General features: G+C 41.4%; 2 protein-coding genes across 4 annotated transcripts; both read left to right on the plus strand.

The window, feature by feature from the left end:
- Positions 1-37,236: 37,236 nt before the first annotated feature.
- gpc1b (glypican 1b) lies at positions 37,237-63,009 on the plus strand. Its single transcript, XM_044034093.1, has 9 exons — positions 37,237-37,394; positions 49,402-49,629; positions 49,733-49,896; positions 55,984-56,149; positions 56,248-56,378; positions 58,248-58,376; positions 58,627-58,760; positions 59,071-59,246; positions 59,583-63,009. Exons 1-9 carry the CDS (start codon positions 37,250-37,252, stop codon positions 59,786-59,788), a joined length of 1,479 nt encoding a protein of 492 aa, XP_043890028.1. The 5' UTR covers positions 37,237-37,249; the 3' UTR covers positions 59,789-63,009.
- A 14,992-nt stretch (positions 63,010-78,001) lies between these two features.
- On the plus strand, positions 78,002-220,020 carry LOC122772432 (ephrin type-B receptor 1-B). 3 transcript variants are annotated; one of them, XM_044030487.1, is made up of 17 exons: positions 78,002-78,251; positions 123,915-123,979; positions 137,889-138,570; positions 164,048-164,203; positions 170,564-170,899; positions 183,021-183,145; positions 191,159-191,321; positions 193,693-193,801; positions 194,523-194,587; positions 198,957-199,145; positions 200,196-200,443; positions 201,814-202,029; positions 211,864-212,013; positions 214,389-214,582; positions 215,399-215,554; positions 216,116-217,572; positions 219,570-220,020. In XM_044030487.1, the coding sequence occupies exons 1-16, from the start codon at positions 78,191-78,193 to the stop codon at positions 216,222-216,224; spliced, it is 3,024 nt and encodes a 1,007-aa protein (XP_043886422.1). In that variant the 5' UTR covers positions 78,002-78,190; the 3' UTR covers positions 216,225-217,572; positions 219,570-220,020. The 3 variants fall into 3 exon arrangements, with proteins under 3 accessions (XP_043886422.1, XP_043886431.1, XP_043886439.1); XM_044030496.1 differs by having other exon boundaries at positions 219,577-220,020; XM_044030504.1 differs by having other exon boundaries at positions 199,023-199,145.
- Positions 220,021-247,647: the final 27,627 nt, after the last annotated feature.

A 247,647-nucleotide genomic window follows, 5' to 3' on the forward strand; every position in this document is an offset into this window, starting at 1 on the left:
GTGTGTATTTCTGCTAATCTGACCTTTTCTGGCATAAACGCTGACCTTGGCAGGACCGGTTGGCCCCAAGGAGACCAAAACCTGGCCCTAATTAAGTGGAACCTCATTTGTGAAGAACTCATTCAATTTCAGTTGATTTAAATTGTGGTTAGGATTGATTAGAGTTAGTTTATGGTGAAGGCTGCACAAATGAATGGATATCAGTGTGAGTCCTTCAAAGTTATGTGGACTTGTTTCTGTGAGTGAGAAAAGGGGAGATTTTTAATTATCAGATCTTGCTATATGTCATTCATTTATTTATTAAACTGTAGCTCTGTGTACTTTTGAAAACTACTCAAAACTAGTTGACCTGCGTAAAAAAGGCCTATGTGAGTATAGATGTAGGTGTTTATGACCATCACAAATCTGTAGATGCTCTATAAATACGAGGAGAACATCTGTAAATACCACAGAGAAACCACTTGGAAGATCATATATTTTATTTTGACTTAAACGATGGCTGACAAACTTGTGAAAGACACAGAAGTGAGGCTGACATTGCTGAATCCTCAGTGAAGTGGTGTGAATCACACACACACACACACACACACACACTTCACGTGCAGTTGTGTTGCAGTGACAAAGCCAAAAACAGGAAGAGCAGCGACAGTTAAGTTGAACAGATCCGACAAAACTGCATTTTGGCTATGCTGGGGTTGGACCACATGTACTGTATGTGGGCACAGAGTGGAGTGTGGACCGTGGATCCGACGTGTCGATGTTCCGTGCCAAGACAAGTTCTCAAGTCTCTAAAACATTTAGAGGGAATTACAATTCCTCTACTTCTGAATCAAGTGCAAGTGTTCCCACTGCAATGACGCAGTCGAACATGTGCAGCGTTTCTTCTCCCTGAGAATGCTCACCACATAATTGCTGTACATGTACAGTCGACTGACAGTTGCGCAGCCTCTCACCCCATTCTTTCCTCGCCATTCCGCTGCCCCTCCTTTGCTCTCCCCGGTCTCCCGAACTTCCCCCAGCATCCTGCTCCTCATTAGAAGGCCTTTCATGGTCAGGGCCAATAAAACTTCAATGGGACGCTGCCTGAAGAAAACATGGCTGCTCTGTAGCTTTACTGGGCGTTAATTACATGATCTCCATACCAGACAGTGGATGGCCAATCAGTTTTTTTTTTTCCCCGACCTATGGCCACATATGGGACACAGTCAGACACATAAAGTCACACAACACACAAACACACATGAAAGGTCATCCATACAGACACACACAAAAAAAAGTTCCAGCAGACTTATTAACCTCTGACCACATGTGCTTAACTCTGCCCGGTATTCCCCTCTGGCAACGGGAAAAGTGAAGCAATGGTATTACACATAATTAGAAAGGGGTTTACATCTGCCTTGTGCCACAGTTACACAATTCCCAACTTTAGCAGTGTGACTGCAGAGCTGCGCGGTTGCCAGATTTTGACAAAGCAAACATGCGCAGGCGGCAACTTTTCACCACACTTGACATGGCAGCATGAGCGCGTAAATCACAATCGTTTCTGATGTGCAGTAACAAAAATGGTTACACTTTGTTTGGACTCACCCAGTCACAAGGAGCAGGCTAATTATAGACGAAGGTTTCTTAATGTATTCATAAACAATGTCTGCCTTCAGAAATAGAACAATTTGGGCACTGTAAATAACTACATTTGTCTATTGTCTATTTGTTGTGTGACGGGCGGTTATTTCTGGCTGCACGCTGACTTTTTCCCTCATGTCATTGCAATAATGTGCAGTGGCATTTATTTGGCAGGCGGTCCTTAAAAAGGCATCTCCCACCGGACTGACACCTTCAAAACCCATCCGATTTAATTTCATACAGAGTGATGAGCAGAGGGAATTTATTTTAGGTGTGATAACTGAATATCTGAATAACATACTTCTTTGTTTTTCCTTTGCTTGTGAGCCATTATGTCATCAGTGGGCGAGTCACTGTACGTAGGCTGCAGACGAGCGGATAAAGGAAGGACAAAAAAGGCGAAGATGGTCTCCAGAAGGGACAAAATGTTTGGTGGCAATTTAAGAATCCTTGGATTCCACGTCACAAAAACTAAAGCCATGTTTCCGACGAGTGGAATAATTTGGTTCGATATGGTACGGTAATTATTCAGTTAGGAATAGTATCAAAATAACCAGCCCCAACCATTATTGGTACCCTTCCCTTGGGGTAGCAGAGTAATGGTACGTTACGGTAGTGGACAGTCAGATGATTGGACGACAGAAAAGTGTCACTGATGGAAAACATGCCGTAATGATGGAAACATGCCATAATCTTGCCACTGTAAAGTTGTTGGCTAACATTGTGCATTTAGCTTTGTATTACTAGAATAGGGGTAGTATTTTTGAAAAATTGCGCTTCCCAACCTCAGTTTCCTCTGAGTCGAGAAATATTGCGTTGTACTCTATCATTGCATTGTGTAGTTTAACAGACGAATTAGACTTTCGAGTTGGCAGCCGTTTATTTATAAAATGAAAAGAAAGTGCAAGTTAGCTAACAACGTGTCATTTTGTAAACAAAAATAAAAGAAAACACTGTCAACTATTTATGAAAAAGGACGTGCTCGACCGTTCGGGAGCTATGTGCTTAACAAAATTACAACTTAAACCTTCCCTTAATATTAAAATGAACGTAATTAATATGAAACAATGGCAGAGCTCATAATTCATGCACCTACCAGGGAGACAGCGGGGTGTCCACAGGGGTGCTGCATTCAATTACCATAGGACAAATAAGTTCTATGGTAAGTTAAGTTCTAAGTTGTTGTGAGATGACATTTCTCTTTTCATGTCAAGTGGAATCACACTATGTCTTAACTCGAGCCTTGAAAGTGCAACGCTAATTCCGCACTTTTTAGACCCACTCGTAGGGGGGCGGGACCTCTTTCCCAGAATGTAAACAGTGTCCGCCATCTTTGCTAACAGTTACGCTAACAAGGCCAAGTGTCACTGGTGGACACGTAACAAAGAAAAGAATGAAGATATTTCTCAAGCACACTTTTTCAAAAATACTTCCCCTATTGTAGTAATACAAAGCTAAATGCTAATCGGTGAAGTATTTCGTTAACTGGTGTGAACGTGGGCTGGTTCACTGACAGCATTGAGGTTCCGAATGATAATCCTGGAGGTGCTTACCAGTGTGACAGCCCTAATAGTGTAAGAGTCTCACCTATTACAGCTTAAGAACTTTAAACACAGTTGTTCCCTGGGTTTAAAATCAGCAGGAACTGAAGGCACTTCTTTTCCTCTCACATAATAAAACAAAAATCATTAATTATACACTATGGGTATTCAACTGCCACTGGCAATGATGAGGCTGGATCTGGGAGCTGGGAAACGGAAATTACTGATACGAACAAAAGCAAAGAATAAATTGGAAAAACTTCCAAGTAATAGTCTACTTTATAAACAATTTCCTTTTGGTGATGCAAGACGAAAATCAGGGGGAGGAAAGCTCTTATGGGAAAAGCTCACATTGTGGCATATTAAACAAAGAGCAGCGAGCGCTTGGATGAATAAAAAGTAGAATCGTACGTCCTACTCAAGGTGAGCATATAGCACATGTTTCTCATCATCTGTTTTCTCTAGACTCAGTCAAGCCTGCGATTATTTGAGAACATTTCATGCTCCTGTAATTCGCCAACACACACTCACAGACACTGGGATAAAGAAGGCATTCAGCAGGTGACAGGTAAACCGGGAGAGGCGCTGGGCAGGCAGTGGCTTGTTGGGCCTTTAATTGCACCTTGAGGAGTGATAATGCAGCATGTGTGTGCTGCAGGTACTTTCGGGTGGGTGGGCGGTTACCTTGTGGACACGCCCACAGTTCACCTGCGTGACACCTGGCTGCTGGAGATCAAGCTGGAGTGGCACATTCCTGCCCTGAGAAGCAGACGGAAAACAGTGAGTCCTTTTTGCGGTGCACGTTGAAAAAAAAAAAGACAGATGTTTCCAAAGCCGCGAACGTCACGGTCATTTCTTGTGAAGCATGTCTACAAATAATTTTTAAGGGAGGCAGAATATAAACGGGAACAACGGAAGGAACGTGAAACCTCGTTGCTCTCTCCTCCCTCCCTCCCTCCCTCCCTCGCCGCCTCCTCTCCCCACACAGTGGTGGCAGGCAGCATTGGCATCGTTTAGAAAAAGCCTGAGCAGGGAATGAGCTGCAGTAGCAGCAGCCTGAGCGCACTTCTTTCTTCAGCTCCCTCCGGACCGTCACTGCCGGTAGGCGCACGCGGCGGCGACAGAACCAGGCTGCGCAGCGTCTGCAGCGCGCGACACTATTCTCTGACACGACTTTCATTATTTAAGCTTTAACCCAAATCTTTCCACCTTGTGCTTGTCTCCCTTTAGGCAAAAAAAAAAAACCCACCACCACCACACAAAAACCCCCAACAGTGGATATATGAGACAGGGGAGTCTGTGCTTGAGTGTGGCGCGAAAGGATACGCAGAGTTATCTGGGGCAAATATATAACCGTATAGAAATAGTCTTGTCTTGACCACAGAGGACCGGGAAGTGAAGGGACCTCTGCGCTGTGAGGAGTCGCTCCTGTGCCGAGCAGCAGTGCGCAGAGAGCAGCCACTTATACTCCGCAGACGCACTCAAAGGGCAGGAAGGCGAGAGGAAGGTGGAGGATATTTTACGCACAGCAGCAGCAGCAGCAGCAGCAACACTCAGCCCCACTGTTTGACACTCATCTAATAGTCAGCTCCATCCAGGATTCAACACAGCCTCATCGTCTCTTGGTCGGATTTGCACTTTCCTTCCACATTGGTCCACATTGCGCCGTCAGCTGGGATGGATTCATTCATCATAGCGGCTCTGGCACTGTGCTCTCTGACGGCACCAGCCTGTGGGGACAAAGGCACCAGCAAAGCCAGGAGTTGTTCGGATATCAGACAGTTTTACAACGGGAAAGGCTTCCCTCTTGACGGCGTCCCTCAGTTTGAAATCTCAGGTAAGCTCCTCTCGCAGTGTTCATTTATCTGAATACACTCATTATGTGAAATTATATAGTATATTATATACATTACAGGGGCTGTACTTCACATCACAGTTAAACTCGTTGCCATAGAGAGTGGACATCTTTCTGCTTGTCTACTTTGGTGTCACACCTGCACCTGCAGTGGCAATATCATTTATTGAATGTAGTCATTGGTGTGTAGCTTCTATTTTATCCCACATGAATAAATGATTATTGGTTTGACGTTTTTATTCAGTGTGGATGAGTCATCTGACTTGATAGCTTTTAAACCTGTAGACACTCTCCTTTCACGTCACATGGTGAGGAACTCGAACTCTTGTCTGTCTGACTCTCCAGATCAAACGCTGCTTTGAAAACAGTTCAGACATGAGTCAGGAAACCTGGCTTTTTCATCCCTGATTGCAAACGAGAGAAAATCCTTTTCAAATCTTCTCACAATTGACGTGTTCTTGGAAACAGATGCAGGTTCAGCGCCTTGCTTTGTTTTCCTATCACTTTTCCTGTCAATCTAAATGAAGCAGCTGCTTCTTCCTCTTGGCACAGCTCTCAGATCTCTTCCTTAGGTTGATGTCTGAAACATGTTGCAAAGGATTCTTCTGCTGGCCCCCGGTCACTTGATCATGTGCTGGAACCACACAAATGTGATGTTTGCTCTCGGTGTCAATCAAGGTCTGATGTCAGACAGTCACAAGCTCCTCTACAGTTAATAGAACATCACATGTGTTCCTTCCCTGGAATTTGGTTCACTGCTTTTCTCTCACACACACACACACACACACACACATGTGACCATGCAGAGACTCGCACAGAAACGCATGCAGTTTACTGCAATTTCAGGTTCGACAGTGTATGTATTGTGCATGCATGGACAAATCGGGGAAACTGTGACTGTGCGTGCTTCAACAATCACACCCCTGTGGACAGAATTCAAAGAAACTCAAATTTCAAATCCACTTTTTATTCAACTGTCCCAAGAGTGAATTGGATATGTTATTTTCCAAACATAGACAGCAACACTTAAAACTAAGAAATTGGTATGTATTTGCACATCAATTTGCTTTACACTGCTCACTAATTCCCAACCTGATCATTTCTTTTTCCTGTAGACTGTGCACCAGCCACCTTTTAATGTATCACATGATTCATTTCTCACAGAGGGCTGCACCACCATGACGGCAGATAAACTCCTCTTCCCTGTGAAGACGCCAATGTTTATTCATTAGTAGTGGCTGAATGGGACTGAGGCACACAAGGGTGACTTTATGCAGCGTTGGCCCAAAGGTCACACACTGAAGATAAACTTTAAGTAGAAACCACTGTATTTTCTGATAGCACATGGGCTCTCACACAGCACGGCTCAGATCCAGACAGCGTCTTGACCGGAATAGTACGCCATGTGTGTCTAAACGTACACATTTCAGGTGTGTTTCTGTTGATTGACTTCTTTCTTTCTTTCTTTCTTTCTTTCTTTCTTTTTCAATTGTTTTGAGCCGCGTGAGTCTTTGAGGAACTCGATATCCGAGCATAATAAACTCCAGATCATTCCTCATGATTACACGGATAGGATGGGAGAGATTATGAGATTTGAAGGTGGGGCGGTAATGTGATGAAACTGTTAGCCCATGTCATCGCACATACATCACAAGAAGGCCAAGTCGTAACCGGACACTTCTAATTTAACTGATTGACCACTCGGAATAAATCATTTGACAGAATTAACGCCCGGCGTTGGTCCCCATGGAACCCTCTTCTTCTTCTTCTTCTTCCTCCAAATGTCTGCAATCCATAACGCTTTAAAGAGCAAATCTGTCTTTTCATGACACCACTCATTCCTCTTGTTTCAATCGATGATGTGAAGCTTACTTAAGGCCGCGTGTATTGACACCGGTTTGAAATGTGTTCGGGAGAAAGTAAGGGAGTGTAACTGAGGCTTAGGAAGAGATAGAAAAAGAAATGATGATGCAAAGAGAGATTATGTAGAGGTAGAGACAGACTATTTCTGCCGCGTCCCCGTCTCGTTTGTGTGCTTGAATCTGTGATTTTCTTATTTACTTATTTATTTTAAAACGCCACAGTGAAATATGAAAGCTTTAATGGACGCACCCGAATGCTGTGGATGATCCATGACATTTGCAGAGGAATATTTCCTGCTGGGACACGGAGGCTCGATCAACCTAATGTACTGGCAGGGCCTGACTCAAGGTCACGTCACCCAGGTTAAGTCTGAGATGATGAAAGAGCTGAAATGAAAATGATGTCTAGCCGTTGCACTTTCAGATTCTTTTCAGCGCCGCTGCACAATGAGCGAGGGAAAAACTCTGTGGTACACAAAACAGCTCAGCCCCAATGTTAGACGTCTAGAATCATCACATTCAATAAAAAAATCTTAGCAATGTATGCAAGGTGGATGCCTAATGCCATTTATTTTTGTTCTATTGAGTCCAAAGATATAGCGATTTTAATACAATTTGTTCTACTTTTATATCGTCTCCAACCAGCTAAACGCACCCTTTCCATATTAATGTCTCCTAGATATTGTTTTCTCATTGGTAATGAGTTAATGGCAAGGTGTTTTTTTTTTTTTTTATCATTGCACATAAGCAGAGTTTACTGGACCATGAAAGCAGCACCAGTTGAGCAGAAATGAAGAGCAAATAACCCACAAATGTAGTAAACTGAACGATGCTTTTGAAGTAAGAGTGTGATGATTATAATTTAACGCTGTTGAGCTTAATCAGTTCAGGATATGTTTTGGGTTGGTGTGTGTTTGTGTGTGTGTGTGTGTGTGTGGAGGGGGTGTTTGACCAAAAATGGATGATTGATTTTTCTTTATGAGTCTCATCTGACTCTTCCCTGCTCTGCCCCCTCCCCCGTTGCACGCCATCATTACAGCCTTGATGACTTATCTATTTCGCATTTCAGGGGATGACATTTTTCTTCTCTCTGTTTCTCGCTCTTACAGAGAGAGGCGCCAGGCACTCTTTGAAAGCAGCTGGCAGCCAATGAGTGTTAGTTGCTGAATGTCATACAGTATCAGCCTGTACAAAGAGACAAGCTGCATGACACATCTGCAGGAAGGCTGGTAACATTTTTGGTATGGCATTGGCTTTCCCATGCTGTTCCCGTGTTGTTGTTGATTGCCGGTTGCTACAGGCCGACTGTGAGCTGCTCGGAGCTCTGAAGTGTCATCTCTAACCAGTGTTTGGGTAATGATACAGTGGGATTGTTGCTTACCAGGCCTGCTAGGAACTGTTGTTGACTAAAGCCTGGCTTGTGGCTGGAAAAAATGGGTTGATCAGTATGGCTGCCTGCAGCGAAAAAAAAAGTATGGGATTTTTGCTTAAACCCAGGCGCTTGACTGAGAATTTCGATCTCGTCTTGAGCTGTGTACGGCAGCACTATAGGCATTTTTACACAGTGAGTAGAAAATCTCCCACTGTAAGTCTCACCTCTTTGACTGAACGTAATGATTAGATAATGGCTGCTAATGTGTTTGACGCCCTTGCACCAGTTTTCAGCCAGAGGTTAAATGGAGATGGGAGTCGACTGCCAGCAGAAAACACAGATGGTTCGTCAGACAGAAGCTGCAAAATGAACACCAATACTGCGAGAACTCCGACAATCATGCCTTCTATTATAGCCTATACAGCATGTAAGCTTTCAGGCCCTGTGTGATCCTGATTCCTAACATCAACATGGTCTACAGTTAAAATATGTACTCATGTACAGTACTGTATCTCTATATTTACCACCAGCTGCCATTTGCCCAACACTATGTATATATATATATATGTTTCCCTCAGGGATATATACTCATGCCAGTTAGGAATGAAAAAAAAACCCAAACATCTTCACATCATTGTCATCTCTAATTTCACATCACCATACGTACAGGGGTGCAACTATTAATCGTTTTCACCATAAACCGTTGTGTAAATTGTTATTTAACAGCAAAGACTCTGATTTTAGTACTTTTTTTATCCATATTCAACACTCGCACAGTGAGGGGATTCAGTGCTAGTGCAACGGGCAGAATGCAGGGGTGATGAAAGTCTGGTGAACCAGCTTAAAAGTGCCGTGCGGCAAAAAGGTCAGTTACGTGGGAACTATTGACCGCACTCCAGCATCGTAGGTGGCAGCTGCAGAACCTTTTAATGCTTTTTGCCACCTGACATTATATAACAGCTAAGTTGCTCAATGAAACACTGAGCTGGTACTTTAGTGAATCAAATGTGTCGCTTGCAGTCAATGTAGTAGCACACTCCACCTAACAAACAACATATTGGAATTGGAAAAATAACGCTGTATTATAATCATAAAACAGTGTTTTCTTGTCTCAGACAATAATTGTTGTTTTTAAAATCTTTAAGTGTTGCATACATAGTCACATTTAAGGAAGACAAAGGACGTGACCAGGATCTGGAAAACATTTTTATACAGTATACACCCCTTTGGGAGTAAATTAGATCCTTACTTTTAAAATCAAAGCTCTCAGCTTAAGCCTCTTTTAATGCATAAGTCAGTGGCTGTTAAACAACAGCAGGGGCAACCCTGTGCACAAATGTCCCCACATGAACATCTCATTACAAGTATCCCTTATTGCTTCACCGACATAACGGTACTTTACCTGGTAACAAATCGAGCAGCTCATTTTTGTTGCAACAGAAGGTTAAAGGTGTTATAGACGAGAGGGAGTTTGCTTTAAAACTTTGTCTCCAAGTGATTATTTCTCAAAGTACAGTAATCACAATTCTTATTTGTCGGATTTTGAGTGTGAAATTCCACTCGCTGGAAGCTTTCTGTTTTTAGATTATATTCCATGTTTGTTGTTGATTTGTGATATACAAACTGGTGTTTGCATGGTTTTAGTCTGTTGTTATTGTAATACGCAGAATGCGGCAGCACAGGTTATTTAGGCTCAAATAAATAAGAAGAAATGATCTGCCATAGCACGAAAGAACTAACGTTTGAGTGACTATATGCTTTTATGTGTGTGTGTGTGTTGAGATGAGCTTCTGGATTTGCTATAAAGTAGCATTTTCCCCTCTAATTTTTTTTCTATTGACGCGCTCTTCCTTCCTCCATATACTTGTGACTGATCACGCTGAATTACATTTTGCTGCCTTGTGAATGGAACTCATTTACTGACTCGGAGATAAGAGCGCTGAGGCTTATTTGAAGGTTAATATCGCCATAAAGACCCCACACATCTGAGGTCTTCCCTTTCAAACAGATTAAAGCAAAAGCAACAGTTGTTTCTGTATCACAGAGGGCAGGCTCATCACTGGGCTGCAGCTTGAGGCGTGTGAACGCCGGCATCTGGGCTCCTGTCTGTTACTGTTTATGTGTAGCTGTGTGTACTGTATGTGTTTATTGGCATGCATGTGTCTTTGTGTACGGGTGCTTGCCGACCAACTGAATATGCTGGAGTTGTTAAAGTGCTGAAGTCAGTAAGAAGCCTCTTGAAGCATTAAGCCATAATGGGCTGCGGGGAGCATGAAACAGACCACAGTGTGTTTGATGTAGAGCGGGAGAGATGATGAACCGCTAACTTGGGATGTCCTCGTCTGTTTGGTTTGTGTAGATGCTTTGCTGCTCACTGGCCGACGTAATGTTGGAAAAACCTATACGAACAAAGAATAAGAGGTTAAGGTTTGGTTAAGGTAATAACATTGCTCCTCCTTATTAAAAAACACAAATCTTCTCCATTGGCTTACATAACTGCTTTCATGGGACCTGAGAGGAAACCCAGTCTGTCCAAACATGTGTAATTGCCCTGTACTCAGCCTATAGATTTCTTCAGTGCGGACACTTTCAAATCATAGACTGTATATCATATTGGCCCAGGAAGTTGGATGGACATAGCAGTTAGCCACCAGAGAGCGATTCTGCTAGTTGCAAAAAAAAGAACAGTAGACTACAATAGGGATGCACAATATTGGACTTTTTGCAGATATCCCAATGTGCCGATATATCATTGTGTGTCGGCCGATAACCAATACTGATGGATATAAGTTTTTCCTTGCGCAAATTTATTTCTCTTCTATAGTGAAAATAACATTATATTTGCATCCATCCATTTTCTACCACTTTATCCTCCACATGAGAGTCATGGGGGGTGGGGGTGGTGGTGGTGCTGTGCCAGTCTCAGCTTACACTGGGTGGTAGGCGGGGTCACAACCTGGACAGAAACAACCATCCACTCTCACACCTACGGCAAATTTAGAGTGTCCAATTTACCTAATCCTTATATTGCCTGTTTTTGGACTTTGGGAGGCGGAGAACCCCACACACACACACAGGAGGAGAACATGCAAACTCCATGCAGAAAGGCCCTTATAAATGAATGTAAAAAAACCCAAACATGGAGGTAGAGGGCGCCAGCATAGAAGTCAAGGAGGTAGCAGCCTATTAAGCCTTGTGTAGGTGTAGGGTTTGCCATTATCCAACATCTGCCGATACTGATATTGTGCCAATAATATCCATTTTTATATACCGTCTCTGTTACAGTATCCCAGCATCTGGGTATATTATTTTCCTCCCTTCTATTCGCTATGACTAACTTGACACAATGCCAACAACTGATGGCGGTGTCTGAAAGATGGGAAACTAAAGACGGAGAGTGACTGGTGTTTGCCTTTTCGAATATGATGTACTACTTCAACAAGTCGGTCAGCTGCCTCCCCTCTTGCCTCTCACTTCCTGCGCTCCCCTTGTCTTTGGGTCCTCATCACTTGTCTATGGGAGTAGTAGGAGTAGGAGTTCACACATGCAGCCCTCCCTTGGCAAGCGCACACTGCCACAGAGATGACAGCATAGGCCAGTCTTATTTTGTCACCACAGAGGATTACAATGTCATTGTGACAGGCGCGTGTGTGTGCGTGTGCGTTTGTACATGTTGTGTGTGCCTGTGTGCACGCGTGTCGGTGCTCCTCTTTTGTCTTCATAAGAATTGGACATGTCAAAAAAGAATTATTCCCCTCATTGGATGTTGGCTTCAGTGTGTCCATGGATAGATTTGTGTGCCTGTGTGTGTGTGTGTGTGTGTGTGTGTCATGTATGTGCACTCTGCATGACTTCTAAATCTATTGTGAGAAACTCCCTTCCATTTGCTAGCGCAGGGGCTGAAACATGTGTGTGAACGATTTCAAGAATATTTGTGTTTGCCCTTTTGTCCGCTATGTAAATTCTCGTGTCACACCAAGCTGTTGTGGTTCATATCGTCTCCAGCAGTGCTCTCCGTGGACAAGGTGAATATTTGAAGTGACAAGGAGCGGGCTTTAGCTCTCAGTGTGACCCCCCCCCACTGCTCGACAGATGGTACAGACCCGAACTGGAGGTTCCCACTACCATAATAAGTGAGGGCATATAGTATGAATTTTACAAGGTGACGCCCTGCACCAACACACACACACACACTGTCTACAGCATGTGGAGAGAAGTATTTGTTGGGCGACTTTCGTTCTTCTGGCTAAGACACATCCCAGATGGGAAATCCTGTGGCTGTGGCGCTATGGCAACAGAGTCAGCAGCGTCCACGGGAGCGGACAAACCCAAAAATGGAGTGAAAGAAATAGAAAATGAAAAAGTGACCAAGTTATGCAAGCGAGGTGTGTCTGAACACCATGTACCTCTGATTACAGTGACAAACCCACCCTGGAGCGTTTCTCTTCAAACAGCTGTTCAATCCCTTGCTCAACAACAGTCTTGTCGAGCAAAGAACCAAAGATATACAACTTTAAGGCCAGTTGTGGTTTGATTGGTAAACTTAACGTCTGACATATTTGTATTTGCATCCAACTGAATGGCAAAGGGATCGTTCCTAAGCTTTAGGTGCAGCTGATCTCCAGCCATCACTTCTGATGTTTACTCATTGCTTCAAACTTGAAATACAGAGGAAAATGTAGGTCTTTTCTCCTCTCTCGAAGTTCCCGATCCTCACCAGTAGCTTCGTGATGTTTAGTTTAAAACCTCATCCATCACTATTTGGGCTTGTTCCCAGCTCCATTTGCTGGATCTGTCCACAACCTCATTCCCTCCACCATCCACCCGTCCCTTTCCCCATACGCAGGTGAAAGCAGAGTTTGTCCTCACCCACACTCTGAAAACTTGAGTGATAGTCTGATGGAGGGAGAGTTTATTCTGTCTTTCTTTATTAGTGAGAGAGATATTTAAACTAAAAGAGGGGAAATCTTTGAGTTTGGTTCTATTTTACATATTGGTTTGAAGTCCTGGCACTAAAAGAAAAAAGGAAGATGAGCACATAAAAAAAGCAATAATACATTTCTGGATTCAGGATGATTTACTGCACATATAACAGTCTGAAATACAGTAGATTTGTAAATGTTCATATCCCATTTGTTTCATAATGTTACGTCTTTTTTGGTGGCTTGTTTTGGGTTTGTTTTCACAGGTCTGGTTGCTTGTTTCTCTGGTGAACACTGAAGGTAGATCATTTCCTCCCTGAGCCTCTGCTGAGGTCACTTAAAGCTCTACGTTTTCTAGATTCTCATACACTTTGTGAGGGGAATTTGTATCGTGTTTAATGTTTTTACAGCCAGTTAGTATCGCCCTGTTGTCTCCTCTCTTCATATTGTTGTTTGTGAAAATAGGCCGTGGCACAGTTATGTACAAGATCACCGTGTAATGACATAAATACAGCTTCTTCTTTTCATGTTTTGGAAACTTTGGCAACATCTCACTCCAGTGTTTTCCAGGGAGTGCAGTAGCAATGGATTAAGACCATCATAGATTACAGAGGTCACGGAGGTTGTGGCCAATTAGATTACCTACTTCTTCTTTTTTTTTTAATTCATTTTATATTCAGTCTTTAAATCAGCACATAATAGTGTCACAACAGTTCCATTTCCATTTAACCTCACAGCAGACAAAGCCTCCAGCTCCCCCTGTGATCCATTTTCCTTCACTGTGTTCGGCTCATCTGATTCTGGGGCACTATGACAAGAAATGCTTTGTCATGTCCGCCACTGCATGGAATTGTTAGTGTGGAGCCGACACTGGGAACACACTTTTCTTTTGTGAAGCCCAGACATTTTTTATGAGCACTTCCTCCAGGTCAGATCCAGGTCTTGATACCCAGGCTAATTGCAAATGTGAATTGATATTCTGCGATGGAGGCAGCCTTCATGCTCATATCTCTCAAATATATACATATACATATATATATATATATATATATATTTAAAAAAAGGGGGAAAATAGGAATTGAAGAGATGGGAGATAGGGTTTGTATAATAAAAGACGGGCATGAATGATAACAATCAGTGATGTGTTGTCTCGCCCGCTGAACGCCTGTGTCCGGCACCTGCCACACACAATACAGATTTAATAAAGATAGAACACACACATGTAGCCGTCCACATATTCCACAACTACACACTTCCCTTTGGTAAACAGTCATTTCTGTGCACTCTTCAACAGTGGCCCTCTCTCTTCAACAATAGGTTATTAATGTACCACACAATAAAATAGTGATGAAGTAGCCGGACCGTTGCTTTTAGCGTATGTGTGAGTGTGAAGCAGATATCCCAGGAGTTTGTTAGACTTGTGAATATCTCCTTTCGTCTCCAGCGACTCCTCCTCCTCCCACCCGAGGTGTAAACATTATTCTATCATTTGCACCAAACTCAAAGCATGTTCCCTTCTCATGCTTTGCATGCAGAGGAGTTGACATCATCACATCCCCACTGTCTTACGCAGTTTCTTTCTTTGGCTTTTTTTCAAAATTGGCCATTTTGGGAAAAGGCTCCCGACAGTAGGGGTGTCTTTGCTTTATTGTGACTCGGTAATGCAGGTTATTTGTGTTTCACACCAGTTTTCATTGATTTATATTTTCTCTGTTGTTGTTTCTGCCTTTGAGGCTTTATCTCTCTCATTCCTTCCCTATCGGCTCTTGACGAGGAATTTGTGAATTCATTCATTTTTCATGTGAAACTGACTGCTTGCTTAGGGATGCTCTTGGAAAACAGTGCCAGTTTGTTTCTGGTACCCCATCTGTGATTTTACATGGCTCCATGTTTATGTGATCTCATTTTTACCATGCGTTTTATTGTCTCAACGACATAAAATAGCCATATGTTTCGGGAGTTCAATTCACCGATACGAGGAAAACACGAGTCGAGCTTTAATTCACTTGAGAGCTCCTTTTGTCCTCTGAGGTTTTAGGACAGTTTTTGTAATGAGATGCATTTCTTTTTTAAATGTATGATGTTATATATGATTTTTGGGAGGATTCTGTAACATTTTTCCCATTCATTCATCATGAGGCTGCTGGTGCCAATCCCAGCTGACATAGGGCAAACGTCGGGGTAAACCCTGGACAGGTTGCCTCTCCATCACAAAGCAGCGATCCTGCTGGTCCGTGCCCTTTTATGTTGCCTTTAAAACCCTCTTGGGGAAAAGCTATTTTCTCACACTCACTTTGAATGTCTCCCATCTCCATTTTCCTCGAGTTTTAAGGTAATTACAGTGAAAAGCCTGTGTTGTTTTATTGGCTTCCTGGAGCCCTGCAAGCACAGTTTTTTAGCCTCAGTGCTCTGTGATGCCACACCATGTCTTCTTTCCATCGGGTGCATTGTCAGGATCTCCACTGTATAAGTGGCTTTTACAGAAATCCCAAGTCTGCCTGTACATAACTTATTCCAGCAGAATGCCCAGATGAGTTTTCCTAGCTGTGGACTGCAACCCCCTTTCTATCTTTTCTCCGACTTTGTGGTGAAGCAACTTTGTCTCTTTCTCTCTCTTAGTCCACTTCAACTTTCAGCTCCTGTTGGATTTAGTTTTTTCTGCTGTCAAGGCACATTTTTGTGTAATTAGATAGTGAGATCTGGTCTTATGTGACTTCACTTGTCAAACACTATTTGTGGGGAAGGAAAGCCCCTGTAGTGCATGGTGGTTTGCTTCTTTGGCTTGACCATGGACAGCTATTTAGACGTGGAGTTAGACCAGAGGATCACAAGGACTTATGGGTAGAGAGGCACAATTTCAAAAAAGAAAAGAAAAAGGAAGTGACTCGTGTTTGGCTTTGCATAGAGTATACTGTAGCTGTAAATTAGAATTTCCATCTGTACTGAGAAGGGCAATCACTATCTCTTTCTCGGTTAAGCAAAGGAACATTAAAAGCATACATTAATACTGATTTACTCCTCCCTTGTACATGAGCTCAGGGATTTTCTTTTTTGCAATATACCTTTGTCCACTTTTCTTTCCAGGAGGTCTCGTGAGCCATGAGCTTATGAAGTCGAAATGACAGTGACTTATTTAGCTTGCATTTTTTTTCCTTCTCAGCCACAACAGAGGGCATTTCCGTGCGGCCCACTCATCACTGTTTGGTTTTGTCTCATTATTCGCTTTATTCCTCCGTAGCATCCTCGCTATTTTCATCTCTTCGTCTTCGTCTTCTTCTTCTTCTTCTTCCCCTGCTGAGTCTTCTCTCATGAATACTTTACAACTTCCAAATGAACTCTGCCAACCCAAACCTAGTGCGTGGTTGGCTGCCTCATGTGTCTCTCATGCTTATGATAAGTTTGAGTAAGTATATTTAAATATATACTGTGCAAAGAGTGTTTGAACTTGCTGTGTTACTCTAATGTGCTACCGTCTCTGCTTACATATTATGATAGGCACACATCAGACGTGCTTTACATAATGTTTTCATTTGTTTACACGACTGTTACTCAATAAGACAAGGTGACTGAGGACGTGGTATTTACAGTAACAGCTTGCTGGCTTGTGCAGGATCACAAGTTTTGAATGTTGTACATATTGGTGCCGGGTGTAGAGAGTAGAGAGAATGCTTTATTTAAGGTCACGTTATAAGTAGATGTGGAAAAAAGACAATAGCATTTTACCATGGAATGTTCTCTGCCTCAATCTGAAACCCTCGGCCCTTTCAACACAAGTTATTTTACCCCCAAATGAATTGAGTGATTTAGTAAGCGCTGCATTTTGTAGCAACGTGTTCCAGCTGGAATCACTGACTGGAGTGTTTGATAAAAAAAAAAGGATGTTACAGTGATTCGGACTCCAATTTGGCCTTCTCCCACAGACGCTGAACTGATTATGTGCCCAAATGATGCTGTTGTGTTTTATTTAAAGGAATCTCAAGGAGAAACATGTTCCCTCCAAAGGCCGCAGTCTGACTAGGCACTGAGCTGAATTTGGGGTTATACAAATTGACAGTAACCTTTTTTTTTATAAAGCAAAGAGCCCAGTATTGATGTCTCCACAGCAGCGCAAGGTCAGAGAATAAAACTTAACTTCGTTTCTAATGATCACATATTACAAAAAATAATTCTCACCTTCAGCCAATGCTCCATCTTCTCAACCATATCCTTCATACTTTATTTTATCTTTTTTTGGTGCAGTACAACACACTCAAGTCCAAACAGCAGACATGTTTGCTTTTCTCCGACTTCATGTTCAAGTTCCTCTCCAAGTCTGTCACACTGAATCATCTTGTATGTGCTTTTTGTATTATTTAGATCTTTCAAATGGGTTAAATATATCAGTGTGTTTGTGAACTTCCACTCATTTAGTTTCACTAAGGTCCGATTCTCCCTCTATGTTGTGTTGAGAGAACATTATCAGACGCAGCTCTGGTGTGAACTAAAAGCCCTCTTTGTAAATCTTTCATGGCCTTCCTTCCATCCTGCTGAGCTAAAGACAGCGGCAGAGACGACGTGCAGGACTTTCACTGGAGGTAAAACCACTTTCTAATTTAGCAACACATAAATATTCATCACCTCTCGTCCTTTTCACTTACCAATCATCCTGAATTAGTTTCCATATCTCACATAGTTTATTATATTTGTGTTCCTCTCCTGACGCGACCTCTAGTTTTCCACACATCCACCGTATGCGACGCTTCTTCTCATCTCTTTCCTGTTGCACTGCCTATCCTGTGTGCGACTCCATATCTCCCACCCTGCTTCACCTGCAGCAGCTCGAGGTGCAGCCCTGGGGCTCGAGGCATCACTCAGTCAAACTGCATCACAAATCGTGTTGGGCAGAGGTGACTGTGAACCTCAGGATGAATCATAGCTCTGTTCTGTCATGTGATGTCTGCTGATGAATGACCGGGCCTGAACACACTGGATGGAGTTCACCAAACAAAGTATAGGTCTGGTGTAATGGCAGCAGGAATAATAACGTATACACCCCCAAAGCAAAGGTCATATGAAACAACAAACGTCTTTAACGCTTTATTTGAGGACTGTCATTGGTATGAACTCTCTGTGTAACATCCTTTTCTTCATAAAAGTTCCAACCTTTCATCAAACTCAATGTTTGAGATATCGGTTTGGAGTTCCATTTTTTTGGACTTCTATCCTGTCTTACCCTTTTCCCTCAAGCTCTCTCTCTCTCTTTCTCTCTCTCTAGCATTCCTCACCTTCTTTCAGCTCTTATGTCCCTCTTCACATCTCTCTTGGCTTTGTTTGGGTGATTAAACACAGCTGCTGGTGCTCATCACAAGGCCCCTCTTTTTTCTCTCACCGTCGTTATATAAGTTGGCCGTCCGTGTTTCTCAGGCCTTGACCCTGTTGATTTTGGGCGACATTGAAAAACTCCTATTTGCGCCTTGGACACAGAGTTGCTGCTGACTGAACCGTTACATAAGTGTGTGTGTGTGTGTGTGTGTGCGCGCGCTTGCATGCATGTGGTTGTGTTTGCAGTGTTATTTCAGTTTGTACCAGTGAAGTGTACTTGTTAAATTAAAATCTGTCACAAATTACTTCTCCAAACACATCTCTGCCCTAAATTATGTATGGCTGACTTGATTGTTATCTCTTGTGCGTTGACAGGCTAATGATATCACATTCCTTTTTAATGTTGCTATATTCTGCCTGGATGTGGAGCAGAGTAGTAGATGTGACCCGTGTCAGTGACGCACTGCAACTCTGCGTTAGTCTGCAGCAAAGGTGTCTGTGTGTGTGCGTGTGTCTGTGTGTGTCTGTGTGTGTGTGTGTGTGTGTGTGTGTGTGTGTGTGTGTGTGTATGTACCCGTGAGGCACAGAGAGAGGCAGTCAGGGTAAAACAGCCCGGGCTGTGACATTGAGGTGAAGGGAATCTAAATCATTTACCACTGTGGTTATCTGCTGCTGGGTGGTTAGCGGTTAGAGCTAAAGGGTGAGCTTGCAGGTCAAGGCATTAGCAAATAAATATGTAACAATTATCTTGTTCTGTGAAGCCATATGATTTAGAACCTGGATATCCTTAATTCTAGTTATGTTGGCCTCAGTTTTATGGATTAAAAGGCTTATGTCAGAAGTGTCAAATTGGCGACTCCTGGGCCACATGCAGCCCGCCAATGGATTAGGACAGAATACCATACTAAATATATGTACTAGAAATATTTTTTTTTAGAATAGCAACAATAAGACATTCATTTGTAATTATAGCATTATTAAATGTTTTACATTCAACATTAGACGTGCATATAAGCGTGTTTGACGTTTTAGTTACAGCTGTCAAATGTTATTATTGACTTGAATTTAGATTTAGTTAATAAAAGCATCAGAAATATGTTTTACTGTGAAATGCACACCCTTCTGTACCAAAACAAACACTTTTACTATGAAATATATATATATGAAATATGTATCTATATAAGTATGTATATATGTGTATATATGTATATGTGTATAGATATATATGTATATATATTGTATATGTGTATAGATATATATATATATATATATATATATATCGTACACACAGACCAGGCCTGCTGACAAATGTGCGGATGTGCAGTCTTGCATGAATAACACTAAAGTGTTACAGTCGCTGCACAGTAAAACTTAAATGGAGGCTAACTGCATCTCTGACAGCCCTCGAAGGATGCTGCTTCATTGTTATAGGAAACACTCCAGTCCTTCAAATGAGGAGCAGTCACTGTCGAGCTGCAATACTCCCCTGCCCACCACTCTCACCGTATTCTTACCTTCTCTAAAAGCACTTAACTCTCTCTCTCAGTTTGCCGCTCTCAATTCGAGGCATGGAATGTTATTCTATGTGGCAGCCTCCGGGTTTCTTTTGTAAATGACATGGAGCAGTTATTACAGATGCCACTTCAATCTTTCAAACTATCCACCTGCTACATAATCCTTTTTGCATCATGTCAAACCAGACCCCTCTGTCTGGTGGACCACAGCACGGAATGCACCATCACACCGCGATAAATACTCCTTTTCATATTCACCTAATATTCATCATGTGGTGATTATTGTTTTATTTCTGCCCACTGTCATGAGCGTTTTATTGAATTGTTAATTCCCACCATTTCTGTGTAAAAAGAGGGCAGAGTAAAAACAAAAAAATAAGCCCTGCACTTTCGAATCACTTGGGTTATTTTAAATGTAATCCCTTGCGTGTGATTATATATGAAATACAAATGGATATTTCTTCCGTTTATGGTTCATTTAGCATTTACAAGTGTACTTTGCTCAACTGTGTTGCACTAATTGCCTACAACAGAAGCCGTTTTTGGTCATTGCCCCTGAATGCACTTGTATAGTTAAATGTAATGCAATGCATAATGTGTTATGCTCAGAACAAAAATAAGGCAATACTGAGTTGTTTTGGTGTTGGTCTGCAATCAAACATTGATGCCTTTGTTTTTTTTTGTTGAAAATACAACGTTTCAGCCGTGGCACACAGCACACAGCACAAAGTGGGTCAGACCAGTACAATAATAGCATAATAACCTTTGAACAACAACATTTTCCCAGTTGTTTTACGTCTAATTATCTTTTTACAAAACATATAATGAACAACCTGACATTTCTGGAGAAAAACAAGTGATGACAAAACATTTAGCCACAGGTATCTGGAACTGAAAAATATAATATTTCACAAATCCATCTTGGCGGCCGGATTGGTGGGCCGGTTCTGGCCCCGCGGGCTGTATGTTTGACACTCCTAGTATAAGGCAAGCTGTTCACGGCTGTTCATTTTAACCCCACAAACGTACGTGGCAAAGTATGTGTGGTTGTGTAGCAAAACATTGCCAGAAAAAGACAATCTTAAGCTTACTTTGATTAGAAAACATTTCCATATCATTTAGTCATGATAAAGTCACAAAAAAACAATTACTAAGGTTTCATCCTCACAATGCATCAGGTGAAAAATGACGGGATAAATTAGCAAGAAGATAAACATGACCTCCAATACAACAGCAGTCATTGTTTATCTACCTCTTCTAATTGAGTTGACTGGGAAGGCCACCGTCCCTCCACAAACATCCTCATGCCACATTCCTGGCATCTGAACTCATCTGCAGATGTGAAACACAGCAGCGTGCCACATCGACTTACACAAAGTCTATACCAAGCCAGATGGACTTTTGCCTCACTTTTTTCAAGTGTAGTGAGCTCAAGAGAGAGGGGCGACGGGTGGAAGTACTTCACACATGTCACTGCGTGTCTTGCGGAGATCTGTCGTCTTGATGGAATTATATTATCCCTGCCTTGTTTAGCAAACAAAATCAGTTGAGGTTCAAGGTTTTTTATTGCACCTCTAGGTGCTTCTGTGGCCTTTATGTAGTTACTGTAGGCAGTATGTGTGTGTGTGTGTGTGTGTGTGTGTGTATTCAGGGAATATCCACTTTTATGAGCTCGTCTGTCCTTGTAGTTAAAGCAGCCTGTAGCACGTTTAAGGCCATGGCTGTGCAGTGCAGCAATGTTGGTGATACAGATATCTGCCCTGGCAGTTAAGTGGCGACTGCCCCTGTTGTTATTATTGCAGTCTATAAAGGGAACCTATCGTGCTGTCTGGAGAGAACAGTCTTAATAAGGCTGTCAAGTCCATCTTCCTTTTGCTGAAGGTAAAGGACAAGCTCTTTCTTTAACCCTCTCTTTACCATTGATTTTTATTTATTTATTTATTTTTTTTACATTTCACCTCGCCTCTGTCTTTTCTTTCTTTCCTAAGCAAAGATTCTCAGTAAGAACCACTGGCTGTTATTTCTTGCAGCATCGCACCCTCCTCTTTTCTCTTTGCCTGTTTCTTTGCTCAGGCTTTGATGCTCAGTGTCTCTATAGTCTCTGAAGCAACACTGCTATGCTGCAAAAGAAACACCACATCTCTCCTCTGTCTATTTTCCTTTGGTTTCTCTTTAGTGCTGCAGGTGAAAAGAACCCTGCACATCATGCCCCAGTACTTTTTGAATCTCAAGAGACGGCAAATTAGGAGATTTCAAGATCACTGTTTTGCACTTTGTCCGACAGTGACATGGGCAATAAAAACAACTTCTTCTATGAAGGTTAAGAATAGACATTTAGTGCTAGCAACTATACAAACACACAGCCTTTTTTTTTTTACTTTACCTCGAAACATCAATAAAAACATGGGGATTTTTTTGTGTTAGGCAAATATAGTTATCTCTGTTCATATCTGCCTTTGCAGATAAGAAACCAGTGTCTACTGTCATCCTCTGATCTCTGTGTTTACCCATAAACACAGCCCTCGCATGCTTAATTATACACGAGAAGTCATTTAGACAGATGAACATCATACCTTGTTGTAAAATGTGAAGTGTATACATAATGTATGGTTTTTGGTGGACTAAGCAGTCAGACACGGTGTCCCTCTCTATTCCAGGAAAGTAGAAGCTATGTACTGTATGCCTCGGCAACATGTCTGCACGCATGCACATGCACATGCACACCTGTAGTGTAATTACACAACAGGTGTTCATGTTACAGATGGAGGTGCAGCCATCTTGTGGTGTCTTATTTGTGCACATTGCTGCTTGTTCTTGTGTTGGTCTTTTTTCTCCTGTTAGTTTTCAGGAGGGAAAAAAACCAAACAAAAACCTCCTCGTAAAGTTCAAATGGGGCATGATCTGACATGTCTGCTTTGGCAAGCTTAGTGCTAGCTGACAGATTTGAAGTTAATTAAAAGTGCTGCCATTGTAGAGGGATCTGGGTGGTGTAACGGGTGTGGGTCGAGGGTATCGGCTCGGCCGTACAATGGTGGGCTTTGTAGGTGGCTGTGATTCGGGGAAAGGTTACATGATGTCAGCCGACTTCTGGCTTCAGTCCACAATGACAAGTCCAATAGCCTTTAGAGCATTCATAACGCTGTCTCACAGCTGGATGAAGAGGAGGAAGAGTGGGAGGAACAGGTGGCGGAGAAGTCTCCTGTAGGAGGAGGTGCAGCACAATGGACTACATTCCTTGTGAATAATGTGGGGGAGAATCATTTTGAGAGCAGCATGTATTTTAATAAGACATTCAGTGAAAGTTATATGTCAGAGGTACTCCGGCGTTTTGCAGGTGTATCAAATATTCAGGAATTCAACGCGACCAAGAAGGCTTTGGCTTGCTCGCTGAGCCTCCTGAGTTTAAATCCAAATGAGAGCGCATTACACTCATATGACCGTTATGTCTCCTTACAAAGAGCTTACTTACAATGATATACTAGTCATGCACTCCCCCATATAGTCGAAAATTCCGTCTTTTGTGTAAACATTCATACAGATATCAGCGGAAATGTGGCCGAAACATGTGCCGTGGTTCAATTTCATTTCAGTTGATAATGATAACTGTTAAAGGAAAGGATCTTTATTGTCACTATCCCTAACGCACAAATCACGAGGTCAGATGGAGGGTTGATTAGGGCTAATGCGAGACGTGTTCTGATGGGGGGAGGAAACCAACACAGACACGGGGAGAACATGCAAACTGCAGACTGGGAATCAAACCCTTTTCAGTACTAACTACTACCAGCTCTAACCACTAAGCCACCGTACTGCAAGTAAATGTCAGCTCATTGTTTCTTTCAAATCTAAAGACTGGACACCAGGCTGGTAGTGTGTTCATATGGGCAGGAAATGACCTAGTGTTCATTTAAATGTAAACAAATCATTCTGATTATGGGGCTTATCGTTGATGCCAGTTCCCTCTCCCTGTCTTCCTCCTCTAATGCCTCTAGTGTCTCTAGTGTTTCTCCTCCTCCTCCTCCTCCCTCCCTCTGTGGTTGGTGGGATAACCATCTACCCTTTCAGCAAAAGCCAGCACCCTCTGTGCCTCCCTGTGGCCTTTCTCTCGGCTCTCTCAGCCTCCCTCTCCTCCGCGTTCATCTTGTTCTGGGAGGATAACCATCTAGTCTTTCAGCATAGGGCAGCGCTTTCTCTCATTTCTAGTGAGGGAGGACAGTGAAGAAGCTTTGTCCCACGCGTGTTCCTGGAATTCTGCAGCTCAGGGGCAGTCTATGACATTTTTAATGTTTAAACAGCACAGCATATAAAACATTTCATTTGATGTGTCGGCAGGATGTGATGAGACAAGCTGCCCAGCTTCTTAAAACTCTGCTCTTTCTCGTTGAAGTAGTTGAACAATAATAATCCAGTGATACAGGATTTAATCTTTTACATCCAACTTTGTTTCAGTTGTTGTTGTTTTTTCTTTAAAGTGCTTTATAAGTAAAGTTAGATTGGAGTGGATAAAATCAGTGTCACGCCATACAAATTGATTAATAAAATAACGGAGCATCGTGACAAGTTTTTGCATGCTGGAGCACAATGTTTCCCACCAGGCCCAGCATTCTATCTGTCAATGTAGATCAGTCAATCAGGTTTTGTTCTGCAGGTGAGAAAGTTTTTGACAGCTCAAAACAAAGTTGTAGGAAGACAGAAACAAAGATGAGCAAAATATGGAGTTTCTAGGTCAGTGTTTTTGAGGAGGATCAAGGAACCAAAGAAGAGTTTCTAGCTCCATATATGAAGTCTAACACCAGGAATCAATCATAACAAATGACAGGAAAACATCTAAAAATGTTGAAGTCAAGAGGAAAAACATTAATGGAGTGTGTGACGGCGCTACTGAGTGAAGGAAGGAGCAATGAACTGCTCCATCTCCACGTTTAGGAGCGGAGACTTGACAAGCATTTAGGGGTTGTTTTTTTTTTTTCTTAAAGATGAACCTACAAAAAGTGCTCTTTCAAGCCTGAACTGAAAAGGGGATTAGACACAAACATTCCTTTACACATTATGCATTTACCTGTCAGACAGCTAGAATAAAGCTGCTCCCACATGGGCAATAAGCCAGGTTTTTTTTCTGTGTGTGTGTTTTTTTTTTATTCTGAAGGCCTAAAGGGCTGTCTGTGCAAATCTGCACACCGGAATAACTCTTTGTGTGTGCCAAGGAACAAAAGGTGCCTTTGTTTAGATAACAATAATACTTATCTAATATCTTTTGAGCAACTTTCCCTTTTCTGTTTATTTAAATGGTAAAGCACACCGTCTTTGAAGTGTAAAATATGTATTGTCCTTTCAACATTTCTCGTCTGACCTCTCAGCGTCTGAGTTGCACATCATAGCGAAACCCTTCTGGTTGAAATTCCCCCTGCAGCTATGGTGAAAAGTAATTTGCTGTGGTCTGATCTATCTGTGAGGAATGCTTGGACTGTGCAGTGCACAACAACACACATTCTCAAACTGCACATAATCTGTCCGCTGTCGCCTTCGGTGGGGGAGAATTAATGCTTTTTTTTCTAACGTCATTAAACTTGTTGCAGCGCTCGGAGGGTCATTGTGTGACCAGTCAACCTTATACTGTCATGCTAACAAGGGCTAAGCCAAGACGAATTCTGTATTATTTGTTTGGCTTTTGCTGTCAGCAGAGGAATGGGTAAAAGTCATTTATGTTTTTTTGTTTTTTTTTATGTCCCAGTTTGACAAAGATTAAGAGGACCACTTTGACCTAGTCAAATAGTACTTCTTCCAGGAAAGGTTTTTATTGTTGGTTTCAGTCAAAAGTGATCAAAACCGCTCTGAAGGCATTTATCAGGATGCCACCGAGCGCATCGCAGACAATTACCGTAATTTCGCGAAAATAGGAACAATTCCAACGGTTTCTGAAAGCTGAGAAGTTGCACGTCAAAGCCAACGTGTGGTTAATGCTGTAATTTCACTCAGCAGAGAGGAGAGAGTTGGAAAAATGCCTGTATATTTTGTTTTTGTCTTAATTAAGGACAAAAGGTCACACAGATGTTACTTTGAAACACTATTTTAACATGTAGTGGATTGTAAATAAATGCCAGATATTGAAAGTTATTCTGGAAAAATGGCCAAAGTTTCAGCACAAAGTTTCTGGCCCTTGTACGGACATTTTGATCCTTAGGTGTAAAAGAGTTAAAGCCAGTAACTATTGGAATCTTGTGTCTGTGCTAATGTTTGCGGTTGGCACAATATTTTCACATAATTATGGCTGTGCCTGCTTTATTTAATTTAGATTCAATTTGTACATATTTGTGCATAGGTATTAGAGCTGTCAGTTAAACGTGTTATACATTTTTTTTTTCTCGAGGTTAACGTTCTTTTTGGCCTAGCACACTTTGCAAAACATTTGCACAATTAAAGTTAGAAGAAAATGAGATAAATCAATAAATAATGGGACAAAAAGAAATCAAGGGACATTTAAAATAGATAAAAATGTGAGATGCATTGCGATTAATCGCGAGTTACGATGACAATAATGCGATTAATCGCGTTTCAATATTTCAATATAGCACTAATAGGTATATATAACATGCATCAGTGACACCATTTGTATGTATTTTTGTAAGCTTATTTAAACCTGGAAACACAAGGCAGTAGCATTGTACAGTTCCAGCTTTTTCCCACAGTGATAACAGAAGGTCATTTATACGTGGCAGTAATTATGCACAGCTGTGTGCAGTGAGAACAGAGGGGAGGATCCAGCGTTCTGTCACTGCTGCGTCCTTGTTATCATGAAGACCACTTCATGGTCCTCCACTTTCACAGGGACTTTGAATCACTTTTGGAGCGCAGGTTTGTCAATGCTGCATCATTTTCACGTCAAAGCATCATCTTTATGTTGACATAAATTGCCACCTTCTCTCAACTGTGGCCCTTTTTCACCTGTAATGTATGCCAATGTTCATTAATGCGCTCTTTCCCTTTTTTCAGTGAATAAAATAAAAGCTTTAAAATGTTCCGCAGCTCCAGCTAATTTCATGGGCGCGCTCGCAAAATAACACACCCTGTATTTGAAGCCAATGGCAGTCAAATGTTATGCGTTGTTTTTGTTTGGCTATAAATCAAAATGTTGTAGCGCTAGTCGCCACGACAGCCCAAATTTAGGACTAAATAAACTGCTTTTTGTTAAACTAATTAAATGTACACAAGCCAGTGTCCTAAACTAAACCGAAAAAAAAGGCATAGTTGTTTGACAGGGTCATATGCACATGCAGTATTTATGAGTAAAATGTGTGTTACCATGACTTTAGCCGGTTTCTGTAATGGCTTGTATAATCATAATGGGTGTAAGCAATCCAATACTGGTGGTGGTTTACGTTGTATGTCTTAATTTTAATGGCTTTGCTGTATACTGAACTAAACTAACCTGAACTCAAGAAAGAAACCGCTGCTTTATTATGCATCACTAAAATCCTGAAGGTCACATGACTCAGCTTCTAACATTTCTGGTTTTCCCCGGCAACAAGCACAGACACAGCTGGAGTTTGTGGTTCGGCGGTCATTATGTGTAACTGGTCAAGTGTTTCACTGTTTGTAATTGGGAAGGAGGAGAACGTGACATCAGAGATGGCGGTCCACACAGAACAATGACCCGGTTGGCCGGTTAAAGAGATGTGCCGCTGTGGCCAATGGTGCACTGTGCTGTTTCACTGTGCCGTCATTGTGACAGAAGAGACAAAAGCAAAAACCACAGACCTCATACTTTTTATCTAAATATGTCTAGCTTTGTTTTGATATCTTCCTCACTGTTTTGGTTCAACGTCTGCCTCTCTCGGAAAAGTCTGCTGTCCAATTTGTCATGTGACTTTGGTCTTTCAGCACACTTGCCATTCACTTCCTGTACCTGCTGTCAGTTAACCATGCCTGTCTGTCTGTTGTCGGGACATTCTTCTGACTCACAGTGACTAAGAGAGGCCTGAAGTGCTGGCCTGTCCTGACCTGACTTCAAAATAGACAGCTTGGCACGCACACCATTCACACACAACATTGCCAAAACAGGGCTTTCCTTGTACGGCATTAGTTCCCATGTTAGGCCCTCTTTCAGATCAAGGTTTGAATATGGCTCGCGAGGTATGGGACTCATCAGCGGTCATTCTGCGAGCAATTGTTGAAAGCCACAGCCGTCGTCATCATAATGCATCTGATTGTCAGTTAACGGGATCACTCCGTCTTTTGATTTGCTGATTAAAGTGCAGCTGCTGGTGCTGTGCTGATTGAACTGGCCTCGGCGAGATGCTTTATTTTATGACAATTGTTAACGCTGCAGTTGTACTGAAGCAGCCTGCACAGCCAACGAGGCGTGCAATTTAATACCCATCAAACCAGTAATGTCACCAAATTACTGCTGACGATGCTCTTCATCTTAATTCCTACTGAATTTAGACAAATTACTTAAAATGATACAGATAAGAGGGAAAAACCCTCCGGCTAAAGATTGTTGTCTGGCCCTGGCCATAAATAAAAAGTGTTTGTGAGGAACCAGGCAAGTGTGGAGCTGTACTATTGAAGTCCAGATTCCCAGCCAGAGGCAAAGGGAGGAAAAGAGGAAAGCAAGTGTGAGGACAGAGATGAGTGAACCTCAGGAAGGACTGAGACTGAGGCTTTTCTGTGCTTTGATCTAATGACTGCAGCAGAGTGTCAGTCTTTTTTTTTTCCCAAGCACTGATCTATAATCAGACCACTCAACATTTATAACATTCTTGACTCACTGTTGGGGATTAACGGAAATTTAATTGAGGATTCAAAAACCTTCTTTATCTGCCTTTGGAAACAGTTGCATGGGAGTGGAAAGGATGTGAGCTTATAGGTCAAACGCAGGTGATTGATGGCTCTTTGTCAAGGCCTTTGTGTTGTGGCAGCAGAACAGAAAGGAGACAGATTAAACAGAGGGATTGTCATATCAATTATCACTGCAATCATATATGCCATTTGCATTGAATCAAAAATGGAGTTCTGCTCCAGCTGTGCCTATAGCTGACATCTTTGAACTGTGTATCATTAAATCTCAGTTGTGATTGTCAAAAGTTTTTAGTAGTTTTAGGAAGAAATTCTGTAAATTCATATTTGGGTCCCTTAAAAAAAAAAACTTTTCATCCTTTCTGCTTTTGGCTTCACACAAACCCCCCACCCCCCGCCGCCCCAGCTCTTTTATTTATTCATCTTTGAATTTCCTCTCTCTCAGCTGCATCACCCACCACCTTCTTTGACTGTGTCTCTAACTCAGTCTTGGCTCGAATGTGTTCTCGCCTGCGTTGCTTTGACAGACCGTGACAGCAACAGGTCTGCTTCTATCTGTCAGCATCGGCACCTCAGAGCGGCGATGAGCAGAGGGGAACCGGCTGCTTTGTTTGTTCATCCACCATTAAGGAGACAGGCCTGCGGCAAATGGGAGCTTACAAGTGCACGAGAGTCAAGCCTTGAGCTCTCCATCTCTCTTCTCACACACACACACACACACACACACATTCATAGTTAATACAGTGGCGTGCAGGCACAAGCAAAAATAAATTACACTGTATTTTTTTTCACGTGCAATTTTTACTGTACATGTAAATGTCGTATTGAAAAGCAGTCCGGAGCGCTGTGCTACTAATGTTGCTCTGCCGGTGTTTTGATTACTCAGCACGTCGTAACAGTTCTATAGATTTGAGCGTGAAGCTGCTGCATTTAACATGCAGTGCAAAACTTTTGTCACCGCTCCACTGGCAGCAGGAGTTATTATAGAAACATGGTCCAACAGACGGATTTATTGGGACTCTGCCTTTTCTAACGTTTCTGGCTAATCTAACTATAAATGGTGAATGGACATCCGTCTGCATGTTGATATTAACCATTTCATTTCAATTTTAGCAGATGTGTTTTGTCCCCTATAATTTTACATATCCCAGTTTTGTCACGCCGTGATTTGCACGACTTTGTCATCAGTGTTGAGCTGATTGATTCATTTTGACAAAATGTTTTACTAACTGCGTGCAAGCATTTTGAGGCTATGGTTATAGCAACAAAGCCAGACAACAGGCACAGGAACAAGTCCAGTGTGTTTGTTGGCCACTGTCTTATTATTTATATCTAATTCCTGGTGTTCTGTGAAATACAGATGGATTTACCTGGTGCCGATGGAGCAAACCCCCGTTTCATGACCTTGGCGTCGACCTCAGGCTGTTCTGTTGACATTTTCCTTTGTTTGGCTTTTATCAGGTTATCAGTGGAAAACACACAAACACAACAGAACAACACACACATTCCTCCAGACACAGAAATGAGGTCAGCTCTCTCTACCCTGTACTTACGCCGTCTTTTTTTTTTTATTTTGTGATGGCCCCTGATATAGTATGTCTTTTGGCTGGGATTGACATCATCAGGGTAGCATTCTTCACAATTAAGTTTTCACTGATTTTTTGATTTTTTACTCTTCCCAGTTTCACTCACACACACACATACTGAGATTCAGTAAGCAAGTCTACATTCAGACGAGCTCAAGTGAAGACATGTCTGTACCTGACAGAAGAAGAGTGGGTTATGGTGTAACTGGGACAGCATATGTCTGTGCTGTCTCTGCAGTACAGTGTTAGACTTGTGAGGTCTGAATAAAAAAAAAAACCCAAAAAAACTGCAGTCCAAGTGGATCCAGTGTCTTTTTTGTCCCCACATTTAAAAAAAAAATAAAAATAAATGAATTGAAGACGGACATGGTTGGCAGTCTGTTGGACAGCACTGTGTCTTTCCCTATAAGTGAATGGCATAGGCTGCTGTCACTGTTTAAGCTGGCACTCAAGCTGGTTAGTCACTCGCAACTGGTATTTGTTTGTGTGTGTGTGTGTGTGTGTGTGTGTGTGTGTGTGTGTGAATGGGAGAGAACAGCAGATAGTCGAACAGAGGGAGAAGGAGCAAGACAAAGGCCAAATGTATTTGTTTGCCTTTGTGTATGCGTGTCACTCTGTGCCGGTCTTATTGGACTTGGGCACTCGAGCGTGTTTTTCCGGGCTATGGCAACTTAATTACAAAATCAGTTGTAATCCATCATGTCAATTATAAATCACAGCAGCCATTAGAAGCCTGCAGGTTCATTTGAGAGCAAAGTGTTGCAGGGCATGGGCACATTCATGTGATCCAATGTCTTCACATGAGGGATAACATAAAGTTGCAGCTCTGTCTGTTCTTATTTCTCAACCGCTCACATTCTTTCTTTCGCTCTCACAACGTTGGAAATTGCCATCCCTAATCAATTCTGATCGGTAAACAATGACAGTATCGCTGTTTTTCACCCTTAATATTCCAGCATCTGGTCCTCGTCTGTTACTCTGGGAGACACAACATAAACTATCCGTGAAACAGGGACGTGATCCATATTTCTCTTTTATTTATTTATTATTTAAAAAAAACAAACTGTTTGGTTTTACTTTGAAAAGAATGTGACGGAGCCCGATTGCCAGATCTTAACCTGACAAAGTAGTTTTTCAATGAATCATCTTAAGTTTAAAGACAGTATAAATGCAGTATGAAGGGACAGAAGACTGAACATCTGCTACATGTTCTGGAAAGGAAAGAGTTGCTTTTTGTGTGACTGTAGAGAGTCTGATACGCACTGTAAAAATGAGTAATTATTGGGTAAGTTAAGAGTGCAGATAGCTGCTACACGTAGAGAAGAAGAGCCAGAAGATTAGTGGGCTTCACTTATGTTATATTATTATGTAATGTGGCCAGTGCCTGGTTTGGCTTTAGGAGGACTCTTCTGCTGCAGCTCACATTATGAGTTCAGGGATGGGAAACAATTTCCCAAACAACATTAATCTCAACTCCAAAAAAAACCCCACTCCATTTATTAGACACGTAGAGTACATCACAACAATCTTCTATAATGTGATAGCTGGAACTTGAGATGAGGCATCAGATGACAGCGATGATGATGCTTTGTCTTTTTTTATGATAATAATAATAATAATAATAATAATAATAATGCCTTTTATTTATATTGCACTTCACATTTGACAAAAAATCACACACACAAAGTACTACATCGTAAAAGCAAAAGAAGTGCACACACATAGTCCATACATTAGCTATTGATCTTTTTAAAAAAGATCCTTTAGTGCCATGTAAGGAGAGTAACGTTGACAGTGGCATGATGCACAATCATGGCTATTTGGACAGAAAGATTGGTATTTATTAAAATTGTTTTCATATATCAATAATTTGCCAGATGATGACATTCTTCGCTATAGCCCTGTCGCCACAAGACCACCTTGAAGGAAACTTTATAACCTTATATTTTTACCTTATTTGATGTCAGCTGTCATAAAATGGTATAATTCTTTTGTATTTTAATCATTTCTCATGGTTCAAACTGAACTGAGATCAGAGGTTCCCCCACTCCTGGTCTAGAGAGTAGGTCGTCGGTGTTTTATTCAGGATAATGTGAAAGTTAGAGGTACAATAATTGACAAGTGAAAAGGCAAACTGTGCTGCAGAAGACAGAGGGTACAGTGTTCGTGAGCATTTGTCTGCTCGGTATTTGACATGTGTGCAGTTGGACATGTCGACCTCTGCTGCCAAATATCCCTGTTGCCTTTCATCAGTTTCACCTTACTCCACCGTGTGCGTGAGGGTGTGTGTGCACATGTTTGTGATTCCTGATGTTCCATGCGTGTTTTCCTCGCCAAGAGAAATGAGAATGACCTGCCTGGCTTTGGATACACACACACACACATATGCACACATGCACATTCTCACCGCCGATTTTATAAGCTGATAATCTCTCCTGACCCACAACATGTGTGCGAAACACACAAACACATTCCTCTACAATGACATGTCAAATGTCAAATGTGTTTCACTTGAAGAAATTGGTGATTTACCAACTGTTCATCTGTAACTCATCCCAAATCCCTGTTCTGCTTGCAAACATACTTAACAACAGCAAGGTCAGACTAAAACATTGATGAGGAGCGTTTGTCTTGTTATATTTACTGTGAAGACATTGATTTTCTACTAATGCCAATAATGTGAACCTTAACTAAAAGGTCATGTTAATATCGTGAGTTTGTGGAGGAAATCAAGCATCAACATTCACCGCAGATGGGAAAGAAAATGCTACTTAATACGACGTGAGACCACATTTTTTCATTATCTTTTATCAGAGAGAGATAGTAACCGGACCAAACCGGAATTTCAACTTCTTCTTCAGATTTGTTCACAGACTCCCACGGAAATTACACTTTGGTTTTTCCTTGCCTCCTAATTTCCTGTTGCCTTTTCCTCTTGCTGTGTTTCCCACCATCTCTAAAAGACACAAGGTTATTTGACCTTCCCACACACGGCTGATTAATAGGACTCTTCCTCCCTGGTGAGCAGTGATAAGCTAATGGTTAGGGAATTGCTCACCATTTAGCCGCCGTGCGTGTCCATAGAAAGATGGAAGACTATAGGGTTGAAGTGATGCCTGGATGTGTGGTTGGTTTATAAATGTGTGTGTAAGACGATGAGATGGAGAGATGATTTGTGAGCTGTCTCTTCACATGTTATTAAATGTTTTTTTTTGTTTTTGTTTTTTTAATTTATCATGCCTTCCAAGTTTATCCAGACTGCTGCAACAATGGAGGCGTGTTATAGTAAGGACAGCGGCCTTGTGATATGTGATAATCTGAAGTTGTCACTCTTAATATCACTAGAATAGGGGTAGTATTTTTGAAAAATTGTGCTTCCCAACCTAAGTTTCCTCTGAGTCGAGTTTTTGTTACGTGCCCACCAGTGACACTGGGTCCGAGCCTTGAAACTGCCACTCGTAGGGGGGCGGGACCTCATTCCCAGAATGTAAACAGTGTCTGCCATCTTTGCTAACTGTTATGCTAACAGAACCAAGTGTCACTGGTGGGCACGTAACAAAGAAAAGAATGAAGATATTTCTCAACTCAGGGGAAACTGAGGTTTGGAAGCACACATTTTCAAAAATACTTCCCCTGTTCTACTAATACAAAGCTAAATGCAAATCAATGAAGTATTCCTTTAAACCTTAGCCCGAAACTTAACCAGTTCCTCAGAAATGTGGTTCTGCCTCATTAGGTCCAGGTTTTGGTCTCCATGAGGACTACTATTCCTGACAAGGTCAGTGTTAATGCCAGGAAAGCTCCTAAAGAGGCAACACATTACAAGCGTGCACACACACACACACACATGAATAGTCTTACTTCAGTTCAGCCAGCTGGAAATGCAGTGCTCTGTTACAGGTGACCTATCCTGCTGCACAGCAGATGTGTTTGTCAAGAGTGTGTGGTTAACTGAATCTATGTGTGTGTGTGTTTGTGTACCGAAAACCATCACATTGTTATTATATATAAAATGGAACCCCCCTCAAGAGGCTGTTTCTGCCTGGCTGCATCTGGACACCTCACACCTTACTCTGTGTGAGTGTGTGTGTGTGTGTTTTGTTGGGCGGTAACATTATGGGACACAAAGCAAGTCCCCATCATGCCAGTTATTACATTTAAACATCAAGACATGTCGTATGGTTAGGATGAGGTTAGGGTTAGGTTACGGTTTATGGTTAGGCCAGTAGTAGTTACGGTTAAGGTTAGAGTAAATCTGCAGGAAGTCATTGTAATGTCCTCTGAAGTCATGGAAACCAGACGCTGTGTATGTGTGTGTGTGTATATCCTTCTATATATGTATACCAGTAGTCCTCATGGAGACCAAAACTGACCCCAATGAACCTCATTTTTGAGGAAGTGGTTTAGAGTTTAGAGCTAAGATTAGATTTGGGTTGAGGTCAAGGGTTGAGTTAGACATGAAGTGATTATGGTTAAGGTCAGGGCTTTGTTTAAGTCACACAAACCTGTGTGTGTGTGTGTGTGTGTGTGTGTGTTTATAACCAGTCCAAGCTTTTAAATGACCATCCTAGGGGATGACAGATTGCAGCTGACCCCCTACCTTATAATATGTACCACTGCATGTAGCTATACATCTATATTGGTTGATTAAGCCTGTCTTTTTACTTTTGTACATCTTGTTTTATACTTTGCACTACAATTGTGTTCTTGTGTTCTATTTTATCCTCTGTCCTTTAGCTGCTGCAACACGTGAATTTCCCCAGTGTGGAATCAATAAAGTCTAATCTAATCTAATCTAATGCAATCCTTGCTCCTTTTTTCCTCTCCTTATTTGCTATTCTTTGTGCCTTCCTATCTTTTCATTGATTGATTTTTCTATTTTCAATGACGCACATCTTAAAGTCGGAGCCTGCACACAGTACACATGTCAAACTCAGTGCCGTATGAATTAATGTCATGAAAGTGAGTTATGAGACAGTCTTTGCTGTGGAAAGAGGAAATAAATGTCTTTAATTGCTATTTAATTGGTTGACACAGAATCAGCAAAGTCTGTGGGTTCTTGTCATGTTGCCTGTAAAATGCAGCTTAGATCGTGGACAGGATTGTGAGGGGGTTGATTAACTCTGATAACAACTACAGTAAATGAAGGTGAAGTGCCTGCTTGTAATCGATGAGCCAGTACACAGAAATCAGTAGAAGCGATGATGAAAATGTTGGCAGGATCAGTCTCATTGATGGCAGCACTGTGCCTATATGGACTTGCCCTCGGGTGATGCTCGGCCCGTTGCATGCTAATGGAAGACTAAGGGACATTTAATCATTAATCCTTTACTCCTGTCGCTTCATTGCTCTTGTAACTGATTTTTTGTGGGCTTTGTAATATCACATTAGAATTTCAAGACTAATAGGTAATCCGCTTAGTCTTTTAGGCTTTAGGCTTTTTGTCACAGTTATCGTCGCTCTGTGTTGGTAGATTTAGAGGCACGCTCGTCTCTCAAATCTGAATGTTTTTGTCATTCCAAAAAAAACATTACATATATAGTAAAAATGTTTTAATATGGATCTTCAGCACCAACAAAAAAAATCAAATTTATTGAAAAACAGGACAAAACAAATACATCATAACTGACATTCAGGGTCCTTATTTGTATGTATATGGGTTTCTGTGTGTATTTTTTTATGATGACAAACTGCAAGGTCATGAAAGAGGATTTTGGAGATTTATTAAGCAGCGAAGAGAAGAAAGCAGTGAGGAATGGCTGAGGAGGCTCACTGTGGGTTGTTAATGCTCATCACTGTAAGACCTTAGGGTGGGAAAGTGAACTTGGTGAGATTCAGTTATGAGCTTCTTTCATTGCGGGGGTAATACAATCTGAGTATTACCCCCCACAATACCCATGAAAACTGTCCAGTAGCATGCAAATATCAAATAACAACCAAGATGGTGGCTTCTCTAATAAAGTTAATTTAACTGTTTTGTTAATTTGACCTGTAGATCTAGAACATATAGTTTGTATATTTCCTCAATATTGCTTTAGGTTTAAAGTTAGGTCTCCTTTCTTCTGTGTCTGTGTGAATTTTTTGTTCCAGGACATTTTTTGTGTGCTATGCTAGTGTCTAATATTGGAGGGAGTTCCAGATGTATTTTATTGCAAGTCAAAGCCTTGTATCACACAGTCCAGATGTTTATTTTAATAAGTCAAATGTCTTGAACGAGAACCACGGGCTGGTTTATGTACTGTAGATTCACACGTGAGAAGACATCTCAAAGTCTGATTTAATAGTGTGAAAATGGGACTTTTAACTTGAATTTTCTCTAAAACCTTACATTAAAATGTCTGATTTGCAGTATGCTAGTAGTCAAAGATGTCTTGAACACAACTTAGTCCATCCTGGTCAGAACGTATGGAATTTTCTGTTTATATTACATATCAAAATTAAATTTTCTTGCTTAAAAAGTGCAAATATGGGACACTTATCTTGAAATATTGTTGTTTCAGTGTTGTAAAATGAGTATCGTTTTGTACCTTATGTCATGGAATTAAGTTTTGTGTGACATGCACGCACGCACACACACACAGCTTTGTGCAGCTATTCAAAACAAACAAAGTATTATCCCTAACCTTAACCATAGCAAGTTAATGCCTAACCCTAAACTTAACATAACCTCAATTCAAATCTCAGCCTTAAACTTCCTATCCTAAGAATTAAGTTTTTGCCTCATTAGGACCAGGTTTTGTTTCTCACAAGGACTAGTGTGCCTGACAAGATCAGTGTTTATGCCAGATCCAGTTTGTTCTTCTTCTTCTCCTTGTCTCCACCGCCTCTAACATGTTCTCTCCCTCCATGTGTTCTCCTTCTAGGGGAGCACCTACGCATGTGTCCCCAGGGTTACACCTGCTGTACCAGTGACATGGAGGAGAACCTGGCCATGCTGAGTCGCAGGGAGATGGAGGGAATTCTCAAAGATGCCGGACGGTCCTTGCAGAACACACTCAATGGACAATTCAAGGTCTTTGATGGTGAGTATATGTGTTATTAATCAGTGAATGAGAGAGTGGAAAAAGGAGCTGAAATAGCTCTGTCTTCTGTGTCTTTTGTATTTTGTCTTTTTTTGTTCAGTTTTCATCAGCACATCGTCCTGTAATGATGCTTCTCATTTCACATTTTCGCTCCTGAGCTGGTTCACTGTTTGTTTTCACAGACAATGGCTTACTTGGCTCACTAACTGACTATTGGATTAGATAGGATGTAATAGACTTCATTGAAAGAATCCCTTGAGAAGGCTCCACCCCCTTTCACCTGCTTTTTTTTTTGTCCTCACAATGCCTTTTTTTTTTTTTTACTCATACAACCGTGACCCACAGACATTTTTAAACAATAAACAACCAAAATTGAAGGTATTTAGGGCATTGGAGTTTAAGATGCTGACCATACAATGACAGTGTCCTTGGTCATTACACTTTATTATCTGACCCCATGTCTCTCCCATGTCATTTTAGGCAAGGTAAGGAAAATAATTTGGCAATATTATATCAACTTTAACCAAAAATAATTCATACTATTTTATTTAAGTCCTCTCTTATAAAGACTGAGTGCCCTACCTCAAGGTAAAATCGGGTAACTTTTTTACAGTACAGAACATATTTTACAGTGAAATGTTAACATGAAGAATACAGAACTGCAGTTTCGGTACATACGTCTGCACAATAGTGCGTGACCTACACTTAGTCTCAATAATATAAACTCTACTTATCTTAGTTTGAGGGTTAGGTTGAGAGATGTAGAGAGAAGAGGGGGATTTTCATTCTTGCAATACTGTGACACACTGAGGCAATTATTTGTGTCTAATGACCTGCTCCAGTTAATAGACGAGTGTCTCTACTCCACTTGTTCCCCTTGGCCAGTTGATGACAGTGGATCTGTCAGCTGGTGCACTGAGTATGGCTAGTTAGCCTGACCTTTTCAGATGACACTGATTATAGTGATCTCAGGGGACTAAATGATATTTGTTTACTCGTCTTCAGTCATTCTGTTTTCTTCTTTCGCATGGTCACTCCTTTTTTGCTCAGGGTGCTGTTATTGCCATGCCAGAGGGATGCAGTCACCCTGCCAAAACACACTTGCACACACACACACACACATGCAAGCACTTACACACAAATCTAAGATATACAAATTCTCTTCAAGACAGTTAATGTCATTCAGCAGTTGTTGAACTTTCCAATTTTTCAGGAAAACACCTCATTTAGCACGGCGGAGCAAGTAAACAACACAGACTACAGGCAAAGAGGTTCAAGCAGCACTCAGCTGCGACCTTTTAAACATTGTAATGATGTGCATGCAAAAACATGTTGATAAATACACACAGAGACGCATCATGAACGCCGTCATCTGGAGCTTGTTTTTGTTCATGTACGATTGCCAGACATGAGTTCTCATTGCTGATAGTTTGTTTGTTGTTGAAATCAAATCAAGCCACACCTGTACACACTGTCCTCTCCAAAACTAATCCGTTTTTTGCTCTTTTTCATTTTCTGGTACTTTCCTGTTTCTCATGCCCCCTTATCTCACCCCTATGAGCATATGAGGAGGAGAGGTATGTGTGCTGGGGCCTTGAGGTCTACAAACCACGTGTTGTTGACTGTATCCTCTGAAGATGATAACTGAGCAATAGACGAGGGTTAATTGGACCATAATGCGTTACATTTGCTGCCACATGATCGCTGCAATTTTGGCCGCAGAACTGAGACAATCACCAAATCTAGTCACTGCATTCACCAAGGCACTGTTTCATAAGGTCATGTGGCTGCAAGAGATTGCAGTGACACTGTACCATGCTGCCAGTCCCTGCACATCTGGCTGTGTTTAACTGGGTGTGGGCAACCTAGCTCCATGTGGCTAAGTGTAGGGTGTTACCTCTTCCAGCCCAGTCAAGTTAGGCCTTTTTAGGTCCAGGGACTTTGCAAGAAGCCCCAAGCAAGCCACAGATTAGAGGACAAGCATGCTCGCATACAGCTAACTCTGGACCTGAGAGTGTGCACACTGTATATACTGTATGTGTGCATGCAGATGTTTGTGCGTTTGGGATTTTAATCTGTTGGTTAAATGGTATATCTGAGCATGTGCATTGCATTTCCAGACTCTTCGCTATCCTTTATATTGAGTGGAGGGGTACAAATAAAAATATATTCAACAACGATGCAGCACGCATTGCCAAGTAGGAGGAATTAAAATATAAATTGGGTTAAGGAGAGGGCAGAATGAAAATGTGAGAGATTGAATGATATAGCATGGGGAGAAAGGGGACAGAGACGCAGAGCACACACGATGGTTAATGTAAAGGCGGTCGCCTGAAAGAGTGTTAGAGGTATAAACAGCAGGAGAACCAGGGTGAAAGTAAGGAAGAGAAGATCAGAGAGGACACAGATTGTTTGCACCCGTGGGAGATGTGTGTTAGAGGACAGCCGGGTGGGTTAGACAGAAGAAAGCCTTAAACCTGGCAGGTGGTGTTTGGCCTAACGGTGCCACACCTCATGAGTGCGTAAGAATCTACATTCAAATGTAAACTCCTGTTGCCGCTTCAAAACCGTTCTGTCGTCCTTTAGTAAAGAAAATGTCTTTTAGTAAACGCTAATTTAGTTGGCAAAGGTCACAGAAATATCCCCCATCTTAGATTTACCCTCAATTTATTGTTATTGTGAAGAAATAACATCAAACACATTTACCTCTGTATATGATACAATTTAGTTGAAATTGATTTTTATATATCAGTAAGCCAATCTACAAACCGTTAAGTTAGTGAATGATTAAATCCATTGAACATGTTTATCTGGTTTCCACTTTTATATTCACTGGACTTGCTATTATCTGACAGCTGACTAAAAAAAACCCGTCTGCTTGAACGTTTCACCTTTGGGTTTAGTGGAATGTGGTGTTAATAATAGGCTATTTTTGACCAGATGGATCTATACGTAAATAAAAATAAAAAGTCAAAGGAACATGTTATTTTTGTCCAAACACAGGTACTGAGTCATCAACCACACGTGCACTGGCACGCAGCATTTATTAGCAACCGAAAGCTCATTGGCCAATGCGTTGATCATAGAGCTGAATTTGAGTTGAAGAGCACTGACTGGCTGCATAGCTTTTGCGTACACTCATTTGTGGATGAGCAGGCATTGCTCACTTATTTATTCATTTAAATGTAGCTATAAACATCTTCCAGCTGGGCTGGTGAGTAATGCCATCTCCTCCAAAGGAGATAGTCTGAGGGAGAGCAATCCATGAGAATGACATCAAGAACATTCAAATGTACCACATCACATCCAGGAAACAGGCACTAAACTTGGATCTAAGTCTGCAGTGCTGTCGCATGAAAGCAAGCAGCGAGACTGCAGCTCATATGGGGCTCTGACACTGACAAAACAGTTGTCCCCTAGTGGATATTCAGTATATTGTTAGTTCCTGATTGACTTCACCAAGTAGACTCTTTCAATAAAGCAGATGTTTTCCAATATTTCTACCATTAGCCTACAGATTGGATTCACTTCCACCTCACAACACCACACACCCACTAATCCCCTACATCCAAGATCACCTCAGATGATGTCATGAGAGACAAGGACATCTGATCCCATTGTGATATTTGATTGGTTCATTTTATCTGCATGCAGAAACACACTGCCAAGGACCTGGCGTACACTGGCCTAATTACAGCAAACGCATTACTCACTAGAAGCAGTGGTGCCTTGCATTAAACGAAAGAGAGACAGCGAGACTGAGAGAAACTGGGGGAAGAATGCAGCATCAATGGGGCGAGCAGTGGAAAGAAAGTTTCGGAGAAAAAAAATGAGGAGAAAATGATAGTGAGGGTTAGGAATGGTATGGTGTTTGGGAGGAAACAGCTGAAAAGGAGAACCAGATGGACAGAAAAAGAAAACAGGCATGAGTGCAACAGTGCATAATGCCAGCCAGGGAATGTCAGAGGAGAGACGGAGAGAAAGTGGAATAAAGACATCCACAGAGAGCGTGCTACTAAATTACAAGCATTACGTGATGTGTCAGCTGGTTTAATATACAGGACCTTTTAATAGCATTTAAATGCTGGCGAAGGGACTTGCAGCGCTCGTGGGGCAGAGCATGTGTGTGATAACTGTTGTTATTGATGGAAAGTCAGGCTGACACATAAACAATCTAATGGTTCTCAGATCATCATTTGTGCATTCAGTGGACCCAGGACAACAGTGTTTGTTTGTGCCTGTGATCTATTTTTTCATTGTACTTATACAGGTGGGAAAATAACAAAAGGGAGAGCAGAGGTTCCTGGGTACTTGTGCAAGAGAATGCCTCTAGTCCAAAAACATTAGAGATCATAAAACCATCTGGTGCCAACGGGGCTGGATGGTGGGGTGACAGAGTAAGGCTAGTTTGCCTCTTGTTTAGTCTGCAGCCCAAATCCGATTTTTAAGCATATCCAGATTGTATCTAGTGGAATTTTTTGGCAGTCCGGACAACTAAAAACACACGCAATCCGATTTTTCCAAAGCTGATTCAAACCACATACGGAGATGGTTTTAAATGCGATTCTCATCGGATTTTTACAGATCCATTTCAATCTGAACAGCTCGGTCGCTCAGATAGGATTTCTGTGTGTCCCCGGGATTCCACTGAATGCGCATCCATCGCATAGCACCTTCGCCGTGGCATCAGAAGTGAGACGTATCCATGTTAGTCAATGTGTCCGCTTTGCGTCGCGTCCTGTTGCTGAACTTAGACACAAACATTCACTTGTTGCCTTAAACATGGGAGTAAAATCAACTTCAGCTCATAAATTTTGTTTCAAAACAGGGTTAAGCTGTTTTTATTTGCTGTTGCTATCAGCTTGCTATGTCTTGTCAAGCAAGCATAGACTTACACTTGATATATCACCCATATTATTTTAATTAGCAATATTTATCAGTTGCCTTGACATCACACTGAATCCACATACAAAGTAAAGCAGTATATATCTATATCTATTCCTTTTATAATTCAACAATGCTACAATTTCTATGCACGACCTCAAGTTCCTCAAAATCTACGTACTTTTGACTTAATGCAGGTGACCGGTTCATGAAGTCTGAGTAATCCCGATGGTATTTATTCTTCATTTAGCCTTGCTTAAATCAAAGTTGCATTAAGTGTTATCCTTTAGTTTCAGGCACATAAATGTTGCACATGTCGGCCTTAAGAATATTCTACACAAGCCATAACAACCACCAGCCATTTACCATTATATGCCGATGTAGAAGTTCTGTTACTATAATAACAAATATATAAGCGTGTACAGCTATTGTAGACATGGTCTCTGAGGGTTCAGTTTTACTTTATATCTGCCACAAGATTTTCTCAATAGTTTCTCTTGGCATTTGCCTCATAATTTACTCTCTCTGGTGCTCTTCTCTCTGCCAAACAACCGTCTAACTAAAATTATGATATAGCACTTGTCAAATGGACGCTAGAGTTAGGGCTGTCAGATCTTTCAGATCTGTTTTTTTCTCTCTTTACCCTTTCACAATTCTTTCTTTTTTTTATAGCAATGATATGTCATGTTTCTCAGCTGGGTTGCTATGTTTGTGCCCTTTATTGCAGGGGTGGGGAACCTCCAACCTCCTCCGTACACGACCCACAAGACAACTTGACCTGGCCCATGACATAAATTCAAAACAGCCACTTAAAAATCCAAAATAATCTCACAGCAGCATTACATTGTAGAATAGCATGCTCTTTAGGGTGGTCCCCTTTTGGCTGCAAGCCTGACAGGTCAGAGTAAAAGTGAAGGAAACATGTAGCTGAAGCTGTTCTCTATCATTGCTAACACGCATCATGACAGTACAAGTAGATTCATAATGTCGTCCCAAGAAAAATGGACAAACAAGGGGAACTGCATGAGTTGCGAGGAGAAAGTGTACTTGGATAGAATTTATGCACCTAGGTGGTTTTACAGCATGACTGTTTGCTAGAACCAGACGATATAAATTATTCCAGTCTCAATCTGTTCGACGAACAATTGCAGAGATTGATGTGGTACAAGCTACTGGAAAAAAGAAATCTGTAGTTTTCTCTGTGGCCTACAATGAAACAACCAACAAAAGTCGTTTTTGTATGCGAGATCCTTTCTGAGTTTCATACCCTGGCATGTTTTTACTATCTTTGCAAAAAAAGCATGTTTGTGTAACGTGAGTAGCATCTCACATGAGATGCCTTGTCAAAAAGACGCTCTTATAGACATTATAGACGTTATTGAGTGTGATAAAGTAAGCGAGAATCTTTTTGATTTAAAAGTAATTTAACTTACACTTTAAGAATAGGTTAAAATCACCTGCATTATTTTTTAAGTTAAAAAGCTTAGTATGGACAGAAAGGATTTAAAAAAAGAAAAATTGGTACTAGCTGAATGGCAATACACAATATATATATATCACAATATTTTTTATCTGAAAGGTGACGCATGATATATATATATCGCGTTATGTTTTAGTGAGACACTTGACACATTTTTCTGATTGTTCCAGAAAAAAGAAAAAAAGACGCTGAATTTTAACGTAAATTACAGACATGAAGTGCCTCTTTCGCTAAAGTCCATCTTCAAATAATTGAGCTATTATTGTTTTGTTTTACTAACCAGGTCCTCACTGGCAGCCTGATCTCCGTCTGTGTCTGTTGCTATGTGGTCGGGTTGTGCTCAGGCGGGCCGGGCGAAGTTGAGTGAGAACCACAGGGAAAAGGAGAACTGGCCGCGGCGCTAAGACTATGATTTCAACGCAACATAACAACATCGATATAACAGTGTTGTCTCATTCTGTATCTCTTATTGGTATTTCTGGAAAACTCACCGAGCCCTTCTTCCCATTTCCCATGTATGCTCCCCTGAGTGCTTTGAGACATTTCCTACACATGAGATGATGAGATGATGTAGGATGAAACAAATGCCAAAATGAGTTTACACAAGAGATGCGAGTTACCGGAGTAAGGTGAGAATAGACAAATCCTAAGAGTGGCAATGCTGCCAGGCCCAAGAAAGGCTCTGTCTGAGAAAGTCCCTTATGGATTACTGTGAAACAAGCATCACGGGTCTTAATCAGTTTATGCCTCTGTGTGAGACAGTAACTCAGGAGCAGTCCGAGCCATCCGAAAAGGTGAGTGGCAGAAGAGGAACATCAATAGAACCACTGTGTTACACAGAATGTCTTGTCAATAATACAGCTTGACACGGGAGACAGAGAGGAGAGGGGGTTCAAAGGGTAGAGAGACATTGACAAACATAGCATGTGGACAAAGTCTATTTGAGAGGCACTTTGTTGGATGATAACGCAATAAGGGAGTGTAGAAGAGGGGGAAACAATTCTGTGGTGTGTGTGTTTTGTGACGTGGAAGCAGTTGGACAGGGGAGGAAAGGAACGGAGTTAAAATCAGACTCTGCCATGTCAAGGTGGCCTGGATGTGAAGCCCAGACTGATTACAAATGAAATCATTAACTCCCCTCTCACTGCAGGAAGAAAGTCATTAAGACGCACAGGCTTGACTTCAAAAGTGTGTGTCTGTGTGCGTGTGCGCGCGCATGTGCATGCATGTGTGAGCCATATTAAACTGTCAATCGGATGTCTACCATCCACACACACCATCATACCAAAATGAGTTGATAATTCTGATGGTTTTTAATCACAGTTACTTTCATTGGACATGATAAGAATCACAATGTTAGCCCACTTAAACTAAACATGACAATATTTAATTATATCCAGTGTATAATCTACCTGGTATGATTATGGACATAGAAATTACTGTTTGCTGTTCTGGTCTATCAACTCTTTACTTATGGTTGCTAAATTTAGGAACAAATTTTCAGTGACAGATTTTTGTACTGCTATAAGGTTTTATGCTTTCCTTTTAACCCTTTAACGCTGGGCGTATCACTGATGACGCGTTTGCACAAGTGCACTTTTTATTACCATAGTTACGCGACGGTTTGTGCTATCGAAGGATTCCAGCAGTTTCTGAAAACTGAATGTGGTTACATACTGTAAATGTTTCAGATTTTCTTCATTTCACATTGTTAATACACCATTTTAACATGCAGTTTAAAATGAAAATACTACCAGATAATGAAAGTTATTCTGGAAATGGGCAACTTACTCACAGGACATTTTATGGCCCTTTTATGGTTAAAATAAGTCTAAAATATGTCTTGTCTGCCTTTCTGTCCTTGATGCACTTGCGCAGTAGTGGCAATCGGGGTTAGCTGCGACGTCACCGGAAAAGTTATGCCCAAATAGTATCATGGCTACCCGGCAACAGAGCTCGAATGTTTGGGAGTATTTTACCAAAAATAAAAGAGAAGAATGTGCAAAATCTCATGTGCAAATTGCCTTACATGGCAGTACGAAAAGGAAGATTACATTTCTGATGAAGAGGGACAGTCAGCTCGGTAAGCTAATTGGCTAGTTAGCTGGTAAAATTAACGTCAACAGTGAGCTACTTACTTATAGTGTAAACATTTACATTAACAATGACTATTTCATTAGCCTTAGCGGACGTATGGTATGCGTTTGCTGTAACATTGTGACTGCAATGTCATAATGCTAATGTTTTATTATATATATTCATAGTGCATAGTTTTTGGTTCCTTTTTACAATGCACTAAACATTTACAGCTACAAAAATGTTAAAGGCCAGAGTTGTGCCTTCATTTTATTTTATTTATCACGTTCAAGAAAATGTCAGAAATGCTGCTACAAGCTGCAACGTTGATTGAACTATCATCTCAATTGTCTTTATTTTTAGTTAGCACGTACCTTAAACACTTAACGCTGGAGGCTAAGATGGTTAAGTGCAGCTGCATGCTGGTGTGATAAGATTTACGTATGATTAGTCGACTAATCGCAAAAGTAATCGCTGACTCGTCGATAGGCCTAATTCCAAATATATAATGAATACACCGTCCTTGTGACTACTACATCAAACATGAGTAGGCTCTGCGCAACTTTCCAAACAGTTGTTTGTCCCGTCCAATGTGCTGGGAAATACAATAAGCAATCTCTCCTTCCCTGGAGGGCAGAAGCTCGGGGAGGAAAGGTGGAGGTTGAGCTTTAAAGGATGATATAGGATTGAGGGAAAGGAGGACGGATGAAGGAAGGGGCTGAGATCATGTCTCCCTGTCACAGAGTCACAAACAGATATACAATAAGAAAGGTCATCTACACTCACACGCACACACACAGACACACACAGGGACCTTGTGTCATTCTAATGATGATCATTACTCACTTCAGCTGAAGGGCAGAGGGGAACTGGACAGTGTGGTGCCATGTATTAAAGATCGCACTTTCAGTTGTGGTGATCCCCAGCTGGGCACCAGGAAAAAAGAAAAAGTCCCAACCACATCATGACTGTTATCTGTGATGTGGATGAAGCAATGTTGTTACCTCAGATATTACTAAGGACATTTTTACACTGATAGTTGACAGCCGGAATGAATTCTAATGGGGATTTGAAGCAAATCTTTAATGTCTGTCTCTCTTTGTGACTTTGAAGTTATTTGCTCTGTGTACATGTGAGTGTACGTTCCTTTCTGCAGACTCCTAGAAATGTTTCTAGGATGCGTCTATGTGAGTGACATAGACGCAGCTACCCTGGCCCAGAACTATGCTTGCAGATCATTTGAGTGATGGGAATGATTGTGTCGTGTACTCGCTACTAAACAAACCACTAAACGGTGCTGCTGCATGTCAGCGACGCGTAGCTCACTAAGCATTATAATCGAAGAAGTGATTTGCATCACACAGAGACACTCGCCGCTCGTGTGTGCTGTGCTCTACGCTGCAGAGGTTTTCTGAAAAGGTTTCTCTGCCTCTACCATGTTATTCATTATCCTCATTTCTTTAAAAGTACAACTGCCACATAATATCTTTAAATGAGAAACGTGAAAAATGGGAAGTTCTATATTTGACATCAGCAAGGTCACCGGTTGAATTCTTTTGAAAGCCTCCAAAGCATCAAAAATGCATGTGACTGACAACTTGACTTTAACTTCCAGTTTAGAAATAATGCCCGCTGACATTATTTGTGTCGTGTCGCCAAACAATTTTGAGGTTTGTAGATGAGGGAATCTGATCTGTTTTCCCAGGGTTTAGAGCTTACAAATTATATAACTGGAAGAAAGTCTTCCGATATTTCCAAGATGACTTGGGTAAATGTTTTGGATGCAGTGGAAGAATTTGGAAGTATTCATACGGCACAGAATAATTATTATACTTAGCAAAACCAAGAATATGCAATGATGTATTGTAGGTCTGCCAGTGGTTGTCTGCTTGTGGACTTAAAGTGAGTCCTCACAGGACTATGTTTCGGTTAATGTTCCCTGGTCAATACATCTTCTTCAGATCAATGGCTCCGATGAGAATAGACCTTTTGGCTCGGAGTCTGTGAAAATGCCAGAGGACAGCAGCAAATAACAGCCTTGCAACAGCCCAGTTGGTGTTTATTAATGAGTGGGAAAGCAGCATTCAACAAGGCCAGTGCTTAGATAATGTCACGCAGATGGGTCAGGAAGAGCTTAGCATATTAACATGTTATGTAACTCCAAGTGCTATGATTGCCTGCAGGCCCCGCGCACATGCTTTACTACTGTGTAGCTTCAGTCTTTTGTTAAGTTTTGCCTCTTCTCATCAGAGACGCTGTTGGATACAGAGTTGCTGTGTTTTGTTTTGTTTTGTAAATGAGGAAAAAGTGTGGGGTGTTTTGAAAAAGCCTGCTGAAGAGAATACACTTCCTCCAGGCGAGGTGTTGCCTGTGGAGGCCACAACCTCCCGATCGAGGGCGGAGAAAAGACACTTGCAAAGTAAACGCATCTGCAGACTACATGTTCTCAAGTCCATCTCAACTGATACTCAGGCAGATAGGAACCCTTTTGTGTTGACTTTAATGGATGGATGGTTCGGACATGTGGTTGTTGGGCTGGACCCTCTGCTGTCATACTCTTGGCAGAGCAGGAGTCTCATTTATAAACATTGTTTACACACAAATGGATGTAAAAAAAACAAAAACAAATCTGTGACCATAGAAAAGCTGTGATTCATCAAAACATGACAATGCATGCACATCAGTGTACAACAGTACAGTGTGATAGCTACTTCTCTCCAATAATCCAACATCCAATAATCTGAACAGTCTTCCATACATTTTGTTTTTAATCATGTAGAAAGAGTTCATTGTTTTGGACACATTTGTCTGTTTGTGAGCAGTGTATTTGAAAGTAGGACATATTTTGATGATATTATGGGTTACGGCCCATAGAAATGATTGTATTTTGGTGGTTATCCACATGTGACGTGGTTCTTGTTATGCTGTCATGTTACTATGTAGTTGGGTCAAAATACAGATCCGCATCCAAAGTGGCCTTGGTGGAGATTTGGGCTCCGTGTGCTTTCTGTAAAACTTAAGTCTTAAGTAGTTCCCCTGTGTTGTCTTTTTATTGGTGGTTGTTGTTGTTGTTGTTGTTGTTGTCTCGCTTGCACAGTGTGCTCAAAGTCTGCTTCCTGTCTGTCTGAACCTCATTACTGTAATTCTCTTTGGAGGAGTATAGTTCCTGCTTCACTTTCCTTTCGCCCCCACACGGTGAAGCGGCGTTGGTCACTGTTGGCTATGTAGCACAAAGAAGCAACAGTTACATAACTGTTGTGTAAAATAATCAGTTTCATTCATTCATTCATTCATTCATTATTTTGTGTCCTTAGTGAATGAAATTGTGTTAGTCATCTGGGATACTCAGACCACTTCAATAGATTGGCACGTCTTGTGTGAATGACTTTTTCTTTTTTCTTTTTTAGATTTACAGTGTTGAACATTATATGTCAAGTGTGTTACAATGGTAATGTGAGGATATGAAATGGAACAAAAGTTGCACTCTAGTCCTCCACATATTGTATGTGGCAAAAGCATATAATGTTTAACTAACCTGAAGACTTAACTTTCTTTATTTGTGCTTAGGTTACTTCTTGGAGCTGCAGAACCGCTCTGCAGTCAGACTACAGGAGATGTTCCCTGCAATCTGGGGTGTAGTGTATTCCCATACGTCCGAGGTCTTCTCTGACCTGTACATGGATTTGAAGCTCTACTATAGAGGCTCCAATGTCAACCTGGAAGAGGTGCTCAACGAATTCTGGGCCAAGCTGCTGGAGAAGCTCTTTTACCTGTCAAACAAACAATATGTCATAGGTATACCCATTTTTTATACTAATACTAACTCATAGCTTTGAGAATATGAACTGTATTTCATATTTTCAGATCATCTAGGTTTTAATGAATGTGAATGTTGCAGGTGAGGACTACCTGGAGTGCGTATCTAAGCAGATGGACACGCTACGGCCCTTTGGAGACATTCCCCATGTGGTGAAGACGCTGGTCATGCGCACATTTGTGGCAGCGCGCTACTTTGTTCAGGGACTGGTGGTCAGTGGGGACGTGGTACGCAAGGTGTCCCAGGTAAAATAAGATTGTTTAAATGTGTTAAGGTCAGTTATCACCAGATATTTATTTAAAATGCAGTATAATCGGGCACAAATCAGTTTGAAAAAAAATGTATGATATGAAAAATATCCTGTAAGACAAAGAACTGCACATATCAGCCTCCATTTTAAACACTTCATCTTAGGATTTGACTTTTGAGCGAAACCTGTCTTCCGCTTTCATCTCCATCTTTTTCATTTTCTCTCAGTCTCTTCTCCTTGACCTGCGTCTCTCCCCCTCTCAAAACAAGCTTTGATTTATGTAGTCGTTTAGTATTCAATGGTGTCAGTTAAAAAAAAAAGAAGCAAACAGTGGGTCAATTGATATTTATATGTAAATGTTACCAGCCTCCGCGTGGAGTATTTTCAATGAAAATATAAGGTAGACTTCGGTTGAGTGACGGGATTAATACACAGTAGCTAGCTGTACAATACACATCAGAAAGTGAAGGAAGTGCTTGATGATGGAAGGCAGAGGGTAAACATCACCACACCTCAAGTTATTTGTCAATGAACCACGAGTTAGCAAATGTTTTTCTTACCTCCAGCAGATTAACCTGATTTAGCATTTGTTCCATTTGGTTCATCACGAGTTTTTGTAGTAACGATCATTCACTCCATCCACCAGCCATACCTTGATAACCTCAGTGGTAGTTAAACACACATATCTGTGTTTAGGAGTCTGTGTGCAGAGTATAAAGCAATGACTGCTTTCATGAAGCGTGGCCCTTGGCTGAGACAATCGGCCCCCTGCAATAGCAGTTAACATTTACTCTACTCTGAAAGCTGCAGGGAGGGTTAATATCTCCCGAGAGAAAATGGTTCCCTCTGTGTATAAAACACAAGTAAGGTTAGAATCAGAGCGAGACTAAGAAATCATTTAATCTCCTCAGAGATAGAGTCGGTGGTCAGTATTGATGCAACTGTGAAAAATATCCCCTGTCGGACACTGGTCAAGTGTTGAAAGCAGTGGCCCCGTGAGAAACTCCTCACTGCTCCTGTGATGACTATTGCAATATTTCTCCGTGATTAAACATTAAACGGCCATGCTGTGTGTGAGCATGAAAAGATAAAAACAAACACGAGACAAAGGACAGATTGTTTTTATTGTCAGAGAGAGAATTTGTATGATCCATATCCCTTTTACTTTGATGCACAGTGTGTAGCCCTGTGGGTGGCACTGCGCTGTTTGCATCAGTTTGACATGGCCCGGCCTGTAGTGTGTTCTCCTTGCACAGAAACATATCCACAGATGTGCCAGTGAAGTGCCTGCATGCTGAACATCTTGAGGAAAGGCCTGTACATACTCTGCAAGAACAGAGAAATGTGCTCTTTTGCAAGAACAAGAACAAAGTTAGTTCCGGCCTGGGACGTTTCATACTTCACGAGAAACTCAAGTGCAGAACTCCTTCAAATTGCTGGCCAGTCACACTTTAGTGGTCGGAGTGTCAATGATGTGTCAACAACAAGCTGCAAGACCTCCCTAATGAGGTCTGCGAGAAAATAATGACGCCATTCTTTTCTCGTGGCCCTGGGAGAGAGAACAAACGTCTCTGTTCCTGTGTACAGTACCTTTCCTTAGTGGGGGCTCCTCATGTTTACACACCTCCCAACTGATGCCGTTATGTTTGTGCAGAGACAGTCTGCAAATAGCCATGCAGCGTATGTGAAATAATCACCCCTGCTTTGACAAAAATGACAAAATATCATTCCTACTCTGAATGAGGTCGTGGTTTGCTCTCTGCCCCATTTACACACACTCATCCAAAGTCCCTTTAAAGTGATACAAAAAATATCCCTTCTGACTTTGGAACCCCACAGGAAAATGTGTTGATCACCCCTTTACCAAATACGAGTGATTAAAAAAGTCACAAAGTGTTTAACAATGAGTTTAAACAGAGGTAGTTTCGCAGCAGTCCTCCTTACTTCATTTCCTCATCTTTGGGATGTTTTTTTTAGATCCAGGTAAGACACATTTGCATAACATAGGATCCGGTGAAGTGACTCAGGAGACCGCAGTTAAAGGCGCTAGGAGTTATTCTATCCACACTGTTATTTGAGGAGGAGTTGATCCAACTATGGCTCCTGTGCATCATGAAGCCATATTTTTAGACGCACCTGCAATTTTTGAAAGACCTACTGGAGAGAAACTATTTTCACTTTCAACAGGATATTTTAAGTGGCACTGCAACAGCAAGCTGTATTGTGAGAGGAGGCTGTGTGGGGCCACTTGGTCAGTCTTTGCTAAAGGGAATTTTCAAGCCGTGTCTATTGAGCTGTACAAAAAGACGGAATGCAGGGCAAACTCCTGAGAGCTGATGATTTGCATCATTAGTCAGAAACCATTCTGTCGACTGAAGTTCTTCAAGTTGAGCACTTTTGCTTTTGTCATTGTGTTGCTGGAGACGTTTCAGTCCCCAGAAGAAGCTGCTGCACCCATTACTTACTTTCACAAAGCTTTCCAGGGTAAAAAAAATCCATTCACCAAATCCAAGTCTGCTCTTTTTCCAATTGGTGAAGATGTCTGCAGCAGACAGGCTGCTGGGCACCCACATCCCGGCCCGAGTATAAGTGAGAAGAAGAGAGCTGTCTGCAGGACCAGAGGCCTTGCATGGTTAAGCGCCAAGATAAAGTTATCTCCCACCTTCTGCTCAGAGGTGGCAGGTTCACAGCTGACAGCGTCTTCATTCAGAATAAGCCTGCTGCTTTTTATATCAAGTGTCGACACGTTTCTTTGTGTAGCTGTCACGATGAAACATCGTACCCAACAACAGCAGGTCAACAAAGCATTCCTTGATAGTCTGTGGGAAAATGAAAATTGTTCAACAGCAAAAACCGATCCCACCGACAAAATTCCTGGTCCGTTTGCAGCCTGGGGAGAGTCTAATTTCTCGTCACTGTATCATTTATGTCAAGGCTGATTTAGTGCATTTTCACCAAAGGAAGTACAGACTTCAGCCAGCTGTTCAATTTCATACTCAGTTTCATACTCATAATTTCTGTGTGAGAGTGTGTTGCTGTCGTCACCCGCAGACAATCGATACTGGGCTGGAAAAAACAGTCAGAAAGTAGCATGAGAGCAAGATGATAAAAAAGACTGTGACAAACTCCAGAATCCTCTCTTGCCCCCCCTGTCTTAGAGGTCCCACGACCACTTCACTGTACTCCATCATGTCTGTTGATATTTCCCAGAGCTGTGCTCCATCATGTACTCTAGTCTATGAATAAACCCTTCATACTATACAAACTTACCTCTTATCTCTCCCCACCTTTTTCCTGTAATCCTATCTGAAATTGATTGGACCCCAATAAGACAAGTGCTCCTATTTATAAATATTGCCACTTTAATGGCCCACGTGTGTGAAGGTGTGGAGTAAAACACGCTTCTCCCTGTGTGTGGTCTCCAAACTCTCCTCTGCGGACGCCTGTGTTAGCTTCCAAATTACAAAAAAAACAAAAAAAAAAACATGACACGAATGCACAATAGGCGTTAGCTCGATTAGCTGTGAGGAAAAGTAGTGAAAGGGTGATGAAAGAGTGTCAGGCTGGGGATGTGGGGATGTAGGAAAGCCGAGCATGGAGGCAGACCCAAGATATGTGGAAAAACTGAATGTTTTGAGCCATGTTTTTGTTAGACAGAAAATAAGATGCAGTCGTTCTGTCTGGTACAGAATTAATTCCTCCGTTGCTTCTCTCCAGGCTGCACCAGTTGCTGTGTCCTCAACTTTTTCTGGACTGTTTTATTCCCTCGGGTTGGGGAGTGTAGGAAATAGGCCACGCGCCACATAGCTCACTCTGGAGGCAAGGAGTCTCGATTGGCTCACTGTGTAACACAAGGGGGAGAGGTCGCTCATATATCCTTCCTAATTACAGAGGAAAGACAAGCGCACACACACACACACACACACACACACACACACACACACACACACACAGAGGATTGTTGCAAAGGACACTGGCAGGTATGGGGAGTAACTACACAATAGGCTACTATAAGGACAACCAAGGACAATTATACGGTGTCTTTAAAGCATAGCACAGTTATGTCACAGAGTCACATGTGCAAATATCAGACAGACCTATATTCATATCAATCTCCATAGTCCTGTCCAGAATTTTGAATGATTCTCCTTTGCACTCTGAGAAACTGCAATTCCTACTTTTCATTGTTTAAAGTTAATATTAAAAGACACAATATGTGAGTCTTGGTTGCTCTCTCCATGATATACATTATACCCCTTATAATTCCCCTGCTATTGAACCTCTTTTTTAACCACCCCAAATCTGCCTTATTTTCAGGCACTCCCCACTGCAAACTCCCTCCCTTCACTCTTCTTTCTCACCAAAAAAGCATTTGACTGACTCATCCTGGCTAATAAGTGGTAGGAGAAGCATGGGAGGAGGGGAGCAAAGAAGGGCAAGAGTGGGATCTGACTCACGTCTCGGATGACTGGAGATTAATCCTGGGAATGTGGTTATTGCTGTTCTCTGTCAGTTTATGAGAAACGCCATGTCTAACTGACAATAATTACCGAGTCACATATGCATGTACAGATTACATCAGAGGTGCATTTTCTCATTGCATATTTTAATTGTGGTTCGAGATTTAGTTTAGTTTTGAAACGGCATCAAAATAAATAGTTTTTTTTTGCCTTAATTGTGTGGATTAAATATGATTAGATTACATTGTAATTATCCTTGTGGGGAATTGGGGTTAGTAACATATAACGATAAATAGCCATTCAATATAGCCAAGGGAAAAAAATGTAGATAATAAAGATTTGTTTGGCTGAAACTAAAGAATCAATCATCTTGACACTAGAACTTGACTCAATTAACATAATATGAAGGAAATGAGACATTATTGGGGGCACTTCCTTTATTAATGCCAGTATATTTATCAGGGAGCGATGGATCCTGAGAATTCAGTTTGTACACAGAGCACACTGGATGGAATGATTGACAGGTCTGGAGTTTGACGTTTTCCGACATGATCCCTATTGTTGCCGTTTGCACTGTATATTTGTTAAAAGTGGTTTTCTCTGTGACTGTAGTGTTGGAAGAACAGTGTCTAGGAAAAGCATCAGGCCGGCCCAGATGTCAGCTTAGAGGAGCTTTGTATGCGTAGCTGGGCTCGTTCCATCTCTTTCTCTTTCTCTCTTTCCATCTCTCTCTCTCTCTCTCTCTAACACACACATGCACATACTTCCTGAGGTTTTGCATGCATAGCTGCACTCCCTTGTGAACAGAGCTTACTGGTATTAACCCAGTTTTATTTTTCATGCATGAAGGCCTTTTCCTGGGGGAACAACCTTGTGGGATAGAGAGAGACATTTTCGAGTTAGGGAAGGATGGAGTACAGAATTGAGGATAGACGTATGACTGTCAGGGCCTTTTCATTGCATGTTAAACAAAAAAATAATAATTCTCCCAAAGTGGTTTCCAAGGAAACTGGGCTGAATGAGAGTCTGCTGCAAACTAAAACAGGTCACCATGGGAGGTTATGCGACTGACAATGTCTAGTTTAAGGATTGTTCATTTTTAGATCGTATTCAATCTGAATGCTGTTGTGGAACATGGATTGAATTGCCCAGTACACAGAGTCTCTGTGGGTCCTCAAAAGTCTAAAATCCAATCATCTGTATTTTAGGGTTTGAACTGTCTTAAAAGGTCTTAAATTCTGGCATTTCTTAGAAATGAACTGGATTATGAGATTTTTTTGGAAACATGTACCTCAGTTTTTATATAGCGCTAATCCCAGCTCTTCCATTAATACCACCAGCAAACACCTGATAGCAGTATCTTGGATTAAGAAATTGAGCCCCCCCATAGTATAACCCCCTCACTACAGACAATGCACAGTTCTGCACTTTCAGCTGAAGTTTTCATATTAAATATAAGTGCGTTTTTTTTTCCTTATTCTTTGACTTCTTATAGAAGCCTTGTTTTGAAAAACTGCTGCTTTCCCTTCAAGCTTTCAAGCTGTTAGATCATCCATGCTTGACAAAACAGCAATTTTTCATCCAGGTGTTGTGTATTTATTTTTGTCCTTGCCGTAACCCAGGTGCAGCTGAGCCAGGAGTGCACGCGGGCCATGATGAAGATGACTTACTGTCCTCACTGCCGCGGCATGGCCTCCGCCAGACCTTGCGCTAACTACTGCAGTAACGTCATGAAGGGCTGTCTGGCCAACCAGGCTGACCTCAACACTGAGTGGAGGCATTTGGCAGGTGGGCAGCATTCACATCCACATTATGGCTCTACCAGCTGACCTCATATCAACTGTTAATGCTTTCTTCCTGGTCACCGTACCTCCCTCTCTTTGTAGAAACTTTGATTCAGGTGGCCGATCGCTTTTATGGTCCATCGGGGGTGGATGGCGTGCTCCTCTCGCTTCCCTTGCGCATATCAGAAGCCATGCAGACAATGGGGGACAACATAATGAGCATCAACAACAAGGTTAGAACACAGCTGATGATACCGTACCAAACAAACTGTTTCACTACAGAAAAATACAACCGTTTTGCAAACATACTGCATGTCAACACCATCAGATTCACACCACATCCTTTATATCCCAGTGTTTGAATAGCCCTGATTAGGAGTTACTGGCTATTAACAGCACAATGTGATAAGTGTTGCCCACTGTAATCCAAGATGACGTCTGATTTAGTTGCTGTGTAGTTTGCTCAACTATACCTCTGGTTAAGCATAAATCAATGCAAGGTTATAATTTGTACCACCGGTAGTTCGAAGCGCTTTAGAACCCTGTGGCCACTTTACCAGAGCTTCAGAAGTCCTGTGCAGAGAAAGGGGAACGTAACAGAAATGTGTCCACCTGATATAAATCTAGTTTTGGTAGAAACCCAAGCATTATTACTGATGATGAGTACCTGGCATTAAAACTTAGCTAAGTCCTTATCCTCAGTGAGGAATAATGAGCAAAGGGAAAACAGAGCAACAAAGGAGCAAATGATGTTTGTATTGTTTATAGTCATTGATTTGAAGGGAAGCAGGTGTTTTGAAACCTTTATTTGAAGTTTCGAAGTTTCTCACAGTCCGACCTGTTTGCAGATGTTTTAATTTACTTGCACAATGCTGTTTCTCTGACTGTCTTGACATAAAAACCAATCACTTCCTGTGCACAGTATTGGAGGGCAACACGAGAACACAACGCCCCTACACTGAGTAATACCCGCAGTGTTAACGGTTTCTATTTGTTTGTATTAAAAAGGTCACGCACTACAGTCTGAAGTACACATAAATGGCTGTTGCATTCAAACCATTTTCAAATGAGTTCACACGGTGACATCACTTCTCAGTTCCTCACGGCAGCTGTTAAGCTTTTAAAAAGGACTCATTTCTAAATACTGTCAGAAAACACCACGGTGCAAACGCATAAAGTCTCCTTGATTTTGGTTCAATCCCGACCCATGGTTTTTGATTACTGGCACCTAATTGCCCCCTGCTTTCTTTGTACAATTAACAGCTGTCCTGCCACTAAATCAAAGCCCCACATACCCAGTTTTAGTTGGAGTCATGTGAGTCATCCTTAAGTCTGTGGGCCAAGCATTAGCGTCACACTTTTATACGTTCCTTAAAAGGCACTGGCAGCAGCGAACATCTGACCGAGTTGTTTGGCGAAGGTGGGAAACCGTGTAGATGGTGAGAGGAAAGACAAAGCTCCTTCTGTGCCGGTTCGCTGTTAAAGAGCCTGGCTGGCTTGAAGGTGAACCATAGTCTGGCAGACTGCCTCTGGCCTGCTTCACAGTATGGTAATCCCACAACAGCTAGCGTACAATAAAAACAATGTTGTGCACATGTAAATGCATCAGCGATGACACTGTATTTTTCTACTACGAGTGATGCTGGCACATGTTATTAGAAGCTTACATTGGGATTATCGTCTAGTTAAATGTGAAGGTTCAAAGGCTTGCAGCTCCTCCAAGAAGAATGACAGATTGACTGCAATGTCTTACTATTAAACGTGACGTGTCCTCACAGGGACAACTACTTTATCCTGAGCTGTAAATGATTTGGCTCGAATGCTGCCGCGATGGAGTCTGAGCTTTTGCAAATAACCACTGTCACATTCGTGTGTACTCGTAAAGTTCCTCCACATATGGTAAGATGGTAACAGTTCGACAGGACGCTTTACAGTTGTCGATGAAAGTGGCTTTGATAAAGCACTTAGGTTTGAGCTGAGCTAAACTTAGATTAGGAGCTGGGTAAATTTACATATTTCACTCCCCCCCCCCCTACACTCCGTACCCTTTTCATGTACCTTCTCTTCTCTATATGTCTCGTCTTCACTGTCTCCCGTTTCAGTTGTACCAGGCATGTGGCACCCTCAGAGAGGAAGGAGCCCACAGCACAGGAGGTGGTGAAAGCATGAAGAGAGAGAGAGTTACAGTGGAGGACAAGCTGGAGACCTTCTCGAGCAAAATAGAAAAGCTGGTTAGTATTTAGCTGACTGAATGTGCAATAGCCCGTTCACAGTGATTCTTTATGAGATTGGAGACACTGGTCATCATGGACAATTAAACCCCTTTTGCCATTCCGTTCACCTTGACACAGACAACCAGTGGGTGATTAGATGGGAATGGTTGGTTGAATGCGCTGCAGTTGGTTATTATGGAAGCAGCAGTTTTCCGTAACTCTCCAGTTCAAGCGCAAATGCTAATGATTCTGCTCTTTTCAACCTCAGGTGTCTGATGTAAGCATGAGGCTGAGGGAGATGCAGTCGTACTGGGTTTCGTTTCCAAGTCTGCTCTGCAGTGACAGAGTGGCCACTGGGACAGGGGCTGAGGACAAGTGCTGGAACGGCATAAGTCGTGCCAGGTAGGACCTACACACCTATGAAGGAATGTATTAAAAAAAAATGCAGTAATCGATGATTGTTACTGAGGTAATCAAACACTCGTATACCATTATTTAAAATGCAGTACTAGAAAAAATTCGCAATGTTCCTCTTTATAGGTTTAAAGTGGATTCTTGCTCAACTCGATGCACTTACTGGTGTTTGTGAATTTATGTAGCGATTACTCTGCATATATTTAGTCATTTCACATTCTGTTCCCTCTGGTCCCCTAATGAGGATGTCTTTAACCTAACTAATTCAATGAGTCAAACAGTCTGTTTCTGTTGTCAGGTACCTTCCTGAGGTGATGGGCGATGGCTTGGCCAGTCAGATCAACAACCCTGAGGTGGAAATTGACATCACCAAGCCAGACATGACAATACGTCAACAGATAATGCAGCTGAAGATCATGACGCACCGCCTGAAGAATGCCTACAACGGCCAGGATGTGGACTTCCAGGACACAAGTGTGTACCATCACTATCACACTCCACTGTTTCTCTGCTTTCCTTTTTATAAGCTCCAGCAAAATTGCAAAGGCAGTGCATTTTTAACTAACACAAAGTTATAGAAACAGTGCTTGGCCTAAATATGTGTGCCTTTTGATCATATTTCATCACAGTATAGGTAACACAGGGTAGCGTTGGCTATTACGTCCTTGTCCTTTTTTTTCTGCAGCTTGCACCTGGACACTCAACGTTATCTGTAGTACTAGCCAAATAAATGTGAAATGTTTAATAAAACTATGGATAGTACTATTTTTGTGTCACACCATTGAGCTCGTGTCCTGACTCTGTCTATAGGTGACGATACCAGTGGTTCAGGAAGCGGCACGTGCATGGAAGAGATGTGTTCCCGGAGCCCCAAAATCGTCAACCCCCCCACCGAACGACCTGTATACTACCCCAACCTTCCAGTGAACAAGGAGGTGAAAGCGTTGGCCAACCAGAACCTGCCCTGCATCGCCATCTACCTGCTACCGCTGCTCATTTTGCTGCTCCGGCGATAATCGCGGGGGATTTTAACCAACTGGGACTGAGTTTGTGACACAGGGTTGTGGAGGCCGAACGGGGAGGGAGGAGAAGCTGGGGGATAGTCACTTTGCCAAAACTAAGTAAATTTAAGGAAACCACAAAAACAAAATCACTTGGACGGACGTTGTTTTGGTTCTGGATTAGAACAAAATGGAATTGCGAGTATTCATTAATGTGTTGATTCTGCTCTTCTCTTTTACTTCTTGCTATATTATGACACAACTAGAGCTGGTCTTTTTTGCATCTTGTAATGTTTTGTTTCTGGTGTTTGGGTTCTCTGAGATTATATCTGTACCTAAGACATGTGTAAAACTATATTCCTAACAGTATGTTGGTGTTGACACCACGGGGGGAGAGAGAGAGAGAGAATGGGGCTTTGCAGTGGCACTCGGATACATATATTTGTAATTCCACTCCTGAGAACAGCACTTCAGTGTTCAGTAAAATTATTTATTTATCAATGACTCACAATGGATCCCCAGTATTTATGGCAAAAAAAAAAAAGATCACACGTACCACAAACTTCAGTGAAATAAAACATTGATTGACTTTCATGGCAGTATAATCTCGACATAAAGCCTCAGAATACTTCCACGGTGAGGAAGAGTGCACTCTGTGTCAGCACTTTTTGCCATCTGAGCTGTAATAATAGCTGTGATCACATTCACACTGACATGATCGTAGGAGTAACACGACCTACCATTCACCACTCCATCCATCCACTCGTCCCTACATTTTACCCTGCCACCTCCACCGAACCCCAAACCCCCAACCCCCACCCCTCTCAAAACCCTGCTGGCAGTGTAGGATCAAGTCGAGAGCGGGGTGTAAGCAAAGCACATGCTAGGCCGGGGAACATCTCAGATGACAGCGGCTTCCCACTATAGAGCGCCGTATGAGGAATGGGGGTGTCGGTTTGAAATCCCCTCCCACAGCAAAGGCTCGACAGTTTTGTAGCAGAACAGAACTACGCTTTTTATTTTTACAGTATTCCTACAATATGCACAGCAGAGTGAAAATATAATAAGCATCATTTTGTGTGCTCCCTGCGATAATCCTCCTAATTGCATCCGGCGGTCATAAGTTTTTGTCTGTTTGTAGCAGTGATAGATATCACAATAAAAGCCACACCATGCAAATCTTTGAACCATACTAGTATTGCTATAGCAACCACAGCCGTGTACATGTTTTGATTTTTTTAGTTTGTTTTTTTTAGAGGAAATAGCCGATAAGATATCAACATGTTATAACAAACACATCCTTTAATGCTATGACTCTTATTTCTTTCGTTGTCTGGTCTGCCTTATATTTTTCTGCAACTTTTTTCACATCATTGCCTCTTTGTATCCCACGCTCCGACTCCTTCTTTACGCTTCTCACCCCTCGACAGTTATTATGACCTTTAGAGCTTTGCTCATGCTATTACATGATGGCAAAGGCAATATGACAATGACACAGTGCTTCATTATGTGTCAACCTTAGTGGGAATGTGGTGGAGATATAGTGCGAGGCTTTCCCGGATGAGGCGCTTGCTGGGAAAGCACATTTTTAATTTGAAGTCAGAGCTATTATTATTTAGGAATAGGGTGTGCAGAATCGTGGGACTACGCTTGCATGTGTGTAAATGTTCATGTGTTTGTGTGCACTTGTCTTTTAAAAACAGAGCAAAAAAAGTGGAGATGGACAATATAGCCTGTTTGAATCTTGTTTGGGTGGCACAGAAATGTATTAAAATGTATTGGACTCTTATTGTATGCTATAGTGCTATACAGCTGACGGCAATGGGAGATTAATACGTCTCATTTTTCAAAAAATGAGTATTTTCACCATACTACTGTAATAACTCCCAAACTGTATTAATCCTATCTGTACTTGTCAGTGTTGTATATGACAGAGAAATGGATGTGCTTTTTAGTACATCCATTGCTTCAGTTTTACACTGGGCCAATCTTCTATAATTCATTTTGTTAACAAAAATCCATGTGAAGTTGACAGCTGATAATACTGCAAATCCAGTAAAGTAGGTTTGGGGCTGTGTTAACTTGTAAGAGACCCATCTGTTAGATACATGGTCAATGAATGAGAGAGACTTTTGTTAACTGACAAATGATATCGATGGTACTTAGTTTTCTTTTTCTTTTTTTTAAATGCTTCAGTGATGAATGCTCTGTTGCGCTGTGTGTGCGTGTCTATGTGCGTGTGCGTGTCTCTCTGTTAGTCCCTGGTTTAAGAAGTCTGCCTGTGACTGCCTTTGACACTTTTGTATAAGGTTGGGGTCAATTTGTAAGATTTAAAAAAAGCCAGATATGATGACATAAGGTGTTAAACTGAGGAGAAATACAAACGCTAATACAAAAGCAAAGATCTATTAGCGAGAGCATGGCATGGGTCCTGGTTTTTGACACTTTCCTGAATAATCAGAAGATGAATGTGAAAATAAGATTTGAAAAAAAAAAAAAGCCTTGTAAAAGAATGAGAAATGACTCCAACTGTGATGGTGACATTCCACTTCGATGACAACTTGCGACTTGAGACTCAGGCTTCGGTTTCAATGACTCCCTCACAGTGTCATCAGCTGAAATTTGCACAACAACAAGCCCCCCCTCCCCACCTACCCACCCACCCCCTCTCAATTCCATCACCTTTTGATCTCATTAATTTGTTGCTCAAAGTCCTTCTCCCTTTTATAAAACCAGCACTTTTATGAGGCCAATAAATGGCACTGTCAGCACAAAGACATCACAATCTGGTCAATCAATGCATGAGTCAACACCTTCCAGGAACGACTATTGATTGGGAATGTGTGTATGCAGAGAGATGTGGCCCAGTAAGATGCCTCCTCTTCAACTGTGGTGAAACAGTGGTCGGTCCAGAGCACTGAGCTTATATCAGCCGCTCAATCCTGCCCTCATTTACCACTGTAAGTGGCAAAATCAAAGCTGGTAATCCAACCGTTGAAAACCGCTTTAATCTACACTGAGTTGAGCGTGGGAGGCATTTCTAAGGTGCCAATGTTTAGGGGGGAAATTAATTTGAATTGTCTTGTTTTTATTTACATAGTTTTTGTTGTTACCAGAAACATATGGAGAGTTTGGTGCCAGAAGAGATGCCAGAAAGAGGTTGAAAAATACAAATGTCTCATTTGCTGTTGTACCTGAAATCTTGTGTCAATTATATACATTGTAAGATTTTCAAATGCTTGGTTCCTGTTTCTTTATTGGTGTTTGTTTGTGTGTGTGTCCAGTGCGTCTCACAAGCTGCATACGGAGCGATTGCATGTACGTTTTAATAGAAAAGCGAGATGTCTGCTCTTCGACAAATCGTCCTTACCATCTCCCTAAGCTGTTTCTCACAGCATGTAAAGGTCACGCTGCCACCTAAAAAGGCCCAATGTGCTTCACTGATGATGTCAGAGGTGACAGCTGCTGCCTGATGTTGCCACATAGGAGTAACTGCCACATGTTCCGAGCACTCTTAAGCACTCGGATGCATGTAGACAATAAAACGATCTTCCCCCAGGATGGTTTTAACAAGGTCTACATGACCATGATCCTCTGGGAAACTGAGCCGCCTTCGTCACATACAGTGCTATTGTGCAGAGTATGTCATCTGCTGCACTGTCCATGTTAATGTGCAGAGGCAGGGAACGTTGTGGTTTTTACATCAACAGTGTAGCCTCTATATCTGGCATCAGTCACTAATTACGGGAAGAGAAAAAAGCGACTTGTCACATCAGAGCGGCGACATCTTCAGATTATGAATATTAATTGTGTCCTTTATAGCTCGACCTTGTTCACACCAGCATCTGTCATCACAATATGGAGATTCAAAGACAAACGCAACCTGTCCCCACATAAATTAAACAAATCAAAAAAAAAAGTTTTTAACATTTAAGTTGTGAATGAAATGTTGAAAACAAAAGTGAAAGGAGTATTCAGGGGGTTCTACTCTGCACCTCACTACTAATAGCCACTAAATCCTGGTATACTCAAGTTGTTTTTTTTAAATCAGAATTAATATTTCACTCCTCAGTGGCAGACATATAAGTGAATATGCTGCATTCACTGACAGCATTATTACAGTATTCTTCTTGCTCGCCATCTTTGTGCATTCATAACCTTCACTCTTACCAACAGCACACACAACTAAACAAATTCAAGTTATTTTTTCCAGTATTACCTGCGACAACTGTGCAAAGCAAAACGTCAAAAAAACTAAAATACTAATAAGGCTCAAAACAAAAGTGATTCTCAAAAATGAAAAGAGGGTGTGACGTTATTATGTACAATATAATGTTCAAATTACTCATGGAGTAAAATGTTTTTTGTCACCTTAATCTCTTCTTAGCAGCAGGTGTTATGGTAAACCTACAGTAAATCTAACCCTAACCCTGCTACAATATGCAGGTGCATGGTGAAATAAACATGGCATTTGAATAGTTATCCTATTGTCTCAGCTGCTTTATCCCTGTTGTTTGAACTTGGATTATCCAACAGGTAACAGGTAATGCGAGCAGTTTTTCATGTAAAAAAAAGAGATACCAAGTGTGGAAGTTCAGCATATATGGCTGCTGAGTCTCTTTTGACTCACCTATTTTCTCTTTTTGATGCACTGCTCCCAAACTTAAGGCTCCCTCTCTTTTTCTTGCTCTGTTTCGCTCTGATATGAGCTGTCTCATACATATATCATTTTTACATTAGTACTTAGATTCAAGATCAAGAGCTTTACATAATTGCCTCTGACAGATGGTTGAATATGAGATGGGTCGAGAAAGCAGAAGCTCACTGAAGACACAGGTCTGCCTCAGGACGTACAGTGCATGTGCACATGGTGCCACCCAGTGGATAAAAGGTGTAATTACATTGTTGGCAACAAGGGAGGGCTTTAAATTTCAAGTTATGATTAAGAGTGACAGGGTCTTTATTAGAAATGATGTTCATGAGGGAAATCTTGTTGCACAACACGCACAATCAACCATAACTCAACTGAGGCTTCAGCTACAAGGATATAAATGTGCATATAATAGCACAACCCAACTGAGTTTAATAGACATTTTTAGGTACAAATACATCCTGGAAGCAATGGCCTCGCCTCACAGAAACAAATATTCACACACACATAATTTTCAGATGTGAAAACATGTTATTGGCATTTTGGTTTTATTTGCTTGTGACATTTACTATCTATTGTAAATGTACTGTCTTGTTTTTGTTATTGTTCCAATGGAGCGGCAGTTATGCAAGTCAAACTTCAGACTTAACTGTGTGACAATACATTATTGTCATTCAATCAGTCAATCAAATACAGTATGTGGTTGTGTGTTGGGAGTAACGCGTTACAAGAGTAATGCAATTACTGTAATGCATTACCTTTTGCTGTAACGCGGTAATGTAAGGCATTACTACAAAAAAATGGTAATATTTTACTCGGTACAAATCTCAGTAACGCGTATTAAAATGCATTTTAAACCCGAAATTAAGTGGTGTGTTTTTTCACAAAATCGCACCGAAAGATAAACAGAGGAGAAAAAATAATTGTTTACTTCCTGTTAGTGCTACTAATTGAGGAGAACGTCGAGCGCGGTGCCACGCTAACACTAAGCTAGTAAACTAAAGAAAGCAAACTGAGGATAAGAGTGGAGAAAAAAAAACTAAGCAGTAAAAACTAACATTCTCCCGTACTGCGAAACTTTAACCTCAAGAAGTGAGGAAACTCATGGCAGAGTATTTTGTCGAAGATATGTTCTCAATCAAAAATTGTGAGCAACATCCCATTTCAGGCTATCAACGACAAGGTAAGCAACCATTGATAGCTTACCTTGATAGCCTATCATTGCCTCAACAAGTTCGTTAGTGCTACTGGGCTGTTAGCCACCAGAACATAACATAACATAACGTCAATCTGAATCAAATCAGTCTGTATCTAGATATAACATACAAAAACAATATACAGTACAATGTACAATATACAGTGGTAGGCTCTAGCTCTATTGATTTCAATATGAATATGCCTAAATTTACAATATATATTGCGCCATGAGCTATTAACTGACGAATTACTTTGAAATGAAAGAAACAAGTAATAAAAAATGCATTACGTTTTTGAAGTAACTTGCCCGACACTGGTGCCTTCACATGTTTACCCTGTTGATGTAAAGCCCATGTATTGTAAATTCCCCTGTGACAGTTTGGATTACATATGAGCTTCCCCATATTACATCCAATAATACAGGGTGTTTAGGACTAAGAAAATCAATTTATCTCAGTTTCAAATCACAGCAGCTGTTATATTTCAAGTATTATGGGAAACAACAATCTTTAAACTCTAAAAGATTGGTTTTATCTCCCAAATTCTGAACCACACAGAACAGTGGGGGAAATATATTAAGGATTTCACAGAGCAAGACTATTTAAATACAGAAAAAAACACTGACATAAAGACAATTAAATAACTGATTTACCACCACTGTTTAAAATAAATAAATAAATAAAAATACAAAAAAAGACTTTGTTGTTATTCCACATCTTTGCCCTTTAGGACTGTATTTCTAAATGCCACCAGCAGGGGTAGATGTAACCATGTCTGATTTAGGTGCAGCCTTTCAGTTGGTGACTGTGTTTTGAAAGACTGAAGAAGTTATAACTGAGGTTACACAAGGTTTCCTTTATAGATAGTGAATCTGCTTCCAATAAGTATGTGTGTGGCTTAGAATAAGCATTTTTTCTGTTCTTTAGGCCAGTGATTCTCAGTCATGGTCCTCGGGACCCACTGCCCTGCATGTCTTTGATGTTTCCCTGCTTCAGCACACCTGATTCAAATGACCAGCTCGTCAACAAGCACTGCAGAAGCCTGATAACGAGCCATTCATTTGAATCAGGTGTGTTGGAGCAGGAACACATGAAAGGGTGGCAAGTGGACAAGTCCTTCATTTGTTGCAATCTCTAGTTTCACCATTAGATGTCACTAATTCCTACACAATGAAGGGACTGATTTGAAATCATCATTTCCAGGTAACATTCTCAGAGGCATTATCTGCCTTCAGGGCTTCAGTCAAACACGATCAGGAGGAGATGGCCAGTGCACATATACAGACTATAGACACGACCTTTAACATGAGCTGGTGCAGTTTGATGTCTGGTTCTGTCGCACGCACAGCAGATTTCCCTGCAGGTCTCTGATAAACGGCAGTAGAAGCAGCTGTTCTTAGTCTGAGAGATACAGGGAGAAAATGCACAACTTATCAGCTCCGCACAGTCATTTTTCTATGCAGCATTTATTGTCACTGCAAATTGTTCACCATAACTTAAAAGCATAGACATAAAATGTTAATATGTGGTACTGAAAGTGGAGATAAGAGACATCAAAATAATTCATTGTGTGCATGGAGAAAAACAAGCTGAGAGCAAATTGCAAAAGGTCAATAGTGAAACGAACAACCAAGTGAGATTGTTATTTGGTACATTTGCAAATGTTCTCTTGTCTAAATGACGCACATAATTGAAAATTAAATTTAAAGAACATTACAGCTACAAACTGTCTGGAAAACATACTTTGTAACGCAAGGAAGTACTGATGACTCAATAAACAATTATTTACTTTCCACATTAAAAATGCATTAAAATTGATTTCTCAGTTACAGAGTTTCCAGGAAGTCATCAACGTATGGAAGCTGCATCAATGTGAACGAGAAAAGTTCAAGGTGACCTTCAAGTTGTGAAGCTACAGCTGGAGATTTATTGAGCAATGCTTGATTTTCTCCGTCATCTTTTCCGCCAAACCACTGACACAAAAGGTAACCTTCACTACATCCACTCATTCAGCCTCAGTTGACTGGTGTGTGCAGTCATTTTGGACTGCAGTTGCTTATCTTGGTGTCCAGGTGGCGCTGTGGTCTCACCATATGGCTGCAAAACGACCATGTGAATCAAGTAGCACTGCAGGGTGTGTTTTCACTCCAACAGGAATGTCTTCGTCATGCTGTGTACACAAGCAAAAAAAATAATTACACAAATATAAACTGTGATTAACACAAATAGTACAATGCCAACACACTTTTCCAGCAGCTTGGACCAATTCCCAGTTACACTCCATAAATCCCACTGACATTTGAGCAACCCACGGGACTTTGCCCATCTTCCGTGACCTGAAACAATCCATAATAACCTCTGGCCCCTGACCTTCTCAGTTGTCATGTCGCTCCAGAAGTCCAGTGAGAAGTGACTGGAGCTCTGGAGAGAGGCACTTTGCAAAATATGTCACTCTGTCTATCTGGGAGGACAAAAGAAGAGGACAAAGCTTTTTATTAAACTTGTAAGCCCCGAGGCAGCCTGCCGAGCCACACTGAGATACCACAAAGATAGTCGTATGGACTGTAAAGAATGACTGTATAAGCACAGGATTTATAGGGGTCTGGTGAGACACATTTGGAATTTTGACATTCACCCTTCTCTCTTAAGGTCAACAATTAAACGTGACAATAATAGTGATATTTCAATGTAACAAACAAATGGTGTCTTATTCATATGGTTTTGAAATTGTGTTAAAAAACAGGTTAAGACTATGTGATAGGTGATGTATAATTGCAGAGCTAATTTTCCCAACAAAGATGTAATGAATGGAACGGGGGGTTGTAATTATATATCGCTTTTCTAGTCTTGATGGCCACTCAAAGCTGCTTTACACTGCAGTTTTGCTATTCACCCTTTCACTGACACTTTCATAGAGTGCATCGACTGTATGTGCGGTACATTTTTCTATTGCACGTCTTTCATACCCATTCACATGATGGCGGCACAGCCGTCAGGAGCAACATGGGGTTACGTGTCAAGGACACAACGGCATGTAGAAAAGTGAAGCCGAGGAATGAAACCCACAACCTTTGAGTTGAAAGACGACTCGCTCTTTCACTGAGCTACAGATGGTACCTACAACTGTGTGTGACTTTGTCATACAATCAACTCCCTACATAAACTCCTCCTACCGACTTTCCTATCTACAAACACACGTACAAATTTTGAATCTGTAGCTTCTGTGTCCACTGTGATGAGTAACATACAGTAGGTCATTGTTCCAATTGGTAATATGCAATAATTGCACACTGTAGATAATTTAAAATGCCTTCAAATCATGTCACCTGTCTTGTTTTTGCACAACTATTCTTTCTTCATTCGTTTTATAGCCCCCATAAAAAAAGTTACTACCTAACCTTAACTTAAACCTAAACACAATTCACATCTCACCCTTTCTCCTTAACCAGGGCCACAGGAATTAGGTTCTGCCTCATTACGACTGGGCTTTGGTTCCCGTGTGGACTACTGGATCTGACAAGGTCAGTGTTTATTCCTTAAAACGTAACAACGTAACAAAACGTGTGCACACACACACATATGGTGTGTAAGTGACAGGTTATCCATCAAACCCTCAATAAGCTCAGGATCTGGGAACTGCCGTCTAAATGAGAAACCATTGACTAGGAAACTGTGTGGTAATGGGGTCTGCTTCTGATTGGATAAGGCGGCTGAACTGAGAGCAGGGACACGGCTGAGCCACCTGCGTTCGTGTGGTGGACTAAAAACAAGACAGCAAAATGAGAAACTGAAAAGGTGAAACGTAGAGAAAGGGGTATTAGACTAAGAGCGATGGGATTAAAACTGCTAATTGCCTCTCTCGCTTGTGCTCATTGCTTGAAGACACTAAAGACGTAAGGCTAATTAACAATTAGTAATTGTCAACAAGTCGATGCTGAGTGGTAGTGTGATTTAAAGTAGTGTATTGCAATGATTAATACCAGTATGGCACATATTCTGTGTGCAGCTAATGGTTTTGACATTTAGCATTTGACACAGGCTTTGCTGCATCTTTGTGTGTGTGTGTTTGTGCGTGTGTGTTCCGTATCACTGAGCCTGCAACAGGCCGATAATGCTCTGAGCATCACCTGGCAGCAATGTTTATTGATCTGATGATGCATGCTGGGAGAAAAGATTGCTTTCAAAGGTCAATGTTAATACCAGAAGGTCATCGTGTTAACTCAGTGCTATTGTTTGTTTGCATGTGTGTCGACTGCATTTATGTCGACGCGTGTGCGTCAAACGAGGTCATCTTTGAATTGATGAGTTTCCAAGTACATTGTTGTCCAGTCATTTTCCCCATTTTTTCAGTCCTCCAGTCACAGCAGGTGCAGAGTACAGATGTTATGACATTTATTGATGGCATCGGCATATTTTTATGAATCCTTGCACTATGTCCTCCTGTCACAGGCGCCGTCACATCCTGAATTGTGTGTGTGTGCATGCCTGTATTTGGCATGTGAATGTCGTGTAATGATATCTAATGTCCATCTTTTTTTTAATTATTATTTTGTGACCTTGTGCCGCTGAATGAAACAACAAAATGAAAAATAAATCAATTAATTAATGAAACACAACAATTTCAAATGACCAAAATGCAATCACACAACGCTCAGCTGGCAGAGCATTTAATAAGAAAGGACTGTGCAAAATTGCAAAGCAAAACAAACAGAGCCTTAATTAAATAGAATCCGTCACTGATAATGAAATTAATTTGACTGAAAGAGAGAGACATAGTGAGTCTTTCTCTTAAATGAGCACAAAGTTGGGATATGAGGCTTCTTTCTGAATTGGAAAATATGTATTTATTTCATTATTTCATGATTAATTTAGGGTACTTTTGTTTATGTAGGTTGTGTCTGGATACTTTTCAGACTCTATCCAGAATTTGCAATTACAATTACTGGCCACTTTATCGAGCAAAACCTAATGAAGTGGCAGGAGTGGCACCCAGTGCGATCGACTCACTCCTGCTTCCGTAGCTGACTTGTGAGAAGTGGTTGTTTATCGTTGTTGCTGTTGTCTTGATATCATTTCTACACAGTCAGTCACAGCCATTTTTCTCTGACCTCAGCCATTCACAAGGCATTTGCCCCCAGAGAGCTGCCACTCACTGTGTATTTTTGGACCATTCTCTGTAAATTCGATGGTTATGAGTGGAAAATCCCAGTAGAGCAACACCACAATCAAAGCCACTTAAATCACCTTTCACCACCACTCTGCTGTTGGGTTTGAACTTCACAGCAGGTCGTCTCAACCATGCTTACATGCTTAAGTGCATTGAGTTGCTGCCAAATCATTGGCTGATTACATATTTGTGTTAATGAGCACCTCAATAGGTATACCTAATAAAGTGACCGATGAGTCTAGTTAACAACAGTGGAAAAAATACTATTGATTGAACTGTATAAATAATGAGTAATGAATTCAGGTGGCACTGGAGTTTTGGCCGTGAACTGCAGACATGTGGGCCAATGCCGCATTGTGTTGGCCACTGTTCTGTAGCTGAAGGTTACCGTCAGCTCTCTCATAACATATTTTGGACAGGGTCTCAGAGATTCTTACTTTTCAACAGCTGAGTTTAATTATAATAAAGAGGGGAAACATGGCCCCGGAGAAAGTCAACCTGCTGGAAAATGGTTGGAGGCAGATGAAGAGCCAGCTCCATGAGGAGCTGCAGACCAAAAGATGGCTGATATGAAACTGTTTATAGACTGCCTTTACCTAGTTGTTCAAAAATACAAATAGCTAAAGGGTAGTGGAACAGTCGAATAGCAGGTGTGATGCTCTGGAGGCGAGCCTGCCACAGGAGTTGGCTCGTAGGAGAGTGCAAGAGGTGGAAAAATGAACAAACCACACTGTTGAGTAGTGGTTTAAAAGCAGGAATGGAATGTTTTTGGATGTTAAATACGGCGCTATTTTGATGTTTTCAGAAGCTTGTCACCAATATAAAGGGACAGGAGGAGAGCACAATTCTTAACAAGCACAATAACCAAATTCAATAGAAAGACGAGATCGAGAACAAAAGACAAGGAGGAGGGAACAAAGAATAGTGACCATAAATGACTGGAAATTTAAAGAAAGCTACAGCTAGAGCCACTTTTCCCGTTTCCAAGACCTATTCTTTATCTTCTCTTTTCTAGCCCCTTATATTTACCCTTTACTCTTTCTCCAAAGCAAAACCTTTATCATTCACCCTCGCTTGAGTTACATTAGCCTGTCTAAGCCTTTCTTATTAAAAATACAGGACACATTTTTCAAGTACTACTGTGTTGAATTTGATTTGGAGGAACATATCCAGTGTTTGATAATTGTCTCTTTTTTTTTTTAATGTTTCACTGTGTCATTTATTTTAAAATTCAAGTCGACAATTATACCTAACAAACCACTGTGAGAGTTAGAGGTCTGGTGAAGTAGTCATTGTTTTGTCGGGTAAAATTACTTTCAAGTCTGGTTTTGTGAGTCATTACCAGCCACAACAGTGTAGGTGGGATTTTTTTTCACCTTGTGAACAAGGAATTAGGATATAGAGGAAGTTTTGTTTATTGTGGCTGCTGTCGTCTGTCTGTGGGATGGGTTGGGATTCACCTGTGTCTTATGAGTTCCTCTTGTGTGCACTTATCCCTCCTTCCCGTGGTATATTTAGTCTTCGGGCTACCCAGTCTCTTTTTTGGTTCATCTGTTCAATTTTGCTATTTGTACCAAATAATTAAAATATCATTGATTCAAATTAACGTTGCTCTTTCCAATATTTCTCCTGCATACAATCGTATCTCACTGTTCCATAACTCCTGGCATTACTTCTTCGGTCCATGTTTGAGTCGACCAGTGAGTTTTTTTCTGTAATAAACTGTCTCTCAGCCACTATATTCAAGCCATGAAGGCCTACACGTACTGTATTCAAATGCAGCGCAGGAGTTTCGTTTGTTGGGTTCTTTTAGAGGTCAGTCTATGACAGGGGATCAGTGTAAGGCAGACAGAGGGCAGATTGATTTGACCTCCATTTTTCTCTCTCGCCATCACTAGATGTTTATCCCGTTTAGCGTGACGGACTTGGCTGTGTGCTGTTGTGTTTGTGCCTTCTGTCCATGTGTAGCTCTACAAAGGACTGACCCTGACTGCGGTTGATAGATTGTACTGAACTATCAGTCACAGACCAGGGGAAGGGAGAAAAAGATGGGTTGGAGGAGACGGAGGGAGGCATTTTGATGGTGTCCCTGTGAAGCGAACGACTAGACAAGCGTTGAGTGGGATAGGCTCTCACTATGAGCTGACATATAGTGATGAGCTGTCAGGCTGGTTTTGTTTTTTCCTCATTAACAAGTCCACCAAAGGTTGCTTTTGTAACCAGAAAACCACTTGATGAGCCTGACCAGTCGGCTGGCTCAAGATAGCATGTTCAGGGATGCACACACACACAAAAAAAAACAATTTACCATGTGTCAAATGTTGTTGTGCTTAAAACACCTCTTTTGAAGGAGGTGGAAAGGGCTGCTGCATAATGTGAAGGGAGTATAACGGCACAAGAGGCTGAGGCCACACGGTTAATAGGAAACTTTCTTAAATGCTGCAAGTGAAACAAAGTAGGGGAGTCAGCGTGAACCCCATTAACCTTATCTGTGATTAGAGATCCCTAATTACAAGCAAATGAATACATTCTAATCACCATAGGCATCGGGAAAAATAATTAATTAAGTGATTGTTTAAAGGGTATTATGGGAGTTTGTGTTTTCAGACGTTTTCCACATTTTTGGCTATCTTCTCGAAGGTGGATGCTCAAAACACAACAAAACTATGGCAGATGAGCAGAGACACACACCAATTTATTATCCATCTTTCTGTATTTCAGTCAGTGACAACATAAGTCAATATGTGTGTGTGTGTGTGCATACACACATACAAACGTCTAAATAGGCGTAGGAACTATTGTGTATAGCGCCCCTGTCATTCTGTCTCTCTCACACACACACAAGTGCACACACACTTGACAAAAAAGCAAGCCATAATGAAGCTCTTACACATTCGGCGCTGAGCCGAATCTCCTCATTGTGTTTTCATGATTAATGGTAACGAACGAGCTTGAATCTTGAATAGATTGAATGCGAGCTCGCAACTTATTAATCAAACTGCGATACTTGAAACAAATAATGCTTTCACTGCATCTCAGCGAGGAGAAATTGAGTGTAATCCCTCTTCTCTACTTCAATTTCCTCAAACACAAAATCAAATATTTATTGAGTCTGCTCAACATCTGCGCACAGGTATTCTCATCATTGTTGGCATCTGTTTGGGGTGTCTGCATATGCTTCTTTTTCAACTGATGTTTCCCGAAGTGTCTCTGTGCTCATTGCAGGACAGGTACATCAGTCTTGACATCACTGGCAAATTAATGAGAGTGCTGTTTTTAGCTCCTGCACTGTCTGCCTGTCTGTCTGACCCATTGCCACAGTCACTCTGCCCTTGAAACTCAGGAAAAAACATCTTATTTTTCCCACAAATATAACACTAACCTTCAAACTATGGTCTGGTTAAATGCAGTGGTGTGCTACACAATAGTAAGACATTACATTATAAATATCTTTATTTATTTATTTATTTACATTGAATTCTTACGTTATTTAGTTGTATTTACTTTGCGGTGTTTGGCTCCTCTCCTTGGAGCCTTTAAAACATAAAAGCCACTGTAATAACATTTTCGAGCAAACTTAGCCACCTTTAGCTCCCACCACACAATGATCCTATTTTCCATCGTGTCTCATGAGTTGTGACCCAGAAAGTACAACTACGGCTGGGACTCACTAGTGAGCCCTGACCCTCTATTTGGGGAACACTGGACCAGAGCACATCTGTATTCAGCCTGTACTCATATTGTCATTGGCCAGTGCCCAGACTCGTAAAGATGGATGAAGCTAAAGCCCAGCCTAATAACCAGTCTATCCCCCCGGGGGGGTCTAGCACTGCACTCCTCTGTCACCTGGGTCCCTGCACTGTCTCCATATTGACTTAGGCATTTTATTTTCATGCATGCATATTCATCACCTGAGTAACCTATACAACCACCATGCTGCCTGGGAAACCTCTCTATATTTCCTCCTGTTTCTGCCTTTCTCATTTTGTATTATTGTAACCAACACTCATTAGCTATACCTCTCATATGCTCTGAATCACTAACTCTAAATAATGAATTTGCGTCTTATTAAACACTGATCCTAGGTCCTTTGCTTAGACGGGCAAAACAATCTATTCAGATGTTGTTGCTGTCCAGAATGTACTACACACCAATGTTGTATTTCTATTTCTGACTCCATCAAAAACAGGGAACCACTGCGATTTTTTTTCTCCCCAACAACCAAACACGATTCAGGAAGCAGGTGACAGAGAGGAGAAATGTAAAGGTCATGGTACATTGGTCACGGAGAGGCAGGCGCTGGTAGGATGTTTACAGGTCAAATGCACAATATGTTTCAGTTCAGTTCGCAGAAGAAGCAGTGAACAGAAAAAAATGGATTATCAAATAAAAGCCACAGAATACAATACTTGGTGAGGCTGCATTTGTGTTTTATATGGAATCTGTCCTTAAATTGAAAAAAAGTGGGGGCTGTAGGAAGAAAATAGAAGTGGGATGCTGCTCTCCTAACCACTCAGAAAAAGAATCAGGCCACAGAGAGAATGAGGAGCTCTCTGCAATGTGTTTGGGCTCAGCATTGGTATTGAGCAGAGGCTCTTGAGTTACAGTAGCCAAGTGCTTTTGTGGCTTTGTGTGGATCATAATCAGAGTGCTGTGTGGGTGAGTGAATGTCGACACATTTGTGTTACTGTATGCATGAGTATGTGCATTGTGAGGCAGGATGTTCTACAACAGCAGCAGCAGCAGCAGCAGCAGCAGTATTGTTCCAACCTCCCCTCATACTCTTCCTTCCTTCCTTCCCTCCCTGGGTGTGGACACCAAACAGGGACAGATTGCTCTGTGCTGCTCCTGTATTTGGAGATGACCTGTGGTGTCGTAGGTGATGATGACTGGCCTGGTGACAAATAAGGCCAGGTGGCTGTGAGAGGCCTACAAAGCAGGCAACACCAGAGGGCATGCTGTGCTCTGCCATGTCACACCACAGCACCACACAGCACCACTCCTCACCAACACCATTAAAAATGACAAATGCTCTCATCAACTTCTTCCCCAAGTTAGCAACTGCTGCCTGATGCTCCTGAAGCTCTGTGCCTGCCCCAGTTCATCCTCTGGCCTTTGCCACAGTTGCAACGTCCATTTATTAAAGCAGTCACATTTCATTTGCCGCGCATTTGATTTTTGTCACTGTAAAGGTTAGGAGTTGAGTCACAAAGGAGTGCAGAAGATGGATGTGGGGGAAACGGTTCAGGCTGCTCATATTTAAGAGTGACATGTGACCTATTAGGATCCGCACAAGGACACCGGGGTGTAAATTAAAATAGAGGCATGGTTTTTACAAGTCACACACTATTTTGAAAGCCCTACTTTTCTTTCCATTCATGAAGTCCGTACAAAGTGAAACAGGTGAAAAGTATCTGGGCCAGTGTGCTGTGCGGGGACAGCAGTGAAGTATTAGGTCATCTAGTGGCCTGGGGTAAAACCGGGTCCACTCAGGCTGTAGATTAACAAATCCATCCCGTCCCACTGCTCAGGGGACTTGGGGACATATCTAGCCCAACACAGGTGTGGTTCTGGGCTACAGGGCAGAAAATGCCCTCTTCCTCTGCTGAAGCGGACCCTGGTTCTCTGTCCCTGCGGGGAAAAGCCCATTGTGTGGACCATCTGTTGCAGCACACATGCAGACAAAAGAGGGCGACAGGGGCGAGTGGGGGTGGGAGCTGATGTGCGAAGCCTGTTTAATATCATTAGGGGGTGCAGCTGAATTTGCCAATGCCATTTAAGAACATCTGCATTGTAAATGGAGTTTGAACTTGTGTTGGAGAGATGATGTAAAAGGATTCTTTAGACTGTTGTCAAAAATGCATGGGGTCGATGGGTTGGAGAGTTTATATATCATATTTCATATAAACTATATATGTATGTGTGTGTGTGTATATATATATATATATATATATATATATATATATATATATATATATATATATATATATATATATATATATATATATGTGTGTGTGTGTGTCTATATCCACACACACTTTATTTTTACTTTTTAGGATATTAAAAACCCAAAATGCATGTGACTTCATACACTTGTAGATCAATAATCATCTCATAAGGTCTGACATGCACAATCCATTTCTCCATGACAATACCAATCCAGACAGTTTTTGTTATGTTACAGCTTTCTTCTGCCAGTAATATCTATGGGAATAGTATTTTTCCTGTGTTGATAAATGAGATGCAATATTGCCTAAGTCATTTTATTTGTTCATCACTGCAGATGTTCAGTGGGGTGGAGAGGTGACACACAGGCTGTCAGGCTGCTGCTTACAAATGAATACAGAATTTAAGAAAGAAAGAAGACATACTCTTTTTTTAATTGAATTGTTTAAAACACCCTTGTGATTTTCTTAAATGGAATATATCAGGCCTTGATCGAAGATAATATTACACACATTCAACAATGGGAGGTGAAGGTTACCATATGGGAATCACTGAGCGTGATAGATTGTCTTACAGCAGTATCACAACAAAAACTAACCTTGATCTACAAAATATTTATATAGTTTCACCTGTTTTGAAATATGTTTAATAAAATGAGGTTAATATTATCATTCTCATCATCTATTGTTCTTTATGTGTGTTTGAGTCTTCACTCTTATAATACCATGTGGAATGAGCCACATGTGTTTATGTGTGTATATGTATGTATGTATATATATATATATATATATATATATACATATATACACATATATATATACACATATATGTGTATATATATATATGTGTATATATATATATATATATATATATATATATATATGTATGGAATGAGCCACATGTGAGTCACGTCATATATAAGTAAAAAAAACTTATATAAAAAAACTTATATATGAGTAAAAAACCTAATCTAGCCTTTTATATCGTGTCCCATGGGGTTAGGCTTGGCTCTACCAGGAATGCAGTACGCGTGAAAGCCCTACTGGAGGCGCTATTTCCTTTCAGTGCAGCGGACGCGGCTTCAAATAGGTCAAGGAAAAGTTTTGTGTTTTGACAATGCGTGCTGGGCGGAGCGGCGGGCCGTGGATTGGTTAGTGAGTTTGAGTTCCCAGTCGATGATTGGCCCCTGCGCTCTAATGGGGCTGTGAGCAGGCGATGCTGGGTCCCCCCCCCCCTCCTTCTCGCTCCTCTCACCCCTCAGTCCCCACACTCCACTCTTCCCCTGCGCTGATTGTCACACATTGTTTACTACGGCTTGAAATGTGACTCACAACAACACGGGCTTATCTGCTGGAGGAGCGCGCTGACAACTGAGCGGGATTCTGGTTCTGACGCGCGCCGTGCGTCTTGGTTATTTTGGGGGGGGAAACACGCTGTGGAGACTATACCCTTCTGCCATGACAGTGGATTTGTTTGCGCTTTTATGCGTGCTGGTCATCACATCCTCCGCGATGGAAGGTAAATGAGAAAGTGGGATTGGGATTGATGTGGGTGATGCTCCCTCTGTCTGTCTCCAAGGATGCTCGTGGTGTTTGTTCCGCGTGGGGCAGCCGCGCTTTGCCCGCGGCTGAGAGCATCCACGGATGTCATCCACGCGGATGGCACCGGGTCGCCGTGTTTACAACGCCGTATATGAGTTTGTGCGCGGCACTTGTTAGTTTGTCCACGTGAAGCGGGATATTTTGCTTATTTGGACCTGATTTGTTTATGTGCGTCAAATGCGTAAATGGTAGTTTAACAGTGCTCATTTATAATCTTTCGTTGTCCGCGTTTTATTGATCGGGAGTGCCATAAACCTCTTAGATTGTCGTTATCCCACTTACTTGTGTCTGTCAAACCTTTTCACGCGTCTTTCATTAAATTGCACAGGAAATACTATCGCCACACGCCTGTGAGCATCACGCTGTGACAGTTTGAATTGTCCAGACAAACTCTCAGATTGTGAATTGAGCTTTCAGGATATTCTACATGTCCCTTGGATTTTATGCCAAATATCATTGTCATTATTATGTTACTGTTATAAATGGACGTTTCTATTCAAAAAAAACACTTCTGCTGCCACTCCTCTTTTCTCACACAATCTTTCTTCTCCCTCCATATCTCAGTCCCCTACTTTTTGCCTTTGTCTCTCTGCATCTTGTCCCACTTTTCTCCCCTTTCTTTCTCTCACATCTAGACAAGCCGTGGTGCCACTAGTCGCTGATATCGCCTCAGTTAAACACGTTTTTCATTTCCGCTGTGGGCCCCAAGGGACCGAACACTGGGTTGTGTAGCCTCAGAAATAAGCTGCTGGATGGATAACCCAGCAGCATCATGGGTATATAGTGTCCCCTTTCATTTTATTGTACAGTAGCTCATCCTTGTCTAATAAAACTGCAACAGGAACACACAAACATTCCCCGCGCCTGTCTGTAAAAAGCATAAATAAGTAAATTAGAGGCACAAATAAAATGAGATTTCTCACATGCAGCTTTTCTCTTTAATCATTTACAACTCTGCTCCTGCACTGCTCCCAGCTCCGCCTGCGCTCTGTAATTCGTCGCTGGCGTTCTTTTTTGTGCTCATCAGATTTCAGCACAGCAGTGGATACCAAGCCCAGACCCAGATTGCTCTCTGCTTCTCTGCAAGGATGGATATTATTTATTTATTTATTTTTATGTTTGCCCAGTTTGAAATGACAGCAGAAATGTCAATTCAGATAGACAAAGTGTGTGTGTGTGAGTGAGTGAGAGTGAAAGTGAGAGTGAGAGAGAGAGAGTCTGAGGAATAAAATTTCCCATCGTGGAAAGGGGTGTGGGATTTCCTCTTAAAAAGTGGGATGAGAAAGAAACAGATGGGCAGGGAGATGGCCCCTGGGTTACCCCGGTAACAAGGATGAAAGTGATTTCCTTGTTTGGGTCGCTAATTGAAAGGAGACTGTCCCATGGGCAGATGAAAATCCTCACTGATCTGAACTCCAATCTGTTGCTTTTTCATTTATTTTTTGGTGGGTTTGAACGTGTACTCATACATGTGCGCCTGGATTTCTGTTTGAGTGGAGTCTCTCCAGTCACCATAAATGTAATTACATCGCTCATTATCATGAAGTGGCGGTGATCTCTGTGTGTATGTGTTTGTAACGTGAGAGTAAACAACAGCCCGGACCATTATGGACACACAGTTGTGATGAATTGAATGATTTATTTGACCTCTCTGCTTGTTCATACGCTCATTGTAAACCCTGCACACGTCATTGCATGACTGATGAACTGTGGGAATGAAAGTCATATGGCGACAAGCATGACAGAGTGGACAGACAGTTGGGAGACAGCTGATCATTACCCGAAAAATGAGACCGAGAGTTGGAGCTGTTGTGTGTGTTGCAATGTAAACCTGTGTGTTTGTGCGTCTCAGTGCGGGTGCAGCGAGCTTAATCGCGTGTGAAGTTGATTACAGGACGTTCAATTTAAAAATTTTACAGAAGCAGTGGGGCAGTCGAGCCCAAAACTCAGGAGAGTGGCGATGGGGTTTTGCATGTCATTAGAAAAAAAAGCATGTCCAGTGCTCTGTTTCACCCTCATTTGTCTGCTCTCTGCATTTCTCCCCTCTGCCCATACCTTTCCTCCTCATTCCTCTATCCCACTCTGTCTTCCATCATTCTTTTCACTAATCTCCACGTTTTCCCTCTTGTCTCCCTCCTACCTTTTTCCACTCATTCTCTCTGTGGTGAGCGGATGGTTGTTGCCAACAGCGGCAGTAATTCTCCCCTACTCACAGAGCCATTGCTTATTTCTGTTTGCCCTTAAACCAATTAGGCTTAGATAAGCCCGGTCATTTAACGGCCTGGAACTGGGTAGTGGATGGAGGAGGAGCAGGGGAGGGGAGGGGAGTGAAGGGAAGGGTGATGGAACAGCGGTTGAAAGATAGGTGAGTACCAATGAAGATAAAAAAAAAAGATGAAGGAGGGAGGTCAGTGAGTTCCAGAAAAGATACAGTATATGCATGTTTTACAAATGAGTAGTCTGCTGTTGAATGATGATGCCGTGGAAGTGAATAAACACAGAGATGTCCAAGTGATTTGACATACAGTAGTGTGTGTGCCACACTACAATTACAGTAAATGAGCAGCAACATTCAGTATGACACTATGATACATGAACATTAGTAATGCACTCCTAACAGTCCCATAGGAATTTGTGTTAAGTACGTGCACTGTATTGTGGTAATGCCTCATCCTGAGGGGCCGAGTGGATGGAATGGAGACCTCTGTAGCTTGAATAAACAATAATAATGATGATATCTTAAGTAAGCTATAATAGTCACAGAGACCAGAAGGAGTGGAGTGAGTTATTCATAAGGACAAAGCAACTTCTAGCTCTCGCCTCTACTGCTCATCAGGAAATGGTTTTGAGCCAAACACGGACATGGATCTCCAAAGGCACACATGCGACACACCGCGATGACCTTAGTTTGGAGAGAAGCCAGCTATAATTGTTGCCATTATTATCTCTTCGTACAATAGTTTGTTCAGGCTCACGTTGAGATTGAGATACCCCACCTGAAACATAGAGTGTTTTCATACGTTGCTTGTTCTTCCGAAACCAGGTGCGTTTCTCCCCTAGATCAGTTCAAATGGGTTTGTGTGAACACAGCAAACGCACTCCGTTCCGGCACAAATCAACCGCGCTGAGAGACTGCCGCTGCAATCACTCCACGGAGTGGTTCGTTGGCAGTGTGTACACAATGTATGAGTCATATCCAGCAGCATTTACCCACAAACTGGTAAGACCAACAGCACTGTTGCAACTGTGCCACTGCCAGCAACAACTTTGGTAAGCGGCGTTTGAGCGACATGTTGAAAAGTCTTTAACCAAACAGCTTACCTGATGCGCCTTTGAAACCCACACTGTCCAGAGGCTGCAGATCAGTGCATCTTATCATCAGACATATGGTATTGTTTTCTCTGCGTAGCCTATTTGCTCGAAATGTTGCTATGTCACCATCCAGAAAACGTCAAACGGCAAATTTCCCTCAAAATTCCAACCAATCACAAAGCCTTTGACAAGCACGTAGCGTTGAGAGCATGCCGAGTCTCCACTGCAGTGTGAAAATGAATCGACCTAAGGTTAAGTGCAACATTGTAACATATTACTCCCTGAATCGGAACGGAATACAGGTATGAAAGCACCCTTAAATCTTGCCTCAAAAATTGAGCCTGTAGTAATGGTGCACTGTGTTTAGTATTGCACTGAATAGGGACTTCACGGTGTATAAATGTTCCCACTGGGAGAAAACTCAAACGCATGACAACACTGGTGCTACTAATTACACTGGATATTTTATAGGAAAAGACATGAGTCGGCACAGTATCCACAGGGCATTTACTTTGATCTCTAACACAACTTCAGTAGTATTGTGTTGATAAGACGTGCTCATCGCACAGAGTTTGCGGACTTCTTAATTAATGTTATCAGGAATCTGGCTTGGCATCAGTTAAAACCTGAAATGTTTGCCATGAAAGGGCAATTTTTTTTTTGCTTTGACTCCCAAATCCTCTAATTTGACAGAAGACTCCTGTGATAGCACTCTGCTCTGCAGGTGCACAAAGCAGATACACTCGGTGTATAATTATATTATCCAACTTAATTTTGTAACTCGAATTTTACAATTTCTTTATTTGATGAATTCATTCATTCAGAAAAAAAAAACAACAACCAAGAACTCCACAGTAGGGTTGGTTGGAAATGAATGTAATCAGTGTGTGCCTGAACACCTTGTGATACCAGTACCACCGGCAACTGCGGCAACCCTAGTACTAGATGTGAATGCACGCGTTCACGAGATGTGCAGAGGAGACAGCCTGTAAAAAGATTCCCATTGAGTCTGTAATGGATGTAAAAGAAAGTTTGCTCTCTTCCTCTGGTCTCCCATTTAAAATGGTTAAAAAATAGCTTGAAAACACGGTAGCAACACTGGCCCAAGGGCTGAGGGGTGTTAGAGCTTAATAGATGTGATAGGTTGCATGTGTGTGAGTGTACAAGTGTATTTTGACCCTTGGCATTATTGCTGATCTGGGAACACCTAAAGTAGAATTCAATTTCCCACTACTTTTGTACCACCAGTGTGTGTATTATTCGTTTGGATTTCTGTGGCGTCAGTCGACTGCTGAAGCCATTATAGCTGCCAGGGGCAGCGGACGTGGCTTCCTCCTATAATGGAGGCTTTATTTTTTGCCCACAGTGAAAAGACTACCTGGTGTTAAGGTGTGCTTACCCAGCCGAGTTGGCTACGGCGACCCCCGTTGCAGACCTTGGCCTGCAGCTCATGTCCCTGCAGTGCTTGTAAATGTTTTCTGGCTTTTTCTGTGAACACTGTATGTTTGCATGTGGCTAATGTGGCAATAATCTGGGGTTAGTGCAAACATTGCAATGTTGTGCTATTGAATATTTTCTCTTTGATAATTATTGCCCTCCCCTTCTCTCTGTCTCTCTCCCCCTGTCTTTCTCTCACACATACAGACAGAGCTCACTTTACCCAGAGACATCTGAGCTTTGGAAAGGCCAGATGGTGGATGCAGGTTGGGGGCTTGTGTGCATGTACACATTTTTGTGTACATCTCAGTGTGTTATCAGTAGAGAGAGAAAATGACAGCGAGAGAGAGAGAGAGAGAGAGATAGAGAACACAACAGCACTATGCACTATTCTCTGTGTGTTTGTGTATCCAGTTTCATTTTATTCCAGACAGACTTGTTTGCTTCTTCTATTTTCCGTTCTTTACCACGCGTCGTCCCGGACACCTCCAACACATTCCTGTGTCCGGAGATTTGCTGTGGCGATGCTATCAGCAGTGTAAGGTTCCATCCGTTTCACTCCGCGCTCGGCCCTTATCGGAGCAGGTGGCCGACTGTGGGAAGAGGGCGAAGGACGTATCTGTGCGATCTCGGGGAGAAGCAGGCCCAATACATCAGCAACATACGCAACACATTAGAGCACCGGAGTGAAAGTGGTGACGCTTGTGACACAGTTCAACCTCAAACTGTGTGAGTCATCTGTTTCCTGCTAAAGCCAGTTGTCTTAAATGGCAAAGATACGGCAGACACAGATGCACACACCCACAGATAGACGCGCCAAGGCATGATGTGCACAAGAGCGCAGACTTAGAGATAACCCTGTAGGCCACATCTAGTGGAAAATGGCTAGTAATTGATTGGGCACAGTTTTCCCACCACTAAAGGATAGTGGTGTTAAACATGTGTTTTTTTTATGATTCTAATTCTCAGGCCTTTCCCCTCCATTATCATCTGTCCCACAGATTGGGTGATACAGTAGTTGTTCAGTCAGCAGGAAAGTGGAGCCTCTCCGATATTTGTCGAGGGGCGAGAAAAGAAACCAGTGATTATCGAGTTTTATTTCCCACTATTTACACAGCCTGTCTTCTGGGGCCAAATGCTTACTGCACTGCACTCAACTTTTCTCTTCCACCCCATGACCCCTTAAACCCCTGTCCACACAGCACAGGCTGGTCCACATCCATAACGGCCTGTTGTTGACTTGACCTCATGGCCATTTATTATTTTCTTCTTGATTCTTTTTTTTTTCTTTTCAAGACATTTTCATTAGAGCTAAAGATAAAGATAATTTACAATTCAGTGGCTTTTATTGTATTTATTTTATTTTATTTGGCCTCTTTATGACTCTTGCTACTTTCTAAGTAATGATCTGAAAGTAGTGTCTGGAAATAATTGGTTGTTTCTCCAAGTTTCTCTCCCCGCCCTCACCCACCTCTGTACCCCCTACACTCTTCCTTAGTTAAAAACACATGTATTTATAAAGCATTATGGATTTTACTTAAAGGGAAAATTGTAATGTGACCCCCGTTCTTCTGAAGACATAATACTAAGGAACAGGAAAGGGGCTAAAGAGACTGTTGGGGGTGTAAGGTTGTTGTAACAAAGAGGCTCATTTAAGATAGTTATAATGAGATCTGTTTTTGGGTCAGGCCCAGAATGATTTAATTTAACTTTTAAACCCTACGGCTCAGACTTGAGGGCTACATGTGGCGAGGCTGGTGGATCAGAGGCTGACCGGAGAGTGGAAGGAGGCAGGTAAATGATGCAGTGATTTGGTGACAGTCGGTGCGTGGGAAACTTTTTAAAGTCTACAATCAGACTGATAAGTTTATCAACGTAGCTCACGTTGCACTGTACAAACTCCCTACATTTCTCCGTGTTTATTTAGGAACTCCCATGCATTTTTACTCTTTGACTGACCGTGTCATACGCATTGTACTCTTTAGGTCTTTTAGGTTGTATCTTTCTATATTTTGTATCTCTTGTATCAGCGTTTGTTGTTTGTTAAAGTGCTTTATAAATTAAGTTGGATTGGATATTGGATATATTGAATTTTTTTTTACCTTTAAAGTGATCCGGCAGCTCAGTGGATGCTGTGTTTCCATTGCTCAGGGGAATTAAAGGCAGAGTGCTAATAGGTCTGAAATTACAAACAGTGGCGCACACTGCTCCGCTTCTGATTAAATAAAAGCTGGCTTCTCCACAGGCAGTTTCTCATCGGGACTGACGCGTATACACACACACACACACACACAAGCACAGATGTGTGCACGTACATACACATACTGTACATATACACACAGCTTTGATGTGTGGAAAGGAAATGAGTAGAGATGGAGAGCTAAGGACTCGGGCCTGGGGCCTGTCCCATTATTAATGAGTAAGTGCCAGCGCTGCTCCCAAGTTCAGGACATGTGGACATATTTCACCATGTGCCTGCCCTTCTCCTCACATAAATGTAATCTCTTATTAAACATTAGGTTCTTGGCAAGAGCGAGGCAGATGGAGAGAAAGTGTGCATGAATATTTGTGTCACACTTTGTGTGTCTACGTTAGAATGAGAAATGGAAATTGTTTGGTGGAGAGCAACAAAGTGCCTGTACAGGGCAAAATGGGAAGTCAGTGTATGAGAGGGACACTGATGAGCCAATGAGTAGCAGTGGTGGGAGGACAGTTTTCACACAGTATAAAACTAAACCCCTACATGTGCCAGACAGTGTTCTACCCAATGTTGTTCACTTCTCTTGATGGAAAAGAAGAAATAGTGTTTTTTTTTGGAGGGAATTAATTATTGATTCGAGGCTCGGAGGGTAATGAGAAATTACCAGCAGTCTCCTAAATGGCTAATTAGAAAACTGACAAGGTGGAAGAGGCATTTTCTTAAAAACAGCCTAGGTCAAAGGTGTTTTGTTTTGGCTCTGTCCTGAATTTATTTACAAAGATAATACACCTAAATAAAAGGACTCCTTTGTCTGAGAATGCAATGGTTTAGAAAGAGTACTTTAGGAAAACTTTAGGAAAATTAAAATATTGTGATGTTTTATGGTCTATTCTTTTAAGCACTGTATCAATACAAATATTTTTTTTACTGTGGTTTTCTGCTGTAATATATTGTTTTTTTGTGATAAAAGTCACTGCAAATAAATTAATAATTTATGAATTAATGATGCGAAGGCAGATTGTGCTGTGCGTAGTTCGTTCATACAGTTGTCTTGATTTAGCGACCTATCAGCCCATCAGAAAATAGTATTCACTGTTGCTGGGCAGTTTGTCTTAACACAGACTATTTTTGTAAAAACAATCACAATACATCACCTTGCTTTTAGTATTCCAGTATATTGCAATTTATATTGTCGTCATCAATACAGTATATGTATCATCAGATTATTGCCAATACACAGCCCTGTTTTCTATTTGGATATTTTTTAACCATGTTTAGTTTCGATGGTCGACTCGACAGACAGATCCCAGCCCATGCTGACTGTTGGACCTATATTCTCCTCTATGAATAGTTATGACAGTACAGGCCAAGGAAGCTCATCTTGATGTGACGTGTCCTGAGGTCACATCACAGCCCAAAGCATCCTTGAGTCATAAATCTTACTTCGTTGTTATTGAACATGTACTTTTAACAGATGATTACGTAAAAAACCACAAGGACACTTTCCTACACGGAGATGCTGCGGTGTCCACGTGCGACTCGGTTAGAGGACACGGATTAGGACTCGGTTCTGTGTGAGAACAGAGGTGAAGAGGGACAAGGAGGACAATAGGCTCGTATCGGCTCGAGGATCTCGCTTGTGCTAATGAGGAGGCTGGTTTTTCTGCTGATAACCTTAAGCACATCAAGCCCTTTAATGTATGTATGCCTGCCTGTGAGAGTACATCCCCTTGGACGTCTGTGGGCAATGTGACTTGCCTTTTATATCAAAACAGAGTTGGTGTTAGTCTCATTAGTAAGATATCTTGATTGAACCTGTTAGCATCACAGTCATAGACATACAATGCCAACCCAACCCTTTTCAGTAATGGGGCTCAGTGAACAGCATAAAATTCATGCCCCTTTTCCAATTGTTCCCACCCTTCTCATCTCCGATTCCTATGAAGTCTTTCCCTCCCCAAGGCTGGGCATTTAATGCAGCATGCTTTTGATGTGAACTTCACACCCAGTTAGACACCCACTCATCAGATTGATACTGCTGTCTGGTTGGAGTTGGCCAATTCTTTAAGAACAGGCGGAAATGAGCTTACACTGTACACACACATACCATGCAGAGCTAGTTTGGAATCGTGTGGACATGAATGAACACAGGAACTCGCTGAGATGCTCAGAATGGTCGTGCTACACTCAGCTGATGATGTGTCAAGATGACAAATGTTTCCACTAAGCCGAGCTGAATGTAACTGTACAGCGGTTTTCCCGGCTATGTTTTACAACTGTATCACATCACTTTGAGAAGGAAATGTTAATATCAAAAGATACATCATGCAAGTGATGTGAGATTATTAATGTGATCTCTTTTATCATAAATTCTCTGTCTAAATGCATACAAGCACAGACAGTTACAAGCTTGGTGAATGATAAATGATTAGTGAAGGCCTAACTAGACATGTGCTGAGTAATGTGTGCCTGCACCATGTGTGCGTGTGTTATGTCAAGATTATTTGGGACAAAATTGAAATCCCGATTATTTCAAATGATTACTCATTTACTTGAACTTGAACATAAAAAAGAAGCCGTTTGAGCATGACCTTTTGAATGGATCTTTTGAATTTACCTTAAAGTAACAATAAATGATTGTACATTGTATATGTCTTTACTCTTTCGCAGTTTTGTAATAGTCATTTTGTTGCGATTATTTGGATTTATGGCGCCATAATCATAATTAAAACACAAGTTTCGATTTATTGCATTCGATTAATTGCACTTGTTCCACAGTCTGCACGTTTATTTAAAACCGTCTCTTGTGCAGAATTTATGATGGGATTTGCATGTTGCATATTTCAAGATACACGGCTGAGATGTATCGACGTAATGTTGACAACTAAATTACATGTTTGCAGTTGCATTAAATGTGAAATGAAAAACTTGTGTTGAAAGTGCCACTCGGGCACCAACGCCCTGTATAACCGTCACACATTGTTCATTAATGAGTTAATCAAAATATAACATTGGAAGGTGTGGGTAAAATGTGTAATTTAATGAACATTTATTATGCTATCTATGTTCAGTCCTGCAATTCATCATGCCTCTGGATTTTCACGGTGATGCTGTTGCCACAAATTGTATAAACATATTAAGAAATTAAGGCCTAATTTCCTGGGTGAGGTGGAGAGGCCCATTCTGTGTATGTGTGGTGTGTATTTTGACAGTGGAGAGAGAGAGAGAGAGAAAACTGGATTGACATGCAAACAGTAGTGAAACCGGGAACCTGAAACTCATGGCATTAGACACCCATGTGGTTTGCATCCTAACCACTTATATCATGTCCCCCTGTGTTTATCACATGCCAGAGAACACTGTGTGCACTGCATTTATTTCCCTGTGAAGAGGCATCATTTCAGTATGGAGTACTTGTTTTCAAATGAAGCACATTACTCAGTTCCCCTCAACCATGTGAATATATCATGTCCCGGCCTGTGGTAGTGTCAGTACTCACTGTGAATTACCAATCACAAAATAGCAATCGTGACGAAAGCTGCTGGCCAAGCAGAATTGTGCAGTATTTGTTGTTGTTGTTAAGCCGTGTTCCACTGAGAGGAGCAGTTTGGTTCGGTGCCGTTCGGTACGTTTTTATTTCTTCATTTCCATTGGGACTATTACCAAAATTACCAGCTCCAACTGTTCCACTTTTCAATAGCCTTCCCTTGGGGTACCAGGTACGGGTGGGCCTGGACCCCACAAACCGAGCTGAAAAAAAACAGCTGCTGGATGTCCTCCATTGTTGTCCGTTGTGTTGCTTTTTATGTCGTTTGTTGTCAGCGCATCGGTACATCGTCGAGGAAAAAATCGTTTGAGGAAAAGCTCACAGCTCTCGTCTTTGTAACTGAATAAATGAATTCCATTAAAATCTTAGCCACTCGCATGTTTGCCAGTTATGTTTTTTTTTTATATATAATTTAACAAAATCCATCTTTCATTTTTGCATTCATGAAAACCTCTTGATATGTTGGTTTACCTAACCCAAGGTGGAACAGAGAGACACAGATGTGAAACGCTCCCTTCAATGTGACGGTTATAATTCTTGACAAGGTCACTGTGTGAGTTCTGTCTGTGTGTGTCTGTGTGAGTAGATCCAAACATGTATATAGAAAAATCATTCGGCTGGCTCTAAAAGTGCTCTCAGGCACCTGTCAATGATCGGCTGAAATAGAACACCTTTCCTCTGCCATTATTGACAGTTGAATATGTGGAGGAAATGTGCGGAGTGACTTGCAGTTCCGCAGATGTTTTTAATCAATTTGAGGCTCAGGTAATGCTTTGAAAATCCACTCTCTTTGATAAACATCATGTGGCAGCTTCTAAAAGGAAAGGCATGATTGATGCCTCGAACAAAGTGTAAGAGACAAAAAAGCAAACAAGAAACCTCTTTCTGTCTCTCTTTCTCTGGCTTTTCTGTGACTCTGTCTGTTGCCTTGGTTCTCAAGATTGATTGTAAATCATCCAGGATGTATGAGCGCTGCAATCATATCATGGATCACAGCATGGGAAAGGGAATGACAAATGTCGTAAGCGTCCTCTGTTTATTTGAGAGGTGAGTGTGTGTCTGATGGATTGGTTGCATCTCCTGGATGCAGGGATGATTTTTCATCCCCCCGTGTGTCTCTTTGTGTTTTTGTATATAGTTAGCAAGGCAAGCAAAGGGTTTGTGCACGACGAGCAATGTCCCAAAGTTGCCATTTGACGGGATCATTTTAAATTGTGTGATGGGATATAATTAGAATCCATTTTCATGCTTTAAACATGCATTTTTGATGCGTATACTCTATACCTTTTGGGATTTTGCAAGTTTGACTTTGACTACATTCGAAGAATATTCTTTCCAGACTTACCCTGACACAGAGACATGAGGCCCCTCACGGGTGTGATGGGTGGTAAGGAGGCTACAGAATGAAGGGTTAAATGTGTTTCCGTCAAGGTCATTTTAGAGCAGAATGTATCCTATTGAGGAGCCTCTTAAAACCACTGGGCAGTATAGACATAGAACAGTTTTGACAGCTCTGCTCAGCTTGCTATAGCGACTCTGGAGATAAAGTACTGGACCAAACACTCACACAGGTTTGCATGGCTGTTGATGGGACACTCCGTTGACCTCCATTCATTGTGGTCAGTCTCTGTCCCTATACTTACACTGGAAAAGTCCTAAAGAAGTGACCAAATCATGTACACACAGACAGACAGACAGACAGATGGACAGACAGAGAACTGTGGTGAGCTGGACACTACATCTGCCTTTTAGTATTGGCAACCATTTATACACTAACAGCTCCTGATTGCTTTGCCTTTAAAATCGTGGTGACATCAGCAAATTGCTAATTGACACGTAATTGCCAATAATCACAGGATGAATCAGTGCCTTTAAAGGGGCTCATTGCAGAACGGTACTTCTGTTAAGGTTTAAGGATTTTGTTTTGTAGGAATGGTTGCCAATGACGGTGTTATAAAATTTGTGTCCTGTATTTGCTTTCCAGAAATTCACGTCATTTGTATATTTTTGAGTATCACTGTGTTCGCTGCTACCTGCATCAGAGACAACAGCCTGGCACTTGTAATGGGATCCTGTCTATCGGGAGAAGATGGAGGAAATTGCTGGGAGCAGGAATGCGCTTGCTCGGGTCAGTGGAGGAAGTGCTGGTGTGTGTGTTTGCACAAGTATATGTCAATGCAGGCATGTCTGTGTGTTGTCCGAAGCTGTGTTTGCACAATGACCGAAAAACTGAAATGTGATATGAATATCTCCCCCCCCATCCTTCCATGAAAAAAGCTCAAAGGGGTCCATTTAGGCTGACTCTCACACAATACAGTACAATACTCCCGATGACAGCCAAACTAGGGGGAGGAAATTGCCCTTCTAGAGCCAACATAATAGTGGAATATTCTGGAAGTCACAAGAGGGATTTATAGAAGATTATCTTTTTTCCAGCATTCAGTGGAACGGTGTCTGTGTGGAGTGTGTCAGACACACTGACCGTCTTTTCTGTATGTGCACAACATTCTCTGATGTGCTGGATGTGAGAATTGGAGCCTTGCATGGCCTGTCAATCACATGAAGAGATCATTAGAGGTGTCACACTCAAAATCTCCCATCTCTCTCTAATCAGCTGTCATGCTAACAATGCCAGCCTCTGCATGTGCCTGTGCCCATTTGCCAAATGCAAGTTCATACGCGGGAGCCGCACACACAAAGGAATTGACACCATAGTGGGTTTCGTTCAGGAGTCTTGTCCATAGTGAGTACCACTCAATTTCTCCATCTTCCCTTGATCCTTTAGTGGGAAAGACATGATTTCAACATTTATTTCCCAAGTCATGCTGCTCTCTAACAGTGGGGAAATGGCAATTAGCACTACATTTGCTGAGGATGGCATGGAACCAGAGACCTGCCACCTCTGGTTCACAGCTCTGTCTTTGAAGACATGCAAGTGAATTCACTTTTATGGGTGTGTGTGTGTGTGTGTGTGCCAGCAAGCATGAGGATAGGGAGAATATTATCATGGCACCTGGTTCACAGCAGGTGACGGGACTGCCTCACCGCGTGCATGTGTGTGAGTGTGTGTGCCAAAGGGGGAAGGGCAGGTTACGGGAATGGCATATTGTGTGTGTGATCAGAGGCACAGCGGCATCTAAATGCATGCAGGTACTTGTAATCAATGTTACTGCAGTTTCCTTTGGGTATGCTAATGTATTCTAAAATGCTAATGCATTTCAGTGCCAAAACCATAAGTTGAATTATAGGAGTGAAGGGTCTACCATGCATGCGGTGACGATGGGATGGAAATCTGCTTGAGGCTCGTCACACAGTGTCTTGGGGAAATACATTCCCACACACAGTTACTGGGGAACTGTATTTGCATGGCTCCTGGCATATGGATTCCTAAGGTAGCAGCGATTGCAACACCGTGTTGGTTGTGATTATTTGGAATCTGTGCGTCTGATAGGACAGGCCTCTGGAGACGGGTAATTACATGCTCCTGCGTTGAAACACCCTTAAAAAAAACATAAATTATATGATTTGACTTTTGGAAAAGGAAAAAATCTTTATTTGTGAACCATCTGTCAAATCTGTACATGGGGGGCTGCATGTTGACGCCCTACAAGTAATTAGTCTCATCACACAGTGCGATGAACCTGCATTGTGTGTAACGAGCACTTTGTCTTTTATATCCTTTTTCTTTTTCTGTTGCTGGATCCAAACCGAGGCTCTCTGTGATTAACACACCTTGAAATGGCTTAAAGGGTCATATAGAATTTGCTTCGCACACTGCCAGGATTAGTGGACTCTATGAACAGTAGACACTTGCAATTTATTTTCTGTTTTCTCTCACTGTGTTGTTTCCAACCTTAATCAATATTCTCCCCGTTTCTAACTCTCCCCTCTCCCTGCACCCATCAGAGTGGCAGGTTGTGTAACACGTTGGTTGGCACGGTACTCGCAGACAGTTGACAGTTGCTCATACTTCTGGAGCTGGCTTCGTGCAGAGGCGTGCATGTGTGCGCTATGTGTGTTTTTGGATTTAAAAAAAAAAAAACCTGTGTGTGTATATGTCTGTGTGCATACTGATGACAGGACCCTTGCTTCTTAAATTAGCCGTGCTGTCTGGCCTCTGGAGAAGGCATGGATGTTCATATATAGAAGCTTTAATGCTACAGTCCCTGCTTCCCTTCCTTATAGTGTTGGATCGTAATCTCGCTCCTCTGCCTCCAAGTCAGAGCAAACCTATCCTACAAACCGTAGTGTCACAAGGGAATCTGGAACTGTGCCCAGTGCTGGTATCAATTTTTATCATGGAAATGCTGTTCCCTTTTTAGTCTTGGGAGATATCTTGCAAATCACGTTGGGACAAAAACAGTTTTGCCTCGGCTTCATATTTGCAGAGTTTCTGCTAGCATTGCTTTAAGATACAGAGTTTCTTTAAGGTAATGAGTTGTGTTGAGGCCATAGCATATTTACATTCAGTGGCTTCACTGTCAGCGCTCCAGTAATTTATTCACACAGTAAAGAAGTGGAGGGTTACTGTCACGACTGTGTGACGCGCAGTAACTTCGGAGTCACAGAGGGGTTTTTTGTCAGGGGCAGCCCCATCATTAATGAAGTTCAACAGGCTACTGTTTTGTGAGTCAAATGATTTTAGTGAACTATCTGTGTGGTAATGTGGAGGTGTCAAGTGTGGCACTAGAGTGTATTGTGTGTATGTGTGTGCTTGACTGGATATATGAAGGAATGAAAGGATACCCATGTGACTTGGGCTTTATTAAAGAGGAGTTAATGAGTTCCCCTGTCTGCCTCGCTCATATCTTCTCCCCTCCCCATTTATCTCCATCCTATCACTCTAATATCCCTCATGCTGTTGCTCTAACAATATGTATATTCCCAAGTGTGCTCCCTTGCCCTTGGAAGCAAATTACAAACTTAGGCAGTGCAGCATCGCGAAATATAAAACTATTTGGTTACATCCCGATATCTGTTGCAATTTTCTCTCCCTCTATCTGTCTCCCTCTCTCTCTGTCTTGAAGTCTGTTGGTCTCCTCTTGCGCTGAAAGCAACTTGCCTTTATCACTGTCTGCTGGTTGGATTTCCATGCTAATTCAAGCAGATCCATCTGAGTAATGCGACTCACAGATGTTCCACACTGTCCCCAGTGATTGCATGCATTTCTCATATCACAGAGTTTGATTATTTTTAATGTTAAAAATATCCTCTGACGGCAACGTACCAATTCCTTGCTTATGAAAATAAGATCTCTTTAAATCGGAGAGCTGTTGCCGCGATGATATCAGTGATGCTAACAATTTTCTACATTGGCTCAGCCTCCAGTGTTTACTGTGAAGCTTGATACAGAGTGCCCCCTCTCCAGTCTCTCATGTTTCACGGAGCTGCGCCGTGTCTTCTGTACTTCAGCTGCTCAGTGTTGTACTGTGCAGAAGCCAGGGGCTGCAGGAAAGTCACAGTAAATGGGCAAAGTCTGAAAATGACGGTTTATTATGATTTAACTTGAGGAAAAGAAAGCGCCTGTGGTCAGAGGAAGACGAGCAAAAGAGAAGAGGAAGAGATCACGGTAGACAAATACATAGACAAAGAGGGAGCCGTGTTTTACTGCTTCTCTCCTGAGGCACAAAGACCAGCCAGTGACCTGACATGCTAGTGAAACAATGCTCCAACACTGTAGCATCAATCTGCTTGTCCTACTGCGGAGGCAGGAAGAGCGCAGCAGCATGAATACACAGCACTTTGTCATTGCACACTTTATACGGTTGCTCCTCTGTCATTGGCACTGACAAAAATTATACACAGAGAGCCGACACGATGGCAAGTGCACATGCACTGTACAGAGAAGGGAGCCAGTGCTCTGCTTCCCTTTCAAAAATATTGGCGACATGAGAACAGCAGGTACGCTTTGGGGGGAAAAAAAGTGTTCTCTCACTGTCTGTCGCTCCTGTTTTCCTCCCCATTTCCCCACTCCGTTTATTTTTGAGCTACACACAAATGAACAGGATCTAGTCCTCTGTTGTTACACCACAAGAACATGTCATCTCACTCTATTCCAGTCTTTATACTGGATGATTTTTCTCTAACTCCCGCTGACTGTAGCCATCTGGACTTTAGATCCAGTGAAAATAATCTGACAGGACAATTTGAGGGGCCAAAAAGGAAGAGAGATGAGATTGTATTGCTGCAAATCCATGGGAGGGACATGTGGGGCACTGCCACAAGTCAAGGGGCACCACCACCACCAGGATACTATAGCCCTCTGAAAGATCTATGGAGTGTGATGTGACTGACGTGGAATGCCGTTTGTTGAATCCTCAGTGGACTGGATGAGCTGACACTTCAGTGGCAGGCAGCCAAATCAGCTCTGATTTACACCACCCCGCCATCTAGAAGGGGGCCTGCCCGGTCACCCAGCTATCACAGAAGATGTATTGTGAGGGGTAGCACAGTATCAAAAAACAGTCACTCACCGACATACAGTACACACACACACACACAGAAACACATTAAAGATCTCTGGTCACAATTTATGGCTGGTAATGTTTTACATATATACGTTTCCTTTTTTCATCAGCTGTCACTGAAGGATATTTCATTTGTTAAGTGGAAGCCATTATTGCTAAAACAAGTGTCGTTTCTGTCTAGGCCGGCTTTAACGGCATGTTAAACATTTCGTAAACACTCAACTCGTTTCCCCGCTGTTCCCCATCACCACTACTGCTGCGGTTTCAGGCACAAATGGCGATAGCAGAGAGAGTGGGGGGAAAAAAAAGATTGAAATAGTGAGACGCAGTGTGATGGGAAAGGAAGAGGGTTTCAGTCATTGAGAAAGCAGGAGAGTTTCTGATTTCACATTTTAGTGTAAAATAGAGGGGTGTAAAGTAAAGTGGTGGCAGAAGTAAAGATTGATAGGAGAAAAGAACGGATCACCCATGGAGAAATTGAGGGCAGTGATTTAGAAGAGAGGAGATACAGAAGGAGATGAGGCAATGTGATTCTCATTGAAAAAGGCTATTATAACAGCAGCAGTACAGGTGTGGGAGAATACGTAACGGAATTCTTCAGCTCATCATGCGACTCTGTGTGTGTATTTGTGTGTATATTTATGTATATGTATATATATGTGTATATATATGTATATATATATATATACATATGTGTGTATATATATGTATATATATATATATGTTTATATATATATATATACATATGTATGTATGTATATATATATATATATATATATATATATACACACATATACATATATATATATATATATATATATATATGTATATATATATATATATATATATATACATATAAAGCACACTTTACTCACACAGCTACAGACAGCTGGGTTCAATTTTATTCTAAAGCTGCATCAATGTGTTCATCATGTTCTCATTGAGAAATCGTGGTGAAATACAGCTCTGGACAAAATCCGAAGCATCTTTGACGGTGGTTCTGAAACCGCTTGTCTCAGCATAGCAAGAAAGTTAGTATGAAGTTTTCAAGTGGAATTTATATGTTGATGATATGACTAATTTGCCTTACACATTTAAAATGCATTCATCTTTTTGCTTGCATCACATTTTGTACATTAGCTGCAAAGGCCTAACAAAACATGCAGCATTGAGTAGCATCTGACTCATCTCACTACCCATTTGGAAAGCTCTCAAGCTCGCACAGAGACACATGCAGCTCAATGTAAACACCCTCATTAGCGGTGAGGTTGACAAAGAAGAGGGCCGCATGGTTTGGGCCATCTGGTCGGGCCTGGCTGTCTGATCTACAGGTCTCTCAGTTTACCAGGCCCACATGTTTTACATTGTCTCAATGAGGGGGGTACAAGTCGGACTGAAACCTGCTGCTTTCAGCGAAAGAAACATTACTCCTAAACCTGTATGGAAAATCTCCATTTAGATGCTCATTCACAGGTTCTTCCCCCCTCCCTCGTTCTCAGCCAAATACTTGGTTCTCCCTCTCTCTGTCTTTCTCGTACACACATCTCACACACACAGGAAAATTAATTAGGGTTGGCACAACAGCAGCAGCCTCATTCTAATAACTCTCACTATTATCTAAAGCAATTGGTGGACACAGATGCTAATTTCCTGTCTCGGGGTTGAGAACTGAGGGCACACAAGGTTTAACCCCACATTTCCCCTTTCTGCCAAGCGTCCAATTGTAACCGTGTGTGGGGGGATAGAGGTCATCACTGAGAGAATGACTTAAAGAAAAATAAATAAAGTCTTTCAGGTAAATCCCTATTTAATTTTCTTGTGTATATTCAAATTATTTAAAGGTCTATTGTGTAACAACTAGTGACATCTAATGGTGAGACTATAGATTACAACTCCACCATCACTTGCCTCTCCCTTTCTCAAGCTTTTCAGTGGCTTGGATATAAGCACTCTTTCACATCTCTCTCCACTTACAACCGCTGTCCAACTCTCTCTGTAATTTTTTATGCTTCTCCGTTAGTGTACACGTGTTGGGTCTTTGTGGGCAGAGCCATTCGTCTTTGTTTGTGTTGTAAGAAATGCACCCTCTGGCTTGTTTGTCCTTTTGGGCTGCCCTAGAAACATGGTAGTACAAGAAGACATAGCAAGCTTATTCTAAATCTATGAAAACCAAACTGTTTTTATTTGAAAACAGTTATGCACTCATATAAATGGGTAATATATTTAATTTCTGCCACCTAAATTCGGACATACAGACTCTGGACATATCCTGTTCCTTAATGTGCATAGACATTCAACATATACAGTATGTGGATATATAGAGTGAAGCCTTGTGTGCACATTTACATCATCTGTGGTCATTTGTCAACTCAGATTTTTTGGCAAGACATTACCTGCCACAAAGAGAAGTTCCAGCTTCAGACTGCAGCCAGGGTCTTTGGCTGGAGAATCAGCCCTGGACCCCACCAGCTGGCCTGCAGCTCCCAGTGAATGGACTATTGTGGAAATTACTCAAGAGCATGACATAGATCTGTGTGACCCAGAAATTTACTGAAGTAAAGTTTTGAGTCATAACAGTGTTGTGAGCAAGATGAACTCGTCCTGAATGAAAGGGGGAAATTGGAGCAGAACTATTTCCTTTTCCTGTTCCATAGTGACATCACAAGTATCTAGGGAGCTGACAGCACCTGTGTCCCTTCTCTATGACAACTGAGCTCCAGGCCTTTGGGTGATGGAACACATAGATGTGGCAGTCTTGCACAACTGGGCCTACACATGCACACACTTGATTTAAAAAAAAGAAAGAAAAAAAAAAAGGATTTTTGAGGCCAAATAAATCACACAACATGGCGTCTTGGGCAAGAGCTCCTGATGAGATATGGAGCCTACAGAAATAGGCCATCACGGACACCATTCCTTATAGCCAGCACAAGAGTTAATGGCTTTCAGATCTCTGGGTGCCTCTCTGACTCTTTCTGTGTTAGCACTTTCATCATCTTACTGGTGCTATCTTTCTTTACCAATTCTACTTCTCCACTGGATGTCCAAAGCAATCGTCCCCTCGGTGGTGTGCCCTAATGACTGCTTTGCTATGGTGTCGACTCTTTGTAAACAATAAACCAAGGGCCCCATTTCTGTCCCTCATCTGTTTCAGAATTGCAGTGTGTGATGAGCTGGAATTAAAGGGTGAAGGAGAGAAGGACAGAGCCATCAAGGGGAAGTCGAGTCAGGAGTGTAGACAGAAGGGTGGAAGAGAGAGGGTTGACTTTTGTAGGCAATGCTGGCCGAGAGTCAAGTGTGCTCAGTGAAGCAGAATAATATGGACTGAGTGTGGCGTGCTGAAATGTTGCTTTCTGAGTGTGTGTTGATTCTGTGTGGACGGCTTTACCTGAATTTTGTCCAAATTAGTGGCTCAACAATTTTGTGTCACTTTCCATCTCTACTGATTGTCCCGGCTAACACATGGAGCCACTGACTCCTCCGGCTGCTAACTAATACTAAACCTATGATGGCAGTCTGGTAGAAGTGATTTATTTAAAAACAGACAGCTCCAGAATGCACTTGAGATCACGGATGGCAATAAATAAAGTAGCCTGCATTGAATAAACCCATCACGTAAAGCATGGATTCACCCCATAAAGCACGTGGCTGTGTCAAGGTCACATACACAGGTTTAAATGCATGACTAAACACTTGTACATGGGGTCTATTCATTCACATCTGAATATGGGGTATGCCAGAGGCAAACACAGACCCTGCAGCGTCCTCGCGCTCTGTGTTTGCAAAGCACCCACATATCCAGCACCATTAGCCTCATCATTGCGACATAATCAGCTGCGGATGAAGCCGCCTCTAAATCGAGTCAACCTTCAAGGCACAATTAGAAATGTTAATTAAATGTTGCTCAATCTTGCGTTGGCTTGACACATAATGCCGAACCATCAATTGGGGCTATGCAGTATGAGCTTTCCCTTTTCTCCGTCTTTGAGAATTTATACTACACACACAATAGATCATGGGAAGGCGACCATCTGTGACTCAACCAGATGATTCCACTGAGCGGTTTAATTCGCAGAAACAACCAGACAGTGTTGCCTTCATTTGAAATGGAAACCTGCATGCACATCATGCTCGCCCAGGCTTACGGTGGCCTAGTCTTGCTGTTGTTGACCAAATATTGTGTTCTTAATAGAAATTCTTTTTGTAGATATTTCTTTCGGAAACCTTGAATCTCTGTGTATCTCAAATACAGTTGACACAATTGCTGTTGTGTGTGTGTGCGTGTGCGTGTGTACTTGCTGGAGTCAGGGTCTGGGTCTGCAGTTTTAAGTGCCTTAAAAGCACCCATCATTCACTGTATCCTCCTCAAAGCACTGAGGTGTTAGGTGGCCATGTTGAAGTGTTAACACTGCTAATGTCTGATGGAAATAGCAACTCCAGAATAAATGTGTGTCAGTGTGCATTTGCGGTTGATCAAGCATGTGTAAATGACCTGGGAGAGAGGGTCACCCTCTTCTTTTGCAGTTCCTGGCTTTGCAAGCGACTTGAAAATGAATCCACATCTCAGGCCATCTGCAGTGAGAAGGAATGCAAAGAGACGTCGGCTTTAAATGTATTAGACAGATTGGACCATCGAATACCATTAGATGTTGTCAGCAAAAGGCTTAGCACAAGTAAGGCTGCAGCTTGTGATGTGTTTATGACTGGTCTGGTTTAGCTATGTCCACAAATGAAGGAAGCAGAGACGTGGCAGGGAAGAGTGGAGGGGATTAAATGCTAACTCACTTTAGACTGTGCCTGAGACAGACAGGTGTGTTTATCCTTCTGCAATGTTGACAAAAGAAAAAAAATGCTGGTGGTGAAGCTGGTAGTGGTGTGTCTGTGTGTGGACTATCTTGCCAGATTACTGGGTTACTGTATTTAAACAGGATTAGAGGAAGTAGTGATCGACAGTTCACAGTACATTACACCGTGTGGTACAGCACTGTACCACCCACACGCATTGCACACCTACATGGAAGTCCCACAGTGGCTACCAAACACTGACACACACACGTGCACAAGCGGGCGCATGCACAAACACATGTATTGCAGAGTGTGTGGGTTGGAGAGGGGATACATATCCACAGTGTAAGAGGACTGTGTGCTGTGTGAATCCTCTCCCAGCTCTAATCCACCCATTCCTGTTGGCATGAAAGACAGGGATTAACAGACGAAAGGTGAACATGGAGAAAAGGCAGGGCTGAAAAGAACACAGGGAGAGAGAGAGAGATAGTTTTCCGGGAACCACTGCAGGATTCTTTTCTGGCTGCTGAGGTGAATGCAGATGAGCAGTCTTTTGTATGAAGCTAAATCCTCTTATTGATCCACAGATTAGGTGCTGTCTTCTTATCTTTTTTAACTTTTGAAACTTTTGATGCACAATGTCTCCTGGAAATCTGCTCAGAACTAGGATCAAAATTGGTCAAAATACTGTCATCAGATGTAGCCTAATTACAACGTTATTCCATGCATTTATTCAATATAATCACAAGGCAGATGCATGATATGTAAAATAAATGTAAATAATGTATGCCATGCTTTAAAGGAATATCTTTTGGAAAATATGCTTGTTTGCTTTGGCTTAGAAAAAAAAAAAAGATTGTCACTGCTCTTGTAACATACCCTTTAAATTGAAGGTATTCAGTAGAGCCAGATGCTGGGTTGGTAAACTTTGCTCAGCATAAAGGCGGAATTAGAAGAAACAGCTATGCCTGGCTCTTGCATGTGGATTATTACAGCCAGTCTTTTGCTGAAGCTAAGTTTAATGGCCATATTTTTAATTTTGTTTTTGTTAAAATCGTCTTCATGCCCTGGTGGTCATCAATAAATAAAGCTGTCTGGCAAAAAAAGAAATAATCAAGTGTCTCCTCTCGCAATACTGTAATAAACACGACTTCATTTGATTAATTTGCTGGTGTCACAAACTAACCTGGCTACCTGCATGGCACACTATGATAATGGTTAATGTTTTCTGACAGGCGATTCAGAAATCATCGCGCAATCATTGTCAACAAACATTGTCTGTTTTGAGGGCAGAGCCTTGCCAAGAGCAGACACATGGGGGTTGGATGCGTCGTTGCATAGCGTAACAAAACATTGCATAGTGTTGCCTGCTACTGCTCACATTTTTCTACTCGTACTATATGACAATTTTTTTTTTGCCCCCGCCTGACAACATCATTAATCCAATTACGGATTGAGCTTCGAGATCCAGGTTTTTTTTGTTTGCTCTGCCACCTGCACGACACAATCATTAGTTGCTACGTTCACCATTTCTTTCACTCAGCAATTTTGCCACAAAAAAGTAAAAATGAGCCTCCTGTCTGTAATGTACACAGCATAAGGGATGCATTATTTTATCATTACATAAAGATCTTTTCAAAGCAAATATAGCATCAGCCAGTGTCCAGATTTTTACTGACTCAGGGCAACCACATCAAGTACAGTGGGAACAACTCGAATGTCTTTATGAAGATTTATTTCACACACACAAAGTTAGTTAGTAGTTAGACAGTAGTCTAATCGTACAGGTTCTGTTTTGATACCAACTGAGCTTTGATTAGAATAGTGCATGCTCCAAACACTTAGACTGGAGGTTATCTTAAACATAATATCTGTCACATAGAACAATAAATAGAGTGATAGTTTTGCCTGCTGGAAAGTTCTAAAGCCAGTGTTATTTCTTATCTCATAGCTCCTGTTTTTTGGACACACTAGTTCTGTTTCACCTCCATTCATCCCAATCCAGTAGACGTCCTAAAATGGGGTGATCGGTCAACAACAAACATAAATAAATGCCGAATAAATGCCGCACAACTGCAGCTAATTACACTTTCTTCACTTTCTTTTCTTTGCACCTGTTTTTAGTGCAATAAGAAAACAGCATACAATGGGCCTGTCATAGTCAGCTATTTTTGGAAAGCCACCACATAATTGACAAGCTGCGTGTAACGGAAAAAGTACTTTTTCCCCTCACTTGTATGGCATTGTTTTGATGGGAGGCTGGGAAAAAAATGAAAGCCGAGGCTGTCATCTGAGTGGCAGGTGTTTACAATTGATGGGCAAATGCTTTTTACCTGCTTTGTGTTTGATGGCTCATCTGTATTTTGTTAGACAGAGGTACAGGAGATGCATAAATATCACAAAAGGGGAAAAAACACCCAAAACGTGTTAACAAAGGAGTGAGAAGACTACCATCTGGTAGACTGTGGAAATGAGACACTCATTTATGGGGTGCCTTTAAACAACAAGTGAGTGGTTTTCAGAGGACACCCGTGAGGCTGATTTTAGCATGTTAGCACTATCATTTAGATGTATAACGATGTTTGAAGTTAACACAAAAGATCCGCCATGAGCTACAGCTGCACCCTTATCCTTAAGTGATGGTATGTTTGTGTTATGTCTGCGAGACAGAGCAGGTTCATGTGTTTGTTTTAGAGTGTCTGTGTGTCTGTGTGTGTGTGTGTGTGTGTGTGTGTGTTGCACGCACACTAATACGTGCTCACATGAATGTTTAAATGCTTTTTCTTCACCAACAAAACAAATTAATTGCTTCAATAACTGATATTAATTGCAAATTACCCGCCTGTGTGTCTGCAACTCTGAATTTGGAGCGCTGTGAGTTCATATCTGAGCTCTGTTGTTGTTGTTGTTGTTGTTAATGGTTATGTTAATAGGGTTTATGCTCACTGTCCTTTACTATTCACTCTTCCTGTGGTGCCCTTAATCAAACATCACATTTTTTTATAGGAATACTGATCAGAGATTGCTTTTCTCCTCTTTGGCCACACTTTGCCTTGAGCGTATATCATTTTTTTTGCATTTGAATGGTTGGATATTTGCCACACTTGCTTTGTCCTGCTCGTCCCTGTCACTTAAACAAACATTCCAAAAGATGAATGCTTTACAGAGTTCCTCGGTGGCTGTGCTGACATCCCTAAAGTCAAAGAAAAAAAACAAAACCCTTCTAATCCATCCAAACCATCTAATCTGTAATTCCATAAAGCTTTTTGTATGTAAATAAAAGATGAGCTTTACATTTTCTTTTCTGCTGCTGAAAGTAGATGCTTATTTATGTCTTTTTCTTTTGGTGTGTGGGCCAATTTTTGAGTCAGCCTTGGATATGTTTGTTTGCTTGTTGGGTTATCCTTGCTCTGATGTGGGTTGGAAGTCTGACTGGTTATTTTTTTAGCCCACCAAGGAGATGTACTACAAACGCCAGATATAAAGAAGCAACAAGAGGAAGACATGTTTGCATTTTATTATTCCAAAGCAACAGGACAGATGGAGATCATGATTGAACTCTTATTTTGCCTTTAAAAACTCCCCTTATTTTCCAGAGGGTATGTTTTAGGTATCTGATAATGTAGAGAAACACCAGTTACTTTTACTGCAGGGTAGCATTTAGACTGCTGAGAATACACCATATCATCTTGCTAATCACCTGTAATGAGCAGATGCAAGGCAGATGTGCGTTGCTGCTGGCACAGGTGCCGCACAGTAAAGGTGTCCAAGGTTTGTCTTGGAATCCCTGATTGCTTTTGTGTGATCTACCATCCTTCTGCTTTCCAGTCTGTTCCGTCTTTTAGAGCAAGAAAGGTATCTGGGTTTTTTTTTTCATTGCAAGGCTATGAGGGGTAAAAAGTAACGGGAAACAGTGGGAGGACAAGGGGACCATAGTGCAGCCAGAAAACTTTAATTACCAAGGCATATTTATTCATGAGCCTGTTCTCAGCATTCTCTTTTCTGAACAGAGTGTGACTCTCTCAGCACTGGCTTGAGACAGTTGTTAAACCAAGTGAAGAGGTTTTCTGTGCAACAGCTGAATCGCTTCGCTGGGTTTGGAACCAACACAGGTGGACTCCCCATGAGCCTCTGCTGCATGGCTGGGAGTGAGGCCGCAGGGGATCTACAGAAAGGAGACATATGGCAGCTTATGATTAAAAGTGGAAAGTTTCTTGCGAGCGAGTGTGTAATGTGTGTGTGTCCATGCACATCAATACCCGCAGCTGTGGGATGACTCACGGCGTCATTAAACAGAACGAAAATGATAGAAAACATGCTATTTATTGTCATCTTGGAGGAAAGTCAAAGCATCATTTTTGACTCGGGTTATTTTCATCACAGTAAAACGGCGTGTGTGGAACTATTAGGACATTTTAAAACGTCTTATGAGTTTGCCAATGCGTTTACTTTTTTCATGTCATTAATTCAACCAAGTGACAAACCTGTTTGCATGTACGCGGTCCCTAGAGGGGACGCACTCTAAACCTGTTTAAATAACAGAACTCAAACATTCTTTCTGGCTTATTTTTATTTGAATTGCTCACATAAATACTCTTCGACTAGTGGTACAGTGAGTTTTTTTGTGTGTGTCAGTCACTGGAAAAATAAATTCCTGTTGTTTTTTTATAGATGGCTCCCTGTTTGGCCATATTGTGTACATTGTGCCACCGCCAGCCACTGGTTATTGTGCATGGAACATAGTCGATACCGGGGGGGCAGTGAGGGAGATAAGCATAATTGTGCTTTACAAGTGGCAATACTATGTTTGTGGACAGTTAAGCACTTTAATCAAACCAATGGGCAATAAAGCAGGAAACTGGTTGACAGCAGGGCAACAAAGGTTCCTCAGTGGGACATTTTATTAAGGCGAACAGCCTTTTCACAAAAATCTAAACAACATAAAGGACATTCATTTACTCTTCGAAAATTTACTGCACATAAAACGAGGAAGCTTTTGTGTTATACTTCATTACAGCATCTAATTTAGCTGATGAACAGGTTTTACTGGATTTACTTGACAAGGCCAACACAAAGAGATGAAATCAGTCAGATTATCTATATTTTAGTTTTCAGACGCCATCATTTCTCACGTCTATATATTAAATATGTGCTGAAATGTGAATTCTTTCCATTGAGAGAATCTCAAGAGCCTCTCTATGGTTGCACACACACAGTTGCTCTGTGCACAAATGAAAGATACATAATCTGTGGCTGTATTAGACTGCATAAGAGCAATACTGTTCATTTTTATTGGAAATACAATGAAAGATGCTGTAACTCAAGAAGCATAATAAACATAATGTGCTTTGATTTTTCTATATTCTGTCTAATGTGGAACAGGCACACGGTCTTGTTTAGAAGAGGCCCCAAGTTTAATGCAATCCTGTCCACCGGGTTTGACATATCAATCTAAACATTTAATGTTCTTTTTGGCAGCATGACTGGGTTTTACGTACTCATTCAATATACTAATACAGCCCGTGCTTGCACATACAACTATTTGCAGACCCACAACCGAAAAAAAACCCAACCGAAAATATACTTAACAACCTAAATGAAACAATAACTTCTTTACAAACCTGGCTTAAAACAATGTCTCTTGCCTATTCTGTCTACCAAATAAGTGTGAGGGTACTTTGGCCCTGTTGTGAACCAGCAGTGTGCAGCTCTTTGTCCTGCCAGGCGTATGTCTCCGCTCTGGCTTTGAATTATTGCTGCTGGGGTCTGAGACTCATTCATCAGTGCTTCATTAAAACTCAAATCACTTTTTCAACCACACTCGTTCCTCTGCCAGCCCAACAAGTCCACATCCTGCCTGCTAAATCTCCAGGCTGGCCCTGCTGTTAAGAGCAGTTCAGACTTTGGAGCCCCTGTCTGCTCTTAGTGGTGAATAAGGTGCTCAAAAGAGCACATTATCCACTTGGGAACCTTATTGGCAGGAATGGCGTTTCACTTTGTTAGCAGCCGACCAAGGAAGACTTACCTGGGCGGGGGTGGTGGAGGAGGTGGGGAGAACAAGAGAAACATGGGGCTGTTGAAAAGAACTCTCCAATGGCCTTTTCCTGTTCCGCTTTTGTTTAGTGCTATCTTGCCTTTCCGTGTTATTCAAACCACACAATGAGGTACAAAGCTGCCGACGGCTGTTCGCATCCCACACACACACACACACACCGCTCCACCCCTCCATCCCCCTTCTCCCTCCACTGGATTATAAGTCATTTAAACCATGTTTTGGCAGAGTGGACCTGAAGCAGGTGGTAGTGTAATGTTCACAGACCCCTGACCATTGTTCGCTTGCAGGAAATTAGTTGTCTGTTGTGCCTTTGCTCCAGCAACTTAGCCGAACTTGGCCCATATCTTATCTGAGTTACAGCACACCCGTGAACCAGATCTGTCATGTTGTCTCTTTACCGCACATGTTCATTCGCAACGTCTCTACCTACCTGTCTAATCTTTTTGATTCAACTAAACAATAAGTTTAAGCCGTTTGTTTCCTCATAGATGCAAACAGTTAGTCAGCTTGATTCAAGTTGGCGTTGCAAGAGAGTATGAACACCAGTCAGTGGGTGTTGTAAGTGTATTCTAATTGACAACGGTGACAGGTGTTTAGTATTGATTTTTACAGCCAAACAAATACTTAACAGCCACATGATTATTAGTAGTTGTACTTGCAGCGTAGTTCGACTGCAGCTCACGTGTGTCAAATCCTTCACCCCGACCACAGATTCTAAATACCGCTTGTGCAAGCATGTCGAATAAAATACAATGAACAAAAGCCAAGTTCAGTGTTTGTACTTGAGGTTTTCATCATTTTGAGGTACTGGAGTGCCAGTGGCTGCATTTCTTCACATCATGCTTATTACATATACAACGACATGTGACCTTTCCCTCTGGTAAATGTAACACAGACCACAGGGGGGATCAGGGAAAACAGGATCGTACATTGTTCGCCGGCGAGGAATGGATTGAGGATTGAGACGAGAGTGCCAGTATTGTTTTTCTTTCCCTAGCATTGGGAAATATCACCAGCCAAAATATGCATTTGCTCAAGCACAGTGAAAACACTTTCGCTCGCACCACCGTGCATGCACACACATGCGATGACACACATTCATACTATTCCGCCTGTTCACATCCTGAGGGGAAAGGCCAGGTCAAGGGGCAGTAGACCTATTTTCCCCCCTGGCTGGCACCCTGCCCACGAGAGCAGCTCCTCTCTTCAAAGCCACTATGCAGGCCCCAGTGTTGACAGTGTTCTGACAATGAGTTAGTATCAGCCGGTCATGGACATTGTCTGACTGCCAGTCGCCCTGCAAAACAGATCTGTGTTGAGAGCACAGGTTAATCTAGCAGCGAGGCTCTGCTGGTGACTGCCTCCTCAGCCATGTGTGACTGAGAATAGGTCGGGAAGAATTAACACCACTGCCTCAGGGAGTGTTGACAGAGGTCTGTGCGTGTGTGTGCGTGTGGGTGTGTGCGCGCACATGCCTATCTGTGCTTCTGTGTCTAAGAGTGTTGGTGATTTGACTCAAGGAAGGGGCAGATGATGAGGTTTGAGGAGGAGGTTTTGTGTTCACAATCCATTATCTTCAGGGAGGAATTACACTGGATAAAGGTTGCTTCATGTCTTTTCAAAGATGTAAGACAAATACCAGCAGACTGTGTAAACACTGCAGGGAGAGCATGCGTGCTTTCTTCCTTTTGTCCGTTGTTTCACTTGCTCTGTCAACCTGTCTTAGTCGCTTGTTTTTTAACCTACGTCCATTTGTGTAATTTATTCTATTTATATGTCATTCTTGTCTGCCTTTGGAGCACAATGAAAAGCAAAATGCAAACAAAATGTCTTTGCATCTTGCCAGCTACTTAAGAGCATGTAGGTTTTTGTATACAGATAGGCATGTCCACATTTGACTGACTTTAGTTGCTTCCAAGGAGAGAGCATTTAAACTGGTCTCCCTACTGCTGTGCCAGCTGTCTGTATCTAGTCCAAACAGCTCCATGGACTAAGCCCCTGTTGCCGCATCATGGCCTCCCTGCCTTTTGACATGTGTTAACAGCTCAAAGTGTGCTAACTCATCAGTTATAGCGAGTCCTTTTTATTTTGTTATTTGAAGCGACATTCTCTTTCACGATTGCAGGAATGCCATTATGAAGTAACTCAAGCAGATTATAAACGGAATTCTTCACTCCGGATTCTCTAGTTTAGCATATTTGTAGTCGCACTAAGCCACACATTAGCAGTGGAGGATATTGTTAAGGATTCGTGGGCTTATTAATCATGCAGAAGAAATCTCCATATTATCTTTGTGCAGATGAATTGGAAACGGGGGGATAAATAAGAGAAGAAACACGAAGCATCAAGGCATGCTGGCGCAGGCTCATCACGGTCAATTAGCAATGTGAGGCATCTCATGGAGATAATGCCTCCTCTGTCATCAGCCTGTGTGTGTATGCACAGAGGCACAGCTCTCTGAAAGGTATTCTTTTGCGTGTGGGTATGAGTCTCTGTGGGTATATAGTGTGTGTGTGTGTGTGTGTGTGTGTGTGTGTGTGTGTGTGTGTGCACACCTGCCAAAATACCTTCATAGACAGAGCCCTCCTTTTGAGATGGAGCAGTCTGGAGTGCTTGTTTTCCCACTCTCAGTGGGTGTGCATTTCTTTATCTCCTTTGCCTGCCGTGTTGACTGATGGGTAATATGCTAAATGGGGCCTGTGTTTACCTCACCTGTGCCACTGACAGGCCTCTGCGTGTGCTGGGCTGTGACAGGGAGCACTAATAATGCTTTAACTGCTCTGTCAAACTTCAGTCACTTTGACACATGCTTGTGTGCAGCACACTGTCCTGTCACTGGACAGATGTAAGTGAATCCCAGGAGTTACACGGCACATTTTGACAACGCTCCTGAGGGTCAGGCAAATGGGCTGTGGAGTAGCAGCATTAGTGCAGATGTGTGTTTATCTGTAATCTTTTGTCTACATATGCAAATGCGCAGTCTACCTCTGTGTATGTGTGTGTGTGTGAGTTGCTTCTAATTCTTTTCTATGTGCATATCTACTGCAGGGTTAGTAGAGCAGTGAGGCCTCGCAGTGAGTCTCTCTACAGGAGTTTGTGATTTACGAGCCTGTGTGTGCACTTCTCCCATCCTCCTGCATAATGTCCCCATTAGAGACAGAAGACACTGTAGCTCTGTTCATCATTTAGCCCCAGCCACCAGTACACCTGGGGGAAGGGTCGGGGAGGGTGCGGGTAGCAGATACAGGAGGAAGGGATCGAGAAAAGGAAATAAGGAAAAAATAAAGAGGCTCTTGCACTGCACTATCTCGCCATCAATTATCGCCGTATGCCTTTGTAGAGGCCATGACCACCTGCTTCTGTGTAGCAAAGAACAGAAAAAAGAGATTAAGAGAGTAGGAAGGGGGATACAAAAGACAGTATTATGACTTATACTTCAGCCTACCCGGCCAGGCAGAGCCACCACAGCAGTAGCCAATAGGTAGCGAATTGCTTATCCCTGTTTCCCTGGCTGTAGTTGTTTTTTTTTTTTTTCCCTGCCGATGTTCTCTACCTGTGTTTGTTTTGGTTTGTCAGCTTCATTATGTGGAGCGAGCTGCCAGGGGACACACAGGCTAACAACACCCGTGGGGAGGTAGAAAGAGGAGAAGTAGTGTGCAAAAACTCTCTGGGAGTCATTCCAACTCCCATCTACATTAATAACTGCACAACGCAGATAACAAAAAACGCACATGAAGTGCCAGGCAAATTTGCTCAGCGTACTCTGAAGCGCGAGCGAAAGCATTTATGAGTTTTACCCGGCATAATAACAAACATTTGAAAAAATTGGGCTTTCAAAGTAGTGTGCAAAGGTTTTTTTTTACATTCCAGTGTCATGCATGTGTTTATGTGCTTTGTCTTATGTCTACAGCTGCTGTATCTACTAAGCCAGCACAAAGGTACACTGTGTTTTGTTGCCACATCAGCTCTGTAAATAGTTTCCTATTGATGTGTTTTCGGGCTGATGCTGTGAGCTACCATGAGAAACATACATTTTTTTGATCTGTAATGATGTGTTTGATTTTCAATTAAATTATTATTATTATGCACTCAGTCCGATCTGCCACATTTCGTCTTGCATAAATTAGCTCATTGTTCTCTTTACTGACTCAGACTAAAGAAAATGAATGGCACCATAATGGAAATGGGGGGGAATAAAATCTCTTTCTTTCACACTTGATATTCTTGAATAAGGCACAGCCCTGTCATAGACGTTGGTTGTATAATGACAGTCAAACTTAAGTGTAAAGTGAACATGTACAAGAGCAGAGATCGGCGTAAAATAAATGTTCGTCAGGAACGAGTGACGATGACATCCATTGTTTTCGTGTTTGATTGAAGATGTACACGTAGACTCAGATCTTGTACAACAACCCCATGGGCTGAGCGTTAATATTCTCAGGAATTACACAAAGCCTTTCTGCTCTACTTAACATTTTGTAATGAAATCTCCCTGGGCTCCTTTTCTGTTGCCCTGTCCCTGGCTTGCATCTTCTAACACAATGCAGGTCGATGCCAGAGATGACTGGAACACCTGCAGTCATCATTGCCTCTCTGGATCAATACACTGCTGCTTGTGCATTCAGACCTTTCTCATGTTTCAGTCCCCAACTTAAATGAGGACTCAAAGTAGTGTTAAAGAGATTAAAAAAAATAAAAAATCTACAGGGGATGATGGACACGCCAGCTTGACACTGTGTCTGTTTTTTTATCGTCTAAATATTTTGATGTACCGAAGTACAGTGATTTGCTCAAAGTATTAAACACACTTTCTCCTACACACACACACGCACACACACACACAACACACCCAAAGGTGCACTTATTCCCTCCAACGCAAACACTACTGCCATTTCATCTAAAATACAGCAGGTCCTGAAGGGTTACTGCTCTCTCCAAACAGCTGCAAAGCACTTGTTTCTCCTAGCAGAGCTGTGTACACAACCAACACACACACACACACGCTGGAACGACACCTGCATTCTAACCCAGTGACACACAAATAATTCAACAGCGCGGAGCAGCTTTTACGACTGCGTAAGCTGCCCGTGTCTCCCGTATTTACATGTGCATATGATGTGAATATGTGAACACTGAGTGTACAAACTGAGCGGCAAGAGGATATTTACTGCCACTGCTTCTTGCGTGTGAAGTTAAAAAAAAGCAAAAAACACCCTTGAAGTGGGCGAGTGGCACTCCATACTTAACGAGGCGTCTCAGCTCTTTAGTTGTATTGCTGTAGCGCAGCAAGCGGAGTGTCACACTTTGACTCCTGGAGCACAGCTCACATCACACCAGTAAACAGCCTCATCTGGCGGGGCCGCTGAGTAAAGTGCTGTCTGGAAACTTTCTGCTTTCCTCCGGCAGCCAGATCTTTAACGGAGAGGGGAACCGCAGGCTGACTTACTGCATCTAAATGCTCACCCTCTGATCCACCCATGCTGTCTGCTTTACATTTACAGTCAACCGGAAGCTTGAAGATACGATATGACAGTATAAAAGAAGATGCGTGTTAAAAGTGCTGGTGGATGTTGCCTGAAAGATGACATCTACTGGCATGGATACTGTTGGAAAGAATATATGGCTCATGTTTGCGCTCCCCCCTGGTGTCACTGCAAAGCTGTGACATTTGGTGTAATAGTGGGCCAAAGCACCCGTGCGCCCTGTCCCTGTTAGTCAGATGAAGTTGGATACAAGGTGCGTATGTTGATTAGAGAGTATTTGTGTTGGTGTGTGGCATGAGATCAAAATTACCCTCAGCTTCCCCCCGTGGCAATGTAATGTCTGTGAAATGATATTTACCATCCCAGAAGAGTTCATTGTTTCCACCTAGCTCTGGTTGTGCATTCAAAGTAGCTCAGAGAAAGGAGTAAGGACAGCGAGAGACAAAGAAATAAATGACTAATTAATAAAGGGAAACAACAAAAAAAAGGCTGATGAAGAAGACTTCGTTCTGGGAATACAAATGGTGGCATCATATGGAAGGACACATTTCTCTTGGGAGCTTGAAGGACAGCCTTTTTTGTCTTTGTATGCCAGCCATTCCAAAAAGCATGGAGGGCATGTGCAGTTATCCACTGCATGGTGAGAGTCTATTTCACTCATACTTCCCAAAGGTAAAGATTATCTCTCTTCTTCTCCCTCTTTCTTCACTCTTATGGATTCTCATTGGAGAAACGTACCCGCCTCTGTCAGCCTCATGCTATAAGGTCAAGATCCTCTGCTGAAAGTTTTTCTTTCAGCCTTAGGACTATTTTCTACCTCATATTCCCTTACTGCTGAATGCAGACTCCACCAAAACCCTTGAGGAAAAACAATGTCCATCTCCAAAATAGTATAGACTTTCCCAGACATATGAACATATACTGCTAGAAGGTGGATTTAGTGTTTGCTTATAATGGAAAGTATTGAGTTTGCTTGGAGGCAGCGGAGAGGCCACTGGATTTTTCATGGAGATAAAAAATGGCAGAATGAGAGGTGATCTCAACCTGAGCATGTCGACAATTGCCATTGCCAATAGTTTAGCTCGACTCTTGGGATGAATTTGCTGTATATGTATGTGCGATGGCAAATCTCTGGGAGTGTGCGAGCATCTACTGGAGCTGCACTAACGAGATCCCTGAAGAACTCCTCACTCGCGGTTAAGGGAGTGCGATCACACTGTGTTTCCTCTCATTCACACTGGCTTTGCCAGCTCTGTCCCTGTGGTGCAGAGGAAATGTTTGGGGAGTTCCAAACTGAAGCATGAATTACCTGGATCTCACTTGCGTCGGTCAAGGGAGAACGCAGATAAATTGAATAATAGTTTTCCACCTGCATGTCGGCATATGTGCTTTTGCACACATTCAAACACACACAAAAAAACAATCAGCGAGCCACCCCAGTGGCGTCCTCTCCCAATAGGTTACACATATCGCTGAGACAAAAAGAAAAAAAAAAGAAGCACATCATATGATTGACTCACTCACACCTCCATATGACCGTTAAATCGTCTTACATGCACAGTCGATTCAGACTTAGTGCCTTTTCTCAAGTCCCGTGGGTGCGGACGATAATTTGACTTTTATTGAAATTCTGCTCCAGTGGGTTCAAGGTGGCTGAAGGTCGTCCTTTTTACTGCCGCAGATGAGACGGATGGAGAGCAACGAATCAAACCCTCAAGGCTCTCTCTGTGACTCTCTCCCACTTTGTCTTGCCTGTTTTCCTCTCTGCCAGTGGGGAATTATTCAGAAGGCACAAGTCAATTTTGTGGTGCATCCAAACACGGTTAACAACAGTGTTTAATGAGATTGGATATAGCTGGTTGGTGTTTGCCTCTCCTCCTCGAACATGGTCTTCTTTATTACTTTTCAGTGTTACATTGCCTCATTCTTGGTGAGAACTACTAGGGAGAGAGGGGGAGGTAAAGACATATTAGTCTTTTGGGTTTTAAAGGGCAAGCTGTGTTTGTGCTTTCTGTTTAGGAGCGTATGCTCAGATAAATACCAAAAGTCTAAGATATAAATCGGGCTCTGAACGGGTCCTAATTAAAGTAATGGGAGGAGCTGCTGTGTCACGTCATTCTTTGTGTGTATAATAATTTCTTTATGGGTTTTGGTGGCGTAGTTGTACGTTGATGAATTTTGAAAAAGTGCCACAAAGGAAAAGAACATAAATTGGTACTTACAACACAGGGCGCTGCAATATGATGGCCCCTCCATGGCTGCACCTGTCCCCGATTACCTCTCCAATATCTGATTCAGTCGCTCTCTTCGTATGAACTGCAGCCTCCTTCCTTCTGCCACTATCTCACTCCCATCTCTTTCCTCCACTTCCTCTGTTTCTTTATCTCTATCTGTCGGAGTTTCCCTCTGACTGGCACACTGGCTCCACGTATTACGGAATGGTTATCTCAGTTCAAGTGTGTGACAGAAATGGACAGTGATCCCTTCTGTTGCCCTCCTAAACCACACTTAATTAAATACAATCGCGCAAGTCTGAACTTCCGTTAAAGGGACTGATGTGTGCATATACAGTAAATGAGCTGTGTAGAACTTTCTAGCAGGCAAAGCTATTTGTCTTTCATTCTATTTATTTGTTCATTGTTGTAATTGGTATCAAAGCACCGTTGCCTTTAAAGTGCCTTTAAGGTGCATTGTCAAAGCCATGTTTTGTTATATATTGCCTTCGTATACAGCTTTGTAAATCTATCTATCATCAGAACCTGTACGACTTGTCGGTTTTACAACCTAACAAGATGCTGTCTAACTGCTAACTGACTGTGTATGTGGAATAAACCGTCAGAAAGACAGTCGAGTTGTGCCCGCCGTACTTGTTCTGGTCACCCTTTCCAGAAGGGAGCATTGAGCTGGAAAGACCAGCCAGCAGAAATCTGGACAAGCTGTATTTATTCATTCATCTATTTTTTTTTAACATAATTTTGTGATTCTCTCTTGTAGCAAGCGCATGATCGACAAAGTACAATTTGCAGGTGAGAGTATGAGCCGTAAATCTAGTCTCTCGACATCCCGTTTTTTCCTCAAAATCTCGTCCCGCCAGACTCTGGTTTACCGCTACTGCTGACAGAAGACGAAGGCTGCGGGTGAACTCGGTCCACACATACCACACATGATCCCGGTGACGTGTAGATGTGGAAAAAGTGTTTCCATTACACTTTCACAATAAAGTTTGATATCGACGCGTCTGGAAAACGATATTTGAAAGTTGTTGTTTTTTTAAATTTCCATCACCAGTTTTTTTATTGCGATATTTAGGTTTTGTGCATTTGTATGGGTAATGGAAACCCACAAACACACACACTTGCTAATTACAATCCTCAGCACATTAGTTGTAGTTTATACTGCTAAATGTCAGCCTCACACAGTCCCACTGTGACCTGGACATGGTTCTTTTCTGCCAACTTACTGTGTCTCTAGTCAGCAGAAGTGATGACAGGGCCAGGTTAGGACTAACTTCTTGCTCGTATGTGTAACGTTTAGAAATGTCAATGCTATGGTGGATAGACTTTCATTGTGCAGAGACTGTCCCTATGGAGAAATGGGGCAAATTACATTGCCATTTCTTTCATGCTAGCTCTCCAACATAAACAAACTTTGGTTCTCAATGTGTCCTTTTGCCATTCTTCACTGTGGATGCTGAAGAGTGTTTCTTGGCACAGTTGTCGTGCTGTAAATTGATATTCCTCTGGCTGACATGGTCCGTGACAGCCACTACTTACTTACTTTGAGAAACTGATAGAGGAAATAACTTGGTTGTGTCATTAAAGGGATCGTGTTTCTTCTGTAAATGTTTTTATTGGAAGGAAAGGAGAGTAGGTACAGTAAGAGCAGGAGCTGCAAAGAGACTAAATGACAGTAGGTGGGTGTGGCTGAATGACTGGGGCGACGGCCAAAAGCTTGTTCCACAGCCGGTGAACCACTGGGGAGTAGTCTCCCTCTCCCTGCCTTGCTCTAAATGCTGTTTCTGAGGTGAGGAGCCTGATAAGAGTTGTAATTACTTCATTTTACTGCAGCACATTGCCAGGTTTGTTAAAAGCAGACAGGCAGGCTGAGGTAATATCAACAGTAATGAATATTGTGACGGTTGTGGGAGGCTAGTTCTGCTTCCATCTGGATTATTGCTTGGTCACTCCTGCCACAGCAAACATTAGTAGATGCGGAGCTCATTTCTGTGAGTTATGACATGGTTTAATAGCACGTTTCTTGTGTTGGGCAGTTTGTGCAAGTATAACCTTGCATGGTAAGATAATATAGACATTTGCATAATACACAACATGACAATGCACAAGAAACATATCACATATCAGTGACGGTAGCTCTTAGACAGCAAGGGAAGCTCAGCTTCCTCTACAACGTTGTCGTTGATGTACTGTGTTGTATTCACATTTCAATAAAAAAAGTGCACTATTTTAGCATTTCACTAGCGGTTACCACGGATGATGGATTGTCTTTTGTGATTTTTGTATTCCCGTAGCAGCCTCCGCATTAAAACCACTTGAAGCTCAGTTTCAACTGTGACGGTCATTGGACAAATGCGTAAAAAAACGTCACTTTAACAGAAACTCACCTTCTCTGGGCTTCTGCACAATGATTGGAGGAAGTGTCTGAAAGGCGGAACCAGTTTTTGATTGACAGCGTTGCGGAGACATGCACAACAGCGGCGCCTTTTTCTACCACAGTCCTGTAGTAGCTGGTTGCTGTGTGTTATCTGCTCTGTGTGCCCATTATTGTTTGTACATATTCACTGTAAATAATAAAAAAAACACCATTATTCAGTTTTACATAATTATCCTTATTCGTTGTTGTAGATGTTCGTTTGCAGAATTTATTTTCAAAGTTTCAAAGACCAGCAATCGCAACCACTGTTTGCATCTATTATCAGTTCACATTAGTTTTTTTAGAAGATGGTGAGGGGAGTGAGTGCGGGGACAGCAACAGAAATGTTGGCTTTTGACTGGTCCCTGTTTAAAAGTCAGTCTACTGAAGTAACAGCAGAACTCCCAAAGCGATGTCATCACGTGCAGACTCTCACTCTAAAGATCTACATAGAGGGAGATTGTGTTTCTGCTGTGTGTCGGGGGGAGGGGGGGTATACAATGAAATTGAATATCCAGATTATTCTGATATAATTTAACGTCTTCTTGGAAATGGTAATCTCACCCGTGTTTAGCCTGATCCTGTTTAACATAAACTCTACACCAACTCAGTTATGCTTTAGCTATTACTCAGTCTTACTCCTTATCGCTCTCTTATTTTAGAAGTCCGCAAGGAGGAATCATTTCAGGTTTGTTGCACTTAAATTGAAATTAATTAATTTTTTTTAATTGACCAATTGGATGGAACTTACTCTTGTTTAGATTCTTCCCATTTGTTGCTGGTAAAAGACCAGTTCCCTGTTGTCTGTCATTAGCTGGTGGAGGAGAGAGGGAGCATAGATAAGGAGAAGAAAAGGGAGTGAGAAAAAAGATGTCGTAATGTGAGGAAGATGAAAGACGGTGGTAAATGGAGAGTGAAGATGTGCGAGGAGAAAGGATGTGCTGGGAATAAGGGAAAAGCAGATTGAGGGCGATGAGAGACGGATGAGTGGGAGAGGGAAGAGGGAGGAGAAGATGGTGAAGGTAAAAAGAGAGAGAGAGCGAGGGTGGTGGGGTTATGATGAATTAAAGATGACACTCTCCGGCAGCCTGGTTTCTAAAGATCACTCTGTCTGCTAATGTAATGTTAATGAATGCAAATGATGTGCCCAACCTCTCCCCCTGACCAGGGGAAGGAATGGAGAGGGAGAGCAAAATGGAAAGAGAGAGCGCAGGATATGTGGTGTGTGTGTGTGTGTGGGGGTTTGTGTATAAATGTGGTGTTTCTGTGTTGTGCTGGTGGCTGATTGAGTGACTGACCACTAAGATATGATTAGATGCATGAGTCTATTGTCAGCCTGTGGGTGTGCAATGAGTGTGTACCTGTCTGTACATCCTGCCTCAGGGCGGCCTGTTGTGTTTTGCTGCATCCTTTCCAGAATAACAACTTCATGTTGCCAGACCAGGAAGAGTGGAAGGGAAAGAAAGTGTGGCTTTGTTCACCCAGTGCTGCAAGGTTGAATCTTAAGTTTTATGCAGCGTTGCAGCCCAGATGTGTGAGGCCAAGACAATGTCACCTTGCTGTGATGATAGGATAATTTCATCAAGTTCTGCAGATACTACATGCATATTAATTTCCCTCTCATGCGAGGCATTCCTCTTAACATCTGCTACTAATCTCACATTTGCCTCGGCAGCGCCCCTTGTCCTCTCATCTCTCCCACATTTTTCTTTTTGTCTCTGACACTGACCTGGTCTTCTTTCATGCTGAAAATGATTTTATTTCCTTGTCTGCGGTGTGGAACTTGTGTGTCCCATCATTCCGCACTAATGTCTCAGAGGATGGCAGACTATTCTCTGTTAAATTTTCAAATCAGACACATTGTCATTTTTGTCTTCAGGGAAACATAGCAGTTACATTATTCCTTTTGATGTGTTCCTGTTGACGGTTCTGTATCTTCTATTAAAAGCAAAAGCCCTTCAGTATGAGTGACACAGCTTTTGTGAGGCGCACATCAGAAACATCTCGTGTTTGTGTGTTTGCGAGGATTGCCTCCTTTAACACGGTGACTCAATCAAAGATAACACATGATTCCTCGTCTTCTTACTCTGAAGCTGCCGTGCGCCACAAACACACTCGCAGTTTCCAGATCAGCTCGGTGCTCTTCTCGACCTTGCTGTACTTGAGTTGAACTTTCAGGCAAAAAAAAAAAAAGCTGAAACTATTAATTACTGAATTAATCGACGACTATTTTGATGATCTGTTTGGAGCTTTTTTTCGTGATAAAAACAAGATTTAATCACGTTAAGCTTCTTAAATGTGACTATTTTTTGTCATTTCTTTGCTCCGGATAACAATGATGTCATTAAAAGTTAATCGTTTTGGTTTGTGGACAAAACAAGACATTTGAGAACATCATCATTTCCAGGTTTGACCACAAATATCCACATTTTTAAGGTTTTCTGATATTTTATGGGCTAAATGATTAATCGATTATGAAAATAATCGACAGATTAATCGATTATGAAAATAATCGACAGATTAATCGATTATGAAAATAATTGTTAGTTGCAGGTTCAGTGTGAGTGAATGTGTCTACCTCTGTGAGGAAGTTCACAAGAATTTATTAAGAAAATATTCCATCAAAGGTGCCCCCTTTTTTATTCTAATCCCCCAAATTAGCTGATTAGTTTGGGAGACGCCACAGCTTTCACTCTTGTTTGTTTGTTACTGTGTTTTCAGCCCCATATTAAGATGCCAGACACAGCAGGTTTCCATGGGACTTCATCATTAAGTGCTCATTTCAGTCCTGCTGATTTCTCGTCTTGGTTTCTCCTCTCCTCTCTCTTTCAATCTCTCACTCCTTTCCACTCTTTCTGCATAAATTCACATCTTGATTTCATTTCAGAGAAAAGATAAACCCTTCTTAAATAACGTCAAAGCCCTCGGATCCCATTTCAGTTTGTTTCACGACCACAAAGAGAAGGCCCCTCTGAACACGGCATCCAGCATCTGGACATGATTGTCTCATTGAATTACAAAGTGCATGAGCATCCTTGTAAAGGAGGGCATAGATGAGGGACGGTTGACGGATAGATGAGTGGAAATGATGTGTTATGGGATGGGAAGGAACGTCCGTGGAGAATTGTCAGGCGTATTGACTTCGAAGCCGGGGAGCTTCACAGAGGTGCTCCAGCACATGTTCTATCGACCAGCAGTCGCACAGTCCTACAGACCTGGCAACAATGGAGGGTAAATTACACAGACATGTTGCCATTTTGACTTTCAAAATTAAAGTCATACACAAAGGCTCACCATGGGAGGAGACAATTGGCAATCCATTCCTGCCGGACTTTCTTTTCTGAGCAGTCCTTTAGATATGCTTTGGCTCGAGTGCTAGTAGCGTGTGATCGTGCTTGTGTGCGTGATGTATCATGCGACTCCTCGCTGACGTGTAATTGTGTGGAGAGGGCTGCCTTATCGATCTGTAATCCAGGGCCCCATCAATGTTTAATGCAGTCCCTCTCACTCTTTCATTTCTCTCCCTCCCAGTTTCTCTATTCCTCCCTCTCTCTATCTGTGGAAACAGCCGCCTAGCAGTAGGTATTGATCTGTCATTTGCTGCTAATGAGAGGGAGCTCTACGTGCTCTATGGGATTCTGAGATGTAGACCCTCGGTCGAGCGTGGGTTCTGGCTTGGCTCGTGACCTCTGGGTTTTGACTACAGAACACTGATTGGGGATCAGCCTTAGTGAGCCTTACACAGTGACCTAACATCCGCTGTATGCTTTAGAGTAACTAATATTCAATGATGTAGTCACAATATATCCTTTGGCCTTGCGGCTCTTTGAATCCATTTAAGGCTATAATGACACCTACAAGCTATTGTTTTCCAAAAGATTTACGAGCCATGGCTACATAGTCAACACGAGGCTCTCGGTGTTAATAATTTTCCCACAGACTGAACTGCTTGTGAACCTGGTACTATTTAATTTATCGGAGCTTGTAGGTGAAGCTGACTTAGCAGAATATGAATGTAGAAGAAAACTCTCTGGGCTGTACCTTCTAATCACGAGGGACTACGGCTAGCTGCTGTCTTCGCCTTGTCTTCCAAATGACTTGAGAGAGAGAGAGCAGTTAACCGGTTGTGTGGTCAGATATAACTGCAATGAAAATCGGGGAGCCAGGTAAAAGGAGGTCTCATTGTTTTAATGTGTTTTTTTTACGCTCTAAGTGGAGGAGTAACCTTGCAATAAACTACTACAACATACAGGGAAGGGGGAAGGTGAATTCATGGAAACAAGCTGCAAATAGAAACTCACAGTCCCAGCATTTGTTTTTGTCAAAGCAAATTATTATTTATACGAATTTGTCAAAACAGAAATATTTTATCCCAAAATGACTGGCAGGTTAGATTAGATTATCTCTTCTCATAAAACATAATTGTTTTTAAGCTGTTGTCAGTATTTCAGTGATAACCCAAAATGTGGCTTTTTTTCAATTCTTAACAAGGCGGCTTTTCTTATTAATATGGGTAGATTATCTTTTAAATGAATTTTTTCAAACACACTTATTACGTGGATGAACAGCCCCAATATCAGCTCATTTAAAACCCACAAAATGACATATGGAACATCTTCCAAAATCCAGCTATTAGTGGACAGGTGTGTGAGCGAAGGCTGTACACGCCCTACCCCAATTATTAATAGCCACTTGGCATACTCCATTAGCTCATTTGCTATTCTGCAATTTTGCTAATGGCAGACATTTCACATGACACGGGTCATGACATGGGTCATGATTTTTTTAATCTCCTACCTTGACTGTCTTGTGCCTCCCTCTCCCTCCTTTTAAAAGGAAATGGAAAATGGCCAACCAAGTGCCTGTGTGATTTGACTAAAGCTTTTGTGATTTCCCCTGAGCAAGGTTTGGCAGTCCCCACAACACTGGCTGGCGCTAAGGGCTGTTTCATGCTCCTATCTCCCCAGCTGACAGCAAGTCGCACAGGCAGGCTTGCGGGAGCTGGCTGGCTGGCAGGCTGTGGAAACTAGACGAGGCAAGGCTGATCTTAAGGAAATTGAAATACTCTGATGGAAGCCGGGTGTGAACAAGGCTGTCATAGTAGGTGTACACAGACAATTGTTCTTTTAGTTGCCGGGTAAATGAAAATGTGCACATATTGTTTGTGCCAGTGTGCGCGTCGTAACACGTGCGAGTTGAATGAAAGTGAATTACGGTAATTTGTTTTATGTCTGAGGACAGTTTTTCTCAGTAACTGGGGATTGGCAATTAAAGACCGCTTTCCAATCTACTGATGACTTGTCAGTCACCCTCAGTTGTTTTTTTTTGTTTTTGTTTTTGTTTTTGTTTTTTTTAACCCAAAGCCACTTAAGTTGCAGTTGACAGGCTTTGAGTGCTCCATCATTTGTGATGATTTCTAAATCACTGCATGCTCAGTGCAACTCCAAATAAGGGACAGCTGCGGGAGTGCATCCTGTGTAGGAGCCGGTAAAGGCAGGCTGCTGAGTGCTGGAACACTTTGTGAATGAAGACACCGTTGTGCATTTTAATCGGAGTGAAGCATCTCCTTCATCAACATCACATGTTGGCATTGCTCGCCAACCGACACAACATCGTTCCCACACACCCCCACTTATCCACAGATCATCGCCCACTAATACCATCAAACTCTTTAGTCTCCCAGTTTGTATCTGTTTGGCTACAGCAGAAATAACCGAGGGCGTGTTGTGGTAGGAAGACGTCAGAATGAGGAAAATTATGACCCGTTTCGCTCCATAAGATGGAAGGTTTAGGCCTGATAATATACTTGTTTGATACACATGATATTATGAATCCATCATTACTCTGTTATAGCCAATAAATCTGCGCGCGTGTGTGTAAGAGAGAGAGAGTTGCATGTTTTATAACTCTTTTCTTTACTGGAGCTATATCAAGTTTCCTGATTCCAGTGTGCCAACTAGGCAGATATCAATCAATACAAAGATGACAAACGTCTTTGGTGAGCTGCCAGACCCTATTTGTCAACAATGTGTCACTGACGATTAGTAAGCGATGAGAGAGCAAGAGCAACTCTCAGAATGTTGTGTTCTTATATTTCATATGGTGCCAGACAGGACAGCGTGGTTAATACAAGTCCAAAGTGAGGTAGATGAATTCACATCTTTTCCATTCACAGAAAGAATTCCCTCCTGTCTGTAACTGTCCCCCCCCCCCATGTTTGTTTGTAAACCCACAAGTTAAAAGTTTCCCGTGCTGATTAATATGACTTTGGGATTTAGGTTTAAGTATTTGTTTTCATAAACATGGGCTGACGAGGACAGACGGAAAAAGTACAAAGCAACTCGACAGCTCAAGTTTTCAGGGAATGTCCCCTCTGTGAGTAAACACTGGGGATGTTTGGCCTGCGAGAGCTTCCTCTGTTTTTGTGCAGCCTCTCTTTGGATAAACAACGTGACATAGTTCAGCAATCACACGAAACCACACGTAAACTCATACAGGGTTTGTCATGTACTCGCTAGTATGAAAATTAGGGTTGAACAATTAGTTTTTGAGTCTTTGTCTCTCAATGTGCAAAAACAGGCCAACAAAATGGAAGCTATGCACAGGTGGTCTTTACACTCTCTGGTGACAAAAGTGATAATTCTCCGGCTTCCTGAATCAGCGTGAGGGAAATTACCTTAATAACCACATGTTGTTGTTGGCAACTTCTTAGCTGTCAGAAACCGTTGGATTTCTTCGATGGCACAAACTGCAACGATGGTACTACACTAATGCAAACGTGCACTTGATAGAGATAATATGTTATGTCTTTCCTCTTCCTCCTTAACTGACACATAGGAACACACATCAAGTCACTTCACCCGTAAAAGAAATAAATTCGAAAAACTCTTTTAGCTTTACACGTCTTGTAAAAAAATGACCGAGTACGTCAATTTATGCTGCTAATATTTACCACTCTTCGACGTTCAAGTTATTTTGTGAGTACTTCCACTGATGTGTTCATAACTTTGAAACAGTCTCTTCTGAGGTTCTACCACGGGTAACTCAATTCATTTTATTTTATGAAAAAAGCGTCCATTGCACTCAGTAACACATCTTAAAAATTTCATCTCTGTTTGACTCGTTTCTCTATTATTTGACGTCGTCTGGCGCTCAATTTGGACCCAGTTTTAAATGTGGTGGCCCCGCCGGTAATAGAAGAGAACTACAGAATATAGAATATTGAACTACAGCCCGACTACAAAATGTCATGGCAAGTCAAATCGCATCATCTATAACAGCAATTACAATTAAATATTTTCTCTAAATGAAAACATTTCACTTCAGAAGTGGGATGCACACTCGGTCGCGTCATGCTCACACAGACGGAACATAATACAAGCTCAGCACTTAACAGCGTGTCAGGCCTCTCAGACATCTCTTCCAGTGCCAAGGCTTTGTCTCCGCGTCTCTTGTCTTTGCACGCGTCTCGCTCGAGATGGATGAAACGGCGCAAAACATTCATCTCCTCTCTGTTCATCAATGATAGTGTCAAGTGATCACTGGGCCTTGAATGCAGTTCAGCTGGAGCGATACTCAAAATAGCTTCTTTTTTTTTTTCCAGGCTAACCGCTGTCTTTCTCTTTCTTTTTTTCTCTGCTGCAGAGACTGTGATGGACACTCGGGTGGCCACAGCTGAACTGGGCTGGACAGCATATCCTAACTCTGGGGTAAGTCTCTCATGCAGATGCAGGTATCTCAGGAGCTTCACTTCAAGCGCTCTCTGTCGGGAGGAGTACAGCTTGGGTTGATGTGTAACATGACACACATACACACAGTGCTGTTGCCAGACAGATTAATAGACAGGAAGGCAGGCAGGATGGGAGTATATAGTTTTTAAGTAGTGCACAATGTAGCCCCTGATATGAGTATTATTTTCTCTCTGCCCTGACATGTGTCCATTATGGCTTAATGACATAATGGACACATGTAAGCCCCTAGAACACTGCACCTAAGTCTCAGTAAATGGAAGCTGAGCTATACAGAAGATGTAATAATACTGTAATGATACATTAATGCAGGGAAGTGACTGTATTAGGATGAGACGGGGGAGGAGGAGCTGAGAGAGCGGAAAATGCCGAGGGCTTTTTCAAAATTTCAGCGAACTATTTTCAACCTGTATATAGGTGCATGCACACGGAAGAGTGGAAATAGAATAAAGTGCCAAGTCATTAGAATGGAAGTTTTTTTCATCAGAGGTATGATTGCCCTATTACATTAATGGACCAAAAGAGAATTTTAAGACCTGGTTCGCGGTGCTGTAATTCAATAATTGAATAAAAAGCTTCATAGCCCAATGTCGATAACCTCGACGTGGCAGGAAACATCCAGGCTATACAATGACTGTTTCCTACATTTTCTGGGTCTTTGGGTCTTTATGGGGCATTTTACACACGTGTAAAGGGAGTCTTTACTACATTTGCTCTGTTCAAACACTGGAGAGTGTGCCAGCACACTTTTTTTCCCCCCTGCGAAGGATTAGTAACTGAAAAATCTCACAACCAGGGGTAACCTAGGGTGTAGATTACGGATCCTTAATCCAGGACCAGAACCACACTACAAATGTAATGTTTCTTCGGGGATGGGACCATGATAACCTTGCCTGCAGCTTGTTGAGGTCTCATCACTTTATCAATGTAACACAAATAACACTTGATTTCATGGTCTACAGTGCATGTAAACATATGCACATTTATTAGAACTCTTCATGATTCTGTAATATTCATAAATCCATGAATAGTAGCAGCAGGAAAATAATAGGATGAGTTTGTAAGACTTCAGTTTAAAAGGAGCTTAGAAGGAGCCGCTGATGTGTAATTATATTGTGCCAGGATAATGATTAGTGTGACAATACCTTACGTCCTTCCTGTTTAATTCCGAAATGATACACTTTGCTGCACAATTTTTGGAGATTGTGTAGACTTTTTCCACAACAGGAGCGGAAACTAGTCACAATAACACCATTTAACATCACACAGCCCTCTTTCAACCTTTTGACCAGTGGAAAAGGAGCTTTACACAACATGCAAGGATGAACATTATTTTCATTTTGAGCATCACTCACATTGTCACGTTGTTTTTCGCTGTGGAAAGAAAAGAAGATTACCGAGTTGAGACATCTACTGTGCTATTTGCATCAAAGCGTTTTCAGTCCAGCAAGGCTCCAGGCACACAGAGCCTCTTTCCTGTGTTGAGCATAGTTTTTTTAAGCCACTCATGTTATAACAGTACAGGCAGGGGGAGACCTGCTGTAGGGAGAGTGAGACTCATCCCGTTCACTGGTGGAGCTTACCCTGCTCCACAGCTGTCCCGACTGTGCCGGCGTAAAGTGTCAGAGATTGCGGTGTGATTTTTGTTGAATTGCACATTTGCACACATGCACATAATCACATACGGACTTAAATGCAGCAGGTTTCAAATTGATTTTCTGCTGTGTGGGAGCTTAATATAAAATGATATTAAACCCGCGGCTCTCATCTCAGAGGGCTGCAGGTGCATCAATTTGTTTGTGCACTGTGCCGTTGACTTTGCAATTAAGCATTTAATGAAGGCACATTATTGCGTATCTCACATCGCAGACATAATGTCATGCATCAGCTTCAAGCAAAAGGTAGACTTAAAATAAATAATCGGGCGAATGCACATAACCATGAGCTGAAACGGGTTGTGAAGAGGACACTTTTTGAACTGTGAACCTTCCTCTTGACCACTCACAGAACACTCATTTTGACACCTAATTAACGTCCTGTATTTCCTTCAAGAGTTTATAAAAAGTGTGTGTGTGGTTGTGTGTTTATATTTGGCTGACCTTACGCGCTTTATTTTGAAGGATAGTGAAAGCAGTGTCATTAGTTCCAGTCGCGCAGACATGAAGACGTATCAGGGTTGGCCACGCGGGTGTAAAATTGAGTGGTGGTATGCAAATGCACATTCTATATTAGCATCTACTCGAGAGAAGGAGAGCTCATGAGGCAAACAGATGTGTACAGCAACAGAAAAAGAAAAAAGCACACTTTTATCCCACACACGCACACACGTCTTAATGATTTTACTTATTAGGTTACACTATTAAAAGAAAATCAGTTAACACAAGAAGATTAATGCTGGAGAAATTAAACTATTTCATGGTAATGAGTAGCACGGGTTTCCAAATTATTTTTACATGCATGACAAAATGACCACCCCCGCAAACGTGGAAAGTGACACCGCAGCAGTAATGAAGTAGTCTGGAAAATGAAGATCTGGACTGACACTGAAGCAATAGTGCAAACCATCGCACCACCCTAATGTTAACTGAAATAATAATGGATCGATACAGATTTGAGACGTAGTGGGGATGGAGTAATGAGATAACCCACCTGTTGTCGTGTAATATGAGGTTTTAATTATCCCACCGTTTTCTCATGGTAATCCGGTTTCTCGTGTGCATAATGCGGTGGAATGACCGAACAATGACAACTGACGATAGATGTGGGATATTTATGTAGTGGGGGAAATAAAATAAAACATAGGAAATGAGTAAGGCTGTTTGTCTACTTTAATAAAAAAAGAAAAAAAAAGAAAAAGAATTGCTCCGGAACTACACTGTTAGGCCCACAGGAAACGTTTGCATGTCACCCATATGCTCTTAACACTCAGCTTAATTTAACTAATACAGTAATGTAGTCTAATGTACCTCCCCATCCAGCTACATGAAGCCTCTAATCATCTGTTGCATTAAAAGCGAAATTATAGAGAAGTGTAAATGTTAAATTTATACATTTAAGGGGGAGCTTTGCAGGGTTTTGACTCTAATTTAACAGCTTTTGAGTCATTGTGATGGTTAACTTAAAACCAGCCAGATTCAGGTGAGGAATTTCTTCCCGGCAATACACACACACACACACACACACACACACACTCCCTAGCCAGGTAATGGCTACAGGATCAAGACACTGACGTTTTATTTCTGTGAGCTTTTTTCTTTTTGACATCAAAAAGTGATCCGTCCATTTCAAAGCCTTTTAAAGACTTTTAACTTCAAGACATATGCCAGGAAGGAATTATGGGCTTTTAGAAAATAAGAAACAGGGGTTTCTTTACCTTAATGTCTCTTCTTGAATAATTTAGATAAAAGGGGAACCAGAAGAACCATTGTGGTGATGTGTGGATGTGTGACCGGGGTAGACAGGAAGGAGATAAAGGTGAGAGATTAGAGGAAGAGAAATATGGTAGTGTGGCTGAAAGGTTGCAGGATTAGGAAGGGGGGGTAGGGAGGGATTAGGAGAAACCGGAGTCAGGGGGGTGAAAGATCAATTGTGTGTGTGAATGGGGCAAAAAAAAGCAGCTGTGGATATGTGTGTGGAGGGGAGCTTCGGTTAACTCATGTGACTCTTGGAGGTCAAAGACACAGTCCAGGCTTTAAGGTGAGGGAGGGGGGGTTATGGGGTCAGCTGGGTGGCGCTGACAGAGGCTGTGGGTGCTGTCAAGTGTGGAGAAGCAGGGCCGACTCGGGGCATGGAGGTGGGAGGTGTGGAGGATAAATGCTGTGAGACATGACAGACAGGGAAAGACACGAGGACTGAGACACAAGCAGAAAGATGAAAAAGGAGATTTTATAGCAGTCCCCTTTTTTTGTTGTAGGCGCATGAGAAGGGACGGAGACAGACTGGGTCTTACCGTGACATCATCGTCTAAATTTACACTCACTTGTATGTCCACACGAGGGCTTGTGTGTGTGCTCAGGCATAAATTCAGGAGTGATTTTCACCGAGTGTACTTTTGCTAAGTACACCTGCATATGCAAGTGCGTGGATCTGCAGGGGCCGTAGAGGAGAGGCGTTTTGGCGATTGTGTGCTGCCTGGCTCTCCCGTGGGGGCCTATGCTTCTGCAAAACTCCTGTGGGCCTTAAACGGACAGGTGTCAGCATACACTCAGTGTTTCCTAAAGATCTATAACGGCCACCTCACCATATGCTGACCACATTCAATACACCTCAATTATTCATACCGTGACAGACAGAGAGGCAGTGATTCAGTGTGTGGGTGTAAGGGAACACAGGAGGAAATGGTAAATTGAGGAAGAGGAAAAAGAGCAAAGGAGAAAGGGGTTGATTGAATGTAGATGATAAGAGTCAGGGGGAGATGGGAAGCAAAGCATACAGAGGTTGAAGGACAAGGAGTAGGAAAAAAAAGAGAAAGAGATGGATGGTGAACTTTGAACCTGCAGAGCCTGAGCTGAAAATGGAATGGGAATAGAAAAACTTCGAGTGAGTCATGCTGGCTGTGCTTCAGTGGCCAGGTGAGAGAAGTGCCTTCATTACGAGTGCACACTCCAACAATAACTCTACGTAAAAATGAAAATTGATATGCAAATGCATTCATGGTGGTGTTATTTTGCAATTTCACAAGGTTTATTTCAATTTTATGCTGGGCAAGTTAGACCCCGACATTAAGTCTTCCCCAGTACATCCCAATGATTCTTAGTGGGGTTAAGGTCTGGACTCGACCTTAATGATGTTTGTGATTCCTGGCATTTTCGTCTTTATATGCCCCAAAAACCTGGTCATTCAGTATATTTAGAAAATCCGCTGGCAAATTTAATTGGACACATAACATTGCTTAATATAGTGAGAATGTGTATGTTATTATTAGTGCATGTTTTATGAAAATAAATACACATATCAGTCAGAGACCTGTTACATTTGACTTGTTTTCATTTAACGTGGTTACTGAGTATGACTTACATGTGTAGCCACAGAGGTGAATTGGCTCTAAGCTCAGACACCTCTCCTCAGCATGATGACTAGAGACAACAAATCAGTAAGATAACAACTGGCTGAGTGTGTGTCTGTGCCGTTGTGTTGGGCTGTGTTTTGTTATTCTGTGGTTTTTTTTCTTTTTCTGTTGAACTACTCACATTTTAGCTCCAAGCTTTTGTTTCTGTAAATTTCTTTTACCTTCCAGATCTCATTAGCAAATGAGACGTGGCCCAGAAAACAGCAGCTCTCCATTGTAGTGACAGACAGAGCAGAATATTTCACTGTTTGTGCACAACAAAAGAAATATTGTTACAAGCTAAATCAGGCTTGTTCAAAATTGAAATGGTGTGCCACTTCTGACTTTTTTTTTTTCTTCTTTTTTTTCTTTTTACAATACCCCCATTTTCTGTTTTCCGTCTATTATTGATGTCCTTCCTGTGGATTTTCCCTCGATATTTCGCATGCAAGAATTCTCTTGGATGTATCAGGACCCAGACTTTTTCATGAGAGAATAAATAAAAGAACAAAATGACGTGGAGCTCAAAGGAGACTCAAGTCTATCCCTACTTCTTATGGATTTGAAGGAGTGTGAAGGAGTGGCTGAACTTGTGAATGTGTAAGTTATTATGGGTCTTCCAGTACCGGGAGTACCTGCTATTTCAGACCCACAGAGCTGGCAGAAATAGCAGTAAATTCCCTTTATTCCTGCCCTCTAAATTTTTACCCACACTGAGTGTCTTTGTGTCTTTTTCCCCACCTTTTCTGTCCTAAGAATAGAGTCTCTTTCTGCTCAATCCTCACCAAACCAACATGGACCTCAGCCCTCATTCTATCACTGACTTGTGACTTGAGGATGGGGCTGTCAGGTGTCATCCTTTGCAGCATTTTTGCAGCGTATATGCAGACAGGCAGGGCTCCCCCTCTGCATCCCAAAGCCTATACCCTGCCATTTCCCTGTCCCCCGCTGACATGCTCTTTGTGGTTTGTCCCTAAATGGTCTCGCCTTGGGCGTCGGGGATCCTGCAGGGTGGCAGCTTTCATTCCCTTTGTGAAATTACTCTCACTCTTTTTATCGCTTCTTATCTCATCCCATATCTGTTCATTTTTCCAGTCCTCAAATTTTTTTTTTTAATTATTTAGGGGCTGTCCACACGGCGTTGTAGGGGACCAGAAACATCTACTGAATGCGTTACTTAAAACGGTGACGTCATATTCCCACCTCTCTCTTGCGCTGGCATTCATTGTCTTGCGTTTGAAGATTGTTTGACAGTTTTACAAACTACTGTCAATGAAAAGTAACTAAAATCAGACAGTAGGTATCACTAGAACACGTCCTGTCTTTAGCAACGTCACACACGGGAGTGAAAAAAGTGTTAAACCAAGGAGAAAACAAAAGCATATTTTCACAGACACTATTCTGACTTGAATAAACATTGTTCCACGCACCGTCAGCTGCACTGCACATCCACAGCTTGTGCACTCTGTCTCCGACTCTTCGGCTGCAGTAAATACGGTTAGATGGATCTCACTCGTGAGGAAGAACTGTGCATTTCCCTCTCGGAAAGTATTTAGGTTTATGACTGAATGTCACTGTAAAGTTGCTAAATATGCACACGGAAACATCACGAAACATAAACAAACAGACCTTAATTGCATTTCTTTCCCCTGGCTGGGTTCATGCTGTCTCTGTTTCTGTTATTATTATATCTGCATTGCGTACAACGTCTTCTTCTCTGTTTTTGATGTAGCCTTACAGTTAGAGCTGCAGCTAACGATTATTTTCATAATCGATTAATCTGTTGATTATTTTCTCGATTAATCGATTAATCCATAAAATATCAGAACACCTTAAAAAATGTTGATGGCTGTTTGTAACCTGGAAATGATGATGTTCTCAAATGTCTTGTTTCGTCCACAAACCAAAATGATTGACTTTTAATGATTTCTTTGTTATCCAGAGCAAAGAAATGAAGAAAATATTCATATTTAAGAAGATTAATAATCAATTAATCGTTTCAGCTCTAGTTTCAGTGCAATTTATAGTCCTGGCATATGTACTACAGCGTTTCGAGTCGTTCTGGAGGGGGGATCCCTGTGGACGGAGATTTTTGAAAACGGGAAAGAAAAAGAGTGTTTACGTTGGTGGTGCCGTTTCCGTGTGGATGTGGCCTTACTCTCTCGCTCCTTACATCCTGTCTTCATCCTCTGTGGATTTCCCTTCTTCAGCTTATAGGCTTTTCACTCCCTTCTCTTTCTCCTCCCTCCTTGTACTATTGTCTTTTATTTTGGCAGTCAAGATTAGTATGTTTCATACGTGCGTTGTAACATGTTCCTATCAATGCCATGTGCTATTTAATTGCTTTGCATTCAAAAATATTGACTGATGTACCACATACTGCTCTCTACTAAGCAACCTTAAAATTGCTCCACTACCCACTGGTTTTATGATTTATGCTTGGCTTTGTAATTACACATAAAAAAAACTCATTTCTGTAGAAATGATGAGGTTAAATTGCTAGCATTTAAAATGTCACCATGCTTTGATGGGAGATTAAAGTAAAGGTGACTGTGATATCCAGGAGGGTTATGTTTACCTGCAGTAACTATAATTATTAGTAATAATACAAAAGTTGAATATAGTGGGAGAGGGAAACGCCTAAGATCTCACGAAAAGGCTCTTTCTTTATACTCGGCAAGATCTGTCTGGCCTAATTTGCTTAATCCCTCAGGTCGCTAAACATCTTGTTTGGGGGCCTGGGTGTGGCTTGGAAGCGGATCTTGCTCCATCACTGATGGACAGAGTATTGTCTGGGCTCAGTAAAACTGTGTGACTGTAATTATAGAGTGGCTGGGATCTGGCAGGACTGGGAGTGTTTCAGACATCACCATTTCCTCCCCATCCATCACATTCAGCCAGGCGGAACTAGGCCTCAGATGCCCCACAAAATAATCATTCCCATGCAACTGGTCTGACAGCAGCCCTCATTCAATAACACAGCTGATCAGAAATGATAATAGCAATCATGCCACTGCATATTTTAGAGGCTGCAGTATGACTTGGTGTGTCTCTGTGTGTGAGGCTGGAGATGATGAGACGTAGCATTCAGAAAATGTGAATTTCAAGGGGGGGGACTATTAGCCTGTGTCGCAGAGCTTGTGTGGGAATGTTCGCTCATTTAGCTGCAGCGCAACCAACTGTTGCTTTAAATGACACCCTGCACTTGGCTCTAAGGAGCAGCCCCACTGTTTAAAACGCAAAATATCCTCATTAAGTCAGAGGGATTTCAAACAGCCTTTGGAAAGAAAAGATGTGTAGCTCTTGATTACTGTCGGCAGTGAGCTCTGCGAAAATGAGAGGAGCGTCTTTTGGCAAGGACATCTACAGTTCTTCCCCGTCTCAGCTTTTCATATTCCTATAATCCACTGTCCTTCCGAGACCTTGGCCTTTATGAATATGTCAGTGTGAATTTCACATGAACTTGTGCCATTCCCTTTTCTTTTGTTTCCTCTCTTCATTTGAAATGCTCATTTCATTCATGCATAATTATTAAAAAAAAAACAAAAAAAACACAACAGATACCTTCCCTGCTTCAGTACAACGTTATGTTGTCACGAATAACAAATAGGATCATTATTGAAATGTCCATCTGAAGCCTGTAGTATGAAAAGCAATCTCCTGCTTTCCTACACCCACATGTTTTAGTCCTGTAATGATAGATGAACAGACAACTCTTGGGCAGAAAGTGCTCACCAAACCAGCTATTTCTCTCTGGTTTAGAAAATGCAACCCCCTCCCATCCATACTATTATTGGGTAGCAATGCCTCCTGTGGCTGTATTATGTTAAAAGGGAAAGTGCAATTTTGTTGTTTTCTCCATGAGGTTGATTAAGTGGAAAAAAAAAAAAGAGTCTTATATAAGTTTTGAGAGTGAGTCGGGAAACTCTTGTCAGGTGCTCATCAGCTATTCACCATGGTATTTTTGCAGACCTGTGGAGCTTCAGATGTCGAAATGCTCTGAGCTGCTTATCGTCCATCTGTGCGCAGTAATGTCTGAGCATGTATTAACTGGTGCTGAAGGATCTGACTGTGACTGTTACTCCGCAGATGATCAGACCGCAGTCTGGAGGTTAAAGATCAGCCCCGTAGCTGCTTCCTTATATTAGAGGCTCCTTCTTGTGTGAATTGACTCAAGTTGAATGATGAGCTAAAAGTAGTCAAGACTCATCTTTTGGTGTATGCACAGTACACAATGGCTGCCAAGTGTTTTGGCAGTTCTACATGATTGAGGGTAGATTTGCAGTACACTGGGACAAAATTCCCATCGCACATATTTCATTCTTAAATTTCTTTTCTTGGCAACTAGTGCCCCATCTCGTCCAAGTACATAAGGAAAGAAGTAGCCAAACGTTGCAACATTTTATGGTACTTTTCTAGAGGTTTGTGATTAAACAGTTTTAATACAGAGTTTTTAATCTTTCTTCTCAACTGCTGTGCGACTTTAAATGATAGAAAAGACATCTTCACTATCCCCTTCCTTTATATTACTTGATGAAAAAGCACACAGTTCTCCCAATTTTTATTGTGTACATAACATTTATGAAGAAACTGTGACAGATTTGTTTGACCAGCCACTGACAGTCAAGGAAGTAGGTTCCTTTCTGAAATCATTCCAGTGGTAGAAATGCCGATATGGCCGCGTACTGTTTTCAGACCAGACCTATTCCACACTGGTTTTGTTATGTCAGCATTAAGACTGACTGGAAGCCTGCAGCATGCATGTGGTAGCTCCTGTTTTGGTCCCACCATGCTTGCTCCAAATGAGTCATTAGTCCGACCCATTTCTCCCATTACTGGTCCATCCGTCTTCTGATATAGGTTCGTACTCCCTGTTCTGTCTGGTTTCAAGCTCACTGCTGTAGTCCTCTAGAGTGATGCACTGACCATCTGAGCTGCTCTGTGTTATTTTAGCCATTGAAGATAATGGCAGGAGATCAATGTGATGAATGGCCTTTATGAGGGCAAAGTATCGATGGCTGATGGCAGCAAACTGAGACTGTGGGAAGACGAGCATCAGCCTGAATATATTACTGCCTCGCCTTTTTTCTTGATCCCTCGCCACGTCTGTATTTTTCTTTTATCCCTCACTCTCTCTGTCTCTTTCTCTCCTCCACCCGCCCTTCTCCAGCTCAGCTATCTGTGACTAGTCATTAACACAAACATTAAGCATGCTGTGAATCCATAGCTTTTCCATCTCCTCAGTACTGCTCATAAAGTGGAGCAGCCATAATGACATGGACAATGACCACACTCGACATTTAGGGGCAGGGGGAGAGAGTCTCTTTTAAAACTGGCAATGCAAAGCTTTTAGCGTGGAGTCATTTGGGTGACATGAAAATGTGTGTTGTGCAAAGAGGCTCTAAATACTTGTCTGTCGTCTCATCAGCAAGACAGCGTATGTTCAGCGGTTTTGGCCATGGTAAAACTAACTGAGTGGAAGCTTTATGGGGGACACTTAAACACATTAAAAGCTGGTCATATGCACCATCCATTGTTCTTTTTCTGACTTTATCAAGATGCAGTTCACATCCTTTGCAATTTCCTCAGTGATTTCCACCCCACTGCCAGGAACAGAAAAAATATCCCATATGAATGTATTGAGAGCTTCATCGTGAAAAACATTTGGTGGAAATGCACTGACAAACATAAAGATAATCTCACTCGCTTTCCCCACACACAGCTGATATGAATGATACATGCCAGCGACGTACATCTGCGCTTAAATTCATAATGCACAAACTAAATATACACAGCTCAGGGGTAACGGTGTTATTTTACACAAGTCCCTGAAATGGAAATGGATGCACAAACCAGGGAATTCCATTATCACTAAGGTGACAGGTGATGGCGCCTTTTCTTTTCTCTCCTCTCGGACACAGGGTCAGAGAGATGTCATAGAGTCCAGGAGATAGATTTGATTTGAATGGTCTAAAAGTTTCTGGGAAAGAGAAAACACATCAAAAGTAACAAACAAAGAAATGACTTGACTGTACACTGTGCACTGCTAACACGAAGGCCTCTTAAAAGCATACCACGCACGATTGGGAAAGGATGATAATACAAAGTTTTATAGAACATAATATTGAATTTGAGACTAATCAAATGTTGAGGACCTACGTGGAGGCACAAATGTGCCGTGTAGCCTCGAGCTCTACAGCAGCAAAAATCAATATGTGGTTGGTAAAGCATCAAATTATAAACAACATTCTCTCCGACTGCACACATGCGCAGACACACAGAGCCATCAGCAGCGGATGATTACAAAGCACTGAAAGGGTTTCAATCTGAGGCTAAAATCGTCTTTCAAAATACATTTAAACATGTTAGTCAGACTAAAATTGCATTCAATAAAATTGCTCACTGTCAGATGATGGGACTGAGTCAAACTACGACTGCATGTGTACCTTCTGCTCATGAGTTTCCAATCCCCTGACTAATATCCGGAGGTTTTAGCAGAAGCCAATACACATAGAATAAAGAATTTTATTAATCCCCTTAGGGAAAGTATTCCACTGCATTTGACCCATCCTAGAATTAGGGGCAGTGGGCTGCCACACATTGGGGGTTGGGTATCTTGCTCAGGGGTGGGGATTTGAACCGGCGACCCTCCAGTTACAAGTCAAGTTCCCTTTCCACTTGGCCACGGGCTGCCTCAGAAAGATAACAGTGCCAACAGGCCGGTAAAGTAGTTTTTGGACTATTATCTTAATGAATTGGATATTTTAAAGTTCATGGAAGATACGAAGACTATGAATGGTACTCGACATGCAAACGGCTAGTCACGAGCTAAACTGGAAACTGCCTAATACTAACAACCTGAAAGGAGCCATATCGCCTCCCAGTGTAGTAGAGATGGACATTTGGACACATTTCTTTCAAATAATTTATTCCACACTAGTAGTGATCAAACTGGTACAAGGACAGTTGTCCGGTTGATTGGCATAGTCAATTTACACCGTACCTGTAAGAGTTTTGTTTGTTTTTTATCTCCGTCGACAATGAAGAACATTTCTTTAGAAAAGTAGCAATTATTATATGAAGCCAATGAATATCTGGACAGATTTTAGATGAGCATTATAGGAGATGCCTCGGGCCTTTCTCTGGTGTGAAAGATGGTGGTCATTTGGCTAGACGAGGGGCGGGGAGGACCCCCTCCTAGACTGGAGCAGACGGGTGCAGAGGAGCCTAGGGCCGGCTGTATTAATGAACAGGCAGTGCTGAAAGGGACAGGTTCCTGTAATGCTGATGAATGGTCATTACAGAGCAGAGACGAGAGAAGAAAGCAGGAGGGGAAGAGGTGGGGGTGGGCTGGGGAGGGGACGGTGGTGGGCAGAGCAGAGTAGAGTGTGCACAGGGGGAGCAGTGGTGAAAAAAGGCTTTAATTTGCACCTCAGATTTCTGTAAACTCGTTTATCATGTCAGCAGTGTCACTGTTCTCCACATGTCCTCTCCCTCTTCCCTCTTCTTGCTGCCACCCCAACCCTTGTTGTTTTTCTTCCAGGTGCCTCTGTGCACTCCTTAGGCCAAATCATTTTAGTTTGTATTAGACCCCACATTGCATTTCATTATTCCTTCATCACTTTGCTCAAACCCTTTTTTTGGACCCATCTTATCCTTTGACCATCATTTGACTGATTGCTGTGATCGAGTATGGAGATGTCTTCTCCTCTCCATTAGCCCTGATTGAGCACCTGAGGCGGTAAAGGTCAGAAGAAAGAGGAAGCACCAGGAGATGTATGCACAAAAGAAACACAAACTGACTGGAGGCCCACTCACAACACTGCAGAACTCATTAGCTTCTTTTTGTCTACAGCTGTTTGGATCATTGGTGGTTGTGGGAGAGGTGGGGCCTGAAGTGCATGTGAAATTTCCCCCCAAAAAATCTTTCAAATCACCTTTGCTATTCCATATATGTCCGTGGGGTTGTTATGGGACTGTTGCATTTTTTTTGTTCACCCTCCTGTCGTTTGACAAAGTTTAGCCCTCATATTTGTAACATTTAGGAATTGAAATATTGTATTGAGAATGCCAATAGTCTGCCTCTACCGTTTTAATCTTGCAGCATTTCATGACACATTTTCATAAGGCATCGGTGCATGAAGATAATTCCTCAGTGGCGTCCTCATGCTCATCCACCATATTTTGTGGGTCACACCTGCAAACAACAAAAACAAACGTAACAAAAACTACAAAAAGGCATGCAGCATGTTTCAGTTCAGTTTCCATGCAGATACCGCTCCACCATACTTTCTTGTGGTTGCCATTTAGTAGTCCCCATCTGTCTAATTGTAATTCATCAGTGCATGATTTTGAATTTGTTAGACTATTTTAGAATAGGTCAACCTAGTGCCATACCACAATCGGCATAGGTGGCGAATCTCAGCGTGGCCCAGGTAATTACTGGCCTCATTCTTATGCAGTGGCAGCACACGTACTACAGCTGTCGAGCATATTTAGGTGTAACAAGGCAGAAAGGTGGTGTTTCTGCATTTGCTTTGCTTACGAAATGGTTTGATTTAGAGAAAGGGCATTTGCGTATTCTCGATGCATGAATAAGCCAAACAGCTTGACAGGCTGGTTCTTTTCTGTTAATCCAGAGAAAGGACTCAAATTTGCAGTGCCTTAGGGAGATTACTGATATGTAAAAATGTCTCTGACGCTCAGTCAATATTAGCATCCTCTTTCAAAAATAAGAAACCACAGCTTTGTCACTGATGATTACTAATCAACTGTATGCACTCCTCTCTCCGTCTCTATCTGTCTCTCTGTCGCTCTCTCTAGTGGGAGGAGGTGAGTGGATATGATGAGAACCTGAACACCATCAGGACCTACCAGGTGTGTAATGTCTTTGAGCCCAGTCAAAACAACTGGCTCCTCACCACCTTTATTGATCGACGTGGAGCACAGCGCATCTATGTGGAAATTCGATTTACTGTGCGTGACTGCAGCTCCATTCCCAATGTCCCTGGCTCCTGCAAAGAGACATTTAATCTCTACTACTACGAAACCGACGCCATCATTGCCACTAAAGGCACGGCCTTCTGGATGGAGGCCCCTTACCTGAAGGTGGACACAATCGCGGCAGATGAAAGCTTCTCACAGGTGGATTTTGGTGGACGCCTGATGAAAGTCAACACGGAGGTGCGAAGTTTCGGACCACTGTCTAAAAATGGCTTCTACCTGGCCTTTCAGGACTACGGTGCCTGCATGTCTCTGCTATCAGTGCGAGTCTTCTATAAGAAGTGTCCGAGTGTGGTACAGAATTTTGCGATCTTTCCTGAGACGATGACAGGGGCTGAAAGCACCTCTCTGGTCATCGCAAGAGGGATCTGCATCCCCAACTCGGAGGAAGTCGACGTGCCTATAAAGCTCTACTGCAACGGGGATGGAGAGTGGATGGTTCCTATTGGTAGCTGCACGTGCAAGGCCGGATTTGAACCTGACAATGGAAATGTGTGTCGAGGTGAGTAAAATAGCACAATGGATACATTAAACATCCTTTACCTGTTTAACTGTGTAACCTTGTTGCGACTCCACTAGTGCTTGCAACACTTCATCATTCACTATTTGAAACTGACTGCTCAAAATGGAACAAATCACTTCACTGTAGACTGGCGACATCAAATTTGTTCTATTTTAGATTTTCTATTTTGCATATTACAGAGCATCGTCATACACTGGATCACAGATTTTCCACATCATTGGAAGGACTGAATTGACTGTATTTCACTCGTTTTGCTGAGCATGTACTGTATTTCTGCCTTGATCACGTCCATCTCCAGCATACTCAAAAGGCACATTAGCATTGATTTTTTTTTTTTTTATCTGCAGTGAATGCCTGGCTTCTGTGCAGTGCACTGTGCAGATGGCAAGCGGTTTGATTCTGCCTCAGTGAGATGTGTGCAAGACTAAGTTCTGAGGAATAAGTAAAAACAGGCATTTAAAGACGGTGTTGATCCGCGTTTTCTATTCAATCCGTCACTTTCTCTCCCCCCCCTTTTTTTTTATCTGTCCTCTAATGCATCTTCCCACTTTGTAACCTGCTTTTCTCACCCACGAACCTGTGCGCACTCACACACAAACACACAGAAAACAATTTCCTCCAGGTTTTTGATGATAATATAAGAAGCTCGGGGCTCTCAGTGTGAAGCAGTATTAGTTGGACTGCCTGTGGAGGTTAAGAGAGAATATGTGGAGCCAAGATAAAATAGTTTGAACAGATATGAGAGTGCCACACACTTACAAAGCATATTATGTAGGGTAAAAAATATCATATCATGATTTTCTCACAAAAATATATTTACATGATAGATTTCGCAACTTATGAACAGTATACGACCCAACTATTTCCCTATGTTAAAACATAGCCTTAAATGGCTTCTGACCATGGTATATAACTATAAGCAAAGCAGGAAAGCTAACACAAGTCTTGTTGCATGTCAGGCAAAGACTAGTATCAGCGTAAGTGCTGGTGAGGCCCCGGCAACTTCGCAGGCAGGAGGAGTTAGCCCTGTCCCCTGCTCAGACAGAGACAGACACAGGATTTAGAACAGTGGAAATTCAAAGAGTTAACTGTTAACGTCAACACTGTGCAAATAACTGTTGTTTGTGCTGAAAAGGCAAACCCTATTCCATATAAGTGGGGTGGGTCTTTTAAGGGACCAACCTTCCGTTTTGTTTTCATTTTCAGCCATGGCTTGGCGCTACACTCTGAATCAAACAAGCTGGGGAATGAGAAATCTACAACGCTGGCCGTAGTTTGTTAAGGAATACTTCGATTTGCATTTAGCTTTGTATTACTAGAATAGGGGTAGTATTTTTGAAGAAATTGTGCTTCCCAACCTCAGTTTCCACTGAGTTGAGAAATGTCTTTTCTTTGTTACATTCCCACCAGTGACACTTGGTCCTGTTAGCATAACTGTTAGCAAAGGTGGCGGACTCTGTTTACATTCTGGGAATGAGGTCCCGTCCCCCTACGAGTGGATCAAGCAGTTTCAAGCCTCGGACCAAGTGTCACTGGCGGATACGTTCTTGCATTGCACTGGATCCCACACAAAGCACACCCACACACTAACACACAAAGTCCCCGGCAAAGTTGTAGTTACCTTCAAAAGTAAATGACAAGGCAAAGGTTGGTGGTCTTCAGTTAACGGCTCATTTAATTTCAGATGACTTTGTGATTGCTATGTTTTGTTTCACTGCAAGACGCATTTAATTTAGAGCCTAGCTATCTTGAAAAGAAACCTTTGCCCGTGTCTTTATTCTAAATCATGTGAAATAGAAAGCATCAAACAAGAAGGAACCTTCATGTTATAAACAAAACAAAAGAGCAAATAATTATAAATAACCAACCTCACTATTTGTGGCTTCTTTTGGACATTAACATGTATCTTCGAGGAAGGGAGGAGGAAAGGGAGTTGAGTGTAAACGTGCAAAATGTTGTGCAGGTTGACCTTAAACCTCAGGATATAAACACAAGCCTGATTACAATGATGCATGAGAAAAAGAGCCAGACGGAAGGAGAGCAACAGATGATGTTACCATTTTTATCTGTCATAACTACAGTGGCTGACTCTCTGGAGACTCGTGTAGAAGCTGTTTGTGCCTCTCATCTCCACGGAGCGGCTCCGCCAATAAGAGCATTCTCAACCTTTTATTTTCCAAACTGTCTCTTTTTATGGACTTGTAATTCACTATTTAAACAGGGGAGTCTAACCTTAAAGTGCCCGTGGAAGCTGAGTACCAGCCTATAGGCAACCAATCAATTGGGGGCTGGTAAAATAACATAGCCTCAGTGCTGAGTCTGAAGTAATTGCCCATTAGAGCTGGAGTAACATGATGAGGAACAAAAAGAAAAGGATGCAGGTTCGTGCTCAAATAATTCCCCTCATTCAGAGCAGCATGAGCGGGGAAAGGCACATAGGGGATGTGACATCATCACATTCATATGCTACACTCATGCAGCTCTTGTGCAATACAGTACACCCTTGCATGGTTGCATGGTACATTTTTAGGGGACATTTGGATGTTGAGTGGACATGGTGACAGGAGGATGGAGGAATTAAACTCTTGTCCCACTTGGTGGTGGATGACCGCGCTCTACCACAGCTGCCCCGCACATTACTTGTTAGAATATCAAAAAATACACAGGGGGAAATAAGGTAGAAGAAAAATGATATGCATTTGCTGGTTCCTAGTTACAGCAGTGGGTTGATTAAACTTGTAATGTTGAACATGCGTCATGAAAAGCACATGTTGCGCAGGACGATAAACGTATTTGAGCAACAAATAAATCACTTTTTACTTGTTTATTTTAAGTAATTCAAATTGTATCGGAGTGATACAATTCGGATGTGTGTGTGTGTGTGTCCTGCTAGTAAGTGGGAGTCGGGAAGAGAGACCATGTAGAGTTATTGCTCCGTAACGATGATGCCCACATGCCGTCTTCGTTACCAGCTCGCCAGCTCCCACACAAGCCATTTGGGTATCCCCCCCTCTTTCTCTCTTACCTTACTTTCTTTCATTCTCTCTCTCTCTCTCTCTCACTCTCCCCCTTGGCTATGTAAGCAATCTGCTAAATATTTAATCACCTCCCTGTTAAATCGAGCAGAGCCACAAATAGCAGCCCTCTGCCTCCACAACATAAAGCTTGTCTTGCGTGTGCGTCCAGGTCTACTCAAGTGTCTAAGTGTCTCGAGTGATTTGATGGTTTTGCTGAACACACTCATGGTTGTTGTTGTTGTTGTTATTGTTGTTGTTGTTGTTGTGGTCTCCAGCTGAGTGATTGATACTAATTATTGTTTTTTTTTTCATCTGATATAATCATTAATCATTTAAATTCCCCTTATGTTCGTATATATAAAATGATTAAAACTAATTAAACAGCTAATTAAACAGTTGTTCTAATTGAATGATGTGCCATCAATTGCTTTAGAGCAAAAAAAAGGGCTAAATGACACACGATATAGAGTTGAAGGTCAAAACTGCATGTTATACATTTTATTCCGACAACCTTTTTCTGTGAGGAGCATAATTTTATTTAAGATGATAAAGTCTGCCTGTCTGAAGTCTATATAGCTGTCAGGCTTAGTTTATAAAGTCCCATGCTATATTTTGTCTTTTTTTTTTCCCAACTGTTTAATCAAGCCCAAATCTTAAACCCTTGTCATAGACAGCATTGTCTTACGCATTGTCCTACGCCTGGTTCACACTGGATGTGTGGCGTGTGCCTCGCTGCTGTGCTGCGTTACGCTCGTGTGTGTGTGTGTGTGTGTTTTCACACCGGCTGCATGTCTGCTACATCTCACTCACACCCTCGCTCATCTTCCTAGGCCACCGATATGATTATGACATCACTTTCTGATTCATCTTCATCGTGTTAAAGTATAATATAATATTTGCATTTTTCATGTATTCAGGTTCAGCTTAGACATTAAAACTACTCTTAAAGGTGTGTGTGAACGAGACCTCAGGGTGATCTGATCCTGAGTGGGCAGTGTGAAGTTGAGGTTTGATTGCAATCACTGAGGACACGTGGAGATCTGATCACTAGGACCACATTTGGAGGTGTGTGCCCACAGCTGTGTCCTAGGCCATATTAGGACATCCTCTGACTCACTTAAGTTTTATAATAAACCTCATGCATGTTTCTCAGTGTTCAAGTATATAGACGTCTTTTCCAGAGGTTGACGGATACTTTTTTTGCCAATATATTGGGCAGATTTTTCGCTGTCTGATAAAGTATGTTTTATAATGACTAATAACACAAAAAATTACTTACTTGTATAAACACATATTGAACAATGCTCATGGTCTGTCCCTACAATTAGCTGTTTGTGCCTGAATTACAGTATAATATAGATAAAAAAAACCAATATAAATATGATATATAATATATAAAAAAACCTGTACTTTGCCAAAGCTTTAGTGTTTTAACAGCATTTATTAAGTTTCTGATAACAAAACTGTGTATTATGATTAATTGAATAATGATTAACAAATCGCCCTGGACTGGGGACATAAGACAGTAAAATGACATAAATTAAATGTAACTTGTGTAGGAAAGAAGCGTGACAATTTAATGTCCAGAGTTTCTCATCATTGTCCATGATACCATCATGGCTACTTTTTGTGGACTTTTATTCATCCATTTCGTTTCCATATATCCATAGCTCCACACACTATCCATGATTATGCATTTATTTAGTTGTGCATTTGCATAATTCCTCACCATAGCACTCCTATAGTCCTACACCGCAGTGCAGATCTTCTCATATTTTCTCTCTCTGTTAGGCACCAATGGGCTCCTGACATGCTGGCACATTAATATTACAAATATTCAAATAACTTTATTTAACATTCTGCCGGCTGACAGTGGCAGCGGGAGATTCACAGCCCATTGAGCAAGTGCGCTTCCCCGAGCTAAGTGCCGATTCATCATGGCTGCCTTACTCCTGTCTAATGGCTGCCATCGTGGGGCCTGAGCACACACACCCACTCATATACACGTAAACACACATTTCTATGTGTATGCTTAAAACATTTCCACGTGTGTATTTTAAAAAAAGCTAAACGTGGTGTTCTAAGCACATTTATCACACTATTAACTCAAACCTTGAACCTCATAAACCCCAATATATACGTGTATAGACTTTCATGGACAGCAAACAGCTGGTTTATTTCTCTACATTAGGGTGATTAGAGAACCTAAGTGAAACAAGTATATTCTTTTAGAATAAAGCACAAGTAGTACAGTAGTACTCTTACCCATTTTTTTTTTTTTTAAATGTTTTAAAGTTATCTTTGTAGGTGTTGAACTTGTAGTTGTACAGTTTTCTGCTATAGTGAGGCTTTTTTTAAACGTTTCATCTCACTATAAAAGGTCTGGCAGATGGGACCCACAAAGCCTGGTAAGCTATTTAAGCCAATTCCAGCCCATTTGGCCTTGTCTCTCCTCCGTTCCACAGAGTTTACCTCATTTGCAGGGAAGCATTCGCGTACACTCACCAACACACAACCCAGACACACACCAACATCTCCTAAGTCACCTTGAAGCCTAATTAAGCAAAGGTCTGACTCTTCCTGTTCCTATTAGTCCAATGGCAGTGAGGGCCAGTGTGAAGAAGACAGAGAAAAGCTACAAGAAAGAGCAGAGGCTGAAAGACTTCTTGTTTCCATGGGTCTTAATAGACTGAATGAGGGGGATGGCAGAGAGCAGCAGTGAAAGAGTGTGACCCAAACAAAGACTCTTTGAATTTAGGGTCCAAACGGAGTGTTTGTAATGACCCCAAACACAGATGCACTGCTCTCACTCCAACGACAGTCAGTCCCTAATGATGTGAGTGGAATTCAGAGATTTTGTTCACATATAATAGGAATACCCACCACACAGAGCTGTTCTTTACCCACATGGATGACACATACTCTTACTCCTTATTATTTTCCACTCTCTCTGTCTTTTCTTTCAGTTGCTGTTTTTTTGTTTGGTTCCCTGACCTTCAGTCCCTTTCAAGCCAGGGTCCAAAGGCTTTTTTCCCCCGGTAGTTCATTGTCATCTTTCACTTGGTCTGTCCCTGAGTGACTGCACAGGAACTTTCTCAAGAAAGCTTCACTTTGGCCTGACACCTTTTCCAATGTGCCTCAAATATCCTTCACAATTTTCTTCCTCTGCTTCAGTCTCAGTCACGTTTTCCGTTCTCTTCTTCTCTCCTCTTCTCTCCTCTCCGTGATGGCCGCTGGGTGTTGAGGCAAAGTTGGACACACAGGGAGACAAAGAGGCCCTAACATTCACCAGATGGCCAGGGCTCTGCTTAATTTGCCTATGTAACCCTTGGTGGCAAAACACAAAGGCCCAGCACCATGGGAGCCTCGACTTGACCCTCTCTCCCCAGCCGTGACCCCCATCAATCAAAGATTTCTCACTTTATGCTTTTATACTACAATAATACTACATTTAAGAACATGAAAGAGACGTCAACAATGTTGTTTGTGGAAAAGTGTTTTGTGTTTTCTGCACAAAAGTTAAAGGGTGAGAGAGGCATACATTGTGGACAGCATTTGCCAAAATGTGTCTTCACTTCATTTTTGTCCCCTTCCTCTCCCTCCATCAGCCAGTAACACGGAGACACTTTGAGCCTCTTCATTTTAGAAAGAACACGTATTCTTGCCCTCCATCATCCATCTCGTCTGTTACTGCCCACAAGTATCTACTAATAAAACAGCCTTGGTTTTTGGTTTAACATCAGAGGGACACATTTCAATTCCAGAAAATGTTATCATCCTTTCCTGGAAGAACGCAGGATGATAAATATGAATTAATCAAGATTGTGTTGTGGACCGACACGTGTATTAGATTTGCAGTGCACTCTTAAAACACATCTGTTAATTCTGCATGCAGTGAGAGCTAGTAAACAAAACACCCACTGTGTAGTGCTGAAGGATTTAGGCAACATATCTTGTTCCACTTATTCTGATATATCAGTTCAGTATTTTGCTGTGTTAGAGATTTAAAACCAGATGGAGCATTATCACAAAATACCATCAAAATATTAGCTACTGTACTGTCAGAAAAAAATGGGTGAATATTTTGCAATTTTGATTTAGAATTCAAAGGGCAAACTTCATATAGATATAGCCAAACAGGAATCTATACTAGGGACTCTCTTGCCACGAGGCACCAGTGTCAATCACGGAAGCACTACTATGTCAGTTCACCCAATTTAATTAAAAACAAACAAATATATATTTTATTTAAGCGTTATCTGCAGTGTTGGTTTCAACCTGTGGGATCGCTTCCTCCTCCACTTACCCAGACACTGTTTTTTGAGTAAAAAGTAGTTCAGATATTGACTAGAAGATGGAAGAATAGGGGGTTGACATGAGCAATTTATCTTAGAACTGGTTCCTTTTCATTCTCTTCCTCGTCGAACCAGCTGAAGTTTGAGTGTTCCGTTTCATGACCTAATCATAGTTAGCATAATCCCTGTAACCTTTAGGTGCTCTCTGAATGTCCCCTGATTAAACATTATGTGAAGAGCGTTGGTATGTACTGTAAGGGGGGGCAGCCTGTGGCCAAGTGGAAAGGGAACTTGGCTTGTAACCGGAAGGTCGGGGTACCCAACCCCCATTGCTCCCCGGGCGCCACTCAGTGTGGCAGCCCACTGCTCCTAATTCTAGGATGGGTCAAAATGCAGAGAAGTGTCATCTATGTGATGACACCATGCATTATCCTAAACCAACTAGACTCCCTATAACAGGGCAGGCCATATCAAACGCAACCTCAAAACCTTCACAATGTGTAATTATGCAGCAATTAGACGACTCCCATAATCTGCTTGCACTATGTCATCTGTGTGTAATTATATGTTTTTGTTGACAGTAAACCCAGCCTATATTTTTACAGGGGGTCAGTGTAGTTCTGTAGACACCAGAGGAAACCTCTATTTCCAGACTAACAGACCAATGAAGCTCAATGAAGGCAGGCACATCAATGTGACAAATTATTGATCCTGGCTTTGTCTCTACTCATGCCACGGACCCCCTGCTGTCGATGTGTTCTAAAAACACTCACTGGAGAAGACACTGTGATGAATATTGACCATTGGAAGGAAGACAGTGGAAAGAGTGTGTGTCTATATTGCAGTGTCGCTCTCTCTCGGTGTGTGTCTTGAGAAGGTAGTGATACGAGAAAGTTTGAGAGAAAAAAGGGAAAGAGAGTGACTTGGTAATCCTCTCTTTGAGCACATTGGGCTTTGTGCTTCATTTGTTTACTGAGTTCCCACACTGACTGGGGGGCTGTAGCTTTAATTCCAGACCAGAATTGGCATAGACAGACTAGTCAGATCTATGTGTGCGTGTGTGTCGTGAATGCATATGTGTGTCTGTGCACAGTCAAAATGAGGTGAGAGCTTAGCATATCCTCTATGGTTGGGTCAGACTGACTTTAATGGAATCTTCAAAGTGTGTGTAGTTCTATAGAATCTAATCATTACTCGTTTTTTTCTTTCCTTTTGGCGGTATTTTGGATTGGAATCTCATCACACACTCATCATGCTTCTTCTGTGTGATGAGTGGGAACAGCATCTGTGTCAGCAGGTTGAGTGATGCCCACGTGTTACATGTTAAACGTTTGCTTTTGTTAGGAGTAGGGATGGGTATTTGACTGATACCGATGCAGCACTGCTTATCAATACCAATACGTATCAATACTGTGATTGATGCTTTTATTTAAATTTGGTGTTGAGGATGCCTGAGAATGCAGCTGGGCAGCTGTGAGGAAGGCTATAAATCCTTTGCATTAAACTCTTGTTGACAGCCATGTGACATAATCTTTTTTTCCCTAGAGCAATGTTTAATCATTTGGCCTGACTTTTGTGGCCACAGCTTGACTCTCATTTATAAGGGCCATATATGTGCAGTAAACACATAAATTGTATTAGGCATGTACTCATATCATAATGCTGCAAACATACGCGTGACCATTAAATTGTGCTGCACATATTTTCCTCCACTGTTTCACTGTCTTTTAGATCTAAATCTTCTCTCTCATTCTCAAAAAGCAATCAATGCCATTGGTTTTGCGGGTCAAGATGTGTAATTGACCCACAGCTGCTGTCGTGTTGCTATGCGTGGAACGGATTAGAACAGTGGTCACCAACCTATTTGAGTCCAAGATCCTGACCTCGGCCGTGAACAAAGGCAAGATCTACCTACTTAAGCAAAAAAAGCCAAAAACTCAAGGCCTTTTATTTAGGCAAACTCTGGCATATTAATCGGGTCAATCAGGTTCTTTAGAACTGTACATCACACCAATTGTAAGTCACATTAAATTCATGACAACACAAAAAATAAAGGCAAGTGGCCTATTTTCTACGTACATTACAGAGTTATTGAGAGGAAATCGCTCACAAAACGTTGGTGAACATTAACTTGGCATAAGATGATTGTGTATTTATTGTTCCTATTATTTTCAGGATCTACAGGGAAATTCTCAAAGAGCGACAGGTCGATTGCGATCGACGGGTTGGCGATTCTTGTGTTCCTGTCAGTTGATTTATAGTCATCCCCAAGGCCTGTTCTATACTTAACAACATTTTAATAATCCCCCACAATTTCATGGGGAAACAACTTTAACAACACCCAAGAGCAAGATAGAGTCACCTTCTGCATCGCACCACAAAGTTGATCTTTGATTTTTGAATAATAAGGGAAAAGTAGGGAGAAGTGTCTTATAATATCAGAAAGAGATTAAATGTGTGATACCTTTATAACGTACCCTTTAACACTGTCGCGTGATGTTTGTGCTCAAGGCTCATAAATTAAAGTCCTGTCTGAAAGAGCAGAGATGTTATCATAGTGCTGGGCAAGCATAACTGTGGAGCCAGACCAGACTGTACTGTGATATGCTTCTCTAAAGAATTGTATCTGATTTGTCCAAGTCCGAATAGCGGCAGAAGCTGACAAACAAATGGATTTGCTGTGCATAGAACATTCTCTGGGGGAGCCGGACGGACCCAGATACAGAGATGCCGCCTTTTGTGTCAGAGCTTTCGTGAAGCATAATAAGACCCTTTGGGGAATGAACCAAACACAGAGTGAAAGAGACACAACACCACACATGCTTACACACTCAGTCCATCTCACTATCTCTTTGCCTCTTTTCAACTCTCTTTGTCTTACTTCTTTATACACTGACCTTTATCATATTGCATGGCTACATGGTTGTCTTTAGAGCTGAAACAATTAATCGATTACTAAATTAATCAACAACTGTTTTGATAATCGGTTTGAAGATTTTCCATTGTTAAAGCTTTTTAAATGTGAGTATTTTCTTAATTTCTTTGCTCTGGATAACAAAGAAATCATAAAAAGTCAATCATTTTGGTTTGTGGACAAAACAAGACATTTGAGAACATCGTCATTTCCAGGTTTGACGAACACCGATCAACATTTTTTAGGCTTTCTGATATTTTATGGACCAAGCGATTAATCAATTAATTGAGAAAATAATGGACAGATGAATCGATTATGAAAATAATCGTTAGTTCTAGTTGTCTCATCATTATGTGCTTTGGCTTTGTGGGTCTGTCAGGTTTCTTGACCCCTCCCTTCCTGTTGTCCCTCTTTATCTCATCTTTTCTGCCTCTTTAATTCCCTCTCCACCTCTGTCTTCTTTCTCACATGCACTGTTAGAGCAGTCATTGCAGGTCTGGAACAATAGAGGAATTAACCAAATGTATACTGAGGTTGGCTGACTTTCACAGTCAATGTGATGCTTTTACCTCCCTAATGCCATGTGAATAGACCTGCTGCTCCCCGAGAAATGCCTCTGTGAGCACTTGGATTGAGGGGCCCTTTTATAGGCTCTCGTGACCCGGGTCCCCCATTTCTTGTGCCACAGAGATGGAGCGGTTCTTCATTTTCATAAGCGCTTAATCTGGATTGGAAGTGTCTCCTTTGTGGAGATCATTTGAAATGAGAGCCATTGACTCACAAAGGGACTCGACTTTGGCTGAGGGATGGGGCCTCCCGTGCCCCATGCATGAGCAGCTAATTGTTGTATGGAGAGGAAAAGTGATAAAGTATTGAGTGGCTATCCTGCTTAACACTGCCTCCAGTGGAATATAAATGTGATAAAAAAAAATTAAGATAAATTGGACAAACTGGTAGAATAGCTGCTTTATATATAAATATATATATATATAAAAAAGATTCAACCTCCACTCAAAGTTAATTCATCATTTGTTCCATTTCAGTGGTCCTGTGATGCCAGCTGTTGCTTGAGTTTGGTTTGATTCCTCTAGGTTACAGTGCATAATACTTTGGGGCTGGAATGTGTTACAAAACCCAGAGTAAAACTTTGAAGTGTAATGCTGTTGCCCTGGGCTACTTAGCTCCAGGGTCAAATGAGATTACACCCTTGATCTGTGTTAGTGCTGTCTGATTTAGAGCTTTGCAATATAGAGGTGTGTGTGTATGTGTGTGTGTGTTGTCTCTGTAGATTTTGTCTCAGTGTTTGTATTAAACAGTCAGCTGAGCACATCTATGTCATGTGCGTCTTTAACACTGTAAGCCTGTTTGACTTGCTTCTCCATTTGTATGTGTGTGTACGCCGCTGTGCACGCGTCGCCTTGTCTCAGAAATTGGTTGTTAACTAATTAGTCGTGTTGTTGGCCTGTTCGCAGTCCTTTGTTGGTGTGTTTCTCCGGCTAAAACATGCCCATTATATTACTCTCTCCCACGTTTTTCTCTCTTGTGTTCTTCTCTGACCATCTCTCTCTTTCAGTTTCTCTCTCCCTGCTCACTGCCCCGGAACACCTTAATCCAGTGTGAAAGCAATTGGCTCTCTCAGATCTAATCAATAGAGGGCCAGGGCAGGGAGCCACAGGGAACATCTCTGGCCCCTGCTCAGCTACAATCAATTTAGAACCATTGATTCAGTGATTGAAATACAAAGAGCAGAGTTGCTGGACCGTACAGGTGCTTTAGTGTTTGGGTGTGCCATATATCTCCCAGAGTGTGTGTGCTAAATGTATAGATGAGTGTGTGTATGTACGGCAGATTTTTTCACAAACGTGTATATGGATAGTATGATTTATATCTGAGTCCTCTGTAGTAAAGTGGGTATGGCATTTAATCTAGCACCCCTGAGATACAGCCAAGAAAAAAAAAAATCATTCCTAAACCAATATGTCCTGCTCAGGCAAGATGTGTGTGTTCCAGGTATTACTCATGTTGGGGGGGACCTGAATCTGTTTACACAGTCATATTATGGAGAGTAGCCTTTCATATGGGGGATAAAAAAGCATGTCCCCATAACGTAAGTTTCTGTAGCTGTATAGTTTAATTAGGAAATATAAGTTTGTGTCTACTAGGGTGATAAACTTGGAGATATTAGTAGGCTAACCAAAAAAAAACAAAATCAGGTAGTTAAAGTTCAAAGTGCAATTTTCATAGTTGCCGTTGGATTTGATTTGTAATTTGATGTGAAAAATCTAATCTCTTTTATCCATCTCATACAGAGCATGTTCATAATCTCTGTCCTTAACACACACTCAAACACACGCTGGTGTTGCCATACCTTGTTTGACCTGTGCCCCACGTGTTAATAGCTTTCTGCCAGTTACACAGTTTCCAGTTTCCTGGGTGGTTGTGTTTTTTCCCCTAATTCTCTGTTAGACAAGGTGTTGATGTCTCCCATGACGTCCGCAATGTCATAAGGCCTAATGAGAATATGCCACACACGAGAATGAGTCAGTTACTCTCACACATGCTCAATTAACCACTATGACTGTGTGCAGTACCTTTGTTCCTGTTTTGTTCCGCATATTAAGTAATGTAGGCTGAACCCTAGGACAGAAAAACAATGAATATATGAATCTGTGAACTGAAATGTCCCTACTTTTTTTTAATTAAAAATATTATTTTACAATCTCAATTCACATATTAATGCATTAATCTTATAAAACGTAATTTGCTAATATGAATCAGTTCTTTCCCTTTCTACTGACTGTGTCTATTGACTGAATCCAAGTGAAATAGTGGCTGACTATTGAAAAGAAATAAATGAATAATTTGCTTTGACGTTGTATTGTTACATATTTATTGTTACTCATTTATTGATACATATATTATATGTGAGTCTTAAATGACCACGCTATCAGTCAGCCAGTCTCCGTGTTAAACCACTCACTGTGAAACTGCTTTGGTGCTTCTGCACCTTCCACTGACAGCTCCGATGGCTTTTTTTTACCCCTTTGCAATCCAATATCTCGGTCATCCATCAACTGTAGTCCATCACTGTCCATCATCTGAATGAATGACTAGTAGTCTCAATAAATCTGGCCGTGTGTGGCGATGTGCATGTAGCATGAGGAGGTCCCGCATGGAGGCATCCCCTTTAGGCACACACACACACACACACACACACACACACACACACACACACACACAAAATAAAAACACATGCTTTCTAGTTTTCATAGCTCAGCATGTTGATTAGTGTTGTCCAGATTTGGACTGGTAGGGTAGGGCTAAAGTTTACCCTTGCACAAACCCTTTGTGTGAGTTAGTATGTGTCTGTTTGTCTGGAACAGGATGCAGTTTTCTGATAAGGTTGTATTGAGGTCATGCAGGTGTGAATATAACATGAATATAGATATGCTGTCTGGCTGGTTACCCCTGGAGAATACTGTGGCTCCAGGTGCGCTGTTTGCCAACAAATGAAGTCAACTTATGTCCATGTGTCACACAATGTAATGCAGTACTTGATGAACAAATCTGTCTTCTTCTTTTTTTTTAAGCAAAATATATTTCCATGTTTGTTATTCATCTCTTGGGTTTCTCTGGTCATATCTGGACGGATGTCAACAGAATTGTTGTGTTTTTATGAACAAGCACATCCATCCAGAAACTTAAATGGAGCTGTCTCTGTGGGGTAAGACGTCTGTCTGAACAGCATTTTGTTGCCTGTTGTCAAACGTAGAAATAATAGCTTGGTCGTCACTAAGTATGCAATGAGAAATGGCTGTTTTGCTCAACACATATTGTTGGACTCTGCCACCAACGATTTGAGTGACAAGGCACACTCCTGGGTGCCTTCTCACTTTGTTTGCTCCCACTTTCCCTCTTTTCCACTTTTCTATCTCTGCCTTTCTCACATTCTATTTCCCTGATCTCGACCTATTTTCCTCTCCCACGCTGTGCCACATACAGCTTTCTCTTTTGATCTAGAGCATTTTGTCATTAGTTTCCATTAGGCATAATTGCAGCAGGGCCAATGAAACAGCAGATATGCAAGGACAGCTGGAGGAGCATCTCGCTGCTGAATGCATAATTGTGTTGGCATGGCTGTTTTTGTGATACTCGATGCCGTCACCACCCCAGGGTGCAGTGCTTCTGATGACCTCACCATCTCTGTTTTGCTCACGCCACCCCTACACTCTCCATCCTCACCTCAAGTCCTCCACTTCAGAGATGCATTTTACTTGAGATAGACCAACTGTGGACTCTGAAAAAGGCCGATAGCATAATGATAGTCTGCTGTGTGCATGCCGGTGTCACTCCGGGTCAATGACATGCCAAGAAAACTGAACAATGTTTTATAAATGATAACATTGATTTAAAAAAATCAAAAAAATATTTCCCTACTCCTCCAATGGAGTAGGCTGCATGTGTGAAAATTACGAGGTCCACTGAATGCACCTCTGAACTCAACATGCTTTTCCACATGATGCACAGCCATCAGGCAGTATTGGAGCCAGGGTCCTCAGAGCCAATTAATCAGCTAAAACAATTCATCTTTGCTCTACAGCCAAGGGTAAAGCCTCAGGCTGTTTGTTGTATTTTAAGAAAGCCATGTCATGTTTTGCTCTTCTCCTTTGCTTTCTTGTTGTCTACCCCCAAGTCAAGTTGCTGGTCAATTCTGGTCTCCTCCTTGGTCTGCATGATAATGCAACCATGAGTAACATAGGCTGCAGATACTTGGTATTTGGTTTTAAGTCAGTCACCATGCTTGTGGTGAAAGGGTAATGGTTAAACTCTCTGAGATTGTTTGTGGGAATAGTAGGCAGTTTCAGCTGTGTGACGTTAGCCAGAATATTTTGGTGTAAACATTATGTTGTGCACGCTCAATTAGAAATCAAATTAGGGAATGGTAAACAGCAAAGGGGCCTTCATTTTCTGGTTGTTTTATCATTGTACTGCTCTGCTATGTTCAGATGTGCATAATTACACGTCCCCCATAATGGGCCTCGACACTTAGCAATTTGATGTACAGTATATTATCTAATTCCCAAAAACAAAACCCACAGAACTAGTGATGATAAGGCCAGTCTAGTGAGTCTCATCTTCCACCGCAGAAATGTTCCCTCTTTAGAGGAATCATAGCAACTCAGTTGGCTCGTTGTCTGTTAGTTTAGGTGATATTTTGGTGACAGATTTGTAGTGAACAATGGATTGATTGTTTCTTTCTTGTTCCACAAGCACTAGGCTTTTCAGAATTAAGTGATTTGGGACAAATTTGAATTATAAAGTCTCCAAGATTATTACGGCATACGTCGGGGTTAGTTTTCATATATATGTTGAAAGATAAATCATGTATTGATTTAAGGCACAGTTGGACAATGCATATTAATAAACATAAAAATGTAAATATGCAAGGGTGTAGCCTGAGGCTAGTTTCCGCATGTAGTCCCTTGGCAGGTCGATGTTATAAGGGATAAAAATGAAAATACATTCAGGGCAACAATAGCAAAGGGTTACATAAAGGAGGAAATACGTATACATACATACACACATATTATACAGACAAAAACATACAAGTTCTCATATTTACACGTCAATAATTGAACATGTTCTTATTATAGAAAATTTAAAGTGCATTGTTGCATAATTGCTTGGTTGCACACAGCCCCCTTCAAATATTGCACCCTGGTGGAAATGCCCATAAACATAATTTCGCAAATCTCTAAATGGTATATACATGTTTGTTTGTACAGTAGAAATCCTGCTTTAGAGTTCATCCATATCATTGGCTTGTCAACAATTGCCACGTCAACATATTGACACGTTAGCATTATTTTACAGCTGCTACTTTTATCTGCTTAATTATACTATTCACCAATGCTCAATGTATATTATTTATTGCACCGATTTTGGATCAATCAACAATATTTACACGGTTTCCATTCTTGTTTTCGGTAATGAATGACTGCAGCTGCTCTAATCTATATGTGCTGTAACCACTAATTACTGTATTGCCAAGCTATAGCTGTAACTGCCTTGCTTTAAGCCACTGCCTTTGTATTTGTTCACTTCCACTTAAATTTCCAATTATTGGCTTCAGTTATCCAAAACAGCAGGACAATTTGGCACCTGAACCTATTTTTTTTTTTATCAATTTCATTCAGTCAGCATTGTATAGAGGAAGTGTCTGTGAGTTTGCAAAATGACAAGACTGACTGATAAAACTCCCTCTATCCTTCACATTGATTTTAGGAATTCTGTTTAGATGCACTGTATGAATGTGTGATTGAATGGGTGTAAAGTGATATATTTCCTGTCCACTCTAATTTGAAGGTATAGTAATGTATGAGCAAATCTATTTTTCTCCATCTCTAATTCCTCCTCAGCATCAAATGATTTATGATATAGAATTTACAATTTCTCCTGAAGTTGGGCTCTCCTGGTGTCACATATGAGCAGAAAACAACACTGGGAAGGTTTTTAAGTAGGGGTTGATATGACAGCAGTGCACATCATGTTAACGCCGGGCTGTAAAACAACTATCATTATGTAATTTTCTTCAGTAGCAGTACTACACAAGTTCAGTATAAATCAATATAATGTTCATTCATTGCACATTTGATTGCTTTGAATATTTTACCTCGGTTTTGTGAATGTTCTGCTTGTTTGTTATTTTATGACTATATAATAAAAAAGAAAACTAAACCACATTTATGTTCAGATTGCGCTTCTGTCACTTACTTGGATGTGAAGACTTAGTTGTCACCCTGTGGTGGAGCGAGTTGTTTTTCAACTGGAAGATTGTGGGTTTGATTCCTGACTCCGCTAGTCTACATGCTGATATGTCCTTGGGCGAGACACTTAACCCCATATTGCTCATGATGGCTGTGCCGCCAGCGTGTGATAGGGTATGAAAGATATGTGACAGAAAATGTGCTGTATGAATGTGTGATTGAGTGGGTGTGAATGAATGAAGACCCTCGAGGAACCACCACTCTGTAAAACAACCACATTGCCTTCCAGAGTGTTGGTTTCCGTTTCATAAACTATCTAAGATAAGTACTGGTAGCAGTATACTCACTCATGATGTCATCATCTTTCATGATGATTCACTTTACACACTGTGTGATGCCAATTCAAAGGACATCACCCAACGCTATATTTTAAAGGTTGTAAATGTCGGAGACATTGTTTGGCAGAGCAACAGCAAAGAAGCAAAAAAAAAAGCAAGAGTGGGCATCTTTAGGCTAACTGCTATAGATTAATTGATCTAACCATGAAGTTAATGAGCTAGATCCTTTTTAAAAGAGACAAGTGCTGAGACAGAGGAAGCTAATGGTCTCTCACAAGCTGGAGTAGTAAAAAAGAGAAAGCTATTTATCTTGGGACATATACTTTATTCACCATATGACACAACTGCAAAGTAATTGACAGGGCCTGTAACTGCCGATTTTACTGCCTCGTTTTGATCAACCCTCTGTGCACGTCATGAGTCGGAGACAATTCAACACAAAACATCACAGAATTCTGCATATAAAACCTAGAAAGCCTAAAACACATTTTCTGTTAATTTGACAATAAAACGGTTTAGGAATATCTTCATAATAGCACGTTCATTTGTCTAAAGAGGTATTCTGAGCAGCTTTTGTGACTTCATCTTGCTAGATTGCTCAAGTCAACGCTGCAGTTATTATGCAATCAAACACTGACACTTAACTTCCCATGACGGATTTATCCCCCTTATTGAGTATCTGTCCATCTTTGTCTTTCTTGTCCCTTCCTGATTTAGCTGGCATTGGGCAATGAGCATAGTACTCCCCCTGTTAGGTTCTGATTGCAGTCTAGATTGTAGTGCAAGCACATGTTAGTGCATGCTGAGTGGCGATAGGTTTCAAAGGGCAGATTCTCTACTATAACTTGCCAGCCAGGAATGGATTGGCACAGTGGTGTTTCCTGGAATACCAATGACTCCTTGTCACCTCTATTTTTTTTTCCCTGCTCCTCTCTGGTGATGACGTCCCTATCTTGAAAGATATGCCAAGTGCCTTGGCACATACCTGCATCTGGGTTTGGGTTAGTCACTGGAAATATAATTGACCTGAACCAATGTGCATACAGATACAGAGTGGCCAGTTGCCAACACAACATTTGGTTGTGACATGTTTGTGGTGGGATTATATAGCGGTTGTGATTTGTATCACATATGAAGTGCACACACACACACAAATGCACATGCACATACACACATGTACATGCAAACACACAACTTGTGCATGTACTTTCTAAAAGCCAGATTTCCCAGTCGGCTGGTCTGTCATTGGCCGGCTGTTCAAAGGGGATATTGTGGGCCAAAAAAATACTGGCTGTGAGGTTACCATGGTAACAGCCTGCCCAGGGGTGTGGGCTGTTTGCTAAATTGTTCACTGGTTTGTTAAAGCTCACACACAAGCACACGCACATGCACACCTTCATTTTAATAGAATGTGTTTTCCTACATTTTGTCTAACAGACACTATACGTGCCCTTTTCCATTGGCTTTAGTAGTCCCACTGTTGTTTTCCATGTCCAAATGTGAAGTATACAGTGAGAGAAATAACACATAAGCTTATTTTCTTCAACTGGACACTGTCTTATCTTGCTTTTTAGGTTGTTTTTTTGTTTTTTTATCTTACTGCTGTACTGCCCTCTGTTGAATCCATGGTTTGTTTGTTGTTGTCATTTACTCAATATTAGTACAGTATGTCACAGACGACATCATTTTGTCAAAACAGCTGTAGCATTTCCTTTTGTTTTTCCTTTTACATGCAACTATCCAGGATGCCGGAGCAAGGATGCATGGTGCATCCCAGTGCATCTAAACAATATATTTTTAATGGTTATTTTTCCTCACTTTCCTCCTCCTTATTTTCTCTTAGTAGACACCACTCTCTTTTCTCATACAGTACAAGACTACCCCAGCAGTATGGTTACACAAAGTCAGCCTAATTGGATGGTGTCCGAAGGGGTGTTAAGTTTTGTTCACTGGGACTTCTGCAGATTCATGTGTTGGTGTATTAGCTAGTTGGGAGGACAGGTATGTCAGGGTAAGTGGGGTTTGGACTAAAGCAGCAGGAAGTTTAGAAGAGTTATGTATGTGTGTGTTTTGTGTGCGTGTTCATTGCGTCTTTGGGACCTTTTCTGGTAGGAACACTGACTTTTTCTGGAACGGTAGTCCTCACGGGAGCCAGAGCTTGGTCCTAATGAGGCAGAACCTCGATTCCGAGGCTTTGATCAAAGTTACAGTAACAAAGTTGTGAACTGTAGTTAGCTTCAGGGTAGTTTGAGGCATTAACTAGTAATCGTTTAAGTTAGGAATTGGCTTTGGCTGCGCAAAATGAAGTGAAGTCAACGCGGTCTCCTAACAAGAATGGCTTTACAAACTGTGTGCATATTTAACAAAGATGGTAGGAGTGGGCGCTTCTTTGTTGCTTGGAAGAGAGATTCTGACAAGGCCAGAATGGACAGATGATTAATGATCAGGGGGAGTGTTCTGTGGGAGGAGCTCTTTAGTGCCGCAGGTCCTAACAAAAGCAGATAAGGTACGCTTCAAGCACTGCTCATTTTCCACCATCCCTTTATATCTGAGAAAACCTCTCTGGCTCTCTTTTATGCCTCTTTACATTCTTTCATTCTCCGATTAGTAAGGTGATACAGGAGGTCGAGCCTTGCGCTGACTGGACCTGCCATGTGCTGTCACCACTGTTAACACCGAATGTCTTCATTTGAAACAGACATGACCACACATACAAAAATCTGCTTTAATCCCGGGTTTAAAGAGGTTTCTCACCAGTGGGAATCGGCACTCACTCCTCGGTCAAATGACCCTGTAATGCTTGCTGGGTATTATTGGTGGTAACCTATGACCTCAGTGAACACGCTAAATTCTTTGCTCATTTTTTTGCCAAGAAGACACTCAAAGTCCAGTCGCCTTCAGGTAACTACAGAAAACAAGGATACACTATGACATACACACTAGTGAAGCCCTTAGCATTATTGTTTGTTTTAAACAGTGGCTTAATAGCATTTATTTCATCGTTCATAATCAAAACAATTGATTTAAAGAGAGACTGAAGTTAAAGATGCTAAATAGTAACTGTTTACATTATCACTCAGGATTCACATATGTATGTACATACATATAGTGAGTCCCAGATCTTGGGCTGAAATATTTAGTGCAACTAATTTTGACGTTTATGAGAAATATGCTCGATCATTCTCGAATCAGTTTCTCCAAATAAATAAATCATAACCCTTAAAGGCAATTTGCACCGGCTTTTAATATCCTGCGGGTATTCTCTGATGATACTAACAAGGCTTTGTTTCAAGGTATGCCTCTGTCTCAAATAACTGTATTGTGTTTTTCAATGACCTTGAGAAGAAAAGGAACACCTGGGCTGGAAAAGCAGCTCATTACGTGGATTGTTGCAAGAAAATGAACAATGACAGAAGAGCGAGAGTGAATACCAAGTGGCTGCAGCACTGCCTTTTTGTTTCAAAGTTGGCTGTCCATGCCGGTTTTGTGTCCTCTCTGTCAGATAAACATTCATTTAACCAGCTGATTGATATTCTAAAATTTATCACATAACTACATCTTGTAGACATTTGGTGTGTGTGTGTGTGTGTGAAGACTCCTGTGGTTAGAGTGTGGGGGAGCCGTCATTCTGAGTGACTGAGCAAGAAAACAGCAATAGGGGTCAACTGGGGTCTTGACCTGATCATAAGCCTATCTGTGTGAGTGTTTGTGAGCGAGTGGGTGTATGCATGACTCTAAAGCCGTTTAAAGACTGTGATCCATCCCATGTGATGCGTGAGGGCCGGGGTTAAGGGTGTTTTTGGTGGGCAAAGAGTTGTACTTAGAGGTCAACTTACACGAACAAACAAATTTTGCCTTAAGTAGTTAAGTTAAAAACTTACACAGATACAACTGCAAATGTCTAGTTATTAAAACAAAATGTTTACATTCTTACTTTTGTGAATCAATTTCTGCAAGGTATCGTTGCATGGTCATTATTTTACCAAGTTAAAAAAAGGGGAAAATTAATAATGCCTTTGATGTGCTCAAATTAGCCGTGAGTACAGGGGAAAGGCACGTTTTTTATACTATAGAATGGAACTCTAAATCTCAGATTTATTATAAAAGCTATACTATACCCTCACATAAACTGCAACATGTATTGTATTCCTCACAATTCACTGGCGAGCCATTTCTGGAGATTTAAAACGTCATACATATTTCGAAATAATGCCAGACAAAAGCCAGGGCAGGGCTTAGCGTCCTGTGACTTTGATTGGGGCTGAAGAGAAAAGAATATTGCCAAAGTATCTTGGTCATAATCCATTGCTTTGGCTTCCTGCAACTTTACTTTTACTTTTTATTTCACTCACACCTGCTGATGCTTATACAACAGGGTAGTATAATTCTTGTTCCACAATAAGTCCATAAATCTCATGTCTGTGGTTTCCTTTATATTTTTATGGCCTTAATATATTTAACAACTGCACATTCTAAACACATTCGCCTCACATGGCGCAATGCCAGTTTGTGTCCATGTATGATGCATTGCCTGCAGTGTACACTATATTATATGCTACGCCAGCACATTGCTTTGTCTCACACAGTTCTAACACCCAGCTCTGCACACGATCAATTAAAGTTTCCCACGTTGTCCTGACCGATTACAATATAACCCTTGGTTTAATTGAGAAGGATCAAATATTTTCAACCAAATAAGTCAATTGGAAAATATACATTATATAATGTTTATGAGAGGGCACCTGCGATGGGAAGAGGACTTGACTATAAAGAGCTGATCATCTCATCTCTCCCGATCAGGCTTCACTCTGACATGAGGTCATTGCTGTTACTGACTGATGAACAGTGAGCAGTGATCCACAGCTGACATACCTCTGTCAACTCACTGCAGAGTGAGAGACGGCGAGACAGACGGGACCTTAACAACGACTCAAACCTGTCAGTCAAGGAGAAAAAAACAGCAAGGTGAGGTGAGTCGGAAGAAGAGGGAGAACAACTCACTACCAGTGGGACAAACAAAAAAGATGTGAGGGCACAGGAGGAGTTAGGCAGAGAGCGCAGCACAGAGAAAATCCTGCGGGGACCACTTGAAAGGCTGGAATGTTATGTTTCTGCATGTAGCCAGTTCAATTGTGGGTTATTCTCCCACTGGGGGCGACTAATTGCTTGTTGATCTAATGTTCTATCCCCTCCTGTCCCTGAAAACCTACACGTTTGCTGAGTGATGGCTCCACATGTTTTTTTTTTTTCTTTCTGGGAGAGGAACTCCTGGCCTCCTTGAGTCTAAATAGTCACAGATCAGGAGGAAAGACTTTGGGCTCGGCTCCAAATCTGATGAAGCATAACGCCGCTCAAGCCCACTGCTGCCCGCCCTTAGAACGAGACCTCTGAGAGTTTGCAAACGTCACTTTCCTTTATCCACTTCTTCCTCCCTCTGCAAGGCAGATCAGTGAGCAGTTAATTAATGAGTTTAATGTTAGGTTTCGTGTCAATGTAATGTGTCCATTAGAGAAGGAACCGCGCGCAAGTGTAGGAGTTGTAATAATCACAACAGACATCCATCATGCTGCTGTGTGTGATGTGTTTATGTGCTTTGTGAGTTGCTGCCCGTTTGTTTTATTTTGCCTCGCTGTCGCCTCTTATGTGCTGATTGCAGCATCTTCAGTTGTGCAAGGAGAGGCAGTAAATGATCAGAGGTTCTGTAGAACATACGCTAGTCAAGTAGCAGAAAATATGGGTCTGCCATCACATTTAATTGGGTCAGCGGTAGGTACACGTGTCTCTGTGTAAATCAGTTCAGTAAATGTATTCCGGAGATGAGGTTAGCATTGATGCCAACCGGGGGATTTTTCTCTTGGTTCCACACTGTGTATGTTTTATGTGTGTGTGCATATGCATTGGTATATTCTGCCTTGAGGCATTTTTTTTTTGTTTGTTTTTTTTGCTACAATGCTAACTCAGCACTTTTGTCCATTTATGATTGTCTAGGTTAGCTACTGTCTGTGTGTAAGTACACAGCCTGAGGCCAATACACATACTGAACAAATAATTGTGATTGAAGATTGAGTGAGTGAGATGGCCGTATGCATGCAAGTGGATCTTTGCTCAAGACGATGTACGGATCTCATATGGCAAAGACGATGACACGCAAGTTCTCTTCCTCTCTACAGCCGAAAATGAATTTTTGATCTTTGCGTTTTATCACCTTGTAGTCGCTGATTCGGGTTGATTGGGGTAAAACGGCTCTGCAGCAGGTTTGTGTCTCCCCGTGTTTCCAGCGAGAAGTTTCAAGTCTCATTGTTCTTATGTCTGAAGAGTTTGATCTGAAATCTCATTACAAGTCAAGGGAGGTCACACACCTCCACTCCAGCACACACTCAGTCTCTCTCTCTCCCGGACAGAGACGTTACTGCCTTTACTTTCCTCTCTTACAAATTCGCAAGAAATGCTTCATCGTCCATACATGCATCTGCGGCTTGAGCGGGGCTTGTCCGCAGCATAGCAATGTGTTTTGCTCAAAGGAAAATATCTTTATCCAGTACGGCTGGGATCCACCTCTCAGGGTTGTTTTATAAGCTACTTTGTTGTTGTTGCTGCTTCTGCTGCTGTTGTTGTAGTCTGGTCATGTGTGTTTGTATGTGATGGGGGTCTAACCATGTGTGACCAGTGTGGTGTGACCAGACATTAGGTCGGGCAGTTAGACTCTGCTGTGTCTGTCGGCCACACTAAAGGAGATGGGTGAGCAGCCGCTGCTTGGAGCCGCAGCGTGAGTTGTGTGTGTGTGTGTGTGAGATGCCTCCTCCTTCACCTTCACTTGCTTTCTGTCTTGCTGTTCCTTCATCTATGCTTCCCAAACAGTCTGGCTGAATGCTAAGAACAATAGCATTTATAATAATTTCTACCTGACTTTTTTTTTTAAACAGATTTCTAAAATTGACTCTGCATTCTAAACCATTAAGAGAGACATTATGTTCTTAATGTTTACATCGCTGCTCTAAATAGACCTCCATTTACCCAGCAGTCTAAACATATTAGAGTAAAGGACTTTTAATCAGATACAATACTAACATTTTGTAGTAAGCAAATTCAATATTGATTTAGCCATTTCTTTTTCCCTTTTAGAATCTGAAATATTTAAACAGTGGCTCATCATTTTTCCACTCAAGTCAAAGTTTTGGCTGCACACACTCCCAAATGTCACTGTCGCCGGAGAATACACCCTACATCACAATATTTTCAGCCTTTTACTCACACTTTTCAATCCTTTACTCGGGGCAAACAGGCACATCTGTTGAAAGATGTGCCTGTCCCATAAAATGTACAACCCCTCCCCCACGGAGCGCAGCAACGCCACAGTTTTTCTCTCTCATCTGAAATATTTTAGCTTGCATCTATCATAGTTATTATAGTCCGTAAATCCTTCCTCACATGTCAGAAAAAAAAACAGCTTGGTATTCTTATGGGATGTGAGAGTAAATGGATTGGGTTATTGCCCGGTCATGGTTGCAATGAGTTGAGCCAACACAGCCTCCAGAACTGTACATCATCACAATCCTCACAAACACAACAGTGTGTTGCCTTCACGGTGCTTTATTTAAAATAAATAAATAATAATAAATAATTTTTGTATGCTACAATATTCTGCTCCCTGATTATAGTCAGGCATGTGTTGTGTGTTTTGGACTGATCCGCAGTCAGCAGCAGGCCATATTCCTAATCTAAATTTATTATATTATTATATTATATATTATTATTATTTTTAGTAGTATTATATGTCAGATAAAATTAAAATATTAATAGGTGGTGACATATCAAAACTTACTTCTGTATATACATAGATGTCATAGACAACACCAGATACTGGGTACTATCTACTACTGATAGCTCACAGGAAATATTGTTTGGCTTACCAAATATATTTGCTGATTTATTTTTCCAAACTTTCCAATTGAGCTTTTTTCCCAATAATACATCCATCTTTTGACAATGACCGAATAACACGATAGTTTGTCGTCTTAAAAAAGTGCATTCCCTTCTCTCTCACTGCAGAAGTATAGTATTAGGCTCATGATTTTCTCTCCTTTTTAAAAATTCACTTCCTCTCATTGTTTTTCTGTTCTCACAGCATGCCCACCAGGCACATTCAAGTCAGCCCAGGGCCCTGGTTTGTGTCTACAGTGTCCTCCTAACAGCCGCTCCACAGCTGAGGCCGCCACCATCTGCGTGTGCCGAAATGGCTACTACCGCGGAGACGCCGATCAACCGGATGAACCCTGCACAAGTTAGTATTATTGCATATGACACTGAACCCCCATTAACACAAGTCAAATGCTTATAGTCATGTAAGACAAGCGCTTGTAACAGGCATATATCACTGTGTGCATTATTCATTTCAGATTAATGCAGGCTATATCTGACATCAATATTGAATGTACAGGTTGTCCGTTTGAACCATTCATTTCCAGGAAAGGCAGCGTTGCATACCTAGTGCCAATCAAATCTGTGCCAATCTCCTCAGCGCCCGTCACTATTGTTACAATACAGGATTTCCATCATTGACATCTCCATCACTGGGCCAGTGTGCTTCCTCTGTTTCCTCTCAGTTATCACTCTCTGCCTCTGCTTCTCTTTCCTGCTGTTGTTCTTGCTTTATGCCTGTTTTCATCCCCCGAAGACCTAATTACTTAGGCAGATGCTGCAAAGCTTCGACACTGTCCTGCCGTTATCCACTGGAGATCCAATAAGGCCTCTTGCAGCACCATAGTTATCTTAATATGATGTAAAAGCAATATGCTAAGCCTTCCTGTCATCCCTGCTAACCCCCCCGTTTCACTGAGGGAGACCACGTTTGTTTACATCTTCCTTTACTGCCACGGAGGAGTCTCCTAATGGCTCGTCTTCCTCGCGGTGTCAAACCTGGAAGCATCACTGGTGTGGTTATGTATGCATTTAGACATAGATAATTCAAATATACCTGTCAAATTGACCATGGCAATGCAACACACTCTTTTCCTATAAGCAAACATAATGTATCCATAACAAACATGTATGGAATTCACCTTTATAGCCACGTATCATTTTTTAAAGATCTGTAAGAATGTGTAACATCTTCAGTTTTTTTATTATATTATTATATTTCTTAATCTCTTTATTGGAACATATACAGAAAATATGGGAAAAAAACAATAACAAAAAAAGTATTTCAAATATTTAGTGTGACCTACACTTATAGTTCTTAAAAATTCAAACAATTCAAACCCTGGCTGTCCTGAATCTGGAGTGGAACCCTAATTAATGTCACTGCTAAAACCCGTGTTTGTCCTACTATTTAATGTCCATGAATACATGCTAAAATATTCTTAAAATAACTCAAAGCCTTAATTGTTCCCCAAGCCAATCCTTGATCAAGTCCCTCTGGTCTGTTTTCACTTAACTTTATCATTTCTTCCTCAGCCTTATCGTCTCTTGTTCTGCCCTGTTCTCCCATTGTGTTCTCTGATGTCGTGCATAACTTTAATCCTCCGTCTACTTCACATTTCCGCTGTGCTATTTCTACATCCGACATGCGTGCAGAATAGATCGTGTCCGGAGAAATTGCAAGAAAGAAAGTGCAAAAAAGTTCAATTCAAGTATTAGTATCACAACTATTCAGCGCACTGTGAAATGAAATATTCATCACAAGAAACGTTATCCCAATTCTTTGAACATGCGTTTTTATTTCCCATATGTAACACTTTGTAACATTAACTCCACTCCTTCCTTAATATCAGTTAAAAAGTTAATCTGCAAGAGCACATTAAAAACCTTCTCCAAAGTTTGAATCACATAGTGGCAACTGAGCGTGATGCTTAGGCTGCCCTAGATCTCAGCAGGGGTTGGGGGGCGCAGTAAGATCATTTGTGTAAGAATCTCTTTAATGCAGGTCCTGATAAGAGCACTGCTTGAGTAGCTTAAATCAGGCCAATCTGTAGCAGCAGATGCTGTAGCGTGAGCTCTTCGCGACAGAGGCGCGGGTCTCTCTGTGCTCCAGATCAGTCTGATTAGCTTGCTGATGGATTGTCCAGTGGCGGGCTATGTCAGCAGGGGGCTTTTCCCCCAGGGATATGCCAAAGATGCACTTCAAACCAGCCCTCCACCTCCCATCCCTCTTTTATTTCAATCCTCTGTCTTGTGCTGATTCCAGCCCTTGCCTGAGGGAAGGAACACCAAGTGTTCTGTCTCGCAGCGTGAAGCCCACTCCTCTCAGCTTGGCTACCCATCATTGCGGGTTTTGGGACTGTGGTTTACACTGCATTCCCACATGGTCCCCTTTACAGGCTCCAGTTCCCAGTCTGACGTACCTTCGAAACCCTGTGGGTGTACATATATGAAAAATAATTAATGTGTGAAAATGATGCAGGGGGAGGAAGTCAGTCAACTCCAACATACTGGGTGAGTGGGTTTTTCCTCTGTGTTTGAGACGGAGGAAGAGACTGACTGACTGACTCATTTCAGGCAGTGAAACCAGCACTGATTGCTCTGTAGGGGAGAGGGGATGCACTGATGGAGCTTTGTAGTGTGAGGAATAGTGAAGAAAAGTAGCAGGTCCTCGGTGGAATGGACGCAGCACAATAATAGCTGAATCAGTCAGTACGTTTACATTCGGTGCATGCGCGGAAAGCCAAGTCTGACTCCAGTCCGACTAAGTGTATACATGCAGTAATAAGGACTATGAATCCCATTATCCAGGTATATTAGTCTGACTAAGACTAGCTCGATTTTATTTGGACTAATATGTTTATATCCAATCCAATCCAACTTTATTTATAAAGCACTTTAAAAAAACAACAACAGCTGAAACAAAGTCCTGACATTAACAAAACCGAATTATTGTCTTAGTCTAACTAAACGCTGACTTTAAACATGCATGTAAGCACACTGACTGAGATGTTAGTCTTAAATGAATGAGGGATAGCAGACTGGCACAATCCAGTGTTATAAATAATGTAAAAGCATGTTGGGTACGTGTGTTTACATTTTCGAAAACAACACTGCCAACCACTGAGAAGCTCATGGGGAAAAACTTGTAACTGAATCTGAATAAATATAGTGGATGAGAAGAAAAACAGGATGATTCTGACTTCTACATTCCTGATTCGTACCACACTGGCTCATGATACTTGTGGCTCACACACACGCACGTATACAGTATGTGGCCTATACCTTGAAAACCTTCTAAATCCCTGTCAAACACGACACCCCATAACACACACAAAACCCATCAAAATTCCTTCCTGAAAGGATGGGGTTGTCCATTTTTCCGTTCACCTCATCATTTAGGTTTTTTTTTTTTCTTCCCTTTGCTCGCCTATACTCTGCCTCTCCTTTCTTCTTGTTCTCTTTCAAAGAGAAAGAGGAGCGAGCCATCAAAGTGCATACAAATTCTGTTCTTTTTCTCTACTCCTCAATCACACACACACACACACACACTAAATCTGTTGTCAGTGTTGGAGTCAGTTGAGTGTGTTTCCCAGAGCACAGCAGTCAGTTTTCTTTTAAGTAATGTAGTAAATGGAGCTAAGGGTATTTATATGACCTACTCAAATCACTCAACTGGCTCAGAGGACACAATGGATGCATTTATGGTAAAAAAAAAAAATCTCTTCTCTTTTACATCTCAGTATTTATGAATGCAAAGTCATGTTTGCTCATGTTATAGATACAGTAGAAAAGTAATGTGTGCATTATTTTATAGTCATTTAAAAAGCCTCCACACTTCCACATGCTCCCAAACAAGCCACTGTGGTTCATCCGTGCTTCCCAAGCTGCACAGTGTACACAACACAGTGACGCAGTCAATCTATGAGTCCCTCAGTTTCCCATCAAGACCGCGTTAGTCCTTAAAACACGTTTAATGTTATGTCTCACAGACCCACACAACCCTTCTATCGTTTTACTCGCTCCTCGGGCGGTGATCAGTATCTTCACTTAGAGACCTTTCTGCTGGTCCCTCAAGGCCCGTTTCGCATCATAAAAACAAACTCTTGAAAGAAGTGAAGTGTCGGGCCTCAGACCATTCAGTGGGTGAATGTGTGAAAAAAATGTGTAGTGCTTGTTTTGGACACTGGGGCACTGTTTGTTTTAGCAGCCCAGAGAGAGGACTGGACTGTGGTAATTTACAGCACAAGTGGCACCTTAAGAAAAATCCTCTCAGTGCCAGAGCAGTTACACGTTCTCGTCTGTAAGACCACCTGTCGCAGTCGCCTGAGAGCAGCAGCAGCAGTAGACATTCCCTTGAGTGTCTTTTCATACATATATAGTATACACATGTGCAAGTATGCATATTTACCCATTCAAGATAATGGGACACAGGGGGCCCTAAAATGTGAACGCCCTGAATTCCTTTTTGCTGTGATTTATATCACAGCCCTGGAGATGACGCACGTCATGCTTTTACAAGATTTCTAGTGTGCATTTATTGATGTACTCCACACACAGACATGAGTCCAATCCAAACTGAATCAAACCAAGAACCTTTTTGCTGTGTGGAGCAGTGCTGCTAATCACTGCTCCACCGTGCTCCACTTAAGTATCGTTTTTGACCACATGTTCATTTTACAAAGGTATGTCGCATGTGTAGTATTGATTTTTGACTTTCAGGGCTACTTTTGGAAGTTGCAAAAATATTTTGAATTCTACACAAAATCAATGCAAGAAGTTGATATGTATTAGCTTGTACTAGTTTCTGTGTAGTTTCTAGTGCTCGTATGCAGATGTTTCTTGAATTTATCCCTATTCCATTGGTGTTTTTAATACTAGTTATTAACTTACTTTCACAGGAGTGATTACACAACAGTGCAATATGGCAGAGATCACTTCCATTTATCCCCTATCTTTTTATTCCTCCCACAGTCCCACCCCATCCAAAGGAGAACAATTATCGTTGTACATCCATAATATCCAGTCATATAATGTCAACAAAAAAACAAAAATGAAACGTGTGCATTCTTGTTGTCCCTGCTTCCTAACCTTAATGTAGGTTGTACATTGTAAATTACTGATGAGTTTTAGAACTGGACATTCGTGTACTATATTTTGATTTAACAACTCGGATTAATCAAATATCGAGCCTCTACTGTGCTTGAACGTGATGTCTTACCCTTTTTACTTAAGTAAAAGCACCTACTCTAATCTGATAGTGGGATAAATGACAGCAAGCTGAGAGCCTTTAAGTAACCAAATTAAATTCTATGGCAAATTACAACAGCCGCCGGCTACACTAATAGTCTGCAAATCACTGGTTAAGTGCCAGTCACATTTGATTTTTTGTGCTGTCCCTGCAAAGTGTTTGTGTAGCCGTATAGTCATTTGGATGAAGGCATGTGGTTCACACCTCAGACAGAAATTTAATTTATTTTTGATATAGACAGTGTGGCTGAGGATGTATAGAGAAAAAAAATAGTTCCGGCATGTGTGTTTGTGTCGCAGGAGCAGATGGAACGTTGAGCGCGAGTGGTGGAAGTATTCGACAAATACTCCCACAATACACACGACCAAATTATGTTGTCTTTTGTCCATTTAAGGGTTTAATGTAAATGATGAATAATTATGCATCCCTTGGCCATTCCGAGCACCATACCTGTTCTCACAGCCAGACCGTAATCATCACGCAGTGAAGGTCGTGCCCGTCCTGTCACCGACCTCTCTGCTGTTCAGATGCTGAGATATGCTTCCAGCAGTAACAGTGCCTTTCGCTCACCTTTGTGTTTTTCTGTCACTTTGTCCCAGCACCCCAGGGCTTTCCCACAAGGCTTTATAGCAACGATGATTAATTATGTCTGCCCTGACGGAAGTAACTATCTGCCCTGTGCCGATAGAAAGGGGACACTCTAGTACTCCATCATAATGTGCTTAAAATGTATATGCATTCCTCTTGTAGTCATATACAGTATATTCTTGTCGATTAAAGAAAAAAAAAAAAGTGTAGAAGAAAGACTCAAAAGATGAGTAATTCTGTATAGAGTTGAGTGAATTTCCGGTTTCACAGTGGTTGAGAAGAGTCCGTTTAAATTCGCCTTTTAATGATAAAGGTCGGGCTTTATGGAGCATAAACTGGTACCAGCTCAGCTCTGCAGACTCTCCGCCTTACTCCACCTAAGCGGTTGCTGCTTTAACTGCATTGTCTGCGAAGAAAGGGACAGATGTTCTCAGCTGAGCTAATTTCCACCCCGCCATTAGCGGCAGGCTTTCACAATTCACACCTCTGTCTTCTAATATTTAGCCACCACTCAAGCACAACAGTAGCTTTGCCGAATATTGTGCCTTTTGAGTTTCTGCTCCAGCTGTGGGCTGTGGGGGAATGAGTGGGAGTGTGAATTTCCATTTTTATAAGACTAATTATAACATAACAAGCAGTACTGCATTTTTTTTTTATTATTATTTTTAAATATTCTGTGTTTGATAGACACAATAATTCGCTGTATGATCTCATTTGGTTTGATGTTGACAAAAGAAAATAAATTTGCTCCGAGGCAGCAACACTTACATTTATTACATGCTGTTCATTGTCTTAATTCTTCCCACTTCATAAGCGACACAGTATGTTTGCATGAAAGATTACGAGAAATTGTCTTTGCCCTAAATCACATCTCTGCATTCACAGGTGTGCCGTCCAGCCCGAGGAACGTGATCTCCATTGTGAATGAAACCTCCGTGATCCTGGAGTGGCACGCTCCCAGGGAGACGGGCGGTCGCGAAGACGTCGTCTACAACATAGTGTGTAAGAAGTGTCGGACTGACCGGCGCTCCTGCTCCCACTGTGACGACAACGTGGATTTCATCCCGCGACAGCTGGGTCTGACTGAGACCAGGGTGTTCATAAGCAACCTCTTGGCTCACACTCTCTACAGCTTTGAGATACAGGCTGTCAACGGAGTCAGTAATAGGAGCCCATATCCCGCCCAGCACGTCTCCATTGACATTACTACAAATCAGGCTGGTAAGTGGCTGATTATATAATGATATTGTAGTGGTGCTGTAGATGACATCTCCACTGACCCAGTCGCAGTAAAATCATACTCATAATCGAGCTGTCATTTTTAATTTGCTCCTGTCTTTCCATCTTATGGAAGAACATGTTTAGTTTGGTAAACATAGATTCACCTGGTCTATCCATCCATCCATCCATCCATCCATTCAGCAAATCGAGTATTGATTCAAAAGCAAATGTGCAATCAATGATTTGTGGTTGGGGTTGACAACACGTTACCTCCTCCCGCTAACTCGAAGCTGCTGCCAACTAATAGTAACCATGGAAACTGCTGATTTGGGCGACAACATGTAGACATTTGAAATGGGAGTTAAAAAAAAAACCCAGTTAACATGACATAAGACCAATGATCCTCGTATAAACAAATGGCAGACCCGTCTGTGGTAAAAGAGAAAAAAATATTGAGAAACAAATCGAATTGAATCAAGGATTTTGAGAATCCTGACAACATGAATATGCATGTTCTCTTTCAAAGACCTTGGTGAAAATGGCTTTCCCTTATAAAAAAACACTTGTAGTCTATTTAAACACCTAATCTGATGATAGAGATGTGCATGAAAAAAACCACATTACATTTTCAATCATTTTCAGACAACAAATTGCAAATTCTAATTAGAAAACTAATTATTGGTCTAGTCTGTACAATTATTTCTAGTATAAGAAATAGACAATCATGAGTTGTTTTCTATTTTGAGCCATGCCAATAACCCTGACTCCAAGGAAGCCACATCCTGTTTGAAATCCACCTTTAAATCTTCAGATTCGTATCGCGAAAGTTTATATATACAAAGTTTATTTATACAGCATCAGTCACAGAAGGTGGTCACAAAGTGCTCGGCAATTAAAGAGATACAATCTAACGGAGTTAGATGTTGGAACCAATAAATAAAGCAAAGATTAAAATACCAGATAACATGTATACGTTTATAAAACAAAGGCAACGGAGCCAAATAAAATACACAAGGAGGGGAGGCCAAGCTATAAGATGCACCTTGAAATAGCAAATGCTACATGTTATCTGAATAGTTATCTAAACAGATGGAATTTCACCGAATTAAAGTGTCCACACAGTTCAAATATCCCAGGCTTACAGAAAGAACTAGTAATATAAAGGAACATTATGCAAACATTTCCCCTGAAAAATTACAACTTGAAAATCAAGATTAGAGACTGATTTGTAACAGGGAAAATGCTTCCTTTCATTCTCACCCTGTGTCCTAAATGCCTGCTGTTGCACAATGCGCATACATTATGATTTCGGTGTGCGGATACTTTTATGTGCCATAAGAGCCCAGCTGAGTGAACTACAGGATCAGCTCCAGCCAGTTTGAGAGTGCTTCAGTTTCAGTCACACACCCACATCCATCTCTGACGTTCAGCGAGGAAACTAAAATAGAGGCACATTATTTACAGTGGCAGTACGTCTGGTTTGGAAAAGCCTGGCTCATGAGGAATATGTAGTTCAGTACAGTCAGAGATAACTCTTGGTGATGGGCTTTGTTTCTGCGCATAACAACTGTTTAACTGCTTGGACTCGGAGCCCCAAACTATTTAATTACCTCTTGTAGCTACAGGGGCTGATATTAGTCAGCCAAATGTGCGGTGTGTTGCTTTAATCTTATTTATTCTGCCCCTTTTAAATATTGGAGTAATACTAAGCATATGATTTCGGTGTGAGCCATAATTTCTTTGTTGCACTGAACTAAGCTTTGCTGAGAACAAAAACAAAGACACGCCGATCTACAGGTTCCAGCTTCCGTGTTGTAAAACTATCCATGTTCAACACTCCGTTCACTGTTCATTAATTTAATGTCAGACGAGAGGAGCGCGAACCAAAGATAGATCTTTGAACAGCTGCTGTTTTCAGGCCAAGTTGAAATATTCCTCTCTCTCCCACCGTCCTCTGTCTCCTTGTCTATCTCTGTTCAGTTTTGTTTGTGTAGGTTTTGTGTGTGTGTGTGTGTGTGTGTGCATTCTCTGTTTGCCTGTGATGGATCTTAGCCCAGTCAATGAAAATAACCTTCATCCTGTTATTTTTCTCTCTTCCCCTTCTCCTGTCTGTTTCTCTGCGTGTGTGTGTGCATACATTTGTGCACAAGCCTGTGATGGGATCTGAGCCTAGCCAATGGAAATGACAGGTCGAGGATATTGTCTTTGCTTTTAATGCTCTTGTGTTTCTTGGACTTGTACACAGAAGCACATATCAAGGGACAAGTATTGACCAAGTGAAAAATTTAAATGAGGCTCTCTTCGATATATATATATATATATACATATATATATATATATATATATATATATATTTTTTTTTGTCTTGCTGCAGGTGATGTGGGCTGTGAAAATGGCAGTGTGAGCTTGTGGGACCTAATAACAGTCATGAAGTGGAGTTGCAATGTGGCGAAAGAGGCTGTCAGTTGAGTTCATGCTGGCTGGCTGCCCAAGAAAAAAGATAGCAGTGCCATGTTCTCAGTTATGTTCAGAAAGAAAATCGCGTGTCGTTAAGTACAAACTCTGATCCAATGGCAAAATATATAATAACAAATAAACCCGGAATTACTCACGTACCTTTCCATTTCATTTTGTGGCATGGAGCTACTTCTCATTCAGCCCAATTTTCCCTCTTTTGTACAGCAGTGCATTTGTTAAAGTTAATTTGGTCCTGTTGGTGGATGGCATACCTGATTTGATTACGGGGACTCTGAGAGGAATGTGATGCCCATCTGAACCTGCCATTGTCTGAGGATGACTCAAGGGAGAAATTGGAGGTAAAGACGGACAGGAAAGAGAAAAACAGGTGCCTTTTTGACCAGGCTGCATGGCTAGTGACGGAGAGGAAAATGAGGGAGTAAATAGGTCTGATTATCAAGGTGGCCTAATGGTGCTGGCTATCCCCGTTTGACAGGCTAATAGCACACTTGACAGATAGATGTAGAAGAAGCAATGCTCTGGCCTATTGTTGAAGTCAGTTGCGGTAATGAGGTATCTGCCAGTAATCTGCCAGGCATATGTCCAGCCCTGCGTGGCCCTTTGTAACCAGATAATTGCACTGTTCCTACTTTCAGGGGTCTGCTGGAAAGAAACACTGGAGAAGCAGAAGTATAAAGAAAGGGTTATTGTTAGTTATGGACCACAAGAAACGGTCCTTAAAATGTAGGGTTTTAATTTTGTTGTAATTTGATTTTGAATCAAACCTATCGTTGAAGACATTTTGACCTTGTGAGGACAAGTGTTTTTTTAGGGTTCAAGCTTGGCTTTAGAGGTAGAATTGCGTTTAGGCATTTCATTGTGATGGTTAAGGTTAAGGCTATGTAATGCATTATGTCTATGCTGGACAGGATTGTGTGTGTGTTTGGGGATTTAACCCTTCTGTTATCTGGCATGCATACTTCTCATGACCATAACTCCTAGACCACTTGCGATATCTAGAAAATTCATAAACTGTGGACTGGCGACCTGTCCAGGGTGTACCCCGCCTTTCGCCCTATGTCGGCTGAGATTGGCACAGCACCCCCCGCGACTCTAATGTGGAGGATAAAGTGGTCGAAGATGGATGAAAGGATACCGGAAAGCAGAGAATAGGACTGTGGCCATATACTTGTCATAACGTTAGCCCTTCAGGACTTCCACAGAACAGCCGTCCAATCACAGACAAGATTCACCCGCTAATTCCTAAACGGTTGAATAACTGCCAGATATTGAAGGTGAAAGTTATCTTGGAAAAAGGGGCAGAAGCACTCACTCATTTTTTGACAATTCTACAGCCATAAAATCAAAATAAATGATGCTCATAAGAGGGTTAACGTTTTGACTTAAGTTGCTAATTAACAAGTCACTGGTGAAAGAAAATCTGCTCAGTCAAGCAGGTGTTTATGATAAAGTTTGAAACAACTCTGTTAAACTTCACAATTGGATGAGGGGTCTTAACTATTAGACAAAAGAACAGGCTGGCACTGTTTGGACTTAACAGATGAACAATGCACAACCCTAATTTCACATAATGCTTTATTCATGGCGGAGCCAAAGACTGCCAGTACAATAGACAGATTTCTTTGTTTATGTCGCACGGCCATGTTTATGAGCATCAGGGAACGCACAAGTTCACAAATATGCAGGAAGTCAGTTATCTTAGCAATAACGTGAGGATGTTTTCATCACAGTTTTGTCATTTTGAAGGTGGAGTGCTTTGCAGCCATAATAATGTGGCACATCTGTGTTCACACTCTCCTCCAAATCCCCCTTGACTCGGCCTTTCAGGGTGAACCGTTTGTGTCATGTGTTGCTGTGCTCAGCACAGCTGTTACAACGGGCGCGCAACGAGTAGCTAATTTTTTCTCTGTTACATTTTGCCCAACCTTGTTGGAAATAAAAGTGACTGGATACGTCTCAGCTTAATATCAAAAGAAATTGTATTAGCAATTATAACATAAGTGAGGGCCATGTGCATCTCATGTAGGATATCTCTGCTTAAAAGAATAGTTGATCCATTTCCAAACTCTAAGTGTGTTAAGTTGTTTCAGGCCAAGAACAAAAACAAGAAAATATTGCAGCTTTTGTGATGTTGAATTTGCAGAGAGAGCCAGAGCTCAGTCAGGTAACTTACTTACATGGATATTACTGCTTCTCAGCTCAAAACAACACCAAGTTTAGGATTTGCAGGGATAAATGGATGATTTCTGTGAGAGTATAAGTGTTGACCAAGGTAATGGTATATTATTATCCTATTATAAGTACCGTAAGAAGTGATAGATCATCATCAAAGAAGTCCTTTAAGTCAGATTACTAAGGAAAGAACAAAAAAGTTTGTTTCTTTCTTAATGGAGCCATGGCATTTGTGCTTGCTGTGGCTTCTGTGTGGAATGCTAGGAAATAAAGAAAAAAAAATCACAAGGGTTTCCATTCTAGGAGTAGTTTTGACAGCTTGTGGTAAAAATTGGCCATGAGATGACAAAGGTGAGAGGAGGGAAAAGTGTGGATGAGGAGGGAATAATGGAGGTGGGAACAGAGTTGAAGGGATTTAGTGTGAATCACCACAGGGGCCATTTAACTGTCCTAGATCCTACTGTGTGTCCTCGAGAAAAGACTGATCAATACTGTGATTTAAGAGTTCACGCGCCATCTCCCGAATATACATGCACACACACACACACATAAAGTATAGATCCAGTCACGCAAAAGGATATATACTACCACCTCATAAGCTATCATTCATGCCTGGCCTGCATTTAGTCATATTTATCTATGTTAGCTGCTGAAAATGGCCAATTTATGTCTCTTTATGATATTGGATGTTTTTTTTAATGGGGAAGAAGAAAGTCTCTGTCACTCTGAAGAATATTTTACAATGCAAAACAACCACAGAAATACAACTGTATGGTAGTGATATGGGTCATAAATTTACTTTAATGAAATGTGGTGAGCATCTTCAGACTTCCATGATTCCTTATATAATCCATCGTGGACAACTAACCTACATCCACAACTATTTATTCTTAAAACATTTTGCAAATCTTGTCTTCTCTTGTGTGTGTCTGTGGGGGTGGGATGGTGCACAATGCATGACAAAAGAAAAAGTAAAAATAAATCTTGAGAATCTGCTTTAACGAACGCCTGATGCTCAACATTTTCCGCGATCTTACTGGCACAGCCTTCTTGACCTAGATTGTGTGCCAACAACCCCTTAGACCGCAGAATGCCAAGGATATCTACAAACAATCCTCCTCCACTAAGCTGCACTGTTTGAAGTGGCTTCTCCACAGAAATGCAAACATCAACATCCTTGACCTCGAATCTAACCTCGGAGGCTGCGTTCAAGACACTGGGATGCAAAGCAGTAGACTTCAGTCCAAACAACCAGATCAATTAAAGAGACCTGCACTCTGTGAGGTTCTAAAATCAGATGAGATGTTAGGCAAAAATGTCTGTGGAGGGTATCTAAGACACTACTCATTATGCCAGTTCAGATTACAGCCTACCGAGCCTTTCCATTTGTGTTCTCGGGGTTTGCCTCTTTTCCTCCCACTCACTTCTGCCTCTTTGTATCACAACCAGGGTGTCCACGAGTTTCATCATCTAACATGGGTTTTCAGGCTCCTCTCCAAGTGCCATTTTCTTTTCATTTGATGCCTGTTCTCATAAATGTTGGATCCTGTCCCTGAACCCAAAATGTGAAGTGTTCGCTGCAGGCGAAAAACAAAAAGTGTGATTTTGAAGGCTACTGAGCCTCTTCATCAATTATTATGAGGTCTTCATAAGTAAAAGTAAAGGATGAGTTTTTAAATGTCCTGACTTATGATAATGCTCAAACAGTCTTCAGGTTCTTTTTTGTGTATTTTTTCACACTCCACACTGTCCTCCATGTATAATGTGATTCTGAAAATAATTCCAACCATGGGCTCTTGACAGAAATCCACGGTGCTGAACTTATCCCTCTTTATGGTGTTTGCGAAAGACCCATGAACATGTAGTCATGGGCGGCTTGGCCCTTTGAGCTCCCCACTAATAGGGTGGGTGGTTGTTAAACTATATGCTTTAGACAGAGGCACAACACATAAGGCTGCTGCTCCCCGATCACTGACACCGAAGCCCCGTAAGGTTTAACAGTGTGCCAGTGTCTGAAATGTGCACCACAGAGACAGAGCAATTCAACTTGTATAGGCCACTGTATATGTGGCTGCAAAAGTCTCCATATATATATATATATATATATATATATATATAGATCCGTCCATAGTGTGGTGTTCTTTCTCTGTACAAAGAGTTGAATGGGCCTTTGGTGGGAAAATCAGCTGAACAATTACAGTGCAACTAAATGTCCATTTTACAGAGAGCGACTGAGGCAGGGCATTCAATTCCAGCTGGGAATTCAGCATTAAGAACAGACAACTGCCTGTCGTCGGTCTACTCCACGAGTCTCACTGTGAGAATGAGGCTGCATTGACAAGAGATGGAGACAGTTGCACATTTGGAATTCCTGTTGTGTATATTGTTTATTTTGCAATGCGTTAAAAAGATGTTACTGTATTTCAATGAGATTTTCTTCATTTGGGCTAATTGATTCTCATATATTTGTTGGTCATTTTGGCTGTGGCTCGGGAGGACTCTTTGTCCACTGTTGACCACTGTTGACAATGTTGTTAGTCAGGGCTTTTTTTGTCTAATAGTTTTTTTTTGGACTTTCACTCATACTAGGGCCTGAAATCGTATTCGTTTTGAGTCATTCTTTAAAACATTTCTCATGAACCCAAATTCATGGAAGTGCAGCACATGAAATATGGTGAGTGTACAATGTAGGTACAATAGTAAAAACAGAGGGTCTGTGCCAGACGTGCCAAATGATGCCCTAACTCATTTGTATTCCACCATAGATTAAGACAAAAGAAGCTTTTCATATTATTCGGTCACGTTCATTCATATTCTCTTTCTTTTTGTCTCTCTGTCACCCTTTTCCTTTTCAACCCCTTCTCTCTCATTCTGTGTCTCAGCCAGACACTAGGAGGTTTTGACTTTGATTAATGGTGAACCAAGCTCTGCATTAAAAGCCAGGGGCAGCAAGTGGGGCCAGATAAAAGTGGAGCACAGGAGCAGGGGATGGGAGAGATACAGGGTGGAGAGAGGAGTGCAGGACACAGTCACCAATCACTGTCAGCATCATCGTCCCAGGGTGACAGTGGGGGTTGCAGTTGGAGGGGACAGCAGTGCTTCATTGGACTGAACCTCACCCTCATACAGGCACAACACATTGTCTCTGACAGGCTCTCCACACATAGGACACACACACACACGTGCACATGCTCTGCAGCTTTTCTGCTTAAAAAAGGGTTGGTGTTGGTCCAGTTTCTTCATCTTTTTTTTTTTTTTTTTTTGTTAAACTCGGGGGAATGACACTATGTGTGAAAATAAAGGTAGAACTTAAAAGGGCCACTTCACCCATAAAATATATTTGTTTTGTTGTTACTAATTTCGAGAGCTAAATATCCATTGATCGTCAGACAGTGCATCTGAGATACATGGCTCGTTCCCACAACAACGGTTGGAAGTTGGGATTGAAAGAAAGAAGTAAAACTGACAAAAAGTCGACAAAGTCAAAGTCACTTCCTTCAAAGAAAATGAAAGCCCTACACTGCTCTGCACTGTGTTTCGGTCAGTTATAACAAGTTTTATGAGTAAAAGATGTGAAAAACTTTTCATTTTACTCACTTTTGCATTGTGTTAATGTTAGCTCGGGCTATTTTTGTCTCAACGGAGAAACTTGGAAGTACTAAACATGCTTGTATAGGTGTATATTAGCCTTAGAATAAACATTTTGTAAGTACTTTGCTATATGAAGTATAGCATTCGGCAAACGGACAAACCAGCCAGAGTGTTTTCTTTGCGTTTTGAGGTGGAGGGGCCATCGTAGTTACCCGATACGCATGGGAAAGAGATGAGAGATGAGTGAGCGGAGGGGCCATTAATTACAATCTGCAGTCTTACCATTAGATATCACAAGTTCTTACACACTGGACCTTTGACCTTTGTCTGCGGTGTTATATTATGTTTTTCTCTCCTCTGTAGCCAAGTGTTTTCTCATTATCGAAACTCTTGGGTTTCCTTGATACTATTGTAAGGTGTGAAGTGAATTTAACCACCCATGGCATTTACAAGTATCAACACCTATATGCCACATTGACATAGTTTTAATCCTTAATCCCGCCCATAATGCTCAGATATGTGGGTTATGATTTTGAGGTCTACCCTAACTAACCTCAATACAGATATATACATACTCACTAGTCTCCACTTGAAAGTATGTTGAAAAGTTCTCTAGATTAAAGAAGAACTAAAGTGGAAGCAGGACGGCACACATTTGGAAACACTGCTCCTCCTTAAACCCCATTTTCTTCTGCAGGAATTTCTGTGTGGAGTGCCTCTCCCTTGGGTCTGTCAGGAACAGTGTGTGCCTGTGGCCGGTAATTGATAATGCAGCCCAGACAGGCCTAGACCTGGTCAGTGGAGCGTGAACCAGCTTGAGAGGCAGAAAGCCTGAAGTGTACCGAGGTGAAGCTTAGCCCTCACACTCTCTGTCTAGTGTATGGGGTGGGGGTGGGGGGGGGCGAGAGGAAGGGAAGGAGGGCAAGAGGAGAGAGCCAGGGGACGGAGACAGAACAGTATTCATTCACGCTGACAGGATAAACAGAGCCCCTCAGTTTGTTTACATTTTAATTTTCTGTAATTTCCCCAACACTCAAATGATAAAATACTTACCCTAATCATGACCATAGAATGTCTTTCCCACAAAACAGGATTTACAACCAGCCACAAGTAATGAAAAGGTCAAGGGCTTTTCTCCTCCTGAACAGAACTCCTGGAACCACCTAGCGCTCATGCAAGAGTGAAGTATGGGGAGAGGGAAAAGAAATCAAATAATCACTGAGGGAGTTCTACACTGTACATATATATATATATATATATATTTATAAAAGCACAGTTTAGCTTTAGAGGGTGCCATTTGCTGACTTTTTAATAGAGGTTATTCAGAAAGATGGTGAGTGGAGACCAGTTGGAGAAATGACTAAGCTTCAACAGCAAAAAGGCCCAGAGCCAAGAGGCTATTAGATAAAATGGAGCGCTTGGGCTTGAGTGGAGCTGTTTTTATGCCTGCAGATATGGGGGTGGAGATTCCTTTCCAGTGCTACAAGCCCTGGAGGCTTTGAACTTATACGAGCAGCCGTGGAATCAGTTTTTAATCAAACGTACTTGTGTTTTCACAAATTGGTTTGATGAGTAAATTTTGCTTAGTTTCATCCTTAAACGGAAGATTTCATCCCTTTATGACCTTGAAGGAGATCATAAAGTTTATACGGCAGATGCCAGGCATGTTCCACATACTGAATGTCATTTTCGATTTGTACATAAAAGCTGATATTTGTATTTTTATTTCATATTCTGCATAACCCTCTTTATGGTGTAATTACAGCTGGTATCTAACATCCTTAATGATGAAAACATAAGATTTAATACTTAAATAAAAGGGCAAATTAGACTCTAACGCAAGAGACACGTAATCCTGTGTGAAAGTGACACTGAGCCTTAGTCTCAAAAAGGAAGAAATCTTAGTAGTGCAATAACTAAAGCTTCTTAAACTCTGGCAGAAAAACCCGTCTTTCATACCAAGGCTCTGATTAGCTTAGCATGTTAGCCAGTGAAATGGTTCTAGTAGTTCTACAATAGCTCCAGACCTGCTGTGTTGATTGCCAGGGGATCGCAGTGATCCCTGCTGAGGTTTTCTGCTGCTGAGTCTGCACAGACACACATTAGACACAGCCTGAACTCCTCACAGGCCAGGCCAGCGCTGTCTGTGACATTTAGGAACTTGTCAGCATTCCCTGTATTATATATTATTACCCACAACAAATAGTTGTAGAAAAATGAGCGGCAGGAATATTTACATTTTCCTTGCACAGGAGAAAGCCTGTGGTATTGAAATAATTCGACAGAGTCTGATGTGACGTGACAGCTGTGGATTTTCTGAATGTCAGAAAATGAGGTGGGAGAAAATCTGCCAGTGTTGTAGTCGTGAAACGACAGGTAGGTAGACTCTGCAATGCACATTGTCACCTATTCTCATAAAAAGGTATTTAATTCACCCACTCCCTCAATTTAATTCCTGATTTATAATTTAATCTGATCCCATGTGCCACTGGTTTGAGTCCAGGTTTGAACAAATCTGCATAGCAACACGGTGTCGTGTTACAAAGACCTTCACAGTGTCTACAGTGAGGACAGGCAATTCCCTCCTTCTGAATGGAATTTAAATATGTGGATGATGTCTTCCATCTGTCCAGTAACACAACCTATTAGTGGTAAGTGAGGAGGAGTGTGGATGATGGAGGAATGACAGTGCAGAGGACAACAAAGATTGGAATGAGCACGAAACTGCAGAGCATCTGTGTTAATTGACAGCCCATTTGTGTGCAGTGGTGCAGGTGTAGTGGGGCTGAAGAATGGAACAGAGTGTGCAGCTGGGCCAAAACAACCACAATACTAGTACTACTACTATTACTACACAATACTACGGTGTACTATGGTCAAAAGGGTTTTATTTAATGTAGCATGTAGTTCATGTACAGAAAGTAACTTGTACTTGGTTTATAGTATAGTCACAGACTGTATCACATTCCTTAGGTTGTCGCAGAATAAGGATCAGTTTGGCAAGTTTCACTTTCATTGAATGCAAGCATCATTTTTCCCCGCCTACATTTTTTAATAGGTCTATGGCTCACTGCAACATCATTTAAAATCTGTATGTCATCTGTATCCACTCTTCAGAGCCACACCTGTGCTCCCATAATTTACTTTGGTCGCCAAAATTGCTCAGCCCCACCACCAGACAACATCCAACTCGACTGGTTGCCGGACGAATGCCAGACTTGTAGCATCTGAAGATTATAGCGGACAGGTAGCCCGGGCGAACTGAAGGTTATATTTACCCTAGGTCCACACCCTCAGATCACAGCCCAATCTGGCAGCCATATCTTGGCCGAAGCTGACTCATTTTGGTCCTGCAATGCCAGAATATGCCTGACTGTGACTATAATCAGCCTTGACTCAGCTTGCTACCTGGACACAAATGAAAGTGGAAGCTCTGCTGTTAGAGTGTGTGCAGGATATGACTGCTACAGTGTGTAGGATGTGTGTGCCTCAATGGAATTTTAGGTTTTGCAATTATTTGTGTGGATAATGTTCTAACAATAATTTGCAGTCATTTAAATAACTAAAATATCAGGCAAATAATAAGACTTCCCCATAGCAGGCTTGATATACAGGCACTTTAAAGAAAGGGACTTCTAGTGCAACTTTAATGTAAAAAAACATGTAAATTGCAATGAACTGGCTGGCAAGCTGTTCAGCAGCACATGGAACCTAGATCTTACCAAGAGGCTGGATGCAGAGAAAGGAAACGTATCTGGCTTTGTCTCACAATACTAAAAACAAGAAACTGCAAACAAAACAAATAAAAGTAATAGTAGTAGTATGGATGTTTCTCAAAGATGTATTCATATTGTTTTGCTCTCTCTCTGTCTTTCTGCAGCTCCCTCCATAGTTCCAATCATGCACCAGATCAGCTCCACCATGAGCAGCTTCACTCTGTCATGGCCACAACCAGAACAGCCCAATGGCATCATTCTGGACTATGAACTGCGCTACTATGAGAAGGTAAGCTTAATGTGCAAATGTGTTCTTGTGAGTGAACTAATTATAGATCTACGTTACACTTCAGTCCTGTGGACAGAGTCTCCTGGTCGGATAATATGTTCCTTTACTGTGGTCACTCCTTCTCTCCCACTGTTCTTTGGTATCTGCTGCTGATGAAGTGAATAGGTTGAACTCTGCTCCAGGCCCACTCTGCACAGTGCAGCAACCTGTCCTGCCGTGAAAATGCATTGCATCTGGGGGGAGTCACATCGACCAGTCTGCTTACACACAATACGTCTGCTTTATTAAGTCTCCAGCCCTACCCCACCGCACCTATGCTGGTCTAGTATTGACCTGTAGGCTTTTCCCAAGGCCTTGGACATAATGATACTATGAGATCAGAGCCTCTAGCTTTTTGTTTGGGTGCTTGTTTGTCCTCCTAAAGCTGATCAATAAGTATAAGGTTGGCCGTGCACATTTTTTCCTCCCCAGTCTTTGTCATTTTAGGCCAAGACTGGTGCAAGATTTAAAGCACCTTCACCCATGCTATGCTTTCCGAATAAGCGCTACAAATCAATAGGAGTTTTATAAATGCTATTCTTTTTCTCTTACTCATTTCACACAAACTCACTTTGGCTAAGCTTTTTGGATCAATATTCACAACCCCACCTACAAGTAGCGGTTGTCAGATTTAGCATTTTCTAATAGAGAGGACAACAATTGTGTTTGTGAACGATGTTTGCAGTTGGAACGCTATCCCGTCATGGCTGCATCGCTCGCTGTTTCCCCTCAGGCACCGGACAGGTCACGAAATTGAATCTGATTGCCATGGCCCCAAGAAACCTTATCTGCCAGACGGCTTAGTATCGTGTAAATAACACTTACAGCCTCCCATTAGCTCATGAATATCAATGAAACTTAATCCTATTGATGTTATTGTAGCGTGTCCTTACACAAATAGATGAGCACGGCGTAATCGCAAATTAGTGAATTAACAAGGACAAGGTTGCTAATTGCACTATGGATAATTCAGGTGATAGAGAGGTTGTTCTCTGCTCTTTCTACCTCTGTTGTATTTCCTGAATATCCCCCTGTATGTGCTTCTGTCTACTTAGAAACGGTATCACCCTGTGAGAATGAGTAAGACACAGAAAGTGAGTGAGGCTGATTGCTTTGTGACACACTGGGCCGTGGAGATGAGATTTCCACATTGATGGTCTTTTTTTCCACACTCTATGTTGGATCTGACAAGGCTTTTTATAGCCTCTAAACAGACTTTTCTTCAGCTCGCTGCTGATGCCAAAAGTGTCACTGTACAGGTGACATTTGTGCCTGATAAAGCATGAAGAAATCTGGTGCAATGGTTTGGCCAAAACGAAGAAAAAGAATGAGGACAGTGAAGTCTAAAGAAGTTTTCAGGTGTACACTTTGGTTATTTGCATGCATATTAGCTTTTGTTGTTGCATATGCAGTAGTGGCAGGGAATTATACTGCATACCAATTAATTCAGTCACGTAAGCTTTCCGTAAGCCTCGTTTCCCACCAAGTGGTACAGTCCAGTGCAGTTCACCTTGCCACAGTACAGTCTGGAATAGTATGCCCTGATGTGGCTTATATAGTTAAATTACCCAGCTATTTACACAGTGTATCAGCTACATAAAGAGTGTGACAACAGAATTATGTGTTGTTTCATCTTGGCATATGTGGCTGTTTATCAAGCTGTGCTTGTGAGGGTTGCAGGCTGCACAGAAAAGCACTGCGTTTGCTCCTTCCATTGCACATCACTGGACTGCATTGTGTCCAGCTCCACCCTGTGTAGGGTGGTACCCCAGTGAAAGGGTACCAAGAACTGGGATGGCACAGTTCGGTTCATTTGATACCTTTCTCTTTATTTCAATGGAAACACAAAAGCCTGTGTGATTCACCAAACTGTACCATGTGGTGTTATTGGGGCTATGGATTCCCTGATACACCATAAAGTCCCAATGTGGCTTTTTCCATCATAAAAAGCAAATATAGAGGGATGGCTATGACTATGCCGATCACGCACACACGGCTTTACTCAGTTTCATGGATAACATAGGCTCCGTAATGCATCATCATCACAAAAAAACTGCCATTTTTTATTATTTAATGAAAATGGCTCAGCTATATACTCGCTATAGACCAGCTATATACTTTTTTATGCATCTCACGATGTATTCATCTGAGAGTAGTCACACTGTTACGGTTATGGAGTTGATTGTCTCAGCATTCCTGGCACAGTCAGCTAGTCCTTAGCACGGCAGAGAGCTGTCTTTCTCCACACTGCATCACACACAGGAAGCCTCCTATACCTATTTACAATGGAGGCTTCTCCAGCAGTGTTTGAGTGAAGTAATACCTCAGGGTAATCAAACAAAGACAAAAATGGAAGCTTTTTTTTTTACAGTCTTATCGTCACACCATATCTTTGCCACAACTTTATTTCCTTGACACAACAAAAACCCTTTTAACTAAAGTCACTTTAAACTGTTTTCTTTTGAATTACACTTTTTCTTGTCTATTCATGGCCAACTTTTATTTGAGAGTTCACATTGTGAAACGAGGAGGTTGCAGGATGACATTGGACAAAGGTCTCCAGATGGTTTTAAACAGGGGATACTGTGCCGGTATGACCTTGACTGTGAGCTACCAGAATGCCCTACGGAATCAGAAGCAGACATTGCATCATTATACAGTCTTCTGATTTGCAGTTAAAGTTAAAGATGTCTAACCTCTCACCCAAGAGGCTTCTTCAGGTCTAAACTGAACAGAACTGAAGATGCATCTTGGATGAGAGGTGAAAAGTCTCACCAGTTGCTTAAAATTAAATCCTGGATGACTGGGGACCTTCACAGATGTCATGCAGTATCACACAGTTTCAAACAAACAATTTATTAAAAACACCAGTTATATACATGCTTATTGCAGCAGGTTTTCATTTAATATAATAATTCATGTTAAAGTCAGCCTCCATGAAACAAACCTGTGACCTAACCATGGTGGAAACAAAAGGTTAGTTACCAAACTTTCCTACTACTTTCCCTAAAAAAGGCTGCAGTGAGTGCTGACGGGTGTTCTGTCCGCAAGCTTCTCTCCCTTCTGCAAGCCACCTTCTCATTATAGTTTAAGCAGTCTCAGGAACCTGTAAATTAGGAAGCAAGATGAAGTTACCTTCAGGTTTGAAGAGAGAAAATTAGGAAACCATGCTCTGTTTTTTTTTTTTTCTTTCCATTTTTCACACAGCCTTTTCCTCACATTTCCTGAAGATTTAGGGAGGGTGGAAATAACTTGGCGTAGCAGAGGTCAGGCCCTCCATTAAGGCTGGATCGGAGCAGCTAGTGGCTCTGGTTACTGATGGCTCTCTGGGTGTTGGTGTCAGAGGGAACATGTGTATGTGTGAGCTTGTCAGTGTTTGTGGGGAAGTGTCAGCAGCAGTTCAGGTGTATCCACTCTGGATGACAGGGGCACTGTTACGCTGCAATGTGAGACATTTAAGAGCAACTACAAGTTTTTTTTCAGAATCTCTAGGACGGCACCATCTGCATTTTTGGCTCTCTGAAGTCTCCCTTGTACTTTACATAAAATTAGCAATTCCTCAGAAGAGAAGCCAAGAGAAAGACTGTATTATTCTTTTCTTTTCTCCCCTGCCACCTTTCAGAGCCAAGAGCAACACTTTTGTAGACGCACATGAATGTTGTACAGACTTATGATAGTTTTTAATGAAACCTGTGAAAATCAGGACTTGTGTGGCGCTCTCTCCAAGGGCATTCACACTTCCTCCTTCATACTCTTTTCTGGCTCTCCCTTTTTATTTGTCTCCTACCCTACTTACTCAGGCCCATAGACTGTATATAGAAAATGGACCTGGGCTTCCACTGTCACTTCCACTATTTGCGACTTGATGCCAGTTTTTGCAACTGGAAACGCACAGGCATCACGTATTGGATGGTACCCGCTGTCAATCACATTATCACATTACGTCACATGTCACTAAGTGGTGTGCTGACAATTTTTGCTGTTTATAGTGTTGTCAATCTTGCCATGTGCCTATTTAATTTGGATGTACGTGCCTTTGTAATTGATTTGCCTCTAGACCTATACCATTGAAATGTATGATATATCCATCGACTATGTCCGTGTGTGTCAGTATTGTTGTCTATGTGTGTGTGTGTGTGTGAGAGAGAGAGAGCGAGAAAGCAAGAGAAAGACAGATGGAGAGAGAGATGAGGGGAGCAAATCAATACACTGTGCAGCTCTGCGACGAAATTAAAAGATTTGACTAATTTGATACATTGTGCAAAAAAGGAAATCAATATTTGTTTCATAATTTTAATATTGTGAGGGTGGCCAGTAATAAATCTTTGTATGTGAAACACTTGTAAGTTACTTCATTGTATAACCAGCAGGTCGGAGGTCCAAATGCGTTATGGTCAGTGTGGTCGGAGTGATCCAAACTTAAACCGTGTTGTCGGAGCAGCTTCGCACATTTTGCTTAGAGTTGTCTACTTGGGACTGGACCGCTCATGATGGATGACATCAGTTTCTGTACAGCAACAAAGAGTCATCTCAAAAGATGTGTAGTTCATCAGAATCTCTGCGAGATCAAGGCTATTGGTTTTCTGTCACCATGCAGTGCTTAAAATGGTGTTTAAATAGGAAAACAAGTGAGAGAATAACAACTGTTTTCTGTATTGTTGGATTAGAACACATGGGTTATGGTAATTATTTGCGTTTAGTAATAAACCCCATCTAGGGTGTGAGATTCAAATTGTTACTCCCCCTGTCTTATGTTTGACCTTAGGCAGTACATTTCACATGGATTATTAATACGCAAGCTTTATTTCTTTCATTTCCACTCTACAAACATAATATTAGAGTGTTCGCCCTCATACACTCCCCCACTCATACATTTTGTGTGTGAGTCTGTTATTTGCATGCTTGCCTGTGAGCCTGTGAAGAGGACACATGGTATCCCACCATGTTTGCCTGCCTTTGTGCCAGGTGGCCATGCTGTCCATTTTGGGTGCTTGGCTTAAACAGAGAGAGAGGGAGGGAGGGAGAGAGAGCGAGAGAGAGATTTAAAATGATTTTTCTAGTGCTATCATTGGCCTTTACAACAGCAGTAATGGCTTTGACTGAAAAGCTAACCTCAAAAACCTCAGGAAATAGTGGCAGAAATAGGCAGAGATGAAATTAAAAGAGAATTTTGCAGTAGTGCAATGGCTACTGGTATGAAATTGGCAATTCCAAAAAATAAATTGAGAGTTTTAAGAGGTACTGGACATCAGGCAGTCCAATAATAAGATTATAGTAGATCCTGTTCTAATTTAGATATTCTTTTAAATGTAGTCAATTCAGTAAAATGTGGTACAATTAAATTGTAAGTGATCGAATAACCAAAAAAAAAAGTCTACAGTTAGGTGGTTTTACAGTAGGTTACTGCTTTTATTAATATTTCTTAATAATAAGATAATTCATATGTATATAGCCTCAGGAGAAAGGAAATATTAAGTAGTATGGCATTAATCACTTGAATATTAGGTTGACCATTCATGCCACGTTTGTTCCAGTGACTTTAGTGAACTCGGCAGAAACTGAACTCCCCACAGCTCTTCCTGTCTGTCACCTCTGGCAACGCTTTTGATTGGCTGCTTTACCATCTGCCTTCCCACCTGCAATTCTGTCCTTATTTAGCAAGTTAGGGTGTGGTCCTCCTAATCCCCATTTGACTGGCAGCAGGCGAAGACCTCTCATGGCTGGAAGTCTCTCCTGGCATGGCTCTTTTTTGGCTATCCCCTAACCTGCTTGGATGCCAAATGCCAGCTCGCAAGTGTTTTAAGTGGCAGATGTGTGTGTGAGTGTGTGTGTGTGTGTGTCACACAATTCCCATTTGACTGGCAGCATGAAAGGTCCATTCCTGGCTAATGCTCCCTCTAGGGATGCTCCCCCATTGGCTGTTTGCCATCTGTCTGCTCTCCTCCATTCAGACTCAACATATGGGGGTGTGGTCCCGAAAAATGTGACTGATAGCTGTAACAGGTAAATCGGAACCCCCCAGTGGTTCAAGTGCACTCAGCCATGTCTTATACTAGATTAATAGGTGACTATTTTGTCTTTTGGATCTGTTTCGAATTCACAAGACTCTTGGAATACTGACTTTCTGAACGTATTTGTATGTCAGTGTGTCTGCACGATTGTGTTATCCAAAGGACAAAATGTCTGTGAAATGATTGAACTCTCTAAACCAATTACATTCAGCGTTCCATTTATAAACATCTCTTTCCTCTCAGAGATAGAATGAAACCGTGTTGGTGCGATGCTCTCCCATCCCAAGCCCAAACATTTGTCTTCATCAAGCCTAGAGTGTCCAATAAGAGCTAATGTGATTGCACACATCATTATGTGGGGGGCAGATTTCATAACTGTGTTTACCTCGTATGCTCAATGATGGAGCAACCGGAATGATTCAATTACACCAATCAGATTGGATAATGATTTCAATGTGGGTTGCTTCTGCCTCGAGTTTCTTATCACTTCTTGACATCATTCTCCATCCTCCCTCCTTCCCACCCTTGCTTCTTCCTTGACGATCTGCGTTTTCCACTCCCCACTTTTTTTTTTTTATTCACATTTGTTTTATAAGATATAGTTCAGCATTAAACAATCGTATGTTTACCAAGCTTGAAAAAATATTCTGCCTCTATTTACACATTTTTACCGTCAGGGAATTTTGCCCCTTCTCTTTGAAGTGCCCCCTCCTTCTCTACAGCTATCAGCAGCCTGCAGCAGTGGGTATAGTGTAGGTGCAGTCTTATTTTCTGGCTGTCATATTCAGTCTGGGTTATGGAAAGGTGACAGGCCTAAGTAATTACTGATCCCCCGTAGCAGATACCTCCAACAAGCCCCGAACTACACTGCAGCAGGCTAAATCTCTTGAGCATGAAGATTGAGGAGCTGAATCTGTAGTGTAGGGGCCACGGACCAAACCAAACCTTTACATAATGGACGGCTCCATGCATGCATGCATTCATTCATTCATACAATAAATGCAGCTATGCATCATGAATGACCTAAAATACAACATACAAGGAACAGTTTTTCATTTTCATGTCCATATCATAGTTTGTAATAACCAGCCTACTTCAGATAACAAATCCGCATGTGTAATAGATAAATGTCTTAAAGTAATTAAACTGCCTCATAAGCTTCATATGAGGAGACCAATATGCAATGGTATTAGTATTCACAAGTACCTACTGGTCTTTGTGATATGCTAGAAATAATTGCCTTTAATTTCCAAAGTGAGGAGATCGCATCAGTTTATGCGATCCTTGGGCTTTGGTGTACATTTTAATGCATGTACGCTTGATGTAATGTTTTTATATTTGGTGTTAAAATGTACTATCTCTTTAATATCACCTTCATTTAAAAGAAAGTTACCATAACATATATCTGTTTAATGGGTTTGGGGACTTTAAATGCATTTCACTAATGTCTGCTCTGTATCTACTCTACTGTTATCTAATGTTCCCTTCTGCCTAGGGTTATTTATCAGAAACTTAATGTCATCGAAGTCTGCTTCACAACAACTTGGGTGCACATCCTAAACCTGATTCTGCCCACCTTACCCATACTATTGCCTTTATGTACACTTTCATAAGCTTTTGTTGTTTTCCAGGATTCTTTTTCAAGGTTGTGTGTGTGTGTGTGTGTGTGTGTTGGTGCCATTTGTCTGCCTGTCTGTTTGTCTGACTGTTAGCAGGATTGAACAACAACAACAACTCAGTTGATTTCCATGAAATGCTGTGGAAGGGTGACTGATTAAGGGGTTGGATTTTTTTATTTTCCTCTTTTTTTCCAACATTGCCAGATAGGGTGTTTCAAGTGTCGGTGGCAATATTTGCTCTTCAGGGCACTTTCTGGTTTAACTGTGTGAAATAAGACTTCCCTGCTGGCACTTTCTCAGTAAATCAAGTCTAACCTGCATCCTGTTTTCATTGCTCTTTCCAGGACCATGCAGAGATTAACTCCACCATCCTGCGGAGCCAAACTAACACCGCTCGCGTGGAGGGCCTTAGGCCGGGTACAGTCTATGTTGTACAGGTGCGGGCACGGACTGTAGCTGGCTTTGGCAAATATAGCAGCAAGATGTGCTTCCAAACCCTCACAGATGGTAAGGATCACCGAGCCAGGAGATGCAGCTCTCACAGTCTCTCTCTTTTACACACACACACACAAACAGATCCATGCAATTTCACTCCCTCTAACTCACACTCTGTCTGCATTTGTTGTTTCATTAGTATTAGTAGGGAAGACAGAAGGGAAGTGTAATGTTTGATTGCACTTCTATTTCTACAGCTAAATTCATTTCCTTCGCAGCCAGGTTCAGGCGTGTGTGTGGGTGCTTTGAATTTTGTCAAACGCCGAGTGTCTTTTGTTTGTGCAACTAACTGTGCTTGATCCAAAATGCTTAGCTAATTGGTTTTTCACCCGGTCCTTCTGTTGCTGGAGTGCCATCCCAGAATTCATAGCTGTGATTAGTAGTTGATGAGCAAAGAATTTTTGCCATGGGGTGTGGCTTGGACTGTTGGATAAGGAAGAGGCTGAAGAGGGACTCCAACACCTGCTATCCTGGCAAGGTTATGGAACCGTGTTTATTAGTGCAAGAGCAAGGAGCTGTGTGTGCAGCAGAGAGTTTGTGGCGGTGGCTTTAATTATGTCGACATCAAGTCTTCACAGCCTTGCCAAGAAGTGAAGACTGTTAACATGATTCAGTCTGGATAGACGATTCACAGCGTGGTGCGTCTGGATGGATTAATGATTTGATTGAATGTGTGTAGCATTCATAAAATCTGCTAGAGTGCCGCCTTAGTGTGACTCGTTGGCACGACGAACCTGCGGTGAGGCCACATCGATGACATTTGCAACGCCGTAATATGATAATGAACATAACAATTAACGGGGGATGGTGTTGATCTTGAAGGAGGGAAAGATGGGAGGGACAATAATAATGATGACGATGATGATGAAGATGAAGGTGATTGTTGTGGCTATTTACCTGTGCAGAGCAGTTGCAGTCATGCCCCCCCCCCACACACACACACTTTGGTTTGCAAATGATTGTTCCCTCAAACACATGCCAGTTTGAGCGTGCACATCACTCTCGCTCACACAAACCCTGTTTATATTTTATCCGTTGGCATGCTGCCACAGCACAACATTCGTCGTGGCAATTAGCACCAGACACGAAAGAACAGCTGAAAATCACACACACGGCCCCACCTCCTGTCACTCTTCCAATCATCGTCTTTCACCCTCACACTGCCTCACAACCCAGCCTCTGCACGCCGCACAAGTCCTTTTTAGAAGCACATCGCTTTTGTCCTCCTGTCAGCACGTCATCATACACCTACACGAGGTGTTCTTCTGCACACAGAAACACGCATAGACATGAATGACAGGTGTGATGGAAAGAGGTGCCTCGTCCATTGGTACAATTACTGTTGTTGCAGTTCTTAAGTCTTGTTATTGGCTGAGGCTTTAGGAACTAACAGATTGTAATTGGAGCTTATTCTCCATTGGACTGGTCGGTTGTGGGATTTGTAGCTGTCATCATGTGAGTGAAGGGGAGATGACCCCTTCCACCCAATATGCATCAAAGAGAAGGATTGCCTGGAAAACCTGCCTGGAGTGGCTGGAACATCAGAAACATGCCTGATTAAAATAACGAAAAAACCTTAAGAGTGAGCAATTTCTGACGCACTGTGTTTCCTACTATATTTCAGCTCTAACTCAGCTCTCGAGATAAAGTCAGAATGTGTGTCAAAATATCTATTTAGATGAATTGTCTTGAAGAGAACACCTTTGTCTCTCACAGATCTGCACAAATATCACACAGTAATCATGTTTTTTTGAATAAAAATGAGAACAATGACCGTTCCCGCTGATATCGCGAATCATATTGCAATTGCAATTCCTGACGAAATGATAAGAATTAAATATTTATTCAGAATTGTTTAGCCCTAACACGGAGCCATGTAGCAATTTTAGTCCGTCTGTGGTGGCCTGATCGGTCTCTGTACATAAAACACGTTTAGGCAGTGTGTCTGATTGACAGTGACTTATCGACACCTGGAAAACAACACACCAAGGTGCATTTTCTTGTCTGTCCATTTCTGACTGATACATCAGGCAAGATTGGGGCCCTGCCCTCACTCCCCCCTCGGTCTTTCTAACCATCAGCTCTCTCCCCCTCTCTCTCTCTCTCTCTCTCTCTCTCTCTCTCTCTCTCTCTCTCTGCCGCTCGCCTGGTTTATCAAACACGACCTGTCAGGGAAGTCTTGCTAAAGCTCAACGGATTTCAGTCACCACTTTTCAACAAAGAGATCTATATGTCTGCTACATTCTGCTTCTATCACCTCCTATGTCCCACTTCATCTCCCAAACACACACATGTTCAAATAAGACACAGCCATGGTCCTGCAGCCTTACCTAAGCCATTATTGATGTCTGTCTGTCTCTCTTTCCTTCTTTGTGTAACACAGATGACTTCAAGTCAGAGCTGAGGGAGCAGCTTCCTCTGATTGCAGGGTCAGCTGCAGCAGGAGTGGTCTTCATTGTTTCCCTTGTTGCCATCTCCATCGTGTGCAGCAGGTAACCACATTTTCCTTTCTATATTGACTTATTTAATAGCATTAAACAATTGTAGGGCATGAGGAAACATTTTTTTTTTAAATTCCCTGCTCTCTATTTGCTGATAAAGTTTTTTAATTAGAATCTGACCATATACGGTCACCACATAATGTATTACGTTATGATGTCTGCGCAGATATATCTTGGAAATGCATCTGTTTCATATTTGAGCGTTTGTATCCTCTGGTTATACTTTGGAACATGTGTCCTTGCTCATCTTCTTGTTGAGCTTTTTTTATTAATAGAAAACAAAGCAAATCCATGTTTCAAATGGAATATCACCTCAAAATGTTCTACTTCTCCCTGTTAATTTACCCAAGGCAATATAATGTTGCAGCAGTTTATCACATTGTCATAATCACATCTTCACCGCGCTTTAGATGTATGAAAGTCAATTTTCAGCAGTGTTGTGTGCACATTTGAACACATTTAAAGTGTTCATCAAACGGCTCTGGTTCTTTTGATGCTGAGGCAGAGGAAATGGATGAAAAGCGGAGAGATCATATCAAGATCTAATTAAAAATCAGCTCATTTTCATAAACTTAATTTACCATTGCTAACCTCTGCAACTGATTCAGTTTCAGCCTCATCATTTCCAGGCAAAACAGAGAATGAGCAGTAATAAGACCTAGTTTATCCTGTCTCATTCCTCTCTCTTTCTCTCTCTCGCTCGCTCCCTCAGGAAAAGGGCATACACCAAGGAGGCCGTGTACTCTGACAAGTTGCAGCATTACAGCACAGGAAGAGGTGAGTCTGCCATGATATTTAGAGTTCATATTAGCAAGTACCTAGTTTCCTGTCCCACATTTCCATATCTCTCTCCATATATTCATCCTGATTTGAACTCTTGTCCCTGATTATGTATTTCAGGATAAATATGTCATTATATTATGGGGCGATGGTCCATTTAACATAATCTATAATCTATACCTCATTTAAATGAGGGGGGGGGTTGTAATAAAATTAAAGAGTTGAACTGCCCTTTGAAAGACAAAGATGTAAAACATGAGCCAGGCACTTTTTTTTGGCAGTGTGCAAGGTACAGAGTGTACAAAATGTAATACTGCTGCTGTTTTAATCCAGTTGCAGTTGAACAACTGATAAGCTGCTAATTGTTACAATGAGAAATTCAGAGCACTGTACCACCTGAGTGCTCTCATGTATTATTATATTACCAAATGTTCCAAATTTTGTCCAATGCTTTGCAGCTCTCATATTATATACAACATGTTGTGAAACGTACAAAAAGCATGAAAAGCGGGGCTGAGGTACAAGAGAAATGACTGCAGGTAGCAGTCGTCAATTGACGGAAGTGACATTTCGCTCTCTCTCCACAATGGCACTGAGAGACAGTCATCTCTCAGGAATTTTATGATAGCCATGATTGAGTTATGTTTTAAGCACTCCCCCGCTGCCAAATGATGAGAAAGGGAAAGAGCCTGGTGGGATACACACATAATGTCAACACACACAAAATCATGTGTCTAATTTTTATACCTCAGAAGAAAGTAGTCTGAAAAGGGGGCTCACTCGAGGGGATTGAGTTTTGTTGAGCCTAACACAGCAAAGCGTTTCGACGCGGTTACTTCGTGCCACAGCTTCAGCAGTGGCAGCAGGGGGCTCATTAAAACTGCTGTTGACAGAAGAGTCGGTTTTGTCACTAGCTATCGTTGAGAGAGTGAAATGCAATTAACAGGAGTTGTGGAAATAAACAAAAGATCAGAGCTATTTGCCGCTCTAATCATTAAATATGGCATTTAACGGGAAGAGGAAATACAACTCTGATAAGGAGCCCACTCTCAGGTTTATTACTTCAACTTTCCCACTGCAAACACATGAAGTAATCCCCTACCCAATGATGCATTGTGTTCCTTTATTCTATCAAGATTTGACTGACAGTAGGGTAATTACAGTATTCAATGCAACAATAAAACAGCACTGCTCAGCCAATTGTTTTGGACGATTCTCCAAAAATGTGCTGCCGGCTTTCACCCAGCTACTTATTGTTCCAGCTGTTGCCACACACACACACACATCAGGTGATGTCTCCTCGTTTCCAACCCACCGAATGTGACAGCCGTCAATGTCACTGTAAATTTAGCCATGAAATTTCCCATGAAAGTCTGACTGAACATTTAACATTAAGCCAATACATGACCGTTAGATCAGAGCAGACACTGTCATAAATATGCATGCCATTGCCACAAAGGAAAAGCTAGGCTTTTTTTGTTTTTAATTGCTAGTATTTCCAGTGTTCATTCCCTCATCATATTACTCACACCTCACTGCATCAGAGAATTTAGATTTCTTCTCCCTGCACATCTACTCCCTATTCCACTTTTCCACACATCAGCAGTCTGTCAACTTCGCCTAATTAACAGAGTAACATTTCTAAGCGACGCATGCATAGTATTTGCCCCAGTGCGTCTTTGCATAAAACTACTAGCACATCTTAAATCATTATAGTTTGGACCCCGTTTGTCACTTTGTTGCTTCAGCTGTTGTTTGTGCTTCGGCATCTGTTCACTTACAATAAATTGGAAAGGGATTCAAAGGACCATTAAACAATTATGGTTAGATGCCAAATATGTTTACAGTAAGTTTTTTTTACTGTAAGTTTGTTTCCCTTTTCCAGTGCATAAACTAGGGATGGCACAATACCACTTTTTTGTGTCCTACACGATACCGATTTCACTAACTCGATTGCGATGTTAGTCCGATACAGTCTTTTTATGAACTATGAAGCTGTCATTTCAAAGACATAATTCTCCAACTGTGTAACAAATATTGTTCTCCCCAAAAAGAAGAAATAACTCATATAATAACTCATGCTCAGCTAAAATGCTAATAGTGAAGCATGTGATATATAGGTTTTTTGACTGCCGATACAGATTCCCATCTCTAGCATAAACCATTCACACATTTGTAGTAAGTTAAGTTCAGTAAGACATAAGAAGAAATACTGTTTTCGCCCTATTTTCGATTTCATCGGGTATTATAGATCATCCCCCTTTTGCTGAAGAAAACTATCTTTCCGTCACAAGATGAAAACGATCCACAGGTCTGAACCAATGAGACTGTTAATCCCATACTTTTGTATGTTGTATGATTTCCATACTAAAGCTTTTGTGGCATCAAACGATGGATAATTATTTGTGTTCACAGAGCCAGTATTAGTCGTACATCTTGGACTGGCATGAAATGGAAATGTAGTAGATAATCATTTAAAACATGTAATTGCTCTTCACTGAAATTGCTGAATTTAAAAGTAAGGATTTAGAAGAAATAATGCTGCCTTTGTGAAAAGCTAACACATGAAAGACTTCCCTTAATTGGAAAATGTGTGCATTTATGAGGTTATAGTTGACACTGCTGTATGTAATTAGGACCAGTAATTTGATTGCACCATATCCTGTAATAGATTAATATAAGCATCACTACAATACTGTTGATTTGTGGATGCATGGGCAGGGCAACTTACAGCAGGCTAAATGTTGGACATAACGAAATTATTTATCATTTATATTTTCACTAAACAAATTTATTGTTAACCAGTTGAGGTGTTCTGCCATAGCTTACGGATTTTGTTGACATTTATAAAGCAAATTCCCTGAATTAATCAATTCTTTCATTCCGCCGTCTCATTTAGAAAGGTATGGAATTATAGGATTTGTTGTTTGCCCTTGAGTCTCAGGTAAAAATAGAACAGACGTTTGGACACATCGCACACTTAGATGAAGAACCAATGAAATATTAAGGGAGGAATCTATTTTTCATCTGATGCCCCTAAAAGATGAGTCCAGTTAACCAGGTCTGTACCAGAGGGAGGCTGGGAGATAAACTGTTTGAATTTTAAATTATACATCAAAGTGGACTCTGAATTGTGAATTAGAAAGTAATGGGTTGGTACCAGTGTGTGCATGGACATGTGCATACGTGATTAAGATTTGTGAGTGGCTTTTCATGTGTTTTTCTGTTGTACTGTATGCTCCCTGCTAAGATTCCGAGTCCCAACCCAGTGGTGCTGCTGAGCGAGTGGCTTGGCAACACTTGTCAACAGAAGGATTTTATGGAATGCAAAGCTGGAAAACCTCTGATGGATTAACTTGAATCCAATCTGTTTGGAATCTCTAATGAGCAATTACATTTACACAGACAGGGTTCAAGACAATTAGTGTGATAACTAGAATCAGCTTTTAGTCAAGAGCAAGGTGAGGCACCTTGATCCCTCCAAGACCAGAACGTATCCTCCTTCTGTCTCTTGAGACCCCTCCCTCCCTCCATGTGGCTTATGCAAAGTAGCAGGCACAAATTGACTTGATGGAGATGGTTTTATTCCAATCATGGCTGCCAAGGTTTTGACTAAACAGCTCCGAGAAAAGAGGGCTGCCCTTGGGTGTCAGTGCAGAAATGATGATTTTACGTCTGTTTATTTGCTGTAATGTTTATCTTATGTCAGCGTGTATTGAATTTGTTTACAAGTGTTTTCCCGGCAGTCGGGTGACAAATAAAACGTGTCGCCCGTTCGCAGACATCTCCAGTGTGTGAACTGGGCTCACCTATCGGAGAACAGCATAATAAGCTAGTTGATAGTGCAGTGGTTTTATCTCTTTATGAGCTCTATAGGGAAAGCTGTGGGAAATTGGTTTTACGACTATCAAAGAGAAGAGACTGCTAGCGTAAGGGATAAAAGGGAGAAAAAATCTGTCTACATTTACTCTTTCGACACTCATTTCTTGGTGTACCCCCACCCCGAGTCCCCCCACACACACACACACACAAACAAGTAATGAATCATCAAACCTCCATTTTGTTGTCTGCTTTACTTGTAACTGATGCTGCTCCTATAATCATTCTTCCACACCATTTAAAGCTTGCAATATGTGTTAATATTTACATACAGTATCATAGTGCACCTGCCTGTCCCACCTGCACTATTGACCCCATAGAACATAGAACAACATAATATTAAACTTTTGTGTTCAGTAGCAAAGGGACTAAGACTTTATCAGTTGTGTTCATCAGTCATTACCACAACACATTAGTCATTTAAAAAAAATATAAAAATATATAGTGTCTCTTCTGGAAAGCTCATTGAGCACTTTGGTTGTTCTAGAACTCTCTTTGCGAGCCGACATATCTAACTGCCCCTCCCCACTGGGCTGCCCGACCCACTTCTCAGGCTCCCCGGGGATGAAGATCTACATTGACCCCTTTACCTACGAAGACCCTAATGAAGCTGTGCGGGAATTCGCCAAGGAAATTGACGTCTCCACTGTGAAGATCGAGGAAGTCATTGGTGCAGGTACTGTGAATGGATGGTGATGAACAATCAAGTGTGATTGGGTTTGTATACGCGAGGTGAATGGGAACTGTGATTTCCATATTTTCATGAATTAGTTCAAAGTGCTTGCATACAAGCAGGTTTGGCCTTCATCTGCTAAAGGTCATAAAGTCCTTCTCTTTTGGCAGCCATATGAGATGGTAACGTATGAAGAGCCTATGTCAAGTGCACTAGCAGGATATAGGCCAGCTACCCTGGGACTTAATGGCTTTAGAAAGAACTCAAGCCTTGCAGCCTATTCCCTGTGCTTCTCTGTTTTTGGATCCTATTAGAGTTGCTCTGTAACCTGTTCTACCGTTCTCTCATCCCTTTTCATTTACTCAACGTATAAATTAGATACAATAGTCATTTTGTCCTTAGCCTAAAACAGCGGTGTATTTCAAAAACATTGTCCTTGGGACCAAATATATCCTTTTACAGCACAGAAGGCACAGTGATACCATATTTGTTGGATCACACAGAAGCTAAAATTGTCCTGGTAATGAGACTAGGCCTAGGACAGCTCATGTGAATTGGCCCACTCAGCAAGCTAGGTGCGAGGAAGTGACAGAGACAGGCTAGGGGCAAGGATGCAGGGTGACTAATTGAGAATTTCCACTTTTTGTTGATTTCACTGTGTGGCGTCTCTGCGGGACATCAAAGTGGTGATAATTAATCAAAAATGTTGCAGATAATGTGCAACTGTTATTCTTGTTGTTTCAAAAGTGAATATGAAGACACTCGCCAGACTCAGTGACTACTGTGAGTCAGACGAGCCACACTGTTAAGAAGCGCACACCACGGAAGTATTGAACAACACTTGAGATAGACTAAATCAAGATCTATAATAGCTGTTTGGGTAATATCGCTGTCAGGGGACATACAATGCAAACAGGCTTGATGAATGAATAGAATTAGATGCAATAAACTCCACTAAGCTTTTGTCTGATCACAATTTCATTATGAAAAATTGACCTTTTCTTGTTCTCGACAGAGCAACCACTGTGCAACTCTCTCTGCTTCCCCTCGTAGGTGAGTTCGGGGAGGTGTACAAGGGCCGCCTGAAGCTGCCTGGTAAAAGGGAAATCTATGTAGCGATTAAGACCCTGAAGGCGGGCTACGTGGATAAGCAGCGGCGGGACTTCCTGGCTGAGGCATCAATCATGGGTCAGTTTGACCACCCAAACATTATCCGACTGGAGGGTGTTGTCACGAAGAGCCGCCCTGTCATGATCGTCACGGAGTTCATGGAGAATGGCGCTCTTGACTCTTTCCTCCGGGTGAGTGAAAACATTATATATTCTATAAGAAGTAGTTAACATTCAATACATAATGTTCTGAAGTTGAATAGAAGAATTGCATTATGGGAGCGAGGAGCTAATTGGAAATGAATCACTTATCAGTTTGAAAAAATTGCATTCAAGCGATCCTTTACCAAGTGGAATGAGCCACCGTAATATAGCCAGTGCCTGTGTTTCATGACGATGAACATTGTCTCACTTCTGACCTTCAAGTTCCCTGTGAATGCCTGCAACTATTCATGGACTCTTCACCCTTTCTTTTATAGTCAGGATTGAGCAGACACTCAGATTAATCAATATTCAACTTGCTTTTTTTCTCCTCCAATCTCAAGTCCACTTTGATCTAGGGTGGGTTTAAAGGGGCTCTTTGAAGTTGGTTTTGCTAACCGCCACATCCGACTTGTGTTTCCATCGATCTCCCTTTCCCTCTTATTTGTAACTGTGTTTCGGTGGTTCAAAGCTTGCTCTTTAGAGCGTTCACGCTGGAGGAGGGGCACATACATGCATGTTAGAGGCACGAATGCCTGTGAGCCTGCATGGAACAATGCTGTAACACCTACAGTGCAATGAGCAATAATGGGTTTAGGAAACTCATTTGTTTAGTTTTTTAGTACAAGTCGCCTATACTCTCCCTCTGGACATTATTAATCTTGTCAAGCCCAAGATTGCATTTTGGTCAAGTGTGAAATTCTAACAATTTGAACAGGGTAAGGTAGGGATAAAAACTATGGCCGATAAAAATTGAACAATTCATCCCAGTTTGGACTACAAACGGATTTTTAGAAATTAAATTTACCTTTAACTAAAACTCCTGAAATGTATTTTATGCTGACAACGTTCAAACAGAAGTTAATAAAAAAATATCCCACACATTTAAGTATGGAATGATTACATATTGATTAATGTAATTAGCTGTAGGGCTGCAATGATTTATTAAACAATTATTACATTAATTGTCAACCATTTTGATAATCAATTTGATCCGTTTTGTTTTTTAATATTTAAAACAAGCCCTCTGATGTTTCAGCTAATCCTAAACCCAATATGAATTGAATATTTTCTCGTTTCAACATCATAAAAACAGATTCATTTTTGGTAAAAATAAGATCATTTTCAGGTCTGGACCAAACAGGTGCTTGATTATTCCAGAAAACAATCAGCAGGTTAATTTTAGTTTTACAAATAATCATTGGTTCAATATTGAAATTAGATTTGCAAGCCTTTGATGAAAAATGTAATTCTCATGTTCATATCTTATATCTCATGTTCAAATGTATTTGAAGTGTTAATCATGTGAAAAAACAACTTTTAAATCATCATTTGTATGTGTGTCTCTTTATGTCCTCCAGCAAAATGATGGTCAGTTTACAGTGATCCAGTTGGTGGGAATGATGCGCGGGATCTCCGCCGGGATGAAGTACCTCTCAGAAATTAACTATGTCCACCGTGACCTGGCTGCGAGAAACATTTTAGTCAACAGCAACCTGGTGTGTAAAGTCTCTGACTTTGGCCTGTCACGGTACCTTCAGGATGACACTTCTGATCCCAGCTATACCAGCTCTCTGGTGAGTAGAACGTTTACTTGGCTTAAAACGCAACCAAACCCCCCCCTTCTGCAGCTAACTCCACCCAATGTCTGATTTTTGATTTGAATGGAGATCGGGAAGCTGAGCAGGGGGCCTGGTCTGGTTGTGAAATTTGACACTGAGTTGCAACTGGGGAGGAGTCTGGGACAACAAGCCTTGTGCTGAGGAGACAAGGGGGTGAAGAAAGAGTGGACTAGGAAAGCCAGTGGCATCATTTGAATGCAGTAGCTGGTGTTTGAGGGATCGAACAGCTTATTAATCCGTTTTGCTTCTGTCCGACACTGCTTCATTCTTTTTGAAAGTCTCAGAAACCTTTCACCTTTTCTGTGCCTTTCATATTTTATGAGCTGCCTCTATCTTCTCCCTCACTCTCCTTCTCCTTCTTTCCTACACTTTGCAAGTCACGGACCGGAGGTCTGTCACATCTTCATTAGTGTGGAGACAAGTCTCCTCTGGGAAGGCTCCTCTCTCGTTGACATGCCCAGAGTGCAGAGAAACCAAAGGGCATTGCGGCCTCTCAAACTGACAGCTCCCACCCCCCCTCACCCTCTCTCTCTCTCTCTCACTCCTCATTCATTATTACTGGGGCATCATGGGAGGCTTTGGCTCCTCATTAACTCCTCCACTCTACAGATCTGTAATTATTAGCAGCTGTCGTTAGTTCATCTTCTGCTTCTCCTCTCCCTAATTCAAAACACACTCATACACCCTCACAAACACATGACGCAGGTCATTAGGACTCCCAGCACGCTTCACTTTGTTTTTATTTAAGAGTGTGTGTGTGTGAGTGGAGAGAGAGAGAGATGAGAGTCATACACGTGTGTGTGTGTGTGAGTGAGTGTGTGGCATCACCTCACTGACTCCACGCTTTTACTGCTGATGTGTTTTGCTGCCTGCATTATTGTGCTAGTGCTAGTTTTCTGCAGGCAAAACTGGAACATTGCCACTGCACAATAAACGTACACACATTACACACAACAGTCGTACATGAGTGACTTAGTGCAGTTGTGGACTTAAAATCACATTTAGATTATAATGATGGTTTAGAAAAGTTCTAAACAATAGTGCAATTCATTCAGTATATATTATGACTTTAAGACACAAAACTCAAAGTTAAAGGCTTGGTACATGACTCAAGACTTGCCAACTGAGTATTATTATTTAAAACGTGTCTATTTTAGCATTAGCTTCTGATGTATTTCAGTACAGGCAAAGCTTGAAATCAAAAGCCTGCAGTCAAACCATGAGTCAGTGCTACCCAGGTACAAATACCGAGTTCTCACATTATAATTAGTCTTTATTTAAATATAGGTGCAAATGTGCACATCAGTTTTATTCCCAGCTTAATGGCAAGGCTCAGATAGAACCTACTCTCTGCCAGAATGATTACTCTTGGTTACACTGTCAAACCCATACCCACAGCACAGCACTCTAAGCCCAGAGGAGGAAGCCAATTGGCAGGAGATTGCAGCCCAGGTATAAACAGTTAGTGTTATAAGGGCCTGAGAAGATACAATCTCACGTTGGTTTGGCTGAAAGCTAATTGTTCCCTGAGAATACATTTGCTTTGTCTGCTGGATTCCTGTGGCAGAAAAGTTGCTGAATAGGTCGTATGTAGCAACAAAGATGAGCAGTGCCTCTGTTGTTCGTCTCCCCGAGCTTGCTAATAAAACGGGATGTAAAAAGTGCGACTGGATTATAGATATTGACGATGTTGTTTTGTTTTGATGTTGTTTAATGCAAACAAAGTCTGGATTGTCGATAGAGCATGTGAGGTGTGACGGCTGTAACTTAGTTAAGGTAAAACTCTGTTTTGTTTGTTGCATCCAGGTAAAATCTCCAGTTCTTAAATTCAAGTACTATCTTTATTCCACCCAAATCAACAGAGCTCTGACATCTAGTCAAATGCATCATATTTGGATGAGATTCAATCATACCTGAAGCCAAAGCAACCAAAGTTTTTCAAATAATTTAATTTAGTGAAGACCACATTAAACAAACAAGAGAGAGGTTAGTGCATCACTAGGGATGCAATATAGTGTCAGCTAATATCAGGCAGTCACTGCTGAAGGGTTTGCCAATCGTTATTATTATTATTTCTTACGTAATCTGACTTTGCCCATTTACTTTTGAAAATCCAGAGTTGATTAAGAACTTTCGTGTCACCAGTTCTCACGATTCTTTACCCCTTGAGTTTTGAGGACCAAGCAAACACAGGCGTGCATGTGGGTGTTTGGGGTTCACAGGTCCGTGTGTGATGCCCTCGCATGTGGCCTCTTTTGCTGTGACACTAACCATTCAGCAAGCATCGGCAGGCCTGTCATGGCAGACAAGGCCGAGGGAATCAGGGACATTAAGTCGTGATATACATCACCATCGCCCTCCTCCTTAAGCAAATGAATCATCTCTTTCACTCTGCGGCTTTTCTAATTTTTCCCTGGAATTCCAGGCACACCAATTACAGTGCCTCTGGTGTGATGCTGGATGTATGGTTGGGAGGACATGCTGGTAATTGTGTTAACCCTGGATGTGGGTTCATGCTGGTGCAATGTTGTGGTGGTTTCAGACAGAAGGAGGCTGTCCTCCCTCCCTGTTGGCTGCTTACCAAAGTCATGATTAATTAACATCAGAGGACAATGCTTGGACTGCACTAGTCTCATAAGGTGATGTGCAGCAATTCATTCAAAGACTTTAAAGACCGAGTGTCCCGTTGTAGCTGTGGCTTTATTTGGATTTGAATTGCTGCTTCATTACATATACATGTTCTTCTTTTTATTCGCCAAACTCTCTCAGGAGTCATTCATCCATTAGTCCATTAATCTATCATTCCTTTTTATCCAGCTGTCCATTATTTCCATGTCAAAGCTTTTCCTGGAGGAACAGATATATACGTTGAAACTGCATTTTCAATGGAGATGTGACAAATGATGAGGCGGACGTCCAGAGATGGGTCAGATCTTGGAGATGGGACAAAAAAATATGTGGTCAATAGGGAAGGTGTGTATTTTTGTGTGGATAATGTTTGTGAAATGCCTATGATGTGTTCTACCATGCTCACGGGGCCTAGAGTTATGGATAAGCATGGGTCAAGAATTTCCACCTGAGCCACAGTTGACAATGTGGAAAAGGTGTCATTGCCTTGCTCGTCACACAATACGCACTGCATGTTGTGACTGAGTGGGCATGTAGGTATGTGCTTAAATGTATGCGTGTGCTGTGCTTCAAGGTATGCACTCATACTGTATGTCCCCTAGGGGCCTTTACCACTCTATATGTGTGCGTGTGTGTGTACGCGTGCGTGTGTGTTCATTTGTTTGTGTCATTGAGGCTGAGAGGGGTTGAAAGGCGAGGTCACACAGAGCCAGTACCAAAGCTCATCCGTCAAATCCCTGTGACCTAAGTGACATTCTCTCAGCTTCGCTCCAGTGCCTCCACTATGTGGAAGGCACTGTTGTTTCTGTCATTTGTCTGTTTTCCATTTGCATCCTTTTCCCCGCTCTCTGGCTTCAGGCCCGTGCACTTTTTTTGGCTTGTCTTTTCAACTCATAGTAAAATATTTATGCACTGCACTGCAAGTTAAGGGACAAAGTCTCTGAGTAAACAAGGAGTGAAATAGGAACATGTCCATATGGCCACAGGCCAGAAACAAAGAAAATACCTTACTTCCAGACTCGCTTTTTTCTGATTTACAGTGTGACATGCAATCCTTATCTTTAACAAAATATAAGGCGATAAACACTAGGGTTTTGCCATCACTTTCCTTAGGCATTGTGACCCCACCACAACTCATTTCACATTATGAAAGGTAATGTCTTAGAGAGCTTGCGTTCTGTAAATACAGACATCACATTTTGTGTTAACAATACGCCACCACATTTAATATGAAAACATTTTTAAGACCAGGAGGAGCATTGTTTTATAATGTTTTGCATAATTTAAGAGAAGATGCAGTCCTTAGATTTTCTTTGATGCTGCATCAAAGTCTTTCTCCCTCTGTAATCAACTGAAGTTGATAACTGGATGTGGACTGCATCAAATCACACGCAGTGTGCAGAAGAACTACCCTGCTGTGTCTAAGCCCCACTTAAAAGCTGATTTAGTCACAGAAGAGCTTGTAGAGAAGTTCATGGTCTCCCACACAGACAGCCCTTTCACGAGCACACTAGCATCTGTAAGTACTGCAGTGACCAAGCATGGATCCCTGCTGGCTTCCCACCTGAGTTTAGTTTGGGTAGAAAAACAGCAAAAAAAAATGGAGCAGCAGAAATATCCAAAAATGGAAATGTATGTTAAGAAAGAAATACCTACACATCATCGTCCCTGCATCAAAGGGAGAGTAACCACCCAAAGTTACCACCTTGATTTATACCTTCTGTATATTTCCCAGAGTCTGTATACAGTGGCCATTGATTAGTCATCATTTGACTAATCAATTAGTCAAATGTTCACTGTGGTGGTTTGTGAACAATAACGTCAGCAAAAGAGGGGTGCTTCCTCTGCTCATGAGCATGTCGCCATACAAAATAAGTCTGTTACTTTCTTTATAGTGTCCTTCAGCATCGTAAGCAACACAATTAAGGTTTATTTTTCGGACCAAGGTTGATTTTTGCCAAAGTTTTGCCTCCAATGGGTACATACAGTATCATAACTGGTCGGAATGGGTGGGACATTTTACAGACTTATACAGAATTGTAAAAAATGTACAAACAAGACTTTCCTTAGACCTTCAGACTGGCTGACAGACATCCTAAAGTGCTGGCGTGGTAAAGCTTAACCTTAAGCTCCTCAATCGAGTGAGCGCTCCTTTCTTCTTAAGTAATGCGTGTATCAAGGTTTGGGTTTTTTTTGGCTCTTTTTTTCTTTCTATTAATGAAAATGACTTTGCACGATCTTTGCACATCCTCACGAGTTATTTGCTAAATTGGCTCGCGCTTGATTTGAAAAGGTAGTGCACGTCTAATATCACCTCCAAATTATTTGCAAAGGCCTTGACTGGATTGCTCTTGCAGTAGCAGCCTAAGCAACTCTAAAATTGGATCAGACAGATGGTTCATGGCAATGTGAATAATACACATTGTAATCTTGATTATGATTGAATTGTCCCGAAATAGAAGGATTATGAGAGGCTATTGTGGGTGCACGGATTTGTTTTGTTTCTCTCCACTTTCTTCCCACGCAGTGAATAACGAACACTTAACCTTACTATGTGGGAGGATTCATTTTGGACGCATTTTTTAGGATTTTTTTTTTTATCAATTCTATTTAAAAAAGCACACACGCTGCTGTTTGAGACACAAAACAAAACAAAGTCTTACTTTCACCTTCGCCATGACTTCATTTACTATACAGTGAATACTTCTCTCTCCACAGAACGTTCCCATGGGTGTCTGAGTAACGAACAGCTCATTCGCCAGCCACCTTTCTTTCTTTTTTAATTCTATTTTTTCGCCTCATCTCTGTGTCACTCTTTCTCTCTCTCTCTCAGCCTCTTTCTACATCTCCTTTATTCTCTTCCTCATTCTGTTTGGGCAGACATCCAAGGCAGATCGTTGCTCTCAGGATTTCATTAAAAGACTGTTGATGGAGCACTCTCCCCATCCTAAGTAAATGTGCTCAAGTCCATTTGAGTGTGCATTGTTTGGAAATGGATTACTGAAGTTGGAGGAGTAAAAAAAAAGGAGAAGTGGGAAGGGGGGGGGTTACATATTTGACTTCCAGATGAAGGACAAAGTTGAATCACTGAATAGCTTTTGTGAAAAACAAAACCAATGGCCAACTGGAGTATATTCATGACTTTAATCATAGTTATAGTTCATCAAGAATATTTGCTACAGATTTGACTTCATTCTGCAGCAGCATGATTGTGACTGTCTACATGGCGGCATGTGGCCCATTGTTGGACACAAAGCCTTCAGGACGACTCGACAGGTGTTTTATATCCTCACTATGTTTAGCAATGTCTACACTGACATTACTCGGCCAGGGGACCACAGCAGACACCACTGTGTGCATTTACCTGACGCACACATGTTCCCCCTCAATCTTTCAGACCCAGCCGTCAAACAGAATGCACTTGTATCGCTGCACCACCGCTTAACCCGACAATCCCAGCACATCAACGTCGCAGTCACACTCCAGACGTAGCGCCGGCTGCCAAAAACTGGTCACAACATGTCACAACCAGGTGGAACCAGTCACAAACTGCGATCTCGTTCCTGTGATAGAGGATACAGGATAGATCCATCCAGTGTATCTAGTGTCAAATAGAAATTCACAAAATCTTGTGCATATTAGTACTACAGGTTGACAGAAGAGTATGTACCCAATGTGAAAATCACAATAAGATTATGTTGATCTACTCTCAGAAAGGCAGAGTTATCATCCCATCTTAACACTTTCAGCGTTATTATTCCCAATTGTATTAGAAAATGTACAAAGTAAAATGCCAGCACTGAAAGAAGCTGTCTTCTGGATTGGTGCTTGATGGAGTCAGGTCAACTATGGTATGAGTTGGGTATAAATATGTGATTTTATTTATTTAACAGGCATTTATTTATTTAGTTAGTTAGTTCGTTTTTTGGCTGTTTTTTTTTTATTTTATTTTTTATTAAAATTTAATGCAATGTATGTTTCTTCAACCACTGGACAAAACATCCAATCTACAGAAAAATGTCAGCAGTCATCTCAATACCATGAGAACCCGCAGGCAATGTCAAAGCAAAGGGCTGTGATGAGTGAATGTTTAGTTACAGGCATGTGGGTAGGGTCTTAACTGTCTGTCTGTGCGTGTGTGTGTGTGTGTCTCACAGCCTCACGAGTAAAGCAGAAATTCTCCCTTAAGAGGATGGAGCTTTTGGATATTGTGTGTGCTTTTATAGGTGTGGGTTCTAGAAACTAGTAAAACACAGTATGCAAATGTGAGAAACTTTATTTCTCATTGTAGCTCATTTATTTTAGGCTTTCATGCTATCATGAATGTATTTTTCACTGTGACATTTATTGAACCACAAAAAAAAAATAAACCCACAGTGTTTCTGGGGGCGAAACGGCGCTATCATCCACTGTATTTTTTAACAAGGGTTTCACTTGGTGTCATTAATGATTTCTGCCCTTAAGGTCTAGACGTTCTGCAGCTGCACTGGCTGTGCTTCATTCTGGTTTTATCTGCACAAATTCAACACAAATTCCAAGGTTTATTTGCAGAGATATTCGCGTGAATTCTGTTTTACTTCAAGGCAAACACAAAACAGCTTGTTCCTTTTTTCAGTCACCGGCAATACACACTATCCGAAGTGCTCTCCCCATGCTTCGAGGCTTCACAAAACACCCCTGCCTCTGTGTTGACATCAAGTCTGTTTTAATTCCCATCATCTCCTCTACTACTCCCAGCTCATTCCATGTGGTATTAATGCTCATTTTGCAGGAAAAGCAGAGAGGAAAACAGCGCCACTGCTTTTTTTTTATTACCATGTTTCGCCTCCTCCCCTGTATGCATGAGCTGTTCAGCACTTCATGTCATTAAAGCAGGATTTTGCTTGAGCTATCACTGGCCCACAGCAGTAATTACTAAAGGTTTGCATAGCTGCGTCTGACACACCCGCCTTGGAAGTCTCGGGCACACAGGGAGCTTCTTGTAAAGCCGGTATCTTTGCTCAGGCCATTTCAGTGACACTCTGTTCATATCCCAACAGGGTCCTGGGGCGTGAGACTAGATCAGCAAAGCCAAGAAGGGAGTAAGCAAGTAATGATAAAGAGAGGCTGTACATCACATTTTCCTCGGAGCATTTTCTTTTTTTTATTTTGCCGCTTTTCATCCTTTGTATGTTCATCCAAACATAATAACTTACTTGAAGCATCGCCTCCGACAGTGTGATGGATGAAGAGGAAGGGGGGAGGGAGGGGTGACCGTTTTATATTTTTGCAGAGCTGACATTTGGCTTGTATCTGTATATACTGTTGCTCCCAGACAAAAGGAGGGATGAGAGAAAGTGTCTTGGGGTCCCAGTGTAGATGATTCAGATATGAACTAGTCTGACGCATGAGAACAGCACTGGGGCAAAGATGGATAGACTTTATTGGACTATTGATCCCTCCTTCTCCATATTTCTCTCGTGTTCACTTGTTTTCTCGATTTGTTCCGCCACTGTCTATTTCTCTTAGCGTTTCCTCCATTTCTCCACTGGCTGGTGCGCTCAATGAGAGATGAGTGTTGTGCCTCTGCGTCTCAGAGTGTCCTGACAGCAGTCTCCATTCCGGGTCAGATGTTAAACCTCTCTTTGGGGTCTGAAGCCTCTGAAAGGTCAAACCCTGAAGGGTTGCTCATTAACGAACTCAGCCTCTCCACCTCTGCACTGACACACAGCGCTGACCTGTGAAACCTACAAACTGAACACACTCCCTCTCTCACAGAAAGCAGAGAGGTGATATTCTTGCAGCATTTCAAACATTAGGCTGCAGTATAGAAAGACATAGAACAGCCATTTTCACCGTCCTCTCACATATCACTTGTTTCTCTCTCGGTGTGATTTCATCAGCCTGGTTTGATTTGCACTCATAACCACCTGAATGGAAACACAAAAAATTAGAAAAATTGCATTTTTACGTGTGAGGGAGTAGGAAAAGTTAGTGCAATGGAAAGCGTTTCAGTGAATAAAAGAGAAGACGTTTATTAATCAGCTTCCGTAGTTCACTCAACTAGAAAAATAGCCGATACAGTGGCTGGGCGAGAGGAAACCACACCAAGTGTTTGTCCAGTAAAATGTGTCCATATTTTGACAGCTATTAGAGCTCTGTATTTACATGAGGTTGCACCTTGTTTTCCCTTCTGTAATGAGACAGACTTTTGCTCCACCTACTGCTTATCCCCATGAACTAACTCCCGATACTTGCTTTACAGCAGTTGATGAAATTATAAACAAATCGGCTTTTATTTTTTGTTCTGCCATAATTGAAAATGAATTACACAAATCTATCACGGTTGGTGTAGTGGTTAGCACTCTTGCCTTTGCAGCAAAAAGACCCAGGTTTGGGATCAGGTAAATTGGACCATAGGTGTGAATGTGAGAGTGAATGGTTGTTTGTCTCTATGTGGCCCTGTGATGGACTGGCGACCTGTCAGCTGAGATTGGCACATGTGGAGGATGAAGTGGTAGATGATGACTTCCCTTTCCCTTTCTCACTCTAAGAAAGTGAGCAGGGAGCAGGGTGGTCTATGTTGGTTTGGGGGATTGTTTCCGACAGCAGCTTATCTGCAAATGCTCAGGTTCTGCTAATTGGCATTATTAAACTGGGGTTGAGCTCAACTAAGATACAAAAGTGGATGCTGTAGGGGATGTGGGACACGCACAGGGATTTATATGTGTCTGTTTATGTCGGTGCCTGCGCATATGTTACCAAGTTTGTCTGTATGTGTGCGCAAGTGTGTGTGTGTGTGTGTGTGTAGAATTTTAAACTAGCAGCTGTCAATTTCAATCAACAGTGCGCGTGGCATGCCTGAGGCCTAGGTATCCCAATTACAAGCAGACACGGTCGAAGTACTCGCAGAATCCCAGGCCTATCTTCACTTATTCAAACAGGGCTGTAGGAGAGGAGACACTAAATGTAACACCGGTCGACATGTGAAGGGCAAACGCTGTTGAGAGCTGCTGCTGAGACGGAGGCAGAATCTCGTATATGTGTTGTTTGCAGGACACTGGACGGATGACGGACCAAAGAGTAAAATGGGTATCGGAAAAGAAAATATGACAACAAACTGTTCTATATCCCAGAAATGACTCTTCTTGCCCTCTGCCCCTTCTCTCTTTCTCTCTTCAGGGTGGGAAGATCCCAGTGAGGTGGACAGCACCAGAGGCCATCGCTTACAGAAAGTTCACCTCGGCTAGTGACGTGTGGAGCTATGGCATTGTCATGTGGGAAGTGATGTCATTTGGAGAGAGGCCTTACTGGGACATGTCCAACCAAGATGTAGGTGCACAGACACATTGAAAAGATTGGTATTTAAACACAAACACAATTGCCTGACAAGGGTGCTGTAATACAATGTTGGGGCTGGGACATCACGTAGGATGTAATCCAGGTTCTGTCAGTTGTGGAGAGAAAGGGCAAATGTATTTGATGGTACAAGCAGAAACGTGATATTTAAATATACGAAGGTGTTGACTTTTTTATTTGTACCCGCTACTGCAGCATGGAGTTACCACTGACGTCGTTTTTTTTCCGCCAGGGAGTTCAAGTAACTGTTTCATGAGTTCTTTAGGAAAGATCATAAAAAGGCACGTTTAAGTCAGGCTTTATCACTTTTCTCCTCAGTTTTCATGCAATAAAAAAAGTGGTTGAATTTGAATAAACTGCCTCATTAATAGTTGCTATATAGATGTAGTTGCATTGCCCTTTCACCACATTGATACACAAGTGAGGATAACAAGTAAAAGTTCAAAGGTATTTTTATGACCCGAGGGTAAGGTCTAGAGGGGCTGTTCTTCACACTATAGAGAGGAGGACATATCAATTCGGAACACAAGACAAATGACCATACTAACAATGTGGAAAATTAAACTGGATTCAATGAAACTGTAAAGGAGAGGCATTATTTCAAAGCAGACATTAAAATACAACATTTCTTTCTCCACCAGTAGGACTGGGTCTTCCTAACAGCCACATGTCTTTACATAAGTTATTTAAGTTCTCTCACAATATGAATGAATCAACCTCAGGATTTTGTGCCTTCCCTCCAAGAGGCATGCAGTCATCTGCAAGAGTGTCTTGTTAGTGCAATCAATTTGTGTATAAGGAAGAATCTCCATCTGTGAGTGCTGCGAGACAAACATCCCTATGTTCACGTAAATGACTGATCGCTCAGTGATTGTACGTTGAATGATAGCAGATACAAGAAGGTAGGCGAAAGCAGTAGTTTTATTTGTTTCTTTAAATACTCACGCACCAATCATTCGTACATTGATTTTTCACTAAATACCTCTTGAAGCACGTGAGAGATCCTTGAGGAAAATGTAATACTCAGGGTCTGGCAATCCTATAAAAGGTTTAAGAGAAACTCCCGCATGCGACGCCAACTCCTGGTAAACTTTGCGTATATGACCAAGTGATTAAAACGCTCCAGCTGTGTGCCAGCTCATAAAAACATTCATCACTTCAAAACACTCAAATTCTGGCTGACTTAGGACGAGAGATCATATAAAACAACAGTAAGAAATAAAAACGCACCATCCCCCTTTATGGACAACTCACAAGAGTGGACGCTGTAATAAATCACACATTGTTTATCAGTGGCCATCGCTTAGCATCATCACTGGAGATGTCCTTGAGTCCTGACTTTGAAAGCAGTCTCACACTGTCCCTTTTTCTTTTCCTGGCTGGCGTTTGAGAGCAATGAATGATTGCTGAGAACTCTGCTGTGTTCCCCGTGTCTGTTTGGATAAAGTCCACACACACACACAGTCGCACAACCATTGGATATTGTCCCATTGTATGAGGTCTATCTCCCGAAGCTTTTATGCTGAGACAACTAGCCAGCCATCGGGCCTCTATGGACCCCACTCCACAAGGAGCATCCAACCCAGCAGATGTTGCCTCAGTGGGCCAGCAGCAAACACTGCCTGTTGGGACTAATACAGGGAAGAGGGCTGGCACCACTCAGCATGTCCGGCTGCTCACTACACACACACACACACACACACACACACACACACACAGTTCCATATGCACCATTCATCATGATTCTGCTGAGGTGCACTTAACTCTTGAGTGGAGTTGCCAACCTACAGAGCAGGCTCTATTTTTTTTAATGATAGTTTCTTTTATATTTGAAATCGCACCAGACCCTTATCTCACAGCTCTGCATTTCTCTGAAAAGCTGACACACACACACACTCAGACTGTGGGGATATGCGGATACAGTTTACACGGGTTAGAGATGGGCAGCTGCTTTTTGAAAAAGAACCCCAATTAAGTGTGGGGAGCTCCAACTCGTCTCTTTCTTGCAACACGAGTCAATCAAAAAGAAATAAAAGAGTGAAATAGCAACCTGTTCTCCTTGGAAAAGGAACACCATTGAGTCACATCTTTATACCGTATTAAGCAAGGCTGCATGAATATCTTATACAAGCCACGGAATCCTTTCATCTCTGTTTTACAATATATCACTGTATTATAACCATCCATCATTTCTAATATCTTAGTGATGTTAGATATGTATATGTTGCATGACTCGTGTGACATCAGCTCTGTTGACAGAAATTAAACATAATGAATCTATTACCCAGGTCCCAGTATATACAGTATATATAGTAATTACTAGTTCTTTCCTACTCCTTCTTTATTAGGTGATCAATGCAATTGAGCAGGACTACCGTCTGCCTCCGCCCATGGACTGCCCCAGTGCCCTGCACCAGCTGATGCTGGACTGTTGGCAGAAGGACCGCAACGTACGACCCCGCTTCACTGACATCGTCAGCACTCTGGACAAGATGATCCGCAACCCCAACAGCCTCAAAGCTGTAGCCAACATCCCTGCAGTGTGAGTTAAAAAACACATTTTCAACTTCTGACACAACTCAAACTTGCATTCACACTTTAAGTGGACGTAACGCGCGCACACACGAGCATCCTGTTTGCGTATATACGCTATTTACACATGCAGTCTGCAGCCAGCGTGCACACACTTGATAGCTCCTCTCAGAAGATCGTTTCCCTATCATACGCTACCCCCACTCCCTCATGTTAGCTTTAAAAAGTTATTCATTCAAATATTTGCACTATTGTGCCAGTTTTGCACACCTTGTTTTGCACAGTTTCTTTCACCATTGCTCAGGAATTCTCTCGTGGTCAGATCGGATGCGAAATGCGAGCACCAGGTTTGTCAAAGGCGCTTCTTTTGGCCGTGTTTATTTTTGGGATTGCTGCCATTCTGAAAGGTGGAATTGTGGGCCTGTGTGACCTTGAGTTTGTGCACTGGAGCTGGCTCCTTGTCATGGTATCCTCCTGTATTCACCTCGGTTTACTGCTCCATTGCTGCGATAGTATTGGTCTGCGAATGAGTGGTCACTGAAGCCAAGTGAGTTAAGTTTATCCCTCCTTAAATAAGAGATTGTCTGCTCTTTCTGAACTTTTACTATTGATATACAGTTGCTTTGATCGATAGTACAGGTCTGAATACTTTCTAAAGCCAACAATACACACACACACATACACAATTTCTACTTCTTGCGTCGCTTCACACAAACACCCACACAAACTCTCGTGCTGTCCAAATCCCCTTGCTTCATATATTGCTTCAAAGTGCTGCGCAATATCTCCGTTTACCCGCTTCTCTTCTTTCTCTGTCCCCCTCCAGGCCTTCTCAGCCACTGTTGGACAGATCCATACCTGACTTCAACACCTTCAGCTCAGTAGAGGACTGGCTCACTGCCATAAAGATGAGCCAGTACAGAGACAACTTCCTCAACTCAGGCTTTACCTCCCTGCAGCTGGTGGCTCAAATGACCTCAGAGTGAGTTCAGCTACATCATGTGCAAGCGATTTGCCAAACCCATGTTCACTTGATGTGCACTTGTAAAAAAAAAAATAAAATAAAAATGACTCCACATCAAGTGCATGTATTTTTGGAACGAATGTGCTTGAATGGTTGCATTGAAATAAAGTATTCAAACATGACTTAGTATATCAGACGCAGAGAGTGTTTCCAACTCTTCTTTTCAAGTGTCACAATATAATAATCATTTGGAATAATAATTCCAATAAAGTATTCCAAAGGTTAGGTGGTGAGTCAGTAACTCTCACATAGATGCAAACGTTGCACTCTCTTTAATTTATCGTGTTAGTGTAGAAATGTATTTAGAAGTGTAAAATCATTCCAATATATTTTATTAAAAATGTTTGCATGGGGCTTGGTGGCATTAATTCAGTCTTTCTTTTGTAAATGTGTTTTTTCATTCATTCTTAAGACGTGCTTTCATATATACTAATATAAGGAGTGTAAATACATGTCACATTCAAATGATCTCTTCCAGCTTGACAATGATGATCTCTCTCCTACTCTCTTTCTCTTTAGAGATCTGCTGAGAATAGGCGTGACCTTGGCAGGCCACCAGAAGAAGATACTCAGTAATATCCAGTCCATGAGGGTGCAGATGAGCCAGGCACCCATCACGATGGCATGACTACAGGAGGCGCTGTGCCAGGGAACGGGCAGCATTCGCAGGACCAACAACAGTGGCAGCCCTCGAATGACCCCCACTTCACTGGAACGCGCCAGAGTCGAGACTATTGTCTTAATCTAATTCACTACCATGACAACAGGAGACCAGGGTCTACACTACCACATTGTTCACAGCTATCACTCTTCATGTAATGTACACAAGGAGTTCAGGGTCCAGACTCGATACTGTTTATCTACTCACCCACAAAAGGAGGGTAGACGTCATCTGCTCTGGTTAACAGCCGTCCGTTCGTGTCATCATGAACCAAAATAACCCCAACAATCAGACATCGACACAGGGAAACCTCTCGCAGTCCATGAGTATAATGATATTGTACTTCTATAGTATTTGGACTAGAAGATGTTAAAATTGTAAAGAGAGAGACACTTTGAAGCAATGTGTGAACTGTGATATATATATTTTTTTTTTATCCATGCCGTTGTGTGCAATGAAGATGCCTTGACCTGGCCAAGAATAAGTACCAGAGGAAAAAAGCAATTACCAGTAGGAATAACTGGAGGACGAACAATACAGGGATGTACAGTGGAGCGCCATCTTTCACGTCACATTTTGCTTGTTTAAAGAACTTGTTAATGTAATGATCAAAATTCGAGAGCTTAGTTATACGTTGGTCTTCGACTGTCTGTTTTTTTTTGTTTTTTTTTTGTTGTTTGTTTTTATCATCATTATAGCAAGATGCAGTCCAGTGGTATTTTAACTTGAACACTACCTGTGGAGTCCTGGGTGGAAGGCCTTGCCAAAGGACTTCTCAGCCAGCCCCACCCAGATTCAGAGAATATAAATATGTTTATCTCTTGCTAAATATGATTATATCTGTCATAGTAAACCTTCATATTGAAGGTGATATGTATGAATATGTATGTATAGAACTCTCTGCTTGCATTTTTGGCAAAAAAAAACACGTTTGTTGATTAGATTGCAATAGACACATGCGATGTGTAGATTCCTGCGCTGCCCCGGTTCCCTTCAGATGACAAAATGAGATGAAAATGGACAAAGACAATCCTGACTGAACCTGAAGTGAGGAAACTTGTAAAAGGAATCGTGGGTGAACAATTGGTATTGTAGATCTATATGAAATTAACTGTAGGCTTTAAATAATTGACAGAATATCCATTTATTGGAGATCATGTTAAATGTGGGTGTACACATGCTGTTTCTTGCTGGTGAGCACTTACTTGTACAGATATGATTTATGTTTTTACTTTGTTTTTTGTTCGGGCTGGGAGTGTTCAGCACCACGCGGGGGGGGGTGGAAACTCGGCACAGCGGCCAGCTCGCATCTACGGTGAGTACACGCTAATGACAAGGAAAACACTACTTAACGTCAAATTTCTCTATTTATGTCCTTGATTTTATTTCAAATCCAGTTAGTCATTTTCTCGAGTATAGCAAAGTAAGTACTTCGCACGACCGCATGGTTAAGATGCACGGGAGAGTAGTTGATGAAGTCGCTGGGAACCGAGTGGATCCGAACCACTTCGGTACACGGTGAAGATGAACATCTGGCCAGAGGTTTGCCAGCAGACGTAAGATGCCAGTTTGATGAACGCACAAACTTAAACAGCCCACACAGGCACGCTGCTCAAAGTGAAGCCCAGACTGCTGCAGCTAAGCTGCCGAGTAAATCAATACGCTGTCACTATATGCTGCTGCCATATGGGCGGGCAGGTTGAGAGCACACTGTCCGTGATGCCAAAGGTCTCATGCATGTATGTGCCCTGCACGAATGGGTGCTACGGAGCGTACACTTTGCTGACTGAGATGTTTACATACTGTGGACTGTCTGTGTATGAAATCACACTGCAGTATTTTTGAATTATTTGTCCATCTTGCGGGTCACTTGCTTCAGTCTCAGGCTTTCAGAAAGCAGTAAAGTGTTGTAACATACCATAAATCAAGTGAAGTGTTCATTAAATACTACAGAAATTAAGAGCAAAACTGACCTTAATGTTCACAGACGACACACAGACGAGGCCGTGTGTCAGAGGCAGTCTCATAGGAAGTCTCTTCGCTCACACACAATTATCGTGAGCTATTAGCATCAATTCTTTGCAGTAGCCGTGACCCTGCTCAAATCCCTTTTGGCCCTATTTGAAGGCATGAGTGACGAGAGTTCTAACCACTTTGCATCCAAAATTAGAAATTGATGGCAGCCCTATTAGCAGATTATTAAGTATACTCGCCACCCTCAAGTCATCCTGCTCCTCCTCTGTCTGTCCTGCCCTCTCCTGGCTACTCCAGCTGGCTGGCAGGTCTCCAACTCATTTATCCTGGGTGTAACCAAGCTGTCCTGGGCAAGGGTTGGACTTGGCGGAGCCAGGACCACTCTGAGAAATGGTTGGCTCCATGGTCCAGTGGTCCAGGCAGGGGTCAACATCTGTCGGGACCCCTTTCTGAGGGTTTCTGATCAGCCATGGGGGGGGATGGGGACTGATGAGACCATTGAAAAACAAGCACGCACACACAGAGTAACCCTTAATTATGCTATTTTCCTGTCTGGTTTCCAGACTGATGTTTGTTAGAGAGGGTGTGTGCAGATATGATAAAGATATCCGTATCAGTTTACAGGAAGTAGAGATGGCTAGAAGAGAGTCATCTCACTTTTTGTCTTACAGTGTGGTTTATTTGGCGAGGTCGCTTTCATCATAAAAATCTGAATTTCTTTTAGTCTGTTCATATACTGTAGTCGAGCAACTGGACAGTCTCATGAACAAAATCAGTTGCTTTTTCAATTCAATTGTCAAAGTTATTGATTTAGCAAGTATTCCCAAATAGAATCACATGCTACTCGACACTTTCACTGAAGCCCGTGATTCAATTTGAATGCATCAGTCCCCTATTCAGCTCAGCCTTATGTATTTGCTTTTCAAACAAAGAGCCCGTGAATGAGGTGATAGAATTTATTCATTATGCAACAGTGTAATACTGTTTTTCCCCATTTGTTCTGTTTGTCTATCTAAATATCTGACTATAATGACACTTCAGGGTGATGAATGGAGAGGTGGTGCATCATCCTTCCCTGAAAGCTGTTTCATACAGAAGCCATTCATCACACACAGATACAAAGCACAAGGAGAGAGCTTATTAAATGTTTCATGGTGCTGTAAGTGTCTGAGAAGTGACCAATGATCCTTTTAGTAGCTGATTTCATGCTTGTCATTTACAGGTTAGAGCGGCAGAAGCTGTACTCGCCCTAAAAATGATCCGACGTGACTTTCTGCAAAACTATACTTATAAAACTGATACGTTCTATTGTTGTTTTTTTTCCCCCCTCTGTTTCAGGATGCAGGCTTGCAGATGTACACACATATATAAACAGCATTCACACATGCACACACGCACATAGTGGGCACCGTCAGCCGCCGATGAAGAGGAAGACGAAGATGAAATGGGACCGTCCCAAAATACCAGTCACAACCTCCCACTGTGGTACACAAATGTGGAGCTGAATGTCTTTTGTTTGTTTGTTTGTTTTTGTTTAATTGTCTGTGTGTGAGACTGACTGGGCGTGTGTGTGTGTGTCTGTGTGCATAGCAGGCACATTAGTGTGTACAGACATATACTGTACGTGTGCATAGGTACATTGTTTAAGTGTGTGAATGTTTTTTTTTGTTTTTGTTTCTGTATAGGTACCACTTGTAAATTGTGACACGTGTCAAGAGTTTGTAAACTGTAACTTTCTGAGAACTATTGTACTAAAATGCACCCAATAAAAGTCAAAAAAACAAGTGAATCCTGTTTGCGTTCCCGATGAGTGAAGAAAGCAGTGGGGTCGGGGTTAATGACCAGTAACACCACTGTCAGCACTGTGCGTAGATGTGACATCTAATGCTGAGGGCATAAATACGTCATTCTTTTTTCTTTTTTTTGTCAATGCCCGTCTGGCTGACAGCACGTTTAAACCCATCAGCCACTAATAAAGCAGCCGACATTGGTATTACGCACAAATGCAAATAAATGATTCTCAAACTAGTGGAAATGATCTTTCCATCAAAACTCTTCTCTGCGTCTCCAACACATACAGAACAAATGGTCTCTTAATTGATGTTTGCCAGAGACTTTTGTAACACTTCAAACTTTGAAAAGTGTGTTGCACAGTAATGATATGGTTAATGAGATGAGTCAAACGATATGTATCCGACCCACAGTGTTTCTCCATCACTGTCATTTAGATTTAATTGATATCCAGCTCCACTGCCCGTGTAAAATCTGTTTTTGTGTGTGTTTTTTAGTAATTGTTGGTTTGGTGTGTTTGAGTGCTCATTACTACTATTACGCAGCAGAATTCAGTGACATTTTTCATATTTGTGTATGGTAGCTTGACACCTGTCATGTTTGAAATCAATCGGACCATCAGTCGAGAGATATGCGAATAACAGTCAGACACACAGTTACTTTTTACCCGCGGGTGCTTATCCTCTCACGTAGCCCACAGTGCTGTGTGAGTGAGAGGGGGAGTGGCTACAGTAGAGCGGCGAAAGCCAATGTGTCTTCTTTTACCGATATATTTAATATTTAATGATATCTTTTGCATTGCTTCTCCAAACAACCTGTCAAGTTTGAAATAACAACTTGACAGAGAGAGATGAGAGATAATTGCGAATAACAGACAGACGGACGTTCCTGGAATTTATAGATGTCAGTTTTCTTTCTTGTCCTTTTTGAGTATGTTCGATCCATTCCTTAACAAAATGGCATGAGACATTCATGTGTTTCTTTGTCAATTACCATGTTAAATGAAAATTCTGAAGATGTGAAATCATGTGAAACCCCAGAACATAGTTATTTCTACTGTGACACTGCAGCAGCTGCAACGACTGAAGTTTGGGACTGAAGCCATGCGTGGACAGATTTTATGCAAATCCCCAGGTCGGCCAAGAAATTGTTTGCAAGCCACATGGAGGTTAAACTGTGAACTACACCTAAACCCTTCATTATAGTCAACAGGCTGACCTTATGGTTTCACTTCCATACTTGTCACGCCACACATTTTTTCCCTGTGTAACAAAGAAGCAACAATGCAGGTGCTGTCGATCACTGTCAGCAGGCAGTTAAATATCGTAAGAATGGTATAATATAGATATTCTGCACTCTGCTAAGAGTATGTGATCCCTTTCTTACACCTTTATCTAGATCTGTTGATTAAGCACCTTCATCAGAGCTATTAGAGGATGGTGTTGACTTGGAGTACTGCATTACCCTGACAGCTGATTTGTGTCTGTATGTTTGTAAATGTCAAAGAAGAGAAACAACATGAGATACACGGACTGAAACTGACAGAAAGCCCATAGATGAGTCGAAAGAGCGTTCTTTTAAAGGCACGCTCGCATGTGCAAGAGGGTGTTTATCATTGACGATGTGTCAGTTCATTTTATTTCACATTAAAGTCACAGGAAGTTGGAAAAAGCTACTCCTCAGCAGCAGATCTTCACCTTGATCAATATTCCTTGAGCAATCACCTGTGAGAAAGGGGATTGGTGCACAGCAGGAAACTCCTGAAGAGAGCCAGGGAAAGAGTTGGTGAAATTGCAATCCATCTGGAGTGTGAAAGTACAAAACTCGGAGAGAATACTGAGCAGAGGAGAGTTGGGGGAAATAATGAACTCACGACCACGGCACAGAGATGATGAAACAAAGACAAAGTCCTGGCAGGAAGAGAGAGGGATGGTCAAACCAAATATGCATTTCTCAAATCGTTGTCCGAGCTCTTGGTATCTGGACTTGCAATGCCTGTGTGCGTGTGACCATTCCTAAGGAACATTTGTTTAGCAAAACACTGGGAACATGTCTGGAGTTATGTTAATCTCCAACAGCTCCTCTTGTGAGACGGTCTGAGGCCTCAATCAAATCTCGGCTGTTGCTGGCTGCGGGGCCTTAGTAAGCTGTCTGCATACTTAGAGGGATCTGGGAAGCTTCAGGAAACCCCAGAGCACAAATTGCTGTAGGAAACCAAAGTCTGAATATGGTTTGCAAGCTCAGTGGAGGCCGGCTTTTTTTGTTGTACATCATTTTGGGAATAATGAAATAACGCTTAACAGTTGATTTTTATGTAAGAGGAAAACGCACTCACAGATCATTTAGATCAATGTAAAAAACACTGGATGGAATTCATTCAAAAGATGCTTCCTCATCAGCTCATAGTAGCATGGTGTGGGCGGGCCAAACCGGAATCCCCCATAGATGTGTAATTAAGTTGATATTCAGTGATTTCAATCATTTCAATCATCCATCCACCTTCTACCGCTTTATCCTCCGCATGAGGGTCGTGGGGGGCGCTGTGCCAATCTCAGCTGACATGGAGGGGGACACCCTGGACAGGTCGCCAGTCCTCTGCAGGGCCACATATAGAAACAAACAACCACTCACACACTCGCGCTCACACCTATGTGGTAAAGTGAACGTAGCCATAGGGTCTTTTGACACATGGTCACATAGTTTCATGTTGTGCTTCTTTTTCTCGCTTGACAATATTGTGTTAACTTTTGAGCAAATGTGAACAAAACAAATCGTCCCACTCATTCTCCACCATAATAATGGAGACTTTGCATTTCACTTGTTCGGTAATGAAGTTATTGAGGGACCTCGCCGAATTTGCTAAATGTTGAAATGCTGCTTGGCTTAATCAAGATGTCAGCTGCGATATTCAAAGTGCATCTCTCTTACTGGTAGAAGACGTTTCCTCTTTTGTGCGCGGGGAGAGAAATCCAGCACCTGGGTCAAATGAGATTTTGTGTCTCAGAGGAGTTCATCAAATTTAATTATGATACATATAATTACCAAAAGCAATCTTCTGTGTGGTAGGAATAATCATTTCAGTGAGACTTTGGCACCTGCAGGGGTAAGGCGTCATTTAGAGACAGTCTAGAGTGGGGTAGAAAGAGGCAGAAATGGGTGATTGCTGTACACTCCTCGGGGAAAACAACAGCAGTCGAGCTGTGACGGTTTCCGGGTTTAGTCTCCGAAAGAATTATAAAAGAACATCTGACAAGTACTTGATTTTGTTATTATGAAAACAAGGCCATCTTTTATCATGGTTGTGCTTGGGGGAACATAAACTAAACCCTTGCCACATCCAGATGTTTATAAATGAGCAACATTTATCACAACAGATCGACAATATAGTAATACAGCAGGTATGGAGTGAACAATGGGGGGGTGGACGGAGGGGTGAGTTATGGTGGCTCGAGGATCACAGCAATAATTGGTTCTTTCACAGGTTGAGAAGGGGTAGGAGTTATTCAGAGAGGCATCACCCCACAGTCACACACAAATATACTGTGTACAAGCACGCACAAACGCTCCCCCGCCCATCCCAGAAACCCCCCGCAGAGTCTAATCCCACACAGAGCCCGTCTCCGCTCCGCCCGCTTTCGATTGCTGCAAAAATCAATAAAATATTTTCCCACCAAAATGAAGAGGAACAATGGATGAGATCCGCACATCAAGGTCTTCCTAATTAGAGAGTTCACACAAAAGGGCTCCTTTGTTTCCCGGCTTGCAGAAACAGACAGAGACTGGATGCAAGAGGAGCACACGTGGATAGTGAGGGATGAAGGTCATACACTTCCCATTTGCTGCACCCCTCTCCCTAAGACCACCTTCATAACTCATAACCTCGGCTGCCAAAGTAAATGCCTCTATGTTTCTAGACAGTATCGCTGTGCACACAGCATGCCATGCCAGGAGCTACAAGCTTATCCCTATACCTTGTTTCCTTACCTGACGTGTAAAGAGATGTGTCGCTGTGTTTTATCGCATCTAACCGTCAAAACGGAGAGGAAAAGCCTGCTGCATTGTTGTGTTATTGAAGGGCCTTCCAATGTCGTTGCTCTGGGTGAGTGCAGCAGGTACAGTACGCTATGCCTTTCTTGTGTGAACATTTGACAGTGCCCTCACAGGCTGACACCAGAGAGACAGAAGACGACAACAGACAATGCTGACTTCTCTCTAATGAGGGTGCTGGGCTAAAGATATGTAAATGTCCCCCCAAGGTCGCCTTTAGCATTTTGCGTTGAGAAGTAACCACACTTCTGCTACACCGTACAAACAGCGCATACGGTACAGCTGATTCGTTTGAACCATAAAACATGACTAACCCATATAGAGCATGTGTGCGCCGCTATAGTGATGTGTGTCCAGCAGAAATATGTAAAGCAGTTAAATGCTGGCTCATGGCAGTCATTATGGCCCTTAACCATCACCTGTTATCTTAAAGTAACACAAAGTTGGCTCTCAGGGTCCCCCTACAGTTGGTAAACAGAATTGTTTGATACAATTCTGTTGACAAGCCAACAATACCAGTGAACTCTGAAGAGGGACCTCTAATGTGCAAACAACCATGTCTTTAGACCAGGTACAGTACCATATCTTAGAAGACTGTGACATAATGACAGAAAGTAGAATTTTGTGGCATTGACAAGTTTAATCAGATTTTCTTTTTTTTTACAATAGTACTAATTCAATCATTCTACACACTTGTTTGACACAAGCAGCATTTTGTGAAAAGAAGGATGATGTGGGTGTTGGAAAATGTCATTTCAACCACTTCAGTCCATGAATCCCTTTTTCTAACCTGCTGCTTGCTATAATTATGGTGAAGCGTTAGTGTGGAAAAAGTATTCACATCTCTGCTGCGGGACCCTGTAAAACTTCGTGTGACCTTGAAGGGTCAATAAAGTACTACATGCACAAGCATGTTCATGGATGTATGTTTAAGTGTCCCATTCTTTTTAAGCATTTCCATGTGGGTTTTGTAGCCTGTGTCTGCCTATGTGCCCAGATGGTGACTCCTCTGATGGGAGTATGTGTGTGGGTGAGCTGTAACTCAAGAGGCTGGATGGAGGACAGACTAAGTGGCTCTCGGGGGAGAGTCGATCGGTTGTTAAAGACAGTGGAGAGGGACACAACAGCCTCAGTGCACGCTAACAGCCAAAACAGACACACAGTCTTGGTTAATGTAATTGCTATAGACAGGCAGCCATCTGAATGTCCTCTCTAAGTTGCTTTTCCCTCTCTTAATCTGACATGCCATCAGTGGCCTTTCACCTACAGATTGATGCCAAAGACGGAGTGAAGAGGCAGAAAAGTAGAAGTTGGTAAGCAGACATTAATCTGCTGCCATAAATTTGTCAGTCATTTTCTGACTAATCATCACACTAAAAAGAGTGGCTGCTAGGAGTCCTGAATTTCAGGGCTGCAAAAGTCTATTACTTTACTGATTATCGATCAACCACTCCATCAATTGCTGAATATTTTTTGATAATTGATCAGTAAGACAAAAAAAAAGGTTTTCTGTTTTCAGATTCTTAAATGTTAGCACTGTTGCCTTTGCAGCAAGAAGACCAAGACCAACCGTTCTCCGGTTTCCTCCCACAGTCCACAAACATGCAACATGGGTATTAGGCTCATTGGACACACCATGGGTGTGAATGTGAGAGTGGATGGTTGTTGAGCTTGGCGCAGCACCCCCGACCCTCACGTGGAGGATACAGCGGTAGAAAATGGAAACGCTAGTATCGTTGAGTTCATTTGTTTCCCACTCATGGCAAACTGAATGCCTTTGGTCTGTGGACGTTTGAGGACATCATTATTTGAAGACAGATATTGAAGAAACGCCATTAAATAATGTCACCGCTCTCTTCTACATACAGCACTGTAACTGTGCAAAAAGATTTAGGCCAACATTTGAATGGTTATTTTAGCAATGCTATAACTACGATACGGAACTAATTATTTCTTAATCACTTTACTGGATTAAGAAATAATTGCACTTTTAAAAGAGCAGATCCTCTAGAGGTTAAAGTGTCACGTAGTTAATGTGACCTGCCATTACACTAGCATCGATGTCACATCATATGTGCCAATGATCACAAAACTTGACTGACATAAAAACAATAATGCAAGGTTTCTTCATTGCAGCCCTGTTGCCATTATTATTATTCAGGTCATGTAAATCCTATATTGTTCCTTATGATTTTGTTTCCCTCGTCATTATATGCCTTTATTGTCCTCATTCCCTATATGTTTTCATGGATTCCGTCATCAAGAGTAGAAGGGAAGGGGGCAAGAAGGGGGGGGGCTTTAGAAACCTACGTGGAACATGATCCCTCCTCTCACCAACACCCAGCCATTCCTCTTGATATTTCCCCTACATCCCCCCTACACCAGCATGTGAGGCATTATCCAAAGTGATGAAAGGGAAAGAGGAATGCCAAATGATAACCAAGTCCCTCCGGACGTCTCCGTACCATTCCCAACCCTGCCTCCGTTTCCACTGTCCTCTCCACTTACCGTCTCAACCACTGCCACCACCATCCTCATAAGGCTGGGAAACGCAGCTGCTGTCAGCTGCAGAGAGCCTCCAGGCTGATCTCTCACTCTGTGGAATGCACTGCACAATAATGAGCTCTGCTCCGAGCAACATGTTCCTTCATCTTGTCTCCAAGAGTTCCACTCTCCTGCTGTATAGTGCAGCACAGGTGAACGGCGCATGCGAGTTGACAAATGACAAAGAGCTCCTATGAATGAATCATGTGTATGTAACAAAAAAAAAGGAAATAAAGTCATCAAAGATATCTATCTATCTATCTATCTATCTATCTATCTATCTATCTATCTATCTATCTATCTATCTATCTATCTATCTATCTATCATGACTGTGGGCACTACATCTGTAGAGTTTTCATTGTAAATGACAGGGGTCCTCTGGGAGGCAAGGCCTATATCAAAGGTTGCATGCAGCTGTGCTTGGCCCGTGTGCTTATGTTGACTCGTGACCTCTGAACTCGAGTCATTACTTACACCTGTCAGTCAGTGGAGCCCCGGCCACAGGAGAGTATCTGTGACAGCTGAGGGGTGAGTGAGACATGCCTAACACCCCAGATCCTATGCTCTGCTCTTTCTGCTGGTCACAATAATCATAAGTCAAAGGGCCGACCTCTGACACCGATCCCTTATTACACGGGGGGGAGACGTGGGCCAATACAAAGGACACAATGAAGGATCACATGTCCAGCAAGACGCATTGCTGGAGTGCTTCCATATTCAGAGGTGACCGTCGTTATAAATACCGTGATGTTATTCACTATTACGTTCACTCCACTGTTGGTTTCTAATGCCGCTCTGAGGATTAAGGATTAAGGTAGAGTCCGATGTAGCTGTTACGGCCTCTGTTGTCTGCAGGGCAAGAACACAGTAGGTTTCATATGACCATGCTCTCAGATACAGTCAGAGTTGGGACAGCTTGAATCTCATGTATTTGCAGAGCTCTGTATTACCAGGATCATTTGCCGAACATGACACGGTGGGTGTCGACTGACTTGACAGTTTTTCTCAGGCTTGACCTCAGCCGTATCGTTGTTTTGTTCTGCAACATCGGAAACCATTAGCGGTACTTACTTTCTGTTTGTTTAGCCGTGAATGGAGCGGCATTAGATTCTGTCATTCCATTAGCATATTTGCTCATTCCAATCTCAAACCATCCCATGGCCCAATCTGTTGCCAGTGGAAAGTTATATCTGCTCTAACAGGCTGATGAAGCAGCCCTATAGTGTTGATAATAATGATAAAAATCTAGTTTTCCTTTTGATGCATGAGTGGCTTTTAGATTTAATCTGGTGCTGCTGCTTTTGTTATTGTTGTTCATTGTTTTTAATCTTGCTGAGTGTTGGACATCAAAAGGCTAGCTCACAATGCTGAGGTGTGTGTGTGTTTATAATATCTTTAGGAGCTTTTCTGGTATATGGATCAGGGGTGGGTCAAAATATAATAATTTGATGATATGTTGTCCTTTGTCAGGGCAAATATCGATGTTTTTTATTAACAAATGAATGTGCTGTAAAGTAAACCTCACGCCTCCTCGTGGCGGGAAGGACGAGAAGAGGGAGTTTACAGCGGGCTAATGGTGGATAAAGCTACGATAAGAGATGCCCCATCCACGTGCGTTACATAAGACTTTGTGCACTTTCTTCTCTGTGCTGTGAATAAATAATATCGTGAGGTAGCCTGTGATTCCCGCCCCTAGACCTGATGGAGGCAAAAACCTGGTCCGAATGAGGCATAAGAGAAACTGGTTTAGTTTAGGATTTAAATAGTGGTTTTGGTTAAGGTTAGACTGTCAGTATGAAGGGAAGTCAATGCATAGTCCTAAGACAAATAGCAGCACAAACCTGCACGTTAATTGAGGGTGTAAGGTGTAGAATCTTTCCTCAGATAATAGATAGACTGGAAACTTGCTAACTCAGGTCCTCTGAGGAAGCAACCTATGGCAATCTGCAACCCAAGACCACTGCTCATATCGGAGAATTCTCTCTGAGTCAGGCCAATTACTTCACATGGCTGACATGAGATTGAATTAGGGAAGCACAGTTCATACTGTGTATGCGCGCGCTTGAAGTTAATATGAGTTACACATGTTGACATTGTCTGAAGTTCTGCTTATATGCTTGTAAAATGAACATTCGGTTTTTTCCCCCCCTGGGGCTTATTCCCAAACCTGCTGTTGTAGTCCTCCTCCACACAAATGGAGCTGTGTTTCTATGTGCTCACTTCCTGCAGAGCTCATCTCTGTTCTTGACTTTAAACATGAATGTATCTTAGCATTTCATCAGTTGGTTAGTAAGTAATCGTGTTCTGTTATATCTTCCATTCAGTTTATCATGTGTTTTGTGTTTCTTGGCGTAGAACGTATGAATGCATCACATGGAAGAGTTCACTTTGGAGTCAGTGGTGCCGGGAATAGAGTCTAGAGTGGAGTGTTTGTTTTAATTTGAACAGCGACTATTAGAGTCCAGATCCATATTCAAACAATTTAAAATGGGCATAAATCTTGTTTAAACCTTTGGCTGTCAGTTTTGTTCATGTACAGCGAGGTCTTTGTGAAGAAATGAAGTACGCTATTTGCATCTGAAACTTTGCTTTGTGTTTTCAGGCACACAGTTGTCTCACTTTGCTACTTTAATAAAATAATAACATCCACATTTTGCCACATTTAGCTTCAAACTACAGTATGTTTACAGTATGTGTAATCTAAATATTGGATCTAAATGTTGAATCTAAATGTTCTGGGTAGTTATTGTCACACTAATGTATGTCCAAGTATTCATTTCTTCTGATAAGTTGGTTTTAATTCATTATTTGATTCTCTAAACACAGTCTGATCATCTCAAGCTTTCATTTTGGTACTTCCAGTGACCGACAGTGTGAATTAGCACATTAGCTCAAATATTTAGAACATTTAGCATTTAGATTTAACTTTTTAATATATAACAATATATCTTAAAATATTGCTGTAAATGGTGAAAATTCACAACACTTTTTAAACTCTAAATGTAGCAAAACCTTGCAGTTATTTTGAATGTGAGCCTTGTGTGAACTGAATTTGACAATGAATGTAACGGCTTTAAACAGTACAAGAGAAAATTATAGAGCATCCTTATCCTTTATGCCATTATTCACACCTCTCTTTAACCTCTAATGCTGTATCTACCTCACCACCCTCAAAATAAATTCAATCAAATGAAATGACATTTAAAAGATTAAATTAAAACAAAATAAGACAGATCAGCTCAATCAGTTTTATATAGTAAAGGAAGAATCTGTCTTATCAGACTATAGATGATAGATGTGATAATCTAGTTATAGAGAAACATAATGTATTTAATGAAATTGGCTCCTGTAATAGCAATAAATGATATTATCAGATGTGATCTAATGAGAAATCTGATCCCTAAAGCTAGAAAATAAAAGGGAATTGAATGAATTGTCAATTATCTGTAATTAATATAATTGTCTGATTATACTTGCAATGAGTGGATAGGTTTGGACTTTAAAAAAAAAAAATGGAGAGGCAATGAGGGTTATTTTGTTGCTCTGTGGGTTATTTCAGTCCAGGACATTGTGTCCCAATAGAAGAAGATTCCCTGAAACATATCAGTGGCACTGTGCATAATCATGCAGATGAGCCACGCTGACTGGATTTCCTAGAAAAAAAGAGACTAAAAGCCTCAGAGGAAAAGAAGAGTGGTAAGGAGACGAGGGACAATGCCACATTGTGGGAAAGGAGAGAAAAAAGGCTGGAGAAGCGAGAATGTAATGACCTGTCTAAACTGGATGAAAAGCATGGTGGCGTCGGGACGAGTATAGAACAGACTGCACAGAGAAAACAAACCAAACATGGGAAGAAAATAAACCCAGGATGCATGCAAGAGGGGAAATGGAGGGAACAAGAGATAATAGAACAGCAGAGACGAACATATCTCTAGTATCTGTTTTCCTGGATGTGGAGATATTTGTGTCTGCACAATGAAGTCACACAGATAAAGCTGCACAAGATGAACGAGATGGGTAAACAGGTTTGTCCTCATCCTCTAACCATCAGGGGGCGTGTGTTAGCGTCTCTGTGTGTTTGTTCTCGAGATGTTTCTTTATCAGTGTGTGTTTAGCTGCAAGTGTTGATGAACTGCCATGAGCTGTAGGTTATTGTGCAAAAAAAAAAAGAAAAAGAAAGAATATTTGTTGCTTAATTAATTTGATTCTTCATAACAAACTAAGCAAAGTATCACCGCAGTTTAATGGTTTTCTTACCCTTTAATAAAGTGTGCATTGAGCCTCATTCTTCAAAATCAAATGAAATAAGTGGATGGCTTATAACACTTACCAAGTGAATTGAGATTTAGAGAGCTAACTCTCCAAATGAATTCAGGTACTGTAGGTTTTTCATTTCATTTTCCCGGAGTTGTGTTGGAATACGACGCTGTCCATAAACCAACTTATTATGATGAGACCAGAACATATTAATATCTTTTTCTAATTCAACGTAAACTTTCAAACAATGGAATCTGAGGTCGTTTTCACTGGTCCTTGTTGGATGGGAGAAGAGACAACTGAGAAGTGATGTCTGATGGTTTGATGGTTATCTTTTTATTTTGTTAGCCTGGTGTATATTTTTGCATATAGCCTCAAGTGACATGTTATACTTTACATAAAATGTGGAGGGAGAATATAAACCCTTACTTTTGCTGGTTTTGTCAGAATGACTGATATTTATCTTTCGCAACATGAAGTATTTTGTGTGTGTGTGTGTGTGTGTGTGTGTGTGCGTGCGCCTGTGTATGTCTGTTACGGTGGGAAAAGAAATAAATAAAAAAAGATTCCATCAAAGTTGGCCTTTGCCATATGCCTTACTTCTATGTATAGACCACAGGCAGCTTCTGAGAATGTTTGTAGCCAACATCTAAGCTCTGCAGGTGCACAGTGGGGGGCGGGGACTGTCTGTGCGTGAGCTCTACAGATGTGTGTTTGTGAATAAAACTGTGTTGTTTACTTCTATATCAGTCACATCCCAGAGCAAATGAACGGCACGCCTAACTCTAAATAAGAACGTGAAGAGCTCTGAAAAAAAAAAACCCTGATTACACCGTGATCGAGCCAGCTACCTAATACTGTCATTAAAACCGCACACACACAGACACACACACATAACAAAAGCTGACAGTCTCCTGTGGAATTCTGTTTGAATGGCAAGGATGGAAAAATACTAGTCTAAAGAACTTACACTGACAGAAAATGACTTTGGGTTCTCAAACAGAACCAAAGTGTTCCGAGGACAACCTGCTCTATAGCAACAGCTACAGCCGCCCTACTTAATTTATCACGGTTTAGTCTGTGAATACAGCGGCCGTTTATTAGATGCATCTAGATAAAAGTATAGTCTAAATCCTCCTTCATCTAGGTTATAATTCCTTTTGGGGAGTTGTTGACTTAAATGATCTACGATCACTTTGGAGAATGTAGTGGGCTGCTGAGTTGGATTACATCACACAGGAAGGTGCTCCCATGATTTACCCTGATTGATATAAATGGGGTGGATGAAATAAGAGAAACACCTGGACACCACTGCATTGGTGTTTTATGTTGCAAACAACGGCCAAACAAATCAACGGACTCACCACTTATAGAATTAAGCAGAAGAAAAGTCAGAGATGTATGACCAGGTGACAAAGAAAGACAAATGCAGTATAGTTGTTGATGCTCTCTATTGTACACTGGAACTGAACATACTTTACTTTACTTTACTCCTGTTGTTTATTAATGTGCAAAACAGTTTACAATGATTAGACTTGATTGACAGCTACGTGTTGCACACACCTGTCTGTCACTCTGGGAGTTCTGTGGAATTCAAAAGAGGCAGGACAGTATTTTATTGGACTGAAAACAGAGTACATGGCTAATGGGAAACAACATTTTTTGCCCTGGATATCCAGCGAAGAGCCAGTATGTTGATACTTAACATATTAAACATACTAAATAGCCAGTGTTGTAGACTCACCACTCATTCTCTGCTGCAGACGCTGATCAGGCCCTATTAACCCTTAGAACACAGAGCATTTTGTGTGCAATATAGAGTGTCTTATATCCTTTTTTTCAGCACAACCTTGGCAATCTGATGAAACATTTCTTTTTTTCATTTTCACCAAGTAAACATAAACACATGCCGCAAAAAGAACTGAGAATGTTTTTAATCAGACTGAATTTGCGAAATTTGGAAATACGCCGCAGTTCAAAGTTCACCTGGCTCAAAAAGAAAAGAAAAACAGTTTCATTTTGTGACTTCACATCACTACTAAAAATGCGATATAAAAATGAATCATATCGTTTAACAAGACTCAACAACACACAAGAAGATGAAAAAACCCACATCTTTTAAAGACTGAGTATGTGCACCTGCGTCACGGATCTGTGCTGCGCGAGCACTAAGGGTTAAGGTTTCTTATCATCGTTCATGGATCTGTTTACACTCTTTACTTCACATGAAGCCAATCAAACTGCAGGTTAAAAAATACAGAAGAGGGACATCGTCAGAAGAGCATTGTTATTCTATATTGTCTAGTGTATCTAAAAATAAGTTGCTATGTTATCTATTGGATAGGACGATAAGAGGACGACAGATGTACTTTGTTCATTCTGTGGTTTGCAGATGTCTGTTAGGAAATGTGAGATGTTGAATTTTTTTATTTTTAACCCATTCATTCCATGATGTGCAAGGGAAAACAACGATGCCTGATTTGCACCCTGATCTCGTCTATCACTTTGTGGTTGCCAAAGAGATTGTCTCTGTTTATGGGATGCAAAGCTGTTGGTGTCGACTGAACAGTGTGTGTGTGTGTGTGTGTGTGTTCTTTTTTTTTAATGCAGTCTGTTCCTGCTGTGAAGCTAATGCTAGTAGTTAGCAGCTGTCTGCAGATATCAAAGTGATGTCTTGTCAACACAAACCGTGCAAATGAATTAGTGAACAGATTATGAGTTCCTGTCCTGTCGGTGCTCCAAGTGACAATAAAGATGTGTGCACTTATTTGAAGCACCTGGTACTTAGCTGAATTGGACAGTAAGCAATTGTTTTTCGGTGTGGCAGACGTATTATTATCATCATTATTCTTCCACAACTGTTTTGCAGACATTGTCATTTTTCAATGAAGATAAATCCTTGGTAAACATTATCTTATTTGGCATTAATTCCCCTTTTTGAATGGAATAAACTCAGGGAAATGATTTGTAAAACATTGATAATTATTTGTTAATGGTTGTTTGGGTCTATGTGATGGACTTTAACCCTATGTCAGCTGGGATTGGCACCGGCACCCCCTCCTCGACCCTCATGTGAAGGATAAAGGGGTAGAAAATGAGAGTGAGTGAATTATCAAGGTTTGAACTAGAAATGGTTTTCAAGAAGTGTAAATCCAGATACAGCGATAGACTTGTTTAGTTTGATCTTTAACCCCGCCTTGTTTGTCTGAGCTACGTCTCATTCCACTGAATCACATTGTCAAACACCGCTGTGATTACACGACTATCACAAGCCAGTATATGTAAATAGCTGTATCTGGTGAAAATGAATATTAAATTAACTGGATCTTGCTCTGGATGTGTGTGTGTGTGTGTGTGTGTGTGTGTGTGTGGGGCACAGAGTGCAGGTTGTAGATGTTTATTTTCATTCAATTGTCAAGTGCTGCTGATGACAAGTTAACAGCCCTGCCTCAGAATGCAAATCATGTTGACTTTCTTATTTTGCTGCCAGGTGGAGTTCTCAAAATGTCGTTCAAGAGAGGCCTGTTTCTCCTACAGAGCCTAAATAACGTATAATTGAAAACTGTGAAATGGTACCATTGTCAGCCCCTGTTGTTAAGTCCTAGGTTCAGTGTCCATCATCCTGACAAGCTACCAAATACCCATTTTTAATACTTCTGACACTTGTACAGATGAAAACGAAGAAGAAAACACTGCCCTTTGAAGCAGCAAGATGAAAACATGGTACTACCATCAACCATGCTTGGTTATTTAGCATTTTGTATTCTGTCATAGAGAGACACACGCAGTATTTATTTATTTGTTCATACATGAGAGAATTTGGTCATAGACCAAGGTGTAATCGTTTATCACCACTTGGAAAAGCAGAATTTCTATTTTCATCAATGACACAGAGCTTAGACTACTTTATGAGAACCTCTATTGTACAAGTAAAAAAAAACATAAAATATCTTCTCCTTCAATGCTATGATAATCTGAGCACTCACGGACATCATGCCTGCAGCCATGGCTATAAATGGGTTCTCGATTCTCTGCATTTTAATCCCATTTACAGACATTTAAATCTTGTCTTACAGGAGACGACACAGAGACATTTGCTGTGCAGAAAGAGAAGATGGTGTAATTGCAAGTCTTGACAGCTAAAAGTGTTATCTTCCTATTATATAAACACTTGTGTCTTGGCGACCGAATTTCCTCAACATTCATGAAAAAAGGAAAGGAGTACTCTGACCTGGGGCTAACAGATCCAGATAAAACAACAGTAAATGCACAAAAGGCATCGACTTTGTGTAGCGCATTATTTACCATTTTAGATCAATTGTAATTTGTGTTTTCTTAAGCACGGCGTGAAACATGGCCCGCAGCAATCTCAGATATGCGTGATCATATACGTGATGTGTCTGCTTCTATATGTGCGGCAGAGAAATCGCTCAAATCATCCATTAGATTTGTTTTAGCAATGCCAAAAATGACTTTAAAATTATTTCTCGATCATTTTATTGATGCAATAATATTAAAATACATTCATTTTCATAGAAACAAAAACACCTTTTACAGGTTCAATTGTCAAGTATTGAGTGTGATCCACCCTTACACTTGAACAATAGCACAACCCTGCATGGCTCTCCTGAAACTGTCTGCTGTGAATAGGGTCTTTTATGTCAGATTTATTCATGACATGCTTGGGCGTTACACGCACATGCTGCGCGAGTTAAACTCGGTGACAGCTTGCTAATGTACAAAACCAACTTTCAGTTACATCGCTCCAAATCCAAATGCCAATAAAAACAACAAAGCTGGTGGTGAGACTTTGCATAGTGTTGTATTTGATTTGCATAAAGGGAGTTTGAAAAAACAAACAAACATCACTTTGTACGTGCAGGAGTTACACGAACACGCCATTTCTCCCTGTTTCGTAATTTTCTGCACTTTCTCAGCCACACAAAGAAAAACTCATCGCAATGACTGTGCCGAGGATGTAAGTAAATAAGTCATTTTATCTACAACGCACTTTTCACAGATGAAATCACAAAGTGTTTTACAATAAAGGTGCATAAAAAACATAGAAACGCATTAAATAGACACAAGATTGCACACAGCAAATAAACAATACGAATAAAAGAAAATTGCATAAGAACACAAGCTGTACGGAACAAGTGAGTCTTCAGTTGCCTTTTAAAACGTCTTTAGACGGGTGTGTGGGACAGACAGACTTTGATTATTAAGTGAACATGAAGAGGTGTGGAAGGGAAGGTACGCAGTTGCCTGTAGAGGCCCGATATGTAATAGTGTGTGTTTTTAATTGAATCCTATAGGTCACAGGAAACCATTGTAGGGAGCAGAGAGATCCAATTCTGAATGGACTGTAAGTAGTGTGAAGAACATTATAGTAGACTATGTCTCCATATTAGTATGAAAGACCACAACCCTTAATTTACTAATACTGATTTTGTCAGTGATTGAATGTTGGTCCATTTGTAAAATGTCACCCATGGGTTTGTCATATTTGAACGCACTGCAGATGACAACGGCCCAAGATTTTGCTTCATATCAGGAATAATGCTGCCCAGAGCTATGATTAAAACCTTGGTTTATTTAGTGAGATTAAACGTCTCTTTTTTGGATGGACAGTTTACGAGTTAGCGAGTTCTGTCTTCTGTCCATGTAAAGCATAGCAACATCTGTTAGGACAAAAACAACACTGATCAACATACTGCATGCAGTAATCGCCTCATGTCCTTCCCTCAAGTTTTGGACCAGTGCTGTGGATGGGTTGAGTATAGAACCTGAGATAAGAATGTCTTTATCTTTAAAGTAATACACACAAACAAGGAATTGTATCATATCAGAATACTTTTCTAGTCAATGCCAGACTCTAATCCACTACCTAGTGACAGACTGAGAAAGTGATGACCACCCTTGATATAGGGTAAAAAGAACCGAATAAAAACACATTTTATACCTCGAAGTTGAGAGAGAAATAAAAAGATAAAAATGGCTGAGGAGAGAGGAGGCTCAGGTAAGGGCCGACAAAGGTTGACAACAGGTCAAAGCAAAGTACAGTGAAAAGAGTTGACAGGAAAAAAACAGTTTTTTGTTAAAGACAACCTGGCTAATAGCACCATTTGTAGAACCCACAAAAATGAGGCACCCTGGTGAGGTAACAGCTTCACAGTGGCAGTGATTTTAGCAGCCGAAGTTTACTGCCCATGTGACTTGTGTAGTCATCAATAATGTCTTTTGAAATCATAAGCACCAGCATATTCCCCAACATGCATGTGTGAGTGTGTGCTCTTCTATTATTGTACATGTGTGGAGCCTCTGAGGGAATCATCCGTGGCCATGCTGCTGCAGGGTTGAGGGCTCATTCGTTCAGAGCGCCATTATAACCTTGTCCTAAAGCATTATTTCCTCACTATTCATTGCCATTGGAAATAAAAGGAAATGGAAATAGAGCTTAGAGACAGAGGCTGCTGATTCCACATTGCATCTTTGTGAGTGATTCAGAATTCAAGGTGGGAGAAGTGAGCAAGAACAAAAGGCACCACAAAAACCTGAGGTATACGGCAGCATTTAAAGGAAAGAAAAGAAGGACGAGGAAAGCGAGGTGTTCACAAAAGCAGATGAATAGCGGGGAACTGCTCTAACACCTAAGACACTAAAACAGTCACATATGTGAGCGTCTTAATGAGAGACAGATGTGTGCAGCACTACCGTAGACAACCGTCTCGTACGGTCGCAGACCTCACAAAAAAGAGAGACGTAAGTGGGGGGGAAAAAAAGATTGGTTCCTTTTTTGCATTGTGAGAATTTGGAAAGGCAGGCATATGTTCAAGGCACCAACCCTTAGGTCACATGATCACTGCTCCCTCTCATTTTTTGTACTCATTTAAACTCGTAATTTCTTGCATTTCATTTTCTTCTGTGATAAGTAGTGTCCTGTCAACACCTGCCACATTTCCCTGACAAGTCGCTATTAAGTGCAGAGAGAAATTTGTTTTAAATTGAATCCTGAGAACCCTGTTTGCGCAACCACTGTCAAGCTTTTTAATTAAGGTGGCTGAACAAACATGTTTTGAAACAGAACAAAACAATACAGGTCCCTTTAGAGTGTCTAACTGTGAACTGTTGATAATGGCTGCAGTGTATTACCAGCAATTTACACTGGACAGGCTATACATGAATGGTAGACATCAAAGACAGAAATGGGTATAATAACCTATACATTGTCTACTGTAGCCTACGTATAACGCATGGACATGCAAATATAAGAAAACCTGTTCCGGGGGACCAACAAATAACACTTGGATGTTTTTTTTTCCTCAAACACAACATTATAGCATCACTTTTCACTTCATTCACATCATTTCTGTAGTAATTTACACAATGCCTACAAAGGCATCAAGTACATTAAACAAGCTTTCAAGCTCTGGCTTCACTCTTTCAGTGCAGTAGGGTGTTTAGAGCTTTGTCTCTTTGTCTCTGGAGACAACAAACAAACAAACTAACACCTGTCTTGTGCAGCCAAATTTAAAACTCTGCATGTGCGTGCGTGACAGTATGGCTCATCTTTGTTTTCACCAGACTTGTTGTCTGCGTGAGACATGCCTGCTTGTTTCTCATGTGTGATGCTCAGCCAAAATATACAGAGAAAAAAACGTGTTCATAGTCAAACTGACATCATATCAAGGCATACTTGAGTAAAAGTACAGGTATCTTACCACAAAATGACTTTGGTAGAAGCTGAAGTCACTTATTATAACATTACTTAAGTCAAAGTCTTAAAGTATATGACATATACTGTACTTAAGTATCAAGAGTCATTTTCCTGATATAAAATTTAGTTTTGGGAGTAAAAGTATTAAAAAAGGAGTAAGGATTGAGCCATGGTAGCTCAGTGGTAGGGCCAGTTGTATTTCAACTGGAAGGTTGTGGGTTCAATTTCTGGCCCTGCTGGTCTATGTGTGTCCTTGAGCAAGACACTTACCCCCATGTTGAAGCGAATGGGTGAATGTGGGAATGGCAAAACTATTGTGTAAAGCAGTTCATCAAGACGACATAAGCTCTATATAAATACAGACCATTACCAACTCTTCTTCGTCTGATTTTATTTGGTAGTAACGAGAAACAAAGATAGTTAGAGGAAACGTTATAAATAACAAAGTACTTGTTCTTTGTTACATTACAACACTATCGTCAATTTATAAGTTTGGCTATTGCTGGCTTTGGGTGTGATACTGAGGGAAAAGGCTAATGCATGTTACATGACTATAAGAGCAAAAGAACACTAGTGTAGCCTCAATAAATATTGTTTTACTCTCCTAAAGTACAATGTGGCGAACCCTAAAGGGAGACGCCAACAAAGGAAGAAGACTCTCCTAGATTACTAAAGCATTGACTTGCACCAGTGAGCAATAGCATGATTGATGTAGTTATGTTCAAAAAGTTATCATAATTTCTACTTTTGAAAGTAAATGGCAGTAACAAAAAAAAATCCTCCCTCGTTGATTTCTAATCCTATTTATATTCTTATATCAACCAAACAGCTTCATAATCTTTAAATGAAACAAAACCCATTCAATTCAATTAACTTTTGAATAAAACCCGAAATAATAATTGTAAATTCTGAGCATGGAAATTTCACTTTGTGCAACAAACAGACACTTAAGCGGTCACACTTGAAGCAGGAAGTGGGAGCAGATGACACACAAATAGATGATCCACATTACAAAGTCTTTATTGCAGTTTTTCATTGGCATGCACTGCACTCTGCACACAGCTTTCATGAATTCTTCATTCACTTGGAGATGTAATGAAGTCTTCATTGTAGTTTGGCCCATTATTAATTAGGAGGCTTCACTAAATGGTCTCTGGAAATAGTGGCTGCACGAAATCCTTTACCATTAATATTGCATTGAACTCTTTCAGGCTTATTAGCAAGGCTAGGTCCTTAATGAGCCAATAGTCCTTAGCACCGTCAATATTTTATCCTTATGTACCTACTGTATGTCGATTGAAATGGAAGTGGAAGCATTAAGATTAATGATGCTGCAAGTAGGGGTCAAAAAGTCAAAGAAGAGCTGTTTTCGAGACTGAAAAAAAACCACAGTTAAAGATGGATATTGTAACTTTGTAATTAGGTCACATTAATTGTGAAACATGTTCTAGATCTTTATTGACCTTTTATCACCTTTGCCACAGTTTTTGCTGTCGAGATGTAAATGCAGATACACTATACTGTGCTCAACAATACTCTTTAACTTTTTTTTCCGTCACACTTATTATTCTCTGTGATGCAGAGCAGAAGTCTTTCATTTATCCGTGCTATTCTAATCAAAACTACCAGCAATTACTGCCTGAGGAGAGTCCTGGAAACAAAGTCGTGGGCATTAATACACTCTCTCATGACACTCCTGGATTAAGAAGTCCGAGTCCACCTACACACATGACTAATGGGCTGCACATCGCTCACCCATGAATATGCATTCTCACCTTGATGGTTTCAAAAACTATGACTATACAATGAAAAGGAATAACAAATATAGCTTCTTTGTAACTCTCTGTCTCCAAATGCAAATTTAAAGCCTTCATATGCACAGAACTGTACTGTGGAGAGTTGCTTTTTGATACGTGTGAATAGCACTTTATCTAACAGCAGCCACTATTTTATATATTTTTTATAATTTTATTTGTATTATATAGCAATATATAATATAATATATGCATATGGATAGATAGATAGATAGATAGATCATAAAAATAAAAAATGTTATATATTTATAAAACACAACATTGGTTTGGCATTTCTGTTTTTTGTTGTCACACCAAAACAAACATGTTGTCCCTGCACCAGCGTTCTAGGATATAAAATGTTCGATCTGAAGTCACAGCTTGGATTAATTCCCGCGACATAATGAAAGCTGATTAATGGCTGTCGAGTGTGAAAGAAAGCACATTAAAAGTGTGTGGTATCAGAAACAATTAAGGTGCTGGGTGACACAAAAAGCAACCATAAATTAGAATAACCATGACCATTAATTGAACATCAAACACCCAGAAAGAGGTTTTTTTTCATTGTGTGTCAAAGCTCTGTCAGCATACAGTGCTAGGAAACAATAAAGATGTTATCCTCTACACAGCACCCTGACAGCTATTGAGCTGTCATTATACAATCATGAAGTCATTTCCATGCCTAACTTGAAAGCATACTATTATGATTAAAAACAAAAGTGACGTGTCAATCAATGCCGCGCCATTATTGCTTCATATTCTGTCTCCAGAGAGACCCACATGCTCATATTATTTTTCTCTCCATTTTCTATTATGATCCTATTACTATCACAGTGGGGGGGAATTTATTGTCCCCCCCAAAACCTTGGAAGAGACTTTGCTTAAACTTGTATTCTTGAAATTTGTAAGGACATTAATGTGTGAAATGAAGTACAAGCAATATCAAGCAATACTCCACTTTCACCCGACTACTGTGAAAAATTAAGAAATCTAAGATGTATGCAGATAAGTCCCGTAATACAACAAGCAACGGCAGTCGAGTAAGTAATACATAGTGATGTATAATAAACATGCATTTTAACTTCTATGAATGCATAATATATGGAAATATTGACTATAAAGATAATACAATTAAAATAGAATATGCTGTATAGACAATGAGTCATCAGAATATATACAGCGTGAGCTGATATTTGCAATATCAACATTGTAGAGGAGGGCTCCAGATATGCAAATAGTATGGCATGAGTATTATTATTATTATAAGGGGCATATTACATAAAATAGGCACATCATTGGAGAATACACAATGTTTTCCTAAGATCATCAAACTAAGGTTTCTTTGACTGTTTTGACTAAGAAAACATATATACTTTGTGTTTAACTGCAGTTTTTGGACACAAAATGTGTCTTGTCGTGTTGAAAAGACACAGTGGAGCCCAGCAGAGTCCAAAAGTAATTGAATCAGTAGTTTTCTTGAAGATGTTTCTCCTCCTATACAAAAGGGCATCTTCACTTCAGAAAACTGGAATTTAAACCCCTCGAAAAAATGTGGGTTTACACTGCATCCTGCTGGGCTGCGTGTTGCTATGGCTGACAGACCCATCACTCATTCTAAAAAGATCCATGATTTCCTAGGACAAAGGTTTTCAGCTCACACAATAAACAAAATAAACAAAGACAGAATAACACTGACATAGCACAACCAAACTTTAAACAGACCCAATCAGATTTGGAGTTCATGAAAACGTGTATGTGTGTGTGTGTGTGTGTGTATAGGGAGTTTTACATTATGTAAAACACACCTTCAAATTTGCATTGAGGTTTTTAAATGTGTCGACAACTCTGTAAATGTGAAACATGTTGACCTGATTATTTATAAATGTCTATAGTACACATTTGTCAGGTTGTAGTGGCTGGTGTTGTCTTTCTGGTCATTACTGTTTTGAAATAACCCTCCCTGCTGACATCAGCAGAATGAAAGCAGAGGTAATTAGATGGTATCATTTCAGCAAAACACCTTTACATTATTCACCCAGATTTGTCAATGATCCTGTTGACGGTTTTGGTTGCAAAGCTATAATTGTTATTGATGCCACTGCTCCCATGGAGGTCAAAGTTTTGTCTACTAAGAAAAAAGCAACGTGCAGGAATGCCACATTGGTAAAAGCTCAAAGAAGAGCCGTGTGTGGACAGGCAGAATGCAGGTTGTTCAAACAGACGGATGTTACTGTATCTATTAATTGGAAATAAAAGGGAAAGTCATTTATATGAGATTATTAATAGAAGCAACACAAATCCATACACCGTATTTGTTTGTCTGTTTGGAATATTTTCCAAGTAAGTCAAGATACTGTGCGACAGATTGGATAAGTGGGATTTCCTGCTATTGTGCAAGATGATGTGCCAACAATCCTATTTAAATAAATTGTGTTTAAAAGAAATAAACTTGCTATCTAATGATAGTTATCAAGGGAATCACATATGATATATGATGATTTGTGAGTCTCTTAAACATACATGTTCTTTTTGCTGTGATTATGAATACATTCAGGAACAACAACCCTACAATAATAAAAGAAAAACTGATTTTTTTTCAGGCTCAGCTCATAGTTTAGTGAATCATTTCTGAGGTGAAGCTTTGACAATTTCAGATTGAATTTATGAATACATTCATAGCAGTTACTTTTACCAACTAATTTGACTATATTTATTAAGACACTGAAAACTGGATGTATGTTAACGTTGATATATTTAAAAAGTCTGAGTTAGTGACCATGGATTATCTGCAGCTGTTCAAATGACACTATTGCGGCTATAAGTTACTTGATGTTTTGCAAAGTATGAGCTTTTGTTTGCCACTTCATCATCAGAGGTATTGGTTCAATAATTAAATGATTTATTGGTTAATTGTTTTGCAAAAAAACAACAACAGATTTTCAATTTTAAAGATAAATAGATTTGCTAATTGGCAAAAATATTAGGTACACGTTCAAATCTAATTTTAACTAGAAACCAGAAATAATAATTAAAGTTTACAAATACATTACTTGCTTATCCAATCATAACTCTGTTTGCAAGGAGGGTGCCTAACAGGATATTAATAAAATACAAGATTAAGTAAGATGAATGTTTTAATTGTATTCTTAAGTAAGCTGCATTTCACTGTTGAATTATACATTGTGAATGTTTAATGACAATTGTTTTATAACAGCTTAAGGGACACTCAGTAGCTTAACATGTCTGAATAGTTATATCTTCCCTCAACATTGGATAAAAAATGCAATTTTTAATTTTCTATATATTAGAAAAACAAAACAACAACAAACAAATACTAACAAAGCAAAATCACAGTACTATAGGACACTGGGGTGAACCAGATCTTATAGCATTGACATTTCCAGATTCTGTGTCTTTTGTAAAAGACACAGACTCCTGCCTCCTGCCTTATTTGACTTTGTGTGCTTTAATATGGCAATTCTGAGAAATCCACAAGGAATTCAATAATTAATGAATGTATTTATTTATTTAATTCTGGTATGTGTGATGTGGACATGTCTGAAGTAAGCTGACAAATGTTGATTCAAACCTATGTATGTGAGGACATTTTCGGAACTATAAAGGACTTTTTCAGAGAGTTGTTTAGGTTAAGGATAGATATTTAATTGTGATGGGTAAGGTTAGGGTAAGGCACTAGGGAATATGTGATAAATAAATTCAATCAGTGTCATACTATCTTGTTTGTCTAATTTTACACAAGCAGCCTTCAAAGGCATCTTCGGAAGGACATGACCCCTATAACCGGCTTCTTATTCAGATTTTTTACAACTAAATTATGTTTGGCAAACAAAAACATGTGACATTGCCTTGTACAGTGCAAAGACATACACTGTATGTAAATACTGTGTAGCTTGCAACTACAACTTTATTTTATGACAGAGGTGTTTTAAAAAAGAAAAAGAAAAAACATCCTTATGTCTACATAGTATCTCCAAAATTAACAATTCAATCTTGTTTCTCCAACAATGGTCAAAGGAGAAAAAAAGTGTGTGTTCGGAGACATTGCTGACTGCACGAGTTTCACTGCATAACTGTTTGAAAGACCTTGACTCGAACTCCACTGTGGCAAAATCTGCCCAGGGTGCATTCCTTATTTGCATATTTGTGGCTCTGCATTTTTGCTGCTTTCCTACATAAAAAGTATGGGTGCTAGCTAATTAGACTTCAAAGGGTCAAAGGTTACAGAGTTGGAGGATAGAAGGGAGCGTCCTCCTGGGAAGGACATATGTGTCATACCATTCCTTCGCATCAGTTCTCATCTATTTTCCATCTTACCTGTCAAATCTACCAGAACTGTTTAATTGGAATCAGTTTACAAATACACATTCTATATATTACTACAACATCTTGACATTGTGGTGTGGGATCATATATTATATGTAAAGACAGCTCTGATACAGTTTATTCAGGATTAAGCAATTCACGAGTAAGAGTGGACACAAAAGCTGCTCTAAAAATATAATATATAATAACATGCCTTTCTGCATGGAGTTCATATCAAAAAACTAACGTAAAAGATTGATTCATTTTGGTCATCTTTGAATGCTTTAGCATCCGTGCTTTCATTTCCCCATAAAGCACAAACGCACAGGGAAACCAAAAAGACAACAACATAACAATTTCCATGATCCCATGCCGACATAATGAAAGTATAGGTCTTTTGTTAATGTTTTGATTGAGAGACCCCTATTGGCAGAAATGATATACTGTACATATAAGATCTGATCAAAACCCTTGAGCTCAGCATGGTGAAAATGCTCAAAATACGCAATTACTAAAATCCATCTTTGATTCAGTTGTCGATGAGCAAATGTCCCTACATATAGGGAGCCTCTTCATGGGCTTTCCTCACAGAGAGAGGACATTCGTATTTGCAGACACATGCTACGCAAATAGCAGATTGTTTGGCATACAAGCAAACACATATTTAGATAAATGGTGCGTATGTCTGTAAGAAAATGGGACCAACAATCAATTGTTGACATTGCCTTGTACAGTGCATAGACATACACTGCAAAATGACAACAGGATGAGTGTGGACAAAATGTATTGTCCAATTTCCCAGCCCAATCTATAGGACATCATAAAGAGGGAAAATGTGTGTGTAAATGTTCTGGTCCAGGATGTATAATTGCTCTATTAATTGCATGATTTCCCCCCTCTCTTATATCGCTCCTCAGAGCTTGTCCCTGTGGAGCGATATCCCCCCTCTCTTTCCAGCCTCTCTTGCTTTTCTGTCCTCTATCTTGCTTCCAGTGGCCTGTGTTTATGTACTAAGGCAGAGAGCAGCAGTCTTATCACTATGAGAGATGGAGTTATCATCAGCCAAGTCCCATTGTCATGGCCCAAGACAATTTGAAGGTGGTGCAGTGTACCCATGACAACCACATCAAATTAGTCAAAATGAGACAAGTCACACCAAAAACATCTAGTTTTTTTATTTTCATATTTCATTTTTCTATGTGACTGTCCTAATATGCTAATCTATCAGTGGCAGTAGTGCGTGGGGGTGAAGACAGCGAATAAAATTCTAATAAGGCAGCTGCGAGGGTCACCAATCTGCGGGGAGAGCTACTTTATGCAGGAATCCAATTTAAGAGATTGGCTTAACGACTGAGTCATTGATGGAAAATCCAATTGTAATTATAGGTAAATCAAAGGTGAAAGCATGCAAAACACTTCCATACACAATCCTCTCTCTTCACCCCCCCAGTATAGTCATTATGAACAAGCTGGGTGTATAGCGTGAATTATAAACATACCCACACTTTACATGGCTGACAAGAGCCTGGCACTCCAGATCACACTTCACTTACATCATGCTAAGGATAAAGCTGCGGCTTTGTCATCATGTATATGTATATATATGTAGGTGCTTACTGGACCTTTTTTGCAAAATAAAAGTGATATTTCTCAAATTTACAACACTTGCAGGTGTTTCCATTGAAGGGTGTTTTGTGTATGAGCCACAATACTTAAGGTCTAGTCTCGCGACATCCCATTATTATTGTAAAATCTCATCCCACGAGACTCCAAGATGGCCAAAAGCATTTTCTGTTTCCATGGTTTTGGAACAGTGGTCTCGACTGCCGCTACTGCTGCTGCTGTGATTGTATTCAACAGAAGACGAGAGTATAGCGGGTGAACACTGTCCACACATACCGCGCCATCTTGTCTAAAGTGAACTGGTCATGTGACCCCACTACGTCATGTGTGCTGACGCCGGTGACCTTTAAATGCGGAAAAAGTGATTTTATTATATATCGACACATCTGAAAACCACCTCGTGAGAGCATAAAAATGTTTTTGCACCATTTTTTCGAAATGTAGGTGTTCCCATTACCATTTTTTGTATTGCGATATTTAGGTTTTGCGAATTTCTAGGTGTAATAGAATTCTTCCAAATTTTGAAGGAAGAAGAGCAGGCTTAACAGTTGAACTGGGCAGTGCATGGGACACAGGTCATGCCGGCCAGAACAGCATTGGATTCTTAGGTTTGTATTGTTTTGTGTGCAGTTTGTGTTAAGTTGTGACCAAGCCAACTGTGTCTATTGTGTTGAGAGAACTCACGGTGGCAGTGACAAAACTAAACTGTTTGACTGTTAGCACAAGACCAAAGAGAACTTTATCTTTTTCTATTATAATTACAGCTAAAATAAAGATTCATGTACCAGCTGGGTGAGCTCTATTTTCCCCATTGGGAAGGATGATTGTTAGGAGAGGCAACAAAAACAGTCAGATCTTCAAAGCCAAAGAAACCGATTTATCACACAAAAGCAAAGCAGTACTCGGAACACAAGGTGTTTTTTGAGACGCTGACATATAATACATTGTTTGACATTATGAAATGACATTTTAGTAGAAGCTTCCGTGCTTTCCAATTTGCTCTGCCCTCAGAGATGCACAGGTGCGGTAATTTGTTAGATTGTAGATAGAAGGCTAATAAAAAGCCAAGCTAGCAACACAGAAGTCATTTATACTGACCTTTTATTTCAGGAAGAAAAATCAATTTTCTGTTAATATGCTACTAATAAGGAGCCACCTTTTATTTGTCTGCCTCACAAACAGCGTCTATGCTTCAGAGCAGATTTGTGGACAAATGTCCCATCACTACATTTTGATTCTTTTTGGCTGAAGTCTACCACTTTCAAATGGTTCACTGAAAGCTGTAAAGGTGAATATTAATGTGATAGCCATAATGGAACT

The sequence above is a fragment of the Solea senegalensis genome, linkage group LG1 (assembly GCF_019176455.1).
Source record: "Solea senegalensis isolate Sse05_10M linkage group LG1, IFAPA_SoseM_1, whole genome shotgun sequence".
NCBI classification, from domain to species: Eukaryota; Metazoa; Chordata; class Actinopteri; order Pleuronectiformes; family Soleidae; genus Solea; species Solea senegalensis.

Coding starts and splice junctions, on each gene's coding strand:
- LOC122772432 (XM_044030487.1), top strand. CDS start 78,191: ATGACAGTGGATTTGTTTGCGCTTTTATGCGTGCTGGTCATCACATCC. Junction 183,146..191,158: donor AACTGCGCTACTATGAGAAG/GTAAGCTTAATG, acceptor TGCTCTTTCCAG/GACCATGCAGAGATTAACTC. Junction 214,583..215,398: donor GTAGCCAACATCCCTGCAGT/GTGAGTTAAAAA, acceptor GTCCCCCTCCAG/GCCTTCTCAGCCACTGTTGG.
- gpc1b (XM_044034093.1), top strand. CDS start 37,250: ATGTGTCCCCAGGGTTACACCTGCTGTACCAGTGACATGGAGGAGAAC. Junction 49,630..49,732: donor AAACAAACAATATGTCATAG/GTATACCCATTT, acceptor TGAATGTTGCAG/GTGAGGACTACCTGGAGTGC. Junction 56,150..56,247: donor TGAGTGGAGGCATTTGGCAG/GTGGGCAGCATT, acceptor CTCTCTTTGTAG/AAACTTTGATTCAGGTGGCC.